The sequence below is a fragment of the Perna viridis genome, chromosome 4 (genome assembly GCF_037379345.1).
Source record: "Perna viridis isolate PV_CMFRI_1.1 ecotype Kerala chromosome 4, ASM3737934v1, whole genome shotgun sequence".
In the NCBI taxonomy this organism is placed as follows: Eukaryota; Metazoa; Mollusca; class Bivalvia; order Mytilida; family Mytilidae; genus Perna; species Perna viridis.
In genome coordinates, this window is record NC_142448.1 from 6,797,228 (window position 1) to 7,056,026 (window position 258,799).

At 32.8% G+C, this 258,799-nt stretch overlaps 12 protein-coding genes, 2 long non-coding RNA genes and 1 pseudogene across 25 annotated transcripts; 5 read left to right on the plus strand and 10 right to left on the minus strand.

The window, feature by feature from the left end:
- Positions 1-1,762: 1,762 nt before the first annotated feature.
- LOC148618668 (uncharacterized) lies at positions 1,763-2,473 on the minus strand. The gene has a single exon (XM_088576864.1). The coding sequence runs from the start codon at positions 2,471-2,473 to the stop codon at positions 1,763-1,765; it is 711 nt and encodes a 236-aa protein (XP_088432990.1).
- A 14,229-nt stretch (positions 2,474-16,702) lies between these two features.
- On the minus strand, positions 16,703-20,935 carry LOC148618669 (uncharacterized). Its single transcript, XM_088577802.1, has 4 exons — positions 20,532-20,935; positions 18,652-18,717; positions 17,959-18,161; positions 16,703-17,503 (listed from the first exon to the last, which is right to left on the minus strand). Exons 1-4 carry the CDS (start codon positions 20,839-20,841, stop codon positions 17,462-17,464), a joined length of 621 nt encoding a protein of 206 aa, XP_088433928.1. The 5' UTR covers positions 20,842-20,935; the 3' UTR covers positions 16,703-17,461.
- A 1,566-nt stretch (positions 20,936-22,501) lies between these two features.
- LOC148618670 (uncharacterized) lies at positions 22,502-28,476 on the minus strand. Of its 4 annotated transcripts, none has more exons than XM_088577806.1 (6): positions 28,346-28,412; positions 26,258-26,352; positions 25,677-25,925; positions 25,030-25,083; positions 24,586-24,671; positions 22,502-24,194 (listed from the first exon to the last, which is right to left on the minus strand). In XM_088577806.1, exons 3-6 carry the CDS (start codon positions 25,903-25,905, stop codon positions 24,021-24,023), a joined length of 543 nt encoding a protein of 180 aa, XP_088433932.1. In that variant the 5' UTR covers positions 25,906-25,925; positions 26,258-26,352; positions 28,346-28,412; the 3' UTR covers positions 22,502-24,020. The 4 variants fall into 4 exon arrangements, with proteins under 4 accessions (XP_088433932.1, XP_088433930.1, XP_088433933.1 ...); XM_088577804.1 differs by lacking the exon at positions 28,346-28,412 and adding an exon at positions 27,829-27,919; XM_088577807.1 differs by lacking the exon at positions 26,258-26,352 and having other exon boundaries at positions 28,346-28,476.
- Positions 28,477-37,070: 8,594 nt separating this feature from the next.
- On the minus strand, positions 37,071-45,350 carry LOC148618671 (uncharacterized). Its single transcript, XM_088577815.1, has 9 exons — positions 44,524-45,350; positions 43,683-43,821; positions 42,276-42,593; positions 41,296-41,514; positions 40,877-40,939; positions 40,406-40,443; positions 39,450-39,548; positions 38,672-38,794; positions 37,071-38,187 (listed from the first exon to the last, which is right to left on the minus strand). Exons 1-9 carry the CDS (start codon positions 45,028-45,030, stop codon positions 38,098-38,100), a joined length of 1,596 nt encoding a protein of 531 aa, XP_088433941.1. The 5' UTR covers positions 45,031-45,350; the 3' UTR covers positions 37,071-38,097.
- A 1,618-nt stretch (positions 45,351-46,968) lies between these two features.
- On the minus strand, positions 46,969-58,489 carry LOC148618672 (uncharacterized). Of its 4 annotated transcripts, none has more exons than XM_088577812.1 (15): positions 58,349-58,488; positions 57,586-57,703; positions 53,401-53,936; positions 53,148-53,274; positions 52,543-52,857; positions 51,639-51,854; positions 51,081-51,179; positions 50,638-50,829; positions 50,340-50,435; positions 49,829-49,932; positions 49,299-49,451; positions 48,872-48,932; positions 48,343-48,380; positions 47,758-47,817; positions 46,969-47,540 (listed from the first exon to the last, which is right to left on the minus strand). In XM_088577812.1, exons 2-15 carry the CDS (start codon positions 57,641-57,643, stop codon positions 47,430-47,432), a joined length of 2,166 nt encoding a protein of 721 aa, XP_088433938.1. In that variant the 5' UTR covers positions 57,644-57,703; positions 58,349-58,488; the 3' UTR covers positions 46,969-47,429. The 4 variants fall into 4 exon arrangements, with proteins under 4 accessions (XP_088433938.1, XP_088433937.1, XP_088433939.1 ...); XM_088577811.1 differs by having other exon boundaries at positions 51,081-51,191; positions 58,349-58,487; XM_088577813.1 differs by lacking the exons at positions 57,586-57,703; positions 58,349-58,488 and adding an exon at positions 55,522-55,667 and having other exon boundaries at positions 51,081-51,191.
- A 3,807-nt stretch (positions 58,490-62,296) lies between these two features.
- Positions 62,297-89,125, plus strand: LOC148618673 (formin-like protein 3). Of its 2 annotated transcripts, none has more exons than XM_088577809.1 (23): positions 62,297-62,585; positions 70,926-71,018; positions 72,128-72,318; positions 73,883-74,021; positions 74,599-74,649; positions 76,025-76,123; positions 76,364-76,519; positions 77,339-77,455; positions 77,767-77,907; positions 79,588-79,614; positions 79,935-80,064; positions 80,797-80,945; positions 81,256-81,334; positions 82,349-82,411; positions 82,723-82,850; positions 83,264-83,332; positions 83,686-83,772; positions 84,076-84,144; positions 84,822-84,893; positions 85,190-85,307; positions 87,216-87,313; positions 87,582-87,746; positions 88,407-89,125. In XM_088577809.1, the coding sequence occupies exons 1-23, from the start codon at positions 62,583-62,585 to the stop codon at positions 89,016-89,018; spliced, it is 2,856 nt and encodes a 951-aa protein (XP_088433935.1). In that variant the 5' UTR covers positions 62,297-62,582; the 3' UTR covers positions 89,019-89,125. The 2 variants fall into 2 exon arrangements, with proteins under 2 accessions (XP_088433935.1, XP_088433936.1); XM_088577810.1 differs by lacking the exon at positions 62,297-62,585 and adding an exon at positions 70,706-70,787.
- LOC148618674 (uncharacterized) lies at positions 77,294-84,823 on the minus strand. The gene is made up of 5 exons (XR_015921408.1): positions 84,199-84,823; positions 83,409-83,611; positions 82,532-82,575; positions 80,782-80,900; positions 77,294-77,411 (listed from the first exon to the last, which is right to left on the minus strand). It is a non-coding gene; the product is annotated as an uncharacterized LOC148618674 (long non-coding RNA).
- A 4,382-nt stretch (positions 89,126-93,507) lies between the features above and the next one.
- LOC148618675 (N-alpha-acetyltransferase 60-like) lies at positions 93,508-108,578 on the minus strand. The gene is made up of 6 exons (XM_088577816.1): positions 108,314-108,578; positions 101,533-101,727; positions 99,812-99,941; positions 98,263-98,359; positions 97,687-97,921; positions 93,508-96,105 (listed from the first exon to the last, which is right to left on the minus strand). Exons 2-6 carry the CDS (start codon positions 101,640-101,642, stop codon positions 95,973-95,975), a joined length of 705 nt encoding a protein of 234 aa, XP_088433942.1. The 5' UTR covers positions 101,643-101,727; positions 108,314-108,578; the 3' UTR covers positions 93,508-95,972.
- A 2,375-nt stretch (positions 108,579-110,953) lies between these two features.
- LOC148618676 (ribosomal RNA-processing protein 7 homolog A-like) lies at positions 110,954-124,258 on the plus strand. Its single transcript, XM_088577817.1, has 8 exons — positions 110,954-111,071; positions 117,100-117,239; positions 118,501-118,623; positions 119,470-119,593; positions 120,291-120,388; positions 120,719-120,871; positions 121,145-121,193; positions 124,156-124,258. The coding sequence occupies exons 1-8, from the start codon at positions 111,029-111,031 to the stop codon at positions 124,239-124,241; spliced, it is 816 nt and encodes a 271-aa protein (XP_088433943.1). The 5' UTR covers positions 110,954-111,028; the 3' UTR covers positions 124,242-124,258.
- Positions 124,259-124,972: 714 nt separating this feature from the next.
- Positions 124,973-140,471, plus strand: LOC148618677 (uncharacterized; annotated as a pseudogene).
- A 14,551-nt stretch (positions 140,472-155,022) lies between these two features.
- LOC148618678 (uncharacterized) lies at positions 155,023-175,553 on the minus strand. Its single transcript, XM_088577819.1, has 13 exons — positions 175,300-175,553; positions 173,889-174,233; positions 172,640-172,807; positions 171,743-172,309; positions 171,098-171,166; positions 167,883-168,050; positions 167,472-167,553; positions 166,810-167,012; positions 161,186-161,362; positions 158,996-159,120; positions 157,998-158,169; positions 157,111-157,263; positions 155,023-156,328 (listed from the first exon to the last, which is right to left on the minus strand). Exons 1-13 carry the CDS (start codon positions 175,346-175,348, stop codon positions 155,199-155,201), a joined length of 3,408 nt encoding a protein of 1,135 aa, XP_088433945.1. The 5' UTR covers positions 175,349-175,553; the 3' UTR covers positions 155,023-155,198.
- Positions 175,554-184,327: 8,774 nt separating this feature from the next.
- On the minus strand, positions 184,328-224,184 carry LOC148618679 (protein sidekick-2-like). Of its 2 annotated transcripts, none has more exons than XM_088577820.1 (34): positions 223,740-224,184; positions 218,391-218,657; positions 217,714-218,004; positions 216,356-216,464; positions 214,203-214,417; positions 213,443-213,593; positions 212,744-212,868; positions 211,893-212,009; positions 210,528-210,698; positions 208,703-208,981; positions 208,287-208,439; positions 207,818-208,009; positions 206,840-207,454; positions 206,270-206,368; positions 205,092-205,283; positions 204,231-204,601; positions 203,720-203,945; positions 203,257-203,372; positions 202,762-202,951; positions 202,061-202,351; positions 201,335-201,530; positions 200,295-200,398; positions 199,652-199,722; positions 197,307-197,532; positions 196,405-196,520; positions 195,711-195,891; positions 194,977-195,114; positions 194,595-194,753; positions 194,171-194,296; positions 193,578-193,736; positions 191,608-191,736; positions 190,461-190,614; positions 189,967-190,111; positions 184,328-189,684 (listed from the first exon to the last, which is right to left on the minus strand). In XM_088577820.1, the coding sequence occupies exons 1-34, from the start codon at positions 223,876-223,878 to the stop codon at positions 189,196-189,198; spliced, it is 6,702 nt and encodes a 2,233-aa protein (XP_088433946.1). In that variant the 5' UTR covers positions 223,879-224,184; the 3' UTR covers positions 184,328-189,195. The 2 variants fall into 2 exon arrangements, with proteins under 2 accessions (XP_088433946.1, XP_088433947.1); XM_088577821.1 differs by lacking the exon at positions 197,307-197,532 and adding an exon at positions 198,124-198,343.
- Positions 224,185-225,904: 1,720 nt separating this feature from the next.
- LOC148618680 (uncharacterized) lies at positions 225,905-229,105 on the plus strand. Its single transcript, XR_015921409.1, has 3 exons — positions 225,905-226,059; positions 226,630-226,734; positions 228,951-229,105. It is a non-coding gene; the product is annotated as an uncharacterized LOC148618680 (long non-coding RNA).
- Positions 229,106-232,701: 3,596 nt separating this feature from the next.
- Positions 232,702-247,531, plus strand: LOC148618681 (uncharacterized). 4 transcript variants are annotated; one of them, XM_088577822.1, is made up of 10 exons: positions 232,702-232,885; positions 234,341-234,460; positions 234,823-234,885; positions 236,944-237,185; positions 243,203-243,843; positions 244,084-244,218; positions 244,556-244,747; positions 245,747-245,987; positions 246,294-246,404; positions 247,397-247,531. In XM_088577822.1, the coding sequence occupies exons 2-9, from the start codon at positions 234,394-234,396 to the stop codon at positions 246,390-246,392; spliced, it is 1,680 nt and encodes a 559-aa protein (XP_088433948.1). In that variant the 5' UTR covers positions 232,702-232,885; positions 234,341-234,393; the 3' UTR covers positions 246,393-246,404; positions 247,397-247,531. The 4 variants fall into 4 exon arrangements, 3 of the variants coding, with proteins under 3 accessions (XP_088433948.1, XP_088433949.1, XP_088433950.1); XM_088577823.1 differs by having other exon boundaries at positions 232,704-232,760; XM_088577824.1 differs by having other exon boundaries at positions 232,739-232,860.
- LOC148618682 (SPARC-like) lies at positions 247,278-254,734 on the minus strand. The gene is made up of 9 exons (XM_088577825.1): positions 254,705-254,734; positions 254,302-254,410; positions 252,741-252,819; positions 252,363-252,478; positions 251,795-251,933; positions 251,005-251,087; positions 250,094-250,212; positions 248,353-248,501; positions 247,278-248,070 (listed from the first exon to the last, which is right to left on the minus strand). Exons 2-9 carry the CDS (start codon positions 254,377-254,379, stop codon positions 248,018-248,020), a joined length of 816 nt encoding a protein of 271 aa, XP_088433951.1. The 5' UTR covers positions 254,380-254,410; positions 254,705-254,734; the 3' UTR covers positions 247,278-248,017.
- Between the last annotated feature and the right edge of the window lie 4,065 nt (positions 254,735-258,799).

The following is a 258,799-nucleotide window of genomic DNA, read 5'->3' on the forward strand; positions in this document are numbered from 1 at the left end:
GTAAACAGTAAAATGCAGACCGGTGTTCGGATCTCTATACGTTCTACAACAGAAATTCCGGTTAGGAAAATGAAACTAGAACGAGACTTACAGACCCTATCGTTGACGTCCAATCCGGTGGTTACTTCTAGCAGACGACGACGGTGAACTCTATGTGAACTGACGTAAAAACAATCTTACCAGCGGAGTACTTCTCATTCATTTCTTCTTCTGGATTGATATATTTCAACTACTTCCGTTAATGAACAGCTGAGTGATGTGTCGTTACAAACTGAACAATTTGAGACAACCCTAGCAACTAGTTGCAAAACGATCTACATTTACGAATATATCGAAGATGTTCTCCGAATGTTTCTCTCTTTTTTGTATGTTTTTCCTCACATACTGTTTGTCTCGTATGATAAAGTAGGTTATGTTTGCGGTTCGACAAATTGTCTAAATGACTCCATGCATCGCACAGTAAATGTTTGTTGAGATTCAAGTTTCGCTTTTGGTAGACACATCTATGAGTTGTGTATTTGTAGATATGAAAAACCCTTTAGTTTACGTGAATCTCTGAGCGTTGAGTCTCGTTAGAATGAAATCTTTTTCGGGTCGGATGCGGTTGTAGATCGTTTTGTCTAAACAGATCAACAAGGAGAATTTCGAAAGGCCTGTCTGCAGCAGTTAGTAAGAGAGCAAACCAATGTCTGCCGCTGTCGATTAAACTTCGTGTATATTTCCGGAAAATATCACGGCTACGATTTTTGAATTTGTTAAAAAAGTTTTATATTTGCTGGTCCAAAGAGCAAAACGGAAAGTTATACAACAGTGTTTTTAGTTATAAAAACAACCTACAGTCGGCATTTTAATCTCCCGGGACACAATCCACAATATGACTATTAAAAATGTTGAAGCTTTGTGGTCAGACCCTAATAGATTAGACATCAACAGAAGTTAAAGATGGGACTTTTGGATTATTCAACTCAACACTCAGACCATTAGGAATTAGCTGCTTGAATGGTTCAAAGTATCAGTGTCAAAACTCCATTTAATCGGGTTTACAAAATGTTATTTGAATCAATGAAGTGTGTCGAAAGCACTAAACAGTTGAAGAAGTAAGGTTTTTGGGACAGTGCAGTTTTTCCCACAGCTAAAATTGAAGGATTTTCATAATTAATAGGTTGTTAAATGAACAAAGTAGCTGTAGCAGTGGCATGTTTTAAATGGATAAAAATCATATTTATAATTATTATCAATTGCTTTTCATTAGTGTGAGCTTTTATTTATTTGTTTTTGTTTTGTTTTATTTGTTGAGATTTTTTGCAGGGTAGTATATTACACTCAGGTGCCAAAAGTTTGTCAACTTTTTTTCAAGATGGCGTTATTGTAAACAACAAACGTCACAATAAAAATTAAAAATCATACCTTTATTTATGACATAAAACTTCAATATTTTGTAATAAATCCTTTAGACATTAACACTTGTCGGCAACGTTTTGGCAATGTTCCGTATAGGCTCTGCAGGTATGTTACACTGATCTTATTCCAGGCCTTCCGAAGTTCGCGTTTTAGGTCCTCCGTGTCTTTAATGTGAAAAATGTTTCTTTTTATGAGATTTTTCAAGACCAGCCAAACATTCTCAATCGGATTTAAGTCCGGGCTCTGTGGTGGCCAGAAAAACGGTTGAATTCCATTTCGCTGCTTCCAAGCTTCGGTTTCTCGGGACCTGTGCACGGGACAGTTATCATCCATAAACTGAAAGTCATTATTCGGAAAGTGTTTATATAATGATAACAGGCCATAAAAAGTCATCTAAAATCTTGATATATTTCTCCGAATTCATATTTCCGTCAACGAATGCAAGCAGTCCTCGTCCGAAGTAAGTTATAGTACCCCAAACCATAAGCTTCAGACTACGAGTCGGGCCCTGATTCAGATATCCAAGACAATAACCACGCCATTTTTCGTTTTGTTTTCTCCATACCTTCACTTTACCATCCGGTTTTATAACAACAGTCATCTCATCACTGAAAATAACTCTCTTCCAGTTACGGTTAGCTGTCCAATGTAGTTTTCCACGACAGAATTGTAGGCGTTTCTTTCTGCTAACCTCGCGTACTCCAACTTTTTTCGCTACTGTCTTCCTATTATACCCAAGCCTCTTCAATTCACGTTGAACTGTTCTACGAGACAGTTTCACAGGTGTATCACTATTAAGTTCCGCTGTTATGTCGTTCAAAGTTTTCCGGCGGCCTTTCTTTACAATCCTTGTCAATGCGTTTTCTCCGCGAACTGTCAAAAGTTTGGGATGTCCTTTCCTTGGTGCGTTTTCGTTGTTTCCATGTTCTCTATACCTCTTCAAAACTTTGGAAACTGTAGACTTATGTATCTCTAAGATTTCTGCCACTTTAGACGACTTAAGTCCACTCCTAACCATAGATAGAATGGTTTCTTTGGTTTGAACATCAAGATCTTTACCTCTCTTCCCCATGTTTACAAACACGCGAATAATGACGTAACAAAGAAAATGACGTCATTTTTGACCCAGTCGCCGTAAAAGTTACTTATTTTACTATTTTTAAACCAACAATTACAAAGTTGACATGCATTGACATTGTCACTATCGGTATCGGAAAAATTAAAAGGGGGCGTGGCCGGACTAGCATACATGTGAAAGTTGACAAACTTGGCACCTGAGTGTAGCTTCCAACGGTAATTATTACCTCCGTATCGTTAATTACGTTGACTGCCATCTTATCTTCAAAATAATAAGAGATCATTGCTTAATGAAAATTCATAAAATATGCGCAAATATGTACATTATCCGTATCATGCTCTTTCAAATGTCACAAAATCGTTGCATAAATTTACTAGTCGTGCAGATATCTTGCTATATTTTTCCTTAAAGATTATCTTTTCATGAATTTACTTATTGAGTACCAAAATGTTTTCTAAGCTTTGCCCAGTAAAATTAAATTTTCATTTAATGACTTAAAATGACTTTGACATGTCCAAGGAACATCCTATGATACGTTTGTTCTAAGTCGTGTTCTCGAAGCTCTTTTAACTTAGGATACATCACATTTTTAGTCTTAACTTTAGGACAACATATTAGGTGTATTAAGATCATCCTATCGTCATCCTATTTTAGGACACTTCTCAGACTGTAATTTGTAAACAAATATGGCAGCGGCTTTTGTGTACATGAGGTGAAGATACCTGCATAGTCTTAATAGACTGTTTACAGACTACAACAACTCTTTAGATGACATAGGTATCAAATGTAGGCACCGTCTGTCACGTCCATTCATTCTTAATTTGTGTAAGTATGAAATTCGTAACGAAATTTATCAGTTGGCTTCGTCATCAATCAAAAACAAAGACTCTAACGATTTGAAATTTCGCACTTAAGATATGTTTAAGATGTCCTAACATAAGATGCGTCTGCGATAGATTCGTGGCACAACATAAGAATGTCCCATGATGATTCTTAGTCGGTCCTAAAATTGACCCAAGGAAATGTCTTAAAACGAATTTTTGGTAAGTACATGAACAACACCAAGGATTTTAACCGGAATCTTTTTATACAGCAAACAGAAACTCCCTAACGGCTGTCCAAAATACAGTTATCCTTTATTACTAACCAAAGAGATGACATATGATTCCTTTTGTTTTTATTACACATTTGTTTAAAGACGCCTATAAGACTTAGATTTTAGTACCGATTTCTGAGGACAGCTACAATGTTGTTACAATAATAAAAAGGGGGAATTACAGTTAAATAACATAATGAAAAAAAAAAATTTCAAAAAAATTAATTCATCTAAAAAGATATACAATGTAGCATGACAGAGGGAAACGGACCCTTCATTTAGGCCAAATTTTAATCATTCATTCATTCAAAAAAAATATGTCCCCGTGCAGGTCCGGGTATTAAAAGAATAGGCCTGTAGCAGCTCTAAGCTTGTAAAAGGCGACTAAATAGTGCTCAGAACCCTAGCCGGGATGTGTGCCCCAGGTGGTGGAATGGGGTACCCCTGGCGTGTTACATGCTGGGGTTGTCAGGCTATAATACGGAAAACCTGACCGCAAACCATAGAACCATAGTGGTGCACCGTGTTGGGAAAGATGCCACGTTCCTCGCACGTTAAAGAACCCTACTGTGGTATTCTCCCGGAGTAGGAACCATAGGGCTCCGCCACAGGAGGTTAAATTGCCCGACCCTACCCACCTCTCCCTATTTCCAGTGGCAATCAAAATTTGTCGACCCCATTGTCCTTGTGTCCCATCCCTTTTTCATTTCATGTTTATTTTATCATCTATTTCATGTTCATCGTCTGAATATAGCTGAAATATTGCTGCTCGGGCGTTAAACCCCAACAAACAAAAACAAACAAACAAACAAAATTTCAACAATTATCCAAAGACGATTCACAAAAAGGTCCCACTCTTACAGTATGTAATTCGTAGGCTTTTTATTCATTTGCTCGACATTAACCTCTGAAGTTCCTTATAAACTATAAACTTTAATGTACTGTATTTGACGTATATATTTTTTAATTAGATTTAGATTTTTTTTTTATTCAATCCTCCCTTTTTTTTCTTTAATGTAACAAATACAAGGAGCTATCCTTGAATCAAATAAACAGAACCAAATTCCTTCTAATTGTTTTTAGTTATTTTTGGTAATATGTATTTTTAATATTGGAAAAAAATGGTCTAAAAATACTTATTACGGAGATCCAAGTTTACCATGAAAGTTTTTAACATTGCTGAAATCCTGAAATTTTTTATAGATTTCTCATACCTCACTTGTCTTTTTACCGTAACTCATGTTTTTCAAAACCCATTCTATTTATCAAAACATTCTGTAACAATCATAAAAATTTATAAATAAAAGTGACGTGACTTAAGGACATAATTCGTAAACGATACACAAAAATCCCCAAAAGAACTAGTGACATTTTCCATTTATCATAAATTTAAAAATTTTAAAACCCAATTGATGTAATATATATATTTAGATGTTATTTTCTTATTATTGTTAAACGTCACTTGGTCGTTCGACCTAATAACTTATAACAATAAATATACATTTGGGAACTGAGAAAAGTTTCCAGAAAAAAGTATCATTATACGTTATGAATTTATCAGAAAAAGTATAACGTACTGAACCTTTTTGTCATTCACCTCGGTGAGTACTATAATTATAGATTGATATGAGTTTTGTTGAATCCGAGTCTTGAAAACGTTTCAACTGACGTTATAATTAATGAAGCTTCGAAGTGCATGGCAAAATTGGATACATGGCAATAAATTAAATAAGAAGTTGTCCAGCAATTTTGACTCAAGAAAACTTTGATAGGACTTATCATAAGGATCATTTCAGTAAATGAAAGTCTAAATCTATCATAGTTTTCAAGACATTGGCTGAAAACTGAAAAAAATCTGTCATTTCCCCCTGTCAAGGGCAATAACTCTTATAAGAAAGCGTCTGACAAATTTTATGCCAGAAGACTTTTGTAGTCCTAAAAATAAGGATCATTTCAGCTATTGAAAGAATTTGGCTGAACCTAACGGTTTTGGAGATATATGCGAAAAACTACTGTCTGACCCCTTGTTTTACTTTTAGTAACAGTGGCCATGTTTTTCGGCGGATCGAAAACACCCTAAAACATCCTTCAATTCTATGCAGGATACCCCAAGGAACACTTATACCGAGTTTTGTTTCAATTGGTAAAATAGTGTCAGACGATAAGATTTTTGAAAGAAATAACATTAAAAATAGCATAAAACTTTGAAAAAGAGCAATAACTCCAACATGGCTGAATAGATTAAAATGAAAATTTGACTGCAGATAGATCTCATCATGCTGAACACTTTTGCCTCTTTCGGAATGGGCTAAACATAACCATTTTGGAGATATATGCGAAAAACTATTGTCTGACCCCTATGATCTATTTTTAGTAACGGCGGCGATGCTTTTCAACGGATCAAAAATCCCCACAACAGTTTTATGCATGATACCCCAAGAAACATTCATACAAAGTTTGGTTCCCATTGCTCAGAGAGTGTCAGAGGAGAAGATTTTTGAAAGAAATAACATTAAAAATAGCAGAAAAAAAAACGTCGAAAAAGGGCTATAACTCCAACGTGGCTATACAGATTAGAATGAAAATTTGACCGCAGATAGATCTCATCATGTTGAACACTTTTACCTGGTCAAGATTGGCCTTACCTAACCGTTTTGGAGATATATGCGAAAAATTACTGTCTGACCCCTATGTTCTATTTTAGTAACGGCGGCCATGTTTTCGACGGAACAAAAATCCCTACATTAGTTTTATGGAGAATACCCCAAGGAACGTTCATACCAAGTTTGGTTCCAATTGGTCAAGTAGTGTCGGAGGAGAAGATTTTTTGAAAGAAATAATATAAAAAATAGCAAAAAACGTTGAAAAAGGGCAATAACTCCAACATGGTTTAATAGATTAAATTGAAAATTAGACCGTAGATAGATCTCATCATGCTGAACACTTTTACTTCGTCAAAATTTGGCTAAACCTAACCGTTTTGGAGATATATGCAAAAAACTACTGTCTGATCCCTATGTTCTATTTTTAGTAACGGCGGCCATGCTTTTCGACGGATCAAAAATCCCCACATCAGTTCTATGCAGGATACCCCAAGGAACATTCATACTAAGTTTGCTTCCAATTTGTCAAGTAGTGTCAGAGGAGAATGGTTTTGAAAAATTGTTAACGACGACGACGACGGACGTCATTTTGAAATAATTTGTCCTAAATAATAAAGTGTTTAAATTCTCACATAAAATATTTCTGTTTAAATAGACTAAAAATAGATTCTATAAAGTTTATTTTTGTCCAGTACTTTATTTTTTTCCAATAAATCCAATTCTAGCATATTTCTATTTATTTAGTGGAAATGTATTGTATCCCTTATGGCTCCCCATACTTGTTTAATCTATGAACCGGAAATGCACGGATTTGGGGTAGGACAATAATAATGGTGGATGATTGATATTCGATTTTCAGTCACCGGTGTAATAATTAAATCAAAGACATGCGCATAACATAATTTACCGAAGTGGAAAGTAGAATGTCCGAATTTTATTTTTATGAATAATGTTAGCGTCGTCTGGTCAAATCGGTAACTCGATCGGAAGAATATTATTTTGACCAACGGAATGGGGGTACCCCAGTATAAATGAACACTATACTCGGAGTTGCTGTTTTTGCTACTATGTGTATTTTGCCTCTTCACAAAAAGTTTATTTTAAAGTAATTATTGTGTTTTTTAAATGTGAGAATTAATGATTTTATAAATTAATATTATATTGAAATTTAATAGTTTTCTCAAGATAATGCGTTTCAGTTTTACAAAAATATATGGGCGATTTTTTAATGTTTACGGCGTTTTTGAGATGGTCCCTCTAAACAGATCTGTTGGATTAGGGGTTACAATATCGAGTGTACAGCTTATTTTTCCAATCGTAACCACTCGGCCTTTTTCTTGCGAAGAAGGATTCATATTAAGAAAATGAACGACTCGCAATCTCCTCAACAGGGTTAGCTTTTTTAAAAAAGGCTTGCTGTCGTTGAAGCTTCTTATTTTTATATTTGAAGTATATCAATGAAAATTCAGTAAAGATTTGGCATTTTATTTTCTGGTGGTTGAATATTATTTTCGTGATGTTTGCTATATGCATACGATTATTTATATTATATTAATGTAAAGTAAAGTGCTAGAACTGTATTTTTAGAATGTAGTAATGTTGACTTGATCTTTTTAATGTGCAATGCCTGACCTTTGATATAAAGTTCAGATTTTGACCATGACCTTAAAGCTTATTCATGACACATCTTGATTTGGTAGTGAACAATCATGCCGTAAATGAATACTGTCATATACAAAATTTTTAAAAAAGTATTTCAAGGACATGTTTGGAGTCTGGACCTAAAATTCAGTATAGGAGCTATTTTTTCTTTTAAAGGATTGTCTTAATAGTTGAACATTCGACAGTTTATTCTAGATATATCTATGATGTTTGTTTACAGTCATACCAAGTACCATTTATTAAATTGTAAAAAAAAAAATACATTTTATAGCCATTATTGTAATGTAACGACTGTAAACATATAGAGATCAAGACTTATTTTTTTCTGCGGGAAAAGTTGTCAGGATGATGACCGTTAAACCTTTCTAAATAAAAAAGTCAGAAGGAAAATCAAACACCTGGTACCCTCTTTTTACGTTACTTTCCCCAGTCCGATGAAACGATATCCAATGAAAAATACCCGACCAAAACTATTATCCAATGAAGTATTAGGATCGTTGATTTTTATCCAATTGCTGTGACGTCTTTTTTGTATTGCGACGTACACTGTTCAATAATTGTTACATGTAAAAAGAAGTGTGCTTATTTAATTTTTTACGTAAAATAAAACACACGACATGTTTTATTATTTAATTATCCGATTCGATATTAATTTTTCGTACGTTTTGGTCAATTGAAATGATCAGATTACATCCTGATATGGTAAATAGTTTGGCATCAAACATTTAAAAATGATTTGAAGGAAATTTTATCCTATGAGAAAAATGTTAGGAATTATGAAAACAAATTTCATGATGCGCAAATAAAGTAAAACACCCTCACTAAAACAGAAAGCCAACAAACCTACAAGCAAAAAAAGTCAGTAGCACCCCCTCCCGGAAATCATATTGTGGAAGCTTATAAAGTGAATCTTTCCTATTTGGTTTGATATCTCTAATGTAGATGTATGTTGATATTTCCGAATACATGTACTCGTTTCGGAATTTTACAAGGTATGTTGCTAAACATAAAACATTGCTAAACATTTCGAGAAAACAAAACCTTGGCAAATCTCCCTCTTTGAGGAAATTTGAGAGCGAAATCTCCCGTTTTTATTATACAACGAAAAAAAAGCTTGCAGTCATATAATGTTATAGCGCAGTCGTCGTCCGCGTCGTGGTCGTGGTCGTGGTCTGGGAACACTTTGTTTCCGTGCGATAACTTTAGTTGTAATTGACAATTGTTCTGAAATGTTGATATGATTTTACCAACAACTCAGAAGATTCCTATTTAATTTGGACTTTGTTGCCCCTGCCGTTTTAGTAAAAGGGGCCAAAAAGGGTAAAAATACATATTTTATTGAAACCCTTGTAGATCGGTTTCTTTTCGATTTTAAATTTTCTATTTTTAATGTGTTCTTTATCTAATTCGGCTACACAAATGTACAGCAGATTTTATGTGTTTTGGACCGTTTTCAAGTTATAGGGGTCAAAGTTGGGCAACGCCTAAAAACATTTTCATAACTTTTTTTTGGTCCGATTTCGATTTTTTTTATTTCATTTTTCATTGGATTCCTCATTAATAAACCTGCCTGCATTTTTCAATCAGATTTCGGATATCTCTTACGGGTTTTCGAGTTGTAAGGGTCATAAAGGCCACACCAGAAAAAAATCACTTTTTTGTTTTGTTTTTGGTCCGATTTGAAAAACATAAATCAAAAAAATATTTTTGCAATATTTGTACACCTTATTATATCTTATAGCTAAAATAATTGTCAAGAGATAATTAAATGATCATGAAATACGTTGATTTTGCAATATTTCACTAGCGAAAGTGCAAGCGCGTGTCTACACATTTCAAAATACTTTGATGCAGGCACGCTGATTAACTAGGACATCGTTGCTCACTCAAAGCTAACGAAAAAAGCTTTTGATAAAGACTGGGTAGCAGTTTAGTTTAGTTTAAACATAAATTATTTGCAAATAAACAAATTTGGATTATACACGAGTTATTCCAACTCACATGGTCTTCTCCATACATGGAATATAACACAATAAATTATTGAACAAATAACGACAAGTGTATTGTACAGAAATTGATAATTTAAGTTTTTACAACAGTAGGTCCAAATCACAAAAAAGAAAAAAATCATAACTGGTGTAAAACGTTAATAAGTAATAAAAAATAAGAAAATTGCCAAAGGTATTTTGATCAGTCTAAACAGAATCGACCTGAGTGCTGAATAAAATGTTGTATTGTTTTAAAGTTTTCATCATTGCTGGTGTTATCAAGTATTGCGCTACTAAATAAAATCATTGTTATTCGATCTTCACCAGTATCCGGAGGATTGTCTATGTATAATCTGCGTTAATCTACATACAAAGGACATTCTAGAAAGAAATTAATACTATCCTCAAAAAGGCAGCCACAGGTGCATTTATGGTCAGGCACCAAACCCAATCTGAACAGATCAGCTTTGAGTGTACTACTCGTGTGACGTAGTCTTGTATGCAAAATATTAAGCTTTCGAATTCCATTATAATAATATGAAGGTGGTTTGAACACGAGCTTCTGATTTCTCAGTAATTGTTTGAAATTATCCAAGGTTGGCACCTGTCTCATTCGTAGGTCTAAGCTATTCCACAATCGTATAGCAGATGGAAAGAATGACTTCGAAAAAGTTTCAATACGAGTTTGAGGATAAACATAGTTGGCCTCATTTCTCAAATAATATTGATTGGTTGTGCCTACAATAGGTGTTAAACAGTCTTTTAGATATGCTGGTACCTTACTATTGTGTACTCTATGGAATAGAGACAGTTTACGTCTTCGTCGACGATCTGTTAATGTCTCCCAACCAGTTTCAAAATATAAAGATTCAATACTGGCATATCTTGGAAGACCGGTTACAATTCTGGCAGCTTCATTTTGTATTTTATCTAATTTATTTGCACATTCTGCAGAACATCCATCCCACAGTTCACAAGAATATTCCAGTAATTTTAAAATATAAATATGATATATCTTATTCAAATTTGATCTGTTCAGAGTGAACTTGAGCTTTCACAGAACAACTAACTGTCTTGTTGCATTCAGGCATATATAATCAATATGGGTTGATCGCTTACAATCCGAAGACAATACTACTCCTAAATGCTTGTGAGTATCAACCATCTCTACTCGTTGATCATTAAATTTAATATTGATTGGTTGTTCTTTTTCTTGGTTTGTAAAATATACAGCCTTGGTTTTGGCAGGGTTGAAGTCTACCCTCCAGTCTTCAGATAATTTTTGTAGTTTATCAAGGTCAGAGTTAATGGTATGCTCTATTGTTGAATGATTCTGTGACGAACAGCCTAGTGAGGTATCGTCAGCAAATTATCTGGTAAAACTATTCAAATCATCAGATATATCATTTATGAAGATCAAAAATAGTAAGGATCCAAGAACAGAACCTTGCGGAACTCCCGCTTTGATAAAAGACTCAGATGACATAGAATTGTTAACAAAGACTTTCTGTCGTCTTTTGTATAATAGCTTTGAAGCCATAAAAGTACGTTATGATTAATTCCATATGATCTAAGCTTTACTATTAATCCCTTATGCCATACCATATCAAATGCCTTCGAAATATTACAGTACACTACACAAGTATTATATCTCTTGTTTAGAGCTTCACATATGATAAATCTCAGGCAGTTGATGGAATGTGCTGTGCCCAGCCATGAAACATGACTGAAATTTATAGAGCAATGAGTTTGAAATTAGATAGTTGTAAAGGTACTTGTATACTACTCTCTCAAAGACCTTTACGACGCAGCTTAATAACGCAATCGGTCGATAATTAGATGCAGTACAAGCTGGCATTAATTTTCTTGAAAAAATTGTCATTTCTTTAAATTTAGATGAATTGAGATATTTTATACCATGATCCAGCTACATATAAATACCAGCACCAATAAACATAAAATATTAGTTTTCATTTAAATCTAGCAATTTGTCTCAAATTGTTGCTAGCTTGCACCGCATTATTCATTTAGGAACAGAAATATATGAATTTCAGACGTCTAATCTTGTTTTTGGCAGCTGTAGATTTATTCTAAAATATGTTGTTTTATATTTTTGTTGTTAATGTTACATAGAAGTTATAAAACATGTATTCCTAAGTTTGACTTGTGCTTGTGTGTCATATACATATAAAGATGCATTTAGCAATGTTTCAGTGCTAAATTTAATGTATTATTAAAACTATGAATGAAGTCATTTCATTAACGAATGTCCTAGATATTGACTTTAGCAGTACTTTAAGTCTCTGAGGTATCTTCAAATGCAATTGTGTAGCCCGATGATCACTGATAGTTCTGTCAGCATCAACGACGTCAGCAAGCTGCACATCACAATTAGGAGATACTAGAACTGGCTCTAGAAGAGTTCTCTGCCCATTAACATCATAACGCGTTCCCTCATTTATATAATTAGGAATGTTAAAGATCTCAAAGATGTCCTTCAATATGTTCTTATTCTCCGATAATAAATTCAAGTTAAGATCACCAGTGATAACAATATTTGGCGTGTAATTCAAGGCCTGTTCAATTGATTTTGGAAGTGTTCCCAAAAGGGACTTGTAGTTCCATGTATTCGATAGACAGCACGTAGTAGCAACTTCAAACGAGGAAAGATAACTTCGAGCCATATAAGCTCTCCGTTCGGAAATTCTAGATCATCACGATGTAAGATCATCCGCAATATATACTAAGACAGCGCTCCCATGGCAATTTCGATCTTTGCGGATAGGGTTGTTAGAAAAACCGGTCATATGAATATCATCAGATGGGATTGTTCCATCTAAGTGAGTTTCGGCGACCATATTGTTCAAGCTCTTCAATTTGATCTTCTAGTTTGTAAACATAATCTGTGAGGCTTTTATTTTGATCCTCATCCTGCTCAATAACTTTAGATAATTCCGTGATACGCTCATCTTGTTTTACTAATTTATTTTCGTATTTTGACACTGCATCGCTTACAGCTTTTCCTACGATTGGCTCAATTATATCCGTTACAGCTGCTTTCTCTGCCATTTTAGCTACCAATGAATTTATGAATTTTGGGCTTGAAAGCACTTCATTAGGGGTGGTATTTATCAATTCGCTGATGTTACACTTTTCCCGTATTGATTTGAATGTAACCGGTTCATTTGATGACCCTAGCTGACTTACACGGGACAGGTCCGGAGCCAAGCTACCCAACGGGGATTGTAATGGATGACTGTGTGGTGGACTATCAACATTTAGACTCAGTGCTTGTCGTTTACAGACGTTGTTAGTTCCATCACTCTTATTGGATGACATTACAATTTTCTGTTTGAATGTTTGTTTACGTTTAAGCGGTCTGTTCGATCAATATTCAGAAGTGTAAACACGGGTCAAATATTCTTTTTTTACAAGTACTAGCCTTTACAAGTCAGTCTGATTAAATTTACCAGTTTTTTATGTTTTCTATGAATATTCAGTCAGTGACACATTTTTGCGATGATAAGCATAAAATATAACATGTACATTTACCGAACGTTTCTTTGGAGTTTTACTTAGCTGTTTACACCTGTCGCCATCTTGTCCAATTATCCAACTGGGTAGCACGCAACGTGTAGAAAACTTATAAGTAAAAGACAACGTGACATCACAACGTACGTGCGTATTTATGTACTATTAGACAATAAAACTCTAACAAAACTCTAATAGGTAGAAATACTATTCGTTGTTATATTTTACAACCGTAAGCAAGAAAGTAGCCAATGGCCAACATCGAAAAAAAAAAGATTTGTGACTTAATTGAAATACGGACAAAAAGGCTTTTCACAAAAAGACTGATTAAACATTTTATATTAATTTTCATTGGGGTTATGTAATAAATTGTCATTATAGTTAATAAAAGTCCCGATTAAAAAAAGCTGTTCGCATAACTTTAAAAAAAATGTCTAACATTTTGTCTACAAATCGGTTTCTTTCCATTTTTAAAATGTCCACATCAAAGGGGAGACATCTGTGATATTGTAATACGCTTTAATCTGATCATTACGTCATGAAAAATAGATCGTCTGCAGCACGAACTGCTCTTTCCAAAAATGTTTTTTTTTTTTTTTTTATCAAAATACGCAAAGAAACAACTTAGATATATTGGTGAAATTGGAAGCAAGCATTTCTTAATGTTACCCGTCCACATATGAAAATGGACGTTCTTGTGATCTAATAATGCTTTCCTCTACAATTAACGGCATCTTTCAAAGACTTATTATTGTAATTCTAAAACAACAACCATTTTCGATCATTTTAATATATATATTGCCTTTGATAACTCCACATTCTAGCAGCAATATTTCGGTTTAAGTAACCAGCCCCGTTTCAATCGAATGTGACACCAACAACGTACGCAACGTCTGTACACTATTGTCGATTTCCGTTTTCCGTGACAGGTCGGAAGCAATCAATTTTAGGAATGAAAGACGGAAATTATTAGTACTGGAGGAATGGTATTTGGTCAGTGCATGCATCTTGGGTTGTTAGCAACATCCATACAAAAAATAATGTCGCATTGATACACATCTTCAGGAACTATTCTGTTAAAAGTTTCAGTTAAAATCACCGGAACTTTAAGTATTGGAAGGATGAAAATTTGTTAGTGCATTAATGTATGGTACTAAGCAACATCCCTACCAGATAGAGATAATCTGGACTAATTATACATTTTTCTGCATGATTTACTTTGGCAAAGGTGCATATCTTAGTAACTACAAGTATAAAGATTTGATCTATTGGGACAGCAACATTCACACTCTATATTTCCACTTATTATGTTAATCAAAGAACTGAAATGAATAGACCCTACGATACCATTAAAATAAGTTTAAAAGTACTAATACTTCAAACTTTTCAACTTCCAAATACAGTCTAATTTAAATCTCGAAAACTATTTCTATTAATTTTCCTTTCTTATAAATTTGAAGTTTCCCTCAAATATGCCACATGAATGACCTCAGCTTTTTTAAAAAGTTCATCTTGTTTTAAATAAATAATTGATCTGTTTTGTAAATGATTAAATAGTAATAAACGTACAGTAATCTATTGAAATAAACATGACCACATGCAAATTAAATGTGAGGAGAAATGGTGTAATACAAAAATACATATAGACCCAAAGTAACAATGTACAAGGTGAGTGTAGAAATAATTCACCAAGGGTTCAGGCTTCCTCGCACCGGATGAAAGCGGTAATAGTCAGATAGAGTTTTAAACACACAGCTAAAATTAAGGTTTTCTCTGATAACCTAATTTACACTCTTTTCAATATTTCTTCAAAGCTACTATATAAAGTTGACTGTTTGCATACATTTTGTGTTATTAAGAAAAAAATGGAAACCTTTATCAAACTCATATGATTTTAGTAGAATATAATCATCAACTTTAAATCATATACATTTAACGTCACCGGCAAACGACGCATGCACCTAATATAAAGTCTTTTAAGAGTGCACTTAGAGTGAATTTTTAGGACAAAGTACACATTACAATTTAAAGTTTCTGACTTTCCCCCATAAACTCAATTGTGCAAAAAAATCTTGGGTATTTTCACATCTCTATTAATTTTGACAGAGAAAAATTTGCTATAATATCAGTTACAGCTTCACACGCTTCATCCTTTTCTATTGTGCCTAGTCACTTCTATTTTGAAAATTTCCCGGTCATAGGATACACACCTATACAAGTCTTTTCATCGTTGTCTTTTTATGCGCAAAATGTCATTCAAAAACACCTGTTAATTTGAATTCAGATACAGATGTAGAAAAAAAGTAAGTAAATAATGATGGTGTAATAAGGTAAAGGTAGATGCATACCTACATCTACCAGGAAGATTCAACATCCAATGATTATTATGTACTAAATTACATGGAACAGGAAGAAGTTTGGACTTTTATTTATATTCATTTATTAAAATGAACCATCCTCTTAAAGTTGGGTATCAAGAAGTATTTAATCTAAAGTGTTTATACCAATTCAGAAAACATGCGTTTTATCGTTAAAAAAGTAGGGATAAGGGCATGGGTATTAACAGGAATACTTTCTGCCTAATCTACTTGTAAAAGGAACTACATGTGTATAATAATGAAAAAGATACATACATAGCTAACACACCTACCTATGATGTTGACAATATTATTTTATTGATTTCTCAGATGTCTATGGCTCGTTGCTTTTTTCATGATGTTTGCATGGAACGCACATAGTTTCTTCAGTAAATTAAATATATATTATCCCATAACATGCTAATAACCGAAACAATGGACAACAAATATGAACAGTCAAAACTCAATCTGTAAAGCAGAGACTTGGAGCAACATGATGTTAAACTGGTATAAACGAAATTAATAAAAACCAAGGCTTAACAACATAATATTCATAACCAAAACTTCATGAATAACTTAAAAGGCTTGTAAAATACATACAGAAATTAAATAATACACGAGAAACATGGCGGCACAAAAACTGGGAGTGAGGACCTGTTGCATCCTCTACTTTACTAGAGACACTCAGCGAGTTATGGTGTCAAGTGTGGATTAAAATAACATAATAAATTTACGCCTTTGAGATAAAATCTGTTATCTAAAATCATAATATAGATAGCAACACCATTACAAACAGGTAATTTATGATGCTTACTAAAAACTTTTAACGTTAGACCTTTCTCTTTGCATTGTGGCATCTTTACACTGTACCAATAGTTTATTTAGAAAAAAAAAAAAACAACAAAAAAACAAAACAATCATTGTAAGTAAAAGTCTGTGTTGTATACTGTAATGACTATGCAAGGAATATCACCCGATGCAAGAAATAATACAAAAAAATAACTTTATTTACAGTATTTACAGTATACACATTATTTTACAGTATAAAACCCAGGCAGTGGGTGGCATATAAAAAAATTTGTTTTCAAAACTTTTTCATCTACATGATGTATTTCATACTACATCTTTTTTTCAAAGCTGAATGTTGGTTTTTGATTAAACAGCAACGGTTTTGGAGAAATAAATTATATGGATAGCATGGAAATTCATTGAAAAAAGGAGATAACTCTTTCACCTTGTGCAAAATTTGGTTGGTTTCTTAGGGAAATTAGAATCATTTTCTGAGTCATCTATTGTTGATTTAGAAAAAAAAATGTTTGTACTATTTGACATATATATGATATAAACATTAAATTGGAACATAAAATTCAATGGGATAAAATTTCCACCCATATCATAGGAGCTGCCTGGTTTCTCCATGGACCGTCTCTTAAAACTCCTTTCTTCAATAACACAAACGAGTTATTTTCGTAAGAAATGGAATCAAATTCTAAAACTGGTCATAACTTTTACCAATATGTAGAGAATCTTTTAATTTTGAGTCTAGATTGCAATTAGTTTTTACAGTTTTTTAATATTTAAAAGGTAACCACCAAATAGTGAATTCTGTTCATAAACAGAAATAAGACGCTCAATGTTAATACATTCTGTAAAACTGGCCATAATTCAAAAATGCCAATATCACATAAAGAAGTTTATACGATTTAACAAAATGTTTGGTGATAAGTCTAGCCAATTCTTCGGTTTTACAAGCGTGTAGTAGAATATGAATCTTCGTGTTCTGTGGCCTGCAACAGAAAATAACATATCAAATGAACGACGAGAATCTACAAGGAAACATGTGAATCGTAAAAAAAAAAAACAAAAACAAAAACAAAACAAAACAAAACAAAAAAAAAAACAAAAAAAAAAAAAAAAAAGAAAACCAAACCTTAACCTCAAATACGAACATAATTACACTAAAACAACAAGCAAAGTAGTATTTTGTTTTAGATCATCATATGACATCAGTAGTATTATTCCGGTAAGAAATTCTGTTTTGCATTCCTTAATTGGTGTGCTCGCAATTTTGCTTTAAATTGACCTGCTCAGATTTCCTACTAGAGTAACTGTTTCAAAGTCTACCGTCTAAACAGAGTTTGTATTTTTTAAATCGTTTAATGTATAATTAACATTGATTTTCTTTGCAATGTAAGATTCAAATTCAATTACATTTTATGCATGTTCAGTTATATTGATTTACCTCACTGTTCTGAGTAGACGATTGCAAAGAAGGTAGATCCTCGGTATTAGGTAGTGTTGATCCCAAAATCCCATTTGACTGGGTTTCATCGCTATATGACAAAGGATGACTGCTTGGACATATCTTGTGTTGATCTGGAGCTATTACTTGACTATTACTGACAGGAGTGAATTGTTCAAAGGCAATTGAAACAAGTCTAGATTCTGAACAAAAAGATAACTAGTATGGGGCATGGATATATTTCAATTTAAAATCGTTTAAAATTATTTATTTTAAATCAGATATCAAAAGTATATTTATAAATCCTGCGTGGCTTTTGTCACATTTTGGTATTCATAATTATAACAGGATAAATTGGAATTCAAAATATTTGCAATAAATATCGTTTACACAATATTCTTCTCCAGTTGCAAATAAAAAATTGAAAACGGATATAAAATAAAAACAATACACCATAACCACGTTACCATGGTAAGGAAAGTCTGACTTAAAACCACTCCATAGATTTAAAGTCTGAATTCAAACATGCTATAAATTTAAAAAAAAAGATGAATGAATGATCTTGAACCTTATCTTGATATTATAAATTTCAATTCGCCGAATTTGAATACTTACATCTAACTTTTCCTGTTGTGTATGGCATAGATACATTTGAATATAAATGGAATAAAACGCCATTTTAAAATGCCTTACCTGTAAATATACCTGTAGAGGTTGCACTCTCATAGGCACTATCATTTTCTACGGGAACTCGATTTCCTGAAGAAATATCAAATCGAAATTTTTATTTGACCAACAATTATCAGGCTTTTATATTAAAAACCTTACATAATCGCTTTACCAGAAAACACAAATCTAATTTATCATCTGTGGCAATATCCCTTCAGCACATGCGTATGGAGTTTTCATATCAAAACTCATGCATAAGTTATGGCAGAGCCTTACAATTAGACTTCTAGAACAGGTTAATGTTGCTACAAAATTGAAGTCATCACTGCAGAAGTTTTATTGTCGTCATCATGTACTCGTAGATCGTTATGGTGTATCCATCTGCACCATGAGAACCCATTTGTTCAACGTGTTATATTTTTACCTTCCAATTATGTCTCTCCGGGACATGAACTTTTATAAGCAACTGGATGGGTGTTGAAAAACAGAGGACGCTTACCCTATCGGTGCACCTGGTCCATGCTGCCAGTTTTTAGTGGCCCTAGTTGCTCATTTCCTTTTTTTACTTTGTATGTATTATTTTGTTTATTATATGTTCTTTGATGTGTGTGTCTGTTTTCCCCGCCTGGTTTTTACCACTGGATTACATTCTATTGATTTTCGCTAGAATCTTGGTTCCCTTGATCACTTTAAAAAAAAGACTCAATGAAAAAACAAAAAGCACGAACATTAGTAAAACCTGAGAGATATGGAAGGGTGAGCAGTTCTTGAGATCTATAATAGTTACTTCATATTGTAAACAAGTACTCAGGTTTATGGTGACGACCGTAGAACATTTAAATACAAAAAATACCAATAATATATATATATATATATATAAAGGTCTGAAAAATTCCCAACGATGTTAGAACTGTCAAATTTGCGATGCAAATTTTTGGTCGTTCCCTCCGCGGAACTCGTACTGCTGTGACATCTATGGCAACACCGCCTGCACAAAGTCCAGTGCCCTCGTCCACGCGGCCAGCTAGGCTATATAAAAAATATAGCTTTCGCTGGCCGGGTCATTCCTCCTCGTAGGATTAATCTAGGGCTGTAACTTAGTGGTCTAAGGCGATGGACTTTGTGCAGGCGGTGTTGCCATAGATGTCACAGCTGTACGAGTTCGAGCCCCGGGGATGGAACGACAAAATTTGCATCGCAAATTTGACAGTTCTAACATCGTTGGGAATTTTTCAGACCTTTCTATACGTTTATATATCCTCCCTGTATCAATTTGATCCGATGGAGCAGTGTAGCAAATAGAGTCGTCAAATTATATATATCTGTATGCTGTACTCGTGTTGCTAGGAGTAACTCTCTGATCAACTATACTAGAACAAGCAACATTGAAAAAGATCTTTTATAGGAAGAAAATGGACACGGAGAATGTGTTTTAGAGAAAACCTTTGACAACAAAAATTCAAAATTAATTCATTAGTATACAAGAACAAGCAAATACAGTATACATATTTACATACAAACTCATGGTAGGTACTTTCCTCCAAAAAATATTATCCAGGAACAAAGATCCGACGTGGAAAACGACACACACAACAAAGAACATGACAAATTAGGCAGTTTAGAAAATGCCATATTTTGGCAAAAAGATAAACAGATAGGATGAAACGCACTAAATGCACCATTATATAAATGGAAGAAATTATTTATCATTTTGTCATTATATCAAAGTCCTAAGTGCTCTAATGATGAACATATTTTGACACTCGTTCTCCATTTCTGATTATAAAGGTGAATTATATTTTATCGAAAACAAGAACAATTCCATTTCTATATTTAAAGGTTACAAGGTACGCTGTTCCGAACGATAACAAATAATGTAAATGATATGCATGTGCAATACTTACGTCCACGTTTTTCTCGTTTTACACGCAGTCTAAGACCAAGCTCTTCTGATTTATTGACTATTTCGTCCAAGCGATTTTTTAAATAGTCAACATTCTTTTTAAAATTTGGGATTTCATTTTGAATTACATTTATCTGATTGATTTCCTCCGAATCAGGTTTTATATCCCCACGTTCCACTCTGTCTATCACATTAGAAATGTCTGTAAGCAGCAACCTCGAATTCTCTACAATCCTTGCGATATTGTCTTTGTAACCATTATATTTGGACACAAATTCACTGATTAGTTTTGTGTTATTTACTTCAGCCATTTTGCTCTCACATCTTTGAAAGTGATAGAGCTACTGTTTGATTATGTATATTTTAAGTTAGCCACCCGGACAGATAAGGAAGAAGGCAATACCGACTGAAATTTACTTTCTAAAAATAGAAATACCTTTAATATTGAAGTGAGAAAGACCAATCATATATAAGATTTTAAAAAAAGTCTTATGAAATCAAGATTTACCTTCTAATTTAATGATAGGGATTAATCACAAGATGGTTATTTAAGATTTGATTAGCAGCTTGTTAGAGTATATGTAAGGATACTAACATACACCTACATTATAATCAGAGATCAATGATACGATAAACAAGTAAACAAATAGTCATAGACCAGTATGAAAAAGCAAGAACAAATTTCAACAGGTAAATGTGAACATTCTGAAATAACTTGTGCCAGAAACAATTAACGACAAAACCATCTTTGAAAATGCACATTGGGAAGACTTGGTTAAATAAGGAAGAAAAGTGTGTACTAGGAAGATATGGATGAATGTCCATATTTCAATATATTGATAATGCTTTGCGAGTGCTTTCATTTATCATTATAAATATACACTGTTGATATATTTAAACTTTTGTTGTATTGTAAACTCCCCCTTATTTAGTGCCAATATACAAAACATCTGCAATCTATTGGTAGACATTCATAATTTACCCGTTATTGTTATGCATGTGATATGAACGCTGAACCTCTTGTTGTCTAAAATGACAGGGTTCAGCTTTTATACTCCCATCACAACAGAAATTTTAAGGACGTCATCACAATTTATTAATTGACTGATATGAAGTTTCAATCTTACAATTAAGACATATATCATCAATTAGGTTTCGTCTTTTATCGGATGAACTTGACGCTTACTCCATGCATTATGAAGGGTGCCTGAACACATATTTACCATTCATACAATGCATCCATTTGGACCATGAATACCGATTTGTTCACCGTGTCATAATTTTCCTTTCCTCTATTTCTACCCCGGTTGTAACATTTTATGGGGAACTCGGCGGGTATTTCTAGAAAAGCAGAAGATGCTAGCCCTATCGATGCACCCGACCCATGCTCCAAGTGCATTCCGACTTGCTCATTAATATTCTTGTTTCTTTGTACGTGTTATTTTGGTCTTGTTTTGTTTTATTGTGTGTGTCTAATGTCCCTGTCTAGTCGTTATCCCAGCATTATATTCTTGTGATTACCGATTGAATCATAGTTCCGTTGACTACTCTTAAAAAAAACTTAAATAGCATACGTTTACTGTGATAAAATTCCCCCCAAAAAACCAACATTGACTTGATGTACTTAATGTTGAATTAAATACAGAATGACATCTCATACCTCAATTTGATATTTCACCATTTTTGCGAGTTTTTGAATGCCTTGCTCTTGTATACAAATCTTTTTTTTTTGTATTTAGATTATATTCGTTTGTATTCATCTTATTTTTTTATCTGGAACTTTTTAATGCAACTCTCGAAGATATTCTTCTTATTGACTTTAGTAAAAGGTAATAAAACACACGCACCTTAACATAAATTCGTTTTACATATGAAAATTTGTGTCGGATTTAGAGGGAACATTTACACACACACACACACACACACACACACACACACACACACACACACACATAAACTTAACTCATTCAGTAATTTATTTTATTGTTTATTGTTTTTTGTTAGTGGAAATGACGTATGCATATAAAAAATAATATATATTTAACAATACCAACAACAACATTTTATGTATATTTCATGAAAGTATATGTAATTTCATATGTACATAAAGACACCGTTTCATAAAAGGTAACAATACTAAGTCCTAAAAAATGCATCACTATGAATTAAAATCCACATAGAACAAATAATGAAGCACCACTTTTCGTTCCAATATTTAGCATCAAATTTCGTGTTAGAATATGTCACGAACAAATGTTGTATTATTTAGTTACCGTGACCCAGGAGTGCTTTAATTTCAACGTTTTTCCTCACTTTCGGTAAAAATGTATTATTTTTCTACTATATGAGATCATATTGCTTATTGAATTGAACAGAGATATATAATATTCTCATTTGCAGAGATATGAAACAAAAAATTGAGCAAATCAATTTAATCTGTATGCCTAAAAATAATACTATAAAGCTTACAACTTGAAAGTAACATTGTACATCAATTTTGATAATTTGAATAGTTTGGTTATTTCAATATTTAAATGAGACTGATCAACCCGTAATATTCTGGAAAGTCAAATGACTATCTTCAAAATGGGACTAACAAACTGCGCAAAAGGCTTTAGCTGTTCCTGTATATATATATATTTAATTTTTATGAGCAGTAGGTAAAAATATTACAGCAGAACAAGATATAAGTTACTGGCCCTTGAAACCTGAACATCACTGATTAACCGTAATTTCTTTCTGATGAATTACAGAGTACGCTACAAACCATTTTTCAATATATTGTTCAGGGCTTTGTGACTGCATATGATAAATAAAGTTTTCTGTAATACTAGAAGTAAAGTCAATATTCGACTTACTGACGTGTAAACTGAAACTGTAACTCTTCTCATTGATATTACATTAGTGACACATGTAAAATAGATAGGTATTTATATTCATGTCAAAATATAGTGCATTTACTTGCTGATATATAATGTGTAGAATTGTATTCACCCGAACATAGTCCTTATAATGGTAATCAGTAAGAATTTAATATATATTCTTAGAAGCATCAGTTTGACAGAAAGTTAACTTGTACTGCCGAGTAAAAATGTTCATGTACAGCTCACGTCTTAACATCTTGTGAAAGATTGAAGAAAACTGAATCCTAGCTAATGCGGAACTGTAACATACACAATACATTAGGCAAATAAAATAAGGCATAAATCGATATATTCAACTTCGTCCTCTGGTAAAATTGTAATTATCTCTATACTTTTAGGCAGTGATTGCATAGATTGGATGATGAAATATGAACACAATACTCTGTTTATACTAACGGTTATCATACAAATAAATATTGTAAAATCTTTTATAGACAATTCAATGAATCTATTACGATCAGAATTGTTCATTTAAATTTAACACCCTTTCCTCAGAAATATTCACAATGGCATATCACATGACCACATAATTGCACCACAATTGATTTTTATCGAGTTTTCTCATTTTAGTTGTCATCTGATGAATGCGCAGACAATTGATTTTTTTCCGTACCAGAGGATTCTTCGGGTATGGCATCTGAAAAGATGTTCCTCCGTTCATGTTGGGTTCGTCTATCCAAAACACGTTTTGCTGATCTGTTGAGCATATTTCGCTCAGAGCATGTTATGTCTTTAGTTGCCTAGATTATACACAGAGCATATCGTGTCAAGCATCCAGATTATATTTTCTAAAGTTAATTTTAGACAATATTGAATTTTTAACTTCCTTTATTGAATTTATTAAAATTAAATACTATAGTTATTTTTGGCATTTTATATGTACTAGTACATAGATATAAAACAATCCAAGAACAAGAGACGTTTAAAATCAAAAGAGGAAGTATGTGTTCAAATAAATACGTAATAACTTTAGTTCAATATTGTTTTAAATTTTAAGGAAGATGTACTTTGAAGAAATAATATGGAATGGTTTTGTTGTTAAAATAATTTTACAAGAACAAAACAGTTGTTGAACATGTAAAAGTGGGGACTGTCAGATTTATTTTAAAAGGCAAGAATAATAATGCTTACCTCTGATTGTTCGTCATGTTCCAACGGTAAAGATTGGCTGTGTTCTCCGGTTTCCTGTACTGGAACACTATCTCTTAATGATAAAGCTAAAAGAAATGCACAACACATTACAATTTAAACTTTATATGCTACCGTGATAGTACTTTCAGTCATGAATAATATTTTCGTGTTTTTCTTTTTTAAATCAGTCGTTTTGTGCATTTATATTTCGAGGAATGCATTAGACCTTTGTAGATTTCAGTTGAATTTCATGATAGTGGGTGAATCAATTAGAGAGGACTTCTTTGAGTGAAAATATTTCGTCAGATTGGTAGGTTTTTAACATGCATGTTTCAGATACGCCCATTTATGACTGTCTCTTAGAAAGATTACTTTATAAAATATAACGACTTAGTCTGTATATCTGCAGTTTATAACCTTAAACTACGTCATCATTCAACTTACCTGACGTCCTGCTACCTAAACTAATTCCACTGTCTCTGTCTATTGGTTTGGCCCCTTGATTTAAATAAAATAATGAAGGTGTACAAGCATTTTGCAAAACAATGATCATTGAAAGACAAGAATGCATAAGAACATGATCAGATTATTAAACGTTTACATTGAGGCGAAAAACGTCTATTTTGAAAAACGCATTATTAAAATTTTGAAACAGTTGTTCCCTTTCATTGTTTAACCATAACTTAATGCTAAAATATAAAATCATCCAAAATAAAGAAGATATTTTTTGTACAGATCAGTGTAAAAAACAAATAGATCATATAGTTAAAAAATAAAATATAAAAGCATTTTTAAGAATGGTGTCGTTGAAATTATTTGGTGTACATTAAGAACACTAGCTTAAAACTTTATAATGCATATGTAGGTTAGTGAAGCTGAATGCAGTCAAATCAAGATAATTTGAATGCACTACACACAAAAGTATCTCTTTTCTCCATCCTATCATAGCAACAGTATTTGTAAAAATATATGGTGTGTACGAATGTGAATGCATTTCAGCGTTAACAAGTTCCGGGCAAATGCCTCTAACCTAATATTAACTGCTAAAACATGAAACAAATTCTATATCAATAACAAATTACAAAACCTACCTAAATCATATTTCCTGACCATTAATGCAGGAAGTATTTCTGCAATTGCAATTTTTAAATCTTGAAGATTTTGAATAATAGTTTCGTATGTTTGTAAGTCTTTTATTACACTGTATTCTCCCTTATTGGCCTCACAATCTACTTTTGCGTGCCTCAAACAGACTGCCGTATCTTTAATCTGGGTATTCAGATTCGCAATATCTTGATTTTTTTCAATCCTCTGTGCCATACCCTACTTTGAATTATGACCTACATGTAAATAAAAAGTCAATCGTTATTTTTCATAATTGAAATTATCGAATTTATTTAGAATACAACCTTTATATCAAGGAAGATAACAATAAAGACGGCATATCGCATAACAAGAACGTGATACTAAAATTTATTCAGGAAGTTAAGGCTATATTTGAAAGGAGATAACGTTATTTGTTTTTTTGTTAGCACAGGTAACATCATGATAATAAAAAAGCTTGTGTTTCATAGTGACGATTCTCATATTTTGTATGTAATACTCGATGTATATTAATTACACAAACACACAGTACTATGAAACAATAAAAAAAAATAAAAGTCAAACTCACAGTCAACAACTTTTTAGCATCTACGAAGCAGGCAATTGCTCAGACAGACGGACAATAAATGCTTTAATCAAACAGATGATGACCAATCTGAAAGCCTGAACCACAATAAATAAACAAATTACATTCTTTTGAATAAATAATCTATCCTTGACTTGCGCAATACAACAAATTTAGATAACTGTTTTCCTGGTTTCATAGTGAAACAATATGTATGAGAGTATTTGCCACGCTTTCAAAATTAATCATATTTTCCCGAAATTGGTATTTGAAAGGAAACAACATTTATTTTTAACATTTTGATGTTTTGTAATATTTTTTTTACTTTGTGACTATTTGGACAACATATACTTAAAGTGGATCATGTTAAGTAAGGTAAAAGAAAACCAAGGTTTAGGCAAAATATCAAACAACTGAATATCAACGGACAAAGATTAAGCAACGAAAGTGTTGACAGAAATAACAAAGAGCAACCAAAAATCCACAAAAACATAAATGTCTCCCTCCAATACACAAATCAAAAAGCTAAAAGTTAAGAAGAAACACGGAATCCCCAAAACTGAATTATGGACTAGTTGTGCCAGTGGAATAAGAGACCAATACTATTCTCGTCGAATTTCTTGTCCATGAAAGGGAAAATAAAACATGAACAATCCATCTTAATGGTTGATGAGGATACAAATTAATGATTAAGACGTTCGACTGCTATCAATGTCTTCCTGCATTAATCTTCATGATATAAGTAATACAAGTGAGGTGTGATCATTGATAGTTTGTATGCGTCATGTAGTTAGTGGTTGTTTTTAATCCTGCATTGGATGCATTTCAATACAAGCGCTACCTTTTAAAAAAAAAGATAGCCGACACAGTATTACTTGTTCTTTTTCTTATAATTTTGAACATTTCATTTAGGAAATAACACATGGCACAAAATGTCAATTTTCGATACAGTTCTTTTTTCAAGTGCCACTAGGTTCGCAGTATTTTGGTGAATCGGAAAACAGAATTGCGATCAGGTGAGTTGCGTTTCCATGAAAGAGCGTCTTTAAGGTCAAAGGGTAAAAAGTGAAACTATATCGACCTCGCCGAAAAAGCGTATAGTCATCAACAAAACAACAACAAAAAAAAAACAAACAAACAAACAAACAAACAAACAAAGAAAGAAAGAAAGAAAAAAATAACTGTAACTACTGCTAATTCGTTGTTGGTGTATAGGTGTATATAAGAATTTACATCTACCCAGCTTGGTACAACTGAACTACATAAAAGGGGATCATTTACATTTTTCTATTAATAAGGCAAAAAGTAATCAAATTACTTGCCGGGATGTCTGTGATTTGGATGATGTAGGTCGGGATTTCAATTGTTAGTATATTTCAGAACTAACATTGCATTTTCATATATATCAAGTAATTGTGTATACGCATTAAAACTATACCGGAGATTCAAAAATTCAAACATAAAAAAACGAAATAATATGTATACATTTTATTATCTAACAGTTTTTTTTTGTAAAATCATTATATACGTAACAAATTTGAAGAAAAAAAAATCAATAAAAATAAATAACTTGCATGACTAAATCCTTTATAGAAATGACATAAGATATCAGTTCACTGCTTGTGTATAATTCAAATGAATAGTCAACACCTTAAACTTCCTTGCCTACAATAAAATCTAAATATAGAAAAGGTGTTTCCCTTGCGTCAAACTTATGTCTCTTTGTAGAAAATCTCCGGACGTTTATATAAGGTTTACTAGGCTATTTATAGAAGTAAACATATGTTCTCTAGAAATAATGCAGACTTCCCTAAATGTTGGTATCTTTTTTCCGTATGATTAATGCGAAAGTTATCCCTTGTTCTAATAAAAAATGTCCTTAATCTGTCATAATTCTCAGCAATAAAAATTAATTTCCAATCATAGCGTCTCGTCAAATTAACTGCAACGTCGCTGACGGACAATATTACGTCAGTTATGAAAGACTCGATAGAGCATCATTCATTGTGGTATCTTCTGTCTCAGAAAAAATAGGGAAATATAATCAATGTCTAAGGCAAAAATACCATAAAAGGTTAAAATAAGACATACCGTACAGGACTGCTATTATCCACGCTACCTATAGAACATGTGTGACAAATTTTAAAGGTATAAGTAATTATCGTTACATTTTAAATACAGACTATCTGTCTGTAGAACTTATGAATCGGTTTGTTTCTTAACCTGGCAAGAAATCTTAGAATAAAATAAAGAATGCTCATAATCATTATTATACGACAAACAAACAAACGAACTCAAATTATAAGTGAGCAAATATTAGTGTTATGTATTAAAATATGACTTTGTTTTGATTTTTGTTTATTTGTGTTTTCGACCTTGAGAACACTTGAAATTCGTACAAATAAGCTGTTTTGAAATATGTGGAATATCTAGCATCATAAACGTTCATAAAATCCCCGATTGTGTTTGGGAATGTGTTAATCACTTGATTTCCATTTTTATTTCCTTTAGTGCAATTATAAATCAAACAAAACATCTATATATTTGTTACAAGTGGGAATATTATTTCCCTGTTTTATTAAATCGAATTATCTTTTATGAGATAATGAAGATTTGTATTTATTTCTTTTAAATCAATATCATTTCTTCTATCGCCTAAGGCAAAAATGAAAAAAAATCATTGTATTAAATATTCATTGAAGCGTAACATATATTTGCAAAGACCAGACTAATTTATACACATCGTTTGTTACAAAAGTAACGTAATTGTCAAATACTGTAAATGTATTAATTTTCACGGTTTCTAATTTTCGTGGATTCTGTCAAGTTAACAAATTTGCAGGTATAAATTTTCGAGATTTAAAAAATGATAGGGGTTTTAAAGTGTAAAAAATCAGTTCGCGGATATCATTTCTTGCGCTTTTCTGTCCACCGCGAAAACATCGAAAATTGATACACCGCAAAAATTAATACGCACATTCATTTCTTGTTCAAATGCCTACTTAAAATTTATATTCCTCATAACATATATTTATTACTTTTATTTCCGTATTGTCAACCTTCATTTCATCTGTGGCAACATCCCTTCAGCACCTGCGTATGGATTTTTCATATCACAACTCCTACGTTATGCCACAGCATGTCGTAACTACGCAGATGTTTTGTATCGCCCTAGACTTCTTACCATTAGGCTTCTGGAACAGGGTTATGTTGCTATAGTCATCACTGCAGTTTAATGTTCGTCGTCATGAGCTCGTGGATCGTTACGATGGATCCATATGCGCCATGAAAACCGATTTATTCAACGTGTCATAGTTTTCCTCTCCTCGTTTGTCTACCCCGGACTTCACCTTTTATGAGCAACTCGGTGGGTGTTTCTAGAAAGGGAGAGGACGTTTACCCTACCGATAAACTGGTCCAAGTTTTTTTTGTGGTCCGAGTTGCTCATTTATTTTTGTTTCTCTCTACGTATTATTTTTTTTTATTTCATGATTTAGTTGTGTGTATATGTTTTTCAGTCAAATCTTGGTTCACTTGTTTACCCTTCTTCATTATAATCATTTTGCTATGTCTAAATAACAATAACTGTTAGAATAAAAGATACTGTTCATTATGTTTATGCGTTATTAAAGTAACAACAAGAAGAGCATGGTATAACAAAGAACAGCAATCCACAATCCAGGACGTTCTTTCAATTGGTAGTCCTCGGTTTGAAAATTATCTCTATCCAACCTACTTCAAAGAATTTGTCTCCCTTGAATCGTGACCGTCGTCTCGAATTAGACAATAAAGGAACGCACAGAACTAAATTCTAAGACAAACGTGACGACTTTAATCTACACGCTGGCAATTCCAAGAGCCTCGTTCATTATTTCGCAGCTATCCCGTTTTGCATATTTTCTTGTATGTGGCAAGGGACTCAGTACTATAAGAACTAAGATATGTTTCCAAGGACAAAGGATTCGTCGTGTTCGTCTTTGTGCGTAAATTGATTTTTTTTACTTTCTCCTCGTTTTTACCATTGATTTCTCTCTCTAACATTCCCCCTTTAGTGATTCTTTGGTATTTCGCATTTCTCACTATAATATATAAACTTTTTGCATGAAATAATTTTCTAATATACTTGATACCAACTTTTTTGCTTGAAATGAAGTACGAAAATTTCGACATATTTATTATGATTGATACTCTTCTATTTACTATACGGGGTTATTTTTATAACAACTGAAAAGTCCTATCTGGGAATTTTAATCGAATTGGGAATCGAAGAATGGAGTTTATTTATCATTACACGAATCACATGAATAATAAATCTTCATGAAGAAACATAAACTTATTCATTTGAATTAAACCCCCACATTGATCGGGATTCAGAAATCTTGTTCATGGTGAGAATAGATTGTAAAGCTTTTATGTTTATAAGATGTAGGACAAAGAATAAACTTGTAATGATCCCCAATGGAAAGTCTTGTACAGATTTCTCACTTCCTGATGAAGCATAAATCGGTAAAGTGATTATTTTTAAAAAAAAACGATATGGTCATGCAATAAAAGGGATAAAATACTATTCTTTAAGTATTTAAATCTGTACTAAAAAGAATATAATATTCTTTGCACACATCCAGTTTATGAATTGATAAAAGATACGCATGAGACCGAGTTTGAAAAGATTGGTTTAAGAGAATATGTGTTCTGGTCCTGATAAATTCTGCTATCACTCAGTTCAAAGAAACTTTATTCAGTTATATTTATAGACTAACAAGCATTATAAACTGTCATTTTCTCTGATATAGCAACAAAATATTTCATCTATAACAGAATTATTAACTGTTACTATTGCATTAACCAATTGAAGCAACGGGTTATCTTGTCAGAAACCAGATCTTATCTATCAATTTATACTATTTATGTGTATACTAACAATCCACAAAAATACAAAGCAAACACCTTACGTTTTGTTTACACTTTTACATTTATTCTAAACTGTAACACTTAATATTTTCACGCAACCATGTTTCTGGTTAATATTAATAATTCATGAAGCTTTAGATATCCCTGCTTTTGCTTTTGTTTTGCTCCCCTAGCTTTTTTACTTGCAGACATAAAAGGTTTGACAATCGTATTCACTCACTGACACTTGTTTAACTGTTAAATACCCTTCCACAAAAGACGCGGGTATGTCATTCATAATATGGAAAACATGGACGTAGGAAGCAACTTCGGGCTATAAATTAAAGGAATGATCAAGTGAAATTTTTTTGTAAAGGGTTGTTTATGTTTCAATACAGTAATTTAATGATGATTTGTTGTCTGGCGTAAAATCGTTTGGTTAGATCCTTTAATCTCAGTTTCCGCTATATAGATGACGTATTATCTTTAAACAATCCTAATTTCGGTAATTTGATACAACGCTTCTACCCCAAAGAACTTGAGATGAAGGATACTACAGACACTGTGAAGTCAGCCTCATATCTTGACCTACACTTAAAAATCAATGGTAAAGGAAAACTATTGACCAAACTTTACGACAAACGTGATGACTTTTCATTCAGAATTATCAACTTTCCTTTCATCTGTGGCAATATCCCTTCAGTACCTGTGTATGGAGTGTTCATATCACAACTCATACTTTATGCCAGAGCCTGCCGAAACTACGCAAACTTTTTGTTTCGCGCTAAAACTCTAACTAATAGGCTTCTGGAACAGGGTTATGTTGCTACAAGATTGAACTCATCACTACAGAAGTTTTATAGTCGTCATCATGAACTCGTGGATCGTTACGATGTATCCATCTGCACCATGAAAACTGATTTATTTAACGGGTCATAGTTTTCCTTTCCTCGTTTGTCTACCCCGGACTTGACTTTTTATGAGCAACTCGGCGGGTGTTTCTAGAAAAGCAGAGAACGCTTACCCTACCGGTGACCCTGGTCCATGCTCCCAGTTTTTAGTGGAGTCCGAGTTGCTCATTTACTTTTGTTACTTTGTAGGTATGATTTTAGTTACTTTATGTTCTTTGTTGTGTATGTCTGTTTTCCGTGTCTGGTCTTTGTCCCTGGATTATTTTATTGGGCATATAGTAATACAATAATGTTTTGAATACTGTTTCCAATCATTAAAGAGAAGAAAGTTAAGTTGATGCATGACAAAAAATGTTTTAAATTGGAGAAAAATAATTTCCATTAAACTCTTTTTTATAAAAATATGTAAGTTGACTTTAAATGTATCGTAAGTGAAAATTTTCGTTATGTTATCTCAATATTGTATGACTCGATACTGAACTCTAAATCGCCCTGGGATGAAATTCATCAATTTAAATGTTTAATACCCATAATAAAACTACAATAAGGAAGTTTCAGATGTCATTATTTCAGCTCGATTTTGAAAAGGTCATACTAAAAGTAATATAGGAAAAGGTAAAGAAAGTTATGTAGGTGTACTATTACACAATTGCATTGAATTTGATTTTATTTGGTTCAATTCCTGTTGCGGTAATGGCTACATATAGTTTGCGCATTTTTTTCTCTTTAGGCTTGCAGTTTTACATATTTATTTACATTATTTATCAACACCACCTGATATCACATTTCTAGTCATAGAGGTGTATTAGTTTCAAAGCTGTGAAAAAAAATGTCTCACGCTATTTTTTACGATGAACTTCGTAAAATAGTTACATATTTTTTTATGATCAAAATACAATATAAAAAATATGTGTGCAAACAAAATAATAATAAATATTAGTAATAGAAAAAATAATAATGTAACAATTATAATAATTAATAGTAATAATAACAATATATAATTAAAAACAAATTGATGAAGACTTTTAAAGAAATTACACTTTGATGACTTTTTTTAAATAACGACACGACAACACATTACTGATCAACATCTTTTGACTGTGGAAAGGCGCATGTCTGCGGTGTGGGTTTTACTAGTTGTATAAGGTCTTAACCACCCACCTTAATGCAATGTAAAAGCTGCACTGAAAGAAAAAAAACACAACCTGAAATTCACTCACTAAGGTACCCAATTCTTCTTGATGAAATACCTCAATTTACAACAAATTAAAATAGACAAAATGAGATATCCAAGTAAAAAACGCTTGTAGTTCCTGAAAGCTAGCCCAGAATATATTATAGAATGACATTACCATTGGAATTACCGGCATTATAAATTATCAGTCACTACTCTTCCAGTAGAATAGTGACCAAACGGCAGTCATTGGGTCGTACTAGTATTAAAGTTAATCGAATTAATAATGTGTAAATTTAAATATTGCTCATATGGCAGATTATCTATATCATTGAGCATTTCCCCTTTTTTATCATTTAATATTTATTGGAATATTTTGTCTAAATAAAGTAAAAATCACATTCCATCCACCGTTACTTTTTATGAGCAACTCGGCGGGTGTTTCTAGAAAAGCAGAGGACGCTTACCCTACCGGTGCACCTGGTCCATGCTCCCAGTTTTTATTGGAGTTCGAGTTGCTCATTTACTTTTGTTACTTTGTATGTATGATTTTAGTTACTTTATGTTCTTTGTTGTGTATGTCTGTTTTCCGTGTCTGGTCTTTGTCCCTGGATTACATTCTTTTGATTACCGCAATAACCTTGGTTCCCTTGATTACTCTTTTATATATAATACAGTCAATATTGTAAATATAGAGTAATTATTCTTACATTTTGATTTTATCACATTTTGAAATTACCGTTTGTATAGTACTTAATTGAGCACATATTCCTTTAAGCATTCTTTGCATTCTTGCATGTTTTTTTCTGGCATAATAGGACTCTGTTAGAAGAATGATCGGTTATTGTTCTCCTTATTTTTGTAACAAATATTAGGTTCAATAGTACTTATTTTGGAAGAGTACAAATATTGGATTATTATCCCACAAAGAGTCATCATGACACTTTACTTGAAATAACTTAAATTCAAAACGAATTTCAATTTCCCTTTGGTTTTCCCTATTCATTAAATACAGTATTTCCGCGAAGAATTGATCAAAGTGTTTTAATAGGCATATATAATTCACCGAAAGGAGTTAATGATCTCTAACAATTAGGTTATTGGTGTAAAATGATCTTTTTTCAGTATTCAGCTCTGAATCAAAGTACACTTGATAGATTTTTTTCGAAATCACCTTGTAATTCAATCGCACATAAACAGTCAGACATCATATGTAGACATCATAGTAAACTCAAAATTAAATTGAAAAGACAAAGTCATGGAAAAGAAAACAAAATAAAACAAAATAATTAGAATAATAATAAGAATATGAAAATAAAAATAAAAATACTCCGAAAAAATTAATATTCGTGGGTATAAATGTATATATTTGTCGAAAATTAAAGACAGCTATCAGAAAACTTAAAATTACCATGTCTAACCATAACAGTACCAGATTATTCTTATTGTTAATTTTCCATTACTAGATGGTGATATTCCTGAAGTACTCTCCTTTGATTCTTTTGCTTGTACATGTAATTATAATAAAGTGTCAGAATTCAATAAACGTGGGTAACCGATTCCTTATAAATAAAAACCTTTTGCATCAGGAGTATCGATATCACATATACTACTAAAAGCATGAATTAAGTTTTTTCGTCGATACAACACTTTGATACGAAACTATACTAGCACTTGATTGTAGGTTCTTGGTTTTGCTTATCCAGTTTTCTATGGCAACTTAGTCTGGGAAGCATATTTTTTTTCAAACAACATCGGATCGGATTGTCAAATTCACAAGGTAGGTTCATTCTTAAAAATACAATTTTTCCTCTATTCTTTGAGTCTTGTTTTCGCAAATAGAGATATTCGACCTTCAATTATTCTGTTTGGTTTTATATCTAATCGATTCTTTCCCATCAGGCCATATGCATTGCTACATTAAAACCAGCATGCTTGAAAACGTAGAGACTGATTATTTCCAGGTAGCTCTAGCGAGTATTCTTTTCGGTCTATATGTTGTATGTTGATGTATTCAATGGAGTGAATTAAATGTATTATAGTGTGGATTTTGTGTATGTTAATTTGTTGTCAAAATTAAGTTTGATCTTACATTAAACAGATGGTGAATGCTTTATAAACTAGTTTACTCCACCACAATTTTCATGTACATGTGAATAGTCAGGAGATGTGGGTCACTAAAGTGTTGGTGTCGTTACACTGGTATTATGCTTTTGTTTGAGGAATTGTTATCGTTCTACTACCGTGGATTTATTACTCTTGTCGTCGGGGCGTTTCAGAGCTTGCTTGAAGACGTGTTTACACCAGTAGAAGGCCTACTTGAGAATTGAAAGTATTAACTGTTTTGGATTTAAATTATACCTGGTGCATTTGTTGTTTTATACCATATTCGTTCCTTTTCCAATATGAATGGTATTTTTGTAATTATCAATCAATGTATCGGGGTCATTTCTTATTGACAAATATCTCCGAGGGTATTCGTCAGTCCAGTAATAAGGCCTAATTTGCAGTAATGTGCAGTATTTCGAAATTAAAAAAAAAAATAATACCGGTTTCATGAACTTCAGGTCTTAATTGAAGTAGTACATAGGTTTAAAAATATTAGTTTTGTTGAAAGTAATGTCAAATAAGGGACAAAGAGTAATCAAGGGAATCAAGATTCTACCGGAAATCAAAAGAATGTAATCCAGGACAAAGACCAGACATTGAAACAGACAAATACACAAAAGAACATAAAGTAACTAAAATAATACATACAAAGTAATAAAAAAAGAAAACGAGCAACTTGGAATCCACTAAACACTGTGAGCATGGACCAGGTACACCGGCAGGGTAAGCTTCCTATGCTATTCTAGAGACACCCGCCGTGTTTCTCATAAAAAGTCAAATTCGGAGTAGACGAAAGAGGAAAGGAAAAGTATATAATAAATGTGACAGATAGTTGTCATTTTGTCTTATTAAAAGAAATGATCTTTCCGGTTAATCAGATATTGATAGTTACCGTACTGCTTATCAGGCGACACTCTAAACTTATGGATAATATAAACCTGTTTATGATGTTATTATGTAATTAATTAAATCCTTTCCAGATAAATATGTGTACTTCCTAGCGAAATACATTAGTTGCAACAAGAAAACTTTATACTCTGGAACATATAGAGTTGTATTTCGTAGGAATGGATGGTTGAAAATGTAAAATTAAAAACATGAAGTAAATTAAATCTTTCTACAATTGTTTTGCTTTGTTTTCTTTTTTCTAAAATACGTTTTGGTTGTTGTCTGCATCAAATGAGTGAAAAAATATCGGCATATAAAGGTATAAAATATGTGACTATCGTCTTTTGCCTGTTGATTTATATAAAATTGGATGAATATATTGTCAATTAATTCATAGTAATCTTTCTATTAGTATAGTTATTATTTGATTAAAAATCGATTTCATAAAGTAAGACTTGATTCTATCTTTAGTAAGGTTTGGGTTTTTCATAAAATATTGAATTGGAATATTTTGCTTTTCTTTTAGCTTTTAGTGAAATTTAATCAAGTGTATGACAAAACCGTGTTTATGTTTTGTAAATGTTAACGATTCTCAGTTTGATATTCCTGAGAAGTTTTCGCTATCTTATATTATAACACAATGAAATGTACTTTTAGATGGCTGTATCGAATTTCGAAGTAAGATCATCACAATCTTTGTTCGTGGTAGAGATATTGAAATTAAGTATGATCAAATTGCGAGTGTCTTCGGTTCTGTAATTTGAAAAGGTTGTAGTTGATTAAGGATAACTATTTGAAGATAATTTCAATTAAAGTATTGTTTAAACTAATGCAAAATGTACAGTCACATGGAACAACATTTTAATTGTTATATCTATAGTATTAAAGTACAGTTTAAAAAATGTCATCACTTAATATAAAAAGAGAATACAACATAGCCATTTATATAATACAACATAAATTATAAATATACAATACAACATAGCTATTTATACAGTACAACATAGCAATTTGTACAATACAATATTGCTATTTATACAATACAAAATATATTGACTGGCCTTACTATACGACTTTTTTCTGAGAGAGAATTTAGATGTCAATGCCATACATACAGATGTTCTTTCTGATACGTTGAAATCTTAGTTTTTCGTTTTCTCAAATGGTAATAAGAGTTATATACTGGATTAAAAAATATACAAGGTGACACTTGAGCATTCTACAACCATGTATTGTACGATGTCGAAATTTTATTTAAATCTACATTATTCATCAACCAGAGTACTTAAACAACCTGTATCACCTTAAGTTCTAAGTCAACCTTCGTCAAATTAAACCTTTAAACTTTTCCTTATTACAAATTAAAGCCAACTTATGATACGTGATATTGAGGAAGTATAGACCATGTGAAAATGTAGGGTCTTTTAGAAAAAAAACTGATACGAATTTGAAACTGCCGATTTCAATGTAAACAGGCGATATATGAAAGAAAAATATAATGTTCATTCAGTAATAGGTAGTATTTTTTCCTCGGTGAACACCATTGGTATAATGTATGAAATGAGGTTTAAAAGGTTCAAAGAGTTCATATAAATATCTTATATCAAACAAATGATTCAAAAATGTTGAAAATGTCATTTCAGCAAGATTTTGACTCACCAACATGCCTTCATCAAAAGTTAAGTCTCCATAATATTTCATAGATTACATTATTTCAATTAAACATGGCAACATTTACCCTCAGAATGCATAAAATGTTGCATCGTTAACTGTCGACATAAAGTACGAAATCCCGGTCTGTTCCGATTAAATTATCGGATTGATTTTCCATAAACCCATCTGATTTAACAGTTAATTTTGGCACATGTAAACTAAAATCTTGCTGACTTTGATAACGATATTGTTTTCCCCGCGTATTGTCCGACAACATTTTGTTCGTCATCAAATGGATCCTCACTTTCCTAAAATTATAAATAGATACAGAGACAACAACACAATCAACAAATAACAAATTCAAAAATACCTGGAGCTTCCGATGCTTGATAAAAGTTCTTTACGGCTAAGTTTGAAATATTATAGTTTACTAGATATCATTTGTCATGGGTCTTGTTCAAACATTAGGATGTTAAATCAATATAGGATTCATAGACAAGTAATAATTGGTGTAATATATCACAATAAACACAGAAAAAAATACATGTATAATTTTATAAGACAATAAAATATACCCTTTCACATAACCATTATAAGATATATGTTTTCCAACTCAAACGAGCAATGTCACCACACCTGGTAACTTCTTACAACCTACATTGTGTTTTTACCGGATTGTGATAACAACTCTTATAACATCCACACTACTGTCCGCTTTAGATGCTAAACTGACTCTTGTATATACTTTTAAACTTGTAAAAGTGAAATAAATAAAAGTGTAAGTTAGCTTACATCATGTTTCAGTTGATCGTAATAGCCACTCTCACAACGCTCTCCACTTGAGTTACTGGACAGACTGGCTCTGTATGGCACCGTGTCATCTAATTCCGAAACCGTGCTATAACTTCTACCTCTCTGAAAATGACACATTATTTTATTCTCATTGTTGTCAACTTAAGGCGGCTCAATGATAAAAATCTTTTTTTCCGAAAAGTATAATAATGGGGAGAGGGGGCCCATGAATTTAACATATCGTCTCAAGTCTACAAATTTATTCCATGCCAGAGTTTAGTAATTAAATGATTCTTCCAACAATAGATACATGTTTCGAGTATTGACCAGCATTGTCTAGTCTGCGCTAAGTATAACTGTCTTTATTCAACTTCATTAATATAATTTTTCACCAAACAACGACAGTTTGAAATACAGCACTTATAAATAACAAAACTTTTAACCGTTTAGAATAATCCAAATGGTAATTGTAAAGAATCGGTGATGGATCATGTATAACTTAACATACAACCGCACCCAAAAATTATGTTGATTCAGCGAAAATAAAGCGGGACATCGGGTAAAACAATCCAAGTATTGCCAAGTTGTTTTACAGGAGATTCCAGGTTTTTAACAAAACTGTCCATTATTTTTTTTTATTAATATTGCCTGATTTTTCCTTTTGTTTTTGTTTTGTTTTGTTTTGTTAGTATTTCCCTTTTTTACAACGTGATAATTTTATCAATGATATATATAAAATACTGTTTGGACCATCTTTTTCCGTATTTTTATAACATACCATTTTAGCATTTCCATAAGCTTCCAAACCTTCCTTTGGTGATTTTTTCAATGCTTTTTTAATGGTTGGCATCTTTAATCTTGGCCACATGCCCGATTTCTGTTTCGGAGAAATTTTATTTCATTAACAATATATGACAGTATGTAATGATTCCTGACAAGATTTGCTTCCGTCTTCACTAAGAACACGAATTTTTCAAGTTTATTGAGAGAAAGCGATTCGCAATAACGATGGTCGAATAGACCATATTAAAAAGTGAAAATTAAGAATAGAATATGATTCCACACAAACTGCTCGATGTTTTTTTTTTACAGGACACGCTACAAAAAGCGGTAGTCCTATAAATTCTAAGTGTGCTCTACGAATTCACTTAGATACTGAAAGTAATGATGTCATTAATGCATAATTCAAGGCAGGTTTTCCACCCAATTACTTCTATTTTATATCTACACCAATGCCAAAATCATATGTTTTTTCACCCGAATGGCAAGTTGTCCTTTATATATAGTTGTTATTCATTTGCAGAGTATTTCAAGGACAATAGAACTGAACATTCTTCGGTTTGATTGTCAAAAATGACATCGACGGGTGTGAAAGAGATGTAAATTCAATCACTATTCAGTTCTGATTGTTTACAGAGATACAAATGGATGGTATACATTTTTCATCTATTGTAGTACACTTAAGGTGCTTTTGTTGGCGATATGGTATAAGACATATTTTAAGATTTATTTTTGTAAAAAAATCTGGATAACATTAAGTAACAGTATATCTGTTAACTGTATTTTGTTAAAGTATATGACAACTTACTGGGCTACACCAAGACAAATATCTTTGAAGGACCATTAGTTCCAAATTATAAAAGAATTATAAACAATATAATATTTTTCTGATTTCACACGAGGAACTAAATATTAATTATTCATTGATATCAAATGAATTATACAATACAGTACCTTTTTTAAGCCTTTCGCTGTGTTGTCTTCGTGTAATTCTGTGAATTGTAAAAATGTTAAATATGTGACAGTTTTGCAGTGTGATAGCTGTCGATCTTAGATTTCATTTCGTCATTTCTGTCCCATTAAATAGTAAACTGTTTATCGTTAAAAAGGCATGGTTTATCTCAAATATTCTCCACTTAAAAATATTTTTTTCTCTCGAAAGGAATATAATGAAGATTTAAATTCTTGGGAAAAAAGCTTCAAATTTGAGAAACATAAACACTATAGAACTCAAATCTGACACTTTCTGCTATAAATTCAAATAATTCTAGATTTGTATTCAGATCTAAAACACAAATATTGTTTTAAAGTGATCATTCACATTTTGGTGGAGTGACGTTTTTGCCTCTTAATATTTTTAGTGGAGTATAGTATTACATTGGAAATACCGGGAAGTTTACATCATTCGAATACTGTGATACATACCATATATAGTGTTCAGCTTTTTTTCTTCAATGATTCCACTATCAGTATTGTTTGGCACTTTCCCTGTGTTAAGAAAATACATTACTAATTCAGAAGTTATTACAAGGCTTAATTTATTGCAAATATTGCCATATGCTTGTAATCACATTAATTAAATCTCGTAATTGACTTTTTTTCCGTTGAATCTCCGGTCACAAAAATTTAAATGTGCTTTTTGGTCTTATTGAAAATAGATAAATGCATCAGTTTTTTTCTCAATCAGCAGTATTCTTCTAAATTAAGACAGCTTAGTATATACTCATAGACATAAAAAAGCTTTTGAAACTATACTGGAGGAAACCTCAATTTAGCACATTAGATTTTTTTAACTTTAACTTTTGCTCAAAACATTCAAAGGCATTATTATTGATTTATCATACCTAATACTTTTTCACGTTTCACAAAACTTTTGATAGCCTGGGATACTTCTTTAAACTCGTTGCGATGTGCAATCATTTGAGGTGTTTCTTTATCTGAGTTCATTTTAAGACATGCATGTATGCTACCCGGAATTTCCAATAAATCATTTGTCAAACATTGGAGGTTATGCTCTGCAGCAAAATGTAATAAAGTTGGTATTTTTTCATCTTCTTCTACATCTGTGAAAACATAAAATGAATTACTTTTGGTTTTTAATTAATCTTTATCTTGATTTCCCACATTGATTGTTTAACGTTTATGTCATTGTTATTTTTAGCTACAACACTTCAAAATAAATACACGATACATCACAGTTTAAATTCATACCAGAACACCCACCTGTGAAATTCTACAAAAAAATATAACACTATAGTGTCTGATCTTATATAAACCAAAATATTTCACGAGGAAATTAAAACGAAATGAGAGAAGTAAATGGAAGTAAACGACAGGGCGTAGCAGCCTATACGCAAATACGCAGTTGCGTACTGTCTGAAAAAGTAACAAAAATAAAAACACACATTTTAAAGATGAAATAAAAGTTATTTATTACATATGCATACCATGAACGTAGTATAGGCTCTGAAAAACTGGCTCCAAAATCGTTAAAATTCAGGAGTTTCCCTCAGGGCTTTGCCTTGCCGGACTCACTGGGGGGCTTGAGCGACCCTCCCCCCCAAGACCCCTCGCCGTAATTTTGCGTACAACTAAAACAGGCCTAGACACGCCCCTGAACGAGGTCGTTTTAGGAGGAAAGTAAAGGTTATTCCATGGATTTCTTGTAGGATAATTTTGTGTAGTTCAATTTACTTATTGACAATAACATTTATATGTGGTTTCCTTATTCCTGGTGCTGTTCATATCAATTACATTTCTGAGTTAAGAAATCTTCCATGATTTTTTCTTCTATATTTTGTGTATATGAAAAATAATTTATTACCTGTTTGAAGCGTTGAGTTCCACTGAGAAAGTTTGACATCTTTCTGTTCTGTAAGCCATGAACTGAGATTTTTGTCAAATAATTCAGTTTCAGTTTCACATGTGGAATCCATGTTCAAATTAAAACATTGACAGAAAATTGGCAAAGGTTCGTCCTGAAAGCCTAATATCTGTCGAATAAGGTCCTCTTTTGTCGGTATATAGCGACGGTAGTTGTGATGTGGAAGTGGAGGTATTTTTGGAATTGTACCTTGGATACAAATACTCGTTTCTTGCGAATCTTGAACAAAACTGTGTTCGCTATCCAATAATGAAGGATCTGAATGAGAAAGATAACGTTTATAAAAAAAATCATTTGCAAATCTGTAGACTAAATAAATAATTTACTGTTACCATAGGCTACACGTGTCTATTCAATTGAGCAAGCATTTAATGTGCTTTCAAAAGAACATATGTCAGTACTGCTTAGATTGTATCAGTCCGTTAATTTGGGTAATACCCTTCACTAATTGTGTGTCCTGAAAAATCACATGAAAAAAGTTCAACATATGTTTCCACATGTTTAGGGCCGATAGGAAAATATGTGGTTTTGTGCATATAAAACACATGAAAACATCTGTTTCCAGTTTCAACCAAACAATGATCGTGTCGCATTTGAATATAAAAATAGGAGATTTGGTTTGATTGCCAACGAGACAGTCATCCACCAAATACCAAGCAACAAACAAACTTCTACGTGATCCTGCCGTTTTGATTGATGGTCAAAATCCATAACATAATGGAAGATGTAAAAAGCCCCAATACAATTGAAGTGAACCTATTCACAAAAGACGAAAATCAACCAAATTTATAGTAAAAACGGAAAACGAATAACAAAGAAATTAAAAACAACGACAACCACTGGATTACAGGTTCATGGCTTGGGACATGCACATTAAGTATGTGGCAGAGTTAAGCATGTCATATATAAAATATACCATTATTTATATGATTTATCCAAATATTTGTTTATGAATTAACTCGCTGGTCTTTAAACATATGTTTTCTGTTAGTTAATCATATATGGAAAAACATTAGATGAACATTATTTTTCTATTTGTTATAAAAGCATATAAAAGTCCTATGTTGACATTATTCTTGTACACACAATGTTTTGTTTTGTCCAGTTAAACGTATTCAGTACGGTTTGCAAAAACTCTTCAACAAATATTGATATCATATCGTATGTGTAGTACTGAGATTTAAGTGAGTTTTGTACAGATCTTGTACCTGCTTGTTTTTATTTATTGTTTATATTTTGCATTATTTGTATTCTTTATGGTACATGTTTGGACTGTGGAGTTCACTCTTTTTTGTTTCCCCCCACTTCACTGACACACCGGTATTTCACTTTTTTTTTATTTTATACCTGGTACACGTAATACGTAAGTTGCTTTATCAATGTATTCAGCTGTCGTTGAAATGTTTTCTTGAAATTCAAGGTCATTCAATTGAACTTCAATTTCAGTAGAACCTTTCCTATTACTGAGAAGAAAAACATCGGTACCCTGGAATCAAAATTTTAAAAAAATTCATAAAATGCATGTCCTAATTTGAAAAATGTCAATGAAGTGTCAAATCTAAAAGAATTTTAAGTAGAGTATTTATATTACTACTATTGTATTACTTAATCGTTAATAGATGCCTATACGTTTAACCTACTTATCTTTTAATAAATATTACTACAGCCAGTTTGAATAAAGTAATAGAATGATTGAACAAAAATGTTGTCGAAATTCGGAATTTAATGGGTTGCAATGTGACTTAAAATTTTAACATCGATAATATACTTAATTGTTACCCCCCCCCCAAAAAAAAAAAAAAAAAAAAAAAAAAAAAAAAAAATACAAGCACAAAAACAAAAAACAAAACAAAACAAACCAACCAACAAACCCAAAACAAAACGAAACAAAAACAATGATAACAAATATAGATATGTGTCCTTTGGTGAGTCAAAATTAATAAATTAATGTTACTCATTTGTACGATTGGGAAAAAGAACGGTAAGAGATATTTGCTCTCTTATGGGGGTCCTTTTCATTCACCTTACTTTGTACCTTAAAATTAACATAATTTATAGCTTGTAATTTGATATTACAAACCACTCAAAAGCAGAGCATCTATTGAAATATCAAGGTAGTCAATCGTTCAGTAGTGACTTGGTATGGTTATGACTGAACACTTGATGTATTTGTAGGAATATAACTTACTGTTTCTGTTGCAGCTGTAGCTACTCTGATAACAGGTCTGGTGATGGCACTTTCATCCGACTCTGATGATAATGACGGCCGTGGTGCTGGTAAAAAGTCATATTCCGGAGCTTTGGTTTCTCTTTTGAGGGTTTGAAGACGGCTCTGAACACATTTAGTCAAACTCACGACTGATTCTTCGGTTGGAAACATTTCGAAGAACTCCCACATGGATATCTTTAAATACTGATCACGGATAAAGTGTGTCTTGACATCCTTTTCCTCAACGCCAAGCAGCACAGCAATAGATTGGTGTGGATCCATCGATCGAACGTTGTCTTTGATGCCAACATCAAGGATAGCAGGAGTAGCAAGAAGTAAATTGATAGGATACAAAACATCATTGACTTCCTCTACGTTTTCTAATCTTACAGCTAGTTCTTGCTCTGCGAATTTTGTTTGTAGGAACTCTGCCCAGTCTCTACCATCTTCTTCAAAAAAGTATATTCCTGTATCTGAAAACTCCATCTTGTACTTTCTATACCTACATCCTTTATCGCATCAATTTCTACAATAGATATCTACGATCTTACCTTATTCACGTGGTTTTACATGTTCTGTCAAATGAAATGTGTGTGTAACTATCGAAGAAGGAAGTTTCCTTTTCCAACTTTTTATAAATAGAGCATCCCGTACAAATACCTCTCAAACTAATATTCATATTGTTCTTAATGTGTATATTTTAGTTACAATGTGCTATATTTGCAGTTTATTGCCCTCGTCGTAGTGATAACGTACGCATCATCTATAATTCATCCATACGACATTCAAGTAGCTTCCGTGTTGGAAAACTTAACTTGAGAAGTTTAAATAAGGAAATTGAATACCTTTTTATTTGGTACGATACTGAAATCCTTGACACTGTCCTGTCGATAGAGATGACCCATTTTAAAGTGCCAAATATTGATTCACATATTATTGTTCTCTCTACTTTTATTGCCCCTAATTGAAATGTTTTAGATTTCTTTTGTTGTACATCCATTTGATGCATTTCTATTTAATATTTTTTATATTTTTTAAATTCTTTTTTATCACATTATTTATTTTTCAATTTTGTATCGGGAATGTTCAATAGCTGTAATACAACATGTAATGATATTTACCTTGATATTTCACCCCCCCCCCCCTAACATATGTAACATATTACTGAAGCAAATTATGAGATTTGTGGTAAATTCTTTCAATAAAATCTTAAATACCGGATATAAATATGCATAGGTTAAACAAAGATATGTACTACTATTATAGCACTCTTATATAGTTTTTCCATTCCAGTTGCTCAAGCCTAGATGCTGTAATAGTTGAAGAATTTCAAACAAATCAGAACCAGACAGTGAAGGAATGGGGTCACCTACTATGGCAAATTTTGAAAAAAATTGATACATTTCAGAAGTCGAATTTGGTAATTGTTCTTTAGATAAATCATCTGCCAAGGGGCTGGGTAATCCTATGTTAAGTTTGCCCAAATTTTCTAACAATATAAAATTTAGTGTCAATATATATCTTTTATAGGAAAAGTATAATTATTCGCAAGCTTGTCGTTGTTGTTGCAATGATAAAATAATTCGTTTACGAACGATTATCCATGCTTAATAATATTTATCAAAAAGCTCAAGTGGGAAAATCGTGTAAAAATCTGCTTGTGCGATTGACAATGAAACCACAACAAATTACAGATTTGCTGCACAAACGCTAGACTTTTTATGAATATTTTTTTTTTATTTCACACGAAAACATTTTTACCGTTTAACTACTAAAGTGTGCAAGTCATGACTTCTGGCTGGATACAAATCCACTTTACACCTTCATGTAGCAAAAGTGGACCTGGATAGAACATAGCCTCAGAGAAAGTTCAATCACAAGACAGTCCCTACAATGGAAACCATAGGGAACATTACCCAGGGGCAGGTTCAGAAATCCTGGTGAAAGTCATCCAGCAGATAATGGCATGAACTTGTTCACAGAGTCTAGAACAGAACAGGTGGGTGACAATTATTGGTGGCCTACACTCCTCTGAAGAGTAGACAGGCGGATGACAATTATTGGTGACCTACACTCCTCTGAAGAGTAGACCGGCGGATGACAATTATTGGTGATCTGCGCTCCTCTGAAGAGTAGACAGGCGGATGACAATTATTGGTGACCTCCACTTTTCATCATACTTTAAAAACCACTTTTACTTTTGTTACTTTGTATGTATGATTTTAGTTACTTTATGTTCTTTGTTGTGAATGTCTGTTTTCCATGTCTGGTCTTTGTCCCTGGATTACATTCTTTTGATTACCGCTATAACCTTGGTTCCCTTGATTACTTTTTAAATATATGAATCCTCTATAATGATATCCATACATGATCTGATATAATGTGTGCAAAACATTTTGAGGTTTTCAGGTAAGTTCAGAGTCATACAGTATATAAATATAGTTTATTTACATAAATATTGCATAGTTGTATAAAGCAAACATACAGCAATATTCCATAAACATTTTACTATCAAATTATGTACAAATATAAAACAAAAAATAATTATTTACAAATTTACTCCTGTAAAATAGATTCTCTTGCATTGCATACAAAATAATATACTGTTATGTAAATTGTGGCAATATTAATTTATAAAGGAATAAAAAAATCCTAATACTGTTCGTATAAGTGCCATATATAGCACAAGTTCAGCTGAAAACAGATCATTCTACAGTTACATGTACACAGTACAAGTGACGGTTGCTTATTTTACATGGATCAATTTTCGTTTAACGATACAGTATTTTGTTCCATATTAAAAGAAATGATATCGCAGTGTTGTTATCTTTATTGCACAGAATATTGGCCCAATTTTTTCCATTGATAGAGAAGAATGGAAGAAATCATCGTCTATGTTCTGGTGGCATTAAATGAGATTTTTTTTTCACCGGAAGAGGAATTGGCTCAATTTGATCACCGATGGCTTTTGTAATCCTGATTGACTTTCTATGGTCCTGGAAGAAAAAAACTTAAATCATTATAATTGTACAGATAACAGAATATTAAAGGTACCAACAAATAGTACTTACAAAGAAAAACGCATCTATATTACAGAATGAAATAAAACACAAAAATAGGAAACACTGCTGAACAAAGATAGCCGTGAATGAGTTCTAAATGATAAAATCTTGTTGACACAAAAAACATATGTGATGTTATATTGATATTTACCTTGACTAAAAAGTGTTTCTTTTTGTTTCTGGTCTTGTTCCCTTCTAATGTGTCTAATGCCTACAAAAAAGAGGAATTACCCATTATTGACACATAACTTGTACTTATAAGGAACATTTCCTTCAAATATTTAGTATTACCAAGTTAGTAAATACCAGTAGAATAAAGTTAATTCAACTGTTGCAAATACATGTTTGTCAATGCATGTGTAAGAAAACAATGTTAATTTTTTTTGGTAAACTTTGTAAACTTTATTGATAACGCTCAGACACATAATATGTGTAACATGAGGTCAAACATATATACAAATAATACATGACAGAAAGAACAGACAAACAATGTACATATTATAATAATTGATCAATTTTTCTTATAAAAAGAGCCAGTTTTTTTTGTAAACATCAAAATGAAAGTAGGTAAGTAATTTTGTAAATTTATCCAATCTTGGATACAGTGTATAGTAGTTAGGATTACTTTTCTCAAGTGATGAATTGCTTGTGTTCATTGACAAAATCACTTGAACTGAGTCTTAAATGGGTAAACTTAAAATGGGTACATAAAATTATTCAATAACAAAGTACTTACCAATGCTTTCACCTCTTTACTTTCACAACTCGATGTACCTAAAACATAAAAAAGACTTGGTATGTGTGCTTTAAAAAATCCCTGCAGAATCTACACTAGCGGTCACGTGGAATGTGTAATTTTATTCGTTAAATTTTCCATTAAAGATACAATTATGTTTCATATTTTAGATGTTTCGAAATGTCAGACTGTTTTGGACACCACGAAATATTCTATAAGTTATAAAACCATTATTTCTATTCAATATACCTGTTACCAGAATCGTAAGAATAATAGGGAGTTGACGATGAGGTCAGAGGTCACATTCAACTCAAGTTTTATCTTCTAAAGTTTAACGTGGAAAGTGAAAAATATTTAATTATCATATACTGTATTTTATATCTGTTTAAGAATCTAATTCTAATATAGAAAATATTACCTACATTTGAATTTAAAATATCTTTACTTTAAAGTTACATTTTATTGAACTCAGATTAAATCTAGAAAACACAGCATGTAATTTATTTTGACAGGGAAGAATTTCACTTACTGGATGAGCTATCTCTGTTTGTTGATAATATACGTTGCTGGAGACTTCCTCGTCTTTCATCCTAGATTAGAATAACTCATATTAAATCATTCTGTACTCCATAATTGTTTTGAATCATTGCATTATATTATAACTGTTTTAGACAATCAGTCGTATATCGACGAGTACATACTTTTTGTAAAAAAACTATACATGTAATATATAAATTTTCGAAAAGCGCCATGCTTCAACATTTGTGGCGTTCATGATTAATTGTTATTTATTTTTGGCTAAATTTAACTGCTTGAGCTTTGCAACGCCAAGAAATATCGTGACTTTAGAAAATTCTATAATGGACCAAAAAATGTCAACTTTTTATAATTGCGATTACAAACAATATTGTCCGTAAACATAAAACATTGCAATTAATTATATTACCATTACTTACCACGTGATTTGGATGATGTTGTTGTTGGAAGGCAATGAGACCTACATCAGTAGGTAGGGACATCTTTCTGTCTCGTTTCTTTTCTTTTTTATGCTTTCCAAAAAGTTTGAATTTCTTGAAGAATCCACTGCTTCTTTCGCCATGCGTAGGAAGCTAGAAAGAATAATACATCAATGTGGCATCCAATCTGCTAGTTTTTAATGTGTATCATATGTTTGGATATACGATTGTAGGCTAAGAATCTCATACACGAGCACATTTTTGTAATGATAACAAGTTTAGATATATGAGAATTGTTTAGTGTCGTAAGTTTGGAAACATGAGCCCACGGTAACTAAATTTTCCTAGTCATATCTACTCCTTGGTGAATACGAACCTACCTTGTAGAAAGTCCATTCAATTAGAAATTCATTAGTTTGATACATACAGATTTTTTGCCAAAAATACGTCTTCTATATTTTCACTTGATGTCAAAGTTCATGGAATTTGTAAATAAATCAAGAAGAATGAAGAAGAGGACGTTTAAATACCTGTATTTCATGAATGACTGTTGATGTCATAATGGGTTCACTACTAGATGTATGATATTGTAAAGGTGAGGGTGGATCACCTGGGAAGCTGTCATCAGGCAGCTCTGTAAAAGAGCAGTATTAATTTTCAGTTCGTTTCTTATTTCTCCTACACTTCTTATGCATGTAAGTAAATGTCTTAGTAAGACACATGAAAAAATATAAAAAAAATCTAAAAACATGAATGTTATAATTCACCAACCTACAATTATTTTTTTAATATCTGTGAATGTTTCCTATTCCACCAATTGGCCTCAACAACATTGTAAACATTTTGGAAGTTTTCAAAAGCATCTCAGAAATATGTGGTTTTTCACAGTGTTAAGGTCTATTTGGATTTCCATCAAATCTTTTATTTTGAGTATTTATCAGGTATTTCGTAGAATGTTTTATCTAGGTTTTTAGATGTGTATTTTTCACCTGTAATCGATAAATTGCAACATAATTTGCATAAAATCAGTTTTATATTCACCATAATCTTCATCTTCGTCTTCTTCATCTGCGTAATATGCAGCCTGGCTTTCTGATTTACTCCTACATAAAGATTCCACGGTTACTGTAGGGATCTCTGAAATAAAATAGGTATAATCATATTCAAACATTAGTTTAATACTGGTGGTAAAAACAGTAAAAAACAAGAGAGCGACACCGGCAACAAGCAAAACATGTGAAAAAGCAGTTAAAAGTTAGTTACAAATAATTGTGCAAACCTCATACATGTACATATGGTTAAGCATAATTTCAAGCTGCTCAAAAAGACTTTAATATACCTGTAGTTTGCAGAGTGTTGCCTGCCATGTCCATGTACACGCTGTCAGAATTATTGCTAGTATGAGGGCTTGGGGTTGGTGGTTCTCTTAAACACGGTGATGGAAAAACATCATTGGTATTCACGTAGGTTTTATGTGGGGGAGGAGGAGGAGGAAGATCATCATCAGTCTCTTCAGGTACTACTAATGAATCTGTAATATATAGTTCTGATGTTAGTTACTGGTTCTGTTGATTCTTACAGGGGAAATTAGGTTATGCCTTAAAAAAAACTTATTGACAGGAGCAAAATGTTTAATTTGTAAAACGAAATCTATATTCTGTGGATAAAAAAAAATCTTATTTTATGGAAATTAACACGTCCGTTTAGCTTCTTGTATGAATCCGCCCCTGTGTGCCATGCGATTATGATTTGATATTCAGTAAAGTTTTGTGATTAACGTACCTCGTCCCATTGTCATATCAGCGTAGGTAGAGACCATACTATTGTGATGATAAGGAGTAGGTACATCAAGGTCCTCTACAACGCCACTATCCTTATTACCTGGAACATTTCCTATATAATTTAGAATGAGTTGTGTTAGGTAGGAAAGCATTACAGTACTACTAGTAAAGAAATTGCCGAGAGTGTGCAAGTCAACAAGCTGGTAGCATGAAGCCAAAACCAATAACACTATATGCAATATATGCAACAGCAAGCATGATATGAATATTGAAACTACAAATACCGTGTGTTAATTTTGAAAACTTGTTGAGTTTTTTTTTTCAAAGATACATATATTACAAAACAATCTTCACTTCACTTTAAAAATTATGTCGTTAAAGAAAACCTTTACGTAACTGTCCATGAAGACATGATTATATGATCAAAAACATTATAAAGATAGCTTTCACTGTAAATAACCTTCATCAAGTTAAACGTTCATTTTTGAAAAATAGGATTACGATAAGAAATTGGATATCTGAATAAACTATGAAATAAATGTGGATTGAAGAAACTTACCACTTCTGGTCTGCTTTCCAATTAAATTTTCTAGTATGGTGGCTAAAGCAGAGTATTGTTTTCTCATTGCTATATCAACTGGTGTTTCACTGTTTTTGTTTAGCTGGAAGCATGCATCCATACTCCATGGCAACTTCGTCAGTTCTTCACAGAACGATCGCAAATCATATTCTGCTGCAAAATGTAGGAGTGTCGGCCATAGTTCATTACTGTGTCCTGAACAAAATAATAAAGCCTATTAATTATACATACAAGAAGGCATTGAAAAAAAAACACGAAAACAATGAAATGGATAGACTTGAGGCCAAGTACTTTTTCAACATTTCATTTTTGTTTAGAAAATTAATGTCAGTAGAAAAGAAGGGAATGAACACCAAAATCATGGGGAAAATATTGTATTGTGCATTACAGTTGTTCTCCAATTTTGGTGCTTTAAAGTTTAAATGCAGATGTATATGAAGTATACAAAGACAAATTAGTAGATCTTAAGAACCAGGGGCGATAGGTATGTATCATTATCTATGAGGATGTACTCTCTCTCTCTCTCTCTCTCTCTCTCTCTCTCTCTCTCGGGAGGTTATTTCACACAGAAAGTGGACCAAATCTACGTTAAGTTGACGTCAATTATCATTCAAATAGTGTTGTTGTGATGCATATAAATTATATTAGGCGACGATAATACCGTAAAATTAAACAACTCTGTTTTCAAATTCTTCCTTATGATAGCAATGATGAGGTGTAATCAAAATAATTTCCTAGGTTTTTCCCCATCTATGGTTTTCAGCGTTTGATAATAGAGATAACAATAAGAAAAGTTCACATGTACCGTTCGTAAATAGAAATTAGTTCTACATTTATTTTTTTTCAAGGGAAGGACATATTTTTCCGAAACACAACAACTAACCTGAATTTTTTGCATTTATATTCTCAAAGAATGCCCCACCAAATCTTCTGAGTGGCTCTAAGCTTCGACACTTCTTTGCCAAATTCTGATCTAAGCTGTCTTTTGTCTTTTCTTGAATATTCAATGCCTGACACATGAGGCATATTGGATCGTCCTCCTTGCCAAGCAGATGTTGTAAAGTTTCTAATCTTGATTGCTGCTGGATGCTTTGTTCTGAGTTTTGGGTTTGTGAACTTTGAAGATGGATGACCCCCGTTCCTATAGTAACGACACCATCTCTTGCAGTAAAATTTAAGTCGTTAGCCTTGATATTTGCTGTAAAATTAAAGAAATGTTAGAGTTAATTTACTTTCAGTAATTAAATGATTAATTATGTGTAGAAGTGTAACCAAGAGTTTGATCTGCTATTTCTAACTTGCTATGGACCTCATGGATCTCATACAACAACAAAAACAAAGCAACAAATACATGGCACGGACCTTAACACTTATCACTGTTTATTTTAGAATGTTTATATTACGGAAGAACTAGATAACTATTGAAAAAGCACACATATTATTGTCCTGCTTCAATAATGAAACAAATGACACCAAAAATACACTTACTATCTAAAGAAAATCTATAAATAGCTTTGTTTTCGTGGATTGCTGAGACATGACCATTCACATTTGACAATTCGACCTTGATTTCATCGGCTCCCTTCCTATTGCAGAGTAGTAAAACTTCCCGTTCCTGTAAAAATAAAATCTGACTGGTTACATGTATATAACAAAATAAATAAAGCCAAAACGCAAATAAACAATTGGCCATTAATAGGTAAATCATGGTTCGCTTTTTCGTCCTTTCTTGCATACTTACGTTATTGACGTAAGAAACTGCAACCCGGTAGATGTCGTTAACTTCGTTTGCCGTTCTGGAAGGTGATGACGGTCTTGGTGACGGTAAAGTATCGTATATGGAATCTTTGTCGTCTTCACCGTCTTCATTGTCCCCGTGAACATGTTCATAAAGTTTTATAATGCCAATTATCAACTCCTTTACACAATTTTCTGTAGCTTGAGTTTCAAAGAGAGTAATTGACTTCAAAATGCTAGATAATTTTTTGGCCACTAGGAAATGTTTGACTTCTTCTGCCTCCGCTCCTAAAAGCACCATTAACGATCGATGTGGGTCGATCAGCTGGAGTGGAATGAGATTCTGTAGTCTGAAAAACTCCGGACTGACCAAGATTATGTTTGTGTCTTTGGTTTGATTAGAACTTGTCAAGTCTAATAGCATACTCTCAATATTATATTCTCTTAGTTTTTGTTGCAAAAAATCTGCCCAATGGAATCCATCCTCCGGTATGAAATAAATGCCAATTGCACCATGGCTCCCCGCCATTTTATAGTTCTCTAAAAAGTAGAAAATTACACTTTTAAGGTACAAGGAAGTAAACCAATGGATTATTTCACACAATCGTACTTTTGTTGACATCAGATTTGATTTTGCATGTTATAAATTCAATTCAATTCATCCTTTTAAAAGTCTCAATACCACATTGTCAAAAAGTATTGAACCTAGTTAATACACCAAACAAAAGTGTCTGCCTTATATACATGTATATATACCCTGTTCATAGTTAAAGTTTCCAGAAATTATGGAAGTACCTCTAAATACAGACTTTAAATGCCTACACCTATATGCTTTCTGACACTTTGAAAAATAACACACCAAAAAGTTGTTAAAAATAAACCACACATAAATGCATCAAAATTTTCCTTTATTTCATAAATATCACTTTTAGATGTATCACACGTCAATTTCTATTGTATACATTTCAATATCCAACAAAAGCTAACAATGTTTAAACAATAAAAACTGCATTTACGTATTTTAGAATTACAATGTAAAGTGTTTGCACCGATTCTTACCTGTATATATGTATAGACAGATTGAAAAAATATTCAATGCAGTTCGTTACTTCCTCGTTTAAGGGAAGAATTCTTTCTTAATATACATGATAAGCTTGAATATATTTTGTAAACAGATTGTTTTACAATACAGCTACACTAGGGACACTAGGAAGGTTGTCATGCCCAAGTGTTCAATGTCAGGTTACATCACTGTACGAGATGCAGTGTATGTGTAGTGTACGATCTGCTATTGTAACAGATATCAAGAACAATACAACGTCTGCTTCCAAGAACATGAAACAAGATTCTTTGCATGCATGAGTGAATTACCTGCCTTCGGTTTAAATGTGGAACCTTCCGAAACCTGCAGTGGTTATACAATAAGAATACCCCCAAAAGCTCTGTTAAAGCTTTACATTCGTATCACATGCGTTAACAGCACACTTGTATCTTTGAAATAAGAACGATGCCCTGCCAGTCAGTGTATAAAAAATATCACATACAAATTGATCGGCGCTAAGAGTAAGACGAATTAATATGTCTCGTGCCAAAGACAGTGAACTAATTATTTAGCTACTCTGGGCTATAGAGGGATTTCGATGTCAATATACCTACATGTATGTATAGTTGTACAAAATACAGGTTCATTTACGTTAATATATTTACCAAAATTTTAAAGAATACTTTGAAAGAAAGCAGAAAAAAATATCCAATATGTATTTCTTACATTGAAAAAATATTTCACTTCGGAGTATAACACCAAGCAACAAAATGATAGGACACAAACAATAAGTTTATTTCTTGTCTTGTGGAATGTAGTTACATGTGGTAATTACAAATTCTGGCATTAAGATGTTTCGCTATACAATTTTGCTAAAAAAAAAAAAGCATCATTTTCAATTATTTTACTTCAAAAACGAATATTCACGAGATGTTAGCATATCTTTGGCCGTGTTTTTACGATTGATTTATTAAATCAATCTGTATAAAATAGCTAAATCAGTATAAACATGTATAAGTAAGATCGTTTGTAGACATTTTGCATTATTAATAACAAAACCATGAAGTATAATAGACTACTTACATTACTGACAGTCGCTAGTAAAAGTGTCGACTCCCAGGCAGCCCAATCAAAGTTATCAGAACAAGTGTTTATGCTTAGGAGATAGGTTTAAAATTGAATACTTCCTTAAACTATTTTTAGAATTTGAAAATTTTTGCTTGGGAAATACCGCTTCCTCACCTATATACTTACGTATTTTAAAACAGGTATTGTGTTAGATTTAAAAACACGGCGCATTATCTCAGGGGGTACCGTTATCTTAATGACGTTTGTACTACATCTATTAACTTCCTCTTTATGGATAGTGACGAAATAATTCGGAAAGATTTTATTTTTTCCGTTAATTAAGTATTCTGTAAATACAAAATATGTAACCATTTAGTTCCATTTACAGTTATTTATTGGGATTTTTTTAATATACACAGAAAGAAGGGAGATAAGTCACGTCACACCACACATTCTTATAACTATGTATGGAGCGCTTACTTAGAACTTTTTTCAAGATTTGTCTTTTTATTACAGTGAATGCCTTGACTATAGAGCAAATAGTCGCAACAATATTTTTTATACTACATCTGTAGATCGTGTATGTCCCCAGTATAGTACAAGTAAATAAATACAACGTACGCCAGGCGACAAAACGAAATATTGCCCACAAATATGATAAAAAAAGCTACCAATTATTTATAGGAACTCTGCAAATAGGAATTACTCCTTTACATGTATGAGTCAGTTGATCCTAATCTCCAGAGGAGTGTGTCACTGTGGGGTGTATGGCTTTTGTCTTGTCTGTTTACGTTACTTAGAGGTTTCTGATATGTCTGTCTGTCTTACACGCAGTTTGTGCTCTCTATATCTCAAACATAATAGATTGGATTTCTTTCAAATCTCAAACCAACAGTTAATCGATAATTTGATTGTTTTTTTTTTATCCCACAGCAAAACAGAAACTTCTATATTGTACAATTTAGTGAGCAAGGATTGAGAAATGGTAATGGAAAAAAATCAATTCGTTATTATTCACTATACACATGCATGCATTTCTATATGTATATTTCTTTCTTCATTTGGAATTTACATGGAATGCGAAAATTTTCAACCAGTAAAACTAAAATTTTAGAATCGGATCGGTCAAATTCCGGACAGATTCTTTCTCCTAGTGCCTCCGAGGTTTTTCTTTAGTGTGACTAGAAAGGCCGAGGAGTTCCGATTGTAATTTTGTGTGCTTATCCATTTTTGTCATTAGTAAGTCTCCAACACACACCACTCAAAAACTTTCGATTAAATGACAAGTTTTGCCTACCTACCTACCACAGTTTTGTTAGAACATGTCAGCGGAAACACGTGTATTATTTTTTCTTGGCCTTGCCAGCTGTATTCCATATCTTACACTTAATGAAATTGGAATACTGGCTTCCTTTTAGGCTACATCTATTTTACTCATCCAATTTATTTTAAACAATTGACCGGTTAAATGTCGGGGGGTGGGGAGGAGAGGGCTTATATACAGACTTACATAAAAGGTACGGGTGCCATTTGCTCGCACTAGAAGAAATTTCGTTTTTTACATGTAATGTAATTATGTACTTGTACTTGTTAGTGTATGGCATATATAAATGCATATAAAACTGTCCGAGAGAATTTATTTGAATGTTGAAAGAAAAATAACTAGTTATTTGATTAATATAAAATTAGTTCTTGGAGTTTAAAACCGCACGCTGAATTTGGCAACATGAAGTATAATTCTCTTTTGATCATTTACATCTCCAGTCACATTTGAAAAAGTTTTCCTAGCAAACACGGTGTTTTCACTGATATCTACGGCGTATATTGTTTCTTTCGTGTACCTTATTGCCTCTAATCCTGAATGGCCCGGCTAAGCATTTTATATGAAGCTGTTTTTCAATTTACACGAGAGACTTGGTGGTTTCTAACAAAAATTAAATTCATTTCAATTTTTCTAATAAGAAACCATTTTCGCTATAGGAAGGGGACATATCAAGTTTGGAAGAGCTGTAATGTATATAAAATATTGCCATTCATCAACCTATAAAGATAAATAACAAAACGCATTAATGTACTTACTACATGTATCTGCATAAACAGTTGGACAGCGAGGGCATCTGGAATATCCGAACTTCATTTGTAGTTAGGTCCAGCGTACAAGAATAGAAAATCTTCACACTATCACAAGAACAATTATCTGAAATACAATATATAGTTTTGAGAGAAAATGAATTATGATTCATTTTCAATTTGAAGGCCAATGAATCATAACTAAAAAAAAGATTTATAACACGCTTAAGTAAAACTTTAAGAATTGCAATAAAGTACAAAACTGGAAGTCATAATTCATAGTTTTGACTTGACACATTTATTTTATCTCAACCTCAAGAGAGACATCATTATTTCATGGCCTTTAAAGCAGAATGATTCAGTGGTTCATTGTTTAGTACTATAATGTCGGTAAAGATTCAGAGCATGACAACTTCAAGATTAACGGTCATCGGTACAATGACTCCCTATTCTTTATTGTCCAGAGTCATTGACAAATAAATCTGCTAAAAATTCAGAATTATTATCAGTCATACATTTTTAAATAGGAGTTGAAAAATTTTAAATATTTTCCGTTCAAAAACAAACAAACTTATCTTATCATCAGTGTATCAGGAATTAATCGAAGTACTAATGAAACATCCTTGTAATCGGTTAAGAGAATTGGAAAATTTTTATCTTTTTTAAAACACTTCTTAAATTATTGATTTGATGATCACATAATATTTACCATTTTTCAACGTATACGTATATATCGAGTTCAATAATGAAGAAGAGTGAACGGTGTACTTACCAAAAAAAAAATGAATGAGAGATAGTCTCTCTAGTATTCCGTCTGTAAGAAGTTGTATCAATGCCAAGCAGCTGAATACTAATAACAAATGGGGAATTTTTGTTACTTCATATATTAATTCGCTACATATTTGCCTTTTGTTAGAATGTTCATGCAAGTAAAGTGACGTTTAAAATCACTGTATCTTGTTTCAGTGTGGAATGTTTGATTTCTGATGTAAACATTAAATAAAACGGTAAATAGCGTGTGTAGAGAATTTGTTCGGGTAAAGTTTTCATTGGATTGTATGTGCATGCGGTAGGGGAAATATACACTTTGTTGTTCAACATTCGTGTCAATACTTTGAGCCTTTTTGTTCTTCAACTGTCAAGGGTCATGAATGGTATTTATATACCAAACCAAAAAACAATAATGACTTTTGTATTATTAAGCGTTTCTGATGACGAAATTTTGAGGCAAATCTAATTAAACCAATAGTTCCACTGTATGTGTCACAATTATTATCACTTTTCATCACATAACATTCTGGGCATATTTGATAGCTTACTGTAACATAAAAAATGATTAATAACCATAAAATGAAAATATTTTCATGATAGACTGTAAATAAACCCCACTTCAAAAAAATTGAATACCCTGCTATAGTTCACGTACCAACCACTCCCATGGTTGTAAACTGCTCAGGCGATTGAATTACTTGAGGGTAACGGTACCTAAGGCAGGGCGGACAAAAAGTGTTTTTGACGTGTTTGGTGGAATGATGTTGGGGCATTTTTTTAATCACGAGTCTCGTTTTTAATATTATTAAACGCACTTACAACCTGACTATTAAGAGTTACTCTCCTCAATAGGACATAATTATGTTACTTAAAAATCCATGATTATTTTTATATAAGGCAATGTATAATTATACTTTCTAATAATTTCTAGATATTAGAACCAATTGACAACAGAGCTATACTAGTAATTCTGTAATTTTTTCGCATTTTGGTCCTGGGATAAAATCGTATGGTCGAACAATATCTTATACGTATGGCATATCTGAGTTGAAGTTTCACTGCCACGCATTTCATCGTTAAATTGAGTTAACTACGTATGTTTACCTAGAATTTCTCCCTTTCAGTCATAAAACAACAGAAATACATATATACATAGGTGATTATGATAATACATAAGTACGAAGTTAATCTGACTGTCATAATCTTGTTTAAAAGTTTTGTTTTCAAATAAGCTTATGTTAAAATCTTTACAAGAATAACCAAAAAGTAATAAGATTATATAAACAAGTACAAGTCTACATGCAAAAAGTTTAGATTTTTGGTGAATTGTATGAACGGTGGCAGACTCTTTACATGTAAATTATGGAACAAAATTTGAAAACATTGGAATCTGTAATTCTATGGCAAAGTGAAGATTTCATTTTTGTAAGTTGTTTTTTCACTGGCATCTTTTATTAACATGGTTGGTCTTGTTAATAGAATGGTTAAATGTATCTCTACACACATCCTCACACTTTTGTAAGGCGAGAAACTTAAACCCAGGATAACAGCTAGATTTTGTAGAAAGTTGCTTCATTTGGTACGATATTTTAAACAGTAACATTATTCTAAGGTGGTATTGAGTCGACAGTTTGGTTGCAGTACTTCAACTAGTACTTAAATTGAATCGATTTTGTCTCCTGAACTAACGATAGGATAAATTGAACACTCTAGGGCAGTAGTAAGCTCATAATGTATAACCCTTCTCCGTTCATAAACCTCCTCTAGTAAAAAAAAAAACTATCATTTTATTTCATTTATATAATTGCTATGAAAATTAAGTATTTTTTTTTTTTACGCAACCCCATTCATTTTTAATTTAACCGGTTCAAGTCAAATTCAAACAAAAATGCACCGTTTCGCTGAAGAGGTCGTGAATTCGACTCCATTTCGATTTATTCCTGACATGACAGTCGCCTGTTTTCCAGTAAGGACCTGTCCTCCGTTCTAAATACTGTTTTATGATTAAGCCTACACATACTAATGTGCAACATATGATAATCGAATGGTGCTCGATTCATATGATAATCTTATGGTTATTATATGATAATTTACATATGATAGACATATGATTATCGTGTGATTCTCGTATGTTAATTTTGGCTTGAAAACATATGATTATCATATGTTTGTGAAACACATATGATAAGCGTATGATTATTATGCCATAATATGTAAACTGAAACATATGATAGATTATATCATGCTTGATTAATATGATAGTAATATGATTCTTATGTGTGGCACTTCCGGCTGTATAATGAGATCACTTGCTGTATAGAGATGCTTGATATTAATATTGGGATAATTGGACCCAAAGTCAGAACCATGTGTTTAAATGAGTTTAGCGAGTTTTGATTTTAGTTGATGTAATTTACTGTATTGAAAAAGCCTCCAGTTCTTCCGGGCATCTGTAAAAGCATAAACAAATTATTCATTCAATACAGGCAAGATCAATGGATATAGTTCATTCCTCAATCCAAAGGCAATTATAAACATGTACGTTTAACGTTCACAATGCTAGTTATGTCTGCTCGTACGTGGTCAAACGTGGTCATAAGGAGACTGTATATATTTACCTTTATGGTTTATGTCAGTTTTAGACAAAACATCTTATCTGGAAGTCATCTACTGAGTCACTTAGCATTACATTAACCTTTCTCAAGACCACTGGACGGGTTTGATGAAGAAACGATAAGAAAATCCTACTTGGTTTTAAGGTATCAAATTAAAAGGGACTCTCGAGGTGTGTGCATTAGATTCATACGTATTGAATGACAAGTTGTTATATCAGGAACATTAGAATGTGTAGAATCAAAAAAGGGAAAAACGTTTGAAAGTGATAGGGTTAAAGGTTATTCTGAATGTAATTTGACATGTCATAATGTATTTGATATGACTGTGTCATTATGAGAGGCAACCAGTCCAATTGTTTATTATAAGGGGCATCCACTCCAATTGTTCAAGTTTCTCCGATAAAAACCTTGCTGGGATTTTCATGAAAGTATAAACATGCAATATGTCCGCTATTCTCTTACTAGGTAAAAAAGACATTGTTCTGGCTATATGATTCAAACAACGAATACTGTCACAAAACCAGAACATTGTTGAACTATTTTCTCTTGACATTCATTTTAAGAAATGAAGTGGTTCTCAACTGATGTGACGCGAGTATTCTTTTTAAGGAACGCACTCGTTGGCTGTCGTCTGATTTGTCGCTAATCATTCAGTCAATTTTGTTGTCAGTATCAGTTTATGATTATCAAAATTGCGACACTTGTTTATGGATACTGTTGTAACTTAGTATTTTATACGTAAAAGTATTTTCTCATGTGAAACTAAATTGACTATCAATGTTTAAAGGATCTTATTGTAAAAGGTTTCGTTTTACCAACAAACAATAAAACAAAAAATGTATTATACGATAAATGTCCACACCTGTTTGAATACCTTTGTTCCAACATAACGTAAACAAAGTCACTACCAGACTGATCCCAAAACAAAATAATAATAAAACTTAAAATAAAAAAAGAAATAAAAATAAAAGATATAAAATCATATATTTTATATAAATAAATATAGTTTAAATTTTTTTGCATTAAAGTGCGTTCAGCAACTTTAGTCCTATGGAAAGTTACCACAATCAGAACCATCATTATGAAGGAATTAGAAATGTCAAGGAGAAAACAACCCCACCAGAATACTGCAAAAAATAATGTTGGGCTTACATGCACGATTCTTAAAGTTACTTTCACTTTTGAACCATAAAATCGAAAACAATAAGTCTGTGTCAAAATCAGGATTAAATTTCAAGACATTATACTTCTATCAATGTATCTATTACAGTTTAAAGAGACGATCAATTAATCAATTGATCCATTAACAAGTTATAGCTTTGTTAACCAATAAATTAAATCTACTGCTATAGTATTCCACTACCATCGAAGACGATAATATATAGCTCTTCCAGAGCCTTAGTTTTTCTTGTAGTGAAAAATCGGTATTCATTACTGGAGTAATGACATCTCTGGGACATTTCAAATTGTCATCAAACTGCTGCTCACCTCAAACTTGACAAACAAGAACAATGGGTTTCGGCGATTCGAAAGAATTCAAGATTTTTGACAAATCAAAACTTTAGATTAATCCGGTTACTTGGAATAATCACTGATAAAAGGCCTAAAATTGCTTCTTTGATGGTAAGTGTGAAACTTTAAATAGAAGATCAATTACGACACTTTATTTTGGCGTTTGTACACGGTTATTTTTGGGTGTTTAGTAAATAAATACTAGTTATTTTTCAGTTTACTAGAAAGCAGATAGTTAAAACGTTGGTTCAGCTACCTTATAGTTTATTTTTGCTAGATTTGATTGATAACCAGTGCTATAGTCACGATTTCTTTCAATATTCAACATGTTAAATGCATGTAATAATTTGTTCGCATTTAAATTGATTATTACATCATAAGAATATAGCTTAGCTGGCCGAGTGGTCTAGGGCGCTGGACTATGCAGGCGTTGTTGCCATGGATATCACTGCGGTACAGTGGTACGAGTTCGAGACCCGCGGAGGGAATGATAAAAAAAGTGCTTCACAAAATTTGACAGTTCTTACATCGTTGGGAATTTTTCGGATCCTTACATGATATATATATATATATATATATATATATATATATATATAAGGGTCTGAACGGAAGCCGACAGTAAGTCTATAGGTCATTTTTGTATGCATTCTTCTCCTTTTTTAAATTATATTTCAACTTTTATTTTTCCATATTAGATATATTTTTTTATTCTATTTTGCTTCAGTTTTCATTGTAAATTCGGATCATATCTTCTCATTCTAAATGTTTGCCCTAATGTGGCATCAAGGTTTCAGTATTCAAATCGTATGTGTTCATTTTGGTTTCTCTAAACTAAACATAATAACTTATCTATTACTTATATAACCACAAGAAGATTTTAACCAATCTGCTATATTAAAATGATAATCTGTCTGTCAATGGTTCCCCATGTTAAGTACTCTGTGGTTTTCTAATTTGATACTTTTTAAAATTATTACTTTAGTGTCTATAAGTATTAACACAAGACATTTTTTAAACTTATTTTATTTTAAAGTTCTCGTCAGATTTACAAACTGGGTCAGCTTCTACCGTGCAAAAAAAAAATCTTTAAAAACGATACTTTTATGAATATTTCAGAGGTTCAGGAACTTAACGACTGTTTTGGTATGTGATAAACACCAGATCAATGACAGCTTCAGAATAAAGAGCTTAAACTGTCTTTGATAATTCAAAAGTCAACACTGCTAAAGTCAATGTTTGGCTAAGTACTATAACAAATCAATATAACTTGTCACTTGTGTCAATAACTGTATTGTAAAGTCAACTATTAGAGATTACAGCCCTTTGTATTTGTGTTGACGATTTGTTAGGTACGTACTTGGAATCAGTTCTTTAAAGATAAAAGTACATTTCATATATATTAATGAAAGTGATTGTTGCATGAACAAGAAAGTTAAGATTTGTTTGCATAATGTGTAAAATAAGTCTATATTTTGACTCGAATGAAATACCTCTATAAACCAGACTTTATCCCCAGATGCAGACCATGTGTTCGATGGCTTTTGTATTGGTTCTTCGTCTGTGTGGTCTGATAAAAAATGCTGCTATTAATTTGGTTTCGGTTTATCCTCATTAATAAGTCCAAAAGTGTTAAATGACTAGACTCGGGGCTGGAGAGTTGCCCTGTTGAATCTATTCGTAACAATACATTTCAAATTGCCGCAATGTCAAGGAGAGTCAACATTTTAAAAACTTAAAACTCTTGGCACTTGATGACATTTCGATTAAAAAAAAGTAGCCTTTAGGGTTTCACAAAATCTCATGTTATTTCATATCAGAGGAGAATGATCTATTCTTGTTGGTTAAAACTTTGTCATGTGGTAATCAGTAATGTGCGTTGAAATAGCATTTTTTTCAATAAAATAAACACAACAGTTGGCGGAGCTGGACATGCTCGAGAATTACCCTTCCAGAGCACCGGATGTCACTCCCGTTTTTTGTGAGTTCACTTTGCTAGTGTTTTAGTTTTTTTGTGTGATGTCTTGTTTCCCTTATCTTCATGTGTGACATTGCCTTCAACATTGAGAAATACTCTCGATGGCGGCACTATCGACGTTTCAGGCAATATCCCCGCCCTGATCATGATAATGCTCCGAACATAAGCAACTATTTCATGATTAATTTAATTATGATTTACTGATATATTCATATCGAGATGTCTCTTTCTACGACAGTGGAAACCATAATTTTAGATTTAATTAAGTTTCATTCCCGTTTATCTTGAAAGTGTATTTATTGCTTTAGGGATATAACTTGCCAATACTATCACTGATTACATTCAGTATAACTGATCATGGAACGTTCTCTTTTACACCAATTACGACTATTCATTTCCGTGTTATATCTTAATTAAATTGTGAAAAGGCTCAATAAAAGTATTCCCCAGTGGATGCTAAGAGACAAAAAAAATATTTAATGAATTATTTAATGTTCTAAATAAAATACACAACTAGGGAGGGTTACTGCTCATGTCCACAACCGATGAAAGTTAATAGTCACTCAAGCATTTGAATCAACACCAATCGATAAACTTCTTATAGTTGCAAACGTAGAAAAATCGAAGAACTCATGTACTGAATCAATTTATATGGTATAAAAGGGAATTACGGGTATCGAATTCGGTATTATTGTAAATTGTTAATATTGAACTCTGATTTATTTTTAAAGTGACCATTCTGATTACGAAGGACATTAAAACACACACACACACACACACACCAAAATTCATGATAGATCGTAGCAGTGCGCCATTTTGCGCAATATTCAGGTTCGATGTCGGTTTACATGAAGCACCGCCTAGATGAATGAACACAAAACTCTCCGACTTACAGCATAATTGAACAAACTCCTAGTTGATTATTACAAAAAGCAATCTCACCTGACCACAGACTGACACTATTCCAGAGAAATGCATTATCGAAATTCCTATGCCATCGTCTTAGAAAAGTTTAATATTCATTTGTCATCTCCGGGCTTCTGATGTCTCGAGGCGGTAACTATAATAAAATACCCGATACAGTGGGTGAAACACCGGAATGGTTTCGGGGTTTATGCTACCCTTTTCTTAAAAATTTGGTAAAAAAATGAGCAGCAAGTAATAACCTGGAACCCTTTCTTTATATAAGTTCCCACTGCCCCCCTTTTTAGTAAATATTGGATCTGCCAGGGCTTATATGAACTATCTTCCAATTAGTACTAAGCATTCCTATTTATATTTCATTTCTATGATTGATGACTATCTATAATCTCGCAGTGTTTTCATTTCTATGATTGATGACTATCTATAATCTCGCAGTGTTTTCATTTCTATGATTGATGACTATCTATAATCTCGCTATAATCTCGCAGTGTTTTCATTTCTATGATTGATGACTATCTATAATCTCGCTATAATCTCGCAGTGTTTTCATTTCTATGATTGATGACTATCTATAATCTCGCAGTGTTTTCATTTCTATGATTGATGACTATCTATAATCTCGCTATAATCTCGCAGTGTTTTCATTTCTATGATTGATGACTATCTATAATCTCGCTATAATCTCGCAGTGTTTTCATTTCTATGATTGATGACTATCTATAATCTCGCTATAATCTCGCAGTGTTTTCATTTCTATGATTGATGACTATCTATAATCTCGCAGTGTTTTCATTTCTATGATTGATGACTATCTATAATCTCGCTATAATCTCGCAGTGTTTTCATTTCTATGATTGATGACTATCTATAATCTCGCAGTGTTTTCATTTCTATGATTGATGACTATCTATAATCTCGCAGTGTTTTCATTTCTATGATTGATGACTATCTATAATCTCGCTATAATCTCGCAGTGTTTTCATTTCTATGATTGATGACTATCTATAATCTCGCAGTGTTTTCATTTCTATGATTGATGACTATCTATAATCTCGCAGTGTTTTCATTTCTATGATTGATGACTATCTATAATCTCGCTATAATCTCGCAGTGTTTTCATTTCTATGATTGATGACTATCTATAATCTCGCAGTGTTTTCATTTCTATGATTGATGACTATCTATAATCTCGCAGTGTTTTCATTTCTAGCTAAACATCGAATTGATTATTATGCGTCTAAAATTTATAGGTAACTTGAATATATTGACAGTGAATGATTGGTTTATTCGGGTAAACAGGTACCGAAAAGAGGTTAGAGGTCAACTATGTTTAACTGGATCGTTGTTAATAAATATTATTATTATTTATTATTTATTTTTATTATTATTTATTGGTGTAAATAACATACTAGATTTAAATTTGATATTTTAGAAATATCTATCTGCATTTGACCATTAATGGGGTGTGTGGCAATGGGACTATTTTCCTGTGGTAGTGTTAGATAATTGCAGATGCTATCAGGCTTTACAAATCTAAAGGCTCTTGCGGCTGTTATATCAATTCTGATCTTCGATCTTAATTGATGAAGAAAAAAAACGTAATGCCGATAACAATTAGAAGAAATATGTCAAAAAGAACAAGTACATGTAATAAATTAAAGCAAAGATTCTTCGGTAATAAGAAAGTACATACAGAAGCCTTATACAAGACAACGATAGCATACAGACACACGTGTGCCCGCGTGGAGCTTAGAATATAGAAATATAGATGTACGAATACGTAATTATAGGGCTTACTAACACAGATATTTCATTTATCGAAAACAGTTTCTGAAACAAGACACATTGATGCCTTTCTTTAAGATACTACTATCACTTGAGTGTCACGATCATCTATTTTTTATTTACTATATTTAGGCAATATCAACTAAAGTCTTGATTTTTAATTAAGTGGACTTCAAAAGCAAATTTTGACCAAGACGTTTTTCTCTCCTACGACAGAAATATCTGAGGGTCATGCAAACAAAACTGCCATTTTATTTGTGTTTATATCATTAAATTCCAGGATAAGCAGATAGTTTGTTAGTTTGTGACACGTTTTGGATGTTTGTATACATTTTAAACATTAAAGTTCTTCCCTTAATGACAAAAGGAACATAGTAATGGACAATCAGTGTTCGTTGGACACAGGAACATAACTTCTTCGTCGCCTACGATTTTATTGTCGACTTTTTTTGTGGCCTAAGTAATCAAGGTGTATAGTTGCCGCTTTAGGTAAGACATTTATTGACTAATTGTCTACTTGTCCTGTACAAAATAATCTACGCAGGAAATAATATGTATTCTACTTGAGTGGGACTGTAACGAAAATATGAATTCATTTACTACATTTCTCAACAGTTTGACATTAAAACGAAATGTGGATATCGTAAGTGTTAATACTAATAAGTAAAAAATCAGTTAATAAAAAGTTATTATTTTATCCATTTAGAGAATGAATATCTGTCCTACGCAAATGATGCATTTTGTGTAATAACTGTTTTAGAATAGAAGAACATATTGGTTAAATCTGTTTAAAATTGTCTTCTTCTTAGCTTAGAGGCGGCGATTTTTAGGGTTTTATTATGTCTTTAGTTTTATTTATTGTTTTTGGTGTTCCTAAGCGGCATGCGTACTATATTAATGGAAGTTTAAAAATGATATACCGACTCCGTTTTATTGAGTGGTGGCATGCTCTCCTCGAGTTCTGAAGTTATCTTGATTCATGAGAAGTCGAGTTATCCAAAATCGGTATTCGCCGCTCCAGGCAAAGTGGATCTTGTGAGATTTAGTAACTAATGGTTACTAATGTGTCGGAGCAACGTATTTAAGTTGAATGGCATACCTTCCAATGGCTTTTGCTTACATTGACTTACATGACAAATATCTGGCTTAGAGTACTGTGTAGTCGCTCGATTAAACAAATATGATCGCACTAATATGCAAGAAACCCCTTCCAAATGAAGGTCACCTTCAATCATATAGTCAATATATCACATAATCAATAAATTGATGAAACTGTAAGAGCCTGAGAATCTGTCGCCGGTCAGTCCTCGTCTGTGAAGGATGTTTACACTTACTTGACTTTAATGTTTGGCATTTGTAGTGATATTCTATTTACATGTTTAAGATTGGCATGACGCGAAGAATCCTGTTTAGAATAACATAGATATACATGTAAACATCTTGGACGAGCAAAAACCTTTGTATGAGTTAAATCAATGAAACTGACTGTATATTTTATCACCGCTGAAGAACTTGTCAGTAGTCAGTTGTCATTTTTTCACGGACAAATGACTCACAGAAGTTAAACATTCAGATATGTATAAGAACAGTATAGGAATGAAAGTTTAGAGCTTTATAGGAATAAAAGTTAAGTCTGGATTTCAGTCTTACAAGTAAGTACATTTTAACTTTTTTATGTATTTTTTTCTTTAATAATCGTGGATTTGTCGTCAAAACTTTTATCGATTTTGTGACTCCTTTCGTTGGGCCCATTATTTAAATGGTAAACATATTCAAAATAACTTAAATGATAGGGGGATATGGTCAGTTCCCACACCGTGCTGAAGTCATGGACCCATTTATTTATTTAGTTTATATAAGGTGAAGTAGAAGTAAAAAGATAACATGCCGAAAATATCAACTTTGTTAAGGATCCTTTTATAAACATCTACATCTAAAAGTTAGAAGTTAGACATTTTTTGGCGTCTCAAGTTGCATTTCATAACTTTAGGATAATTTGCACATTTTTATAAAGATGAAGTAAATATTTTAGATCAGCAGAACTCTGTCTGACAAAGAGACCAAAGAAAAAGACCTGAAATAATGCAAAATAGAATTATACTAATTATTTATTTGCATTAACAAAACAAAATTCCTAAAAACGAAAATGAGTTGGGTTTTCTACCTTTCTTTGATACGTCTTGCGTGTTATCAAATCGTGTCCACTTTTCGATACCTAGATAATCATTTTTTTGTGAATATAAATTAAAGTTTGCTTACTTTTGTGGTCATTTTAAAGATCTTGTACATTTCTGTTGACTTACTGATATTCAATAGACTTGAATCAGAGCATAATAGACGATATAACTAGCCTATTGTAACCTATAAAGTCAGCTTAAATATTTTTATATTCAGAATAAACATATTTATTCTACTCGGACAACAGTGCATAAGTTAATGAACATGTATCTAGAGGCTATCCGTTACATGGTCGAATTAAACCCATTTAAACCACTCAAAGAATGTTTTAACGAACAAACACGACTTTGTTCTCTGTCTCAAAACCATGATTTAACCCCAATTATGCCGGGTCGCAATGCGATCTTAATGCAGTTTAATAAGAGCTGATCATTTTTCAAATGAATTGAAAAATGTCCAAAATATATTATTTAATCCAACACAAATATTAACAGGTATTTGGTCCAAGTAACAATTGGGGAATACAATTATTATCTCTGAAGGGTTCATATATTAGTTCAACACTCTATGCAAATAGTTACTTTTAGAAGAAGAGCCTATACTTGTAACTTGGTAAAATAAATATATCATTTGGCAAGGCTCATTCTACAAGATTTTTATCAAATTGTTCACTTATAAGTTCGCAGCACTTTATACGACAGACGCATGTCAAGTCAATATAATTGATTTGTATTAGAAGTAGCCGGTTTCTTCAGGATTCACGTCATTGATATTCCGTTGGTGTACCTATTGAAACTGTTTCATACGGTCATTAAGGATATTGGAAATGTTCTATCGTCACTTAGACAATTCTATGATTTGACACTTCACTTTATCATTTGGTAAAATCAATGGCAAGCTATCAATTATCATGTAGGTCAAAGGAAATGACCATCGTCAGTTTTGGATTGATATGGGCGAATCCGGCGTTTTTGCATGAATAATTATTTTTTTCAAAAATCCTATTATCAAAGTTTCTTGCATGCTCCGCTCGGTTTTTAAGTCTACTTACGCCACCATAATCTGAAATCCTGGATCCTTCTCTGCTTCCATTGTCAGGTAAAGGCATGATGTATATGCACATAAAGACCTGTTAAAATGTGCTCTTCTGATAAAGATAAGATTTTGTCGGATATTGTGAGTTGTTATATTTTAATCAGTTGATTACGCGGCTTTAGAAACCACGGGACAGGTCAAAGGTCAACTTAACAAGGTTTCGGAATAGACAGGTTCCACTATATTTGATCATTATCAATTACATTTGATAGACAGGTATGCTGACAGGTGCTCATCGCGATGGTCTGATTCATTATAAAACATTTAAACTACTTTAATATTCAGATATGTATCTATAAGCAGAGGTTTATTGGGATCACTCAGGAATGTCTTTTTGTTTTGATCATGTTAACTAGGTGAAGAGTTCTTGAATTATAATTGTTTAGTTTATAATACGTATTAATGTGTACATTTGTATTCGTGGGATTTTGTATTAATTTTGAAGTTATCGTTAAAGATGTGATGCTTTCATTAACATTATTTCGTCATTACAGATAAGAAGAATGGCTTCCTCGAGTAGCCCTAAAGACAGACAAAGAAAGAGGATAAAAGATTTAGACGAAAAATGGAAAATGCTTTTTAATGAAGTAAGTAAATAAATGTTTAATCATTCGGCCAACTATTTGGTGTGATACCTATTTTTCCAACGTTTAATGTTTCAAAGATTATTTTGCGTGTAATAACTACATATATGTATATTTTCTCTAACCTGTAATGTTTCTAAAATATCGTAAGTGCCCATATTTTATGAAGTTTTTTTTACAATAATTGGTGTATTATATCCTTGCTTTAAATTAAATTAAAATTGCATATTTGTCCAGTTTTTCCTACATCCGGAACTACTCTGTATTAATTTAATAAAAATGTGAAGTAAGGAAATCTCTTAAAATTATTGCTGACCGGGGCACAAACAATTCTGTCCAACAGGTACAAAATAAAAAAAGAGAGAATCTTCCAAAATCGTTTTCCAAAAATGTCTACTTGCCATGATGCATGCCAATATTGCTGCCCTGCATAAAAAGGCGATAGAAAACCTATGTATCCATTATGCATGTGCCCAGCAATCTAACTAAGTTATTTAATAGTCTTTGACAATTTAAGTTTTTTGTTGTAACTAACCTTAATCGTTATGAATATTTCTGACTATCCACGCATAATTTCCCTTCAAAAGTTTATACAGCTTCCTTTTATCAATGCCAGTATAATAACTGTACATTGACTATATTGACATGTATGTATTTCTGCTTGAACTACTATTTACACTAACATTGTTCAAAAAGTTCATTTAGTTGAAGATTGAAAAAAAAAAGACAAAGATATATTCATTCGTATACTTAACAAAACTATACTCTTATTTATTATAGAGTCTGAACATTAGTAAAACATCACTATCTTGTTTTACGTTTTTTTCTTTCTTTTGAATACTAATATTGTTTTTTTGTGAATTGATGACTATGACTTTTGCCAATTTGCTGTCGCGTTTACTCATCAACGTGACTTGAGAAGTGTCTACACCATGAACTACAACACTTTAATCCTGTCTTTATTTTCGCAGTTGAAGCTATGTTGATTACACGCTCACGTGAATAACGTATTTATAAGTAAATCGGTACCAACTCTCGGATTTCACTTCAAACTTTATAATAACGCCAAATACTTAGTTGCATGTACGGAGACATATTTCTTTTTATTTTAGAAACCAAGGCCCCCTCTTTACAGTGTAGATAAGTACATAGAATACCTCAGAAAGTTTACCAGTTCCCCTCTAGAAGATTCCATATGTAGTGAAGGGAGTGTCAGATCTTGTAACTCCAATCTCTCTTCAGATCAACAAATATCGTACTTGCTGAAAAAACTCAAAATAGATTTAAATATGGCATATGAAAGGTAAAATTTACATTTATTTTAACAATAATAATAATAATTCAATAACTCTCTAATAATGCTATAACTCTCTAATAATGCTATAACTCTCTAATAATTCAAAATTTCTTTTAATTTCTATGTTAAGTAGAGATATTCGTTCCTCGACAACCAACAATGTATTGTTTATATGTAATGCTATGTTTCTGTATACCTATGGGATGCATGGGTTTTTCTGTATACCTATGGGATACATGGGTTTTTCTGTATACCTATGGGATGCATGGGTTTCTCTGTATACCTATGGGATGCATGGGTTTTTCTGTATACCTATGGGATACATGGGTTTCTCTGTATATCTATGGGATACATGGGTTTTTCTGTATACCTATGGGATACATGTTTTTTTTTCAGAATAAAATGATATATAAACAATGTTTGAAAACCTTATAGGTTTTTACACCATGACATTGCTTTAAACATTTAACGATTTCCCTTTTGGGTGTATGGGCGAGTGAACACACGATTCACAAAGATGTACCCACGTGCGTCCGAAATAGAATTTGTTTGTATATTTCTCTTAAACAATGATTTCATGATTTTCTGACGCCCCGTTTGATTTAAATAATATACAAATTCTGTATCTACGGAGCATACATGTACGACTTGCGTGTATCTTATAATTTATTGCTTGTATGAGTAAAGTTTGGGTTTAAATGTTTGAGTGCTCAATAGTTAATAAACACAATAGAGTTAGTGTTATTCCTTGTATATTACAATAGAGTTAGTGGCATTCCTTGTATATTACAATAGAGTTGGTGGCATTCCTTGTATATTACAATAGAGTTAGTGTTATTACTTGTATATATTTCTTTAATTTTAGTTAACTTTATGTCTATATACATGTAAAGCAATGCATGATATAGATTTATATTGTCCCTGGTGTTCTTACGTTGGTGTTACATAAATTAATACGAATAAGTAAGACCTTATAGTAACAATTAAAATGTGCCTTTGTATAAAGCTGTTTTAATAACTAATGGTACAAGGGACGGCGTCGAAAATTATTTTAAAAGGTGGGGTCCGTTTTAGAGAGTTTTAAAAGAGAATTTTAGTCCGTGCTATCTTTTGATAACTTTTTTGCCCAGAATTTTGAAGGCCTGGACACCACCAGAAAATGGATCTACACTTGTCTTTGATAACAGTTTATTATCTACTACTGAATTTCGACTGGTTTGTTAAACATAATATCGCTGCTGTGGGAGCTCATTTTAAAATGTATTAAACAATTACTAAATGCAATCGGATTTACTGCATATGGACTTTCGAACCAATAATATAAATGATAATAATCTTGCTATCGAGTTAAATTATAATTCATGCTTTTAAAAATGAATTAGTTTCGGTTTGGTAGTTATGTTATTTTGAATTTAATTGATTGGAGGGTGTGTTTAGACAATTAAAATCGCACGATGCTGTATTTCGTAAGAAGGACTTCAGTTGCAATGTATTCTAAATATATAGGTCACATCAACACAGTTAGTTACTGTAAAATGTAAGTTGACTTAGTACACTAACATTGCTCTAGATTCCTGGAAACATTTATTTCCGGCCCAAATTATGGTTTGAACCTTCTGCTGACGCTTCTGAAAAACATCCAGAAGACATTGAGGGGTAATACGAGGGGCACAGCTAAAGAGAAGATGCAATTTAAAAAACGAAGAATAGTAAGTGAATTCTATTAGACACGTGCTTAATTGTGTTTGTAGAATAATTTAACTGCATACAATTGTAGATAACCACCTGACCCGGGTGACACCTACTTAGAATCTGTCATTGTGTAATTATGGGAACCAATATTCGAGCGGAAATTAAAAGAATATAATCCTAGGATATAGACTAGACGGGAAAAATAGACACAAACACAACAAAGAACATGCAAAAACCAAAGTAGCACATACAAAGAAACAAAAGTAACTGAGCAACTCGGACTCGCAATAAAAATCAGAAGCATGGACCAGGTGCACCGGCAGGGTAAACGTCTGTTGCTTTTTTAGAAACTTTTTTTTCTAAAAAAAAACAAAAAAAAACACAATAACAATTGAACGAATAATTGAATCACATGGTAAATTTCATGTCATATAACATAGAAGTTCTGGTATCGACAATATGCTAACTACTGGATGATCTCTTTTTGTGAATCAAGAAACTTCTAAGAAGAATCTTTTTCTTGCTTTTTATGTTTTTGTCTAGAATCCATGTATATCTCAAACACTTTTTTGAAAATTGCTTGTTTGATTTCAGTCAGAAGAACTGGAATGTATTTTATGCATCAAATTTTGTCTGCGTTACAAGGTAAGTACACATCACTACCACTGAATTATCTTTCAAGTGAAACAAACCTCAATTACGTGTGATTGAATAAAACAATAAAAACAGCTTCTTCAACGGATCTGGCATTTTGGGGAAAATCTGATTAAGTTACGATAATTTGTGAAAAATGAAATCTCTATTATTTACAATGTATTTGCTGAATTATCAGTGTGGTGTCAACATGAATGTGTTTTACAGGGGCGGATCCAGGATTTCATGTAAGGGTGTGAAAAGAACGGAGAGGATGGGATTTGTGGAAAATGAAGGTTTCGTGCAAAAAAAAACCAAAAACAAAAAAAAAAAAAACAAAACAAAACAAAAAAAATGGGGGTGGGGGGAGTGTACGCCAGGTTCGCAACCTATTAATCTTTGCTTGTCTTCATGTGTTCTTTTGGAAGCAAGGCCTTAAGGGGTATGTTTTGAAAAAAATCTAAATCAACTTCCAGAACCAAAGTGTTTTTAATAAATTTGTAGTTGTTAAATATGTGTCTTCAAAAATAATAAATTTTATTGCTGTTCATGCGTGTGTTTCATTCATTTAAACTGAAGGAAACAATATAATAAAAAATTATAAAATTCAGACAAATTATAGAAGCACAGCTTATTTTCGAGACATTTTTTACTTAAAAAAAATAGAGCGTATCTGTAGACCTCTATGATGTTTATACAGAAACAGCCTTCCGTACCATTATTACTTCTAGATCGTTATGGTGTATCCATCTGCACCATGAAAACTGATTTATTCAACGGCTCATAGTTTTCCTTTCCTCGTTTGCCTACCCCGGACTTGACTTTTTATGAGCAACTCGGCGGGTGTTTCTAGAAAAGCAGAGGACGCTTACCCTACCGGTGCTCCCAGTTTTCAGTGGAGTCCGAGCTGTTCATTTGCTTTTGTTACTTTGTATGTATGATTTTAGTTATTTTATGTTCTTTGTTGTGTATGTCTGTTTTCCATGTCTGGTCTTTGTCCCTGGATTACATTCTTTTGATTACCGCTATAACCTTGGTTCCCTTGATTACTCTTTCTAGCAAAATACTTTGTTGTGCAAAGATAGAAAAAAAAAATACTCCATAGTCTCTCATCTTTGAATAGTATAAAGAAGCAGTATTCCGTGGAGTGTTTATAACTCAATTACGACAAAAAAAAATTTAAAATGTTTGAATGCTAGGATTCGGATATTATTTTCACTTCAAAATACATCTGTATGCCAATAGGAAATTTAAGAAAGTGAGTTGAAATTTTCACAAAGTAATAGGCCTAAAACATGTGTTAGTGAATCTATTTCTTTTACACCAAATAATGTTATCAAGTTGGTAAAAATAGACTAACATATAACATTTGTAATGCGTGTTGTAGGAATCTGTCAATCTGTTATTAGAAATTCCTTATGGATTAGAAAATGTTGCTGAAGCTCTCCTCAGTTCCAACTTTAGATCTAGATGCACAGCATTAGAGGTATATATGATAAAAACCCATAACAGAATGGGAAATCTTTAACGAATATGTTTTGCTTTACACATGTGTATTCTATGTGAGGACATGCTAGTACCTGAGAACTAATACACAGTCGTATTAAACTGTTGTAAAAAATACATAAAATTCAACACACCTGATTTTTTTGGTGAATGAACACGACAGTTGTATACATAATGTTCAAATATATCATCATTAAGCAATATTATTTTTTTCAAACAGGTGATGAGCAAGGCGCTAATGGAGGATAAAGGGTTCCATAGAAACCTAGAATGTTTCACGTACTTCCGGTTAAAGAATTGTGAACCTGTTCGGTTCAAGTTTCTGATCAATATGTTAATGTCATCAGGATTAAGTAATGTGCAGGTGTCATTCCAGGTATACATCGTATAGTGACTGCTTTTGATAAAACTTACCGTATACTGTATAAATATACAAGTTCAGTTCAGGTGTTACGTTGTCAAAGCTATTTGGCCTTTGGACTTTTAATTAAATCATTCACCTTCTTCAATTCTCATTTCTCAAACTGAACCATCTACACTACTACTTTACTCTTTCACATAAATCTTTCCTAATTTTTTTTTTAAATCCAATTATTAAGATGTTTTGAAGAATATTTATTTCATAAAATGATTTAATCTGTTCTCATTTGTTCCGGTTTTCAAATAAAAACGATGTCAACGAAAAGAAGGTAGACCTACAGTAAGGGACACACCTCATACAAATCATTGGAACGTTTGTAATCAGCATTTTACCTCAATATCATGAAAGGATCAAAGTAACTTAAGACTAATTTCATTCTGTTTTAAATGAAAGCTTGGTAGGCTTTCGTGAAATCAAATATGATACGAACATATCACCGATTTCAAGAGTTATGTCCCTTACCCTAGGTGTCTCCCACCTCAAGTCGAAGCTTAGTGTATAGTTGCAGGATTAAAACTTCATCCAATAGAAGTACTCAATCGTTATAAAGGTAATGAATATCAGTATTCGAAAAAATGATAAAAAAGTTGAGGTAGCGGAAAAATATATACAATTGTAACAAATAACGTTTTCATTAATCTGCCAACGTTTGATACTGGACGTTTTCTTTTATTAATAGATTTTTATAAGTGTTACAATTATCATGCGTATAGCATAAATATGAATAATTATATTATTATATCTATTTTATTTATCATAAATTATATTTTCCAGGTGCATTGTATGAAATTTTTGAATTCGCTGCTAACATCATCACCAGATGGGAACTCCAGAATTTCTCTACAGTCTGAAATAGAAATGGCAGGGTTAGACGTGAAATCACTGTTAAAAGTAAGTGCAGTTCTCAGAAATAATAGATCAAAATGTAACTTCTGTCAACCAACACTAATATTTTATACCAGATAACAGTAAAATCACAAATGAAAGGGCGGTTTTTTTAACACAAAAATATTTTATTTAAAAAAAACTGTAAGGTATAATTTTGAATGTATGACTTTCATATACCATGTTGAATATTTAATTAATTTCATATATCATATGAAAACGGCAAATCCCGTTTTGAAAGATTGATTTTTATACAAATCATTTAAAATCAGTTAAAATTCTTATGTATTTTAAAACTAGGTGACATATTGTTTCAGGGCGTTGATCAAACATTATCGGAAGATAAGGATACACTTAGGAATGAGATAATAGAATACAAAAACAGTCTATTGGATGTCGACCAACTGTTAGAATCACATGAAACGTTATACAAGTTAAACATGGAGCTTCAGCAAAAGGTATATAACAGATACTGACGATAATCATTATTACATACGTCACTGGGTAATTATCAACGTTTAACCGTTGTTTCTTATTATATCTACATCACTGGGTAAAAATTAACGTATAACCGTTGTTTCTTATATCTACATCTGGGTAATTATCAACGTTTGACCGTTGTTTCTTATCATTACCTACATCACAGGGAAATTATCAACGTTTAACCGTTGTTCATTTTATCTACATCACTGGGTAATTATCAACGTTTAACCATTGCTTCTCATTATATTTACATCACTGGGAAATTATCAACGTTTAACCGTCGTTTCTTTACCTACTTCACTGGGTAAATATTAACGTTTAACCGTTGTTTCTTATTATATTTACATCACTGGGTAATTATGAACGTTCAACCGTCGTTTCTTATTATTACCTACTTCACTGGGCAATTATCAACGTTTAACCATTGCTTCTCATTATATTTACGTTATTTCTTATTATATCTACATCACTGGTGAATTATTAACGTTTAACCGTTGTTTCATAATATATCTGAATCACTGGGTAATTATCAACGTTTAACCGTTGTTTCTTATTGCCGACATCACTGGGTAATTATTAAAGTTTAACTGTTGTTTGTTATTATTACCTACATAAATGGATAATTATCAACGTTTAACCATTGCTTCTTTGGCGTTTAGTTTTGCTTCCTCTGCGCCCATACTGTATTTGATAGACAGATTGTTTTTTTTTTACGCCTCACAATTAATATATTCAAATAATATGCTTAGTTAATCGTACAATAACAAAAACATTAATACTATACTTAAAATTAAAAGATAATTAAAGCTTGAATATAACTATACTAATCATTCCATTTTAAATTGAAAAAGCAGTATTTGAAATTAAAAACCTTAAAATCATAATTGGGAACTTTACAATCATTAAAGAAGTCTCTGTTTAAAAAATAATTACCGAAGAAAAAGAGGCGAACAAATTTTAAAAAAAACGAAAGTTAATGAACTCAATCAAAATCGGTGGTATAAAATCTTAAAACAGTTTGCAGATTTAGAATAAGCTCGAATGAATGTTATATCTCAGCACGCTAATTCAACAATTTTCGCCGTTCAGAGGAGAACTTTCGTAGTTTTCTATATATTGTTGTTGCTTATTTCAACTTTCCTTTCGCGTTTATGACTTGGAATTAAGAAGCAGTCTTTCTGTAAATCAGACAAAAGGGGATTCATGCATGTAAAAAATCCCACTGAATTCAGTTTTATTCCTTGTTCAGAAGTAGTTACTGATCACATAACCAGTTTTATTTTTTCATTTGGTTGTTGCGCTTTTAGATAAAAATGATATACACTCTATATGATATTGGCACCTTGTAAGAGTGATCGTTCTTGATTTGTTTATATTTGGTTGATTTAAGTATGATTTTCAAAAAAGTACAAATATGAATACAGAAATGATTATCGTTATGTGAAAGTATAGCAAGTGCGTTTGTCATAAGCAATAACACTTTCACATTTATAGATTTGCACTTTCTCTAAGTAACCACTTTATTACGAATTTTGTCACATATTTCTTGTCAAGTGGTAATCACAATTATAGGATAAGAAGAAGTAGAGTATACAAAAAATTGAAGATTTTAAAACACAAAACCACCGGTTTACAACGCCTTCTTACTTTTGTAGGTATTTATTCTTCAAGAGCAATTACAGGTAAGACGCCTTGTTTATTTCTTTATAGTTTCTTTAAATCAATATGAAAATATGAGAGTAAACTGACAAAAAGAATCACAAAACTTTTGTCATTATAGAATAAAAACAAACTAATCACGTATATTGCTAATTTCGATATGCCGAAGACATGGTTGATGACAAACTACATTAACCCTATTACAAAGGTCGACTATGATTTGGAAAGGTCACATTTTAGATATTTTAAGGACAGCAACTTTTCCTAGTTCATCACAAATAAATCTATAGAAAAGTACAGTCGATGAAATGTGAGGGTGGTATAACTTCTATGTGATTTGTAGGCAGCACGAGGTTTACAAAATGGTCATACATCATCTAGTACAGATAACACATGGTTACCCGAACAAGACAATTTAATCGCTGAACTAGACCAGTTACTTGATTCATTTGAGGATGAAAAGAAGATGACAGGTACAAAGTCTAATTTTAAGATAATGAGTGAGCTATTAAATCACAGATTTATTCAGATAAGAGAGATAAAGAAAAGCTTCAAGATTGCTCAAAGAGCAAAAAAAAAAACCGATTTAAACCGCAATAATTAACAACATAATAACCAATGAAATGAATCAAACAGGAACCGAGGGAAATAATTTCATATCACAAACATGGGACACTCAGACTCTACTTAACATTAACATGGAGCACATTAACAAGTAAGACGTCCACTGCTTTTACACAGGCAATACTTTTCACGTGAAGTTAATTTTATTTCAGCTTCAGGTGAAATTCACATAGAATTAACCTGATTTTCACGTGAAATTGACCTGACATGAACTTCATGTGAACAATTCACGCGAATTTCACGTGAAGGCACAATGCACCCGAATTTTACGTGAACTCTGTCACAATGTTAATTTGCTCAATTCAGGTGAAAATCATGTGAAATAATTTTGCCTGTGTAGACTTCTACCATAAAAACAATACAAAGGTATGCAAATTTCATTAAAAAAAGTTGATTGATAAAAGAATTGAAAGCAAATAGTCTTGTGAAAAAAAAGTTAACATTTCCCCCATAAACCTGATGGTCACCCAAACGCTGTTTAATAAAAGCTATTGTTACACATTAATGATAAAAATAACGTTCTATGAGTTCCAAACAACAACACATTGTTGTGTATGTTTAAATACCAATTTTATCCCCAGAGCACCCAGAACTTTCTGATTACGTTGATAACGCTGACACAGTGCAAATCAGACGGAGAGGAAGCAATCGGAACTGGAAAAAGGCCGGTCATTCTCTTCCAGTGCTGAAGAAAAGAACGAAAGAAAATATAATGCCTTTATCGTATAAAGTACGAAAAATAACATTCTCTCTTATTTTATAAAAATGTAAATTATATGTAAATAAAAGTAAAAAAAGGAACGGTAAAACCATTTCAATTTCAAAAAAATATATTTTAACATTCTCATCTGTTCAATTTAAAAATTTCCGGAAAAAAAAATAATGGTTACTATACTTGTATTCATTACTATAACATGTCATTGTGGTTTTAAAGATACATCAATTTTTTATTTCGAATCTTTGTCTAATGATATATTTCATTTCGAATAAAGACGATAATATTTTACAAATTTTGATATAATGCAATATATATATTGTAGTATTTAGATCCTGACCAGAATATGAACGATTCCAGAGTAAAGAATCCTGAGGGTTTTACTAATCATAACCAGAATATTAGTATGTGTACATTTTTTGTGTAATGGATATCAGCATTCCGCTCTGTGTGTTCGTATTGGCTTGTTAAAAACAAGTTGATGAATTAATTGCTGCCGTCTTTAACCTTAAGTTTCAAATTCAAATACTTTGCCATGTATTTGTCCATAACAGAAAAATGAAACTACTTAATAATTATCAGACAACATGTATTCTACATTTTCCTCGACGTCCGAGTCGGGTATTCCACTAGTGTATTTATCACTCTGAAGATCTTGGAATAATAACTTTAACAAGGCCTAGACTATTCCATTACTTGACCAATGACATTGTTTAAGCCTGTAAGTCGACCGTATACATTAAAGTTCACTTTGGTGTTTAGCTTTGAACAATGTTAATTAAAAATCGTCGTGTTACAATTTTCAGTTATAAATTAAATCAATTCACATTTAAAAATCAATTTCTTAAAGAACGGTTCATGTAAAACATTATAAACCCGCATAAATATATCAAAAACTTGCTTTAAACTACAAAACCTTAATGGTACTGAATATTTATATGATCGTTGATAGGAAAGTTACAACAAGTGCCGAGGAATGCCAAGATTCATTGAGAGCCCGAAACTTCTAAATAATTCATTATTTGTTTTTAAATAAACTTTAAATTTTCTAATCGTTGAATTGATATTCCAAATCATCATTGATGTTAAATAAAGTTTATTGCAAAGGTTACTTTTGTAATTTGAAAGTTGTTACACATGGAACATTTCACCATTCACTGCTCTCAATATGATAAGTTTGAAAATGCCAATGAATTATTAATAACTGGGTAAGTACTGTCGTCATTTTTAAACATTGTGTATACGGATAAGATTTCATATGATTGTTTAAGCATAAGTACTCATTTTTTAACAAATTTTTCATACACATTTTAGTCGTAGATTATAAATCTAGTTATGTTTTAGTTGTGTTTGCCAAACTAATGAATAACAACACAATTATAATCCAATATTTAAATGCTTGTCTCAAATTCTTTTAGACAATGATTTACCACGGCAGGCGAAAATTACTTTTATCGAACAAAACAGGGCAGACGAATTTCGTAAGTATCAATGAGCACATTAATCGATTGATCGACGATTTTGAACTAAAAGTAAGGGTTTTTTTTTTTTTAAATAAGGACTATTAGTTACTTCGGTAAATATATATATGATATACTAACATTTTTATACGGTTACCCGTCGGTCAATCAACCTTTGAAATGTCCTGCAAAAATCAATATTCATTTTAGACCTCTTATTATATTGGACGACTATCAATTGTTCAGTAATTTTAGTTTAACATGAAAATGAGAATCTATTTCGTAATAGCCTTAGAATATCGAATACTTATGTTAATATAACTGTGTCACAGTTTCAGTGCACAGAGAAATAGGACTACCAATTGAAATAATTATAGAGTGTATACAGAATTATGATACAGAAGATCTCTGCGTTAAAAATGTTTCGTCACTGTTAAATCTTCTCCCGACAGAAAGTGAGGTAATTGGTGATATCTGTAAATTAAATTGATATTCGAAAAATTTAGCGGTCCTCTTTTACACGAACGAGGGATGAGAGATCATCACAGACAAAAACTTAAAAATCATCACCAACAAAACACTCACCCAGATCTATTTCATTGGATTATTTGTATAAAGTATAAAGACTATTTGACCACATGTTTAATCTACAACTTGCTAATTTCTTCTCAACTTAAACAGAAGACTTTATGAAAAGGTAAAGCTTTTCTGATTTACCCTAGCCTGGATTATCACTTGGATATAGTAAGGGCAAAAACATACTTTAGATCAATAATGATTGTGGCGATTAGTATAAATATTGAACCTTTACGACGGGTTTGTTCATCAATTGTACATACGTCCATCATGAGGTTTCCCTTTCTGATATTGTAGATGCGACATATTCTGACACTGGAATGTGAATTAGAAAGTTTAGGAGATGCAGAACAGTTTCTTGTTCAGGTAATGTACATATGCTATTATTATTTTTGGGCCTTTTTAGATATGTATCAACTTTTTAACATACTACCTAAAATACCTGATAGGTAAGTTCAAACGTCGAACTTTATATTTTCTTTCAAACATCAGTTAACTATGTCTTCACTGCGTGTTTAAAAGCTAAAATTACAGATCCACTGAGCAGTTGTAAACGCAATTCAACTGGTAGTATGCAGTGTTCGTGATGTAACGAAATTAGTCACGGTGACTTGCATGTTGAAAGGGTGGTGCTACAATATTTACCTATAAAACAAACATGGCTATAAAACATTAAACTCTACTTACATAATTACACAACTTTGTTTTCTTCTCTGTAGTTAATGGCAGTAGATAGACTTGGAGAGAAATTAAAACTGATGATATTTATCTTCAGTTTTAACAGTACGGTTGATTTTGAGATAGATGTAAGTGAAATAAAACATTCAAAAATCCTTGTTTTGTTTGCTCATTAATTTGTACAAACATTTCAAAAGATATCAAATACATGTGTATGTATATTTCACAGATTTTCAATTCACTCGACAGGATGAATCAATGTGTAAACTAAAATACATAGTTCGAATTTTTTTCGAAAAGACTTTTAAGTTTTTTTTTAATTTTCACAATTGCAATATACGGAATTGTGTATTTAATGCAAAATATCACATAAACTTTCAGAAATAATTCAACTGATAAAAATTGTGTATGCTACTCTGTGATATTTACAGAATATCTGCCACCTTCAGAATAGTCTTGTATCATTGATGAGTTGCGACCGTTTTAAACGTTTCGTAGAGGTAAGTCATCAAAAATGTAATTGCCATTCATGATAAATATGACCATAAACTTACACTTATTTATAAAACTAGTCATTACTTTAGTCCATTTGCGTGTGTTGGTTCTCGTTTTTGACGCCAAATGGCTCCTTTTATTCACTACCCCTGAAAATAACTGTAGTTTCTTCATTAACGCCATAAGGGAATATTGTTTTTTTTTTATTTTTGTGTTTCAGTATTATTTTATTTTCTTGTAAAAAATGCTACCGGTTTTTTGACAAATTCATGAATACTGTTAATACTAGTATACTTTTTGGCAAATATATTGACAATTGTCAATTTTATCTTTGCAACTTTTTACTATTTTTAAACTCGTGATAGACATAATACGCCGTAGTTGGTTGTAGGTAAGGTTATTGAAGCCCATGTTTTCAATGTTAGTGCAGTTTGGGTTTGATAATAATGATTTTAATGTACTAAAAACAAGTAAGAACCGGACAAGTTTTTTTTTAACTTGCTTGAATCACGAGTTTGTACTATGATTTATCTCTAAATTATGAATTTGAATTTTTGAATGTCTTTCGTTGTTTCTGCCTATCATTTCATTTGTTTTATCTTACCCAGTATATTTATGTAGTTTTTGAATGTCACACTGCTAAGGCTTGTTCTTGAACCCAATACTATTGACTAATATACAGGTTGCAAACTGTTTCATGATTGACAACTTCTATACGACTCCCCTTGATTGTAAATTGTCTTCACTTTTTAAGGTAAGTGATAAGCTATCATGAAGACGGTAGTATTATTTAAAATCACTTTTGTTCCTCATCAAAATAACCAAATTTTCTATAGCCTAAACCACTATAATTTAGTACCATATACTAGAGATCAATGATTTATTACACGTTGAATCATGAGAACGTCTTATAGTTTTAGTAAAGGTTAGTTTTCTGAAGCTCGCATACTTTTTTACATCATATAAGTTTGTTTCATAAGTTTTATTATTTTTCTTATTGCTCTCTGTATTTAAATTGACTATTAATTACTGAATATACATATTTGTCAGTTTGAAGTGACCAATATTTCTGAGACTCCTTTGCGAGACATCGCTACATTTACACAGCGATATCATCCTGACGTTCTACACTGGTATACAGATATTTGTAGAGTCGTAAGAGACAAAGGTATTATATCTATATCTGAAATAAAACGCTAAGAAAACAACGATTATTACACGTACTCAGTTAAAATACCGACTTAAAAACATTGTACATCATTGTTACCCCAGAAAAGACGCTACACTTAGATACAAATACGTAGTACTTGATAGAGATTCCTCATGATTTGTAAAAACAAACAATTCCAAATCATCTTCCAAATTAACTGAAGAATATGTTTTCAAAATGCTAGATTTTTTATCGACAATATATTTTCCAGTGTGGCGGACGCGGTTTTCAACAATCAGTCGGCATTCCAATGGGAACAAATTATGCTCCTCTACCCTCTAACCTTTTCCTTCAGTCTTGTGAGGCTGACTTGTTAGCTGATCTGATCCGAAGGAAAGAACATCGTTTAGCCATGTCCTGTGGTCTCAGTTTCGGAGATTTTATGCATCACATTTACGATTTGAGATAATGAATACTACAGACAGCCTCATATCTTGACCTCCACTTGGAGATCAATGGTAAAGGAAAAATAATGACCAAACTATACGACGAATGTGATGACTTCTCATTCCGTATTGCCAAATTTCCTTTCATCCGTGCCAACATCCCTTCAATACTTGCGTATAGAGTTTTCATATCACAACGCGTACGTTATGCCAGAACTTGCCGTACCTACGCAGACTTTTTGGAACCGCGCTAGAGTTCTTACAATTAGGCTTCTCGAACAGGGTTATATTGCTACAAGGTTGAAATAATTACTACAGAAGTTTTACGGTCGTCATCATTAACTCATGGATCGTTACGGTGTGTCCATCTGCAGCATTAAAACCGATTTGTTCATCGTGTCATAGTTTTCCCTTCCCCATCGCCTACCTCAGAATTAACTTTTTATGAGCATCGGCGGGTGTTTCTAGAAAAACAGAGGACGCTTATTCTACCGGTGCACCTGGTCTTTGGAAGCCGAATTTCTCCTTCTCTTTTTGTTTCTTTGTACGTATTATTTTTGTTATTTTATGTTGTTTGTAGCGTGTGTCTGTTTTCACTGTCTGGTCTTTGTCCTTGGATTGCATTCTTTTAATTTCCGCTAAAATCTTAGTTCCCTTGATTACTATTTGAAACCAAAATTTTCGTAAGGCTATTCTTACACAGGCAAATTGTCTTCACATGAAATTCATACGATTAACTGCAATTGAGTTGCACTTGAAAGCTCGGTTCAAGCAAATGCACGTGAATTGGTATGCGAAGAAAATTTTGCCTGTGTATGTCGTGTACATGTTACTGATGAGCAGCGTGACTACGGGAGCACCAAACATCTGAATAGCTGTTGACAAATTTCGCCTTTCTCCAAGAAAATCGGAGGACGCTTACGTTACCGCAGAATCTATTACTTTTGTTTGTTGTATGTGTTATTTTATGTTCTTTGTTGTGTGTGTCTGTTATTCCTTGATTGCAATCTTTTGATATTCGCTAGAGTCTTGATTCCCTATATTATTAATCCTTTGCACAAAGAAATCAAAATATAAGTACGTATGAATGTCATATAAATCAATAGCCATGATAACATATTAAAGAAATAAATTACTTGGTGTTTATTTGTGATTTGAGGTACATGTTATTGCATAGTTTTATATAACAATATTACTTACCTAGACATACATATATAGAACATGCATATATTAAGAAAGAGAAAAGGTTGGGTTTGTGTATATATTGCTGCTGAATACAACAAAAACAAACTAAGAATTTCTCTTAGCGATTTTAAATCACATTGTCAATAAATGATCCTTAGGAATTTACGTTTATAGCATTTATAGTTTTTTTTTCATACAAAAGGAATTTTATTAAAGTTTTATGAGTTCGTTATTTAAGTTAAGTCTGGGAAACAGACATTCAAATTATAGCTTAAGTTTTTATTTTATTCATTAGGGTCAATGAAAGAACTTTCAGCGTATATCGAAGACAGCAAAAAGGGTATTAATTCGATTGAATCTGAAATCTCTAAATCCTCAAGTGAGGATTTGATTGTATCCTTTTAATCAAACTGATACAGTGTTAAAATAGTATGCTATTATTAAGTTACACATTGAGTTTGTATTTCATGGAGACACAAAACTGAATGTAATGGTTACAGAAGAAAGGTACAAGTCGTATTAGATTATTTCTACAGCTCTGAACAATAGCCATCCGTGAATATTTGGCTTTCCTTGAAAGATGTCTCATGAATGTATTGTAAAAAAATGTGTTTAGTTAGGTAGCTTTCATACAAAATAAGAATTTCTTAACGAAAACTAGAAAATGCATCAGTCCATGTGTAAAAAGTTTGAAGTTTTACAACGGCGATTCCAAGATCTTCACAGCCAGATAGACGAAATATGTGAAACATTTCAGGAATCTAAAGAAAACACCGATCCACAAGAACTGCTCAAGGGGATAATAAATATATCACAGTGGTATAAGGTAACAAAACGTTTAAGTAGCAGTCAATAAAAAAAGACAATAACAGGAGATGATTCCTACATATGAAACAAACACGAATTTACTTTTATTTCTTATTTAGAAACCGATAAAGACACATGACCAGTCATTGTTTTTCAGTAAATTGCTGCACTTTTGTGAGAAAATTGAATATAGATCGTGTATGAAATTGAAACTGTGCAAGAGTATCGTTCTTGATTTGGTTGATTTTTGTGGGATTTTCTCAAAAATTCAAATCTGCATACAGAGAGGACTTTTAGTACGTAGAAATATAGCACATGTAGACTGAAACAAGGCATCATTTGTGTCTTTGTTTGAATTATATCTACTATTAGCAGTGTCTAGTACTTAAATTGTGGTCTCGCATACAAACACCCAAATTGTTTTTTTTTTGGTTGATGATACCACCATTAAAATAACATTTATACACAGTCTTAAGCCTAAATCTATCGGAAAATGAGATTCTAGTAGAAAAAGTAAACATTTCATAAAATTTAAGTTAGGCACTATGTATTTTTGATATCGTGGCATAAGAGTGCTTCATGCGACAATTGATAAGTATAATTTTTGGTTGTGTTTATCTCGTTTGTCTTTAAATCTTCTTTTTTATTTAGGAACATTATGTTCTTTGATTTTCTTTAGAATATAGTTGAAGATTTACCTCCTATTCAAAATAACTCTGAGCCGGAACCTGACTATGGTGGCACTTCCAAATCCAACTCAATCAACGGGAATAATGTAACGGATTCAAATCGTTCCTCGTACGAACACACTGTATCTACAGAGTTGGATACTAGTGTTCTTTATGCTTCTGATCGTATTAAAGATTGGATAGTGATGACATCATCATCTTGTATTGACAATACTGATATAATGAGGAATACATTAAATGATGACATCTACCCTGTTAAACGCAAAGACAATATATTAAACACAACACAAGGCAGTGACAGCGAGGACAGTGCATTTGAAGGGTCTGGAGGTAGTTGCTTGAAGAAATTTGTTTCTGCAGAGTCACCTGGTGTGCACCATCGATCGAGTACACCACTTCATCTTTTCAATTCGAATGAACCCGCACCAGATTATTCCAGAAGTAATTCTCCGGAGTATCAGGCTGCAGAAAATGATGACGTAGGCAGTGAAGTTTCTCGTATACTCCGTGATTTTGAAGGAGATTTAAATGGATATGAGACCCAGATAGATGTACCAATTGATAGACGATTCTACACAATTCATTCTATTATCCACTTATGATGTTGATGAATATATAAGGTAACCTAGCAATGTATAAGTATGAGAAGGAGACTCGAAAACCCGAAGAGAATATATGTATGTGCAATAAATATAGATTAACATTTTTAGCAATTTTCTGATTTGTATGCAAAGATGCTACATAATTGTCCCTTTTTCTGCTTTAAGGTAAAGTAACACTGGGGAAATGCGTCTTAGTTTTTACACTGGGGAAAACAAATAAACTAGACAAAATTGACAACACCGTTCACTACTTGATACCATTTGATAAAATGCACCTTTTGACCTCCTTATATTTTCTACTGGTGGCTTGGTCTAGATAAAGAGTCTAAACACGCGTAATAATAACGCTAGAGCATGTGTAATATCATGAGACTGCTAAAACGTTCACTTGCAAGGCCGGATAGAATGCATAATGAGCAGATATTTTTGTATTGCCTTATTTTACAGGGCAGTTTTTTTCATAATGATTAAAATTTATCAGCAAAATGCATCGATAATTATGACATACATTTACTGTCCTTTGAATGGGGTGATGGTATTAAAGATGACTTATGTTTTAAGTTGTCCTATTCATTATTGTGAACCAGATTTTTTGAGAAGTGAAACATTTCCTGTCGCTATTCAGGGAGCTATAATACTAAAGTATGGATAAAATATAGAATTATTCAGTAAATTCAAAACTGAACTGAAAACTAAACTGTTATGCTACTAATTTATTTTACTGTTTTCTTTTTGTAACAATTACATGCAATTTTCCTCACAAGTTTGGGGCAAAGTCATTTGAAGGCTGTTTTTGATATGATGGTTGGGCTCAATGTTGCTGCTAATGACACAAATTTTGAAAAAAAATTTATTAAGTGGTATAAAAAAACAACATCAAGAAAAAACTACCAAAGCGTCAACAATTGCACAATTCAAATATTCCAAAAACCAACTTGATGGCATGAACTGAAAACATGAAACAAAGACAATCTTCATACACACTGTAGCGAAACAAATAAAGTAGCTGAAGATAAGGGAACAAAGGTTGTACACCAAAGAAGAAAAGCAACAGCAATATGAACTATCACAAACAATCGGAAGTGACATCAGATTGTCCTGAAGGATAAGCATGCTCTGCTCCACCGGTGGCACCCTTCATATTGCATGCGAGTATAATCCGGTAATAGTCTGGCAGCAATACTGCAGCTCTTCGACACGAGTTACAAAGGGGTTCCATCCTATTTTATGAGAAACTCGGCGGGTGTTTCTAGATCAGCAGAGGGTCACTCGTGGGTCTCTGATTGTTGACGAGGAAATCCTCAATCCTTACTCCACAATGCAGGCTGCATCAGCCCCCCCCCCAAAAAAAACCAAACAAACAAACAAACAAAAACCACAAAAACAAAAACAGATACAGCGAAATTGCTGCACTCATATATTCAAGCAACATAAAAACAAACGGAGAGTGAAAACGAAATGACAGATACAGAGGAAAGACGCAAAAAATGCAGCGGGGTCACAGTACTTAGGCCTGTTCACAATCCAATATTTTAAAATCTGGCCAGTGTGGGAAAAATATTACAAAATTAAACGCACCTAAAATATTAGTTCAAAAAAGGTAGGAGTCCCTTGTTAAACAGAAATAAAATAACTAATTATACGTTACACAAATGCACAAGCAAAGGACTACTAGCAGTTACTGACATACTAGGTCCAGACCAGTTTAAACCTACAAAAAATATGCCCTCACCCTATGTAATGTCAATCCCAATTCTCCCCAAGCGGGTTGTGAACAACGATACATCAGAAGTCAGCATGTTTAATGCCGAAAACTGCTTTTAAACATAGGGTGTGTTTTTAGTTTCTATGTAAAGACACTATGAGCGAATCAATGTTAATACCAAAAAATGTTATCTTAAACGATCTGACAGCAATATCGTAACTATATGATGATACCCTTATGAATTATCCTATTCAATGGTTTAGTTAACTTATTATGTGTGTATTGAGCTTTCAATGTTTTGTGATAAATATTACCATAAAATATAGGGTTGGAGATACCTGCACGTATCAATGGTTCACAGGTTCATCTGTATTTGAGAATGACTTCCTTGTATGATTGAAAAATTTTGTGAATGCACTCTTTAAAAAAAAACAATTCACATTTGGTCATTACCATATATTTCAAAGAGTAATCAAGGGAACCAAGATTCTAGCGGAAATAAAAAAATGTAATCCAAGGACAAACACCAGACATGGAAAACAGACAAACACAACAAAGAACATAAAATAACCAAAATAATACTTACAAAGTAACAAAAATAAATGAACAACTCGGACTCCACTAAAAACTGGTAGAATGAACAAGCTAAGCGTTCTCTGCTTTTCTAGAAACACCCGCCGCCGAGTTGCTCATAAACAGTCAAGTCTGGGGTCAACGAAAGAAGAAAGGAAAACTATGACATGTGAACAAATCAGTTTTCATGGTGCAGATGGATACTGCGTAACGATCCACGAGTTCACGATGCAGACCACAAAACTTCTGTAGTGATGAATCCAATCTTGTAGCAATACAAGCCTAATTGTAAGAAGTAAACGGTACAAAATGACTGCGTTGTTACGGCAAGCTCGGGCATAATGTGCGAGTTGTGATATGATACTCCATACGCAGGTGCTGAAGGGATGTTGCCACAGATGAAAGTAAAGTTGACAATACGGAATGAAAAGTCATCGTGTTTGTCGTTTAATTTTTTCAATAGTTTTTCTTGACCATCGATTTCAAAGTGTAGGTCAAGATATGAGAGTGACTTCAGTGTCTGTAAATCGTTTATCATAAGTTCTTTAGGATAGATTCGATGTGTCAAATCCCCGAAACTAGGATTGTTTAACAATAATACATCATCTACATAGCGGAAACTGAGATTAAAGGGTCTAGCTAAACGATGTTCCTTACTTCGGATTAGATCAGCTATAAAGCAGAAAACAATTTGTTCCCATTGGAATACGTTGTCGATCGAAAATTCCAGCATTTTGATAACATCTTCCCCGGAAAATGATTTGGAATTATTTTTTTACAAAGTATGAGGAATCTCTATCAAGATCTACATATTTGTTTCTAGGTGTACCGTCTTTTTTTTAGTAACAACGATGTACAAGGTTTTAAGTCGAGATTTTAACTGATGGGGAAATAGAAGTATAAAGAGTTGAAAAATCATTATTGCTATTGTATTCTGATAATTCTTGAATTGAGGGTTTCCAGAAGATCTTTCGAATTTTTTTCAGGATCTACATTGAATTAACACCACTACGGGAGTAACATGCTATTATTTTCTACCTCTGATAATAAACATTGGATGTAATAACAACAAAGTATCATGATGTTAATAAAGCAAAAAATCTCTGCATTTGTTGTTTTTCAGCAGTAATAAGGCCTATTCTGCAATTACACTCTCTAAAGAAGAGATAGTGGAGAACCATAGATTTGTGCTATCTACTTTTGGTTTGTTTGATTGCATTTTTTAAGAATCATGTTGAAGTCTGAAAATAGTAAAAGATTTCCAATATTTTTTCAATGTATCTGTGCTTAGATAAAGCCTAAAGGTTGCCATGGCACTAATGCCTATGTAATATTAGCTATAAAGGACAGCACAAAGTCTGTCAGTTGCTTGCTCGGTACAGATGTATTTATATTGGTATCCATAAAGCCATTTTAGCACACAAAAGAACATCCTAGGCTAAAATACAAAAAGTATTGTTCAAATACGCATTTAAAACAAATTTAATTTCTTGAGTGTTTTTGACATATGTTCACATTAGAAAAGATATGAATGTCAATTTATTCTGAGTACCGCATTGGCTATAACTAATAGTGTATGGGATGGAGTAGATGCCTGTGAAGCACTACGAATAATCAGAAGCACGTGACAACTGTCACTTAATGCAAATGAAAACACCGCTTTTAAAGTTGTTTATTATTCCAACTCATTGAAAAGAATTAGCATAATCCATGGATTGTTTGTAAACTGCTATTAACTATGCAATGGAATTCAATAAATTAGTGACTGTTTTCACATCATATATACAGTATAAACACACTATTACAGAAAACACAATATGAAATACATGATTCATAACAAACAAAACAAATCACATTTGGTATTTCATCTACCTAACAAGTAACCTGAATTTTCAGGAAATAAGACTTAAAATAAGCTCATTTGGTCGACTTTGTATTTTAAACACGCAGTTGTTTTCTATTTTGCCAGATTTACTTTGGACTTGATCATGAATAGGATGAGTGTTAGGTAATTATGTTACCCTTATTTTCCAAGTTCTTAGACAGACCATATGTTTTGCATTTTCAAGACCAATATACGCAATGGAACTTGCACATAACTAGAAAACAGTAAGAGATATCTGAAATCTGATTGAAAAACGCTGGCAGGCATTTTATGAGGAATCCAATAACAAAATTGAAATCGAAACAAAATAAAAAATGTAGATTAGATTTATTTTGGGGGGGGGGTGTTGCCCCTTTGATCCCTTATAATTCGAAAAATGTAAAATATATCTGAAATCTGATTCTAAGACGCAGGCATGGATATTTATTAGGAATCCCCAATGAAAAAAAAATTCGAAATCGGACCAAGAATAAAAAAGTCGATTTTTTTTCCGGGTGTCTCCTTCGACCCGTTATAATTCGAAAACCGTAAGATATATGTTAAATCTGATTCAATAATGCAATCAGGGATTTTTATGAGGAATCCAAAAAAAGAGAATTTTCGAAATCGGACAAAAAATAAAAGAAGCTGAAAACGGTCCAAAACACATAAAACCTGCTGATGCATTTTTTTTACCAGTATTAAATAAGGAACACAATCAAAAAAATATTTAAAATTAAAAAAAAAATTCTACATGTGTTTTAATAAAACACCTATTTTTACTCTTTTTGGTCGCTTTTTCTAAAACAGTATGGGCCACAGTCCAAAATAAAGAGGAATCTTCCTTTAGTAGTAAGGTCATATCAAAATTTCAAAATAGTCGGCCAACCTTAACTAAAGCAATCGCACGGAAATGAAGTGCCCAAGACGACGACGACTGCGCCATAACATTATACTTATTATATTACAAAAACATATGCCTTGGTATCTGACTTATTGGGACAAAAAAAAAATTACAAATAGCAAATATCTAAAAAAAAAAAAAAAAAAAAAAGTCGGGAATACGAATGTGTGAAATGTAATGGGAGAATGAACAAAGGAATACTAACAAACAAAATACTGCTTACTTCTATGACGAAAGTGAGTTAATTTATCCCCCCTTTTATAAAAGAAAAAGAAAAAGAAAATACCTAATACGATTGCTCAAAATCAAAGTAAACAGTGTCTGGCATCTCTAACATTTTAAGCCTGATTCGCTTACCTGTTCAGTTGCAATTATAAAAAAGACAACAACTTTAGTAAATGTACAACTTGGAGCCATTCACACTCTGGTAGGTAATACCACAACGATCATAATTAACATTAGGTCTATAACAGTTTTCAAAATATCATCTTATAAAAGAGTAATCAAGGGAACCAATGTTATAGAGGTAATCAAAAGAATGTAATCCAGGGACAAAGACCAGACATAGAAAACAGACATACACAACAAAGAACATAAAGTAACTAAAATCATATAAAGTAACAAAAGTATATGAGCAACTCGAACTTTTTAAAAACAAATTAACAGCGATGGATGCAATGTGATAGCAATAGTACACATGGACCTATATGTCTTATACGGAAATACAGTATACATAGCGCTTTCTCTGCCTCTATAACATGATCAGTAATACCATTAGAAGCTTTCATTACCCTGAAAATTGGACTGGAATTATTTATGACCTCTTCAACGAAACATCCCCAAGTAAATGTTTTTGATACAAAAACAAAAGAGTTTGCCCTCCTAAGGAGACAATCAAAGAGAACTTTTAAGGAGTTTAAAGTTTAAAAGTGTCTGTGATACTATGTCATTAAGATTAGTTACAAAGTTAATATATAACAAAAGACTGGCAGAACTAAACAATAAGCCTCCAGAATAAAAGACAAATCAGTTATAGAATAAGATTCAATTATCTACTTCTTTTGGGAAAATAAAAAAAATGTACTTTGTGTATGGAATAATATTTTAAAATGGTTGTAGAGTAAAAGTATACTCATGGGTCATTTCTAAAATTATTCAAAATTAACACAGAAAAAAAGGAGATTACTATCTAAGAAGGTTATGTAAATAATGTATCATTTTTTTTTCTTTTACTTCCTTACAATATATTATTTTTTCATCTTATAATACCAATGTGTGTGGTGACCCTCTATTAAACATTAATTTAGGCCTCAGGTTATATTATCATTTCCTTTAATGGGTGTTATAAACTGTGTAAATATCCAATTCTTAAACATTCAAATCTAATCTCATGATATTGATTTTGAAAAAGGGGTATAGCAGGTATTGACATCTATTTTTTTAATATACATGTATATATATATACATTTAGGCCAAATGCACAGTTTATTGCTTTGGCAACTGTTATAAATAATGCTATAACAATTCAATATGATCAACATAAATACTTGATAATTAGGCCACAAGAAATTTATTTTTTGTTCCATGGATAAAATCTAGAGAAATTTGATACAGTCAATAAAAACTTTGTTCCTTCCTTTTCAAAAAAGACATAATTGAAGCGATCCTTGTTTTTTTTTTGTATGTAGCAATATCTATATTACTATTTTCTATCATGCTGATAATCAACACATTTTTAAAATTTTTAACTGAACAGTATATAATTTTTATAACATTGCTGGTGAAGATAAAGGTTACACAATATTATTTTCCATTTTTTTTTTTATTTAACATTAAATACACATCTACTAGTTCCGAAGAAGAAGAAGAAAATAATTTGGAGTGACCTCAGGAGGAATGCTTTTGGTGCTAACTGTTATAAGTTGAGGTTGTTCCAGCTAGCAATCTACATATCCAGCCTCTCATTGCCCTGATGAGTTTACTGGGTATAGCACATGGTTGTAACTTTGTCATCACCTCACCACAGTGAACTATGTAATCAGTGATCTAGTCAAGGAAATACTAAATATCATACCTATATATTTGAACTTACAACATGGATTTATATGCATCTCCTCTATCAAATTTTGTCTGTAATTAATTACTGTAAATAAAGTATTCAGTGGAGGTATATTATATCTTTGGATGACATACAAGTAACATTAAGTTACCTTGTATCACAAAAGTTAGTTCCCATCATGCTGAAGCTCCATACCATATCAAAACTAATATTCCCTGAAAGGTTCTTTCTATTTTTTTAGTAAATGAATATTTATAGAACAGACATATACATTTAGTACTCGTGTACAGCTGTACATATATCTACTAACATTTTGACATACTTTTTCCAATAACTGTTATTTTCCATCAAAAATTCTTTCTCGGGAGCTGTTTTGAATTTTTTTTAATACTGTTTTGTGAAGACATTGACTAGTTAAGTACGATAGAAAAAAACATGTTTTCAATCATAAAAAATATGAGTGCATAATAAGTATGCAATAATACAACAGCAACAAGATATTGCATGACACATCATGCTAAGAGTACCCCCACTCAACCATTCCTTTCAAATTAAGTAGTACAATAAACCAGAAGTAGATAAGTAAGAAACCTGGAAAGGGGAGATATGGTACAAGTCATCATGCAAAAGGAATATAGCAAACATCTAAGCATTCCTTCCAACAGCAGCTGAGATATCCGATTCAGGAAAAAGTAATTGACGCATAAACTGTCCTAGAGGGTGGGTGATTGCAGTATAGCTCCTATACTAACTAGAAATACTACGAGCAAGCTCACAAAGAGAATATCCCTGCTTCAAATGAAGTCAAATGTAAAAGTCTGAAATTGGATTATCTCCCTTTGGAGTCCCCCCAGCAGTAAATATATTCCTTCATGCTCATCTACACATAATTCCCATCTTTCCCATAAAGTTTCATCAAAATCCTTTGAGCAATTTAGGAGGAGTTGTGCATACAAGAAATGTGGACAGACAGACAGACCGACAGGATGATTCCTATATACGGCTTGAAACTTTGTTTGTGGGGGTATGATAATTAATGGGAATATAATAGTGTAGAATATAATTAATTAGATTTATAGAGCAGGTATCATATACTTTTAATAGACAGAGGATTGTAATAAAGGCTGAGCAGAATGGCATCTGTTAATCAGTTCTAAAAAGAAAAATAAAAAAGAACAATCAAATACACTTCCATCAAACATAAACAAGATATTTCCAACTAAACATTTCCTCAGTCAGAAACTGAGAAATCTGTAACAAAAATTTCAATTATGAATCACCTAAAAATAACTAAGTGGTATGGTAAACAGGAAGTAAATAAGCAAACAGGGAACACCAGATAAGACAGCATGCAAAAGAGATATACCAAAAATCTAAGCATTCCCTTCAATAGAAGTTTACAAATATGTTACAGAAATATGTAATGGACAGTCGAACAAGGTGGCGGCAATAAAGCCCCAACTCTAATGAATGGGGATATCATGAAAACTTGTCATTTTAACTCTGTAAAGTATACAAATGAGATTTACATTTTATTATATGATAATGCTTTTAAAAGGATATATTAGTGACCATGGTGCCTTCCCTCCATTTAAATAAATTACATAGAGATATGCATCCCTAGGCTTTCCCTGAATGGAGTAATAGTATGGCAGAAAACTGTGAGCCTTAAACCTGCGTTTCTCATAGAACCTGATAGCAACATGGTTAGTGGCCAGGACATGGAGATACACTGCTTTACAGTTATAATGTTCTTTGGTGGTTAGGCTCTGGACTAAACTATCAAGTAGCAGGGAAGCTAAAAAAGAATAGAAGCATATAAAATTTGAGGGTTAATAATATGTTTATACTGGTAGTTCTCAAGTTGAGACAATGTATACAAGTATCATGTGATAAAGGGTATGACCATCAAAGAATATCCAATTGCCATGAACATGTAAATTCAACATCTGGACAAGTAAAAATTTGATTATACTTGCCAAAAGGACAACCAAGTTTCATGAATTTTTAATATGTATTAACTTAAAAAAAAAATTACTTCTAATTCAGACAAGTGGAATTTTCATGAACTTGCCAAATAAGACAAACAATATCATTCTCTGTTCTTGTGATACTATGTCTTATTATGTCTTTGATTACCTATCCCATGTTTCCTGAAATCCACTACCACGCCAAGACTAAGTATGTAGGCTACTTGTGATGTCTGAGGGAACTGTGGAGCCAAAATGTCTGCATCCTGTACAAATAATAAACTTAAAACATTCATTTAATAACAAACAAAAAAAAATCATATGTCAAACATATTCCAAAATAAATACTGTTGACTGCAATTGGATCATGGACGGTCAATTGACTATGGCCAAGAGGTGGTAAGTGAGACATGGGATAAAATTCTGCTTTTCTAGGAAAATTCAAAACCAATCTTACGTGTAAACCATCTGCATCTGGTTTGTTGTACACCGACATTAGAGATTGTGTGAAATTAAACAGGAATTATATGGCCCTGTTGAAATCAAACTGTAAAACATATAAGAGAAAGTACTGAATAAATAAATCTTATTACATGTATTAAGATATATTTAATGTAGCTTCATGCAACCTCGAAACTCCTCTAGATTTGTTTTAATATTGTAACTTCTAAAAAAAGCCAAAAGAAGTTGAGTGGAAATGAAAAAGATTATGTAAAGTAATAATAACTTTCAACTTCCCATCAATGGAGTCTAGAAAAAGGAGGAATCAAAAGATTCAAGCTGAAATCAAAAGAATATATTCCAAAGACAAGGAATATAGACACAACAAACAGCATGAAATAACCAATATAACACGTACAAAGAAACAGAAGTAAATGAGCAACCCAGACTTAAAAAATACTGGGAGCATGGACCAGGTGCATTGGTAGGGTAAGCATCCTCTGCTTGTCTAGAAACACCCGCCTAGTTGCCCATAAAATGTCATGTCCAAGGTAGACGAAAGAGAAAACAAAAACTATGACAGTGAGCAAATCAGTTTCATGGTACAGATGGATACACCATGAAGATATATCCTGGGAATGAAACAACTTTTCCTGGAAAGTGATTCTATATAATGTGGAAGTAAGGATGAAACGATTCATTGTGATATTGATGTATCACGTTACTTTTGGTTACAATAGGAGCCGATACAGGTCAAAATACAACTTTTTTTCAAACAATTGATGAATTCCTATACAAATAGTAAAGTTGCACATGTCTTGAGAGGAAAAAAATCATTAATCTTTGTTAAGATCAAGGATATGGACTTTGAGAATAAAACCTGGCTTCAACAAAAATCATCTAAATCTGTTGAATATTCTTTATTCCAAATTGAAGACAATTAATGGGCCAGCATGCTGTTGTGAATCGTGCTGAAATGTATCATATCATCACCCTTTTATCACAATATTGTACCATGAGGTAGGTGTATTGTTTCAGCCCTATTTGGCAGATATTTTGGAATAAGTTGCTGAAAAGCAGATTTCTTCTACATACATGTACTTTTCAGCATGGAGATTAAATAATTATTTGAAACTGATCTAAGTAGACTTATCTGATTCATTTGCATTACACCATAAGGCATAGCTTTTTAATCTAGTATTATACTTGTGTTGGACACTAACAGATGATACCAAAACGCTTGTCACAAAATCAGTTTCTACAGGTCTATAATGTACCTCTTTATTTATAGATGAAAGAAGTTTGACTTCGGCTATGACTAGACCAACTATCCTTGACTGAAATGTAGCTGCCAATGAATAAAACTTTGGATTAGAGGTTATCTCCTGGTACCATGTGTCTGGATACCTGTAAGTATAAAAAAAATGATAAAACTTATATTCACTATCAGTTGCGAATCCAGAGGGGGGTGCAGAGGGTTGACACCCCTCCTTTTTATTTGAAAATTTGTTAATTTCATGTGTAAAATTGACAAAAATGGTAAATGATATCCTAGCATCCCCCTTTTTCTGAGGAACCCCAGCTAGCACCTCTCCTTTTCAAAGTGTCTAGATCTGCCAATGCATGTTCAATAAATGACACATCAAATCCTTTCACTAAAAAAATTATATTTTTATGCAAAGTGGCACTTCAAACATAATACACACACTAAAATATACAGATGGAGTACTCAATGTTACACACATTTACATGTACATACATGTATTTGTAGCTCCAACAGTGCCCTATTGTTTTGTAGAAATTGTACAGATGCATCTGTGGTTGGATTAGAAGGCACATTCAATATATATTTTTTTACACATGTAGTTAATCAAGAGAAAATTTACTGAGACCATTAGATGTTCATAACTGACCATAAGATAATGTACATGTAACTAGTACCAACATTTACTACTGTCAACACTCATATTCTCTACTTTTGACTGTGGAGATGTTGTGAGTGAAGTCTCCACCCAACAAAAGTGAAAAATATTGGAATGAAGCAATGCTCTTAATTTGGTGGAGACATAGTGGAGGAAAAATAGTGACTCAAAATTTTTTTTCAGCTATCAAACAGAATAACATGATTTTAACATCATTCATGTAGTCCAAGGATATTTTTCTATCCATTTATTGTTTTTATCCTAAAATATCAATTTTATTGTTGAATGATGTTTCATCAGAAAAAAATTAAAAATAGTGAATTGCTCATGACTCAGTTGCATCTTGATAACTTTGTCTTATCTTGTCTTTGCAAACAAGAGGCTCCCAGGAGCCTGAATCGCTCACCTGGTTAATTTTCTGTCTTTTAAGGGCAATTGCTAATTTCAGTTAAGAAAATAATTTCCTTCATCAATATAAGATTTTCAAAACTAGACACTTATTATCAATTTGAAATTTCCTGCCAATTTTGCTTGGTTAAAATAAATGCTCTTCACTTCCTGTTTATTAATCATAAAATAAAGATGATAGGATAAAGATTTTGACTGATATTGTATTAAATCGATTATGCTTAGTATATTAAATGCTCCTTGACACATTACTGCAAGAACTTCATTCACTAAATGTAACTTATTACTGAATATCCAAAAAGGAATCCCTCAAATCTTCAGTTCAATTTTGAAGACTTAGTCTCGATCTTAATCTTATATGCAGAAATGATAGAATATCACTGAGCAGATATTTGCAAGAAACATATTTACAGGTTATATATGATGTATTGAATGATATAAAAGGAATTACATTTGGACTATATTTTTGTGTATTGTTCAGAACAGTAGGTGAAGTAGCAGGCATAGGGTATTTTGATATATCAAAAAAAATAAACAAAAAAATGTGCAAATAATGTTCCAAGCAAGTGAATAATGCAGTCAAGAAAGTGTTTGTACATGTACATGTGTAACTACCTGTAAAAATTAAAAAAGTGATAACTCACCCTCAAAATGTAAATTATACTTACTCTATAGGGAACCACTCAATGCAGAGTTTTTTCACTTCCTGTATATCAGATGGACAAAGGAAACGTAACTGTATCTCTCTCTGAACACTAAAGGATAACACCTCGCTCATAGTTTGGTGATAATCTCATAATGCAGTAAAACTCTTCAATAAATCTGGTCAGGGATTTTCAATGTACAGACTGTCCAAGTCACACCTGTAAAATTAATTACATTACATGTAATACTTCATACTTCTGCACATGTACATATATTTCAGCTGCAAAAGTGCAACAACAGATTTACATATGTAGATGTACATGTACTGTCATTGATTCAAATATGTATAATATTTAGGCTCTGCCTCCTTTTATATCCTTGAATGAACCACTAGTTCAATATTTTGAAGACCACCAAATTGGGTACAATAAAATTAAATAATAAACACATGAAGCATGGGAGAAAAACTCAATAGAACCTCATATTTTATCCCTATGGTTAGCCTTGGCTGTACATGTAAATAATTATTCATTTAATATCAATCCATCACATAGTCCAACAGGATACCCAAGCAGCTGATTGGTACAACTGCCTATTTTCACAATGGTTTAGACACTTTTAACTGCTTCAAATAATAATAACTCTGTGAACATCAATTTGTTTTTCCATTGAAATACATTTTATTATATTTTACTTACTAGTGTGCTCAATACCATAAAAAATCTTGTTATAAATTTTTGTGACAAAGCTTATGAAAAAAAGTGAAATTAACTATTTTTGGCATAAAAACTACATTAATTGGACTTCCTTTGGTATGCTTACAGCACTTGAATTCTGTTAGACAGGTAACCTTTTCTTACGCTTTTGCGAAACTGTTTATTGCCAAATTACTGGAATTCTCATTGACCAATGGCGCACCACTTATTGCAGACCTCCTCTGTACTGTTACGAATCACAATTTATGGCTGGAATAATGACCCTTCCAAACAACATTTGGTAGAAAAACTTATCACCTTTAGAAGATATTTGGATAATATTCTGGCTCTAAACAACAATGACTTCAATATTCATCCTACTACTTGAATAAAGCAAATATTGATAATAAAGAATGGTTGTTTCTTGATTTCAGTATTCATATTGATAATGGTAAACTTGATACTAAAATTTGAGTTAAAAGGGAAGATTTTTTTCATTCCCTATTGTCAACTACCTGTCTTTACACGGTGATGTCCCCTTTTCACCATCATATGGTGTTTACCTATCACATTTGATTGGATTTGCTTGTATTTGTAACTGTGTTTCAGATTCTAACAAAAGGAATCTTTATATGACAGAGAAATTACTACATCAAAGTTTTGGATATCCCAAGCTGGAAAAAACATTCACAACATTTTCCAACCAATACAAGGAACTCATTCTCAAATACAGATGTACTTGTAAAGGATTAATACATGCAGATATCTCTCACCCTTTGTTTTATGGTAATATTCTTCACAAAGCATGGCAAGCTTGATACCCACCAAATATTAAAGTTAACTAAACTGTTGAATAGGCTCATTTGTAAGGGATATAGTTATGATATTGTTTTCAAATCATTTTTTTTTGTATTAACATTGATTCACTCATAGGGTCTTTACATAGAAATTAAAACACTACATTTAAAATCAGTTTATGGCATGGGAAGAATTGGGATTGATTTTACATACATTGTACAATGGGGACATAACTTTTTGTGGTCTGGAGCCTGCGTGTCAGTTAATACTCCTACAACATAAGAGGTTGGAATTCCATTCCTCCATACCCCAACATGTCAGATGCTAGAGGTTAGGATGGCACCAAGTCAAAAAATAGCTTGCCAGACAACCTCTAGCATGGCTGGAGTAGTCTGTTAACTGCTAGTAGTCCTTAGTTTGTACATTTGTGTAATTTATGTTCAGTTTCTTTTTTTTGGTTACAAGGGACTCTGACCTTTTGAACTAATTTTTTAGGCCAGATTTTGAAGGAGGAGGGTTGTGATCATGCCAAAGTACATGTACTTGAACCCCACCAAATTTTTTGCGACAGTCCCAAGTCAGGAATTTCTGGCCTCTGTATGTCTATTTCTTTCTTTTCATCTTTCTTTTTTATGTTATTTGAGTATATACATGTACAAATGTAAGGGCAACTCTTTCGCTGTACCAGTGTATAATGATGTTTTGGGGCCAGCTACAACCTGCCCTGTGGTATGAGGATTTCCAACCTGATTCTTTTTCATCCAGGTGGGGTTGTTGTCTCTTTGACATATACATCATACCTATTCTCATATTATATACAAAGGATTTGCAACTTACTGAAATCTCAAATTAAAGTGTGGCCGGGAAAGAGATCTCGAACTTACATGTACTTCATCAACAATAACAAATCAACTTTAAATGATCATAACTAAAAAAGTATTGTGAATATTGAAATAAAACAATCAGTTTCCCTTTCTACAATATCTAAGCTTCATGTTAATATCACATTTTTCTTTCTACCAGAATAAACAAACAAGAGGCTCCAAGAAGCCAGAATCACTCACCTGGTTAAATTTTTGCCTTTCAAGAAGTTGTCCAACAATTTTGAGTCCATAAAGACTTTGGTAGGACTTATCATGAGGATCATTTAATCAATCGGAATTTTCATCTATTATAGTTTTCAATGGAGTTGTCTGACAACTTTGATCCCTGGAGACTTTTGTAGGCTTTATAATAAGAATCATTTCAGTTTTATTCTATCTATCACAGTTTTCAAGATATACAAATGTAGGCTGAAAACTAAAAAAAAAAAAGGTCATTTTTCACCTCTCAAGGGCAATAACCCTTACATGGAGTCATCTGACAACTTCGATCTCTAACATATTTTTGTAGGCCTTATAAGGATATTTCAGCAATTGAAAGATATTGGCCAAACCTAAAGGTTTTGGAGATATATGCAAAAAACTATTTAAGATCCTTATGTTCTATTTTTAGTAAAGGCGACAATATTTTTTAACCGATCAAAAATGCAAATAGTCATTTTGTTAAGGATACCCTAAAACAAAAATACCAACTTCATTGAATTCTGTATAGTAGTTTCTGAGGAGAAGATTTCTGAAAGTAATAACATCAAAAACAGCAAAAAAACTCCAACATAGGTCGACAGATCTTCACCAAAATTAGACCACAGACAGATCTCCTCATGCTGAATACTTTTACCCAATCAGAATTTGGCCAAATCTAATGGTTTTGGAGATATATGCAAAAATCTGCTGTCTGACCCCTATGTTCTATTTTCAGTAACGGTGGCAATGTTTTTTAATCGATCAAAAATCCAAACATTCAATTTGTGCAGGATACTTTAAGGAACAATCATTATAGGTTTCATGCAAATCTATTCAGTAGTTTCAGAGGAGAAGATGTTTCAAGAAATTGTTAATGACGACAACAACAGATGCCAAGTGATGGCAATAGCTCACATGGCCTACGGACAGGTGAGCTAAAAAAGGAGTATTAAAAACAAGTTATCTACATGTACCACCCAATTTTTCCAAAAGACAAAAATAATTCAAAATTTAGTTAATAATTTCCACTTTAACTTACCACAACATTTTTGTTTCAAGATAAATTAAATCTCCAGTTCCCTATTTTCACGTTTTCTGGGCGACTACTACAATTATTTCAGATTATTTTTATCAAAAGGGGAAAAAGTAGTATAATAAATAATTGGAAAGGTCACGGAATCTCAAGATAATTTTATCATTAAACTGGCTAATTAACAAGTTCCTTATCTCTGAGCATTACATGCCTCTTATGTAATAGAATACTTTTGTTTTTTAAATGTCTGAAAACATAATATTGAAATAGAAACTGGTCAACATAGAAGTATAAATGAACCTAATAACTGCCATTGACAGATATATCAACTTTGTAAAAATGAAATGAAGATGAGATACATGTACACTTCCTACTTATATGAGACTATTTTAAAGGTCAGAGAGAAAATTTAATAAAAACAAAAATAAATTAGATAAATAGAGAAATTTGGTGCATTGTAGCGATAAATATATTTTTCATTTGTGTAATGAGCTTTAAAAATAAGGCAATAATCCTCCAGTTACTTTTATCTATTTTGGTCCCAGCCAAATTTCGCCGGACAGACCGACATGACTGGTAAAAAAATTGGAGGTCATGTAAAATTGCCTAGCTTATGTACAAGATCTGACGGGTAAAAATTTTCATGAGCTGAAAAATATTTTAATAACAATACTGAGAAATTTTGGTAAACAGCAATTTTTTTATCACAGTATGACAAAAATAGTCCTTCTAATATTAAATATACCTATAAATCACAAACAAATCAACATATTGATAACATGCTCTTCGATTGGAACACACACAGCGATTCTGTGAGAATTGCAGTAAATGATCAAGGTGTTCCAAACATAACTTTGATTGTATTTTTATTTTAGAAACGAGACTAAAATATTTAATGAAAAGGAACCTAAACTAATGGAAAATTAAAAGACATACTCAATATGTAAAATTTGAGGACCAATTTAACATATTTTGATTCAAATAAAAACAAAATGTGTGTGCATAACGTTTGATTTGGTTTAGAGAATTAATTATTTATCTTTTGTGTTTTTTACCAATAATTTCATTACATGTATATTAAGTGTATGTTTTGTATTTGAAACCATGAGTACTATGAAGTGTCTGTCTCTTGAAAAGAAAAAGACTGCCCCAGCACACCAAAAGAAAATTCAAATATGGAAGGTTTACCAAGAAAAAGCAGTGAAAATTAAATGAAAATGAAACAAGTGGAAAGTGTTTCATAGCAAAAATTGATGGAATTTCCTAAAGATGAATAAATCTCTTCAATGACTTCATAGTTGATTTTCTTATTCTGTATAGTCAAAAACTGATATATTTTATGCTTCCATTTATTTTTTTAACTGAAACAAGTTACATTAGGATGGACCTGACTACATTTTACCAACAGTTTTTAACCAAGTTAGGATGAGGTTTCACTAATCCAAAAAAGAATTAAGTGGTTTCACAATCGTTGTCAACACAACAGGTCATCCAGGTAAAAGGATATCATGTTTATACAAACAACAAATTTATAACCACACAACCACTCATTACTGATTTCAGTTAATTTGACAAATTACGAGATATGAAAAAGAATATCAGATTATAGCAGGCTTGGTCGCTTGATTCATGGTTTTTTGATTACCCCTTCAGATTTTTTCAACTCTCATTTTAGGTTTGGTCACACTTCTGAAGGTCCAGTAAAAGTTTTTTTAATTACAGGATCCTTTGTCCAGTAAAAAAAAAATTGAGTTTGACTGGGACTGCAGTATTTGATATAATGTATCTTTTGATGACAATTATCTCTGCTGGTGTGGTATGGGCTGTCTTTAGAGTGCATCAGTAGACCCTGATTATCTAGACTTGTTCTTCTTTGTTTGTATAGTATAATGATTATAACCAATGTTATAGATTCTTTTGTAATTAATATGCTCAAAAATTGGGCATCTAAATTGATAATAAAGCCATAAAAGAGAAAATGAAAGCATCATCCAGATGTATTGTGCATTTGAATATTGACATACATGTGAATACAACCCCTGGAGTTGAGAACCTTATTTTTGGTCTTCTCCATTGATTTAAGTTAAAGCTGCATTAGCTGTCATTTTCATAAATTTTTGTTTCTGAATTATTTCTACTAAATTGTACTTATCCTGTGTAACTTCATTTGATATCCACAAATAAAATGCATTAAATACATGAAATAGGTGTCTATATATTTATTGTCTTGCAAGACAAAAAATCGACCTAGATAAATTTGTATGCATGTGACTTCTGGAGACCTTAATCCACGTATGTGCTGTAAAGGTCACTTCCTTAATAACAAATCTGATTGCTAGCGAAAGTGGTTATTCAACAGTATGGAAGACCGATGGACTCAAGCCATAAAAGAAAAAAGTTCAAATATAACATAAGGATCCTTTTGAAATTTACAAATGTACCTATTGTGATATAATGTGGCTCAAATATGGTCATTATTTATTTGAAAACTTATCAAGAAGTAGATGAAATGAAATGAAAACAAGACATGTGCTTACCAGTGTATCCCTTATTGTCATTGTTTTCTGAAGGTTAAAGTATTTTTAACCCATGTGAATATCCTGTTGGCAATTTTCAGAAGTAATGGCGAAAAAATAATTAGATCAGAGCTATTGATCTTCTCTGATTAAAAAAAAAACATTTTTGCCACAATATTCTGTAGATATTACGGACATTTATTGCTTCAATTGCATTACTACTAACTTCTTTCATTGAATTGGCAAAATTCAGTAGAATCAAAACTGAACAAATCTGGCAGCTAATGCAGCTTTAATAAAACCATAGACTTTTAATATCCATGAATAAAAATAGACAGGATTATTCTTACTAAGACAGCCTTTTTAACATTCTTTATTCTCCTGGAAAGTAGCAATAAAAGATATCAGATTGGAAAAAGGTGAGTATGGAATGGTTTTTTTTTAGCCTTTTTGACCACAGAATTATTCAGCTGTTCAGTCTAAAATGAAAATAGAACTTTGTTGCAAATAACCAGGTCTGGGTTCTGCGCTTCTGACCAAAATTTACAAATCACCTTATCTGATTTTAGTCATCTATCATAGTAATTAGTATATTCTATCGATTTTCATGTAAAGTCCGTGCTGTGTTTTTGTATCAGGAATGAACAGACTTCTGTACAAAATAATCATAATGGGCATTAAATAAACATGCTTGTTACCTTTGATAAGCTAGTGTACTGTTTCGTGATCATCATCGCTCTTCGCTTTAACCACTTGAACAAGAACATCTGATGAAAATCTCAATGTAGAAGAAAATAAATAAAATAACAACATGTAAACAATCAGGAAGCTGACTTGGTTTTGCTAAATTGTGACCGGTTAATCAGATGATTCTTCATCACGCCCTTTTTTTTTTATTCAAAAGTTTTTAATTTCTACCGATTAAGTATTATAAACATTATTGTTTTAACATCATCCTAGGATATTTTGTATGTAATAACATAACAAATGAATTACTATCAATATATATTCCTGACGGTCGAAAATGAAGCGTTTATTTTTGAGGGGTTGAACTAAAATAAGGAATATAGAATATGGAGACATTGGGTATTCATAAAGTACAAAACGAAGTAAAGTAATATGAAATAGAAACGAACTCTAAAATCAAAAACAAAACAACAAATAAAAAACAAATGAAAAACAATTATGCAGAAAAAAAAAAAACAAAACAAAAAATACAAGAAAAATGAAATATTGACGATATGAATAAAACACACACACCTACACACACACACACAAAACAAAAAAAACCCCAGAATTTATAAAACAACCTTAGTGAAGCACACTGATACTTATACAGTAAAATTTTCCTGAGCGGACTGGAAACTGCTTTACATATTCTTAATTATCTGTGTTTAAAGACAGGAAAAAATATTTATATGTATTTCTTTTTATTTATCATATTTCCAACTTGTATTTAAAGTTATTTTTTGATACACGATCGAGCTATTCTACCAGCTTTTGCAAAAGCAACTCCCCTATAGCTCCTACAAAATTTTCTAAAATATTGTAAAACTTTCTGTCAATGGGCAAGAGGTAGCATTTATCTTATGTGGATTTTGAAAGAAAAAAATTACTGGTGAATCTTAGATTGAAATCTTTCTCTTCATGGTGGCATAAAACCTTCGAACCTCCGCTCTTCATACTACTTTCACGCGTCCAGATAGGTTAAAAACTTCAATTTTAAGCCTTAATTTTAAGCTGCTTTCACGCAAGTGTAGTACCTTGTAAAAAGCCCAGGACGAGAGAAATCTTATTTTGTGAAAAACAATTCTTTTCACAAAAAAAACCAAACAAAAAAAAGTACATGACAAACAGACAAATCAAACTCATATTATGTATTATCACACATAATATTAGTTTGATTTGTTTGTATGTCATGTTTCTGTGATGTTGAAAATATATATGAAAGCCATATATCAAGTCTAAGCTACACCCAACTCTAGAATCGATGAAAGGTCGCTCCCTCAGCGCAATTCGAACCCCTTATCTTCTCTGATATGATTATCTACATGTATGGAATCACCGCCTGCACTAAGTCCAACGCTCTAGACCACCCGGCCAACTAGGCTACGTTAAAATATATATACATATATACATACATACAACGTCTCAGAATGTTTCATTAATTTGATCCTCTATCCTACATAATAACACCTAAATGAACTGTCCCGTACTACCATACATCGTATACTAAGTTACAGTCCTAGATTAATCCTACGAGGAGGAATGACCCGGCCAGCGAAAGCTATATTTTTATGTAGCCTAGCTGGCCGAGTGGTCTAGGGCGCTGGACTTTGTGCTAAACCTTCCTCTTCCATTACATTTAATTATTTATTACAATATGTATAAACAGGCAACATAAAATTGCTACCAGGCAAAGTTCCTAAAATCATTTGTCAAAACAGTACAGAAGATTATGAATGATAAATGGTTTATTCGTTAATTCACGTTTTTCCAACATTATATTTTTCACAGCTTAGACTAAAACAACAATCAATCAACGCAGGGTATTAGCCTATGGTTCATAAATAAGTAAAAATAAACCACATTTTTTTGGAAAAAAAGAACTGAATTAAAATAAATAGCTCTACTATATTAGCATATTTGATAGTCAGAGCAAGCCCCTGCGCTTCACCCACTAGTCAAGTTTGAATTTAAATTGAGATTTGCTATAGAAAAGGGAACAGATATGTTGACATATAGTTTACAGGTCTGGTCAATAACAAATTCAATATACAATAGACCCAACAGATTCAGTTTGTACACATGTATTTCCTCAACATACGTGCATCACTCTCCCAACTCTAACAGTTTACAACCACTCTTTTACGGGAAAGTGTTATAAATCGCAGAAGTACCAATTAAGCCTGCCGCTCAGATAATTATCAAGAAAATTATCTTTATATAGCCAAGACTATCTGATCGCGTTTCGTTTCGTGTTATTTCTATTCGTTTTGTAGTTTACATATACTCCAGCTTAATTGGGTTATGAATACACGATACTTATCTCAAAATTAGTTATTGAAGAAGTTAAACATGTAAAAGATCACATGTAATACTTAAAGATAGTGTTTATTATTGCAATCAGGAACATATAATGCCATAGACATATAATTTAATTACGAATAAGAATTCCTTGGTTTATGTAGTTATTGCCATTTGAATAAATCATATAACACATGAAAATGCAAAAAGATTATTCTTGATTTCAGATACTTTTTCGCTATTCATTTAACTAAAAGGTAAAAAAATAAAAGTATTACAAAAAAACCTCTTAATTTTCTTTTTAGGTTGACCCGACATACACGATATATCGATTTAACATATTTCTTTCCCCGATACTTGAATACCCCTAAAATTACAGTGTGGTGATGGAGAATTCGAGTGGTAGAATGATGATTAATGGGTTTACAGGTGATTGATAATCATACAAACAATTCTACTATGGGTTTGGTAAAAAGGGAAAGTATTTTTTTTATGATAATCCTTTGCTGTGGAAGTGAATATACAACATATTTAGACACTGAAACTCAGACAGTACCAGGTACACCATGACCAATGCCATGGCAAACCGTTGTGGAATTTACTTCCCATTTACCCAAGGGCCCATTTACTGATATAAATAAATAATGCGAGGCAGGTGTAAACTGTAAGAGGACAAAGTTGAATATGTTGATGTTTTTGGATAAGAGGTGATTGTAACTACATGTAGTTAATGTATTGACCTGTGTACCTTCTTTCGGATGTATAACTAGTTCCGCTGTATTATTAATATCCCTTTTTTTATGGAACTGATTGCATGTGCTTGGATCAGAGGTCAGTGGTTGCTAACAATGAAACCGGCCTGTTTCATGAAAACAACCGCTAAGATCAGATTGTCCGTATGTTAAGTAATTATCAAGTTTTAAGCTCAACATGGAATATTTTCAACTTTTCCGAAACTTCTGTATGCCATATTATTTAATCCCTTTTAGAAATGTGGAAAATACACATGAAACAATCAATCGATATTGATTTATCGTCTGCTATTTGCAAAGCTTCCCTAACAACTATCACATAAGCAAAATATATCACGTGTCATAAGAAAAGAACTACGGAAGGCAGCATTAACAAAAAATGAACAACATCTGAGGATTTGACAAATTAAAATATCAAGCATATTTTCCCTCATCTCAAAAACACTTAGAAAAATTCAATGGTAATGAATTAGATATGCAGTATTTAACAATAAAAAAACTTCACAATGAACGAAATGAACCTAATTTGGGATATTTTATAATATACACATGTCTAATGAAGAAAAAACAGTATCACCCTTATGCTTTAAATCTGCCTTTTATGCAGTATGGTAATTTTCTAAGTTAGAATTGATTCAAATGAAAAATAAATGGTATATAAAATACTTGCATGTATATAAGAATATTTGAATATTTATGAATTAAAAATAAGCAAGTTTCAAAAATCTAATGATGGAGATCACTCTACAGTATATCAATTTTAAGTGATCTAAAAATTCTAAATGATTTCAATTCTTAGTCAAATTCAATCAAATAATTATTTGAATAAGAATTGAAATAAGATAAACATCATTTTGAAGTAATTTGTTTTAAAAAAACAAAGTCTTTAAATTTTCGCATGTAAATATTTCTCTTTTAGACTGAAAAATGGATTCTATATAGTCCTTTCTGTCCAATACAACATTTTCGTCAATAAATCAAATACTAGCATATTTCTATTCATTTAGTGGAATTGTATTGTATCCCACATGGCTCCACATTCATGTTTATGTTTAATCTCAGACTCTGCACCAGAAGTAGGGTACGACAACAATAATGGCTGATAGTTGACATATGATTTACAAAAATGTACATTCGCTGGTGTAATAATTGAAGACATGCATATGACTTTATGTACAGAAGTTAAAAGTAGGTTGTCCGAATTTTATATATATATAAATATCATTAGCGTCATCTGGTCTGATTGGTAACTCGAGCAGAAGAATATCATTTTGACCAACAGAATTGGGGTACCCCGGTATATTATTGTTTACTTATCTAATTGGTCATGTGACCCTGTTACTGATGTAAACAGTTGCAATGTTTGATATGAGCTTGCCTTTGTTTTTACATTAAATGTTTGAGTCTCTGCATTTTACATTAGTTCAGTATATTTCAAAACAAGTTTCACCCAATAAAGTTCAGAATATTTGAGTTGATATCCTTGCTTTGATTGGTTAATTCTTTCTGAATTCAGTATTTAAGTGAGTGCACAGCACAGTTTATTGTTTCTCCTACAGACAGCCTGTTAAGGTGTGTAGCACACTGTTTCTACACTTTAAGACTGTAATAGTCTGTACGTTCTTTGCTTCTAACCTACATGTATCTATGGTTTTGATGTTCTTCTCAAAGGAATGTAGCATCCCAGAGAATACTTTTTTAACTTTTGGGTAACTGAATTATTGAATGATTTTAGATCTTTCGGCTTCTTTGTACACTAAAATATTTAGTTATTGGTCTCTGTTGACTGTCAAGCCTTGTTGAAATGTAAATCAATAGTTAAGATTGGTCAACAAGTAGGACTTTAAATCTGGGTGACTTTGTCATCTATTAAACTATCAAATGTGATTAAATATTAATTAACATGTGCCAAATTATTAACATGTACATAATTATTAACATGTGCCTAATTATTAAGATGTGCATAATTAATAACATGTGCATAATGCAATTATTGATGTCAATAAATGAGGTATTTAATAATCTGCTAATAAATATTTGTTCTCATGTTGATAAATAACTTAACTTGATATAGCATTTGTGGCAGGACAGCCTACCTGCATTTTAGTAGGTAGTGAAATTTTAAATTATTCAATTAATCATGCAAAATCGGAAAAAAAATATGCTGCACCCCAAAAAAAGGCTACATATTTTTTTGGTAATTAAGTTGTTTTAAGGGTCTATATTATGAAATGTGTAATTATTCAATAAAATCTGCCTGCTCTTATTGGACAATCAACACTGAAAATCCAATAGATTCTATTGTATTTGAGTGTCATTTTCAGACTTATCTCCCTTAATTTTGAAATCTACAATGCATTCTATATATTTTTTGCCTCATAAGAACAAGGGCCATATGAAAAACCTAATGTTAATTTCTATTTATCTTGGCAATTCAAACAATATATGAAAAATTAAAATATGTAGGCTTTTCACCCATGAATCACATTTTGCATGATTCTTAGCTGGAGTGCTACTTAAGGACACTCATTCTAAGAATCAGGCAAAATGTGTATAAGGTGTGGCACATGAAAAAAAAAGATTTTATTGCATTGATCAAGTATGTATACCTGACAACCTCCAGAAATAACCATCAAAGTGGTTGTAAAATTTGCCTTTTTAAGATATTGACAGGTCAGATTTAGTTGAAATGCATTATGGAATAAATGGCAGAAATTTTTTTTCTTATAAAAGCAGTAAAAAAATATCTATGTCACAGATGCCTCAGGAAAAATTTAAATAGCTTTTCAGTTGTTTTTAAATTTGAGGCAAAAAAGACCAATTTGAGAATTATGATATGCCACCCATTTCACAGAATGGTACTTAAAATCTTTAGCCCAATCAGTTTGTTGCTGGCTAATATCGCAAAGTGGTCTAGGGTTCACTCTTTAGTGGCAGAGGTATAATTTTGTGAGGCAAATCAAGCCCTTCGGTTACATTTGGCGTCCAACGAAGACTCTTGAAGTCGGGAAATGAGGCAGGATGGCCTACATGCGTTGTAGTAGGTAGTGAGATTTAAATAGCCAGTTAATTGACTTGCCTAAAGGATTAATTCTTTAGCCGAATCGGTTTGTCACTGGCTTGACACCAAGTGGTCTTGGGTTCGATCCTTGATGGCAGGGTTTAATTTTATGAGGCAAATCATGCTGTCCAGTTACACTTTAAATTGAAAGATTTGTTAAAATGTTATTACATCTTGTATGGGTAGTCATGTGTGCTGTGTATTATCCAAAGTTGGTGTCATTTCAGTTGAGCAGTAATGTGTATTTCGGTACTAGGCATATTGAAAACAAGAATAATGTGTGCAGTTTAGTTACATTGTCAAACAGATGCCCCATTTTCATCTGGTTGTGTACCTCCTTTTCTGCTGTATTTGTTTATTCAATTAATTGAACCAATTGTCACTCTAAGACGCCATATTGATACTTATCACTGCATTTCAATGATATTTACAGTTGAACCTGCCTAAAGAGTCATACCAAACCAGCGGTCGCCTTCATTGAACAACCACAAAGAAAATATTGACTTTTGACTAACAGCATAATGCAAAAAAATAGTTAAGCGAAGGGATTCTTTATGAAAGCACTAAAACAATCGAAATAGACAACTTCTTAAAACAGTAAACTGCAGATAATATGATGTATAAAATAGAAATGGATGATTATTATGATCAAATAATTTATTTGTAAAATCAAACAATAACAATAACTTTCTTATGCTAAAAAAAAATACATGACTATGTCTTGATGTGTCTGCCAATTCACCCTGAAAAAGAAACAAAATTAATTCATATTTACTTTAGACTATGAAAATTTTAGCATTTCATCACACTTCTTTTGAGAAGGTTACTTCTGCCATCCCCTAAATGTAACTGTCTAATAGAGGTTGCACTGTATATTAGACATTGACAATTAACACTATACCAGAGACTTTACACTGAATTCAATGCGAAACATCTAGCAAAGTTAGTTTATTTTTCCATTGAACTTTGAAGAAAATTATGACGTGCAAATATTTTTATATGACCAAGATTCAACAACACGTGGCACCCGCTTTATCAACATGTTGATAATTCGTCTTTATATTGAAAGCAATGAATTCAACATGTAAATAAATATTTTGAATGTTAATAAATCTTCAGTCACTAATTAATTATGAACATGTGGCTAAATATAATATCAAAATTTTATAAACATGTGAATAAATATGTCACATTTATTGAAATCGATAAATGAGGATTTATTGATATCAATAATTAATCCTTAATATCAATAAATAAGCAAATCCACATGGGTCTGTCATAATCAAGAGAATGACCACATGTTCTTGTTTAGAGAGAGATAATTGGAAGATGGACAATCTAGTGAGAGGACAAAAACAGTTGTTACCATTTTGTAGTTGTTTAATTTTTTACCAAGTTTTGTGATATAATCATCCTCTGAACAGTTTACATCTCATGAATTGCAAAGCAGTGTATCAACTGCATGTTGTCACAGAGTTGGTTATGAAAGTGTGAATTTGGAAGCATGATTTACAGCATGAAATCCTACCTTCACCATCATGGATTATCCATATACATATATTATAGACTTCTGGGTGACAATTTAAGTGACAGTCCAGCTGGAGTGGAAAACTGATTACATAACCATGTCAATTTAACTGTTTCAATCTATTTCAAGTACAACACAGGTAGGATGTGCTGCCACATTTCTCCAGTTCTACATTTTACCATGCACTGCTAGCACTATGGCTGTTGAATAATTAGTAGGTTTTTTTTTTAAACTTGAGGGCATGATTCTCTGCTGGAATCCTAGACCTTTTGGTGGCACACTCTTTTGTCTTAAGTATTTATCTAAGTTTATTTACTGGCTGTTTAATTCCTACTACAACACAGGTAGTCCATCCTGCAACACAAGTGTTATCTTCCATGATCTTAAAATGTACAGCACCAAGCCAAAAGTGAGTCCCATTTTCAAAGTTACCCACAGAATATGTATAAAATTATATTTTTCTAAAAAAATGTTGTGAAGCTGTCTTATCACCGTTCTTGATGAAATATTCATCAACAGAGATGAAAAACAAAAGTTCATATGTCCATTTGGGTTTAAGTTTTAATTGAACTTGAAAAAAAAAAAAATAAAATTAACTTGCTTTCATAGGCAAATTGTGACTCAATAACTTTTGTTTTAATTCAGTTAATTATATTTTGGAACTTGGCAGAAATTTTTCTTTCATAAGATGTTAAGATGTAAAGTTCTATAAATTTGTTGCAAAATGGCAACAGAATTGTTTTTTGAATAAAAAGTATTTTTGTATAGATTCTATGGGGGGTAAATTGAAAATGGGACTCACTTTTTGTATGGTGCTGTACTGTTGACATAAACAAGACAAAGAGAGGCCATTCATTCAGTTTCTGTATGCTGTTTTAAAATTTCATAGACACTTTTTAAAAATGATCAAAATTTCTAATAGACCACATATAACTCTTTTTAATTTAAACATTTGAAAAAGTGATTTCACACTGGTCACTAATCTTCCTCCAATCTCAGCTTTCATATCACTTGACTATTCTTACCTCCATCAATTTAAATATTACATGTATGTTTACTTTTAAGCTTTTTTTTCTGCTATTAGTTTTAACCTCAAAAATCATTTTCATTATCCAGTATTGCAGACCAAATTCACAGAGAAGTCAAAAAGTGGACACTTCCTTTACATCAAGGAATATGCTGCTAGAGACAAAGATCCCAAAAGACCTCAAGAAAGGACTCTTTTTGTTGTCAACATACCTCCATATTGCACAAAAGTAGGATATTGAACATATTACGACTGCATATTGTAAATGTTGACCCCATTAGCGAGAAATATTTAATATGATGATTAGTTGAGAACAATAGTATGCTTCTTGTTTTTCGTTTGTATTTTTAGATGAATGTCCATAAGAAAAATGGTAATTTGTGCAAAATCAGATAGGGTAAAAAATTAGCAACATAAATGGTTGAAAATGTATATTTTTATCTTTTCAGATTTTGGTCAATATGTTATTGTTATAAAGTAATTTTTTTGTTTCACTAATTGATTAGGCTAAGGACATTTGTATTTTTTAAACTTCATGTTATAACACCTATAACGATTAAATTTGGCTGATTGCAAATGGGAAACACAGGGATTAATTGAATTGTAAAGTGTTTAAATGGCCTAATTATAGCATTAACTCATGAGGCCAAATGAAAAAATATACTGGTATGTGTGGTTCTGGTCTCCCATGTGGGTTCTGGTTTCCCATGTGTGGTTCAGGTCTCCCATGTGGGTTCTGGTCTCCCATGTGTGGTTCTGGTCTCCCGACCAACTCTAGTTATTACTGCCAACCCTAGACTTTTTTTGCCAAAAAAAAAATAAATAAATAAAATAAAAACTTACTGGCTGTAATTTTATTAGTATTAATTAATGAACATGACAACTACAACTCTGGAATAAACTGAAATTAAAAACAAAAATCCCTACTACATGTATGTACCTTCTGACCCTGTTTTTCTCTATAATGTGATCTGAACCACACATATTTTTTTTTATTTGGCTTAAGTAATTTTCAATGAACAAAATACCGGAAAGGTGGCCTAAGTTCTTTCAGTTGTTACATATTTTTACATGTTTATAATCTATCGTGTAAAGATATAAGAGAGAAAATTACAATGTTTGGACAAAATTGTGTTTTATTTATCCCAGGTTTTTCTATGAGAAATTAAAACATGTAGCTATAAATATTTTAACTTAAAGCAAAAGGAAGTAGCGATGAACAGTGTTATTCTCATTATGAGGAGTTACTGGAAACCAATTTTTTTTGGCAATTTAGAATGTCAATCCAATTTCACCACTATTTAATATCACAACTTACACTCTTTTCAAGATGTCCTCTGTTAATAATGAGGCTTATTCATGGTTTTCTTCTTGTTTATATAATTAGCAAAAATAGATCACTGAAGAAAATAAGCTGGTTAGGCATGTATGTGAATGTTAGCAATTTAGTTCTTCAAATCACAGCTATATTTTTGTCACTCTTTTTATAGGATAGTTTGAAAGAAATGTTCATGCCATGTGGAAAAGTATTGCAAGTTCATCTTCAGGATAAACCCACAAAAGATCTATTTCTTAACCAGTCTGAATTCTTTCCAGAGACTGCCTGGAAAAAAGTAAGATAACCTTTTCAGAGTTAAAGAGGTACAAAATTGGGCTAGGCCAAAAAAATTGACTTTTTAATTTTCGGTCCAATTTTGAAATTTTTTTGTTATTCCCTATGGAGATCCTTATCTGCATTTTCAAATCAGATTTCAGATATCTCTTACCATAAAAATGTATTTGAGTTATAAGGGGTTGAAGGGGCCACATCCCAAAAATGTACTTTCTTATTTTTGGTCAAATTTTTTTAATTCCTTATGATGATCCCTGCCTGTGATATTTTCAGATTTTAGATATATCTTACCGTTTTCAAGTAAAAAGGGGTCATATGGGCCAAACTACAAAGTCAACTATTTTGTTTTTGGTACGATTTTGAAATTTTATTATGAATTTTCAAATTTTGTGCTAACCAGTAGTTGTGTCCATAACAAAATTTCTATGTTTAAAGTGTCAAATACAAATATTACGTCCACATTTGCCCCAACTATTCTGGGTTGCACCACTGCAGTTGTATCATGCTGCACACACTACAAAGGCTTTTTTTCTGTCTTAACCCCAAGTCTCCTTAGAAGTTTAAGAATGGATTCAGCCAATCTTTAAGGATGCCTACACTTTTAAATGTGTTAAAAGGGTGTGTTGAAGCCATGAAAAAGGTAAGGTTTGTGAAGGTAAAAAAAAAGGGATTGGATTTTCTAAAATAACTCAGCATTTTCATACTTATTCTCTTGAATTATTATCTTGTACATTATACATTTTCCAATATTTAAATTGAGCATCATGATAACTGGCGCTATCTAGCACTTACTAAAATTACCTAGTAATAACATCAGTATTGTAATCTTAATTACATTTTATTGTAGTGTTTTAAGGTAGGATACATAGTATTTAAAAGTCCAGGATCTATTGAAAAGGTGAAGTCCCTCCCATTTGACAAACCATTAATAATATCAACACCTGCTTGTCCAGTCAAAACAGGTGTTAGAGGTAAGTATATTTTCTTTTCTTTTGGAAATAAAAATCATGAAATTTATGATGGGACAGCTTCATAACTTTGAAAAATGAAATTTTGCATAGGAAGCAATGTAAAAAAAGTTGACTCATTTATGGCACCATACAGTGTTGTATCATATGTTTCCATCAAACCTGTTATAGCCAAATATGACAATGTTAATATTTTTTGCTTGGACATTAAAAACTTACACTATTCTTTATCAATACTGTGGCTGTCAGTATAAAGTAATGCTGTTACAGGTGTTACTAATGGAAGACTTTCATATTCAATTCTGGAAAAGTTCTTCAATTATATTGAGGTCAACTGGGATCAACATGTGTAAGATTGAAGACATTGTAATGGGAGCTAAGGGAACAGAAGCTCAATTTGATTACTACAAAAAGTATTTAAATGATACATATTCTATAGAAGTATGTCAGATACACGCATGTTCATGTCCAGAGACATAATTACACGTAACTATTACTGTTCTTGTAGCCTCTAAATTTAATATTCAACTATCTGCTTTCTACACTAAACTTTTTTTACTAGAAATTTGAAGATTTCCCCCCAAAAATAGTCAGTTGCTACCAACAACACTAAATCATACTGACTGTGTTGTATTACTGTCATGATGCATGTGAACTACAATTGGGCATTTGAATAAGTACATTTTATTTTTGGTTACAGGTTGGTGTCATGAATATGACCAGAATAGAGTAGATATCAATAAATTACAGACTGAGATTAACACATACATGGACAGATATGATCAACTTGTGGAAGAGGTGAAATTATATTTCAATTTAAAATACAAAGTTTGCTAAATTTACAAAAATATTAATTTGCATTTACCTGAATTTATTCAAACTGGCTAATGAATTTCTTATAATGCATGGAATAAATTTGGAACATACTGTATCTGACAAACAGATTTTTCTGTGCTGATTATTGTATATTTTGCATTGTAATTTTAATATTTTAAAGAAACAAAAGATGATTCAATTTTCTATACTCATAATGTTGCATTTCTCTTATAATTTTATCATTCCAACAAAATTAGATATGATTGAATTTTCCATGCCATAAATTTTGCGTGTTTCACACTTTGTTTTCAGGAGAAACAAAAGGCTCATGAGCAGGAAGGCATACCGGATGAGGAGGGCTGGATCACAGTTACACGACACAGCAAGAAAAATAAACCCACACCAAGAACAGAGGCTATGGAATCTAAGTTGACAGATAAAGAAAAACACAAGAGAAGAAATATGGTATACATTGTTTTAATTGTCTTGTATGCAGTGATTTCTACATGATATAATTGTTCTATAATGTTGATAGCACTTAAATCTAAGTAAAACAGAGTAATATATTGTCAAGGAAAGTCCTTCTTTCTCAAGACATTTATTCATTGAACAATGACTTTTATATAGAGGAAGTTTTAAGTATTGTTTGCCTTGCCAACAACAACAAAAAATAATTTGGTTGTCATTTACATGCTTTTGTTCTTATAAGTTGCTTAAGTGAAATGTATTTTTTCGCAGGAATTCAAAAACTTTTACACCTTTCAAGCAAGAGAGACAAAACGAAATGGTAAGTAGTATTTGTTTCTGCAAATATGAATTGAAGAGATATACAATAAGTGGGATGTGGACATTAATATCTTTACAAATACTGCTCTAAAAATTGGTTTCAGTTGATTCGTTCCATTCACACAATACAATTCTGTTTGCAGTTATCAGACCTGTTTACCCCTATGCTTTTGGCGTATTTTCTACGATTTTTGGCTTGAAAATATGCCGTACGTTTTCTACGCTTTACAACGAAAAACGTGTACCAACAAAAAATCAAAACCCGATTTTGTAACTGAAAGATGATTGTCGAACCCAAACTGCGTTTTAATTCTCTTGGGGCCGAAAACAGTAGGGAATTCTGAGTAGATATACGATTGATCTCGTAGACGCTTTGATCCGGCTCATATACCGCAGATCAAACAATCAAGTGACTTTGCCAATCATTAGCTACATGAGGAGCATCTAATGGCGATTGAAACATGTCAAAAATAAAGAGGATGATGAGGAAGCACCTGGCGTGTCTGATACTTGTGTGAATAAAAGTATTTTTATTCATATACCATATTTTTTTCAGAAAATACTCATTTAAACTGTCTGAAAGTTGGTAAATATGTTCAAAATATTCTAATGGTTGAACAGAATGAATGTTTTTATTTTTGAAAATAAGAAAACATCTCTTTAGGTTACAGACCACAATTGCATCATCAATTTAGAATGTACGCAAAAAAAGTCCTACGCCAAGGTACAAAGTAGTCCCTTTAGCATGCCAAAAAAAAGTGTTGACAATATTTTTAAATGAATGAACTTTTTTCATAAAGGGAATTTTATTCTTATAATTTTGAGCTCAAAGTATGCTGTCTCAAACTTGAATTTGGTGGAACAATAAATAAAGATGATCTAAATAAAGAATTTTTAGGATTCCCCAGGCTATTTTTAGGGTAGATGAGTTCCAAGTGTCAGTGCTGCACTGCAAGGTAGTAAACCCCTTGTGAAATTTTGAGTGACATAGCAGTACATGTGTATGTTTCAGGTGATATATGGTTTTGGTTAGGTTAAACTTAAGGTAAACTACTGAGGATTCCTTGAAAATGAGCAAATTAACATAGAGAGTAATGGAAATTTGAATGAGTGGTTTGTAGGCTTTAAAAGTCTTTGGGATCAAAGTTGATGGGCAACTCCTTGTAACAGCTATTGCCCTTGAAAATTGAAAAGTATTTACAGTTTTAAGCCAATATCTTGCAAACTATAATAGATAGAAAGAAACTTTCAATTTCTGAATTGATCCTTATGATAAGTCCTACCAAAGTCTTCTGGAGTCAAAATTGTTGGACAACTCCTTTTTAAATTTATTGCTCTTGAAAGACAAATCTACACAGATGAGCCTCTTGTTTTTTTGATAGATTGTTTTGACAACACCAATACCATAATATTTAAGACTAAGTATATATTTTCTATCAAGTTCAATGTTTTTTACTATTTTTTATTGATAAATTACAAGATCATTACTGTCATTAACAGTTATCTGACATAATAAAAAGGATTTTTTTTTCTTTAAAAAAGATTTCCCATCAAAGTTCTTTGCTGATTTTAACCAAACTTTAGAAACACAGTGTGAAGAACAAATTGATGTTAGATAAAAATCACAAAACTCCTTTAGAGTTTGATGATTTTAATTTAATATCAAAAGAATGAAGTTACCAATTCAAAATGTGTATTTTCTTTGAATATTTCAGTTGGTGACTATGATTGTGTTTTATTTGGATATTTCAGTTGGTGACTATGATTGTGTGTTATTTTTTGGATATTTCAGTTGGTGACTATGATTGTGTTTTATTTGGATATTTCAGTTGGTGACTATGATTTTTTGTGTGTGTTATTTTCTGGATATTTCAGTTGGTGACTATGATTGTGTTTTATTTGGATATTTCAGTTGGTGACTATGATTGTGTGTTATTTTTGGGGTATTTCAGTTGGTGACTATGATTGTGTATTTTATTTGGATATTTCAGTTGGTGACTATGATCATGTGTTATTTTTTGGATATTTCAGTTGGCGACTATGATTGTGTATTTTATTTGGATATTTCGGTTGGTGACTATGATTGTGTATTTTATTTGGATATTTCAGTTGATGACTATGATTGTGTATTTTATTTGGATATTTTGGTTGGTGACTATGATTGTGTATTTTATTGGATATTTCGGTTGGTGACCATGATTATGTATTTTATTTGGATATTTGAGTTGGTGGTTATGATAATGTATTTTATTTGGATATTGAGTTGGTGACAATGATTATGTATTTTGTTTGGATATTTCAGTTGGTGACTATGGTTGTGTATTTCATTTGGATATTTGAGTTTGGTGACTATGATTGTGTGTTATTTTTTTTTTTATATTTCAGTTGATGACTGAATGTGTGTTATTTTTTTTGATATTTCAGTTGGTGACTATGATTGTGTATTTTATTTGGCAATTTCAGTTGATGACTGAATGTGTGTTAATTTTTGGATATTTCAGTTGGTGACTATGATTGTGTATTTTATTTGGCAATTTCAGTTGGTGACTATGATTGTGTGTTATTTGTTTGGATATTTCAGTTGGTGACTATGATTGTGTATTTTATTTGGCTATTTCAGTTGGTGACTATGATTGTGTATTTTATTTGGCTATTTCAGTTGGTGACTATGATTGTGTGTTATGTTTTGGTTTTCTTGACTGAGTCTTATTTCTAGTTTTTATACATCTTTGATAGATTTTGGTAACGTTTGGTACAAAGTATATCACTTTGAATAGAAGTTTTCTCTTTATGTTCATTGTTATTAATTTTTTTGGGATAAAAAAACACTAATAGGGATTTGAATGCATTATGTGCTTTAGAACAGTTGTTTCTTTAAATTTCAGTCGTAGAAATTTGTCCCTTTACTTCCCTACAAAAGGTAGTTAAACTCTATAATACTTTTAACACTGTTTGTTTTTCAGATATTGCCACATTGCGAAAGAAATTTGAGGAGGATAAACAGAGGATAGCTTTAATGAAAGCTGCTAGAAAATTTAAACCATATTGAAATAAATATTACACATATCATCTGTTGATATTTTTGTCAAACCTCCTTGAGCATTCCTACATTTAGATGATTCAATAATGGATGTAAAGAAAGTTTTTATACACCACCAAATGTAGTGGCATCTTGTTGTGTGATACCTTATGTTTTTAATTGACAGGTATGATGCTTTATCATTTTCTTCTGAAAGTTTTCTCTTGATATCAGACAATTTGAAGATGGTAAAATTAATTCCATTTCATATAAAAGTATAGGTGTAACATATCTTTTGTACAAGTGAACCATGGTGTCAACATCGAGTCCATTTTGTCTGTGAAAGCCACTGCCAAATAAACTATAACCACTTCTCCTTGCCTTTTTACATTTTGTTCAATGTTGATATCCATATTGGTTTCCAGACATTGCAATAAAATGCAGATCCGTCTCCGGGTTTCAGTACATTCTACTTAAGAAATTCCAGTATGAAAAGTAGAACAAGAATTTTAACTCAAAATTTCTACTTTAAATTCCAATTTTCTACTTCCAAAAAGTCGAAAAATGACTTTCAAAATTTTGGCTTTGTCGAAATTTTTTAGATTTTAAATGTGAAATTTCGAGATTCTCAAAGTCGATTAAATTCAAGTTTTTTTCGACTTTATTTAAAGATGGTGGCAAGTGATTTCTGTGTTGAAGGCGGTCCCAAACAAAAGCTTATAGGATCAGTGTCTCCAAATAGTTGTTGGTGATAATGAAAAATGCTTGATGCTATTGATGTATCTAAAGGTAGTGGTCAGATGACTGATGATAAAAAACCCAATCGGCTGAAATCAATGAGTTCTGTTCAGACCCTTAGGAAAAATGCACTGAGTTCCCAAAATGGCAACCAATATAGGACTATTCTATTTAGCCGGTCAGTCGTTTATTGTCTAAACAGTAAATTGGTTAATAGAAAAGCTAGTACTAGCAGTAACAAGTTTCCTAGAGATTGCTACATTCTGAACCAAATTCTGAGATTTTGAAGTTTTTAATAAAACTAGCTCCCAATCTGTCAAGGTAATGATAGCATTACTGAACGCACAAACATGATGTTCTAATACACTCATTAGTGAATGAAGTATACTACCTCGAGAATGAGAGAAAAGAAAAAAGGAAGACAGAAAACCTTACCCCTCGTTATAAAACAACAAATGACACAATAGCTGACATTCAAACTAAGTTTGATCGTACGATCACTTACCAGAAACAAACTTACAAGTTTCAAATTTTCAAAAAACTGAGTATGGGGAATAGAAGTATACAGTGTTGAAAAAATCATAGGTTTTAATGCTACTATATTCTGATAATAGTCTTGAACTGATGATCTCCAGAAGATCTTCCGAATTTTTCAGGATCCTCATTGAATTAATACCACTACGGGAGTAACAAGTGTTGTGGTAGGACTGCAGACCCTCTTTGACAGCTATAGAAGTTAAAAGTTTTGAAAGCGGTTTGGTGGTACATTTTGCAAGAATATCAGCATATGTAACGTTGCTTTTATGGATTCTTGTGGAGTTAAGGAATCCAGTACGTATACGGCGTTGTAGCAGTATAGGTCTTATCACTGCTATTATTTCCTACGTAATAAACACTGGATGTTAAAAGTTTTGCAGACAAAAACAATGTTGTTTTGGGCTTTGTAAGCTGGTACGACAACATATTTGTATAGTAAACAATGTTATTGCTACGTCGGATTCTTTGAAAACTGATGTAGTATTGGCACTTATTGACCTACTTAAAACTTCATTCGATTCAAAGTTAAAGACCTCGCGGCCTTTAACCACTCTGACAGAGAATCAATGTCGTCCTGTTCTCGTTTTATCCATTTTCTTGCATAGTCCTCCAGGGCATCAATAAAAGTTTAAAGTTATAATTCCAATTTATGGAGCGTGGTTCACGGTACTTTGGGCCTTTAGAAAGGATATTAAGCAGATATTCGTTTACGATGATGGTTTAATTTAAAAGCAATTTCGGCATGACATGGGTTGTGTCCTTATTGTATTTGGATTTATATACCATACTATAACAAACGATGAGGGCAAAACATTTTGAAGATTTAAACTGGTCTGACGCTGGCGTGTCAGTTAGCTGCTAGCAGTCCTTCATTTATTCATTTGTGTAACGTATAATCTTTTTTTTTTATGTTTTAACCATGGACTCACGCCAAAGTACTTGAATCTCGCCGCTTTTTCTTTGCTCTTGTTCAAAGTCAGGAGTTCTGTGTATCTTGTTGTGTTTTTGTTTTTAGTTTACTTTAAGTTGCTTGAGTATACAGAGGCAACTTCTTCAATATTCCTGGATATAATAATGTTTTCGGGCCAGCTGCAGCCTGCCAATGATGTGAGGGTTTCCTCGTCGTTCATTAAGACCTGTGGGTCACATTGAGCTGACATTTTTCATCCCGCAGGGCTCGTTGTATCTGTATTTATTATTGAAAATTTATTAGGTACTTATGTCGGAAAGAGCCTGAAAAATTAAATGTATACCATATTTCCGTGTTTGACGACGAAAAGTTGTCCTATTGTGAATTAAGAAAACAATTTATTATCTTCACTAATCTAGAAAATCTTTGTCCTTAAGTACACACTATGGCGATATTCAACACATTCAGTATATGGTTTGGATGTTTTAATTTGTGTTTGTTCACTTATTAAACTGTTCCTGCGAGAAAACTGCAATCATCGATGTAAACAGTAGTAGGGACAATCTTTACGATTAATCGACATGTAACATTTATAGTCGATTCAATGCACTGGAAAGTATTCTATCCAAAAATTACAAATTTAAGTTTAATGAAAAAGATATTAACAATTTTGTACAAAGATTTCATTCACAGAATTCTAAAATTAGTCTCCTCGAAATGAAACTTCATTTTCAACAAGCTGTTAACCACACACAGAATGTACAATATCACATCTAGAATGGGTTGGGACTTTTTCTGAAAAAAAAAAACGGAGGAGAACAATATCTACAAACAAACAAACTTTAGGTTACCGATGCTGTAACCACACTTTCGATTTTGACAGTAATGTTGACGTAACCAACTGCAGCAGTGAAGAACTGCTGATTGACAACGATCTTTGGTGGAATTTTTCTTCCTACGTGGGATGTTTGCTCTTCTTTTTTCTCCCAATTCTTTTTCTTAAATGTTTTACATTTAGCGATTCAAATCATGTTTTTTCATTTGATTTTGATTCTAACACATGGCTTGTTTCAAATCCCATATCGTTCAGTAAAATGATACGAAATTGCATTTATAAAGATATGAATACAAGTATACCTATTTCAACCTTCTTGAAGATTTGTAGCGTTTTAATGACTTTTTGTATCGTAACCATTGAAATTGCATTATTTAAATGTTTTATGAGTGAATTTATTGTCAATAGTGTGAAAGCTTCCACTTTGTTTGACTGGATAAGTATGGTTGCCGGTTATAGGCTATCCCAGCGCGACTTCCTTGTATGTTTTGGAGGTCCATACATTGCACTTGCGATCTATGTGTCAACGTTTTCCTTTCTTTTATGTTTATCGAAGGACTTCAGTTCATTCATTACCAGGGACTTGGAGGAAGAAAAGCGTTTGTTTACCACATTAGTAACTATCGATGTAACTACACGTGGACGTATTGGTGCGTGTCTAAATATTCATCGTAGCACTGATGACGCTAAACTTTATACAGTTTTAAAAGCCAACATTTACATGCTTATCAACCCAGTATTTTGGAAAATTGGATTTTCTCTACAGAAGCGTCGTTTTGAAGGATACACGTTAATTTGTTCCGGAAATGAAAAATGTTTAAAACACATCTGTATAATTATAATAACTCCATTTATATCCTTATTTGTATAATCAAATGGTTTCTTGTCTGTATCTTGTATGGGTTTCCGATTGTTGGAGTTATATGTGTATTCATATGGGCGTATTACAAAACATTACTACAAACATTTCCTTCTTCAAGTAACTTACAGCCTATTATGCGCTTTACACTGATTCCATTTGTTATAGTTTGCCTCCTATACGATTTATAATTTTATATCTGATAACCATTGCCAGCTGCGTATTCCTATGTTGCGTGTATACGTATACCTTCAATGGACTTATTGCATACCCAAACATAACATATAGTTATGATGTGTTTGCAATAACTATTGTTATTTACATTACAGAAAGTGTACAAAACATTGGATTTGTGTACACAAGATTGTTCGATAACTTGAAAAGAACATGCTCACTTCAAACCACAATTGCAACAAAATTTTTAATCGACATATTTCTTCAGTGCGGTGTACGCGTTTTTCAACAAACGGTCGGCATTCCAATGGGATCAAATTGTACTACTCTATTTGCTGACCTATTCCTTCACTCTTATGAGGCTGACTTTATTGCTGATCTGATCCAAAAGAAAGAATATCGTTTAGCTACATGTAGATCCTTTAATCTCAGTTTCCGCTGAATAGATGACGTATTATCTTTGAACAATCCTAATTTTGGGGATTTGATACATGGCATCTGCCCCAAAGAACTTGAGATAAAGGATACTACAGACACTGTAAAGTCAGCCTCATATCTTGACCTACACTTAGAAAGCGATGGTAAAGGAAAACTACTGACCAAACTTTACGACAAACGTGATCACTTTTCATTGATTGAAGATTGAAGTCATCACTACAGAAGTTTTATGGTCGTCATCATGAACTCGTGGATCGTTATGGTGTATCCATCAGCACCATGAACACTGATTTATTCAACGGGTCATAATTTTCCTTTCCTCGTTTGTCTACCCCGGACGTAACTTTTTATGAGCAACTCGGCGGGTGTTTCTAGAAAAGCAGAGAACGCTTACCCTACCGGTGCACCTGGTCCATGCTGCCAGTTTTTAGTGGAGTCCGAGTTGCTCATTTACTTTTGTTACTTTGTATGCATGATTTTAGTTACTTTATGTTCTTTGTTGTGTATGTCTGTTTTCCATGTCTGGTCTATGTCCCTGGATTACATTCTTTTGATTACTGATATGACCTTGGTTCCTTTGATTACACTTTCATTCAAAATTGTCAACTTTCCTTTCATCTGTGGCAACATCCCTTCAGCACCTGCGTATGGAGTGTTCATATCACAACTCATACGTTATGCCAGAGCTTGCCGAGACTAAGCAGACTTTTTGTATCGCGCTAGAATTCTAACAAATAGACTTCTGGAGCAGGGTTATGTTGCTACAAGATCGAAGTCATCACTACAGAAGTTTTATGGCCGTCATCATGAACTCGTGGATCGTTACGGTGCATCCATCTGCGCCATAAAATCTTATTTGTTCAACGTGTCATAGTTTTTCTTTCCTCTTTCGTCTACCCCGGACTTGACTTTTTATGAGCAACTCGGCGGGTCTTCCTAGAAAAGCAGAGGACGCTTTTTCTTGACTGCAACAACAACATTTAAGGACTATATTGGTGTTAATTGATTCTATTACACCAAGATTTAAAAAGCTAAAGTTTAGCGTAAATCGAATAGTTTTAAACGATGACGTCATTCGAATTACATTTTTTAGCAATTTGTTATGTATTTCTCCTGTCAACCTTTAATTCTTTAATAATTTTGTTGATTTCGTCTCCTGATGTTGTGTTCGTTCGACAAATACAGCACTTACGTTCCTCTAACAACAGTTGATATATAATATTGTCATACAAATATAACATACCCAGTTATAGATGAAATAAAACCAAATTAAAAAGATGAAATATAACAAACCAAGTTGTAAAGAAAAAATATATCATACCGAGTTATAGAAGTGAAATTTAACATACCAAGTTATAGATGTGAAATGTAACATACCAAGTTATAGAAGGAAAATATAACATACCGAATTATAAAAAGGGAAATGTAACATATAAAGTTATAGAAAGGAAATATAGTTATGTAAGGGAAATATAACACACCAAGTTATTGAACGGTAACATTTTGATAAAATATCACTCTTTTTTGGTTTGTCTGACGTAAAGCATGAATCATGTTTTTGTGTCAATTCAACTGAAATAGAAATATGAGGTTAGAGAGAGAATTTATAGCGAAAGTCAATTTAATTGCGATGCTTAAAATTGCTTTTTTATATGAAAATACTACGTAGGTATTTGAAAATATATTTTTGTAGAACTGACATATAAAAATAACTCACAATTTATGACAAAAGAAAACCGGCAACAGACTTCCAGATGTTGTTACAGAATTTGCAGAAGTTTTTACTTCACTATAGCTGTATGCTTCTCCTTTTTTGTACGACACTGTGGTTTCTTCTTCCGACTCTGTTCAGTGCTTAATCTGCAATTTCATTTGCCAAATTTGTTCACAAGAATAAACTTGCTTCAACTTCTACATAAATGAATGAATAAACATATTTAATCATTCGTTTGAAAGAGTTATCAAGGGACCAAAGACCAGACATGGAAAACACACAATAATATCAAGGAACATAAAATTACCAAAATAATACATACAAGGTAAACAAAGTAAATGAACAACTCGGACTCCACTAAAAACTGCGAGCATAGACTAGGTGCACTGGTAGTGTAGGCGTGCTCTGCTTTTCACGAAACACCCGCACAGTCAAGTCCAGGGTAGACGAAAGAAAAAGAAAAACCATGACACCTTAAACAAATCGGTTCTGATGGTGCAGATGGATACACCGTAACGATCAACAGGTTAAACATGACGATAATAAAACTTGTGTAGTGATGATTTCAATCTTGTAGCACCATAGCTCTCTTCCAGAAGCCTAATTTGAAGAGGTCTCGCGCGATACAAAAAGTCTGCGTAGTGACGGCAAGCTCTGGCATAACGATGAGTGATATGATTTTGCTACAGATAAAGGCATAGTTGACAACACGGAATGAAACGTCTTAATGTTTGTCGTACAGTTTGGTCGATAGTATTCCTATGCCATCAACCTCTAAGTTTATGTCAATATATGAGGCTGACTTCAAGTGTCTGTACTATCCTTTATCTCAAGTTCTTTTGGGTAGATGCAATGTACAAAATTCCAGAAACTAGGATTGTTTAACACTAATACGTCATCTAACGGAAGTTGAGAAGCTGACTAAACGATGTCCCTTCCTTCGGATCAGATCAGCTATAAAGTTAGCGTCATAAGAGTGAAGAAATAGGTCAGCTTGTATTGGAGCATAATTTATTCCCAATGGAATGCCGACCGTTTGTTGAAAAACGCGTTCATCATACTGGAGAAATATGCGGTCAATATATTTTTGTAAACATCTTCAGTATATTAAGAAGATAATTTGGAATCGGTTTTTACAAAGTATGAGGAATTTCTACCAGGTACTACAAAACGTATCTGTACCTAGATGTTCCTTCTTTTTTGAGTAACAACGATGTATAGTGTTTTTGATTTTAACTGGGTATGATATTAGAATTATAAAGATTTGAAAAATCATAGGTTTAAATGCTGATGTATTCTGATTATAATCTTGAAAATTGAGGGTTTTATAGAGGATCTGTCGAATTTTTCAGAATCCACATAATAAAATATATATTCAGAAAGTTCATTGCAAGTACAAAATTATGCTTAGTCTTTATAACCAGTCACCTGGTATTAGGTAAAATATTCTCATCTAATCAAGTGGCGGTATTCAATCAGTAAGATTTCACAGCGATTTACATTCAATTGAAATAGCCTAGATACCGCGAAATGTGTTTTTTTTTAAGATCAAGGGAACCAGGATTTGACAGGTCGACAAGAGCTAAGATATCTGACAAAGTATGCTTAATAAAAGGAAAGGAATAGGTCGTAGTAGGGCAATGGTAATACGTAGCCAGGCATTTTTTGCATAATGGAATGTAGATAGTGTTATGAGACATTTCTACAACAATTCTGTTATCAATATTTAAAAAAAAATATCTTGTTGAAAAAAAATGATAGTCATTTGATTTTTTTTCTATCACAAAATTAGTAGACTTTATACCAATCCATATCTACTTATGCCTCTGTTTCTGAATTTCTAACATTTTATTTTATTTCGATTAACTTTTTCATGTAGAATGTTGACACATCAATTGTCTTCATGGCGTTATAATTATTATGACGATCATAAGATAAAATTTTTCAAGACTTTTCAAAATTCACAAAGAATGAATTCACTCCTTAAGTAACCAGTTTTATGGTAACATTGAAGATTTGTTTTGATAACCTTTTTGGTCTGAGTGACTTAATTGAAGTATCTTCTTGACTCAAAGATGACAAGGAACTACACAAACAAAACCAATTTGACAACTGATATGATATTTAGTATACATTTTAGTAGTACGTTCCTTTCTTTATTGTGATTAAATTTCATCTTCACTCTTCAATGATAATAATTCATCATCGACATTAAAAGACTTCTTCGGAGGTTCGTCATTGTTTTCTGTGTTTATTGTCACTTCGCCTAGTAAGGCTACGGTCTATCTTTTCCAATTCAATGGATTGAGTAAATTGACTTTTCATGTTTTCACTGTTTCATCTTAAATTCATTTTGTTTTTTAATGTTCACCCTCTGTTATCATTTGTCGCCATTGTTCTTTAATTTCAGTCTTATTCTGAAAGACAACACTTATTGCCGTCATGTTTCTTGTTCGGAGACGGTTTGCGACCAAAATGGAAAATGTTCAACTGAACGCCACTAAATTGAGTTTTAATTGTTGAATTAGCGTTTTCAAATATTTGTACAAAAACCTTCTTTCTAGATCTCCATACCGGAATAAAAAACTGTTCGCCAGTGTTCTTGTTTTTAAAATTAATTGCTTCTCTCCGGATGTTTACTCCTGTTTCCTCTCGGTCAATCTGTGAGCAAACTGAAAGTTTAACTTTTTTTTTTATCTTTACTTCTGTTTCCTCTTGGTCAATCTGTGAGCACACTGAAGATTCAATTGCTTTTGTCTTTATGCCTGTAACATTTCTTTTTTTCTGCTGTTATTCTGTCATCGACCCTTCTATGACAAACATCAGTTTGGTGAGGTGGATCAAGACAAAAGATTGTTAAAATCAGAATCACAAAGTTAAGGATAGTCATTAGTGATATAGGGAACATCGAAATAATAATTGCTCTTTTAAACCAACCTAAAAATAGATAATAGATATAATTTTGTCTTCAAGTTTCAGGCATGCAACATTTCCATATACATACAGAATTAATTACGGTAAGGTAGCTGATATTCATATCACATTTTCAAGGCTCTGTATGAATAATAAATTACGTAAAATATCGAGTTTTAAAAATAAATGTCTTTAGACATAACTAAGGAGCCTGACTTTATCACTTGTTTTACCATCAACTGGTCGTCTATATCGTGTAAGGGCGAAGGAGTCCGTCATTTTAGTAGCTCACGCAAACATTAGCGCAAATTGTTCTAAGTATCCCTAATTGACCAGACTTACAGCCGACGGTCATTGTATTTCTATGTTCAAGCCATTTGATCAATATACTAAAATCACCATTTGAAGGTAAATCATTGCTATTCAAAAGTCTAAAGCATTTTGCACATTGAAAGAAATGATAAACAAAATTGGTATATTTTTCAATTTTCTATTTGATATGCGGTTAATTAAGATTACAAATATCAATTAATTAACAACAAAGGAATAATAGAAAATGTAATCAGCTATCTCGCGACAACATTACATCCTTGGTCGTGTTTCAAAAGGAAGTTATAGCATATCGGAATTGTGTGACAAAGTACAAAAAACTGGATCGTTAGAGACGTCAGTGACGTTGATACTATGAAGCAATATAGGTTCCTTCAAATTTTCGCTGATTTTTATGATATGTGGTAGGTTGTGTATACAAGGAGGCTGAAATAAAGCAAACATTAAAGTCTTTCTCAGAATTCTTATGAAAATATCTTAAGAATTCCAATAAAAAATTATTTTAGGCATGTTGCAGATTATAACAAACAGAAAGATAAAACATCACTCAGATCTTTGTAAAATAATTTTTTTATCTATCGAAATTTCATTTGCATCCTATTTATGATGAAGGCTGAACTAATTGAACATTTGATTTGTTTTAAAAACTACATAAATACAGATTTTTTGCGATGACAAATCCACAGTGACCGTCGTAGTTGATGAATATTGACAGGAATCTCGTCCAGTTATTGTAAGAACGTAAGGACCACTTGTACCCTCCGGTAATGTTTGTTCCAATGTTAGTGATACTGAAATTTGTAATAAATAATAAATCACATTTTATTCATCCAATATATTGATATATCAAACTTTTGTATGAGAATATTAAAAGAAAATAAAAACAGATTAGAACGTGTTGAAAAACAAAACAATATGAGAAATCAATATTCAACCAATTGATCAAAATAACAAAAATTTATACTCCGTTTTGTATCAGCAGGAAAAACATGACAGGTCACAATGCTTGTATTGCTAGGGACATCTGATGACCTAAAAAAAATCATCACCGCAAAACATAAAATTCTTGGATATTCTATAGATACCTTTACCGCCCTGTACATCACTTAATGAGAATGATGAATTGTTTCTGCTGAGTGCCAATGTAATGTCACCCCCATGGTCAGTATCTGTGATCCAAAAGAACGTACCCGATTGGAGAATGCTCTTCGATTTCCGTTTCGTTTTCAATTGCAAGTTCGGTGTCTGCAAGAAAAAGAGAAATACAGTAAATTAGTGATTGCAAATATGTGCTTAAAGGTTAAGAATGATTGTTCCCGCCTTATGAAGTTACCTTAAATTCAAGAAACAAGGTCGCATCAGATTTTTGAAACAATATAATGATTTAACAAAATTATTTTCCTTCCCAATCAAAACTAAAAAAAAATAGTTATACCTATATTGCAAAATTGTTCATAAATGTGTAACAATAACTTAAATCAAAACAATTCAGATTCAGTTGTACAACTGTGTCGTTAATGCTCTTTTGGATAAATAAACAGTACCAAGGAAAAGTCTACTAACTGTTTGTAGTTACAAGCTTAAGTGAATAGCCCCGATTTGAAATTGTGGTAGCGTTCGAAACATCAAGCGTGTCTCCTACAGTGAATGTTTTACGTGATATCTGCAGTTTCTTGTTGTTCTGTGGGCAGTCAGATCTTGTTTGAGGAGTTCCAAATTCAGTTGTACAATCAGCGTGTCATATTAAATTAGGTCCACGTGTATGCCTGAAGTTATATAAATGATATCCTTAAAAAGTGTCGGTTATTTTTTAAACATTCGTTCTGACCAATATTTTGCGCTTTTAGGCTAAAAACCACTAATTCCACTTCCCATAGGCTTCTATGCTAATTACACAATATTCAATGGCTTCTCTGGACTTTACCTTAACTTTAACCTGCGGAGGACTATATATCAGCATGATTCTACATATGTCAGCTCACAATCCTCAGAATGGCATGTGGGGTCAGCAGACTTGCAGTGCAGTACTGGTCACCGGAAGTGAAGTGTCTATAAATAGCATGGGAAATCCCAGTTTTTTCACAAGATAGGGGTATATTTAGAAATCATTATGGAGATTAGGCTTCACATCACAAGAAGCAAAGTGCACCTATAAAATGTACAGAAATGTTTTTTCTTTCAGAAACTGTTTAAATTTTTGAAATGAGATGAGAACTTTTTTTCACAGCACTATGAGGAACAGGGGTAATTTCTGCGTAGGACTATTTTTTGCGTACGTTCCAAATGCTCATTGGTTGAATTGGTGGTCTGTAACCTTTATAGGACATACCTTCTTTTTTTTTTTTTTTTTTTTTTGTTTTTCCGCAAAATTATCTTAATGTCGTGTTCGTTAAGGATGATTACACAAAAATATTTTTTAGAAGTGTGTTTTTTCTTGGAAAAGGTTCTGCTTGGGAAGGTGTTCATGTAGTTGTTTTCAATAAGGAAATATTCATTTGCTCATAAGTAATATATCATTACATAATTAATTACCATCCTAAGAAATCTCCTTCTGTAAATGCTACTCTTTCGGTTGGCATCAAATTAAATGAAATAGTGGTAACCTGTAAGTGTAATTAGTCAGATAAACTAGATGCTCTAAATCGCTCACCTGGCTTGATTCTTTTTTGTAAAAGCGGCCATGCTATTTCTTGGATAAAATTTCCTAACTGCCCACCTGAGAAAGAGTAATCAAGGGAACCAAGGTTATAGCGGTAATCAAAAGAATGTAATCCAGGGCAAAGACCAGACATGGAAAACAGACATACACAACAAAGAATATAAAGTAACTAAAATCATACATACAAAGTAACAAAGTAAATGAGCAACTCGGACTCCACTAAAAACTGGCAGCATGGACCAGGTGCACCGGTAGGGTAAGCGTCCTCTGCTTTTCTAGAAACACCCGCCGAGTCGCTCATAAAAAGTGAAGTCCGGGGTAGACAAACGAGGGAAGGAAAACTTTGACCCGTTGAATAAATCAGTGTTCACGGTGCAGATGGATACACCATAACGATCCACGAGTTCATGATGACAACTATGAAACTTCTGTAGTGATGACTTCAATCTTGTAGCAACATAACCTATTTGTTAGAGTTCTGGCGCGATACAAAAAGTCTACGTAGTTTCGGCAAGCTCTGGCATAACGTATGAGTTGTGATATGAACACTCCATACGCAGGAGCTGAAGGGATGTTGCCACAGATGAAAGGAAAGTTGACAATTGTGAATGAAAAGTCATCACGTTTGTCGTAAAGTTTGGTCAATAGTTTTCCCTTACCATTGATTTCTAAGTGTAGGTCAAGATATGAGGCTGACTTTACAGTGTCTGTAGTATCTTTTATCTCTAGTTCTTTTGGGTAGATGCGATGTATCAAATCCCCGAAATTAGGATTGTTTAAAGATAATACGTCATCTATATAGCGGAAACTGAGATTGAAGGATCAATAATCATATCAACTTTAATTGAATTATGCCCAGTAGTTTCAGAGAGGTAAATTTTTGAAAGTATATGACATTAAAAAATAGCAAAACAAAACGTTGTAAAACGGCAATAACTCAAGCATTTCTGAACAGACTGATTCGCATGAAAATTTACCTCACAATGATTTAATCATGCTGAACACTTTTACTCGTGTTTAAATTTGGCTTGATCTGACGGTTCAGGAAATATTTTCTAAAAACTGCTTTATGACCCCATGTTCTATCTTTAGTATCAGCAACCATATTTTTCACAAAATCCCAAGAATCTCAATAATCATTTTGTGCAAAACACCCGAAAGAACAATTATACCAACTTTTATTGAATTATGTCCAGTAGATTCGGAGAAGAACATTTTTGAAAGTAACAATATTAAATATATGAAAAAATTTGAAAAAAAAATGTAGTAAAAGGGCAATAACTCCAGTATGGCTTGACAGATTAACACGAATATTTGTTCATAGATAGATCTCATCGTGTTGAACACTTTTACACTCAAAATATTACAGTATAGGAGATATAAACGAAAAACCGTTGTCTGGCTCATATGTATTTCGACGGATCAAAATCTAGTTCTAGCAGAATAATCTTGGAACATTCAGAACATTCATACCAAGTTTGGTTCTAATTAGTCTAGTAATGTCAGAGGGGAAGAGTTTTGAAAAATTGTTAACGACGATGAAGACGGACGTCACGTGATTGCAATAATTGACATGGTCATTCGGGTTAGCTAATCATGAGTCTTATTCAAGACATGTCTTCGATTTCGGTACAAGTCACGTGCTTCAGAAGTTTCAAGAAAATAATTATGATTTGTTCGTATATAAGAAATTATTTATTTCTTCCAACTTCTCTTGAAATAATCGTTTCAGATGAAAAAAAAAAAAATTCAACTTAACAAAACATATGACTCTTTGAACCAAAAGAAAATAAGAATTTTTTATTAATTTTAAACAGCAAAGATTTTGGTTGAAAGGTGACAAATAAAAGTTGATGTTTAAAAAAGTTTTCAGACTAAAATTGATAAGATTTATTTATTTTGAAAATGAAATTCTTTGTTTCCAGTTGATTTTTATGTTTACAAAGTACGTTTAAGTTCTGATACTAACTTTTTTTTATATCTTCATCATGATACAACTCTCTACGATATTTTTGTTACTTTTGTGTGGGTTTTATATTACCTGCAGACGAATCTCTGTCGCTTGAAAGAATGTTTTATGTATAATTCTACCTTCACACGTCATGTTATAAGACAGTTATACACATAATGTTAGTATCAGCAGTATGGGTATATCTCAGCATTATTGTGGCTCATCAACTTTTAAACATCGTAATCTTAATTGGTCAAATTAGATTAAATGATAAAAAAAAACTGAAAATAGACGACAAACTTGCTCTCTAGTTACATTTCATTAGACAATGTATTGAATGTCATATTAGATCTTTAAAGAAAAAATCAGGTTACATAATCATTTTTCGTAATTGGTAAAATTATGGTGTAAAATTGAGTTTCTAAACAACATTTGGAAAAGAATATTTAGACGTTCTCTATAAATTTTGTTTTCTTTGATTTAGTTATGTTTGATTACATTGTTAAATCGATGCAGATGAAACGAAATGATAAGATATTACTTCATTCTGTCGAAGTTATTCTTGAAGCACAATTTATGTTTCTTTTCTCTCCTAAGCAACTATGTTTTAACATTATTATTATCTCTGTGAATGGTTTTAAAGTGTGTAAATGTGTAACAAGAATCTATCTCTGTTGCTTTTGTTTCATGTTTTTCAAGACTTCTGTGACGGTTTTGGCTAATTTTTCATTATTATCTCCCCTTAATACATATGGCCAGATAAAGTGAATTTTACTCTTGTTTGGCAGATATATTTTTCAATACTGTTTAGCGGATTTGATAGTCCTATTTAACAATTACCTGTAGGTATTGTTCATTTTAAATGATTGTCTTTTTAGACTAAAATTTTGAAGAGCCAATTTTACTTCTTTACCAAAACAAGTTTGATATAAGATTGTCTTGGAATTTGCTTTACAAAGTATGTTTCATAGATCATAGGATTTGTATAATTCCTACTATTTCCTTACTAACTTTTGGAAACCTGATTCATATCAGGTGAAACTCCACCAAAATGTTTGTTTGAAAACTTAAATAGTTTGATTTAAACTTTGCTAAAATTCAAACCAAATTCTGACTTTAAATGAAGTAAAAAGTAAAATATAAAGCTTACTCAGCTAATTTAGGTCCGTCATTACTGTGCGTCCTCTTTAGGGTTAATTTTTAGTCCGTCCTCTTTATTTACCTTGCCAGTGTTGTCTTTTTAAAAGCCGTATTGTTTTTGAAAAGTGCTATTGCATAAATTACTTTTATTTTTGAAACATTTACACAAACTTTTTACATTGTTGAATTTGAAATATTTATACTGATGTTTACAAATGTTGATGTTCTGGTATATAAAATGTGAAAACTAATGAAGTCTTGAGTCTTATTGCCATTTAAAAAGCTCAGATATCAGTGTAACGAACTAGTATAGAATGCTGCAACACTGTCGTCGTTAATTGTTGATATAAGGTCTGTCGTCTGTTGTTTCGTTTGAAGGTTCATATAGAGTACTTTACAGGTTTTCTTTCTATTTGTTCAGACAGATATATACAGATATAAAAAAGCAATTCTAGACCATTCTAATACACAGGGGGTACGGATAAGCATATTGTCCGAACCCGCCCTGTTACACTTCAATTCCTAATAATAATTTCCAGTGACGTACAATAGTTGGCAGGAAATACATCGGCCGTCTTGTTCAGAAATGATACCTTTGTGCTTGCGTCAAAGAAATTTAATTCTACGTAAACATCAGCAATATTTACAAATTCTGATTGCAAACGCCCTTCACCAACAATGAGAAACACTCTATTGTCTATTATTTTTTGTGCGGCATCCTTCGGATTATCGTCGAATGATGGATTGTGTGGCTTTATATGTGTATGAATTTTCGAACATGAACATCATAAGGTGACATCGGAACATCCTGGAGCTAATGAAGAAGTACAATTGAATTACATCGGAAATCGAACGAACGCTGATCGCGTGGATAGCAAAATCACAAGAACGGATGCCGAATATAAAAGGAAGAACAACTTTTTCAAACAATCGAAATCAACTAAGGAACAATCATCATCAATGATCTTGAAAGAGAAACGGAACAAACTCACAACATCTTATGAACTTGAATCTTATATTGTTTCTAAAATATCAGGATCATATTGGAAATCAGATGGATGAAAATGTTTCGTATTTCTACACACTTTAAAGCAGCAAACAAAATAGACGTTCAGATCGAAAATCGAAAGCAAAGTAATGAGGCGATAAAAACATGCCTATAGGATATAGATCAACACCGGATCCCGCTACAAGATTTACACTGTACGATGCATTAATGGACAGAATTGGATTACATCGGAAAGATAACGAACACTGATCGCATGAAGAGCGAAATAACCACAACGGATGCCAAAAATAAAAGGAAGGGGAACTTGAACCAATCGAAATCAATTAAAGAACATTCTTTCAATATTAATGATCTAATGTAAATGAAACATGAGAAACGAAACAAACTCACGATAGTTTATGAACTTGAATTTTATATCGTTTCTAAAATATCAGGATTAAGTGTAGGAGCATATAGGAAATCAGATGGATGAAAAGTGTGTCGTATTTCTACACACTTAAAGCATCAAATAATATAGACGTTCAGATCGAAAATCGAGATAGTCGTCGATTACAATTACTCAGTGGGACACACGAGAAGGTGCATCAGAACAGTGAGGACGAACTAACCTGACAAAGACGAGACACGTCTAGACGAATACCAAAACGATTAAAAGACTGTGTAATTTTCAAACAAGTGTCCGTTAATGGCAGGGAAATTTAAGACAAGTGAATAGAACTTTTCATTGAGAAATTATATCAATACCTGATAAACGAAATCTTAAAGACTATAATTCTACTTTGCTTTATTGTCAAAATTTTATTTCATTTTTATTCAGTTTTCATCTTTTGAAGAATAGGGAAATGTAGTGACTTAGTATGCGGAACGTAAAGTTGTACGTTGGCTTCAATGTCTAATGTACAGGTTTGAAATTTTGATTATTATTTTTTTTATTACACCTGACAATACTTTCTTTATTATAGAAGTCATGGCTTTCACGAAATATGCGGGCAGACAATCAACCATTGTTTTGGTGTGTATAGCTGAACTACTAAATTTCTAATTCTATTAATGCAAGCAATTGTAACCTTTTTCAGTTGAGCAGGCTTGTAGATCTTCACTTATTCCCTCAAAATCGTTACTAGCGTTATCAGGTGGTGAACTATCACAAAACCGTGTTCTACATTGAATTCCGGAATCGCAGTATCCACATATGATTATTACTGCTACGCGAGTAAACAGTTTCACAGTACTTTTATTGTCCCTGCTACATAGCAAAATACTCTAAAAACACTGATAAACTGTTTAGATTTATATCGACAACATTTCTGTCCAGTGTAGGGGACATGTCCTTCGAAAGAGAGTCGGTATACCAATAAGAATTAATTGTGTCCGCCTTATTGTCCATCGTTTTAATAGATCTGGTTCAAAGAAAAAAGATGGCTATCAGGACCTTAAGCATCATTTTCTGCTACATGGATAATGTTTTATTTTTGAAAAATTGTTTTTTTAATCGCATCTATCCGAAAGAACTTCAGATAAAGGTCTCTACCGACACTGACACTGACATGTCTGCCGAATATTTCGACCTACACTCGAGTATGACGAATGAGGAACTTTCAAATAAACTTTTCAACGACATACATGTAGACCTTTCCTAAGTTTTAATAATTAATTTGCGTGTATTGAACATCTTCCATCTCAGCGTAAGAGGAGCTAGATTTTAAAGATACATCATTTCGTCTATATGGTGTATGTTGAGGTGTTCCATTGAGAGATTGGATGTATTATCATTGGATAAATTTGGTGTGTTTATTTGTTGTTTCAGTTCATTTTTTTCCTTTACATGAAAAAGGGTTGCTTAAGGCCTTATTAAATTAGTTTAACCGCACCGCATACATTTCACTTTTTTGTTTATTTTTAAGAAATGTTATCACTTTATTCCTGTGGATTTTCTTACTTTTGTTGTCGGGGGCTTTTATAGGTTACACTGGTTAAAGATCATTTGGTGATCTCTGAATGTCTTTACTGCTTTGTGTTTAGATTGTATGCTTATTCAGGGCGCCGAATATGACTTGATCTTGTTGTGATCAAAATCAACTTTTTGTACACAAAATTGAATTTCATCACAACAAAATCATTTTCGTCGTACAAAACTATGTTACACAGACTTGTTTTATGATTACTTCAATTTTGTAATGACGAAATTCATTTTTGAGACATGAGATATAATTCCATTTTGTGTCACAAAATTCAATTTTGTATGCAAATTTGTTTACAAAATCCTTTGGAGATACAAATGTTAGCATCATGTACTCGTGTATTACAAACTTAAAGCATTCACTGCAATATAGTGGATAAGGTACGAATGCCTACGGTTATAATAAAGCACATAAGTATATCAAAGAAAGAAATATCAGGTACGAGACCACAATTATCTGCCCTTAGCTTTTCGTTGTATACGAATGTAGTTCCTATAATAATAGGGGATTTTTCAAAAATTCCTTAGAAACACTTCCTTTCAGAATTTCTCATACTTTTTGTGTTCAAATGGAAGAGGAATACTGAAATTATTTTAGTAGATGTGTTGACATTTAGATTGTGATTTGGTGAGGTCAAAAAAGGTCAAGTTTGTGACATCCGGAAGCCATTTTGGATCATTTTTTAGGGTATCTCTGTATTTATGCATATATATGGAAAAAAAATAATGTAATTTTTTTTATATTTTTTATTTTTTTATTTTGGAAGGTTCAAATTAACATTCCTGAAAATCTTAATTAAATTCCGCCGGTGTAATTTTTTTTAAAATTACAGAAAGGCTATAAAGAAGATAGTGGGAAAATTAATTGTGGTTTCGTGCCATCAGATATCGTAATCGTATAACCCACTGTGTCACTTATTCCTAAACTCTAAAGAATCCATACAAACAAAGTTTCATAGCTGAATCTGCAAAATGTACCACCAAACCTCTTTCAAAACTTTTAACTTCTGTACTCACAACTGTCAAAGAGTGTCTGCAGTCCTACCACAACACTTGTTACTCCCGTAGTGGTATTAATTCAATGTGGATCCTGAAATTCGAAAGATCTTTTGGAAACAATTAGTTCAAGACTATTATCTGAATATAATAGCATTAAAACCTATAATTTTTCAACCCTGTATACTTTATTCCCCATACTCAGTTATAGTTCTTGGTAGAGATTCCTCATACTTTGTAAGAAATAATTCAACAATTAGTTCAAGACTATTATCTGAATATAATAGCATTAAAACCTATAATTTTTCAACGCTGTATACTTTATTCCCCATACTCAGTTATAGTTCTTGGTAGAGATTCCTCATACTTTGTAAGAAATAATTCAAAATCATCTTCCAAATATACAGAGGAAGATGTTTACAAAATGCTGGAATTTTTTAATCGACAACATATTTGTCCAGTGTGGGGGACGTGTTTTTCAACAAACGGTCGGCATTCCGATGGGAACAAATTGTGCTCCTTTACTTGCTGACCTATTACTTCACTCTTATAAGGCTGACTTTACATCTGATCTGATCAGAAAGAAAGAATATCGTTTGGCTAGATCCTTCAATCTCAGTTTCCGCTCTGTAGATGACGTATTATCTCTAAACAATCCTAATTTCGGGGATTTGATACATCGCATCTACCCAAAAGAACTTGAGATAAAGGATACTACAGACACTGTAAAGTCAGCCTCATATCTTGACCTACACTTAGAAATCGATGGTAATGGAAAACTATTGACCAAACTTTACGACAAACGTGATGACTTTTCATTCACAATTGTCAACCTTCCTTTCATATATGGCAACATCCCTTCAGCACCTGCGTATGGAGTGTTCATATCACAACTCATACATTATGCCGGAGCATGCCGAAACTACGCAGACTTTTTGTATCGCACTAGAACTCTAACAAATAGGCTTCTGGAACAGGGTTATGTTGCTACAAGATTGAAGTCATCACTACAGAAGTTTCATAGTTGTCATCATGAACTCGTGGATCGTTATGGTGTATCCATCTGCACCATGAAAACTGATTTATTCAACGGGTCAAAGTTTTCCTTTTCTCGTTTGTCTACCCCGCACTTGACTTTTTAAAAGTAACTCGGCGGGTGTTTTTATTAAAGCAGAGGACGCTTACCCTACCGGTGCACCTGGTCCATGCTCTCATTTTTTTAGTGGAGTCCGAGTTGCTTATTTGCTTTTGTTACTTTGTATGTATGATTTTAGTTACTTTATGTTCTTTGTATGTGTATGTCTGTTTTCCATGTCTGGTCTTTGTCCCTGGATTACATTCTTTTGATTACCACTATAACCTTGGTTCCCTTGATTACTCTTTTTAACCGAAACCTAACCTAGACCTATCTCTAGACCTAATACTAACCCTAACCTTAACTTAACCATAACCATAGACAAACATCAACATCTGATACCAACCTTAAACATAAACCTTAGCCTAACCCAACACTTATCCATAAACTTAACCCTTGCCATAGACCTGAGCCTATAACTAACGGTTGACTCTAACAGTTTTCTTGACACTAGACCTTATCTGAAACTCTAACCTTAACCTGACCGTAACACTATATATAACACTATGTGTAACCCTATACTTAATCAAACACTTTACCATACACATAATCCTAACCCTTACCCTTACCCTAACCCCTACCACTAACCCTAACACTAACCCCTAACCCTAACCCGAACTTAATCATAACCCGAGACAAACATAAACATCTTACCCCAACCTTAAACATAACCCTAATGTTAACCCAACACTTTACCATAAACTAAACCCTTGCCATAGACCTGTCTAGATCTAACTGTAAACGAAACCTAACCTAGACGTATCTCTAGACCTAATCCTAACCCTAGACATAACCTTATCCCTAATCCTTGTTCTGTTTGTTTCTCTATTGTTCAAGCACTTAACCTAACCCTGACCATAACCCTTGATCCTAACTGTAACCCTAATCTTTGCTGTGGTTGTTTTTCTATTATCTAATCACTATCTCTAGTCCCAAGTCTCTGGTGTTTTGTTTTCGTATTGTTTTTTTATATCGACTTTTTCATTCGATATTTGATCGATACTTTTTATTTATCAAATGTTTATGAGAAGTAAGATAAATAACGCATGGTCCTAGATGTACCAAAAACAATAAAGAGAAAGAGATAGGGTTAGGGTTAGGACTAGGTTAGGGTTAGAGTTAAGTTAGGGTTAGAAAAATAGAAAATGAATCAGATCAATACAGATTGGACTTACAGAACACTAAGTGGGATAAGGGTTAGTGTTAACACAATAGAAAAACTACCAGAACAGAGTGTTATGGTTAGGGTTAGAGTCAGGGTTAGAGTTAGAATAATAGAAACTAAATCAGAACAATACGAAAACAGAGCACTAGAAATAAGGGTTAGAGTTAGGGTCAAGGGTTAGTTATGATATAATAGAAAAAAACACCACAGCAAAGATCAAAGTCAGGGTGAGGGTCAGGCTTAGGATAAGTGTTCAAACAATAGAAAAAACAACCACAGCAACGATTAGGGTTAGAGTAAGCGTCAATGGTTAGGATTACATGACAGAAAAAACAAACAGACAAAAGGATTACAGATAGAGTTAGGGTAAAGGGTTAGGGTTAGTGCTAAACAATAGAAAAACAAGCAGAACAATTATACCGAATAAACCACATTATACATAGTCACATGACTTAGGGTTAGGGTTGAGGAGGGTTTACATAGGACAGACATGACTGATGAAGATTAGGGTTTGCAATAGAAAAATTGTCAAAACAAAGGTGAAGACTAGACCTAAAAAACAAGCTACAAATAGTCACAGTTTTAAGTTAGATAATGTGTTATGATAGGGTTATGGTAAAGTTGTAGAGTAAACATAGAAAAGACCGGGTTACTTGTGTCTATTACTGGTTTTGTATTGGTTAAGGCTCGGTGTTAGACCTTTGTGTTATGAGTGTTATTGTTAAAGAAATAACCATCTAGTGTTAAACTTCATGTCAAGCTAAAGGTTTAGAGTTAAAGATAGACATAGTTAAGGTTAGGATGAGTGAAGGGAAAATTGTAGGTGATTAGAATCAGTAGAGTAGAGACAAGAGTCGTTAGAGTCGGGAGTCGTTAGAGTCGGGCGTCGTTAGAGTCGGGCGTAAGAGTCAAGAATCATTAGAGTCGGGGATGCGAGTCAAAAACCCCAGTAAAGAGTCGTTAGAGTCAAGAGTCGGAGTCAAGAGCCGGAGTCAAGAGTCGTTAGAGTCGAGAATCGGAGTCAAGTTGGAGTCAAGAGTCGTTAGAGTTGCATGTAAGAGTCAAGAGTCGGAGTAAAGAGTCAAGAGTCAATATTAGGGGGGGTCAAAAGAAGGGGGAGTAAAGAACAAAACATAGCCTCAAAAGGTGAGGTTAGAGTATGGAAGGAATATCAGCGAGAAGACTTGCAAAAAATAGTCTTAAAAGTAAAAGTAAAATAGAATTTTTATCATTTTCTTCTCAGTTGTCGAAGAAGAGGGTCGTCGTTCACAAAATGTCCACGACCTGTCCAGAATGCAAGATAATCTTTACAAGAAGGTATAATATGAAACGTCATTATAGGAAAACTCATGGATACCAAACTTTAACTGATGCACCCCATCGGAGTGAAACCAGGTGTTCTCCTTATTCAAGACCATCGCAAGGATCACTGCGTCTATCACGCTACGAGAACCATGCAAACAAACCAATACAGTCCACATACGCATCTTGTTCAGCAAAAGACAACCTTAGAAAGACAGAATCGTTGCAAACTGATTTATCGGACTAAGATACTTTGATGACAGAACTACACCAATATGCTTTAAAAGAAAAAAACCAAGATTTTTTGATGAATGGACTACGCCAAGACCCTTATACTTCGATGAAAGGACTATCCAAATTGATCCAGGATGAAACTCAAGAAAACTTACCCAAGGACCAAACTGACGAAAACTTTTTCATACACCCGACAGATGATACCCTTGCTTTCGACGTACCCAAAGGATACTTGGATGACCATTTCATGCCGTGGGCCCGTCCCTTTACCGGTGTCATAGCAGGACCCACCGGAAGTGGAAAAACTATGTTTGTACGCCGATTCGTACAAAACATGAAACACATGATGATGCCTAGACCCGATCGAATAACGTGGTACTACGATGTGTACCAGACCATTTATGAAACCATGGAGGATATATACTTTGTACAAGGACTCCCGGACTTTGACACCTTGGATCCCAGAGAGAGACACTTGCTTGTTCTAGAAGATATGATAAATTCGGTCATCGAATCGATCTCGCATTCTCATCATAAAAATATAAGTGTCATGTTGCTGGTTCAGAATCTGTGCAACAAAAACTAGTATCACAGAACCATCAGTCTGAATACCCATTATCTGGTTCTTTTTAAAAATCCCAGAGACGTATCACAGGCCATGACCATTGCCCAACAAATGTTTCCCAAAAAGACAAACTACTTCATGAAATCGTACTAGTATGCCCCCGCCAAACCCCACGGATATTTATTGATCGACATGAAACAGGGCACTCCCGACAACTTGAGATTGAGAAGCAACATTTTCCCATGGGAAATTTAGGATGTGTTCTTGGATTTAAAAAAGTATAAATAGAGATGAAAAAGGACATGTGGTCACTTCGTGAATGACCCGCAAAGGAGATGGACGCACCCGGAGCAATACAAGATTTACAAGATAGTCCCCTGTCGAGGGATTCATTTAGAAGAGATCACCAGTCGTGATGCCATACACGTGCAATGGACGAGCACAATGCAAATAACAAAAGATGAAATGAAATGACAAATGAAAATGAGGTCCCAAAAAGACCTCGTGGTAGACCAGCTGGAGGAAAGAAAAAAGCCAATAAAATAGATGTGACACTTACAAATGGAACTGTATAGAGAGAAGTTCGGAACAAAGATCATGTAGCTGTATTAAGAACGTAAAACGTACAACGTCAGAATATCAAATACAAGTGGAAACCAGAGCGGATTATCGTGCATCCTTGTATAAGAAACAACGACCTTTAGAAATCAAGAAAGTTACAGAAGTTCAACAAGATGAATCATATTGATCTACGATGCCAGAACCTAAGAGGATAGTTCATCAAGAAAAAAAAGGGGGGGCTATATGGCTATACAACGAAAACCTAGTTGAAAGACCAGAAGTAATGTAAACAAAAGGAAGTGAAGATTAAATAGAGTGGAAAAGACAGCATTGACGTCAACGATACTCGGACGGCAAGTTTCATACTAAAGCGGAATCATAAGAAGATCAGATCGTGACGTGTTATTTAAAGGGGAAGAAGAACACTTGATGGAACATACCATTGAGCAAGAACCGGATTTGAAATACAGACGACACCCGACGAATATATGAATATGAATTGTAAATAAAATATAAAAGAAAAAATAAAATATGTTTGTGTAATAAAACAAACTGAAGAAAGACCTCCTTACAAAACAGGGTAGCTCAAAACCGATAACACCTGTTAGCGATAGCATAACAAGCATATTTACTCTCAGAGCCTCATAACACGGATCAAAGTATATGTAACTTGAAAACATACTATAGCAATAAAAAGTTCCTTATAAAGAATCCATCATACAATACTTAAAGATAAAAAAGGGGCGAAGGAAACAAACCATGAATGAAATTATAGAGAGAAAAATAAAATTCCATAGTTCAATGGTTTACCCCTACAACATTGAAAGTATGAAAAAGAAATCGGTTTACCCGATAGAGCCTCATAACACGTTCAAAGGGTGTACGCGACATGCAAATATCGAAAAAGACAAACATTAAGCGATCATATAAGTCTCAAACTTTAACAAAAAAAATGGCGTAGGAAACAAACGACAAATGCAAATATGGAGAGAAAAAATTCGTCCATGGTTTACCAAAACAACCCCATAACGAGTCAAATCAAGTACACGCGACATGTAACATTGAAAGTATGCAAAATAAATCGGTTTACCCGTTAGAGCCCACAAAAATGAAAAGGTTGAGTACGTCTGTAATAGTTGATGAATTAGTCGACAAAAAAATCTGAAATGAAAGGCAAAACACCATTCAAAAGCTACTAACTTTCCAAATGTAAACCTTACAATTGTCAGGATAATCTTCAGACATTAGTCAAAATGAAAACATTAATTATTCAAACTGAATTAAAAAAATATTAAACATAATTAAACAAAAATGTAGTTCTTAGTGGTAAACATTACACAACACGTCCTTAAAACTGTAATGTATTCATAAAGCAGAATAAAAACGGTTAAAAATCAATACATGAGCTAATGCAAAGTTTCAAACATCTGTCTAATCCGTGATACATCTATTCAAATTACACAATCAATAGAACACAAAGAAATCCAAATCAAAATTTAAAATCTATTCAAAGTGCCCATTCAATTATTATTATTATTATTACTACTACAAAGACAATGACATTACAATCAATTTAAAATAATAATTAAAAAAAATTAACGTTAATGAAAAAAATGAAAATTAAAAAAGCAATATAAACAAAGAAAGATAACTCTTGTCATAATACACCCCCTTTTTTATACTTACCTGTTTATAGTATACTATATAATTACAATTAGGACACTTAATGGGGATGCCTATGGAGGTCGTTTCCTCTCCTCCCAACCTTTAAGACCTCCCTTCCCAGATCAGAGGGTCCCCATGTTCCTTTTATTGGTCCCCCATCTAAGTAAACTTCCGGTCACCCAAGGTCCACTTCCGGTCATACCCAAGGGGCACTTCCTGTCCCCTCCCTCTACCGGTCACTTCCGGTCCATGGCCACCGGATGTGACGTCATGCATATGCGCATTGGGGTGCTCCACCCGAAAGATAATAAGCCTAGAACTTATAGTACACTACTAATATTTCTTGACTAGCTTAGCTATAGAATGGTTGTGGATATATATATATATATATATATATATATATATGTGTGGATATATATATGGAAGATATATTTACAAAGAGAATTATGGAAAAAGTTTACAATTAATTTGATTAATGAGGGTTGGGGACAAAAAGCAATTGACGTCTATTCACTTGATATTTTATATGTAAATTCCAGCACATTCTTTAGGTTAAATGTGAATGTTAAGTTTATTCATTACAGCATATGTATTCGCAATTATTGAAAAAATACTAAAATGTAACTTAGATTTCTTTTCCACAGCTTCTTAACACCGACAACGAGGTTTTAAAATTTCATTATCTATTACTTTATAGTTATCGGTTAATCCATTTTCCTATTCTCTTTTTAATTCGGAATAGTAAAAAAATAATTTTGGTTGAATAAATATGATATTCAAAGACTATATAAAACATTGTCGTTGGTGAATAATAAAGCCGTTAAACAGTGTATTCTGTCTCTTTGAGGCCCAAACCACTTACATATTATTGCCAAAAAAACAAAAAATCGGGATAGATATGTACAAAGTAGAAAGATCCCGTAACATAATGTACACTGTGTGTTTAAAATGAGGCTAACTATACCTAAATCATAGTCATAGGTCACAAAGATACGACTGCTTTAATTTGAGATTTGAAACTTTTGCTAGAAGATAACCTAGGCCAAAGCAACGAGATTACAAAGAAAAACACCAAAAGGAAATTGTAAGAGTTAAAATCGAAAAAATTAATTCATCGGACCACTATTAATAAACTCACATGCAACACATTTTTCTTGACATTTAGAGTAGAGAGCAATGTACACGTTTGTCGTTTTCCTTTGTCATCCAGTATTTTTTTTTTTTTTTTTTTTTGTAAAATGAACTGTCATCTACAAGGTAACTTGAGTAAGGTTGAGCTACTATTACATTTTTATAGACTCCACGAGCGAATATATTTCAAAAAAAACTTTTTTTCTTTTTTCTTTCATTGCCGTCTGGTATGTTGTAAAACCCATTCGTGAAAAACATTAACAAATTGTTGACTTCTTGTGAAAACCGGTTAAATTATTCAATTTTAACAATATCTAATAATGTTCTTTATATATCGTCTTATTGTGAACGAAATTGCTCTTGTTAACAAAAAATATACATATTATTGAATTGGAAATTATAGCTTGAAAAGTGTTTTGACAATATTTTATTTGTATGTGTACTTCTAGTTGATGTGCCTTTGTTGTGCAGTTTTTTAACTACTTCGTCATAGCGACACATATTTCAAAGACAAACTAAAAAAATAAGTTTCGACTTATCGAGTTGTTTTTTTTCCACTTGATTGAATGTTAATCATTAATCGTTTTTTATAGTTCGAGCAAAACAGAAAATTTAGATATTAGATTTAGCCATTCATTCTGTATGAACCCGGTGAAATTAAATGGCGCCAGTGAAAATATAAATATCCATGAAATGTGCAATATCTTAACATGAAAATAATCAGCTAAGCTAAACGAAAAAAGCGTGTATTCCAATGAAGGCGGTAACTTTTAAAATCAATAACCAACTCTACGTGATAGACTGCGTAAAAAATACGTATACGAGATATACTACGTATAAACAATAAAGAAATGAATCAAATATAACTAAATATAAATGTAATCAAGTGAAAACCTAAACAAGACAGCCAAAATAAAATATTTGAAAAAAAACTTAGATAAAACAACACTTTAACCATTTTTCAATCGAAAAGTGTATTGAAAATTCGGGAAAATTTATATTTAATAACACAAAGGTTCGTATAATTAATCCTCTGTTGATAAATCTGAAAAGACCAAAGTCTTGGGAGTACAGTATGCGATGCTGATGAGAAAACACTTTTTTTAACAAATACTCTCACAAATTTCACCCATACACGATCGAGACAAAAAAAGAGGGACAGAAAGCTATATAGAACCTATTAAGACAACGCAATTCAATTTATTGTCCAAACAAGGCTACTTTTCAAGACTCGATAAGTCATCGTATACGTACGATACCTCTACTTTTGCAATATATCTTTAACAAATCCTTAGAACAATGCCCGGCTAGCTAGAACATTTCAAACGTAAATGCAATCTTCACTAATGCAGACACCTCCTTACCATATAGCTATAAACAATATCTGTCATAAGTTGTGTTGGAAAAGTTATTGAACGTACCTTTATAATCATGTATATACTCACTTCAAAATAGCATATGATATACAGATACCAATCTGGCTTCTTGCCTAATCGTTCAATAATATACCAACTGTTCGCAGTGTATTATTCAATTTTATATTCTTTAGAAAAGGAGAGAAATTAGCTGCTTTGTCTTTTTCAAAGACTTCGCTAAGTTTGGCATAAACGGTAATGTTATCAGTTAAAAGCCTACGAAATAGAGAGTCAACTACAAGACTGGATCAAAAGAAAGAAATCATCGGGAAGAACGCATTATGAAAGTGTAACAGATTTTCTCGATAAACTGTTCTAAACAATGGCTTATATGTTTTAACCCTAGCCAAACCGATACTGTGTTCTTCATGAACGCTGAAAAACTAAAGATAATGTTTATCTTAATTACAAAATAATTGTCCCGAGCGAAATTTAAAAAAAAACATTTAGGGGTAACATGTTCTTATCGTTGGTGTTTTTTTATTGCGTATTTCATTGCTTGATGTTGTTATGTCGGCGACAATTCTATGTGGTCACTATGGAATGGTGACTTAATGTTTTGCTTCCTTGTTTAATATAATGAAACTGAGGACCACTCAATTGAAAATAGCATAATTTCTTATTTTAAAAACAACATCTGATTGGGTCAAGAGATTTTGTTTTTGTCCAAATTATAGGCAAAATCACTGTCCCCACTCATTGAGTAAGAGAGTAATCAAGGGAACCAAGGTTATAGCGGTAACCAAAAGAATGTAATCCGGGGACAAAGAGCAGACATGGTAAACAGACATAGTAAACAGACATACACAACAAAGAACATAAAGTAACTAAAATCATACATACAAAGTAACAAAAGCAAATGAGCAACTCGGACTCCACTAAAAACTGGGAGAATGGACCATGTGCACCGGTAGGATAAGCGTCCTCTGGTCAATAAAACATAAAACCAATTATGCAATGCAAAACTTTTAAAAACATAAAACCAATTATGCAATGCAAAACTTTTATATCTCGATTTATGTCAAATCTTCTTTAATAAATACAGATTACTGTTTTTTTACTATTTTTCTTCAAGTTTTCAAGCTGGAATGTTCATTTCTACTTAGCAATATTATATGGAATCCGACTCAAAGACCTTCAGGAAATTGATACATTGAAGTAAATCGTGTAACACAAGATTATCTTAATGATAAGCTATGCATTCTATTCCCCATACTCAGTTAAAATCCCGACTTAAAAACATTATACATCGTTGTTTTTCCAAAAAGGATGGTACACCTAGATACAAATATATAGTTCTTGGTAGAGATTCCTCATAATCTGTAAGAAATAATTCTAAATCATCTTCCAAATATACAGAGGAAGATGTTTACAAAATGCTGGAATTTTTAAAGACAACATTAATTGACAACATATTTGTCCAGTGTGGTGGACGTGTTTTTCAACAAACGGTTTGCATTCCGATGGGAACAAATTGTGCTCCTTTACTTGCTGACCTATTCCTTCACTCTTATGAGGCTGACTTTATAGCTGATCTGATCCGAAAGAAAGAATATCGTTGGCTAGGTCCTTTAATCTCAGTTTCTATATAGATGACGTATTATCTTTAAACAATCCTAATTTCGGGGATTTGATACATCGCACCTACCCCAAAGAACTTGAGATATAGGATACTACAGACACTGTGAAGTCAGCCTCATATCTTGACCTACACTTAGAAATCGAAGGTAATGGAAAACTATTGACCAAACTTTACGACAAACGTGATGACTATTCATTCACAATTGTCAACTTTCCTTTCATTTGTGGCAATATCCCTTCAGCACCTGCGTATGGAGTGTTCATATCACAACTCATACGTTATGCCAGAGCTTGCTGAAACTACGCAGACTTTTTGCATCGCGCTAGAACTCTAACAAATAGGCTTCTGGGACAGGGTTATGTTGCTACAAGATTGAAGTCATCACTACAGAAGTTTTATGGTCGTCATCATGAACTCGTGGATCGTTATGGTGTATCCATCTGCACCGTGAAAACTGATTTATTCAACAGGTCATAGTGTTCCTTTCCTCGTTTGTCTACCCCGGACTTGAATTTTTATGAGCAACTCGGCGGGTGTTTCTAGAAAAGCAGAGGACGCTTACCCTACCGGTGCACCTGGTCCATTCTCCCAGTTTTTAGTGGAGTCCGAGTTGTTCATTTGCTTTAGTTACTTTGTATGTATGATTTTAGTTACTCTATGTTCTCTGTTGTGTATGTCTTCTTTCCATGTCTGGACTTTGTCCCTGGATTACATTCTTTTGATTACCGCTATAACCTTGGTCCCTTGATTACTCATTCATATTTCTTACTTATTTCCGCATCTAAATCATTTCAAATAATAAATTTAGTCGCTTTTAAGTTTGGTATATTTTAGTACTTTTAAAGAATGCAGACATTTTTTGAAGGGTCTAAGAAAAACAAACCAATACAAAATAAGATGATCACACCCTTTCTTCTTTTACACAACATTGGATGTTTGTTTCTTCGCCATTTAGATGGATTTGCTGAAATACGTTTGTTTAGAGAAGACATTCATAAAGTAACGCCTTTTAATTGTTTGCATAACAAGATGTCTTATACTACCCATTCACTTTGAAGGAAAGAAAATCTCATTTCACAGTCGGATTCCTGTTTGTGTCTAGTGCAGCAACTCCGGATTCAACAATGACATTGAATACACTGAGAATGTTTTCTTCACTTTCCTCTATCCCTTCGTTTCCCTCACTACCCTGTATCCCTTCAACTACGTTTCCTTCATTTTTTTGTATTCCTTCCACTAGATTCCCTTCATTTTCTTGTATCCCTCCAACTAAGTTTCCTTCAATTTCGTCTTCAACTATGTTTTCTGTATTAATGTGGGATTTTAAGTCATCGTTTTGTTCAGATATTGAAAAAGTTTCAACAGATCTTTCTCTCTTAATGCAGACCAATGACTCCTCTTTCTTTTCCATATTTAGATCAGCCGTGTCATTTTCTATTGAATTGTTTGTGCTCAATAAATCACTCGTCCTTCTGTTTGGATCACATTGGCCTTCTTGTAGCAATTCAGTCTCGTTTTCGAGATTTTTATCAACAATACTCTTCCCAGATTTGCTTCTTAACTCTTTTTGTTTTTTCATCATTGCTGCTTTGGCTATGGTTTCTTGCCATTTATCTCTAATTTCATTCTTTTTCTGAAGAATTTCTATAGACCGTTCTTGCTCTGGCTTAAGTGATGAAGTTTTGTGACCATAATGAAACATTTTCATCTCAACACCAAACTCTAATCTAGATTTTGGCCTTAAATTTCGCGGTCGCAAATCATCAATTTTTGGAATTCTGTCTATCGTTTTAGAGACACTTTCGTGCCATTTACTTTGTCTTACGTCAGGAGGTTTATCGGACACTTTGTTGCCTCTCCTCGATCGCCAAACAGGAATGTAGATTTCCTCATCGGTGTACAAATTTCTAAAATAAATAGATTCTCCTTTTGATTTCGATTTAACATCCGTTTGAGCCTCATCAATCTCAGACGACATAGTTAATGAGTCTCCAATTTCTGTCCCGATTCCAGATTCTGGGGAAGAGTGTCCATTTTCATACGTCACTGCATCCTGACCTGTGCATTCTTCTTCTTCTTCACTTTCAACTTGATGTGGCGGATCGAGACAGAACATTGTAATGACCAGTGTTACAAACGTCAAAATCGTCATTATAGATATTGGTACCATAGAAACTGCAATGGCTCTTGAAAACCAATCTAAAAAAAACATAACTATTTCATTATCAGCATGTATTTCAGCCATTGCATATTTTCTTTGTATTAAGCGGGGTATTAAGTTTGTGATATTGTAAGAAACGGACCTAAAACATACGCTGTAGACAACGCCACTGTAGAAGAGTGTCCTTCATTTCTGATTTTCAATTATACATGTCCATGCATTCTAGCTTGAAACATATATATCAATACTTAATCTTCTAATCTTAAACCTACACAAATTTTAAAAATCTCAAAGTATGAAGTATATTTTGCTATGTTCAATGAAGATATTTCTGTTATAAATAACATTGGGAAATTTATAAATAATCTTACCAATACACTTTCTCAAATCACTTGTACGTCCACTATATCAGTTCACATGATTGCGTCTTCATTGACAAAGAAACATTGATTTACTTTACTTTACTGTTTTTGTATACAGTTAAAATTTCAATGCTTTTTTTTAATAAATAAAGAGTAATAAAATTTCAATAGATATCGTGATAAGCGTGGTAATGGGTATGCTTCTGGGGTCTCAAATCATTTGTGCAATCCAGCTTAAAGAAACTATTTTCTTTACTGGATGGGCCAAACTGGAAGAATTATTAATGACATTATAGAAGTCACTTTAACGTAATTAGATTGTGTTCCTTTTTTGACTTACCTTTAAAGTCATAATTCAAACGAATTACCTCCCTTTATTTATATTTTATGTCTACCTGAGCTTTCATATGACGCCCTATTCAAGATTAATTATCATTATACAGAATAAGACATCATACCAGGTGGAATGTAAGTGGATTCCTCCTTAGTCTCTATCAATCTGAGGATTAAATAACTTGTTGTTGATCCATATGGATCCTGACAACATATAAATATTCTGTATGCGTCATTGTCTCCATAAGAGAAGGCAGGGTTAAAACTGGTCCATATTTCTAGAAAGATAGGTTAAAGCTCAAATAATCATCAACATTAGAGTCGGAGAGTTATATCACTCCCCGGTATGACAAGATGGTTTCAGATTCTTATTTTCTCAATGGACAGTGATGAGTAATAAATATAACATACATCACATTTAGTTTTTACTCATATCACGTTGATGTGTTATTGAGACATTTTACAGATAGTTATTCCTATACCTTACTCATGTTAAATGGAAATGCTCATATTTTGTACCAATCCATGTGAAAATGGTTGATTTAATTTGCAAAAAAACCTACAAACATATTTTAGGTAACTATAGTTCTTTTTGTCGCAAAGATAAATTTGTGATAAAATTATAAATTTATCTCCCTCTTAATAATTCTTGCCAAATACCTATTTCATGTACAATCTGTATATTTTTTTATCGCAAAACCAATGTGGTCAGGAACCGTTTCTGATTAAGAATGTATTTTTTTTTTTTTGGAATGCAGTAATCATCCCATATCAAATATTTATGAACATTGCTACGTAATACAAAAACCGCCCAAACGTCGCATTGACATGGGGCCACTTATATCAACGTTCTGTATCACTTCGGTTGTATCGAGCAATCGATCAAAGGTATTTTACTTACTTCGAACAAGAGTTGCTAAATCTTAAGATACAAGAATTCATCAGTCGGTAAAAGCATAGAAATACTCTAAAATCATTCAATATTTGTATTTTATTTTGTGTAATAATATACCTTTGCTATCATTTTTGAAATCAAAGTTCGATGTAAATGGAAGTGTTCCTGATAATGTACAACATACTGGGTCGTTTGTTGCATCAGTGACGTTGATTCTATACAAAAATATCGGTTCCTTAATATCTTCGCTGATCTCCATGATATGGGGAAGGTTATTGACAATAGGTGGCTGAAAACATAATGTATAAATTGAAGTATTTGACATTTTTACTTTTGTTGATCAGAAATTAAATCACTGGCATCTAACTTTTTTATTATAATTTCTTAGATTCTTTTTCATATCAAAGAGTATCTTCCATACAAGATTTTTTCTAGAGAAAAAAACTGACTCAAAATGCATTCATTTGTAGATGTTTTACTATTGCTATTTGTATATTGCAAATTTCGATATGCTGTACACGTGTTTCATTGAGTCATCAGCAGCATTATAATATACAGGAAGGTCTAAATCATTTTTTAATGAGTACGTCCACAAACTCAAACTGGAAGAGAATATGGTGTGTATTCGACTCATTTTTAAAAGTGCACTGCATACCGCGATGTTGGCCAACCAGATTACAATACAATTTATACCATAATTATTGTGCTATTTAAAGTCAATTTAAGTGGTAGTCGCTTATAGACATCAGCCTTGTCAAGTTAATAATTTCTTACAAAAATATCACTCCCGGCCCCAGCACCACGAAACTTTAAACAATACTTAGGTATGAAAAAAATTCTCTACTCTCTGTGACGTCAACAATTTCAACGACTTTGAACGAGTTTTCATGGTATTTTCAAGTTTTGTGGCAGTGGGGGCCATGAATACATTTGTTATTTTACTTTTAAAAGGGGATCAAAAGCGTTTTTTTTTTATTATTATTATTTTGGATATTGTATATATATGCCAATTGTAAATGTGTGCTTTCATTGGTACATGTGCGTCTATTGGGGACGAAAAAGGCAGACACAATGTCAAATAGTGGTAAACTATAGATAGACATCTGTTTACTTACTGCATTATACGTTGACACAGTAACAGTCGTTGACGCAGTATGCTGACAGGAATCCTGTCCAGTTATCGTTATTATGTACGGACCACTTGGACCCGATGGCAACTTTTGTCTCAAAGTTAAATGAACTGAAATTAATATGTTCATCCATCTAAAATCAGTAGAACCTTATACAATGTTATTTTTCTCAATCACATCGCATGTGAGCGCAAAAAGTTAATAATAATAATAATAATAATAATGGCACGAAGACGTCACACAAAAATCTACAGCACTAGCAATATGAACTCCCCAAAAAAAACCAAAAAAAATGGGAGTGACATCAGATGCTCCGGAACGATTAGCATGTCCAGTTCCGCCAGCGACTTCCGCCATATTGCAAGTGTAATCCGGTAATAATCTAGCAACAATAAAGCAAAACCGCGACACGTGCCTAAAAGACGCATTACTCTGTATTTTACAAATGATGTTCTTTTATTCTTTTTAACAGACATCTTCCCTTTGTTGTTTGCAGATCTACCTAAATTTTCGAAAAGGTAGCAAAACTTTTGTTCACGATCCTTAACTTGCTCCTTCCACGATCAAGTTGCAATATATGACACATTATCAATCCTCTCGTTTGACAATAATACGGGGTGCATTAAGTGTTGTCTAGTGATACTCCGGGACATCGTTTTTATTTTTTTAATGCAGTTGTACGGTCACATTGACCAAAGGGCAAATATTTTCATACAGGTGGGGATCTGGTCTCTTTGACATATACACTATACCTATTCTCGTTACATGAGCTTTGATATTCAGTCGTGTTATGTTGTGTTAAATACTAAAGCTCCAAATATATCTATTCAATCCTATATTAGCTGGATGTGCCAAACTCCCTCCTTGTTGAATTCGTGTTTCCTTTCTTTAAACTGCATTTCCAAATGTGCAACTGATATCTTGGCCCATGGAAATTAAACATCATATTTGTACAATATATTGCAGATGGCAGTATTAAAATCATTTCATAAGAAATATTTAAACTTCTTAAAAAAAACACCAACATATTTGTACAATGTGATATTGACAAACAAATACAATTGAATTGAGATCATTTCAGCAATAAAACTATCACAGTTTTGAAGATATTGGCTGAAAACTGTAAAACAAAACGTCACTGTTTTACCTTTGAAGGCCAATAACTCTAACAAGGAGTTCAATAACTTCGATTCTTTGCACTTTTGTAGGCCTTTTATGATCATTTTGGCAGTTGAAAGAATTTGGCTAAACCTAGTTCAGATCAGTTCTGGTGATAAATGCGAAAAACTTTTGTCCGACCCCTATGTTATATTTTAGTAACGGTGGCCATGTTAGACGACAGATCAAAAATCCCCACAATAGATCGATGTAAAATACCCTAAGGAAAATTCATACCAAATTTAGTTTAAAGTGGTCAAGTAATGTCAGAGGAGACGATTTTTTAAAGAAAAAAACATTAAAAAAGCCTAAAAAAAGTTTTAAAAGGGCAGTAACTCCAACAATGCTTGACAGATTAAAACGAAAAAATGTCAACCGATAGAGCTAGTCATACTAAACTCTTTAAACCTATGTCAGAATTTGGCTTAACTATAACGGTTTTGTCTGAGTTCTATACATGATATCCTAAGGAATATCCATACCAAAGTTGGTTCAAATTGGTCAAGTAATGTACGAGGATAAAAACATAAAAGAGCAAAAAATCGTCGATAAAGAGCAATAACTCTAACAATACTCAACAGACTAAAACGAAAATTTGTCAACAAATAGATTTCATCATAGTGAACACTTTTACACCTGTCAATACTACGCACCCAGTTGCCAAAATGATACATATGTGCTTTGTTTGTTTTGTTCTGTCTTATTGTTGATTTATATTTGTTTCGCTTTGTTGTATTTTAGTTTTGTTTTGTTTTGTTTAGTTTTTATATTTATTTTATTTATTTATTTTTGTTTTCTCATCTTTGTATATACTTTTTTTATTATGATTATTTAATTTTTTTTCTAAGCGCTTAGATTGTATTTGCTATCATCTGAAACTTTTACTAATCTTCTTTCCCTCCTCCGACAATGTTCTACGATTTCTCTACATTTCATTGCCATTGGTTCGCCCTGTCATTTTTTGATTAGGACTATCACGGTAGGACTTGGTATGTTGGAAATAAAAATTATAAGTACCTTGTTCGTACTGAACGTCACTAATGGCAAACAATGAACTGTCACCGGAGAGTGTCATAGTGAAGTTATCTCCAAGGTCAGTATCGCTGACCCGGAAGTACATCGCCTTATAACCGATTGGAGTATTCTCTTCTAGTTCAGTCTCATTTTGTACAGCTATTATGGTCAGTTCTGTGTCTGCAAAAAATGAAACATTAAAGGAAATTAATGAGTGTCAATGCTACATCAATTTTCAAAGACCCCGATGTAGCAAAAACATTGTCTACTATACTTGACAAATACGTTGTCATACCAGCATACAAAGCCCAAAACAACATTGTTTTTGTCTGCAAAACGTATTACATCCAATGTTTATTATCAGAGGTAGACGTAGAAAAATATAGCAGTGATAAGACCTATACTGCCACTATACTCTCCAAAGAAGAGGTAGTGGATGACCATAAATCTGAGCTATCCTCTTTTAGTCTCTCTACCAAAGACGACGATTGTGATTTAGCGTCTATGTACTGGATTCCTAAACTCCACAAGAATCCATACAAACAACGTTTCATAGCTGAATCTGCGAAATGTGCAACCTCTTTAAATACTTTTAACTTCTATACTCGCAGCTGTCGAAGAGGGTCTCCAGTCTTATCACAACACTTGTTACTCCGTAGTGGTATTAATTCAATGTGGATCCTGAAAAATTCAAGCAAGATCTTTTGGAGCCCCCAATTAAAGATTATTATCAAAATATAATAAAAACATATGATTTTTCGAACGCTTCATACTTCTATTCCCCAAACTCATTTAAAATTCCGAGTCAAAAACATTATACATCGTTGTATCTATAAAAAATAAAAGATGGTACACCTAGGTACAAATATATAGTTCTTGGTAGAGATTCCTCATATTTTGTAAAAGTAATTCCAAATCATCTTCCAAATATACAGAAGAAGATGTTTTCAAAATGCTGGATTTTTTTATCAACAACATATTTGTCCAGGGTGGTGGACGCGTTTTTCAACAAACGGTCAGCCGTTTCCAATGGAAACAAATTGTACTCGTCTACTTGCTGATATATTTCTTCACTCATGTGAGGCTGTCTTTAAGTAAGTAAGTAAGTAAGTAAGTAAACTTTATTTAGAGTCGGCACATATATACATTTTAACAAATCAACACGAGCTCTTATGAGCTCTTTAACCGACTATAAAATGTACAAAACAGTAAAACAATACATGGCATCATATAAAATACATAATTATTATAAATAATACGTAGTAAAACATATACTAACCATAGAAAGATATGGTGCTCCAGACAGAAGGATCAAGTACCAGGCAGTAAGCACCACTCTGTATACCGATCCTTAAGTCAGGGGAACCACACTTTATAAGGCTATAGACATAATTAAAATTCAGATATCATATTTTATTATAAAACCATGATCAGATCAGAAACTGGGGAATCAGACACGAGATAGCACAGGCTGAAACTTGCAAGCAGTGCAATTACATTTTTTGCCTCCACACCAACTACTTATATAGGTCTTTAACTGGTTAAAGGAAGTAAGTGATCTGGTCTCATTTGGTAAGGAGTTCCAAACCTGTGCCGCCTCGTATCTAAAAGATTTTTTGCCAAAAGATGTAGTTTTTGGCCGGGGCACCTCAGCTGTATTTTTATAACTAAAATTATAATTACTATTTTTAATAATAAACAGATCTTGCAAAAATACAGGACATTCCTTATTAATGATTTTGAAGGTCTCCAAGGCAAAAGTGCGCATCCGGCGGGTTTTCAAAGATGGTAATTTCGAAAGGTCCAAAAGATAATCGTATGAGCTGGAATAATCATCATAAATAAAACGGAGCGCACGTTCCTGAATTTTTTCAATTTTTGTAGTATTCTTTTCACTACAAAAGAGCCAGGTCAAAGGGCAACAACTAAAGTTTGACATGATAAATGAATAATAAATGGTAAGTTTTCCAAGTCTGTTCAAATGTTTTCTAATTCTTTTTAAAACGTTTAATTGCCTTGCAGCCTTCTTACAAATGTTTGATATATGTAAATTAAAATTCAATTTGAAGTCAATTGTAATACCAAGTAATTTTACTTCTTCATCACAAGAAATACTAATACCATTTAAATCAAAAGTAATATTTTTGTCATGTGTTCTCTTGCCAACCGAGATGGCTTGGAATTTCTCAGGATTGGCTTGCATTTTATTATCTGAAAACCATTTAATTAAAGATTTACTGTCCTTTTCTAAAGATGAAATAACAGAATTTAAACATTTACCAGATTTTGAAAGGGTATTGTCATCAGCATAGTTATAAAGAGAACAGTTTTTCACAAAGAAAAATAAATCATTTATAAATACATTAAAGAGAACTGGACCAGGTATTGATCCCTGAGGTATCCCTTTAAATATATCCATCATACTACTAGTATTTTGACCAATTTTGACACATTGTTTCCTATTAGAAAGGTAACTAGTCAGTAAATCTGTTGTAGACTTTGATAAACCATAGTAGTTGAGTTAAAGTAAAAGTAGATCGTGAGGAAGGCAATCAAAGGCCTTAGAAAGGTCCATTAAAATTGCAGCTAAATATTCGCTGTTATCTAAGGCTTTTTTCCAATCTTCAATTACACGCAAAAGAGTTGATTGACAACCGAAACCAGATCTAAAAGCGGCCAAAAACGGATTGAAGACTTTATCAAAACGTTCTACCAACTGGATTTGAATAGCATTTTCAAAAAGTTTGGATATTGCAGGGAGGACACTAACTGGTCTGTAATTGCCTTTCTCAAGAATACTATTTTTCTTATGTATTGGAGCAACTTGTGCTTGTTTAGGACAATCAGGAAAGGAAGATGAGGACAAAGACAAATTGACTAAATTTGTAATGGGCTTGATAATGACGGGTTTTGCCAGATGAAGTAATTTGGGGGAAATGCCGTCAAAACCAGTAGCTTTTTTAACATTTATCTTCTTGATTCGTACAAAATCCTCAGTAATATGATCAAAAGAAAAGGGAATATCAATTAAGTCAGGGTGATTTTCTTGAATGGCTTTTATACTGGGGTGATCCTCATCAACCTTCATTTGATTGTTTCCAATAGTTTTAGCAACATTTACAAAGTAATCATTAAAAATTTCACTGATTTCACTTTGCTCTGTTTTTAGAGCAGAATTTTCCGAAATTATTATCTCCCTTTGACTGATGCTACCTTCATTGGTCAAAAACGGCTTAACGGTTGGCCAAAAGTCTTTCGACTTCGGACCGCCCGCGCATCTTTCAATAAAATATTGATTAATTGACTTTTTCTTTAATTTTGTAACATAGTTGCGTTGTTTCCTATAATTCTCCCAGTTTCTGTCATTATTACATTTTTGAAATTTATTATGTAACATTTTCTTCTTAAAAACAGCTTTTTTCAATTCACAGTTCATATACGGAACTTGTCTGGTAATATTTTTTCTCTCTTTAAGAGGTGCATGTTTATCCGCCACGTCATTAAATTTTCTACTAAAATCAGAATATGCAACATTTACATCGCTAAAATTACTAAAATCAAATTTTTGACTAGAAAGGTCTTGAGTAAAATTTAGAACATCAAATTTTTTTTAAAACTTCTACACATCCGCTTTTTAAGAATTTGTTTCGGCAGATCACAATTTAGTTGAATAGATATAAAATTATGGACATCACTAATTCCAGTTCCAAAATTACACACTTTTTTAAAATCACAATCTTGATTTAATAAAATAAGGTCTAAAAGAGTTGCCTTGGCATTTTTGGTAAAACAGGTGGCTTTTTTAACAACATTTTTCAAATTAAAAATATCACAAAAATCATTAATTATCACATTTTTATCACAGCTGAGCATATTAAAATTGAAATCACCAATAAAAATATATTTATCATATTTTGTTAAAGTTTTATCAACTGTCTGACTAAAGTCTGTCTGGAACTCATCATTGGACATGCTAGGGGGTTTATAGATACCTCTTATGAGTAATTTTTCGCCTCTTTAAAGAGGATTTGATCCGAAAGAAAGAACATCGTTTAGCTAGATCCTTTAATCTCAGTTTCCGCTATAAAGATGACGTATTATCGTTAAACAATCCAATTTTCGGGGATTTGATACATCACATCTACTCCAAAGAACTTGAGATAAAGGATACTACAGACACTGTGAAGTCAGCATTATATCTTGACCTACACTTAAAAGATCTATAGTAATGGAAAACTACTGACCAAACTTTACGACAAACGTGATGACTTTTCAGTCCGTATTGTCAAATTTCCTTTCATCTTCGGCAACATCCCTTCAGCACTTGCGTATGGAGTTATCATATCTTAAATCGTACGTTATGTCAGAGCTTGCCGTAACTACGCAGACTTTTTGTACCGCACTATACTTCTTACAATTAGGCTTCTGGAACAGGGTTATGTTGCTACAGGATTGAAGTCATCACTACAGAAGTTTTATGGTCGTCATTATGAACTCGTGGATCGTTACAGAGTATCCATCTGCACCATGAAAACTGAATTTTCAACGTGTCATAGTTTTTCTTTCCTCTTTCATCTACCCCAGACTTGACTTGACTTTTTATGAGCAGCTCGACGTGTTTTTCTAGAAAAACAAAGGAAGCTTACCCTACCGGAGCATCTGGTCCCGAATTAAAAAACGAATATAATTTTAATACAAAAAAAATAGGTCAACGAACTTGATTTTGAGATAATTGACAATTACTAAAGCCAACGTTTTATTACACTTAATATGGATTCTGTAGGAAGTTTTTTTTCTACATTTCGCAAACTTCTAAAAAAAAACTTGTAGATGAAGCTTTATATAAGAACACTTAACCGACATTCTTTTATATTTAAAAACTATAATTGGGGGTCATCGAAATCTTTTTCTTACAATATTGAGAAAACTAAAATTCCTATTTCAATTATATAACTTTTATTCGCCAACTATCCCCTTAGAAAGATTTTCCCGCTAATTATCTCCCTTTGAAACGGGCACACACATATATATATATATATATATATTTTAAATAATATTTCTAATTTTGCTATTCTAATTTTTATGTCAAAAATCATTTCAAATGATTTAAATTGATCAATTTTGCATAATTTCAAACACTATTAGTTAAAACAAAATACATTTATGTCTATAGTTGTGCAAGATGCCAGAAAAGAATTCTCTGTGTAATAGATATGATCTATATAAATGAAAGTACATTTCATGTTCAGTACACACTGAACTGCAACTCTAATTTCTAATAAATACTTTATTGGATAAAACGCAAAACATTTATTATAATTCAATTAAAAAAACACAATCTTAAAAACTTACGGTGTTAATATGACCAGGTCTCGATTTTACTTAGTTTTGGTACCGAATTAATCACAAGTACATTAGACATCCGACAGGGAATTTTAGTAGTGAATCTCATGGTACACACAATAGATTGAAGTACGAATTGTTCTTGGAATTTTTTTATGTTTATCCCCTTACAATTTTTACAACAAAGCCAGGTTTTGCATACAACCCACTAATTAAATGTATATGGAAAAGTATGTAGTTAAGTGAAAGAAGTGAAAGAGAAGGGTTTGTTTGCATTCACTTACTGTTTGTTGTCGCAAGTTTTAGAGAATATCCTCTATTTGGTACCGTAGTGGCGTTTGAAAAATCAAGCGTATCTCCATCTACAAAAGTGTCTCTGGATTTTTGCATCATTTTATTGACTTGTGGACAATCAGCTCTGTATGAAGAAGACGTAGTAACTGTACTACAATCTGCATGACCTATTATGTTAGGTCCAGGTGAGTGCCTGTAAAATAGTTCCACATCATCATGACAATAGACAAGTCGAGTCTAGTGCATATGAGGCAGACAGCCAACTCGTTCATATTAAACATCACTTGGTATTTTCCGATGCTTACAAAATGACTATTAGGTGCTAGTTAGATCATAAATTTCACTTGAGGCATTGATTTAATGAGTGTAAACTAATTTAAAGGATGGATCCTTAGAATAACTTGGAGAGACACCAAAACATTCAATATATGACCCACACATAGGTAACTAAATGATGGACACGTCGATAACTACAATCTCCAAAACACAGCTTTACATTAGTATTTAGTACGATAAAAAAGACGATTTTAACTTCATTACGCTCTTGAATAAAGAGATAAGAAACGAAAAATACACACGCACTGAAGCAGATAAAATATATGTATTCGTCCCTGATATTGGGAGAAATAAAACTTGTTCTTATAAAGAATACCATCCTATTACGTCCCCTTCTACTAGCGCCACTCGCTCTGCCGCAATCAGGTTGTATGATACCGTCGTGTTAACGTACTCCACTAGAAACGAATATAAAATATTACTTAAGGGGGCTACAGATGAGTTGGGTAGTAATTGGGCTATAGAAGGAATACGACGAAGAAAATACAGTATTATTTGGGACTATGCCTGAATTTGGAAGTAAAGGTCTTGCTAGGTAAATTTAGGACAATCACACATTGTTTGAATTACGATTAAAATTTGAAAGTTAAGAGAAAAGATAAAGCAGAAAAATGACATATATGCTCATACAGAAAAAAAACTAAAGGAAAGTACACAGGTATAAGAATTGGTCCAAGGTTTGCATTTATATGATCCGCTTATTTATAGGGATGATGAATATTTTCACCTGGTATGACAATTCGAGTAGATCCTACCAAATAATACTTGTTTAGGCCAGTGTTCCTGAATATCATAACTTCAAGGATTCCGTAGTTTACGGCAAAGAATTCCCACGTCGATGTGGCACCACAACAGGTCATCTGATACGGAGTGTCGGTCATCAGATATAGGTAGCCTAGAAATAGCGAAACATAGAAAAATTATGAGCAAAATACTTGATTAATTTTGCCATGTTATGTAAAATTTGTGAAATCATTGACAGGTGGCCTTATGCTCTAAATAATGGTTGATAACATAGAAATTCACTTGAAATCACCAGGGCGGATCCCGCTTAGTCCACTCAGCCCATCCCCCTTTTCGTAGTTTCTGGACCCGCCACTGATAGAAATGGGACGGATATGGTTAAATGTAACAAATGCACCAGCGAATTAACTAAATACAAAATAGTAAATACTTTCAGAGATCGTCAAAAAGTCTTCAACAAGTGTAAACACACCTTTAAGTAATCTTTGAAAGACTACAACTACAAAAGTAATAAAATCCACGGTAATAAAACGATGACAATTCCAATTCTTCAAAATCATATTAAAAAGTAATATAACGACACAAAGACACAGTTATGACCAACATCTCCTGATCGTGGACCGGTGCATAAAATCTGCGATGGGGTTAAACTAGTTTTAGAAGACCCTAACCACCCCTTTAATGTAAGTTCAAAATTAACTGAAACAACAGATACAACATAAAATTCACCCTATAATACACCCAAATCTCTCCATGGAATACATCAACATACAACAAATAGACAAAATGACATATCCACATAAAGAACGTTCACTGTCATGAAAGCTGGTTCAAAACACTAAACAATGACATCAAAACTACCAGCATTAGAAATAATAGGTCACTACAATGCACTGGATACCAATACTGAAGAATGAATCAGTTTTTGACGAAAGGATGCAATTAGTGGTCAAAAACTTCTATTTGTGAAAACAAGATTTAAAGGACAGAAAATCATTTGAAAATAGTATCCTTTACTAATAAATCTACTAAGGGCAGTCGATAAATCCATGTCGGATTTTATTATTTCCGTAAAAAAAACTTGGTGAGCAATACCACTTTGAATCCAGAACCCGCAAGTGCTATTATATTTATATATCAAAGTTTTGTAACGGTGAAAAAACTTAGTAAATGGTTTTAGAAAGTTATCGATACCTCTGCTGCAAATGTTTTTTGTGAGAAATTTATTGCATTCATTAAAATCTAACATTTTATTACAAATACGAGCAAAACGGACCAGTTGTGAAATGTAAATACTGTAGGAGGGTGGTGCAGACATATCCCCATCTAGGAATGAAAAATTAACAATAGGAAAATCATACATTTAGTGTGAAGGTCACCATTTTCATTTTCTAGTGTAAAATAGTATACGAATACTATATTATTGTTAGAGTGAGTCAACTTATTAAATACGTGTTTTTTTTTTGTTTTTTTTTGTTTTTTTTTTTTGTATAGATATCTTTAACATAGTTTTCGAAGTTAGTATTATTCACGACCAAAATATCTAAAAGTATTATTGAATTCATGCAACCGACCATGTTTTGAAAGATCATTAAAGTGTTTATCCGTGAAATGTGCATTCGCAGCAGTGGAAAAACAAATCCGCTATGAAAGGAGCACATTGGTGCCCATGAGAATAGAACAACTAGTCCGTAAAAAGCATTTCCAAATCGAATAAAAACATTAGTGATTAAAACAATCAAAGCATTGATAAATGAAGCTATTTATTCCGTCTTCAATCACTGAGGTTAACAATTTAGAAATATTGAAAATAAAACATCTGCTGGAAGATGAAGAAAAGTGATTTTGGATCCAGTATAAGGACGGGACGGTCATGTGACAGTGTTAATACATAACAAAGCAACTGATCTATGATGTAGTTCTCTCTGTTTATAACCAGTACCGGCCCTAATGGTAAGGATGGTACCGACCCAAGCCTAATGGTAAGTGTGGTATCGACCCAAGCCTAATAGTAAGGGTGGTACCAATCCAAGCCTGATGGCAAGTGTGGTACCGACCAGTCTACTGGTTGGGGTGGTACCGACCCAAGCCTAATGGTTAGGGTGGTACCGACCAAAGTGAAATGGTAAGTGTGGTACCGACCAAAGTCTAATGGTAAGTGTAGTAACGACCCAGGCCTAATGGTAAGTGTGGTACCGATCAAATCCTAATGGTAAGTGTGTACCGACCCAAGCCTAATGTGAAGTGTGGTACCGACCTAAGTCTAATGGTAAGTGTGGTACCGACCTAAGCGTAATGGTAAGGATGGTACTGACCCAAGCCTGACGGTAAGGGTGGTACCGACCCGAGCCTAATGGTAAGGGTGGTACCGACCCAAGCCTAACGGTAAGGGGGTACCGACCCAAGCATGACGGTCAGGCCATATTCATATGCAATGTACATGTACATTTAAGTTTTATTTAATGTCTTTACACAGTGCTGTAAATAACAGGTGATTCTGAAATACCTTATGTCAGATGAAAATACTACCGTACTTTAAAAAATATACTATTAAAATGGTCCTCATTTTCTCCGGCGAAAATGACTAAAGCTTTCAAAATCCTGGAAAAGAAACCTGGGTACGGGTGTTTCTACCAAGTCGAGCCTAATGGTAAGGGTGGTTCTTTCTTGCAGAACAGTGAACACATTGAGAATCTACACGCCCATAACTCTCCTAAAAGTTTTTAATAAGGTAACAAGAAATAGGCGAAGTACTTCACGGGAAAATGTATTTTCCCGCATTTAAGTTCGTGAAAGTAGTCGAGTTAGTTATTTCGTTCGCGAAGTACTTCTGTATTATATCTACGTTACATGATAACTACATTTAATTTATTTTCCGCTTTATCCACCGACGCAAAAAACAAGTTTCTTTCCTAGTTCTTTTGATTTTCTTCTTACTCTAGAAATTGGTAGTGTCAAATGATATAGTTCTTTTGTGATGTTTAATATATATTATATATATCATAAAATGTACAAAAGAACATATTGCAACCTGCACTCGCATTATTGTAAAAGACAAAGGTTGATAAGTACATCATTAAATTCGTTTTATTGGAATATTTCAAAATTAAGTGATAACGCGCATATAATAGTATTGTTATATTTATATAAATCGATTTTGTTTTTGCCATGTTGTCATCGTTTTTCTTTAAATCTTACCCGATGAAGTGTCGTTGCCACTTGCGAGATTGCTCGGGGAGTCTAGCGCAAAGACTGATGTACCACAGACTAAAACAAGTAATATCACAAAATAAATGTTCAATATCCAGCTAGTATTGTTGATTACTTCAAATTTGACATGTTTAATGTTTATAAACAAGTTGTATTAAATGTATCTTCAAAGCTCATTTCACTATTAAACGAAAAGACCAAAAAGTCAATGAATGGAAAATTCGGACAAACGGGCTAAATGAGTTAAATCAATAATAATATAAACATTTTATATTTCAGTCCTGGTTACTTCTACTTCCGTTAATTTAATTGAAAAAAATACGAGCACGACTTTTATAAGTATTTGTACGCCTATTAATATGTTCTCTTTTTATCAAGGTGTCAAAGATTTTTTTACTGGTATTATGTCTTCTGACCGTATTTTGCCACGTTGTTGTACCGGTCCTCATCTCAATGTGTCCTTGCAGTCAATATAGAAAACATAGTAATACCCTAAAGTTTTCAGCCCTTTAGTACCACGTACAACCCCCAAGTCAGTGTTCTGATTTTAAGGGTGAGTTGTAAGACTTGTGTTTTAGGGACAACTTTGTCAACATTGGATGATCGATTATGATAAAGTGTAACAATACATACAATAATTGCATGGAAACCCATCCGCTATCGTCTGTCGAAATCTTGACATTACACTAGAATAAAAATAAGAATAGCTTTCTCGTACATCGGCAATGCCAACAAATTCTGTTTCACTACGCCCCTCTCCTACAATAAGATATACGCCGTTATCTTTTAATTTCTGTGCAGCTGGCCTTGGGTCATCGTCAATTAATGAGGAAAACGAATACGAGTAAGAGTAGTAACTTTTAGCGACAGTCATGATAACTGCATCGGCAACATCTGACCGAGCCCCGTTTTGTTCTGTTAGGACGTCACTTCTAACAAATTCTAATGCTGCTTTAGGATCAGACGAAGAATATTGTTTTGAAATTCCATTTATTACACTTTCAACGTCGGTGTAATTATTAAAAGCAAGCTTAAGTTCTGGTGGAGACGATATTGTGACGATTGAAATTCTAGTTGATGACGGGGAGACACTAAATAAACCCGTGACGTTCTTGAATAACGTCCTAACATAACTTAAGTAGGAGGAATATTCTGTTGGATCAATAAGATAAACCATATCGAACACCTTCGGGGCACAACCTGAAACAACAACAAAAAAATGATCAGGAAACACAAAACTTTAACTATAGATTTAAGAAAATCAGGTTAATTTTGTACATATAGGCAATTTGCGATACTTGTAAATTTCATGGATTTTATGATAAAGTCATAGTTAATATGATTTTTCAATGACCTAAATCATAAAAATGGGAAATACTTCGGAAGTGATCCATAAAGTGTCAGCAAACAAAATTCGGAAAAGTACATATCATTGCCTTTGTCGGTTATCTTTTTCCATAAAAATAATTATTCAAACATAGAAATTATTGAACATGGAGAAAAGACTATTAAATAAGCCAAAAGTCGTACATTCGCCAGCAGTGCATGATGTTGCTTCCTCGCTGCTTCCGGGGCAATTATCACCGTTTTCACTTGGCGCTGGATTGTCACATGACCTTGTTCTATATCGATTTCCGGTTCCACAAGCAACGGAGCATGTTGTGTAACTACCCCATTCTCCCCAGTTGCCATGAACAACTGAAATAAAAAATAAAAAAAATATTTAATTGCGTGTTTTTTTTTCTAGACGTTTTATGTTATTTGGTCATTCAAATGTTCAAGTTGCTGGAAATACCCTGTCGGTTCACTTGGTCCAACCTCTGGGTTTTTAGAAGAACCCGGTTTCATCATTTTTCTCTATTTCATGTGTGTACTGGTTTATTTGATTTGCATTATTTATAGAATTGTCTGCTTTTTTATCTATTTTTTGTCCCCGAAATTCAATACCTTAAAAGTGGAAGTCATGGCTCAATTTTCATTTTCCGCGCTTGATGAAAAAAGTAAAATATATTAACCTCTGAAACTACACTAATATCTGAGAAAATCATTTGGCTTCGAATTGATCCCTTAATGGGGGTATAAAGATCCCTGATATTCACACTAAAGTATATAAATGGATGTTGCAGGGTGGGCCCTTCCAGTCCATGAACTCATACAAGATGCCTTATTTCGTTTAGGGGGATATCTTGAATTCTGACGCCATTTTGTTAATTGAAATCATTGTACACTTTAATTGCAATAAAATATCATATAACTTAATACCATGCTCCGTGCTTGATATCATCACTGCAGTTTTAATTCAGATTAAAATCATAATATCTTCGTTACCTTTGCTCCCTTCGTCAAACCCATGCACATGTTCACCACCTACCTGCTGCATTAGTTGTATGAATGAATACATCATAAGTGCAGCATGCAGATGCAAGACTAACTTCACGTACAATGTATATTGTACAATATGAATTTATTCATAACTTTTCTGTCGGAGATCTTAATAGAAGATGGATGTATGTTGTATGTCACACTGTTTTACAGACATAATTTATTTCTGTCCTTATGGCACATGTAAGCTGCGAGGAAATCGCGCACCATTTTACCCTTGGGTATATAGCTCCCTGAGTAGAATACATTTTGCGTCGGAAATATCAGGATATCAAAACAATTGATAGAAAAAAGTATGATTTTCAAAACTGTATGGTTCAATATATCTTGCAAACACCAAGGACAACATATGTCTTTGGTCTAAAATTATATATTGTCTTCAGTTCAAATAACCCACCTGTTGTAGTTTCGACAGTTGATGTACTGTCTGTTGTTGCGTCTGTCGATGTGTCGTCCACAGATGTAGGTTCAGTTGTAATGCTTACGGTCGTGCTTTCTGTTGTTGTGTCATCCGGAAGTGCGGGGTCAGTTGGAATGTCTACGGTCGTGCTTTCCGTTGTTGTGTCATCCGGAAGTGCGGGGTCAATTGGAATGTCTATGGTCGTGCTTTCCGTTGTTGTGTCATCCGGAAGTGCGGGGTCAGTTGGAATGTCTACGGTCGTGCTTTCTGTTGTTGTGTCGTTTGCAGCTGCGGGGTCGTCGTATATTGGCGGTGGATCGGTATCCTGGCACACAACTACCACTAAAATTCAAAGACAGATTTGAAACTTATTTGTACAGCATATACCAATGAATCCCGATTTATAAATACAAGTCTCTTCTGGTGTCTTAACATACTAGACCATATACTTACCAACGTTTTTGGTTTACACTTGTGTCAATATTGCAAGCGTCCGTTTGTCCTTTCATGCTGACAGCGGAGGCCCAAAGCAAAAATTTAGCAGGTACCTTTTCAATACATTTTATTTAAATTTGTGGGGAAAATGCAACTGGACTTGAATCGTATTGAGACGCGGACACATGGTGACGTCCTCTCTGTGATATTATGAATGAATAAAAACGAAACTGTCATGACGCCCATAAAAATTGTTGAATATTTTAAAGATTATGTTTAAAACGTGAATTGATAAATAATGAATTGAGCAAAACATCACACAAGATACATACCTAACAAGAAGCGATTATTTTCTTTGAATTAATGAAATATCGCTTTTTACTGTAATAAAAATACCATAGTAATGAAGTAAAGGTGTGCGGAAAATGTCAATGAAGTACTAGCCAAGTGGTCATACTTATTCTTCGTACTGCAATATGAGATATTATCGGACCTACTGAACATTTATTTAGATGTACAAAACTATTTACACTCAGTCAATACGAAAAAGTATTTGTTTCTAACCTTAAACACGGAGCACGACTCATGCTTAACAAAATTGTTTTTATTTCTTCAATTTTATTATGGTAACGTAAATTTCCCTCTAACTTTGCCAAATTCAATGTCATGTTATGCGTTAATGCAAGCTATGAAATCGCTGTCATGTTCATTTTTTGTCAGTCATTTGTGAGTTATGAGTATACTATATTGCATGTTCGTTTAAGGACGTTTAAAACCCCTTTTTTCCTATGATAAGGGGGGGGGGGTAGCAGAAGTTTTGACAATTCGTTATCTCTTTGTCTGTTTAAGTGGATGTCTTAAATTCTTGGATTTGCTCTTCGCCTCGGTTATTATCATATCAATATGCATGTACACAATGTTTTCAAGCATGTCATCTTAAGGTTTGTTCATTGTAACATGACATCAAACTTACCGACGTAAAAAAATAAGATACAGACACTGCACAGCGACGGAAATCTCATCTCCGGTCGTGATTATTCCATATCAAATTTGTCTTGATTCTGGTATATTCCATGTAAAAAAAAATGTCCCGATTTTAGTATTGTGGAGGACTGTTTTTAGAAAAACTGAGACAGTATGTACATAACATAGATCCAGTTAAACATAACTGAGAGGTCAAACGTCAACTTGCTTGTTTTGAAACCCGGACGAGCAACGATTAACGGACCATTTCACAATTAATTAATTACTTGTAATAAAGATCAGTGATTTAAAGTACTGTTTACTGACAAATATTATCTTTTACAAAAATCATGGCATGTCAAAGTCAAAAGCAACACATCTGATAAAATAAGATATATGATTTTAAATACGACTCTGTTATTTAACTCGGACCCAATAGTCACGGATTTTGGCATAATGGCAAATACGCTTTTTATTAGAAATATGTCTTTGTAGTTTTACAAAACTTCATGGAACCTGTGGTTACACTTGCATTAAAGACTCTTCGATGAGTCTTAGCCACTGAATGTACAAGATAATCATAATTCTAAAGTGAAGGGTATAAAGGCGGGTACGGAGACTTAAAAAAAAACCAAATGAATAGTAATAAAACACACACACGCAAGATTTTACCAGAGTAAAGACCTTGCACACCTGTGTGGTTAACTTTCAACTTAGTAAAGTAAAGTAAAAGTAAAGTAAATTTTATTTAAAGTCGGCATATATGTACAAATAATAAAATAACACGAGCACTGAAGTGCTCTTTAAATAAATAAAAAACATGCATGCACAAACTAAAAACACACTTCCATTAATGTACTGTCACATCAGTAATAAGATGCACCACTGTCCGTCTATATAATGATAACGCGAAAAGTTTTGAGGAATCCTAAAACATATTGGCAAAATATTGCTACGATGTCTTCATTGACAAAAGCATCCGCCTAACTTTCATTGTATTGCGGTATTCGTTCCAAGGAGTGATCAAGGGAACCAAGATTCTAGCGGAAATCAAAAGAATGTAATCCAGGAACAAAGACCATACATTGAAAACAGACAAACACAACAAAGAACATAGAATAGCCAGAATATGGTCGTTGAACAAATCAATTTTTATGGTGCAGATGGATACACAGTAACGATCCACGAGTTCATGATGACGACCATAAAATTTCTGTAGTGATCTTGTAGCAACATAACCCTGTTCCAGAAGCCTAATTGTAAGAAGTCTAGTGGGATGCATAAAGTCTGCATAGTTACAGCAAGCTCTGGCAATACGTATTTTTGTGATATAAAAACTCTACATATACGCAGGTGCTGAAGTGATGTTGCCAAAGATGAAATGAAAAGTTATCGTGTTTGCCGTAAAGTTTGGTCAATAGTTTTCCTTTACCACCGATATCTAAGAGTAGGTCAAGATATGAGGCTGACTTCACAGTATCTGTAGCATCCTTTATCTCAAGTTCTTTGAGGTACTGTAAAAGCAAAAACTTTCGTTGGGGATTAAATTTCGTTTATTTCGTGGGTAGAACAAATCCACGAAAATATGTCCCCACGAAATGTTTTCTCCAAATATGTATTTCAATTTTAAATAAAACATTATTCTGAATTCAAATGCACTAATATGTATGTAAAATCAATAACCTTAATATCCCTCAAAACAGGCGGTCGTAATTTACTTCAACTATGTGTGCGATAGAGCGTGTTATACACAATAACGGGAGTGCCAAGCTTCCCTCTCTTTGTCATTCAATTAGCAGTAGATAAAAGATCATTTAAGAAGATGAAAACAATTATCGTGTTTACAGCTGGATGTCAAAACTTTAATAAATCACCTTAGTATATTCAAAATATTGTTTTCATTTGCTAAGATGGTGTCGGTGCCGATGTCATCGTTTTTGTAAAACCCTTGATTTGTACATTACCGGAAACAAAAGGAAACGTAAATATTTGAGATAAAAGGGACGAACTTCTTAACTACTTTTTTAATGAATGATGTAGATGCGATGTATCAAATTCCCGAAACAACGATTGTTAAACGATAATACGTCATCTAAATAGCGGAAACTGAGATTAAAGGATCTAGCTAAACGATGTTCCTTCTTCTGGATCAGATCAGTTATAAAGTCAGCCTCATAAGATTGAAGGAATAAGTTAGCAAAAAGAGGAGCACAATCTGTTCCCATTGGAATGCCGACCTTTGCTGAAAAACGCGTCCACCACACTGGACAAATATGTTGTCGATAAAAAAAAAATCAGCATTTCGAAAACAAAGTATGAGGAATCTCTACCAAGGACTACATATTTATATCTAGGTGTACCGTCTGTTTTGGAATAACAACGATGTATAATGTTTTTGAGTCGGGATTTTAACTGAGTATGGGGAATAGATGTATAAAGAGTTAAAAATCATAGGTTTTAATGCTAATATATGGAAGTTCAAAAACTGAAAAAAAAGTGAGACAGCTTATCATTTTTTAACATATAGTAGCGAGAGGATTTACACCTCTAACCTGTCACCAGTTCAAGAAACAAAGCGAGAGGACTTACATCTGTAACATTTCACCAGTTCAACACACAGAAGCGAAATGATTACACCTGTTAAACATACAGTATAGTGAGAGGTATGACCTATCATCTGTTCAACATACAGTACGGTGAGAGGTATGGCCAGTCACCTGTTCAACATACAATATGGTGAGAGGTAGGACCCGTCACCAGTTCAATATACAATATGGTGAAAGGTATGACCTGTCACCCATTTAACATTCAGTATAGTGAGAGGTATGACCTGTCAGCTGTTCAGCACACTGTTGAGAACTTTTAACGTCGACAATTATACCATCGACACTACTGTTCATGTTGTCGATGTTGTAACGCTACATTTGAGAAAGGAATAGAATGTCAAACTACAGACATGTAATTTCTTCAAGTTAGCCATATACCCTTAAACCCAACCAAATGTACGCAGATCAAAATCTTACATTTTGGTGCTGTGACCAGGTTAGAATGGATATAAAAAGTCGTTAATTGACAAAAACTTTCAACAAAGTTGAGGACGCTCAGCATTGCTCAGCTAGATGTTGACACAGAATAAGTGTCATCCTTGCTTAAATCCGTTAAGAAGAAGTCGATGCTTGCAAAAATAGATGATCAGATAATCAGTGCACTGGGCTCAGCCAAATGAATAAATATTTTGCGAGATAGATAGCAAAATTAGCAAATACAAGGAATTTTGAAACCCGAAATCAGTACTGTAACAATCTCATCAGCATTACGCAGCGCCGCAACTGAGTTTGTATCATATTCAAATTCATATGCACATTCAAGTCAAGAAATATTGTAATCAAGTTCACAGTTAAGTCAAAATCATAGATGCCAAAGATATCGTTACCCGAGTTTCACGGAGATATTTTAGAATGGCAATATTTCAGGGAATCTTTGCATCCACAATTCACAAGAAATTCTCATACTTGAAAAATCAGAGGCAGCCAGCGTAATTTCAAGACTTACCATGACAAATCACAATTACAATATCGCTGCAGAACTTTTGACGAATCGTTAATGTCAAACTCAGAAAGTAATCAATACATATACATGAGAGCTCTATTAGATATGCCTGCTCCCGAGAGCGTCTAGAAAATATTAGGTCATTTTACGACAAATCAGAGGCATACATTAGAGGACATCTCTAGGACATTGGCAGGAAATGTTCGGTTTACTGTTGATCCCCCTCATGTTAGGTAAATAACCTCCAGATTTTAGAACAAATATAACTAGAGAAAATGGTAGCTACAACTGAACGATAGCAAAGCTCAGAGATTCGATTTCCAAGGAACTGGCAATTCAAGAATCGGGTAAGACTGACCACAGTTAATCAAATCGTATGGTTACTCATACTGCAAATTTCGTCGCTGGTGACAGAGAGAATTATGACAAGAGTAGCACAAGTCCTGTTAAGGTTTATAAACCTACAAAAATTCTTAAATAAACAGAAAACCACTAATCAGAAGAAACTGTGAGGGAACACGTCCATCAATGGATTGTAGGTACGTCACAGAACATGAGAAGCGAGTCACGATCATAAAAGAAAAGTTATGCTTCAATTGTTTCGGTGCCTACAAAGTGTTAGAGTGTAAGTCTGGATGCGACTGTAGGAATTGCCACAGTAGACATCATACATCGCTTTGTCAAAAAGGAAAGGAAAAAACCAAAACGTGAAAACAAAGGAGACGAAAGTAAAACTTCAATGTTTTATACATCAGCTACACAAAAAACAACTACCGTTCTATTGAAAATAGCCGTAGTCACGTTTGACAAGAATCAAGTCGAAGCGGATATACTTTTCGACGAAGGTGCTCAACGTTCAAAGGTATTAGCAATCTTGACAGAACTACAATACGGCTTAGAGCAAACAACGGAGAAATCATATCTATCGAAGTCTTAATTGTACAAAACATCACATCACCACTCCAAAACCAGTGTAGGAAACTGACCCAAAATATGTATTTTTTAAGAAACTTATCACTGGCACATCCTGTTACAGATGCAGAATAGTTCGAGTATCTCTCCTTTTAGGAATCGATTTTTACTAAAACATAGTTCAAGATCATGTGATTCGTAGAAATGGGTCGACTGTCGTAAGTTCAAAGTTGGGATACCTAATATCAGGACCCGTACCAGTACCTAAGAAGAAGAACTCCTCTTCAATGATGAACTTTTTGATTTCACATTACCAGACTAACTATGATCTAGAGAAATTGTGGAAGTTCGAGAGCATAGATATGAAGCAAAGGAGATGGATCCTAGTACACGTAATCAGATGTCAAATGAAATGCAGAATGTCATAGAAAGTTCAATTTCAAAGGAGAACGGAAAATTTGATTTAAAGTTACTGTGAAAGTACTATTAGTCGTCGGGTACCAATTTTCGTGGTTTTCGTGAGTGAGTCAAACCACGAATGTTGGTTCCCGACAAATAGTTGTTTCCCATTGGTGTGTATACTGAAAACTTCAAAACCACGAAATCAAAAATCCAAGAACTTGAGTTTCCTCCCTGATCCACGAATTAATGTACGTCCACAGTACCATGGAAAGAAAACTCCAGAATATACCCACAAACGAGGAAAAACTTGTAAAAAGAAGAAACGAGAATGTTATTCGCCGTACCTCGAAAGACGAAAAGATCTTTAAAATATATGGAGATATTATCAAAGACCAAGAAAACAGGTTTATTGAAAAGGTGAATGCGACAAATAATGGAAATTACCGTGTGCATTATATTCCACACCATCCTGTGAAAAAGGATTCACTGACCACGCCCATTAGAATAGTTTATAATAGTTGTTGTAATGAAAGCGATAGAAGTCCAAGTTAAAATGACTGTCTTGCAGATAACCCTCCTATAATGAATGAACTTAAATCGATTTTAACACGTTTTAAAATGGAGAAATATGCCGTCACAGCATACATAGAAAAGGCATTTTTTTTACAAATAGAATTGGACAACAAGTATAGAGATGTAACTAGATTTTACTGGCTAGAAGACCAGCAGATTAATCAAGAATAGATTCAGGGCAGTAATAATTGGAGCAACCTGTTCACCGTTTCTACTAAGTCCAACCTTGATGAAATACCTTTAACCACATCAACAGAATTACAGAAAACGTGTATGCAGATAAGGAAATGAAAATCATGCAATTACAAAACGAGATGTGTCTTCAACAATCTTGGGTTAATCTCGCCAATTACAGTAAAATCGAAGCTATTCATGCAAACTTTATAGAAAGAAAGTCTTAACTGGAAGGAGCTATTGCCACGAAAATTTCAAAAGAAATAGCAATCAACTGCCAAAAAGATAGAGGAAGCGACGAAAATCGAAATTTCTTGGGGCAACTGACATCAAATGGAGGAGAACAATGTGAAACAGCTTTACACATTTTTACAGGTTCTAGCCAACCAGAGTATATAACATATTCATACTTAGTGAAAGGGAAATCAACAAATCTTATAATGTCAAAAAAATCAGAGTAGCTCTGGTGAAAGCTTCTAGTACTCTCGTGAGCATTAATAGGAGCTCGCTAAGCGAAACATTTGCAAGAATTTATAGACATACAAAAACAATATATTTCTGTTGTGACAGTCAAATAGTGCTGTGTTATCATCATTATTATCAGAAACATTGTCGACATTTGTGTCAAACCGCATAAAGGAGATTAAAACTCCAGTAGGGAATAGTGAGTGGAGATACTGCTATACCGACCAAAACCCAGAAGCTTGCCTGACAAGTGGAATTACTGCCGAGCAATAACAAACTCAGGGTCAAAAGACTGACTTAGTTAATTAACAGAAAACTATGGCCGTCATGGACACGAAACATTTAAGAGTGCAGTACATTCATTGTCTACCGTCATAGATATGAATTCAAAAAGTGCAATCAAAGATAGTCAAATATAGAAAACGGACGAATTGCAAACGATAGTAAACATTGGAAACTACAGCCCGTGTGTATGAGAGGATCATCAAAGTTACAGCCGATCTACAATTTGAAGACAATGATATGTGAGCAAAATATGGAATATTTATGGTAGAAGAACTACAGGACGCAGAATTAACATAAATTCGAATTGGTTCAACGAGAGCCGTTTAGAGATGGAATTGAATATTTAAATTCTAAGTAAAGAAAGGAAGTGTCGATTGTTAGATAACTCAGGTTATTCACTGATGATTCAGGATTACTAAGATGTGGAGGAAGAATCAACAACGCCAACCTTGATTTCAATACAAAATATCTGATTCTGTTGCCTACTAAACATCACTTAACTACTCTTCAGTAAGGCATGCACATAGGCAAATTCTACATGTAGGATTTGATTGCACGATCGAACATATCCAAGAGAATTACTTGGTCTCACGTATAAGACAGTGCGTGCAATATCACATTCGAAAATGTGTTCAATGTAGCCATATACCCCTAAACACAAGCGCTAAGTACGCAGATCAAATCTTTACGCACACAATAGAGAGAAGACTTGTAACCTGTCGCCAGTTTAACATGCAATAGGGAGAGGACTTACACCTGTTAACGGTTTAACCTGAGAGGACGTACATCTATGACCTGTAACCTGTTCAACATATAGTAGCGAGAGGACGTACACCTATGACATATCACCTGTTCAACATACAGTAGCGGGAGGACGTACACCTATGACCTGTCACCATTTTAACAAACAGTTGCGAAAAGATTTACACTTGCAACCCGCACAATAGCGAGAGGACGTTCACCTGTTTAACAAACAGTCGCAAAAGAATTTACACCTGTAATCTGTCACCAGATCAGATCAGATTTTTTATACTTCTCTACCAGGCTCTAACAAAGATGTATTACTATCATCATAATGATATATTTTGGTTAGTAACTGGTACTTGATTGAAACAATAGACAAAATACAACAGCTATAACAAGACACGGATCCAGTACATATCGGTTTACATTTTGAAAGAGTAATCAAGGGAACCAAGGTTATAGCGGTAATCAAAAGAATGTAATCCAGGGACAAAGACCAGACATGGAAAACAGACATACACAACAAAGAACATAAAATCATACATACAAAGTAACAAAAGCAAATGAGCAACTCGGACTCCACTAAAACTGGAAACAGACCAGGTGCACCGGTAGGGTAAGCCTCCTCTGCTTTTCTAGAAACACCCGCCGGGTTGCTAATAAAAAGTCAAGTCCGAAGTAGACAAACGAACAAAGGAAAACTATGACCCGTTGAATAAATCAGTTTTCATGGTGCAGATGGATACACCATAACGATCCACGTTATGAAACAAGACAGGAATCCCTTAAAGCCAGTACATATCGGTATACATGTAACAAGACAGTGATCCCTTAAAGCCAGTACATATCGGTATACATGTAACAAGATAGGGATCCCCTAAAGCCAGTACCTATCTGTTTATATGTTACAAGACAGGGATCCATTGAAACCAGTACATATCTGTGTACATGTTGTAACAAGATAGGGATCCCCTAAAGCCAGTACATATCTGTTTACATGTTGTTACAAGATAGGGATCCATAGAAACCAGTACATATCTGTAAACATGTTGTAACAAGATAGGGAACCCCTAAAGCCAGTACATATCTGTTTACATGTTGTTACAAGATAGGGATCCATAGAAACCAGTACATATCTGTAAACATGTTGTAACAAGATAGGGATCCCCTAAAGCCAGTACATATCTGTTTACATGTTGTTACAAGATAGGGATCCATAGAAACCAGTACATATCTGTTTACATGTTGTAACAATATAGGGATCCCCTAAAGCCAGTACATATCTGTTTACATGTTGTTACAAGATAGGGATCCATAGAAACCAGTACATATCTGTTTACATGTTGTAACAAGATAGGGATCCCCTAAAGCCAGTACATATCTGTTTACATGTTGTTACAAGATAGGGATCCATAGAAACCAGTACATATCTGTAAACATGTTGTAACAAGATAGGGAACCCCTAAAGCCAGTACATATCTGTTTACATGTTGTTACAAGATAGGGATCCATAGAAACCAGTACATATCTGTAAACATGTTGTAACAAGATAGGGATCCCCTAAAGCCAGTACATATCTGTTTATATGTTGTTACAAGATAGGGATCCATAGAAACCAGTACATATCTGTTTACATGTTGTAACAAGATAGGGATCCCCTAAAGCCAGTACATATCTGTAAACATGTTGTAACAAGATAGGGATCCCCTAAAGCCAGTACATATCGGTATACATTTTGTAACAAGATAGGGAACCCCTAAAGCCAGTACAGATCTGTTTACATGTTGTACATCACTTTTATTTTAGTATCCATTGCCAGCACAGCAAAAAATGGGAGAACCATCAAGTATACTAAGATTTCTTTAAACATTATGCCTGACTTGACTTCCAGGTAATTATATTCAGACCAAATCTATTCAATAAAACACGCTGAATTTGATTTATTCTGAATGTAAATCCATTTATTTCATTAAATGGTAACAGATCATGAAATTCATATCACATCAAAAGTGTAAGGATATAAACAGAATAACATAAGCAGTAGACATTAACATCTGACTATTAGGTTACACAAGAAGTTGATTCTGTAGTCACTAACAATTGACAAACTTAATGTCGTCAAAAGCAGTTGAATGTCAAGTCAGAAGCAAATGATTTTCAAGTCTCAAACTATTGACTGTTAAGTTTCATTAAGAGATATAGTACATCAACTTTTAAGTGTTTTAAACAGATAGAATTTCCCAAAATATTTAGCAATACATATCTTCACAGATTATAGCATGAAGAACTTCTATTAATTTTCAAGTTAAAAAAAAATGGAAATTAGGCATCTAATTGAAATGTCTTCTATGTTATTATCGTTACTACATGTTATCTTTGAAGTTAAGTGACATTGCTTGCATAAATTTGACATACAATGTCTGATATTTCTTTAAAATATAATTCTGGTTACACTGAAAATAATAACTGGCCAATTTATAAAACTAAACTAAAACTCAAAATATCTGTAATTAAAAGGGGTTAAAAAGAGACAAATTTCCATGAGACATAACAGCTTGTTAAATTTCAGTAGAGCTTCACCTGTACTTCTTTTGATAGTATTCTTCATGGTTTACCTGTGACATACTACTAAACAGTAGAATTAATTGAAGCTACATATAGTATACATTCTATTGCCTTAGTCATTTATACAGTCTAACATAGTCAAATTAATAAATTAAAAGTTATAGAAGTGAAACTTTTCGGTTCATTTGCATGCCAATTTTTTAAGCTATTTTAATTCATTCATGATGATTTCATTGTATGATTTTCCTTATTTTTGCATGACAATAAAGAACTACAAATCTCGTGACAGTTCACTCATCAAATTACATAAAATAGAGACATGATGTTGGTCAAAACTACAGAAACTGTACAGACCAGAATTTTTAATGCCATTGAGCAAAAAAAAACAAAAATTATAAAGAAATCAATGAAGAATTTAGCAGAAGCGTGATATCTAAGAGGTAACAAAGATAAATGTTTTGAGCATAAAAAACTATTATAAAATGAATCAAAATTCAATTTAGAGTCACATTTAAGACTAGATTGTTAATGAATTAGTGTGATCCTAAACTGGTTAATTGTCTAGAATGAAAATATATACAATATAACACTGTGAATGTACTGCCATTAATGGATATCAATTGTGTTCAGTTCTTGTTTTGTCTAGTTAATAATGTGTGCGTTAATTTGGTAATCAGTTGGGTATCTGAATCTAAATCTAAACCAACCCACTAAAAACATGAAAAAAAGATTCACAATATGCAACAATACTTTCATAGTATATAAAATATTGATCTGATCAAGGCCATGCTATTATCTTCCAACTGCCAATATCAAACATGTTTCATACATGATTTGTTCAAACTTTACACTAATGTCTAACATTCACATTTTTGTGAATTCTGATGTTAATATTTGAAACAAAAGACTTTAAAATTGCATTTAATTAAGCAATAAAATAAATGTTGCACACCATTAAACTATAGAGCAGCTTTTTTTTTCTCGAAATTCAGTACTCTAAATGCTATGCCAGGCAAGCACTTAAAATGTTCTATGATCTAACAAACCAACTGACTTTGTATTCCCATAGAAAATTTGTTTTACAAGATCCCTTCTTACAACAGTTATGAAACCGAAGAAGCTACACAAAAAATTTTCTAGCATGGCCTACATCATTACATTTTCATCAAATAACAGAAAATAAAAGTAAAAATTCACTGAACAAGGGAAGTAACAAACCTACGAAAAACTATTCATAAATCTATAAAAACAACAAAACTTGTACTATGTTATACATGATATGAATCAAATATATAGACATAAAAACAACCAAATAGCACCTTCAAATGGATGGTGGTGACAAAACCTCAATTTATAATAGTCAAATAAATCAGGTTTGTTGTTGGTATGCGGTATATTATTATGACTGAGTTTCACCAAAAAAAATGTTCTAGACTATTAACTACGATGGTATAAACAAATAAATATTAAATAGTTCATAAATATAAGACCTGACATTATATCAAAGTTATGTGTTCTGATATTTTTTTTTATATCTGACTAAAAGATTTATGCCTTACAAATTTCTTTTCAATAGTTTTTACTGTAATGATAGTAAAAGCACTTCATACTTAAAACAAATCATAATATGAGTTAGATATTATGCAAGGCATTAATATTTTTTTCAGTAACAGAAAGGTTAAAACCAATTTTGATGACCGTAAGTAGTAAAAAAAATTGTCCCTTCAGGTAATAAAAAGAAATTTTTCTACAGATTTACAAATGCACTTAAAAAAGGCTAAATAGTCCCTGAATCATTGTTTGATTATGACAGCTCAACAGAACATATATATGGCTTCACATGATATGGCATCACAAAACTTTGGTCCATTGTGAAAGTAAAGAATTAATTCAAATACAGCTACAATACAGCTCTAATGGATTTCCTCTTTCCACCTGTCCAGTGGAACCAGGCACATGAGAAATATAAATGGTTCAGACCATAGTTAGATGTCATACTGGTCGAACTGTGGTAACACTCAGTTGACACTTGAAAGTCCATCAAAATAGAAACCTTATGGAGTTAGTATGCTCAATATAAAAATTTATACCATCATAAACATGTGGAAATCATAATTTTTGAGAGTGTACTGTAGATCTTAGCTTAAAACAACAACCATGGAATTCATTGCATAGTAAAAATAAAATTAAAATTGGAAAAATAAAATGCTTCTTTCTTCACAACCATATTAAGAGAAATAAACAACAATATGTATTAACATGGTGAATTCATTCATATTTCACCCATAAATACCACAGGCCAATTCAACTTGGAAATACCTATAGTATATCTATATAAACACACACAACTTCCAAAAATATTAACAATAAAAACAGACTTGCCAAAATAGATATATGAATTTAAATATCACCACAACTTTCTGTACAGTTTGAAACTTGTTTGTTACAAAGTTAAAACACTTTTCACACATATGATAAAGAATTTATAAATTCTTAACCAAGGAACACATCTATAAAATTTTAATTTCAAAATGAATTTTTCAATAAATGAATGCTTGTGTTCATATGAAATGCATCCAAAATGGAATAGTTTCAAAAAGTCAATTACAACAAATGCAAAAAAAAAACTTTTAATAACATTATTACAATGGTTTGTGCTTCTTTCCTTATGTTGCCTGCATTTTATCATCTATCAAATAATACATTGTATCTAGCTAAATGGGATGCAATTTGAATCTATTTCTCTTTGAACATTTGTGTCAGTTAAGTGGTGACTTTGCAACACATTGTTTTTAAGCTAGTCTTATGATATAACCATTAATAAATAGTACATACTTTAAATCCTATTTACAGATGTTTATTTACATTTATCATATATATCATGGGACTTGCTATATATGTATTCTGATATATTTAAATACCTCAAAATACAATGTAATCACATTGTAAAATCTAACATATTTTGGTACATCCACTTAAGAATGGATTTTTACATAATAAATAACCTATCAATTTAAAAATCTAGGTCACATATACTTAAAGAAATATTCTCATTTTAGAGACACTGAAAAATCCAATGACCAAAATCCTTAATTAGCTGTACTATGACCTACCAAGGGTTTAATAATTAGTTATTACATTAGCAGTACCCAGGCAATTTTGAGCTCATGGAAAATATTAGTTTTGATGTGGGATTTGGTCAGAATATCAGTTGGTCTCTGATCATAAATACATGCAAACTATAAAGCATACCATAATAATTCTGTAAACTGTTAACATATCATGAAATATTAGTAAGGGTGATACCACTATATTTTCTCCAGTACAATATTTTACAATTAAGTCCCCTTTATTTTGCTTCCTCATTATGACTCAGATTCCATTCAAATACTGCTCTTATTGTTCAAATATACAGATTTCTGAATGTTAAATATGCACCTCAATGCATTATGTCACATGATATATGTACCATAAATATTAAGTTAATAACACATGATTCCATCAGTTGAAATGAATTCAATTGGATGGCTAAAACCTGATTGGTAAAATCAATTACATGTCTCATTACATTCACTATCCATATAACCATCACTGTTTTTAACAGGTTAATAATTATTTGGTCATGAGATGAAAATTATTTACAATATCATACATTAGTTAATATGTTTTATTGCACAGTGACTGAATTGTCATTAGGAAACTCACTGGTTAAGTACACCTGATAAGGTACACACCCACACTTGATTCAAGGCATCAGAAGTGGCAAACCAAGAAAAAACACATCACAACATATTTACCAAAGTCAATCTATGTTAGTTACCTTTTTTTTTACTATTTTCATCCAATACCTTAACCATGTTAACCCATTTCTGTTCCCTTACTGAAGAAAACACACTGAAATATTCTTCCCAAGTTTAACAACCATTATTTGGTTTCATTTATGCCATAATTAACATTCTATATTACAAATCTTGATATGATAAAAGCACTAGGTAAAATCTGCATATACAAATGTTTTGGCCTCAAGGGAGATAATTCTGCAAGATCGATCACAGACACACAACATGGATGGTTGATTGTCTATTTCAGTTCCATGCCAATATACTGGATATGATGTCAATGATAATACATACGTGACTGACAATACTGTTTGTCATCACTGGAAAGACATTAAAATGTTGTCACAAACAAAAACAAACTTTCCTGACTGGACAATTGTTTGGAGAGCAAACGGTCATCATACAAAAGATGAGAATCCAGGTAAAGGTGCTCGTGATCCTGCAGAATTGTTAATTACAATCTGTCCTGAGTTTAAGCTAATGCCATAATGGCTACTGCTGGCCTCGCTGTCAGTATAATTATAAGCATTGTAATGACTTTGATTTCCCTGGGTTGGAGTATGTGGCTGATGGCGACGCTCCGGTGTTCGTGGCGGTTGCATATTATGGCGGTCCATAGGAGAATGATCCCTACGAGAACGGCCCATGTGTGAATGATCCCTGCGAGAATGTTCCATATGAGGAGGATCTAACTGTAAATGGTCCATGTGTTGGTGGTCCATATGTGAATGGTCCATGTGAGAATGATCCAGTCGTGGATATTCGTCTGAATAGTCATTGATGTACAGATTCCGAGCAGGAAATGGAGGAGGAGGAGGAGATTCTGGGATTGGTGGGGGAGGTGGAGGCAGTGGTTTGTCATCCAAATCACTTTCTTCATCACTTGGCTGAAAAAGAAACATTTTTCAAGTATTTATTTTCCTAACCTGGATTATAAAAAAGGTAAAACACAGGTGAAGTGGAAATTCTAAACTGTCTGTGACATTATAAATTTTAAAGACATTGATTGGAGGTTATCATGAAGTTAAGAATTTTCAGACTCCAGTATTTTTATTCAAGTTTTATGGTCCTGGGGCCTGTAAATTTTGTTGATGGGTACTTAAATTATCATCCTAAGTGTGAAGAAAGAACAAATTAATTGATATGAGGATCACTATGTAAAATATTACATCAGATGAGTCGCCTAGATCTGAAGGTTTCTGTGTTGTATCGCTACTAGCATCATCATCATCAGGTAATGGTTGCTTGTGGGGTGTGGCACCAATGTCACTCTCTGAATATGTAACACTTGCAGGACTGGGTCTGGGTGGTTGCCTGATTATAATTAAACATTGTATTTCATGATCTATATTACTAGTTGTATTCATACTAGCTAATTAGTTGACAAATGCTGTTCACTCATATTTCTATATCTTCTATGCTTTAAAAATTGTGGATCTCTTCTATTGAAGAGTTTCAACAGTTTCACCAAAATGTACAGTACATGAAAAACTTGGGAAACATATCAATCTGTTTAAAACATGATGTTTTGCAATTTACTTGAGAGAAGAGACAATAAGGGAAAATATCTTTTTTTATTCAGTTTTAAAAGCAAGTTTCAAATTTTATGAATTTCACTTTTTTACACTAAAGTTTCACCCAAAGCACAAATATAGACTCTTACCTGGGTAAAGTTCCAGTTCTGGGGAAACCATTTCTGATAGAAGCAATATTTCTCTGTGACTGACGAGAATTTCTCTCTAATGTAGAAAAGCCACCATCTTCAGGTTCCAGAATCTCCATAGGATTAGCCATACCAGTGTTAGACGGTTTCTTGTCTAAAAAAGATAAATATCATATTACTGTCAATATTTAATTAAGTATATTTACAGCACGCTGAAGTAAAATTTATTCAGGTATGTGTAATTTTTGATGTTGTACAATATTGACTACCAAATTTATTGTTACATTGAGAGCAAAAAAGAAAGGCAAAGACAAAATTACTTGAAATTACAAAAAGAATACCTCCCAGCAAACTTGCATCTTGCTAACCATTTTAATTTCATTATCTCCCTGGGTAGGCATCAAATATGAACTACATTTCTTCTTGCATACCTATATATGATGCTTAAGATAGATCAAACAAAGCATTTTTTTTTCATCTTGCAAAACCATACAGAATTACGTATTTTCAGTGAGCAAACAGTGTTTGAAATGATGCAAAAATATTGTCTTAAAACTATTCAAAAAGATTTTTTGGCATAAACTTTTATATATTAAAATTACAAAACCTTCTTTCAAGTAGGAAATAATTGGTGGGAAATGTCCTATTAGGGATGTAATGGGAATTTCAGTTCTTTTAATATTACAAGTAAAAAAAGTTTGGTGACCCCCAGTTTTCTTTTTGAGATATGGAATGTCAGATATCTGTTCTTTATACACACAAATAAAGGCTCTCAATTATCTCATAATTAAGTTGGATGACCTATGTTTTTTTATTTATAAAATGTTACGGCATGTTTGTATGTGGTCATTTTTTTTTAGAAAAAAACAGGAAAATCTATCTACTAAAAGTATTAGGTAAGCTCTACATTAACCTCCTTATAAAATTTCATCAAAAATCCATTGAATGGGTCAGGAGGGGTCGTACTTACAAGATGTAAGGACAGAAGAACTGACAGGCAAATGGACAAAAGACAGGCAAAAACCCCCAAACTTGGTTTATGGGATATAATGTTGCTGTGAACTGAAAATACATATTTCTTTGCCTAAAAACAGATAAGACTATTCCCAGACTGAAGGTTAAGACTGTTAATGGACATTATACAAACCTTTTTTATTTCTCCTTGCAGCAAGGCACAGCAGGGATACTACTAGCAGTATGACCACCAAACCTGCAAGAGCTACAATAACCTGGAACCACCATTGGTAGTGAAAGGCTTTAGCTTCAGCTATTTGTTCTATAAAATCAAAATTTTATAATTTACAAAATATTTATCCTGATCTGCAAGTTTAAAATACAAAATCTTGACTATTCTCCTTAAAAAAAAACCTCATCCATCTTGACTGCTATTCTCTGTAAGAATCAGGCAATGGGTGAATTATGGGGGAACAATATACACAAGTCTTTCCATGAAATCTTATTCAAAATGTTCGAAGTGAGTAATGACATTCATTTCTTTATTAAGTGTCAGAATTTAGAGGAATAAATTACACGCAATGTATTGCAATTTTATCATCAAAAGGGGGATAATTCACTTATCCTAATTATTCAATTGTAACTTTGAACTGACTTTTATACATCGTCTGACATTTTCATGACAAACTGTCACTTCTTCAATGTGGCCAAAAACTATGTGCCCACATTGTCAAATTTCAGTGGTTTTTTTTTTTAAGCAAGATTAATTATTTTTCTTTTTTGCCTGATTCTTAAAAGATACCAACAATTAAAAAAGCTACAACGGATAAGAAAACAGGTTGTGCTTCCTTGTATTAAGTATTTTCAGAAAATAAAAACAGGAGATAGTTTGTTTGTTTGTTTTTTTTATAGTGCCAACTAAACTTAAACAGTCTGAAGAAACACTACAATTCATAAAAAAAAAACTTTACCATATGAAGCAAATTATCCATTCAGCACTCTATAATTTATTTTTCAAATAGTCATCCTAATAATATATTGCATACAAAGCCCCTTACTCTTTCAATTTAAGACATATACCAGTAGTTTATTACTGACTGTAGAGAAATAGACAAAAAAGTTTCTCTATACAATCAGTGTAAAAAACCTTAACTTCTATATTTATATTTCTTTATAACATAAACTAAGGACAAGCTAAGGCAAATATCACTGAGGTATATACAAGTAAGCAGTAATTAGAAATATGGACAAACCATAAATTATTACATCTAGTTACCATAATAAAAGTATTTGTTTTCCAACTCTCAGTAATGACATAACAGTAATGGTATCAAACAATACATCATTTTATCAGCAATTAATTAATTAGTTTTTTTTTCCTTTGATGTTTCTGCCTGATATTTTTTGTATCTTGCTCTCTGGTTGTATCACAAAACTATCAGGTAAAACACACATGACTGACATGACAAGAGCATGTAAGAATCGATTAGGGGTGTAAGTCTTATCAATCAATATCATTATATTATATAATTATTATTTACTAGATTTTTTTTCCAGCCACAGAAGTAATTAAAAAGAAATGTATTTTGAAATAAATAATAATGCCAAAAACTGGATTACTGGTATACAGAATAATAGTTACTTTCGATTTTGACACTGACAATATCATGTAGAATTTCTCTTATTTGAGCTTGTTGAGATATTCCACATGATATTGTCAGTACCAAAATCAAAAGTAACTTATTATACTATTTATATCTAGTGACCATTTATAATAAAAGTGTTTGTTTAAGATAACATACAAAGTTCCTTAATAACTTGAAGTGACAAGTATAGTCTGATTACATTAGGCCCAGAATAGAAATATTTTGGCAAACTTTTTATTCTCTGTTGACTGTATGCTGGAACAAAATTCACTTGGAAAAATGTTCATATTGCAACACAAACACTCTATTACTTTATGGCTCATATTAATAAGAACAAACAGTTTCATAGTTTGAATATACCCAATCTAAGCAACGTTAGTCCATGCTGTAACTTGAACTCAGCTCTTTGTGATAAAATGTGTGATAACTGAAGCCATATAAGTAATCCAAGTAATCCGACTAAGAACAAAAAACTTCTGTGAATCTTGTACACTTTAAAGCAAAGTTGAGTACTTACCAATCCATTGTGAAGGTTCACTGGCATAACCCATTCCCTTGCGGTTAGAAGCTACCACATTAAATTGGCAACCACCATCTTTACAAATGTTTGGCCAAGTTAAACGAGCACTAGGTGTGGTTACATACTGATGATGAACTGGGGTCCACTGCTTAGAACCTGTGGAAAAGAAGTTTCTTGATTTTATATTCAAGCATAAAAAAGAATGAAACATTCAAAAAGGGATGTTGACCTAAGTTTTCTTTCAATTTTCATAAAGGCACATAAAGACATCAAATTATAGGTGTCGGTTTGCTAGGTATACCCCACTTGTATGAGAAGTTGACATAGGACAGCAATCAAAATTGCTTACAACATATGGGCCTACAAAATTTGGAAAATTAGAATGACAGTCAGATGGTAGGACAATGTGACTTCAATATACCATCCACTCACTGAGTAGAGGTATAATAAAGACTCATGCCTAAGAATATTTTTAACTGTGCACATTGATGGATCTAGATACTGTGGTCGGAGTTACCAAGGAACAAACCTATATCTTCATACATAATATAGATATTAAGTTGTTTTTGACCACAGGTATTACACCTTACCTCTACTAACAGCCTGTATTGTATATGAATTTATCTGCCCTTCCCCTGGTGAGCCAGCAGTCCACTGTAGAACAACATAACTGCCCTCCATAATAACACTAGGCTTCCCTGGTGGACCAGGTGATCCTGTCAATTATAAATTAGACAAGAATTGTCATCCAACTAAATTGCAATATTAACAAGAAATCCTTAAGTTATCTTATCTCCCTTTCCAAGCCCTCAATTATCTTGCTTCATGCACATCTTACATACTAAGTAAGACGCCATACAATCAAATGAATTTCATCAATTAATGCTATAACAGCCCATTTATAGTTCACAAAAAATACAGTGATTTCTGAATGTACAGTATGGAGTGTCTGAAAATAAAGAACTTTAATCTAAACAAAGAAACAAGATCCCACTAATTAACATAAGTTAATACCTGGCTGGGGTCCCATTGTAATTTTCTTTGAAGTTTCAGGGCCTGCTCCAATAGAGGTAACAGCTTTGACAGTAAAGTCATAGGTCCTGCTTTCCTCTAACTTATCAATCATGACATATATTCTTGTCCCTGGTATAGTCAACTGTGTAAGCTTACTCCCTGGAATAAAATAGGTTTATCATGAAACATTAGAATCTTTTCAAAATTGTTTTGTCTGTATCTATTTTCACTAAAAAGGTGACTTCTTTTGTGGACTATCAAATTAATACATTTTTTGAAATATAGGAGATAATTGAAAAAAACAATAGGATTTTCTTTTTGTGCTTTTAAATCAACATTTAAAAAAAAAAGGACATCATGAAAATACTCTGTAAACATTTACCATCCTCAGGCTGTTGTTGTTTGTATGCCAGCTCATATGACGTAATTACACCATTAGGTTGACTTGGTTCCTTCCATGTGACATTAACTGTTGTCATGGTAACATTCAGGAACTCTATTTCACCAGGAATGCCTGGTTCTGGAATAGGATTATTAAAAAGCAAATTGATAATGATGTTATCATGGTGAATGTAGATTATATCGTAACATTTAGATACTGATGAAATTCTTTTGAATAACTGCACTATTTAGTTGAGTCCATATATTTTAAAAACCTAAATCAAATCTACAGTCTTAGAAGTGATTGATAATAGTTAAACCAAAACTGTATTGATTTTACATAATACAAAAAATTTGAACTCCACATTGATTAATCACATTTTTTAAGTTACAAATAAGAATTTTTCTAATTTGTTCTAGTGTATTTGGTTTATTTATACCAACTTGTTCTGATTGATGTTATAGACAGGGTTTTGGTTTATTTATACAAACTTGTTCTGATTGATGTTATAGACAGGGTTTTGGTTTATTTATACAAACTTGTTCTGATTGATGTTATAGACAGGTTTTAAGTTTTTACCAGTCAGTTTTCTTCCTTTTCATATTGTCAATGAGGAGAAAGAAGTCAAAGGCATTTGGGCTTAATTTGAAGAGCTTCCAACAAAAATCATAAATATAGCAAAAACCTATAAGCAAATCTCACACCATATATATATTAAATACAGTTATACATACTTCCTTCTTTAGTCCTACTAAAGGCTGGAGGACTCTTAGGACCTTCTCCAGCTAAGTTATAGGCCTGAACTGTTATATAATACATGGTAAAAGTAGTAAGATCCTTCAACAATGCTTCTTTCTCTCTAACAATTACTGATTGTGCTGAACTCTCATCAGCAGTAGCTAACCAGTAGAACACCTAAGTAAGATTTCAAATTAGTATGCGATTAGGCAGAATACATGCCTTAGGGTAGAGGAGACTTTTGAAATATAAATTACCTACATCACTACAGATGCCTTTTAAGACTTACATTGGTCTCATCCTAGAATCAAAAAATATTTGAACTCTTAATACTGAAAGTTGAAGACTGGATATTGATTTTTGGGTGTTTTCTGTTGTTTTAAATTCTGGCAGCCAGAAAATAAATACATGTATTATTTAATATATGCCTTCATCATATATAAGCAAATACAATTCTTATATTCTTGATATAGAATGATTCCATTTTTTTTTTGGTAGTGATAAAATAACTACTGAGTTGCGAACATCCTTTAGTTACAGTAAATAATTTAGCCACACTTTTTACAGTAAACAACACCATAAATAAAGCAAAAATTTTTCAGTATGAATTTTCCCTGATGGTCAAAATCCCTTAGTTGTCTTTAAAAGTTTTTTAAACTGTTACAATTGTTTATTTCCAGATTGATTTACCTTATAACCAGACAATTCTCCATTGTGTGTCTCTGGTGGTGGAGGATCCCACATTACTTTGATCTGGGTTGAATTCATGGCCTCAAATCTTATATTGACAGGAGCAGCAGAAGGAGCTAAAAACAGAATTTATTTCCTAATCCACTTTCATTTTAGAATTGTGATGCATTGTGTAACATGTTCAATCTTCTTTCAACTGACTTAGATTTAGTAACTTTAGCATGCCATCTGAGCATAAAAATTAGTACAGAAACTAAAAATTCATAACATGCCTTTTAATTTTAATTACACTAAAAATGATAATAAATCTTCATGAGAAGCAATATTGTTAACATTCAATACATTACAAAGAAAAGGAAAACATAACAGTAAACAGTATTCAAAAAATTACATCCAAAAACATCACAATGCAAATTCAAGTCAATGTAGAAATCACAACAATTAAAAGGATCTTTCTAAGCATTAGTTAAGATCAATTAAAAAGGAGTCAAAGGGAAGCAAAGCAACACCTAAACAACATGTAAGTTTAAAGGTGCTTTGAGGCAAATATTTCATTTAAAAAAGTTATAAATTAAAATATGCCCATTCAAGTTTAATGAGACATCAGCACTTTTAAATAAGGCACCATTCATTGTTATTGCAAAGAAATATTTCACTTACAATTTATGCAGCTAGTTCTTCTTATAAACAAAGAGCTAAGCAATAACCCACATCACAAGGGCTTGAATATTGGGAACTATGTCTGATGTCCCAATAATAGTTGGAAATATCTTTTCAGGAAAAAAAACAGTTTGGTGACAAAATAAATGGTAATAAAATATTGAGTTAAGTTCATTTTGTCTGGGTAATTAAGGGGAACATGAAACAATCACTGCTTCAATTTTGGCCTAAAAGTATCATACCTGCTTCTCCAACATACACAGATGTGATAGTAGTTGGAGGCCCTTCACCGATAGAATTGAAAGCAATAATCTTCACTTCATAATTGACATATTTGACAAGATCCCGAAGGACAAATTCCTGTGTAGGATACTGAACAGTGACCTCCTGGTAGCTGGTCATATCTGCTTTACGATACTGGATAACATACCCCACAATAGCACCATTCCAGGTAGAGGGGTCGGGATGCTAAACAACAAAGACCACAGCATAAGCATAAAAGTTACAACATAAAAAAGACAGGCAGAAATCAAGGGAAAAAGACAACAATTAGTCGACAGGCATATCATAACATCTTTACATCTACTGTTCACCTGTATTCAATCTCTAATATTGATGGTATCATGATTCAGCTTAATTTCTTTTCACATACAAATCTACAAACTTTGGTTATAAGAATTAATCAATATTTTTTACATGTCTGTTTCAAGATAGCACTTGATTTTTTTTCTACCTGATCATATTCACTAAGAGTATAAATTGAGATTGAATACAGAAGCAAACAAATTTCTATATATGCATGCACATTATACCTTATATACATCAATATGATTGTGAAATGTTCCAGTTAAAAAAATTAAAAAAAAACATAAAAAATAATTTTCATCCCAAAATATTGACATACAAAAGCCAAATTCAAACATATACTCAATTAGTTTCTTAACTGGAACATTTTCATTCATCTGATGTACATTGAAGCTTGAGGACGTATATAGGAAGGAAAAAAAACCCTTGACATGTAGAAAGCTACAACAATGAAAATCGGTCCTTTTATAGTACCGAGCTCAATATTTTCAACAACACTTGTACTCCATGGCCCAAATCCAAGACTGTTCAGAGCTCGAACTCGAAACTCGTAAGTCTTGGGCTTCAAACTAGTGACGACACTGGAGTAAAGGAATGTATCAGCTTGATAAATCCATGGCCCTTCTGGGAAATACTCTCTAAAACTCATTGTGTAGTTAAGTTTGTCACTATTCCATAGTATCTTCAATGGAGCCTGCATGCATTTAATCAAACAAAAAAACAAAAAAACAATATATTTTACTATCAACTTCAAGTCTGTCTACATGTATTGATAACTCAATTTAAGCACATGCCAATTTAAATTATTCATAAAGCAAGACAGGCATTGTCATACAGAATATGAAGCATACTTCATTCAATGACTTAAATGCTGACATGCATTTTGACTCTTTTATTTATTTATCATCGTACTTCAACCTTCATAAATTAAACTGAGATTGATAACCCAAATATACATGTAATAACTTGTTTTGGTTGAAATATCTACCTTTTGAAATATTCATTTTGCAACTTTATTTCATCTTTTGTTATGAATATCAATAATTGATAAAAGGCATGCATGTCAAGTTTCACTATATTCCATTCAGCAATTTATTGTGATACATGTTATAATATTTGGAGGTTTTACATCTTAAAGAGCATACATTTTCTACTTGTATATTCCCAATCAACTAATGTTTTAAAGGGAGTAATATCACATACTGCATTACACTATAGGATTGAACAGCTATTTTCTGTCGTTCATGCATGTATGAATGACCGAAAATAGCTGCTCAATCCTTATAATTCTATCAAAGTTACCTTCTGAGAGCCTCAGTTGGTTATATTTACATACTGTGTGTATGTTTACGCTTCAATACAGACACATTCATTTGCACATGTATGGGAGTGCGGACAAATATTTACACATAATCGGCAGCACGACGACAGTGAAGGCGGAATGGACGAAATGATTGGCATTGAAAATACGAGATGAAAACAATTCAACACGAATGAAATTTTTAAGGAATTTCAACAAGAATGAAATTTTTAAGGAATTTCAACAAGGAAGAAGGAAAATTATAATAAGGTGTTTTCAAGGGTTCAGTCAAGACTCAGTTATAAGTTTCTTTCCCCGAGATGAAAATTACACTCTGTAAACAAACTTGACCAGTAAAATCAATGTGCATGCAATAAACTATTCTTACTGCTATATTATGCCATTCAGTTCGTTGCCTCACTCTTTCGAACTACACGACTGCCATATTGGTTTCAAGTTGACTGGCGTTCATGCATGTATGAACGATTGGCAAAGTTCATGCATGTATGAACGATTGGCGAAGTTCATGCATGCATGAACTGTCTGGCAATGACATTCTTGACCAATCAAAAACGGCTATAAGCATGAAGAATCTCGTGATTAGAATTATTCACTTATAATATTTAAAATAGACTATTTAGTTAAAGGAATAATCTTTTCAGCCAGCACAACAGGTGTTTGTAAAAATTACCATTGACTTACCTCCCATGTAACATGTATAGAATCTGTAGTTAATGGTCTGACCTTTAAGTTCTGTGGAGCTCCCTCAGGCTCTGGAAAACACACAAAAAAATATTCATTTTAAACTGATTAACTATGCAAATTTGTAATCCTTATTCGATAAAAAATTCAATTAAAGAACAGCATCTTACTGATTTTCATCTAACATAAGTTGATCTGATAATATCTGAGTTTGGACTCAATCTGAGATAAGTAAATCTAGACTCAGACATTTTTTTTTTTCACTCCAATTCTAAGTAATGGAAAGAATACGCCTACTACTTTTGTCAATTGGGAGATGATCAAATTTTCTTCAGAATTCTCTTTCCATTTATTAGTTTTGTGATGGGAGAAATCTATTCTCCTCCAACTAGGTCATTGTTCAGAATATTCCTCAACTCTTGTCAGTTAATTTTTACATTTCTCAATCATGCTCACATATTGAAAATATAATTGTATTTACTAGGGTGGAAAAATAATTTAGACCACCCTAATTTGAGGGAGAATCCATACCTATACTTATTGCAGATAGGTTCACAATAGCTTTCTTATAATTTCAGGTGTTCAAAAAAGAAGCACATCCAACTACAAGTCACAGAACTACAATGTTTAATGTGAGACTTACTATCTTGCCTAGTTCTGATCTCATCTGAAGGGTCACTGAAATTACTGCTGCCAATATCATTGGTGGCAGCCACACGGAAATTATAACGAGTGTTTGGATGTAACCTGTAAAACAGACAAATATATAAAATTAATGATATAAAAAAAAAGTTGATATCATTTATAACTGTTATAAAAAAAAATTTGTAAAATTTCGTCCCAATTTTACTATACAGGATGTCATACTATCTTTCATGTGTCAAATAAACCCGTTAAAATTACTTTCTACATGACAAACCCTTAATAAATATGCAACAGAAGCTGCTCCTATGTAACATATTTTTCTCTAAAAATGACATGACATTTGTGATTACATGCTTACAACCACACTCTCAAAGCTTAGTATGGGTAAAAAAGAACAGTAGATTGATAATTTCAACCACACTATTAAGTACCAGTCCACATAAAATTCAGACAATGCCACTGGTATAGTGATTCATGGTCAAGAAAAACCCACCAAACAAACGACGCTTTTTAGTCTACATTTGCTATACTTTTACATAACAGCCTGTTCTGCATTCAGATCTGCACTTTTCAGAAAATCATATATTCATCTCCTACTAAAATCAACCAAATCAAGCCAAATCAAGAATGATAACTCTTGCTAATCTCAAAAGCGCAACAACCAAATAAAAAACTAAGACTGGTTATGTGATCAGTAACTCTTTCTTAACTAGAAATAAAATTGAATTTGGTGGGTTTCTGACATGCATGAATCACCTTCTGTCTGATTTTGACAAAGGCTACTACTTAAAGGTTAGTATGAGTAATAAAGAACAGTAGATAGATAATCTAAATCACACTCTCAAAGCTTAGTATGTGTAAAAAAAAGACCTAATAGATAAATAATCTATTAGATAGTGTAGACAATGAAGAGGACTCTGGGTTATATCTATTATACATATATAGTTTGAAGATCCAGGAAGGGCCTTATGAACTTGGGATACATATATCATACATGTGTAGTTCGAAGATAGAGGTAGGGCCTTGGGAACAACCTACCCAGTAACAGTATAGTTAGAGGAAGACGGAGGTATTGTTTTTGGAAATTCCACCCAGTTCTGTCCCTCACTCTTGTATTCAATGGTATAGTTTCTAATTGGTCCATAACCATCATATGCTGGCTGCCAGCTGATTGTAACATTCCTGGCCCTCACCTCAGCAGTAATCTGAGGTTTCATTGGTTTATCTGGCTTTCCTGTTAAATAAACATCACTTTTATGTTAGGAGCAAATAACATTTTAAAACTTGATTCAAAGTTGAAAGCATAAAAAATAATGTTCATTGTGTAATACTTTTCTGTTACTTTTTTATTACATGTAGATATATTCATGCAAATATGGTTAACTGAATCTTTTCATTCTGTAAATAGATTGATCATTTTTTGTATTTTTTTTTCAACTATTGTAAACCTTTAAATTTCTGCTATTTTCATGGTATGACTCGAAACACAAATATAAAACTGCTGTGAATATTTCCTTCAAAGAACATACAATTCAATTTCAAGATCAACCACTGATTTAAAACTGCGCGAAAGTAGACTGATTGCAGGAACCATAAAAAACAGGTCATATTTCCTGGTTTACAGTATTATGTAAACAAAATTATACGGTCACATTATGAGAATGATATGACCTTTTTCAAATAACAAACTCATAATAAACATTATTTACACAAGAATTAATCTAGGAAGTATTGAATTATTACTATATGAAGCTATGTACTTACTTCTATTGATGATTGTATACACTAACACTTTCTGTGGTTCTCCCCAGCCCAGTCTCGTCTTGGCCATAACATGGAATATGTAATACTGTTCTCGTTGTAATGTTGCCACTGTGTACTCTCTCTGGGTGACAGGCAAATCTGAACTGTTTCCCTGAAAATTGCCATCCCTTTCTTTGTAAGATACTAGGTAACCAGTCAAGATACCATTAGGCTGTGTTGGAGGCTCCCATACTACTTTAGCAGTAGAGTATGTTACTTCAGGGAACCAGATATTTGTTGGTGGTCCTGGTACTGAAAGTTCATTACACAAAGATCTGAATAATTCTTGTATTATATTCAACATTCAGAATAAGTAATGTTGTGATATCTAAGTTTACTTTTCTGTCCAAAACATATTACAGCCATGCATGGCATTGTTTTTTTTCCAATACTGTAAAAATCATAATGGTAATTTGTTGAGAAACTTTGGGGAAGATAGAAACTAAAACCACATCAAAATTTTCCAAGACCTCTATGCTACACTTTGAAAATTTATATTTTGGCCGTATTTTGTAAAAATGCTCAGACAATTTGTGTGTTTTTTAACAAAAGAACTATATATAAATTTCCAATCCATACAGAGTAACTTGCAGTCCAAATTTGTAGAAAATACAGAGAATCTGTAAAGGTGACCACCTCAGCATCTCTCTAAAAGTCCTTACCATCTTCAATAGTAGTAACATTATTGACAGGCAGACTAAGGACTCCATCTCCCATTCTAGTATAGGCCAAGACCTGTAGCTGGTACTCCACAAATTTCCTTAGTCCAGTTAATAACACATGGTATGTCTCATTGCCTGGTACATCTAGATATTGATCAGCTATATTCTGAGTTAAAGACTTATATACTACCTACAATATCAAGGTTTAAATTGATTGATAGATTGATGGGGATATTAAGTACCATTGAAAGGCTGAATGACACTTCTTTTTCCAGCTGCTGAGAAAGTTACATGTAACAAAATGTATTTAGATAAGAGTAGGTAAAAGTACATGTTATTTGAGTTGTTACTATAAATTCATGAACATATTTTATTTAGCCACTTAAATCTTTTGACAACGCTTAGCTTATGAGCTTGCTGCATACTCACATCAAGGACATTCTTCACATTATGAAAGTTTTAGTGATGTAATATTCCTATAGCTATAATACATACCCTATAGCCTAGTATAATACCATTTCTCTGATAGAGAGGTACATCTCCCCATGTTACATTTACAGATGTGGATGATACAGCAATAGCATTCACTCTCACAGGACCAGCACTAGGTTCTGTAATAAAACAAAAATATCATACAATACTTGACAAGACAAAACAAGGGTGATGACATATGACATAAGAATGATATACACTTAGTAATAACATTAGACAAAGAAAACAGTAAGGATAAGTTTTAGTCTTTATGACAAAATCTTTGAATGTCTGAAACATAGAGTACTTTTCTTTTTCTAAATAAACCAATTTTAATTCTTTTCACTAAGGTGATACATAAAAAAATCAAAATTTTTAAAATGTTAAAAAGTTAGCCCTTCAAAAACACTTTTTACAGCAGCATTTACGTTTTTATTTTTTCTAGTGTTTGCATATCCTTACACCTTTGAAGGCATTTAAAACTCACTAGCATCCCTGGTCCTCTCTGAACTGACAGGACTAACAGGACTAGAACCAACATCATTATAGGCTCGCATTTTGACCTCATACTCCATCCATTCCTCAAGCTTGGCTAAGGTATAACTTTCACTGTCAGTATCAAGAGTGATTTCATGAAAACTTGTCTCATCATTACGTTTATACATCATCCTATACCCCCTAGGATAACCATTCCAGTTCAGTTGTGACAATGGCTGTGTAGAAAAGTAAACTAAATTAATAATGACAAAAAGGGATGTCCATGAGGTATGTTACCCTTATAATTTAAAAAATGGACAATCAAGATAAAAGGCACACACTATAAAACTCATCTTGCTAAAGCTTCCACTTACATTTTAAATTCATTTCCATGAACGATTTAAGTCTATAGAAGATTTATTAGACAGAGGTACAAATATCAGCAAAACTTAATGCACTCCATACCTTAAAACAAAAAGGAGTGTAACTAGAATTGAAAAAAAAAAAACAAAAAAACTTACAGCCCAGCTAATCCTTAGAGCAGTTGAGTTGATAGCTCTGACTGTCACATTATCAGGGGGAACATTGGGTGGAGCTTGTGTGGTCTGAAACTGCCTACTGGGCAAGCTGTAATTACTAGGTCCTACAATGTTGACAGCTGCTAAACGAAGCCTATACATTGTAAATGGTCTCAAGGTAGGAACTACAATTGTCCTTGCATCTGGATCAGATATCTCAAATACAGGTACCCAGGTAGAATTGTTGTCTATTAGACCCTGGATTTTCCATAGGGTTATGGAAGTTTTACCATCATATCCCAAGAGAAATTGCAGCTGTACTGATCTTGATTGGATATCTGATATCCCTAGGTTATATGGTGTACCTGGTCTCTCTAAAAACACAACAGAATGTGTCATTGGTGATATTTGCTCTGTTTTAATAACTTTTTTAAATGTTAAAATCATAATATACACATGAACAAAGCTTTACTATTATGTGATTACTCTCTGTCATAAACAAGGACAAGGCAATTGGAATTAATGCTATGGACACATTTCATTAAAAATTCCTTATAACAAAAAATTAGGGTTTAGCACATATAAAACAATAAGACAATGCACTTAACATAATAAAGTTTCATATCATTTTTTTCAGATTTTAAGTCAGACATCATTTCACTAATTGATGAATAATCAATTTTTGAATGATAAATGAGAGAAAAAAATTCTAAATATTCTAATATTGTCGATAAAGAATTGTAAAAGAAACAAGCTGACTTTGCCTTATTCAAGGATAGTGTCTGAACTAACTCTACAGAAACCAAATGAATTAATTTTTTTGGTCCTTTTTTATTCCATAATCTTTAACACACAGAATCTTACCAGGTGGTACCCCAGACTCAAAATCAGCTGATGATGCTTTGCCATTTCCTTTACCAGTTTTACCATAGATATAAATTGTATACTTAGTGGTGGGGTCAAGGTCACGAACTGTGTAGGTCAAAGTTGCATTGTTGAGGTTTATGTCTTTCTTTGTGTTTGGTTGGTTTTTCCTCTCCCATTCCAAAGTGTACCCTGAGTAATTAATCAAATAAACAATGGATCATTACCTAATAACACAAACCTTACTATAAACAAGGAATCATAACCTAATAACACAAAACTTACTAAAAACAAGGGATCATTACCTAATAACACAAACCTTAGTAAAAACAAGGAATCATTACCTAATAACACAAACCTTACTAAAAACAAGGGATTATAACCTAATAACACAAACCTTACTATAAACAAGGAATCATTACCTAATAACACAAACCTTACTAAAAACAAGGAATCATTACCTAATAACACAAACCTTACTAAAAACAACGAATCATTAACTAAAAACACAAATCTCACTAAAAACAACGAATCATTACATAATAACACAAACCTTACTAAAAACAAGGGATCATTACCTAATAACACAAACCTTACTAAAAACAAGGGATCATTACCTAATAACACAAACCTTACTAAAAACAAGGAATCATTATCTAATAACACAAACCTTACTAAAACAACGGATCATTACCTAATAACACAAACCTTACTATAAACAAGGAATCATTACCTAATAACACAAACCGTACTAAAAACAAGGGATCATTACCTAATAACACAAACCTTACTAAAAATTATCATGATAATGTGTTTTTGCTTTTTTCAGAGCTGTTAGAATAGTATTATTAGGAAATTCTGTCATGCCAATCAATACCATAGAGAAACATGGTTTCTGGATTAAGGTAAAATATCTTAACAAACCCTGAATTCCAAGCAATGCTATTCTAACTTATCCTATTATTAAGACTTTTTATATGTTTAACATAAGTTAGCTGACAAACAGAAGTAACTTATCTAATTCTTCCCTTTTACATAAATCACTTCACTCTTTTTTCAAAAATGTTTCCCTATTTATTACAAACCTGTAAAAGAGGATGACATTTTTGCTAAGAATGGTCTACAAGATCTGCAAAAAGGATTGACTATAACAAAGTTCATCATGTCAATTAACTTACCAAGAAGAATACCATTGATTTCAGCAGGTGGTTGCCATGTTACCTTCACTGATGTATCAAATATGTCAGTAAATGTCAGCTGTCCTACTTCACCAGGCACTAAAATACATTATAAATTACTCCTGGTAAAACTTTGTTAACAATAGGTGTATAGGTGACCAAGTGGTGTAATTTGTTTGTGTTTACAATAGGTATACTGGTGACCCAGTGGTGTATCTAGCTGCTGTTTTCATTACGTATATTGGTGACCCAGAGGTGTAACTTGTTGGTATTTACAATGGGTGTTTTGGTGACCCAACTTGTTTGTGTTTACAATAGGTATATTGGTGACTCAGTGGTGTAACTTAAATACTGACACAAATCTGATTTTACAAGACACTGATTCAATTCCATAGCACTGAAATGTTTATTGAAGTCTATTTCATATAAAAATAAATATTTTCCTAATTTTGTCTAAATCTTAGCCATCCTATAATAGTTACTTTAAGATTAAATTGACACCCTATCCTAATAATCTAATAATCAGTTAACATTTAAAGTCAAGTTATAATAATTAGGTATCATTCTTACCATCTTCTTCAGTCTTTATGTGGACAGGTGTACTGGCTGGTCCTTGTCCCTGGCCAGTGTAGCAAGTTATAGTAACAGAATAGTCTGTAAATTTCTTCAGACCATACATATACGTTGTCTGATAATTATAAGGATCATTGGGGTCTGGTGGTACAGTTAACATCTTGTGGGTGCTATCTGACTGTTCAGCCTTAATGACATATCCTAAGTTGACACCATTGATCTTAGATGCATCTGGAGGTAGCCAGACAATTCTAAGTGCTGTGGAATTGACTGCCGTGATGTTGACATCAGTGGGTGGAGCTCCTGGAACTCCTTCTCTTGTTCTAACAAAGATACTGTCACTGTAGATACCTACACCTTTGTTATTCCAAGCGGATATTTTGATTTCATACTCAGTGAACACAATGAGACCAGTCAATTCATATGAAGTAGCAGGCCATGGAGAGGTGTTCCTCTCTAAAAATGGACTTGTGTACCCCTTAAGTCTGTATTGAACCTTGTAACCCTTCAGATCACCGTTCCATGTGTCTTCAGGTGGAGCTTGCCAATTGAGCATTATTGAAGAACTGGACCGTGGACTGCCATAGAACCCTCTAGGAGCTGCTTCCGGTGCTAGAAGAGAAACACATCATAAAGTAATTTGTAACAAGAACAGGACTTCTGTATAACCTTACCATTTGACTTATGTGACCCTAAATCATTAACTTAGTTATAAATTCTCAGTGGACTTTATCTAGTGACCCTAAATCATTAACTAAGTTATAAACTCTCAGTGGTTTGTATCTGGTACACTCCCACTTCAAGAAATTCCCAAAGCACCATCAAGAATTAAGAAAAAATCTGGAGGTCTGTTTCTTCCACAATGACAGAATGATGGACCTGACAGTACTTTATGCCTCTGTACCTTTGTTATAGTAGCATAGACCTAGAGGACAAAAACTTGATTCCATCAGACTCTAAGATTGAAATACATACGTTGTTCTGGCATGAGCAATGGAGGACTTGGTTTTGCTTCACTGGGAAGTCCCTCTCCAACCTTGTTAACAGAACTGATACGGAACTGGAAGTATCTAGCTGGTCGAAGATTGGGCATGACGAAGAACCTGACAGGGGGAAGGATATCTTGTGGGTATGTCTCCCAGCCTTCATCTGGTCCTAGAGTTACACCTACAAAAAAAAATTTACATTGAGATCTAAATGGCTGTAGTTGACAAATTCTTAATCCAAAAAGATTACCTAATTGGTTTAATTGGCATTAATTCATGACATTTCATATTAAGTACAAGGTTTCCTTAAATTTCAAGTCATATGCTTTTTCATATTTAGCTCTGTTACTGTCAATGTTTCAAAGTCTTTTGAAGGGCTTAAGGTCCAAAATTTTAGCAAGCAAAAATTACAAAATCTATCAGACTCTAATCTGTAACCCTGAATATAATTTGCTTACCTTTATCAGGATAATAAGTGACCATCCTTTTCTGGAAGATATACCTCTCTATTGGTGTGTTACCATTTGGTCCTGGTGTAAATGATATATTGGCACTCTTCAGTGCAGTAGGTGGAACAGAAACTGAAGTAATAACTGGTGCATATGGTAATTCTGAAAGTACATACAGTAAAATTAAGGACTGACATAGTTAAGTAAGATAAGAAAAGTAACATTATTTATGATGAAAATATAAAAGGAACACATACAAAATGAAGTTATATGATAAACCCCATGTAAGCTGTTGGGTAATTCTTTGCTACTGTAGGATAAGTTAAAGGGCAAGTCTTCAAATAAAAAGTTAAAATGCAAATAAGACCTAAATCATAACTTTTGACAGAAACAGAAAATTTGTTTGTCTACAAAACTCTACATACCAATCACTTTGAGGTGGGTTGTTCTTGTATCATTACCCCCAGCGGAGATAACATCACACTGGTATTGTCCATCATCCCCACTGTAGACCCCTAAAATCTTCAGTGTACCATCTTGTTCAATGGATATCCTGTCTGATGGTGAGAGCTCTACCTGCTCCTGGTGCCATTTCCAGGTAACATCCACATTACTGTCATGTGATACAATACAAGGAAGGGAGGCAACTGAGCCTTTGACAACTTCTGTAATTGGTTGAGGAGGAGAGGTAATATGGGTTCTCTCTGAAAAAAAAAACAACCAAAGAACATTATGTTTTATATATTCATGATTTAAAATAAATAATAAAAAAACATTAATAATGAATATATGCCTTTAAAGTCTTGACATTGTTTTAGTAAAATAATTTCTTCTCTATTGGGACTTTCCTACTTTTCCACTCATTATAGCCCAAAATAAGATTCATCTTCATGTTTTATTAGTATATAACAGTAGTACATTACAAACAACATACAAACAAACTGAAGCAGAGTAAAAAAAATGAAATCACACTTTAACAAGTACTATCTTAGATAGCCGACAAATTTTCTCACTTTGTTCATGTTATAATATTTTATTTGGTGAACTGTGTGATCACTGTGCTATGTTTTACATTTCAATTATTTAATAGGTGTAACAAGTACATGTTAACAGTGTCCTCCCCATGATTTTAGGATAGTGCTGTAATAAGCGCACATGCCACAAATATAAATAAGTCCCACTAATGACCCACTTTGTATTTTAGGTATTATTTAACAATTGATCTGCGTATTCAAAATGTACTTTGCTGTTTAAATGTGTATGAATTATTCATAGGTAAATACTTTACCATTGCACTTCACTTTGAGTAATTATAGCTTTAGTACTGTTTTTTTTATTTTTTCTTTCTTACATTTAACACAAAAAATTAAAAAGATATTCTATCAAACTATGATAAGTAATTCTTCATAAAGATTTCTTCTAATACATATACACCCAGCAGATCCATTGGACTTTGTTTCAGGGCCTCTTTTGAATGTGATATTCATTTGATTAAAAGTATTCTCTATTAAACTCTTTTTCTAGTAACTTTCAATATATTTATAGATGAAGAATTATCTAATCAGGTACATGTACTAAACTACTATGATCTTGAAATTCGTATTGCCAAAAAATGCCAGTTGACAATTTTCAGGGAGCAAGAAGTATAGAGCTATAAAGATAGTAGCCAGGAAAAAAACATTTATCTTATACTTGTTAAGTTGACACAATAGTTGTGTTGTTTTGTTTGTTTGTTTGTTTTTTAATTATTATTATAAAAATGAAGTTTATTCATGACAGAAACCCCATCTACATTCTTGAAATCATGACTTACATCACACCTATGGTACTGTATTAGAATTTGGGAATTTTACTATTTATTTCCTAACTGATTTTCCTTCAAAAACCAAGTGTTCTTCAGAGCTGAAGCATGCGATTTGAAGGATGATACATATCAACAACATGGCAATGTAAACAAAAGACAACCATTTCCTTTTACTTTTCAAAGCGTTTAGGAAGTTAGGGAGAACACTGATGTAAGCTATTTTAATTATTCAATATAAAAAAGATTTTCAATACATAAACATGACTGAAAATATTCTGTACATCAATGCCTCTAATGGAGCCCTGAATTTCACGGTTGCTATCACTTTTGTCCAATGGAATACAAGGTTGTAAGCTCCATCAGTTATGTTGTCATGGTTCAGCATGATAAGAATCACATGATGTTAAAGCAAACTCAATACTGACTGCTTCAGAAAAAAAACTTACGATACACATTAAGGTGGGCCTCAGCATTCACACTCCCTTGGCTGTTTGAAGCATTACAATAAAACATGGCTGAGTCAGCTGTAACTGTGGTAACAATAAGTAGCTCTCCTGTGGCAAGGTTAATTTGGTAACGCCCACCTGTTGTTACTTCAGAATCAACACCATCCTTCCCTGTTACGGAGAAAAAAATTGTAAATTTTAAGTCATAACCAACCAGAAAAAGAAAATAGAAAAAGTAAGATAAATATGGATCAGAGACTAAGCCTATGTACATCTTAACAACAAGGTAACATAGTAATATACAAATTTGTGTACATGCACATGCTTATAGTCCTAACTAAACATTGGCATGCTTTTAGATTTAGAGCAAAAAAAAAAAAATGCCAACAAAAACCCTCCTTCATCATTAAGTACATTACAAGAAACTTATTCTGTAACATGCAATTTTATCCTGTTAAATGGGGACTTCTTATGAATACAAGACAGGCTGATTAACATATTAACAGATAAAGAGAATTAATTAAGTCCATGTAAAAATCAGATAGATCCTATTTGGTTGGCACAGGATAAATTTTATCCCACTGAATTTTTTGTTCCAATGTAATGTTTATACCATTTGTATAACAAATAGTAGAAAGATATTTTAAGCGGCAATGGATGGGTAAAAAAATGATTTCAAAGTTTCCTAAAAAGGAAACTAATTTTGTACAAAAAATTAAGAGATGTCTCCCTTTTTCAAAGCTTTCTATGTAATTTTGTTCTCTCTAACAGTTGCAGTTGATCAAAAAACTAACATCCAACTTTGAGAAAGAATCCAACTGTGATATTAAATGGATGAAAATGTTTTGAAAACAAAATTTGCAACCTACTGCTTGGTTCTTGCATTGACACCCTCTTTCGGATTGTTTGACCAGGTTATGCAAAATAACAAACTTTGGGGCAGTTAATGCGTGTTAATAAACCACAAAATAATTTCATTACTAATTGATTAAAGTCAAAATTAAAATCAAAGCCTTATTTAGTTTGGAAACATTTGAATTGCGGACTCAGGAAAGATCAACATTATGACATCACAGTACCAAGTTAAGTTTATGGAAAATAACTAAACTTGCCCAAATGAGAAATAAAGAATCAAATTCTAATACAAAGGAATATCCTATAGCTGTTTTTTTTAGGTAAGTCGGATAATAATTTTTTTCAACCCTCTTGGCATTTGAAAAAAAATTCAGAGAAGTACCACAAAACTTTTAAAATAATAGGTTATCACTTCTTCTATCTACTTTTTGAAATCAAATTTGTTTGTCAAACCGAGTGAAATAACTTCTATCCCTTCAGACAATACTGCTAGTAGCCTTCACTACTTACTTTTCTTCCAGATAATAACAGGTTTAGGTGCTCCAGTAACTTCACATGGGAATCTAGCATCTGCCCCTTCTACTAGCGTAAGGTTTTTGGGTGAATTAACAAAAGATGGTGGCGATTCTAGAAAAAAGTTCAGTCATTGTCTTATTCAGTTCGAAAGAGTTAACTAGAAAAAAAATTCAACTAAACCTATGAAATTTGGCATATCACAGAAAATAGTAAATTGTACATTATGAGTACCAGCTAGTCTATGTTGAAATCAATGATGTACCCCTTAAAGTAGAAAATAACATATTACATTCATCATAAATGCTGGATTTATCAATCAATGATGTACCCCTTAAAGTAGAAAATAACATATTACATTCATCATAAATGCTGGATTTATCAAAGATCTTTGTATATCACTTCATCAACATTGAAATGCTATTAGAAACCAAGAAGTTTGATCATGTAACAATTTTCTCCCAAATTATAATATGCATTATCCCTTTGATTTGATACTGGAAAAAAAAAACAAAATTATCATCTGCGTGAATTTTCCAGTGGTTACACCAATAAACCTAATAGGGTTTTATACGTGTCAACAATTTAATAACATAGTCTGCTGACATTTATGAGCAAGATTTTATTAAAATCAGTTAAAACTTGGTTATGTGAAGTAATCTGATTGCTTTCAATAATAATATAAAATGTGTTACTATTAACTATCCATCATTTATGAATATGCATTGATATGGTAACCTGTTTTTTTTTAATCCTAAAAACTGAGTATAAAAAGGTGAAAATTCACTGCTAGGATGGTAAGTTAAAATAATTTTATTTGCTAATAAATGTGATATATAAAAACTAACTGTCAACTCTGATCCATGTAGATTTTTTTGTTTCCCCAGCACTGTTGGTAGCAAAGCACTGGTACATTCCAGAGTCACCCAGGTCAAGACTAGTTATTTCCAAAGTTCCTTGTTTTACACTCAGTCTGAAAAAATATTTTCCATGAATTATTTTATGCTCTATGGAAGCACTAAATGAATTTTCTGAAGATAACCAATTTATTGACAATTACAAGGTACACTTAAAACATACTTGTTCTTGATACTGGATATAATCACAATATATCTTCAAGTTTAAGACACCACAAACTGATAAAATTGTTTTGACCCAAAAAAAACAATTTACTGTATTCTTCCCTGCACACTTTTTTTTCAACTTTTTCTTTGTTCCAGGAGGGGTGCAAGGTATACACCAAAACAATGAATTTCTAGATTTTTTTTCTGGAAACATAATTTTTGGGAATCAGAACCAAAGTCGTCCATGCAAGACAACATTGAGCTATTTTGTATTTTTGAGAACAGTTTTATGTGAAATAAACAAATAAAGTTTAACTGCTACTTAATAGTGGATTAATCCATCAATGCCATTTCTTAGTTTGTACGAAAAACCATGACTGGCTTCTTATTTTTCATTCAACACACGCCATCCTAATTATTGCATTTTAAATACCCATATCCAGCAGATCCCTGAAAGAAGGAGAAATAGCAATCCTTCATTACCTGCTATTTGTCACAGGTGTAACAGGTACAGCATTGAAATGCCATGTAATGGTTGGAGTTGGATTTCCTGTGGCTTGGCATTCAACTGTTATCGTCTCACCAAAATCTTTCTGGTATTCTCTTTGTACTGGAGATGTGATTATTGGTGCAGCTGAAACAAATCAAAACATTGTAAAATCAAAACTCAATGTTACATGTATTATGGAAATCCTTTCAAGTTTTTCACAATGATTATGTTGCTAAGATAATCAAAACTGTGTTAACGTAACATAGTATCTTCCCTTGGAATTTTCCAGTTCTTTTAAAAGCCTATACTATGATGAGAATATCAAGTAAGTCATTACTGAAAGAATAAAAATAATTTAAAGTGTTTCAAAGATAACCCTTGCTCTTCCTTCATTTTCTATATATAGAAATATAGAGTGCAAATCATAACAATAGGAACTAAAATTCAAATTATGATGGTTGTAATTTCAATTTCACCATTTATAAGATTTGTACTCAAGAAAATGTCTTTTTATCAATTGGGTGTAACAAGATATAATGTCAAAAATTAATGACAAATACTGCAATTCACAAGTAACTAAGGAAAAACTAAAAACTTCAGGGAATTTTTTTTAATAGGAAATTAAATTTTTAGAAGGAAATTTAAATAATCTAATTTCCACAGATACTAGATTAATAGCTACATTTTATCAATGAAGTACATAAACAAAGCAATTCATTTAAGTACTTTTAACAGTAAACAGAAAATGCATACCATTAACAGTGAGATGAGCTGATACTGTTTTTGTGTCAGTCTGTCCATTATTGGAAAACACTGCTTCACATTCATATTCCCCAGCATCAATAAGATCAGGATCTTTTATGGTTAAAACCCTTTTGTAATTGTCAAATATATATTTGGTATTATCTACTATTTCTGTTCTTTGAGAAGTTTTCCTGTACCATTTGGTTTGAAGTCCAGACAATGGCCTACAAGAAACAAAGTAAATTTCACAGCACTAGAAGTAGGTTTATGTATGTACAGGTTTAATTACTACTGTTACTTTGTATGTATTATTTTAGTTACTTCATGTTCTTTGTTGTTTTTGTCTGTTTTCCATGTCTGGTCTTTGTCCCTGGATTACATTCTTTTGATTTTCGCTAAAATCTTGGTTCCCTTGATTACTATTTCATACGATAAAACACGAGTTTTGAAATTCATTGGTGAACTGTCAAATTTTGTTCTTTACCTACTTAAAGTTTCTAGGAAAATATGTCAAAAATATGGTCAGGTCAAAGAAATAGGTACATTTTTTTTTTAGAAATTGGTTTAAATTAAACGAGGTAAGGACAAATATTATAGTATTATTGTGTGTTTTTTTTTCCTTATGGCTTAGTTCATTATTCCAATATGGCTAGCTGAATACCTCTTAACTTTATTTTTATAATCAATTTCTATTTTTTAGTTTGTTTTCCCAATATTCAATCCCTACAAATTACATTTTTTTTGGGCCAGCACTATATAGTTTTTGAAGTGGGTCAGAGTTTTCACTGGCCCCAAAAAAATTTTTAGACACCGAAAAAGTTATCTAACATTAAGTCATTGCTATTTTTGTCTAGGTTTAAAATCTCCTGCACACACTTATGACAACATAATATTAAGATTTATTGTATTAACAATAAACTTGGCAAATAAATATTTGTGACATTTGAAAAAAGTATGTGAACAAGGCAGATTCACTACAGACCATTACTTCAAAAGCTCTGAAATTATTCAAGCCCAACTGGTGGGAAGTAACCAAAAGAAAAAAAACTTTAAAATATAACTTTTAATATAATAGTAAATTCTTTTTTTGTTTCATCTCATTTCAGGTGCAGGGATAAGAATTACTAATGTATATAATGTATACAGTGAAACTTCTCCAAACCGGACCCTCAGAAAACAAATCTCCCCTTCAAACCGGCGGTTTTCAAAAGTCTCAGCCAATATACCTTAAAACCTGTGTGTTTTGTCTTCAATAGACTGGCCACCCCCTAAAATCGCACACTGGCCAGTTTTTCATAGTTTTAGTTACATATTTCAAATAAAACAACCTCTCAATTCCGGCCACCCGGTTATTGTTGACCTGTAAATAAGAAGTGTGTCAACAAAACTGTAAATGATTACGTAAAATTACGTAATTAATAATTCATTCACTCATCGGTTTGCATTTCATCAGTGGACAGATGATAATTGAAGGAGACAGTAGTTTAAACAAAAAATTTAATCCAGACATTACATTTTGTCACTGGCTGGCTGTTAATTGGTGTGTACACACGTCAGACAATCGGGGTCATTTAATGGTGCGATCTTTACAATCTTTTAACTGTCAGTTAATGTGACCTGTACCCGTGCCAAAACAATAAAGGGGTGAAATTATTAAACTTTGTTGATAAGTAATTTATGAAAACAATACAAATGATTAATTACCATCAATAGCCCTTTGATCTTTAATACACATTCTTTCAAAACCAAAAACATTTTTGTTGACAGTACCGTTAATAAAATCAAATCATTTACAAATGATGCAAGCTTTGAAATGTAATAAAAGGCCAAAAGTTTCGAATTGGCATTAAACATGTCTCGATCAACAAACAGACAAGGTGAAGGGTAATAGAACACATTAATGGAAACAGCTCTTGGAATGCATTGCTATTTTTCACAAAACCGGCCACCCCTATAAACCAGCCATTTCCTCTTGTCCCAGTGGTGGCCAGTTTGGAGAAGTTTCACTGTATAATAAAAAGTAACATGTCTGACCAAATAATAACAATATTCATCTATCTGCATATTATACCCTCACCTACAAAAGGGGTATAAACAGCATTCTTTACCTAATGGGAAAATGCTGCATAAATGTAGTACCAAAACTTTATAAACAACTTTACCTAGCATTGAAAATACATTCTAGTTGTACTTTAGAATCTCCTCTCTTGGCTGTGGTATTGTTTGGTCCAACAAGTAAGATGGGTAACTTAGTTGTTCCCTCTCCTGTGTCTAAAAATAGAACAAAAGGTACATACATGAACATATATTTATTTGAATTAAAAGTAGCATTTAATTATAGTACTTGTATGTTAATTTAAACAATACTTCCCATAACACTGCCAATTAAACAGTAAGTAAAAGATGTCTTGATGACTTTTGGGTGTCTGTTGCCTAAACAGACAAAAACCAATAAATTACAATCAGACTTGTTATCACAGATATCTGTCACATGTCGGTGGTTACTCCTTTTTAAAAGGTGTCCCCCTCCTGTTGAATTTAGGAAGAAAATAAACCCATTGGGAACATAAAAAGCTTGAATAACTGTGATTTTGGGGAATTTGCATGATTTTGCGAAAACTTTGCCAGGGGAAACAGACTGTATTCAGAGGTAAATTCAGGGTTATGAAATCACTGCATATGGTCACTGTGATTCAATATTTGAAAGTGACTGTGAGGCATATGCATAAAACAGATATGGAATTGTAATGTTGTGACACTAATAAAACCGCACACCGTTTAAGAATGACCTAGCATAAATGGTTTATATCAAACTGATGTAATAATAAAACACTAATATCCTAACATGAAATTTTAAATTTCCAAGTCAAATGACTATGACTGCAGAGAGAATATGCATGAAACGGATTCAGAATTGTGATGTAGTGGTGCTAATGCAACAGCAAACCAAATATGATTGACTTAGAACAAGTGGTTCATATTAAATTGACTTAATCAGTAAACATAGCAGAAAATCTTATTGTTGGTGCCAGAGCCGATGCCAACACCAGAAAAGCAATAACCATAGTCACCCTGGAGCTTAATTAAGGCATTATACATAACTCTTGTTAAAAATAATATAAAATATTGTTGAAGTTATTAAGTAATATATCAGTCCAGAAAAAAAGTAGAAGTTTTTTTCAAGAGGTAGATTAGATAATCTCTGTTATGACTAATTTATATTTGGCCTCTCTCAATTTAAGACAGTATGTGTATAAAATGCAATACCAAGAATATAAGACAAGATTAATGCATGATTCAGGATAATTGGAATGATACTATACACAAACAGCATAGAAGTAAGATGCAATCATTCCTTGAAAATGACAAGAAAATCTGACCTTTTTACGTGTTAGTGTATTTTGCCATGAGATATACATGCACTGGTCATACTTCTCAGATTTTTGTACAGTTCAAAAGAGTTACATGTATTATATCAGAAAAAAAGATTTCTTTTTGGATAGTAAGGTGCTTCACTTACCAGCGACACTTAACACAAACTGTGCTGAAGTTTTCTTGAGACCCATGTAAATATTGTATGCTTCTGCTGTATATATCTTCCCACTGTCTGATCTACTTGTACTTAGTAATACTAAATTGCTCTCTAATGTAATATGATGTTTCTGTGCCACAGGAGTCATAGGGGCATTACTAGCTAACCATGTAATAGATGGTGACGGCTTTGAGTTGATGGATGGGAGTTGAATGACAATACCATCTCCAGAATTTACTGAAATTGTTTGGCCTGCATGGGATTCAAAATCATCAATATCTGAAAAATGCAGATCAGATTAATGCTCTGAAGAGAGAAAATGATATTTATGAGGAATTATTTTCTCAGTATGTATTATTTAATTATAAACATTTTTCTTAATGCCTAATGTATTGAAGTATTAGGGTAATGATATAAATGTACATTGCATTATACTGTTCTATATGCAAAACTTATGGTTATCTCTGCCCAAAACTTTAAAATCTGAAAATATGTCTGCATGTAGTCTGTCTACATAATTGGCTTTTTTATGTATCTGACTATCCTCTAGAAAAAGATAATTGAACTTTAACGGCTAATCAGCCAGATACTTTCTGACATGTTCAATGGTTCTAAAGTCTCAAAGACTAAGTAGTGTGTTTTTTTTTAACATAAATGTAGCTTACAAGCTATCTCGATATGGGCTCCATTACTTCTTATAGCACCAAGGGAATTGTTAGCAACACATCTGTAAATGCCATCATCTGCTCTCTTAACGGACATGATTCGATGTGAATAATTATCGCTGTAATTAGTTATGTACTGGTTATCCTTCATCCATCTGTAAGTTGGGCGAGGAAAACTGTTGGTAAGGCAAGATATCACTTTAGCAGATCCCTCTGGTGATGCATTTTGTGACAGTGGTTCAGAACTAAATTCTTTTGGGGGGAATTCTGAAACAGAAAGCATTCTTTTTTTAATTGTTCACAACTAAGTCAACAATTTATGAAGCATGAACTGTTAGATCCTTTCCACCTTTTCAAATAAGTTATCATTTAAATATGTAACTTTCATTCCCTTATACTGTTGAGAAATTTATTAAAGTTGATTCAACACTTGTGTTTTGAAACCATTTGTTTTCACAAATCTATTTTCTGAAAAAGAGATATTGTTTCATTTTGTACCTCTGAAATGCGGCTGTTTCTCCAATTATATGTTTCCCAATTTGTCAAAAAAAAATTACTCTAAAATAATCCCGAGTAAGATAAACAATTTCCCAATTGGTAGTGGAAGGATAGAATATGATGTTTATGTTCAAAATAAACATAAAAAATTAAAAACTTTAATTAATTTAAAATTAATCACGTTAACTACAAATTCAAGGTTTGTTATTTATTTTTCCCAATTAAATTTCCCAATTTTAAAAAGAATTACACATTTTCCCAATAAAAAAGGGATGATGTAGTCTTGAAAAAAGCCAACAATATCAACGTGAAAAAATGCTAAAATAACTTAAAGATACCAAAAATGTATGTGTGTAAACCAATGGTTTGAGCAATTAACTTTGAAATCAGTTAATACATTGTGATATGGTTCACAAACAAAGGTTTTTTAACTAAAAATGTCTGTGAAATTTTGGGGCTTTTATATACTCATCCCATGAGAATGGTTTTACCAAAAAATTACTGAAAAAGATCATATATTGATGAATTCTGAAAGTTTAACTGAGTACCTAAGGCACTCTAAGATGTTGGAAATGCCTTTAGTGTTTCCTAGGAACCTGAGGCAACCTCTGGAAAGAATGTTGGTGTAGGGGTGGGGGAGGACATTAGCCTGTTATACATTAGCTGAGAAAGAATATAAAAAGAAGTTAAATCATTGCTATGAAACATTTTCATCATTACCTTTCAACTTACAATACCATGTTTCCTAGAGAAACCAAAAATCATTGAAATACAAGCAACTGGTGAACATAGCCCAAAAAAAAGCTGCCTAAAAATAATTTCAATACTGCCAGTCAACTCAGAATATCATGTTCATCTAATTAAGTAGCTTTCATCTTCATTATTCTTTTATAGCTAAGGAAAAAAATAACGAAAAAAAAAAGTATTTTTACCTGTATGTTCTATTTTTAGTACCAACATCCATGTCTTTTCTATTGGATAAACAGTTTAAAATGATTGATCAGTTTGTGCAGGATACCATATTGAACAATAAGGTCAACTTTTATTAAATTTTGTCGAATTGTTACAAATAATATTTTCAAAGTTGTTCAGGTAAAAAACAACCGAAAAAATTGATTTCACAGGCCGTAACTCTTACATCGTGTGACAAATTATTTTGACGCAGAGGTCCTTCTTTTCTTGGTGTATACTATTACCCCCATAGCATATTGCTCTAAATACCCTAAGGAATGATCATCTTAAGTTTCATTCAAACTGGTCAAGTAGCAATGACAATAGCTCACATGGCCACTAGGTAAGATGAGCTAAAAAGTTACTGTCCTTACAGAAAAAATCAAACATTTCTTTATACCAAACAAATAAAAATATACATGTATAGTCAAGGATTATTTTTCAGTAAAAATAACTTCATCTTTTCTGATAGTATTGAGCCATTTCTATTTTTTTTCTTAATAAAGAAGTGAATATAATCAGCTTATATAGTACCAGAAAAGCTGGATGCATTTTAATACATAACTCTGATTATTATCCAAATCGAAGCAAAGCATTTCTAAAATTGGAAAGGCAATCATTTTCTTTTCAGTGAATGCGACTGCATGGAGGGTATATTCCCACATTCTGTAAGTCTTCTCGGCAGAAGTACAGATCGGGCATAATGCCTGCCCTGGCCTTTTTGCAGACATGCATGCCCTTTTTCTATGATGCCCTGCCCTTTTCTGTTATAAATGTGCAATTTTTTTAAGCGACTATTGCAAGCCACCAACTTTGGTGTTTTTTCCTTGAGACTCAAAACAACTTTCTTGTTTATTAATAGTGCATAACCTATCTAATTAGCATAAAATTGTTAACCTTGGTTAATGGTATCGGTCAGTGGTCAGTGATTTGTACTAATGTGATTTATAATAAATTGATCATCTGGGATGTTTTAACTTTAAAACAACCAAAATGCAGACAAAAGATTAACATTTAAGGGAGTAAAATATAAAATTGTGGCCGAAATCAAAAGTTTGACATCCTTCTTCATGTCGAAAGTGTTTTAACTATTCTCATTTTTTTATTAAATTATTTACTACATTTTGATTTCGGATTAATTTTCCAGTTTTCTGTCTAAAAGGAGTAACAAAAACATGGAATCATGAAAGATAATTTTTGGTTTAACAATTTTGTTTCAAAATATATAATGAGAAATACAGTTCTTCTGATCTGATTGATATCAATATCTAAACTTGGTTTAATAGAAATGTTCTCCAATGTATACAAGCTCATGTGTGTTGCAGCTGTCTTACCTCGAAGTACAACTGAGGTTGAGAGAATTTTCTCTCGAGTAAAACTGATCAAAAACAAACATAGAAACAGACTTAAACAAGCTACATTGGAAAATTTAATACACATCAAATTTGACTGTGATAAAGACATGTTTGACTCATTTTTAGACAAAGCTGTTCATACTTTTTTAGATTGAAATAGAGGAGATTGTGCAATATGTCAGAGGAACTAGTCAGTCAATACTTTAAATACAGCTTTAAGTTCAATTTTATATTTTAAAATTTTGTAAATTAAACTGATATATTTTTAATCATATTGTTTTATTTCAGGTCTTGAACATATGTATTTCATATATGTATGTTATATGTCTTTAATATGATCTAAACTAGCCTAATGCACATATTACTGTATTCAGAAAGTGGCCTTTTTCAAATATGCTTACAAACTAGTGTCCTTTTTGGTTCTAGCACCCTGCCCTTTTCAAATCCTAGCTAGAACACTGTGTAGGGAACTGTAATACACCCACTTAATGGGGGTTAAAGGTTGTATTATCAACTGGGTTCAGTGTACTTATGGCAAGGAAAATTATTAATATCCCTAGAATGGTTAGCTTAAAAATAGCATCATGACAACTTCATTCTAGTTTACTACATAAAATGCAATTGCGAACCATACCACTTTCGATGATTCAATGCAAACCGAATATTCGCTTTTATTATTATGAAAATGAGGTAATCAGCTTATCAATACCAGAAAATTCTACCCAAAGACATTCGGACCATGACAACCCATAGTTCCTTACCAATGCCAGACATTCAACCTATACATATTTCAGACCATGACAAGTAGGAGATTGGTTTGGACAATTAAAACCTTATATCATAACAAATTTTACCATTTTGAAAGTTAATAACAACAGGGCTGACAAAAATTATTAATGGTACTTGAATTTATGATTCTTCAGGAGCATTTTAGGTTTCACCTTCCTCATACTATTTCTAGAATCTGTACAAATTAATTATACCTGTTAAAGCTGAAAAGATAGTTCAGAATCTGTCGGTCAATTGAGTGTCCGTAAGGATAAAAATGACACTTAACGTATGGTGAAGCTCACGAAATTACTGGCTTATACAGGCATATTATAAAAAAAAAACATAAGGAGTATTTCAGGGTATGACGAAATGCTGACTATCTGGTAAAGTATTCAAAAGTATACAAAGGGATTCTCAGGGTATATGTTGAAAGCAGATTTGCTCCTGAATTTTTACTATAATTGGACCAGCAGTCCGTGCAGGTCACAGTGTGCAGTCAAGAACTAAAAACCCTAATCGTCATAAATTGGACTCCATACAGACTGTCTGCTGAAAGGGTATGACCAATATAATTAGGTACACATATTGTTTGATATAACTGTGAATGATATTCTAAATGGCTGGCTACATGCACATGTACAAGTACATATTCAAGTAATACCTATATGGCACTCTTCACCAGCCCTCAATTTAGTGAAATGGTCGCATTGGCAACTTAAATAACGTTTTTGCGAAAAAACAATATTAAAGTCACCAATTGGCGACTTGACATAATATTGTCTGGCGACCAAAAAATCCGGAAAAAAATCATGTCCAAGCCAGTATTTTTCATATGTTACTCAATTGTCACCAGTATGTTTGAAAGTAACGAGATTTTGAAAACAATTTCAAGTGTGTCATCGATTGTTTCTAATTCCCCGTAATGGTGGAGAAAGTAAAACAAACACTTTTGACAAGTTTTTTAACGAACAAGGACACCAGACAACATGAAAAACTAAAACCAAAAACACACTAAAAATTAAAAAGTGAATGACCCGGACAAAATTCAAATACATGGTATTACTTGAACTTGTGATAACATTTTTTCTGGCGACCTAAAATTTGTGTTGGCCACTAAAATTTCAAGGTTGGTGGCCAAAAGACCACCTAGTTTCAAAAGGTACTTTGAGGGCTGTTCACGTACTCCAAAACAATTAGAGTGGGGAAATGCTCTCGGACCCACGTGGGGTCTGGGAGTAGGCCAGAGCGTCAACAGAGCAGCCCAGCCGCTAGTAGGACATACTCTGAGTTCTTCGCAGGCACAGATCCAAGGACTGGTGTACCGGGCATACACCTCCCTAAATCAGTAAGAAAAAAAAATTTCACCACAAGTTTCACCCCATAATATTTTTTGCCTTGCTTTGCACAGCATTCAATTTAATTTACACCCCTCTAAACTCAAATCCTGGATCCACCCCTGCTTCGGTCGGGTATCCTGAAGGCTGGGCTCCCCTACCTCAAAACTACCAACAGACATTTACTAACAGAATCCCTGTTAAGGGCGGTCGTGCGAGATCAATAAGGATAGTCAAGACCGTAAAAACCCCAAATCATCATACCTATATATATGCTATATGTAATTGACCAGTTTGATTTAGATTACAGGGATGCAAGTACAAATGCTATGTGTTGTGTGAGTGTGGTGCTGTGTTTTGTTTTATAAATCTTTTAATATTCTTGTATGCAAATATAAGGATCAAAGTGGAGGTTTCCTTGGACTGATCACCTTTCTTACCTTCAGACTGGGAGCGACAGTTGATACAGAGCAGGAGAATAATGAAAATTGCACGTGTGAAGCGGATTTCTCTGGGAACCAATGATAGCGTTATATAACTTGAAAGTTTCATTTTAAATTTTGTTTCTCGAAAATGCATAAAATCATAGTTGAAATAATTGCTTTCAGTATTAATTCAACAAAACTCCTTTATCCTCCACCATCGGAAGTTGTGATCCGCCATCTTGATAAATAAACTTGAAACATCGCATCTCAAATAACAAGAAAAAGTTTCTTTACGATAGAATATTTCACTTAATTTAGTTCCAAACTTATTAAGAATTCAAATGTTTGTCTGCTATGCACTTTTGTTCCCTTTTTTGTTTCAAATTTCTCCAAAATCGAAATATTTTAAACGAATTCCAATATTAAGTGCAATTCCGTCCACGTGATCAAAACAAATGTCGTGATTGGTGGAAAATAATGAGAAAAAGGTAAAAATGACTGTTTAGTGTGACTCAGGTCAGGTAAGAGAGGTGTCAAATCGTGTGAATCGTTTCACCCACTTGCTTATTATTGTTTAAAATATTTGATCTTACTATTAACAAGCAGTCAACGTACACTCCTGTTGATGAAGAATTTAAAAATATTAATAAAGTCGATTGAATCTGAAATTGAATCAATGAATATGACATACTTTTTAGGAAATTACATTTAAATCAAGGCTTGCATATATTATATAATTACAGAAACATCGAAATTCGTGTTTTATGATAAAAACAATCCAAACCTTTCCAAAATTCAATCATTAAACTTATTTGTATTTAAACTGATTAATTGTATATGAGAGAGTAATCAAGGGAACCAAGGTTATATATAGCGGTAATCAAAAGAATATAATCCAGGGACAAAGACCAGACACGGAAAACAGACATACACAACAAAGAACATAAAGTAACTAATGTCATACATACAAAGTAACAAAAGCAAACGAGTAACTCGGACTCCACTAAAAACTGGGAGCATGGACCATGTGCACCGGTAGGGTAAGCGTCCTCTACTTTTCTAGAAATACCCGCCGAGTTGCTCATAAAAAGTCAAGTCCGGGGTAGACAAACGAGGAAAGGAAAACTATGACTCGTTGAATAAATCGGTTTTCATGGTACAAATGGATACACCATGACGATCCACGAGTTCATGATGACGACCATAAAACTTCTGTAGTGATGACTTCAATCTTGTAGCTACTTCACCTTGTTCCAGAAGCCAATTTGTTAGAGTTCTAACACGATACAAATAGTCTGCGTAGTTTCGGCAAGCTCTGGCATAACATATGAGTTGTGATATGAACACTCCATACGCAGGTGCTGAAGGGATGTTGCCACAGATGAAAGGAAACTTGACAATTCTGAATGAAAAGTCATCACGTTTGTCGTAAAGTTTGGTCAATAGTTTTCCTTTACCACCGATTTCTAAGTGTAGGTCAAGATATGAGGCTGACTTCACATTGTCTGTAGTATCCTTTATCTCGAGTTCTTTGGGGTAGATGCAATGTATCAAATCCCCGAAATTAGGATTGTTGAAAGGTAATACGTCATCTATATAGCGGAAACTGAGATTAAAGGATCTAGCCAAACGATATTCATTCTTTCGGATCAGATCAGCTATGAAGTCAGCCTCATAAGAGTGAAGGAATAGGTCAGCAAGTAAAGGAACACAATTTGTTCCCATTGGAATGACGGCGGTTTGTTGAAAAAATGTGTCCACCACACTGGACATATTATGTTGTCGATTAAAAATTCCAGCATTTTGTAAAGAATGGAAATCAATGGAAAAACACGTTTAAGGACACATGAACTGACAAGAAAAATATTTGAGGAAGACGAGCAGCGCGAATTTACCCCACCAAAATACCAGATGTGAACCCAGGGGTTGCTTCATGATTTTTTTATTTCATTTACTGATTCCAGCTTCTTTCAAGACGCATTGCTGTACGATAAAAGTCGTCTCATTGATGCAATTTATTTTTATCTGAAAGTGAATCATGGTGAATCGACATTTTTTTAAGTTGATGGAATTATGACACTTTATGCTTGCTCTGTATATACATTTTGTAATAGTAAAGCTAATTGACGAATTAACTTTCACAGAATACATGCATACATGTAAATAATACATAGCAACACCTGTTTAAAGAGGATAGAACAATAATTAAACTGAAATTTATCTTTTTTGTGTAACATATGTGTTCGTAATTATTGTCATATTCGACTTCCTTGAAGCAAGATGCAACTCAAAATTGCATTACTCGTATTTTTAGTTGGATTGTTTTCTTTCGAAGGTAAGTGAATTCAATTAGAATGTGATCATCTTCAGATACGAAAAGACTTGAAATAGAAGTACGAGTAAAATTAGTGATCTTTGTAATTGTCCTAATCGATCTGTATTTGTAGCTTCGAATTTTAGCCAATTTTTCATTCTATTGAATATGAAACTACCATATCCGGTACACATAAGGGGGAAATCTACTGCAACAACTTGACTTGGGGGAAGAGTGAAAAGAAAACAAAACAAAAAACAAAAAAACAAAGAACAAAAACAGGCGCGTAGCTGAGGCCAAGTTGAAGTGTAGGCAAGGGGTCTGGGGGCCGCTTAAGGCCCCCAGCAGGTCCAGGGGTCAGCCCCACCCCGAAGCTCCGCGGAGATAGCGTTTTAGAACATCATTTATGCGATGTATTTTGTCTAAAAAAAAATTTTTAAATTCGAAAATGGCAAAATTAAGTGCAGGCAAAAGCATTTTGCCTAACGGCAGCTACGCGCCTGAAAAAAATAAATAAAACGAACAAGAAACTGATTACTATTAAATCATTGAGATTGATCAATTAGTTATATCAGGTTATATTAATTTTAGCAATATCGGCTGACCAACGGAGAACTTCGGGATGTAGCAACAAAGGATGTAGGATGGCGTGTAATATGTTCCAGACAGATGAAAATGGCTGTAGACTTTGCAAATGTATGTAATACGAGAGTATGTCTCTGAGTAATCAATAGAAGAAGAATAGAAGACCTATGACAAATCATTTAAGCTTTTTAAACTTTTATGAATTTATGTCTATATTATGGTAAATAATCCAAAGAGCTTATATTATTTGAACGCAAATAACATTCATTATTATGATGTCAGTATCGGCTGACCAACCGACAATTTTGAGTCTTCTCCATATTTATTGTCATCCAGCCATCAAATGATTAAAATGAACGACAATCGTTCGTTGAAAAAAAAAAAGGAAAACTGTTATACAATAACTTATATGTGCACTATGCCCTGAACAAAAACCTAAGTTTTGAATCTGAATGAAGCTTTATGAGTGGGTGGTTTTATACCTACAAATGTAACGAGACGTGGAAACGTGTAACTTAGAACATATATAGAACGTTCAAAACTGATATAGGATGCTATCTTTATATCAAAGCTATAACCGCTCAACGCACAGTATGCATATGCACAGTTTAGACATGTAATTATACCGCTAGTGATTGAAACAGGATGTTTTGAACGTTTACAACTGGGTGAAAGAACTTGCTTTTTCTGCAACGATATAATAGAAACAGGAGAACACGTCTCACTTTAATGTTGTTTGTATGACGATATTTAACACTGTTACTTAGACATGTCCTCTCTTAGTTGAATTGGCAAATGTAGAAAAAGCTCTCAAATGTCCTAGCGTGCCAAGATGTAGTATTAATTCACCTGCTTCAAACCGATTTTTATACCAGTGATTTTATTGATTCAAACAATTTTTATTTTTTAAACCTTTTTGCCTTTTTTATCAGAATCTTTTAAATATCTACTTCTTTTTAAATTTTAGATTTCATAATTTCATAATTTAAGAATTGCGATATATATATATATATATTATGATAAATTTATTTGCGCCAATTTTGCGTCACATCTTATTTCCACCAATGTTACGCATGAACCAATAATTTCTTATACGCCCGTTACGCATGAACCAATAATTTTTTATACGCCCGTCAAAGAAGATTCATATTATGTAGAACTGTTCGTCTGTCCGTCCTCCTTGAAACACCGCAACGTAACTTGAGAACCCCTTGTTCAATAAACTTTATACATTGTTTGTTATTATGGTCGAATATTTGTAGAAATTTCAGGTTTAAGTTTCTGAGTTATGGGACTTCATTTAAAATACGGCTTGGATCAATATTTTATATGCCATCCAATATTTTATATGCCATCCAATATTTTATATGCCATCCAAGATTTTATATACCATCCAATATTTTATATGCCATCCAATATTTTATATGCCATCCAATATTTTGGAAGTGGCATGTTAGATCTAGTTCAAAATTCAAACTATTTACAGTTGTTTGTTATAGTTGTTTGACGTTCTATATACCTTTTGGTGAATTTCCTTATTTTTTTGGGGTAATTGACATTTAAATATTTTTTTATGAGATTTCTTTTTTTACGTTTTGCAAGGTAATTTGCACAATAATCTTCAAACTGTACAGAATTATTTGTTACATTTTTCTTACACGGTCTGTACATTTATCTGCGGAAAATTCTTTTTTTTCAGTTTCAAAGTTAAGGGAGTTTTTTTCATATTTTTGTGCAGAAATCCTTGCATTGCTAATAAGCCATCATATTTATAAAAAGTCTAACATGGTACAAAAATCTCTGTTTAATAAAACTATACCCTCCTTCATCTTGGCTTTTACTGGCGGGGTTAAGTCAATTAAAATAAATTAATTCGAATTTAAATAGTAGTACAGATAAGTATTGAGATTATATGATAATTCAGTATCTTATTTTAAAGGCAATACACAATAATGTAACAATATTTACAGAAAACAAAAACAATCAGCATAGCAGCATAGCACTTTTGTTCGAATAAAGGCCATGAACATGTTTACTAGTCATTGCATTGTCATGTATTCTCCACGACAAATTTCACCGTGACAAAGTTAGAAGGTACATTTCCTCGAAACATTTGCATGTACTCTGGGTATATATATAGAAGAATGTGTGTAGAGGTAGACTGGTGCGAACGAGTTTTTCCCATTCCCAGGCGCAATTAACGCAGTTTAAAAAACGTATGTGTTGCAAATTTTTTCTAAAAAAAATCTATGTAATTAGCGCTGAAGGATTCTTCCTCTATAGATTAATCATTATTAATTGGGCTGATTCTTTTCTCTTTATTTAAGGTTGTTACAGTGAAGGATCCCACTGTGTATCTACTCAGCCAAAAGAAAGCTTGGAGGACCTTATCAAAAAATTACGCCAGGGAAACTAGCGAGTGTGCTGCAAACAAGGATGAAAGAAAATTATTTGAAAATAAATTTAACTTCTAATAGAAGAATCCTTTCACTTTTTTTGCTGTGGAAATAAGAAAAATTCAAGTATAATTGGAATATGCCTAAGCATTTGTAAACATGCGAGAATTGTATTGAATAACAATCTAATATTGTATGCCACTTCCATAAATAACATAGACGAAATAAGTATATGCATTTTATGACAGACATACGGATTCGGATTCGGGTTATTGACACTGTATCAGCAAAGTGCTGGCTTGTTCATAGTTGTTCACGTGCTTGTTTTTGAAAAAAAAGATAAAATAATACTTTAACAAGAAAACAATATCAAGAAGTAAACTTTTATTGAAATTATTGCAGTAATGCAATCGTAGAGGCTTTAATAGATTTAACGTAGTTCACTTATAAGAGTATAATAAGGGCTATTCAGGATACGTATAATTTTTCAGTTGGGTTTTCAAATTTAACTGCAGATTTTTTTTTGTAACTCTCGTTGAGTTTTTTAAATAACAGGACCATTTGAAAACGAGAAATAGATCAGTTAAGTCCAACAGTAGACTTGCTACAAGTCCCTCTCTTTAAACTTTAAACGAAACAGTTTGTTGATTGTTTATTTGGCGGGAGGGAGGCCTCTTCCACAGCAGTTAGTAGTGTTGTTATCAAAGTGGTAAATTACATAGATTTTCTGTGTCTTAACATCTAATGATTCTAGTCGATCAGAAATTGTCAAGGCCTGAAACTTAAAGATTTATTACAATTGTAAATGAACATAATAAACTCCCACTTTACAAATTTCCTTGATTTTGTGAAATTTAAACTACATATGTTCGGTAATAGCATGAGAATGATATATCAATTTATGATAGTCATTTATTAAACGAAAACTTTTCTTACTACACTATAATGTTCAACTGTTTCTATTACTGTTTCTTTAACGAAGCAGAGCTGTTTAATATACAATCAAAAAGAAAAATAACACAGGAGACGATACATTGCTCTGGTGTTTTTTACATTCAAAATAGAAATTTTAAATAAAGACAATATCATGAATATACTAAACTCTTATTTTGGGAGTTCACAAACGGTCGTTCCTCTATTCTTACACCTACCTTGTTTTTCGGACATTGGATAAGAAAAGACCATATTAAATCCGAACTGTAACACGATGAAACATTGTAGTTCATACATCTCTTCTGTTAACAAGCATACGTTTCAAATCGTTCAAATATCCGGTGAAATAAATGTGGTTTCAATTATACACCAACTGAATTTCCCAAGAAGTTTGTGATAAATATGAATCGGACATTTTCAGTGCACCCTCGTTGTCGTAATGAAGCAATGATTTGGTAAATGCTCATTTATTTTGAATAATTTGCAACAGAAACAAATTGAAAAATTCCGTACTAAGCAAATTAAGGACATTTAGTAATTTGTCTTAGTGTAATTTAAGAAGAACTCATTTGTATGGAAGCACATGGAGCTCATTATATCATCGCAAATGAACGAGAAACCTATGCGAAAAATCGCAGAACTGCAGTGTTATACAGCACATTAAAAGTTAAACTTTTGTACATTTGCACCCGGTGGTTAAGTAATATTATCCATTTTTCAAACCTCTCATTTGGCGTCAGTATGTGTATTTATTTGAGAAGAAAATATACGAGATCAATGTCTAAATATGAATTTGAATGAAAATACGACTTATATTAGATTCACATGGAACTGCATGTATACTAGCTAGTATACTATGATTATAGTGGAAAATAAAGCGATTTAAAGTTTTAGCTGTATTGATATTCTGCACATTTTAAAAGAGTATAGATCGACACCAGCCATTTTATTAGCCGGTGTGGGGCTGGGATAAAAAATATGGTTCAAATTTTGTAATTAGACCTATACTGCTACCGGTAGAAGAGAAAGTCTGTAATATCCTCTTTCTGTCTCTCTACCAAAGACGATGATTGTGATGTATCATCTATTTACTGGATTCCTAAATTCCACAAGAATCCATACAAACAACGCCACATAGCTGGATCTGCAAAATGTACCACCAAAGCGCTTTCAAAACTTAACTTCTATACTCACGGTTGTAAAAGCTGGTCTACAATCCTACCATTAAACATGTTACTCCCTTAGTGGTATTTATTCAATGTGGATCCTGAAAAATTTGAAAGACCTTCTGGAAATTCAGGAATATTATCAAAATACCGTAGCATTAAAACCTATGACTTTTCGATTCTTTATCCTTTAATTCCTCATACTAAGTTAAAATCCCGACTCAAAAACAATATACATGTACTTCGTTGTTACTCAAAAAAAAGTACCTTGATACAAATATGTAGAACTTGTTAGAAATTCTTCATACCTTGTACGATTCCAATTGTGATTTAAGTCATCCGTACATCACTACGGAAGTTTTGTTGTCGTCATCATGAGCTCGTGGCTCGTTACGTTGTATCCATCTGCACTATGAAAACTGTAGTTTTCCTTTCCTCGTTGCCTACCCCGGACTTGAGCAACTCGGTGGGTGTTTCTACATGTCTAGAAAAGCAGGGGACGTTTACCCTACCGGAGCATCGGGTCCATGCTCACAGTTTTTAGTGGATTCCGAGATGCTCATTTACTTTTGTTACTTTGTATGTATGATTTTAGTTACTTTATGTCCCTGGATTACATTCTTTATTGTGTATGTCTGTTTCCCATGTCTGGTCTTTGTCCCTGGATTACATTCTTTGTTGTGTTTGTCTGTTTCCCATGTCTGGTCTTTGTCCCTGGATTACATTCTTTATTGTGTATGTCTGTTTTCCATGTCTGGTCTTTGTCCCTGGATTACATTCTTTGTTGTGTATGTCTGCTTCCCATGTCTGGTCTTTGTCCCTGGATTACGTTTCTTTGATTTCTTTGATTCAAAATATACCGAAGAAGTTGTTTTGAAATTGCTGAATTTTTTAAGGACAATATATTTGTCCAATGTGGTGGACGCGTTTTTCAACAAACGTCCTGCATTCCACTGGGAACAAATTGTGCTCCTCTACTTGCTGACCTATTCCTTCTCTCTTGTGAGACTGACTTTATAGCTGATTTAATCCAAAGGAAAGTGCAGCCAAAAACAAAAAAACAAAAAACAAAAAACAAAAACAAAACAAAACAAAAAAGTAAAAAACAAAACAATCCTAGTTTCGGAAATTTTAAACATCGCATCTATCCAAAAGAACTTGAGATGAAGGATACTATGTTTACAGACACTGTGAAGTCAGCCTCATATCTTTACCTATACTTATAGGGATCGATGGTAAAGGAAAACTATTGACCAAACTATACGACAAACGCAATTATTTTTCATTCCGTATTGTCAAATTTCATATCATCTGTGGCAACATCCCTTCAGCACCTGCGTAAACATGGAATTTTTATATAACATCTCTTGCGTTATGCCAGAACTTGATGTAACTACGCAGACTTTTTGTATCGCGCTAGACTTAAAACAATAAAGGCCTCTAGAACAGAGTTATGTTGCTACAAGATTAAAGTCATCACTACAGAAGTTTTATTGTCGTCATCATGAACTAGTTTTAAAATGTGCCGTTCGTATTGGTTTTTCGTCACCTCACCAGAATTCATACTGAATTTTACAATATTTGTTGTGAAAGTGAAAGTGAAACTAAACACAGGAAGTTGCCAAACTTACACGTTATTTCGGTAATATTCACAATTTATAAATTAGTATAAAATTTTTGTGCTGTTACTATTGACGCTTTTTAGTGTAGCGGGTATTTTACGAATTTCTGGCATTGACACCGTACGTAGTTTCTGATATACACAGGGTAAGAACAATAACAAACAGTTGTTAGAAACGTAATCTTATCATTGACATTGATTTATTAGGCATGGTGGGCTTGTTTTGTTATTTCAGATCAATAGGTCCTTCTGATTAGCCAGGCATAATCTGTACTGTCTACTAAATTAACTCCTTAGTAGAAGGCATTGCCTAAAAAGGGTTTCGCCATACTTGAAATTTCATTTTACCCTCCTGAGCAGCTCCAGCTCATTTTTAGTATAAAGTTACCATCACTTGGTGTCCTTCGTCATTTTATGTTGTCATTAACAATTTTTAGCTCACCTGGCTGAAGGCCAAGTGAGGTATTGCCATTACTTGGCGTCTCTTGTTATCCATTGTCGTCGTTAACAATTTTAACTCTTCTCTCCTCTGACACTATTTGACCAATTGGAACCAAACTTGATATGAATGTTCCTTAAGGTATCCTGCATAGAACTTATATGGGATTCCATCGAAAAATATGGCTGCTGTTACTAAAAATAGACCATAGAGGTCAGCGAGTAGTTTTTTCACATATATTTCCTAACCGTTATGTTTAGCCAAATTCTGATGTCAATATTCATGTAAGTGTTCAGCATGTTGAGATCTATCTGTGGTCAAACTTTTGCTTTATTCCTTTAATCTGTTAAACCATGTTAGAGTTATTGCCTATTTTTTGACATTTTATCCTTGTTTTTAATGTTATTTCATTCAAAAATTTACTCCTCTGAAACAACCTGACAAATTAGAACAAACTTAGTGTGAATATTTCTGAAGGTATTCTGCATAAATCTGATGTGGGAATTTTTTATCCGTTGAAAAACATGGCCACTGTTACTGAAAAAAACTGTTAGGTTTAGCTACTAGGTTACACTTGAAAGGGTTTTTTTTTAAGCCAATATCTTGAAAACTATAGTAGATAGAAAGAAATTTTCCATAAAATGAAATGATCTTGATGATAAGTCCTACCTTAGTCTTCTTGAGTCAAAATTGTTGAACAACTCCTTGTTAGAGTTATTGCCCTTGCCTTTGAAAGGCACAAATTTTACCAGGTGAGCGATTCAGGTTTCTGGGGCCTCTTGTTTCATTGTATTATTGGGAACCTGAAGGGAAATTAAGATACATGTAATAATTGCAGTGCTAACACTGTTTCAGGTTGCTTGCTATTATTACCTATAGGAATAAATTCCTGTGGTTTGACATGCCATTGATAATGGAAAAGTAATCAAGAATGCAATTTAGAACTTACAAATTTGATATAAATTGTGTTAGTTAGAAACAATGTCATGTATGAATGTTTTTTTTTCACAGACTTGTGATTTTTGTGGTCATTTCCAATTTGAAAAAAAAATCAAAACTTGCTATATGGCCCAAGAACAAATGTATAAAATATTTAAACTGTAGTATGGTTTTGATGAAAAATTACAATTCACTGTTTTTTCTATACTAATGTTTGTTGCAGTTTTTAGATACTAGACGTATTTATGGTGACTTGAAGCCTTTGGTACTAATAAAATGGCAGAAGATGAGCGGTATGAGGAAGTACAGGCTCTGCAATCCATTTATAACGATGACTTGACAGGTACAGATACTCTACATAAACATAATGGTTTAAAGTTTCAACTATCTAAACCGTCACCATCTTTTTTGATTTTTGGGGTAGGATTTTCTCACATGTCTTCTAAATTTATCAGCAAAAAAATACCAAAACATCAGCAGTGGGATAATTCAAATTCATCAATATAAAAAACACATGGTCTAAACATGAACACATGAAACAGAGATTACCTACATTCAGAATGTAGGGAACCAAATACAAAGGATTACACATAAAAACTAACGAGAAGATTCTCAATGAAGTAACATATCATGAAAAAAATAGTCACTTACTAGTTGTTTTTGATATTGAGCTTTCATGATTGGTTTAATTGTATTTTTTTACAGAAATATCCAGTAATCCACCATGTTTTATGATTAAATTAACAGATTTGACTGTTGCATTATCAGGTATGATATCAGGTCGCAGTAAAGCTTTGTTAAAAGTTATAACATTTATTGGTACATGCATCAAATATGTTTTTCCTTGATGTTGTGCAGGTGGTATCAATTTTTGTAGTTTGTCCAACTTTTGGGTTTTTGATCCTTCAGGATCAAAATACCCTATGTCACAAGTCTATCAATAGAACTTCCCTGCTATTTCTGAACACTACACAAAAATATAGTCCAAATGTGATTCCTTCTATATCTTTCAATACCTCTTTTATAACAAGTATTTATGTTTCTTGCAATTTATCAGCTCAATAATATTCTATTATTTATGCAAAAAAAATGATAAAAGTGTCTAGTTTTTGAAAATCTTTTCTTATTTTCTTAAGCTGATATTTGTTTTATTTAAGTATAATTGTTATGTAAGATAAATACTCTGTTAATATAGCTTTTGAATGTAGATGCACATTAACTTTTGGATAGATTTAAAATTGGGGAAATGGTGAAATAGAACAAAATTTGAAAAATGTTTGTGAAGTTGCATCTATAGTATAGATTGACCTTCAGTTAATACATATTAAAAAAAGACAGTTCTTAGTAGTTTTTGAAATGCAATGTATAATCACAGTTTTATTTAACATGAAATAATCTTTGAAATTTTGTTCATGCTACAATTTTCACAAGAATCAAAAACCACCAGTGCTATCAGCATTTTGGTTGATATTTATTTTTAGCTCACCTGGTCAAAGGCCAAGTGAGCTATAGGGTATGTAAGTCTGGTCACGTGACTCCGTGATTTCATGAGAATGGGTCCTTATCTCCCATTCAGATGCATAGAGATTCGTCATTAACATAGCATTTAGTTCAATGTTAACAGCAAAATATATTTTTGTGAAAAAATACTGATAAAAAATGACAAATATCTAGTTCTACTGAATAAAAATGTTAAGAAAAACATAGAAATAGAAGATTTTATATAGGGATACAGCGTTTTCATTTCCCGGAAGTGAACAATAAAATGCAGACCGGCCTTCAGATTTCAAGACGTTCTACATCTAAAATTCCGAAAGGAAAACTGAAACTAGAATGAGACTTACAAACCCTATTGCCATCACTTGGCGTCCCTCGTCGTCGTTAACAATTATACAAAAATCTTCTCCTCTGAAACTACTTGACTAATTAGAACCAAACTTGGTATGAATGTTTACATGGGTATCCTGCATAGAACTGATGTGGGGATTTTTGATTCTTCGAAAAACATGCCCGTCGTTACTGAAATTAGAACATAGGGGTCAGACAGTAGTTTTTCACATATATCTCCTAAACCGTTAGGTTTATTCAAATTCTTTCCATAGCTGAAATGATCCATATTATTAGGACTACAAAAGTCTTCAGACTCCTTGTAAGAGTTATTGCCCTTGAAAGGGAAAAAATGGCTTTTTTTTAATAGTTTTCAGTCAATATCTTGAAAACTATGATAGATTAAAAGAAACTTTCAATCGTTGAAAAGATCTTGTGATAGTCCTACCAAAGACTTCTTTAGTCAAAATTGTTGAACAACTTGTTTAATTTATTGCCTTTGAAAGGCAAAATTCAAGAAGGTGAGCGATTCAGGCTCCTGGGAGACTCTTGTTGTAGGAATTTTGACTTTATGGATTTTAATGGCCCATTTATGGTTTCAATGGAAATATTACATTTTATTGGGAATTTAAATTCATGTTTCGTCTGAACTGTGAAAATTGATACCCAACAAAATATAGTTCTTCCTTAGTAATTCAACTGCATGGATTTATATGATTATTTTGTAAGTAATGAACAAAATAAAAAAAGTAAAAATGTAGGTATCTAAATTGTTTTTGCTAAACAACACAAAACGCAAGAATAAGCTTTGTAAACTCTGTTATATGTGTAAAATTACTTGAGTACAAGGAAAGCATAACCTATTGCAGCATAAATTTAAGCAGAGCCTTCTTCCAATAAAATTATTACATTTATATTCCACTTTAAATCCAAATTAACCCAACCAAATTTCCAGTAAACAGACAGACCTCTAGAATGTTTTATTCTCTTTTTTTTCAGGACCTATTTCAATTCGGTTCACACTTCCTACATCTTACCCTGCTGAAACTCCTCCAGTGATAGAAATACCAATGAGAACCAAGATTATATCAGACACAGACCTGTCCAATCTTTTAGAACACCTTCAGAGTGTTGCTGAGGAGAACGTTGGCATGCCTGTAGTCTTTACACTGGTTGATTCAGCACAGCAGTGGATAAATATCAATGTTAAAGAGGCAGTCACTCAAACAGAAGAGGAAAATGTAGGTTATATGACATAAACCATGAATTTTTCACAGCAGTTTCATTTGCTGTTTTCATCTTAGGATAATTTTTGCAACATTTTTTCATGGGGAAAATTTATTCAGTTTGATGATCACAAAAAAAGATGGTGCAAGATTTGATTGTATAGAAAAACTGAGACAATTTCCAGCTTTTATTGATATTAATATTATTTTAGGCTATGCCTATGATGGACAGAGCCCTATGACATATTTCAGACACAACAGCACATCTGCACTTGCGTCTACTTCCGTGGCAACAAATTTCTTCACTTTGATTGCTGGTACCCTATGAGATATACAATTAATCCATTTAATTACTAATTAGTCACCCAACAAATAAATTTCAGTGGGAGGTGTCAATCAGATGTAAATTTATCCATTAAGCCAATCAAAATTGACAATGGTCAATGGTAACTCTACCCTGCCATGAGTACATGGCTAAAATGCAAAGTTGAAGACTTGACTGTCTGTTAAAATCACCTTCTAATTTCAGAAAGAAATTTACCTGATAAAAACATGTTTCCTGTTCACAAAACAATGTTTATTTCCTTTAGTGTCTAAAACACCTTGAAATGCTATAATTGATGAAAGAAAATGGCAGCTTTTTGATTGTTTTTTTGGTGGGAAAATTGGTAAATAAATAGAAAGTAAAATTCCTCTAGTCTAAAAATAGTACATGTGGTAATGAAATAGGCATGAAATGTTATAAGACTGAATAAGCTCACTCATTACAAATGAGTTTTGATAAACTGATATCAAGTAGGGAGCTAGTAATAGAATGAAATAGTAACTGAAGAAGTAAAATGTTTTTATTTACCAGTCAAGGACCCTCACAGCTAGGTTGCAGTTTTATATGAATTACATGAAAACAAGAGAGAGCAATGGGACAAATCCTACATGGTTCTCGTAGTTTTCTAGAAACTTAATCTGGCATTTAATGAAGATTAATACTTGTATATCAAAGTCATTTTTTTTTCAACAAAAGTAAATCATACACAGCAGGTCAAAATGTATAATTGTCTTTCTCATCCAAAGTAGTTCTTTTATTATAGGGGTTAAATATTGTTTTGCATGCAAAAAGGGCAACACGAAAGTGATGAATGGTATTAAAATCCTGGCTAAAACCCTGCAGTACATGTATAATGTTATGGGTATGCTCTTTTCTTTGTCTTTGTTTAATTTGGTTTCTGGACAATAACTTGAATTTCAAGAATGCTCTGGGTAAAGGAAGATTAAGATAGATTTTGGGGTAATCAAAATGGCCCTTAGCAATTGAATCGGTGGCCAAATAAGTGGTGAAATACAAGGATTTTCTTAAACTTAGCAAGTATAACTCATACACTGCTCCAGAAATTTGGTTAAAATATTATAAGAAATTTAGGCACACATATAGATGTGCATGAAGAAATATAATATTTGATGGACGACTCCAGACTGAGATTTCCAGCTTATGGGTTTTATTTGCCAAAAATTTGTTAGCAAACTTCCTCTCAAACCACTCAAGGATTTTTATAGGTTAAGCATTATGTGCAGACATGCATAAAGGAATATAATTATTGGTGAATACCTGCAAATGGAGATATTCAGATTTCTACATTTTAATGTCAAGATTTAACTGTTACAAATCTTTTTTCTCTATAACGATTTTGCCTCTTTTCCCCTGTTGTTCTTGGTATAATCATTTCTGGCTGTACAAACATATGGACTATTATCTCCTGTTGTCTAAGTAGAAAAATATTTACATCATGTATATGTCTCTAATCTTCTTGTAATTTGAATTCATTTTATAGATAGATATTATAAAAAAAAAACCTATGATAAATCTATATTTTAAAGAGGTTTAGCTATCTAATTTTATGACCTTCCAAATATTGTGTACATGATTAATTAACATATTTGTGATAAGAAGGGCCTAGTGACATTTTTATACAACCTGTTGAAAAGATTGTAATTGATTTAGGTTGTATATAAACGAATGAATTGTAGTGTCAGAATATGTTATTTGATTCAACAGCAATATTTATTTACATTGATTGTGGTAATTTTAATTGTATGGCAATTGGACACTTTTTTATGATATTTTTATATTGAAAAGGCAAAATGGCTAGGGTATGGAAAATACAGTATTTTTTTGTTTTTCCTAAAGAGGAAAATAAACAACATGTAAAGTTTTCATCATGGCACTGATTATATTTTTTCAAATGAAACATTATTGAAGAATTTGACGAAAAAAAATCAATACTGAATAGCTTATTAAAATAATATAATTTACAATTAGGGGGGTGGGGAGTCACAGGAAAAAAAAGTAAAAAAATAAGTAAGAAAAGAAGGTCAAAGAAAAAAGGTCACAAATAATTATGTTGAATTTTATACATTGTATGGATTTCTATATTAAAAAAACTTAATATTTTTAGCCCACCTGGCCTAAGGCCATGTGAGCTATTGTCGTCACTTGGCATCCTTTGCCATCATTGTCTGTCATCATTAACTATTTTTCAAAACTCTTCTTCTCTGACACTACTTGACCAATTGGAACCAAACTTGGTATGAATGTTTCAAGGGGTATCCTGCATAGAACTGTTGTGGGGATTTTTCATCTGTCAAAAAATATGGCTGCCTTTACTAAAAATAGAACATTGGGGTCAGATAGTAGTTTTTCGGATATATCTCCAAAACCGTTAGGTTTAGCCAAATTTTAGGATGAAAGTGTTCAGCATGATGAAATCTATCTGTGGTCTGATTTTCATTTAAATCTGTTAGGCAATGATGGAGTTATTGCCGTTTTTTGATGTTATTTTGCTATTTTTAATGTTTTTTCAATTAAATATCTTCTCCTCCAACTCTACTTGACCAATTGGAACGAAACTTGGTATGAATGTTCCTTGGAGTATCTTTCATAGAACTGATGTTGGGATTTTTAATTCTTGAAAAAACATGGTGGCTGTTACTAAAAATAGTGCATTGGGGTCAGTATTTTTTCTCATAATTCTCCAAAACCTTTAGGTTCAGCCAAATTTTGATATGGGATTAATGTGTTCAGCATAAAGAGATCTGTGGTCTGATTTTCATTTTAATCTGTGAAGCCATATTGGAGTTATTCCTCTTTTTAAATGTTTTTTTGCTATTTCTTTCAAAAATCTTCTCCTCTGACACTACGTGACCAATTGGAAACAAATTTGGTATGGATGTTCCTGAGGGTATTTTTCATAGAACTGTTGTAGGGATTTTGATCTGCGGTAAAACATGCTGCTGTTAATGAAAAAATAACAAAGGGGTCGGTCAGAATTTGTTCTCGTATATCTCCAAAGCCGTTAGGTTTAGCCAAATTCTTTCAGTTGCTGAAATGATCCTTATTATAAGGCCTACAAAAGTTTGTGGGGATCAAAGTTTTCAGATTACTCCTTGTTAGAGTTATTGCCCTTGAAAGGCTAACATTATGTTTTTAGCAGTTTTCATCCTATATCTTGAAAACTATAATATATAAATGAAACTTTCAATTGATGAAATGATTCTTATGATAAGTCCTGCCAAAGTCTTCTTTCAGACAAAATTGTTGGACAACTCCTTGTTAGAGTTATTGCCCTTGAAAGGCAAAAATTTAACCAGATGAGCGATCATTTTGCTCCTGGAAGCCTCTTGTACAAAATTTGCGGTTGTGTAATGTTAAGGCATAGTCGGCGTCATCTGGGGAAAGTTTGTTTCCATGTAATAATTTTTGTTGAGGTCGATAAATTGTTCTGAAGTTTTGATATGACTTAACTTGACACTAAAGGAAGATTCCTAATTAATTTGGACTTTGTGGCCCCTACTGTTTTAGTGAAAGGGACCAAAAAGGGTAAAAAAAGGTGTTTTTTTTTTAAACTCATGTAGAATATTTGTTGTTTTTTTTACAATTTTAATTTTTTTTTAATGTGTTCCTTAACTGATTCTGGTACAGTTTTCAAGTTATGGGGGGTCAAAATTTAACTTTTTAAGTCGTTAATAGTGCTAGCAACTTCATGCACTCATAATGTCTGTATTTAGTATTTGCATATAATTTGCATGATTTTGTAGTTGTACACCACATAATTCTGCAGATCCTCGCCGTGTTTACCGCCACAGCATCATAGTTCTAGCTTCATACGAGATGGAAATGTACCTCTTTTAAAATATCGTACACTTGTGTTCTACATATGTTTCTTGCTTGTATGAGAACAGGAAGTTTACATGAAATGATCGGTTAGCTTTGAACATTACCCAGTTTACATTTCAGGCACTGAGGCTAGTTACAAGACTATATAGGTCATATACATTAGCACGCCCCGATATTTATGAATATTTGTTGCCAGCTGCTTAATCTGGTTAATAAACTGGTTCCCTGTCAATATCATAAGCGGCCTAAAGATGGCTACAAAGTACTCTTTTTAAAAAATATCATACACATGTCTATGTGTGTTTTTTGCTTGTACATGTATTAGAATGGGAAGTTTACATTAAAAGATAAAATGATCGGTTAGCATTGAAGTCATGTAATATTACCAAGTTTATGAGTCATTACAATTGATTATATAAAGGTCATATATTATCAGGACACCCATGTCTGTATATAGCTATTCGGGTCATAACTGTTACGAAGAGTATGCAGTAATATCAAGGGAACCAAGATTTTAGCGGAAGTCACCTGATTTTAGAGCATATCGCATTTGTACCATTTCGGATGTTTAAAGTATGCCAAAATCAGTGACAGTGAATATTTGACATTAGTGACTTTGATTTACTTTTGGTCTGATTTAAAAAATTCTTTTTTTGATTTGATTCCTCATAAAAAAATTTCTGTTGCTTCTTTTATCAGATATCTCTCAAAGTTTTCAAGTTATTTTTTTGTTTTTGGTTTGATTGCAAAAATTGATTTCATTGGATTCCTCAAAAAAATTCCTGCCTTCATTTTTTCAATCAGATTTCAGATATCTTTTACAAATTTTCCAATTTTAAGGGGTCAAAGGGGTCACACCCCAAAAAAATTGACTTTTTTATTTTTGGTTCTTTTTCATTTTTTTAAACACATTTGAAGGCAAAAACAATTTTCATTTAATGTAAGGTTATCTGACGGTATTAAGGGTTTATCAATGTTTTTTTCTTCATGTTTAAAGGTTTTTTATCCTGTTAGATGAAATAAAAATGTTGTGACATTTTCATGACTATTTCCAATTACTGTAGTTCCTGTGACCTTTTTTCCTACAGTCTTATACTAAAGATTAACAAATCTTATACAAATATAAAATTCTGGGACAAGTTTGATAATTGACTGTAACAGGCTTATTTTATAAATTCTTGGACGAGTTTGATAATTGACTATAACTGGCTTATTTTATGAGAGTTATCTCCCTTGAAATGTTTAACTTCTGTAAACACTCTTATACCTACATTTTCCAATGTATGATAGAATTTATACCGAAGGTTTGCTACTGTGAATATCTCAGACAAATTCTAGCATCTATAATGATGGGCTTATTTTTCACAAGAGATATTTCCTTTGGAAATTGAAATTTATTTAAAAAATTGTTTTGTAAGAGCTGTCTTGCATATATTTCTCATTTTTAAGATTTTTTAAAAATTATATGAAAGATTTGCTATCATGACTCCCTCTGACAAATTGAAAAATCAGTGGATATCATTTTAATGGCATGATTGCCTTTTTTACTGGCAAAAATGAGTGAGCAGGGGACATGGTATTTTAAAGCTTATTGAGAATTTTACATTTTCATGTAATATGAATTGTAATCATTACAGCTGAAAAAAAAAATTATTCTTTCCTAGTTATTTCCCTTTGAACACCTTTGCTTTCTTTAAAAAGTCTTCTTGTTTTTTCTTCTTTTTTGTAAACTATAATATTATTAGATGGTCAAGAATATTGGTACCCCACAAACTATAATACACTTACAGTACTCACTTGTGCTCCACATTTTAGTCCATCTCTAAAAGCCTCTTAATTTCTATCATAGAAATTTATATTACAGCTTGGACAAGAAGAAAATATTGTAAACTTTACCAAGATACAGCTATCAGAACCAAAGTTGACTGGAGGCAGATGGGAATATGTGATTGGTTTAGTTGGCAAGCCTTCTGCTGGTAAATCTACTTTCTTCAATGCAGCCACTAAAATGGACTTGGCAAAAACTGCAGCTCATCCTTTTACTACCATAGAACCAAATATAGGCAAAGCTTTCTATTCTATACCCTGCCCATGCCATGACCTTGGTGTAACCTTGTGTGATGCTGCATATGGACATGATTTTAGGGGTGATAGAAATATTCCAGTATTACTTAAAGATGTTGCTGGACTGGTTCCTGGAGCATGGGAGGGTAAAGGAAAGGGTAACAGATTTTTGAATGATTTACTTGATGCTGACGTTTTGATACATATTGTTGATATATCTGGCACCACCGATGAAAAAGGTGATGAAACTGAGGCTTATGACCCTATGAAAGATGTCACATGGCTTTATCAAGAACTTCACCAGTGGATTTTTCAAAATGTTTGGAATAGATGGGACAATATTGTGAAGAGACCAATGAAATTAATTGATATGTTTACTGGTTACCATGCCAATAAGGCAACTATTCATGCAGCTTTAAACAATGCAGGAATTAGGGAAAGGTATTACATATAATTTAGGTCAGTAAGATGAAAATATTGGTAGGACAAAGGAAAATAGATCAATCAAGGAGAAGTGATCTTATGGTGGTCATCACATGTTCTGTAGATTTTACTAAGATGTTTATTTCTTTTTTATCACATTTATAAACAGTAATCCTTTGAATATTATTTTTTATATTTTTTCGCTTTGGTCAAGAAAACAATGGCATTTTATTATTAACTTCATATTTTCACTTTCAGAGAATTATCCTCTATTGCCACTTGGAGAGAAGAGGTTCTACACACAATTGTGGATAGCTTTTTGAAGATAAGATTTCCAATACTTCTTGTACTGAATAAAGCAGATTTGCCTAGCTCTAAACAGAATATAGAAAGGTATATTAAAATAGTTAACAGTATATGTAGTAAATTCAACTCCATTTATTAACACTGTAAACCAATTTTTATGAATACTTATTAACTTGTTTCAAGAAATCACTTTCGCTTTTATTTATTTTTGCAACTAACACATGCCCTTATTTGTGGCAATTTATTTTCACCATTTTGTCTTGTTCGTTGAAAATATAGTGGCTCTAGGTGACCCTGATATGAAATATAGTGGCGATAGGTGACTCAGATAAAACATTTTTTTCTATAGTATTAAATATGTGGGTGTTAGAACTGAAGCTATGCTAACTTATTCAAGTATCAACTGTGGTATATTTTGCTATAGATTACAGACTGAATGGTCAGAGTGTCACTCCATACCAGTTAGTGCCAAAACTGAATGTACCTTACAGAACTTAGCTAAAGAAAATGTGATACAGTACAAGCCGGGTGATAGTGACTTTACTGTGTCATACATTGAAGGCTGTGATGCTGCTTACTGTGATAAAATAAAGAGTGCCAAAGTCATCCTATCCAGGTAAGTTCACTTCAAAAAATTACCTTTTAAATAGTAAATAGCCACATATACTTTGAAAACAATTCATTGGAGTGCTGAAGTTAAAAGCTAAGATCCTTATAGAAAATCAGGCATGAGCAATGTGTAAAAAGGCAAAGTTGAAAACTATCTGTTTCACTGGGTCTAAATAACTTACTTGAAAACATCAGAAACTTTTAAGTAATAGTTCAAAGGCAATGGTTCTGTAATCTGATCCAGCAATAGGAGACAGTTACATACTAAATAGAAGGAAGCAAAAAAAAACCAAAGAAACAAAACCCATACATGTATGCACAACTTTCTTTAATTTCTCAGCACAAGAGAATCTTCAATATGTATATAAACACTATGTTTAAAAACATAAGTGTGAGTTTTCCTGATTGAATCTATGTTAAGTGAAAATAAAGATATGAATAAATGAATGAATTTATAACCCACCAGAGATGTTGTCCTATTCAAAAACTTTAGATAAAGATATTTAAGAATTGGCTATGATAAAAATTTTCTCTATTGAAAAATAACAGAAATTTTCCATGTGCATATTGTTTATTGCGCGAAGATTTTAATGCAGGGTATGACAAAGCTGATTATATAACAGATGATCAAGTGGATCGCTTGCCTCTTTTTTTTTCAAATATTGGTTCTGATGAATTATTCATGTGCAGTATGTAGAGAAATACTGTGCAAATATTGAATAATATTCGTTCAATATACTTTGATTACACAAAGTAGGTACCCCCTAAGCATGACAGATGGACAGACTTGATTGACCACTAGACCTGCTTTCACCATCGGTGACACACACATAAAAACATTAAAAATATGAATTGGGTTTTTTAAAATATTACATAAAGGAAAATTTACTATTCATCTGAATACAGTTTTTGTAGATCTATTTTTGTATCTGCAGAGGGATGTTAAACTGATATCAACCAATCATCCATTTTCTGTTTTGTTTTTTTTTTTTTGTTTCTTGAATAGATATGGGTCTACAAATGTATTAGAAGCATTAAGAATAGCAGTAAAAATTAGGGAGCCAGTATATGCCTTTCCTGTGCACTGTTTAGACACATTTACCTCTATTGGGAAACACAGTCATAAAGACAGTAAAGTGATACATGATTGTATATCTCTAAAGCCAGGCACTACTGTAGAGGGGTTGTATAATGTCATGTGTCATTATCCACTGCAGTTGTTAACTGGTGACTTTGTCAGAGCTGAGGTCAGTAGTTCACGTGTTAAGAAGAAAGTTAATGAAAATTAAAATATGCTACTCCTCAGAAAAAAACTCTATAGTGTGGGAAGTTGTGGTTTGTACAAGGAATTTAATTTTATATCTACTGCTCGATACATTCTGTTGCATGCTACTAGTATAATATTAAAATTATTAAACAGTTTTCTGTATGTCAGTTAATGTTTAATATACACAGTCAATCATTCAATCATTTAAACTGCCATTAATTAGTTGATAGTCTCTTTTTGTTTTGCCTGCTTGCAATCTTATATGAATGATATGTTTGGATTTCAGACAACTGTTGGAGAAGGGATGAAAAGACCAGTAAAGAAAGATGAGACTATCATGGAACAAAACCGTATCATGAAAATAATGACAACCAAAAGGTCTTGATGTTAATTAAAGGTTAGAATCTGTGCAATAAAACTTCATTTAATTTTAACTTTTAACTTACTTCTTATTCATGCCAATGTAAATAGATAGATAGGTTAACTAATTCTACATGAAAATTAAGTCATTTTGAAAGTTTGCTCTTCATAAAGATTATGAAATTTGATTGTAATCTATGCACCTCCCAAAGATCAGTGGTTCGACAAAAATACCATACCAAGGGCAAAGAAGCATTTGCCTACTTTGGGTGGAGCCAAGTACTATTGTACTTAATGCAGACAATAGTAAAAACTAGAAAACTGTTAGCAATGCTCACCAACTTGATAACCCAACACTCACCCATTTCGTCACATGCACCTTTAGACCTATGAAATGAAGATTCTGTGAAAGTTTCATTACATTCCATTCAGTGGTAAAGGAGGAGTAACAGATAAGAGATGGGTATCCCTTTGTGTAATGGAAGAAAGGAAAGAAGGATGGACACTTATATCACTATATATCCCCTCTCAAAGTTGGGGTATAAAAATATTATGCTCTTATGTGAAAGTAGCTTTAATTAAAATGGTTTTCGTTGTTCAAACCACTGAAAATTTTCAGGAAAAATTTGAAAATTAATTGATACACACAAATCAAAAGAACCATCACAGTCATTGCTACTTTTTTTTCCATACCCAGCCTTCAGACTTGATCCCATAGATCAGAAAATAGCTCGCTAGTCAGCCTCTAGCATTGGTAGAACAAGGTATTGAGTATCAGGGTTTTTATTATCTGGACAGTGTTGGCGTTGTCAAGATAATGAAAACTCTGATACTCATTACCTTGTTCTACCAAGGCTGGGTATGGAAAAATGTAATCTCATGTCAACTAATAAGACACAATAAACACACATTGTTTCAAAAAGGAAATAAGGCTTTAATGAAATTTCTATACAACATAAAAATTACAAAACAGTAATACTGTGCTATTTATAGCCTAAATATGAAAACACCAGTTTTTACTAATTTCAGAAATATACATGAAGATGAAAAACAAATATTGTCATACATCTTATCACCAGAGATCAATAGAGCAGTCTATACATCAAAAGAGCAAGAGTATTACTTTAAAAAGATAGAAGATTTTGATAATGTATGGTGAGCAACTCAAAACTAAAAAAAAACACCTTATGTTTGGTGTTAAAACTACTCATTTACAATTTAATACATGAAAATACAACATAATCAAGCACAATTTATATTTCAAATCTTACAATGTGCAATAATAGAGAGGTTCAGAAAATATACATGTATCAACTGTTTTCATACAATGTTTGTATACATGGTCCATAATAAACATCAAAGGATATTAAAACAATGAAATAGTCAGCATTATTGGAGCATTTTGTTTTATCCAAGAAACCAACCAAGACAATTTCTAAACATTCAATTTGCAAAAGTGGAAAAAAATTTCATGACTTAATAAAAAGACTTAATTTATTATACAGTGATTCAAAAAATGTTTAAAGGTTTTTTGAGATTCCCTTCACTGATCCTCTCTATAGATCATCAAAATACATGTGTATTACATTGCAATAATGTGAGACAATAACAAGTGAAGCATGAAAGTCCTTGGTAGATCATATTATTGACTTAATTCCTCTTCTGTCTCTTGTGGATGGCTTCACACTTGTCAGCAATGTCCTCTGCAATATAATTGGGAACACCATGTTGTTACAAATACAAATTACTTAGTGATCAATTACCAATTTCAGAAATTTATGAAAGCTTTTATAATATCAATTTTGTCTAGTTGGAATAAAATACTATTCCATAGTTTGAGGTTGCAGTATTGTAATTTTAAGCAAGTCACTTATTTGTAATTTAAACATATACACCTTGCATTATGATCTTCAGATGTTTCTTTCACCAGAATTACCTTTGGTTTAATTTTCAAGAACATGCTGTGATATTTTAACTAAACTTACGGTGTTCAATTCCAAGACATTTTCCCCATTCAGTCAGAGTAATGGTGTGATCACCATTGTCGTCACACTTGTTCAGGAAGGGGACAAGACAGTGCTCCAATGGTTTTATTGTCTGGATCACCATCAATAATTCTCTTCTAGATACATGTCTGTAAGATGTGAAAGTAAATCATTTTAGTTTTGAAAGTTATGGTGAAATAAACAACCACTTTTTATTTACAAAAAGCAATAAAGAACAGACAATTTTGTTATATGATTTGTAGGATCATGACTATAATGTTTTGACAACAAGGTCATGACAATAGGTCCATAGTCCTGTCAAGGCTTTATTTACCTGTCCAGTCGTGGCATTAACATGATCCATGACAACATGGCAGAGATATATTTATCAGTATTTAACTGTTCCATGATCAGACAACAAAGTTTTAAGATTAAAGTTATATAATTAATCTGTCCTGTGACCTAACAACAAGGTTTTTTAATGTTGAGGTTATATTATATACCTGTCCTGTGGCCTGACAACAAGTTTTTTTAAGGTTATGGTTATAGTATTTACCTGTCCTGTGGCCTGACAAAAAGGTTTTTAAGGATATATTATTTACCTGTCCAGTGACCTGATAACAAGGTTTTTAAAGGGTAAAGTTATAATATTTTCCTGTCTTGTGACCTGACAACAAGGTTTTTTTAGGTTAAGGTTATAATATTTGCCCATCCTGTGGCCTGACAACAAGGTTTAAGGATTTATTATTTACCTGTCCTGTGGCTAGACAACAATGTTGTTAAAGATATATTAATTATGTGTCCTGTGACCTGACACCAAAGCTTTTAAGTTAGGTTATAAATTTACCTGACCTGTGACCCGACAACAATGTTTTAAATTTTGGGTTATGTTACTTACCTGGTCTATGGCCTAACAACAAGGTTTTTAAGTTAGGTTATAAATTTACCTGTCCTGTGACCTGACAAGGGTTTTAAGTTAGGTTATATATTTACCTGTCCTGTGGCCAGACAACAAGGTTGTTAAAGATACATTAATTATGTGTCCTGTGATCTGACAACAAAGCTTTTAAGTTAGGTTATAAATTTACCTGACCTGTGACCTGACAACAAGATATTAAGGTTATATATTTACCTGTTGTGTGGCCTAACAAGAAGGTTTTTAAGTTAGGTTATATATTTACCTGTCCTGTGACCTAACAACAAGGTTCTTTAGTTAGGCTATATATTTACCTGTCCTGTGACCTGACAACAAGGTTTTTAAAGATATATTATTTACGTGTCCTGTGACCTGAAAACAAGATTTTTAAGGATATATTATTTACCTGTCCTGTGACCTGACAACAAGACTTTTAATGATATATTATTTACGTGTCCTGTGACCTGAAACAAGGCTTTTAGTTAGGTTACAAATTTACCTGTCCTGTGACCTGACAACAAGGTTTTTAAGGTTATATTATTTACCTGTCCTGTGACCTGACAATAAGGCTTTTAAGGTTATATTATTTTCCTGTCCTATTAGACATATTCTGTTATAGGGATGTCAACAAAAAAGTAGTACTGATTGTTGTTTGGAGTTGGGTGTTTTGGAAATGGTTTGCAATTGTGTGTCAAATATGCTTAGTCTATCCACTATAAAAAATTATTTCAAATAAGTCTGCATTGGTCCCTTAATGTACAGGGTTCAAAATGTTGCGGGGGAGGTGAGTAATTAGTCGGATAAGGGGCAATGTCTAATATTTACCTGTCCTGTGGCCTGACATCAAGGTCACAGAATTTCCAGATAACAGCATCAGTGTGGTGGTCATCAGCATTAGCTGTCTTCAAGAGAGGAATATAGTCATCCAACTCGTTTCTCCTGGCCTGAATGTTTGAAAAAAAATGTATGTGTATTAACAAAATCTGCATAAGAAACTGTTAGAACACTTAAGAGCCCACTATCCTTTCTTCAATATGGCTTGGACTCTAAAAAAAGATATGACACCTCATCTATTTTTAGGGGGTGAATTGGCCAGGTTTCCTTATATTATAACAAAAAGATCTTAGAGTACTAAGTATGATAAGATTCGGTTTCAGGGGATTAGTAACGGACTGCTTTTGTGAAAAGGCAACTAATTTCTTTACGTATTATAATCATTAGAGACAGAAAAAATCATTACATACTTTAATGCAAAAAGCAGATAAAGCTTATGTGAAAGTTGAAATGAAGTTTGTTTCATAGTACATATAACCCCTGGTGTGTGTGTTGTAAGGTGCCCCTATATCTCAGATAACGCATATTTCAACAATAATGAAGACCACTAAATTCTCGAAATATGATATGTGCCGAAATACCCCACTATTCGGTAATTTGTTGAAACAGCCTTCTTGCAATCTCATTGGTTTTTGTGTTTTATACTTTCTAAAATAAGTTAACCATGATTTCAAGCACCATTTAATGGATTACTGGTAATAGTCACAAGAAAATGAATGTCTTTACGTTCGGAGCACCACGGATGTCATGCATTCTATATCAACAAAATTTAAAAGGATGTATGTAAACAGCACACTAATCTCAATGTCATAGTCTGTCGAAGGAAGATGGTCGGAGGGCCCGAGATTAAACTACGAAGAAAAGTTAAGATGAATGAAATATTTCAGTAAATGTCAGCTTACCATTTCCTTCATGACAACAAAAGTCCAATCTCTCATACGTTGTGGGAACTGAAGCATTTCCCAGTCTTCACAAGGTGTAAGTTCTACAAATGTAGCATGCAGTTTAATGCATAATGAATTGCAAACGTTCACATGTCATATATAAATACAACTAGGATAAGCTTGTAAGCATATTTATGAAAACGAGTGTTTTTGTTTAGTTTTCTCACTTCCTGCTTACCAAAATTTGACCAACACTGCAGGGCAACTCAGTATAAATTCCTGATCAGCAACTTCATTTATGAGACAGTGACTTTGTAGGTTGATAATAGTACTTCAATCATGTAGGAACTCGTGAGTATATATCGTAAGCCTACACTTTTTTCCAGCATGGGTAATATCAAAAAGGATTGTAGTAAATATCTATTCAATAAATACTCAAAGCTTAGTCTAAATTATATTACTTCAAGACCTGATTATCTGTCACCCGAAAAATATCTTCAAACAAGTGATTTAAAGCAACCAAAGCCATGTTAAAGTCGGCGAAAGATAAATAAGAAGTCTTAAATTTAAACAATCGGTACAAGCCTATCCCAGATAGGGTGGCCATAAAAGTATAATAAGTCTTAAATTTAACCAATCGACACAAGTCTAACCCAGATTGGGTGGCCATAAAAGTTTAAGAAGTCATAAATTTAAACAATCGGTACAAGCCTACCCCAGATTGGGTGGCCATGACAGTATAAGAAGTCATAAATTTAAACAATCGGTACAAGCCTATCCCAGATTGGGTGGCTATAATAAGACTTACGTTTACAAGATCCATAGTAATCAAGACGAAGTCTCTTCCAAGAGGAGTGGGTACACTCTTGGTATCCGTGTTTACATTGACACATGGCACGGTTTAAGTGGCACTCACTTGGGTAAGTCTCGTTCCGTACAGAACATACCTGCAAATTAAATGTCTAACTTGACCAGTCAGAAATATATGATAACGAATTTTCTAATCAATAACGTCTATCTCCTCAAAGTTATATTTTAGTGTATATTTTGTCTATTTGAGACAACTCTAAACTTCGACGCCGAATATTCGATTCATTGGTGGAATTTCTCTACCATCAAGTTATAGAATAGCACGAGACCAATAGCCCTTTGTCAGCTCATCTCTAATTATAGACAGTCATATTTACTATAAACTTTGATTAGCCTCTAGTTTTGAGTCTCCGGATCATATCATCTTCTAGTTTTTACTCCCCTTTATGTTTAAATTTAACATAATACAGATCTGGTACGCGAGATAATTTATGTAATTTATTTATTTTCTTCAAAGATTTGTTTCGCACATTTTACTGCCTTTTGATGTACCTCTCAGTACTGACCTTAAACCTCTCATCAACTTCCTCCTCACAACTGCGGTAACATACACACTTGGCCTTCCAGTTTTCATCCAGTATACATTCCTCCCCACGTCCACACCTTTTTGTGTAACATGGATCTAAAATGTTTATATTGTATATGGCTTAAACAGCTGAAGATTGTACAGTGCCATAGTAGTCATGGATAAAACTAACAACATCTCAAAGTTGGTGCGTCAACTTACGTTTGGATGATAGATTTTATAAATAGCTATCCAACGACCCTACTACATTTTTTAGTAGAAAAAAATCACTTCAGATTTGAACAAAAGTTACGTGCTTCTATTTTAACTGCTAGTTCTGGTGTGATAAACGGCTTTTCGTTCGACCAAAATTACTTACTTGTGCTCCTCACAGCCACTGGCTCTGGAAGTTCAAGGACGTTTACGTCATCATCATCATCATCATCCTCTTCGACATCCTAAAAAAGTGTTACATGTGTCAAACAGACGTTAATGCAAACGAGAAGCACATGTTTACCGTTGAAAAGAATTATGAATCTCTTAATTATGTCTCTTGCAATTGTATTTAATCGAATTCAATTTTGAAACTTAATTGAAACGGAGTTCTTCCGGTTATAATGTCATTCCAATTTGCTCAGAGCTAACGTTATATAATCAAGCTTGCTGAATCAATTAAGAAAAGTGACTAAGAACTAATTTTGAAGAAATGATTCCGTGCATTATCTTATTTTAATTTAGATACAGGCATGCATTCGACACTGTATTGTGTAAACAAATTCTCAAACAAATTACTTTGTATTGAAATGTAACATTTTTTTTAATTCAAGGGTATGATCTCACAACGAATGACAGTATTATTTGACCATATTGAAAAGGGATTTGATTCTAAAAAGCTTTAGTATGAAATTAAAGAAAAATGGCATCTACATTTGATCGGTTTCTCTAGCTCATACAGAAATACGAACATGACCGTTCTTTGAGGATCTCTGTCTCACAATGTCAGGCTCTTTGGTGAGGATGTGGCGGTTTCTGCACGTTAGATTTCGTTTGGTTTATTTGAATTTAGTGGTTGGTCAGTCATTTAGAGGTAAAAAAAACTGTCTTCAATTTGCCTTTTGCAGGGGAAAAAATTAATCAGATATATAAATAAAGTAAATAAATGAAGTAGTCGATCATTTACTGGGTATGCAATTTTTTGTTTTAAATTGTATAACTCAATGGCGAAATCAAAAACAATGTGAACGTAGGCAGTTGTTAAAAAAAAACAGGAAAGATAAATTCGGAGGACAAATAAGAGATAACAGGGGAATATGAATTTAGTAGTACCAGTGTATGACGGAAGAAATAACCTCAAGCACTGTATGATGGTTGATTTCCTATCTACCCAATACAATTTTTGACTTGCGTTCCACACTTCATTGAATTTTTCAACGTAATTGTCTAATGACACTATCTACACGAGTCGTAGTTGATTCACTTACTTTTCAAATTGTTCAAAATGAGTCTCAATCACTGCAATAACAATTTACTACGTGTATTAAAGTGCAAGTGAATGCATGTACTGCTATTCCATTCATATTGAAAAGGACTTGTAAGCGGTTTCCAAGTGGGTAATGAAAATGATATTTCCTTTCAATTTCCGTTTGAAATACTTTCTGAATCAGTCATTTTATTCATGTTTTCAATTAACCATATAACAGTTTTATAACCCGAAACATCTTAATGAATCAGATATGAAGACAAAGAACCAGCGTGATGAATACCATAAATGAAATTTGGCATCAAAATGCACGAGAGCGGAAGTCGAAAGATACGTCACTATGGCGACCCACCTCACATCTTAGCTTCATTACTAATTCTGTTAATAAAAATGAACCTTTTTCGTCTCATAGTTGTACTTTTAATTCATAAAAAAGGATCGAATATAAGATAAAACTGACCTGTGGTGCAACAATGTTCACGTGAACTTGCGCTGCTGCAAATGCAACCAAGAGGAGAAACACCAATGGCCGCCACATTTCCTTCAAAATTCTCTCAAGTCTGTTGGGTCTGCAAAAGAGTGATGGGTGACCCGGTCAATCGTCTGGTTGTATTCCTCCTTTGTTTATATAACAAAACAGTTCCCCATAGGAGGCTAAGATAATCTCAAACGTTAGTTATCATGGGGAACCGCCAATTATATTGATAAAGATTAATTCCCTCCTAATCAGCTATTATGCAATTCATTGGATTGTAAGAACAACTTAAATTGTTAAAACTAATTCACGACTATATTTCAACTTGAAAAAATATATATTTGCAGTAAATTAAATGTTTTTTTACGTAAAGATAAAACAGTCCTACCTCTTTCTTCTCTCTGCATACACTGATGGCGTGGGACTGATAATGCACGTTCTGGAAATAGGTACATACACGTCATTTGTTTACGGATTATGATGATGTGATAAAAATTGTGTGTAATGTTAAGCAGTATCTTGGGATTACGAATTAGATCTTTGAGCCAAGTCTTCAGGAGGACCGTGTGAAAATTTCGGTGGATTTTTTCTCTGTATAGTGATTACATGCAGGTCAAACTTTTGGAGGTGAACTTTTGACATTAGGTAATATATATATATATATATATATATTACCAAGCACTATTTGACCTCTAATCAGCAAATAAATTTTCTAAATGCACCCTGCTTTCGTATTTCTACACGTGACGATGGTTTGCAGGGACAAAGGATTTTGATTTTAGTGAAATATTACGGAAATTAGTAATAGCTAGACTTAGTCATTTTCATCAGAAATAGGACTATATTGCTTGTCCGGCTATCACTTCCTGTAGTTTTTAAGTTACATCTAAAATGTTTTGCAGGATGTTTCTGAACGTAATGATGGTGTGCAAGGTGATAGGATCTTGATTTTTGTGGAATATTACGGAACTGGGTGATAGTTGGACTTTTTGTCAGAAATATACACCAACCAACAAAGTTAGGGATTTGTTACTGGTTTTTTTTTATGTGTCCGCCAGTCCGTCCATCAGTCCTCTTTTTCTCATCGCAAGTATTTTTGCATTGCTAAGCCTAAGACACCAAATATTTACTTCATTAACCAACAGTAAACATGTTCTTAATTTGGCAAATCTATCGAGCGGGAGCATCATTAGTGTCTTAGACTCATTTCATTTACTGAAAATAAGGATTTATCAATATTTAACTCCTTGCTGAAAACAAGTACTATATTTAAAAATAAAGGTAGCCGACGCAGTAAAATTTGTTCTTTTTACTTATAATTTCCAACATTTCACTCAGGAAATAACGCATGACACGCAATTTTAATTTTCGGTAGTTTTTTTCGAACGCAACTACGTTATCAGTATTTTGCCAATCGTGGAACATAACAGTGATCAGGTAGTTAACTATTTGTTAACACCACATCGGAGTTAATCTTTTCCAATACATACACTTAATACATTTCCACATTTATTATGACACCTGATGCATGAATTTACATAATAACGAGAGATTGCGACATCTTTTATACTGATACAGAGTGTAAAATCAGCATAAAATTCACGTGCAAAGTTCATTTTAATATAATTGACAATTGCAGGAGTTGCAGGAGCTGAACGGAGCCAATCGTTATACAAAAAAAAATGGAGTTTAAAATAACAATTAATGGAGTTATATACAATCAATGGAGCTAAATAGATACAAAATGAACGGAGTAATAGTCCATAGAAATACATTAGTTTTACGCGACATCAGGTGACTTGCGTTTCTATGGAAGAGCGTCTTTAAAGTCAAAGGGTAAAAGGCGAAACTATACCGATTGTGTCGGGGAAAAAAATTCACTACTTACAAATGACGCGGGGGTTCTTGTGACAAACAAGACTTCTAGTTTCTTATTTTACGTCTTCAATTTATGGGACTTTAATCTTTAACGGGGAATTTTGAAAACTCTACCAAAAACTTCAAAAACGTTTCCAGAAATATAAATGTGAACTCGTGGAGAATTAGTTGTTATTTTCAAGTGATTTTTATAAACTGCATATTCATATCATTAAGGGGTTCGTGTGCTGATAAAAGAATATAGAGATTAATCATTAGCTTTTAAATTAAAAAAAATGTCGTCGTCGTCGTCAATTTCGTTACATAACTTAAATGTTTAGTATTTATAAAATTTTACAGGGTTCCAAATCATAAAAGGGATGTTGGTGTTAATTTTTGGGGTTATGGTCCCACCTGTTTTAGAAGTAGGGACCAAAAGGGACCAAGAGAATGTAACTACACAACTCAGTTTTAATTAGATGAATCTCTATGATATTATATAAAAAAAAAATGAATGGTATTTATAATAACGTTTGAATTACTAAATTCAATTTTCCATAGAACAATATTCAATATTGATATTAGGGGTTATAAAGGACAACTTTCCGAAATTTAGGACCCTAATAGGGCAAAAAATATGAGTTTTACAGGTTCCCATACAATAGCAGGAGAAAAAAAATGAATGGATCAGTATGATATTGTTCTATACATTTTCATACCACAAAAGGAAGGATTTGATTGATATTTTTAATTTTATTTCATTTAAAATGGGGTGGGGGGTGGGGGGGTGGTTAATGACTGGTTAAACTATAGGATCAAAAGCAAGTATTCTCTAACTTAACTATATAACTTAAATTTATGTGTGTATGGATCTCAATGTTATCACATAGTTCCATACCGTCAAAGTCAAGCTAGGATTGATTTTAGAGATGTTAATTGTATTCACGGAGGAATAAGGGTTTCAGAAACAACATCTTTATCGTTACAGGGCATTAACTTGAATTAAAGTTGTGGATCTCTATGAAATTACGGCATACTAAAAGGTTTCATATCACAGAAGGAATATTTTGATGGATTAAAAGGGTTATGGTCCGCAGGAAAGGAATCCAGGATTATACGAAAATCGGTTATATTGATTTTCGTATTTCAGTTATTCGATTTCTATACGACCACAAAAAATGCAACTGTATAAATCTAGCGACTTCAAGCATGTGGATGAAGAAGTTACACGAAAGGACAGGCTAGGATGTATAATGATGATACTAAAAAATAGTACATTATATATGTTAATGATTTTAAGCTTTTTGGAATCAATCTAATTATGTTAAATATTTAACCAGAATCAAATTTCAGAGCTGTTTAAAGCGTGCATGGTATGTCCATACTTGCTTCAAATTTTCAAGGCTCGACCTATGTGATTGTATGAAGCTGCGACTAGCGAGGCATTTTATTTGATATTTTAAGATGCGTTTTTTGTACTGAAAATGCATTTTTATATCAGAATATCAAATTTCTTATATCAGACATTGATTTCTTGATATTAAAGAATATTTTCAGTTATCGTCTGACGTTAAATTGTACTAGAGTGCTCGTATCAAGCAGTGATCTATAAAACAGTTCATTGAAAATCTTATAGAATTAAAATTTTCAGAAGTGATGAGTAAATCAGGCTACAAATTGTATTTTTTTTGTCTTTTGGGAAGACTAGAAAAAATATTGTTCTTTGGGTGTTTTTAAGTAGCTTAATATATTACATACCCTGTAATGAGCCGATGAAGTACAAAAGGTTTCATTGAGATCATACTAATTATGGAAGAGTTATTACCCTTTATTGATATTTCAATCACTTGTTCATGGTCTCAGCTTTAGTATATCGAACTATTGTAGAAAGTTATTGACAATAAACTAGTAGAATGTATATCATGCCTCCATTGATTCCTCGGTACTATAGGTTTCCTTGATGCGTCAGTTAACTGTAAACTGAAAAGGCTATTGATGTAATTTGTTTGTTGTTCTGCACCAAAAAGAGCTGTGTCAATTATTAAATTATTGTCAAAGAGATATGCCAGAAAACGGACATAACATCCACATTCTTCCTCAATTTATGTGTGTTAGACATTGGTGGGAATATCGAACTACGCTCGGTGGAATAATGATGTCATGCTGTCATCGTCGTCGTGGGCGGCGGCGGCGGCGGCGGCGTCGTCGTCGTCCGTAGACCCTACCACGTCCACTCAATAACTTGAGTATAATTGTATATATCTTTATGAAATTATACCACAAGGTGACATATAAAAGCATGCAGGAAGTCTGGGATAGATTTTTTGGGCTTGTAACTTGAACCGTTTAGGAAGACGTCCTGTCAATAAATTGAGTATAAGTGTATAGATCTGTTTGAAATTACACCACTAGGTGTCATAAGTTGGGATTGATTTTTAGACGTTGTGACTTGAACCGTTAAGGAATTATGGGCCAAAAAGGAACCAAGAACAATCATTTACCTGATATTATCTGGACAATAATTTGTCTTTTTGGTATTGGAGAACAAGGTGCCATACTACCAATGGAAGGCTTCGATAGATTTTCGGGGATTTTGAAATGACGGCCCAATTAGGGGCCAGATAAA

Excerpts from the sequence above, each read along its gene's own strand:
- LOC148618676 (XM_088577817.1), top strand. The coding sequence starts at position 111,029 with ATGGAGAATTCGAGTGGTAGAATGATGATTAATGGGTTTACAG. Across the intron at positions 111,072-117,099 it reads GATGATTAATGGGTTTACAG|TATTGCAGACCAAATTCACA; the intron begins GTGATTGATAAT and ends TTCATTATCCAG. Across the intron at positions 118,624-119,469 it reads CAGAGACTGCCTGGAAAAAA|TGTTTTAAGGTAGGATACAT; the intron begins GTAAGATAACCT and ends ATTTTATTGTAG.
- LOC148618671 (XM_088577815.1), bottom strand. The coding sequence starts at position 45,030 with ATGGAGTTTTCAGATACAGGAATATACTTTTTTGAAGAAGATGGTAGA. Across the intron at positions 40,940-41,295 it reads GAAACGTGAAAAAGTATTAG|GGAAAGTGCCAAACAATACT; the intron begins GTATGATAAATC and ends TTCTTAACACAG. Across the intron at positions 38,795-39,449 it reads CTTATGGAAATGCTAAAATG|AGAGGTAGAAGTTATAGCAC; the intron begins GTATGTTATAAA and ends TGTCATTTTCAG.
- LOC148618673 (XM_088577809.1), top strand. Across the intron at positions 80,065-80,796 it reads GGATGAAAAGAAGATGACAG|AGCACCCAGAACTTTCTGAT; the intron begins GTACAAAGTCTA and ends TTTTATCCCCAG. Across the intron at positions 81,335-82,348 it reads TAATCATAACCAGAATATTA|ACAATGATTTACCACGGCAG; the intron begins GTATGTGTACAT and ends AAATTCTTTTAG.
- LOC148618678 (XM_088577819.1), bottom strand. The coding sequence starts at position 175,348 with ATGAGATTTCCGTCGCTGTGCAGTGTCTGTATCTTATTTTTTTACGTC. Across the intron at positions 172,310-172,639 it reads ATCATGCACTGCTGGCGAAT|GTTGTGCCCCGAAGGTGTTC; the intron begins GTACGACTTTTG and ends TTGTTGTTTCAG. Across the intron at positions 168,051-171,097 it reads TGGCAACGACACTTCATCGG|GCTACCTATATCTGATGACC; the intron begins GTAAGATTTAAA and ends CGCTATTTCTAG.
- LOC148618682 (XM_088577825.1), bottom strand. The coding sequence starts at position 254,379 with ATGTGGCGGCCATTGGTGTTTCTCCTCTTGGTTGCATTTGCAGCAGCG. Across the intron at positions 248,502-250,093 it reads GATGTCAGGCCACAGGACAG|ACATGTATCTAGAAGAGAAT; the intron begins GTAAATATTAGA and ends CACATCTTACAG. Across the intron at positions 248,071-248,352 it reads ATGTCTTGGAATTGAACACC|AGGACATTGCTGACAAGTGT; the intron begins GTAAGTTTAGTT and ends ATTATATTGCAG.
- LOC148618668 (XM_088576864.1), bottom strand. The coding sequence starts at position 2,473 with ATGGGGAAGAGAGGTAAAGATCTTGATGTTCAAACCAAAGAAACCATT.
- LOC148618675 (XM_088577816.1), bottom strand. The coding sequence starts at position 101,642 with ATGAGCGAGGTGTTATCCTTTAGTGTTCAGAGAGAGATACAGTTACGT. Across the intron at positions 98,360-99,811 it reads TTTCATCTATAAATAAAGAG|GATGCAGACATTTTGGCTCC; the intron begins GTACATTATAGA and ends TTATTTGTACAG. Across the intron at positions 97,922-98,262 it reads TTTCAGGAAACATGGGATAG|CTTCCCTGCTACTTGATAGT; the intron begins GTAATCAAAGAC and ends ATTCTTTTTTAG.
- LOC148618669 (XM_088577802.1), bottom strand. The coding sequence starts at position 20,841 with ATGGCTGAAGTAAATAACACAAAACTAATCAGTGAATTTGTGTCCAAA. Across the intron at positions 18,718-20,531 it reads AAAACGAGAAAAACGTGGAC|GAAATCGAGTTCCCGTAGAA; the intron begins GTAAGTATTGCA and ends ATATTTCTTCAG. Across the intron at positions 17,504-17,958 it reads CGTCTACTCAGAACAGTGAG|GCCACAGAACACGAAGATTC; the intron begins GTAAATCAATAT and ends TTTCTGTTGCAG.
- LOC148618681 (XM_088577822.1), top strand. The coding sequence starts at position 234,394 with ATGGCAGAAGATGAGCGGTATGAGGAAGTACAGGCTCTGCAATCCATT. Across the intron at positions 244,219-244,555 it reads TCTAAACAGAATATAGAAAG|ATTACAGACTGAATGGTCAG; the intron begins GTATATTAAAAT and ends ATTTTGCTATAG. Across the intron at positions 244,748-245,746 it reads GCCAAAGTCATCCTATCCAG|ATATGGGTCTACAAATGTAT; the intron begins GTAAGTTCACTT and ends TTTCTTGAATAG.
- LOC148618672 (XM_088577811.1), bottom strand. The coding sequence starts at position 57,643 with ATGAAGTTCGGATATTCCAGATGCCCTCGCTGTCCAACTGTTTATGCA. Across the intron at positions 52,858-53,147 it reads TTATAGATTTTCTTTAGATA|CAAATATCAAGGCTAACGAC; the intron begins GTAAGTGTATTT and ends TTAATTTTACAG. Across the intron at positions 48,381-48,871 it reads AAACAGAGATAGCTCATCCA|GTACATCGAGTTGTGAAAGT; the intron begins GTAAGTGAAATT and ends TTTATGTTTTAG.
- LOC148618670 (XM_088577807.1), bottom strand. The coding sequence starts at position 25,905 with ATGGCACAGAGGATTGAAAAAAATCAAGATATTGCGAATCTGAATACC. Across the intron at positions 25,084-25,676 it reads GGTCAGGAAATATGATTTAG|GGGCCAAACCAATAGACAGA; the intron begins GTAGGTTTTGTA and ends ATTTAAATCAAG. Across the intron at positions 24,672-25,029 it reads TTTAGGTAGCAGGACGTCAG|CTTTATCATTAAGAGATAGT; the intron begins GTAAGTTGAATG and ends CATTTCTTTTAG.
- LOC148618679 (XM_088577820.1), bottom strand. The coding sequence starts at position 223,878 with ATGCATTTTCGAGAAACAAAATTTAAAATGAAACTTTCAAGTTATATA. Across the intron at positions 194,297-194,594 it reads TACAATGGGACCCCAGCCAG|GATCACCTGGTCCACCAGGG; the intron begins GTATTAACTTAT and ends TATAATTGACAG. Across the intron at positions 193,737-194,170 it reads AATACAGGCTGTTAGTAGAG|GTTCTAAGCAGTGGACCCCA; the intron begins GTAAGGTGTAAT and ends TCTTTTCCACAG.